We start from the raw sequence: 235759 nt of genomic DNA on the forward strand, positions 1-235759 counted from the left end.
CTAAAAAAAAGAAAATTAAATTTTTTAAAAAAAAAAAAAAAAAAAAAAAAAAAAAAAAAAAAAAAAAAAGGAAGAAGAGTAAGACTACAAGCCAATCTTTCTCATCTCTGTGTCCACCAAGACAGTGGAGATCTTCCTGGAAACTATGCTAAGGCACTTGGAAAATAAGGAGGTGACTGGTGACAGCCAACATGGCTTCACAAAGGGCAAATTATGCCTGAGGAATGGTCTTCTATGATGGGATTACACTGTTGTAGATAAGGAAAGAACAACTGATTTCATTTACTTGGACTTGTGAAAAACATCTGACATGGTCCTTGTCTCTAGATTGGAGAGATATGGATTTGACAGATGGACCACTCAGTGGATTAGGAATTGGCTGGATGGTTGTAGTCAAAGAAATGCAGTCAAAACTCATGTCCAAGCGGAGACCAGTGCTGATGGTGTTCCTCAGATGTTGGTTTTGGGACCACTGTTGTCTAACACCTTTGTCAGAGACATGGACAGTGGGACTGAGCACATCCTCAGCAAGTTTGGTGATGCCACTGGGCTGTGTGCAGTCAAAAAACTGGAGGGAAGGGATGACATCCAGAGGGAACATGAGGCTTGAGAGGAGGGACTGTGCAAACCTCATCGAGCTCAACAAGGCCAAGTGTAAAGGTCTTGTACATGGGTCAGGGCAATCCCAAGTACAAATATAGTCTGGGTGGAGAGTGGATTGAGAGAAGTCCTGAGAAGAATGAACTGGGGCTGTTGATGATACAAGACCTGGAACTTGAAGCCCAGAAAGCCAATTGTATCCTGGATTGCATCCAAAGCAGTGTGACCAGGAGAAGAGGGAAGTGATATCTATCTGCTCTGTTCTTGTGAAACCCCACCTGCAGTGCTGCATCCAGCTCTGGTGCCCCCAGCACCAGAAGTATGTGGATGTGCTGAACTGAGTCCAGAGGAGGGCTGGAGCACGTTCACTGTGAGGACAGGCTAAGTGAACTGGAGTTCTTCAGCCTGGAGAAGAGAAGACTCTGGAATGCTTCTTACTGACTACCTGATCCAGAGGGGGAAGCAAGTGAGGCCTTCTACACACAGCTGGAAGTAGCCTCAAAGCCACAGGTACTGGTTCTCATGGGATACTTTAACTACCGTGACAACTGCTGGAGAAGCATCACAGCAAAGCCCAAAACAGTACAGGAGATTCCTGGAGAGCATTGATAACAAGCACCTGTCACAGATAGTGGGGCATCCCCAAGGAATTCTGTGCCGCTCAACCTCACACTAACAAGTAGAGAAGGCCTTGTTGCAGGTGTGAAGGCTGGGGGCAGCCTTGGCTGCAGAGACGATGAGATTGTGAAGTGCAGTATCAGGTGAGGATGAAGCAGGGTAGCAAGTAAGATAGTAACCATGGACTTTCGGAACCTTATTGGAAGAATCCCATGGGAACATGCTTTGCAGGAAATAGGGGTCAAAGACAGTTGGTCTTCCTCCAGGCTCAAGAATGATGCATCCTGATGAGCAAGAAATCGGGCAAATGGGGCTAGAGACCTGCCTGGATAAACAAGGAACTCCTGTCATTAATCAAGAGTAAGCAGGAAATACAGAGGAGATGGAAGCAGGATTTGGCCATTTGTAATTAATACAGGGAGGCTGTTAAACTAAGTAGAATGACACAAGGAAAGCCAAGGCCCACCTAGAATTTAATCTGGCCAAGGATGTCACAGACAACAAGAGGGACTTCTTCAAATATCAATAACAAGGAAAAATAAGAATGATGTGGTCCTGCTGCTGAATGGAGGGAGGGAGGGACCCTGGTAACAGAGAATGAATAGAAAACAGAAGAAGACATTTCACTGAATGTCTTCTTTGCTTCAGTCTTCACTGACAAGACCAGCCCTCAGGGTTCTCTGACCTAGGAGACCAGGGTAAAGCAATTCTGGAGTGAAGACTTTCCCTTGGTCAAGGAAGATAGGGGTAGAGACCATGTAGCTAAACTTGACATCCACAAGTCCATACATCCTGATGGGATTCATCTACAAGTGCTGCAGACATGGCTGCGAGGCTGCTCACAATGGAAGAAAGCAAATGTCAACCTAGTGTTCAACAAGGGAAAGAACGAGGACCCTGGGAATTACCAGCCAGTCACCCTCACCTTGATCCCTGGAAAGGTGATTGGGAGCACCTCATTCAGAAGGCTATCCACATGGATGATCAGGAATGGTCAGATTCACTCAGTTAAAACCACCTTGACCAACCTGATTGCCACCTTTAATGAAACCACTGCTTGGATGGATGAGGGGAGAGCAGTGGATATTTTCTACTTTGATAGTGGATTTCCTTAGACAAACTCAGGAATGTAGGCTAGATGAGTGGACAGTGAGATGGATCAAGAACAGGCTGAACAGATCCCAGGGGTTAAAATCAGAGCCACAGGGTGTAGTTGGAGGCCTGTCCCTAGTGATGTGCCTCTAGGTTTAAGGCTGTATTTTTTAACTTATTCATCCACGGCTTGGATGAAGGGGCAGATGCCTGCTCAGCAAATTCACTGATGATACAAAGCTGGGCAGAGTGGCTGATGCCTCCGAGTGATGTACAGGCTGAGGGAGCTGGGCCTGTTCAGCCTCGAGAAGAGACAAGTGAGATGGGACCTCATCAATGTCTATCAGTATCTGAAGGGAGGTATCAAGACAATGGACCAGGCTCTTCTCAGAGGTGCCAAGCAGTAGGACAAGAGGAAATGGGCAGAAACTGATGCACAGGAAATTCCACCTGAACATGAGGAAGAACTTCTGCTCTCTGTGGGTAACTGAGCACTGGAACAGATTGCCCAGAGAGGTTGTGGAATCTCCCTCGCTGGAGATAATTTAAGAACCGCCTGGACACAATCCTGCGCCATGTGCTCCAGGACATTTCTGCTTGAGCAGGGAACACAGGATTCACTGTGGTTGGTCCCTTCCAGCAAAATCCATTTTGTGATTCTGTGACCTTCTAGCAGACTTCCAGTACCTGAAAAGGCCTAAAAGAAAGCGGGAGAGGGACTTTTTACAAGAGCATGTAATGATAGAACAGGGGGGTAGAGGCTTTAGACTGAAAGAGGGCAGGCTTAGATTAAATGTAAGAAAGAAATTCGCTGTGAGGGTGGTGAAGGATTGACACAGGCTACCCAGAGAAGCAATGGATGCCCCATTCCTGAAATTTCCAAGGCCAGTTTGGATGGGGCTTTGAGAAACCTGGCCTAGTAGAGGATGTCCCTGCCCACAACAGGGGTCTGGAAGCACAAAACCTTTGAGATCCCTTCCAATCCAAACCACTCTGTCATCCTGTGATTTTGTGATTCTATGAAGCAGTAACACATAAACTAAGCACACACAAAATCACATAGTTTTCTGTTCCTCTGTTTTACTAACAAAGTATACCAAGATCTGAAAATACATTTAGGATTATTCGTATATCCTGTCGCAATTTATAATAACACTTTAAAATCAAGTATGACTTAGGAAGAACTCCAAAAGTTCCTAAACCACTGCAATAAAAACCTGACCTACATAGCATGGTCATTCCGAAAATGCACCTATAAACTTCTGCACCCTCTTTCACGGAATTAAGCAAGGACAAACACAAATTCTTGTACCTGAGATGGACTAATCCCTTGGAGACCAGCTACCTAGGGCATGCTTCCTGAAATGGAGCTGGGAGTCTGGGCAGAAAGTGGTCTAAACAGGAGCCAACAGTTAGTGTTGGCAACAAGGAAGGCAAAAAATATCCTGGGATATGTCTACAGGATAAGATCCCGCTAATAAGCTATTATTCACCTTCAGCCAACACTTTCAGGAATACGCATCTTGAAAAGTTTTGTATTCCCATTACCAAAAAGCAATAAATCCAGGTGACAAAAGTAAGGTTAGGCTGATTCAGCAAATTTCACACAGTAATAGCAAATCCTGCATTTTTATACATTCATCAGGACAAGATATATGAAGAGACTCCCCTTACATAAACAAAGTGAGTCAGAAAGCCAGTTCACTCTTACAAAGGGAGATAATTTGGCCTTGGTGAGGATGGTTTAACAACAGAAAAGCTGGTGCAGAACTTCCAACAAAGTGTGCTTCTGAGGACAAAGAAAAGTGTACTAGGAGCACTGCAAAGTCAAGCATAGCTTGAAATGGCCTCTGAATTCCTGGCACATATAATATTCCTTCAGGAAAAAAAAATTAAATAGCACCAAAAAACACCAACTGGACCAAGCAGCCATGATTTCTTCAACTTTTCTGTCTCAAAAACAGTTAACATGGCAATGAAAATACAGCAGTGTTAGCAGAGGCAGAGACTATTTTCAAGAACAAAAAGGGCCAAATTGCTGTCCTTAAACTCAAGTACCAAAAAATGCAGGATCAATTTTAAATACATATAAACAAACCTAATTGTCGAATAATCCATTAGGTGCTGCTTTTAAGGAAAATTTCCTTGCTTGGAGTCTGCGCTCCCTAAAAATTAGTAAAGGCAGGGTAAGACAGCATCAGCCCAAAGAGGAAGCTGTAGTAAAGTCTCTTTCACAGAGCCATCCATCTGCCAAAGGCACAGCAGTGTTTTTCCTCACATAAGCACAAAAAATAAAAAACCACTAAAACTTTCAAAAAAGAGGAAAGTAAGTACTATATCTTAAAAGTCTCCTTTTGTCACCACATTTGAGGCAACACTAAAAAGAAGAAAATCCACACACTTTCCATTACCCCACCACCACATAGGAACTTCCCTTACGCTGCAAAAGGCCAAATCCTCCCAAACAAATCAAAACGGGAAAAACACATGTATGCTTTCATTCTTTCTCTCAGGAGGTCTTACAGATTTTGCAATAGCTCAGACAGATTTCTAGAACAGCTGGCAAAAACACACAAAATCTGTTTCTTCTTTTCTATTCAGCTAGCTGTAAGTTTGGTTGTATTGGCTCCACCCCTCCAAAAAAGGTGGAAATACTACGTTCTTCATTTTTAGCTCCTTTCTCATTTGAAAGGGATAAATGTCTTAGCATAACTAAGGAAGAAAGAGTCTCTATAACAAGCAGAGCCACTGATTTAAAGTTATCTTATTTACAGTCAACAGGAGAATCAAATAGACTGGATACTGCTAAGAGAACACAATGGATTTGATAACATTCCCATGTCACATACCCTGTCTTTGTACACAGTAGGAAGTGGGTATACTTAGGCTACCCAGCACAAATACAATAAAAAAAGAATACAGATATATCTCCTGTATCTTAAAACATCCTTTTCAAGTAGCTTTTTCTTCAGATATACTACTGTGTGACACTTCCATGTATTATATAACAGCAACTACTGAAATCAAAGAAATATTTGCTTACTTCAAGAAGGTTTGTATGACCAATTATGTCACTATGAATAGAAATAATGCATTCAATGGGTTCTTTGTCTTTTGCTATCAATGCAGAACAACATAAAATTAATTGAAAAAAACAAGTAGTATTTCATAGGCGTCATTAAGGCTACCTTCAGAAACAACAGCAAAACAAGAAGGACAAAGTATGCTCTTTAGGGATACACTGATAGTAGGTTAAAAAAAATCCCCTCACAAGTAAAACTGCTCTCTAAATTAATGAGAATGCTTAACACCATGGGAAGCTAACAACTCAAGATATACAACAGATTTTTTTAACATTTCTTTCCAGGCTCATGATTTTCTTTCACATAAACCCACAAAAGAAAAAAATTCCAGTTTTCCTTTTTCTATTATCTACCTAATTTGTTCAATCTAGATCATGCTACATATCTATCTGTATGTAATTTAAAGCAAATTTAAAAGAGTCATATAGAGCAGCTTAATTTACAAGCTGTTTCAAAGAGAACAGAAGAAAAAAATCCTATTTCATACACAAAAATATTTTCCCCTAATGCACCTGTCCTGAAGTTTACACTTAATAAAAGCCAGATGTACTTCTAATATACTGATCCCTGCTCTTGATGCCAGTTTTCCCACTGCAGCACCTTAACCAAGAAAGCAGCGCAGCATAGTTTTATACATCATTAAAATGTTTAAACCAAATAATACATTTTTATAATCCTAGCAATTCTCACAAAACCAAGCAGAATAAATACAGAAGCATTAAGAGACCTGCACTGCAGATGAAGATGCCTCTCAGCCTTTTACCTAACACAATAACACTGAGTGGTAAATGAATCAAATTACATTTCTTAAACAAGCCAGTCATTACAAACCAAAACAAAAATATGCAAATTTGGCTCTAGTAAAATTATTATGTAAAATTTGTTTTGGTTTCTAAGATTTGTTTCAGATAAGCATAAATCCTTATTTGAATTCCATAATATAGAACATGAGCCATGAGCCTGATCCCACATTCACTGAAGTCAGCGGGAGTTCTTATCTTTAGCATTATCCATGAGGATAAAAGGACAGCAATTGTTTATCTTAAAGGCAGTGTAAAAGCACTTAACAAGTTCACTTTACAACAGGCTTCTTGAGTCGCATCTTTGAGCCACAGCAACTACAAAGCAAAATGGCAAGTCCCCTTCCACAGCTGCACCATGAGTTACACCACAGCCAGCGCTTCAGTCTTGCTCAGTATAACCCTCTACCAGCTCAAGGCAACCTAAGCTTTGCAGCAGTATCTCCACTAAGTACATCTACAGCCACTAAAATTGTTCCTTGGCTCCGTTTTGGCCACAGAACTGCTCTAGGTGGCCACCACAGAGAAGAACCAGACAAGAAGGGGTTCAGAAAGCAGCTTCACCCTGGGGCCAGCACTGCCTAACAGCCTGTTGCCTGCACGCCGACGAGGAGAGGGACGGCCCCCATGGGCAGCCCAGTGACCATCAGACACAGGCAGGCTCCAGGTCAACACCACAGCAGGGGCGCTGGAACAGGCGCATTGGCAACACAGCTCTAACACAGACTGATGGCACCAGGCTGGGCTGAAACACACTTCTGGGTCCCCAGGCAAGCGCACAGGCAGGACCCAGGGGAGGCTGAGGCACAAGAGTGCCCTGGAGCCCTGACATGCGGTTGCTAATCAAATTCTCTAACCAGTGGCATGCTCCTTAGCAATGAGCTAGAGTCGCTTGGCAAGCTCAAGCTATTCTTCCTAAATGTCAGCTGGCTTAATAAGTAACAACTTTTGATGAGTATTTATTAGCATTTGAATTATTGCTCCCAGATTACCACGCACTGACCAGCAAAATCCTAAATTTACAAACAAAACTGTCTTCTGGCAGAAGTAGAAGAGAATGTCGCCAAGGGAGAAAAGTAGTTATCGTTTCCTGAAGGTCTAGAGATGGCAACTGTGGAGTTTCGTTATGTCATAAGCAGTTTTAAAAATTCTTTTATTTAATCTGTACCACACACACTCTTTAAAGCAACAGCTGCACGATCTCTTTGGTTTTAAATCTCACACCTCCTACTTCAGCCAAAATTATAGTCAGAGTATCATCATGGTGATGTGACTATTACAAAACAATGAAACAATCATTAGACTGCCCAAATTGCCTGATAACATTCCTGCATTTTTCAGTAAGGCTGCATTATGATTGAATTTGGAACCCATTTGTTTTGTGTTTTCATCCTAAAAAAAAAAAAAAAAAGGCTTAAGCACAACCCTTCTCTCCCTCCTAAATAAAACCAGATCTGCTTTAAGACTTGAACTTTCCTCACATTTGGGACAAGACGTCTAACAAACACAGAACTAGGGCCCAACTTACTGAGACACAAGCTGTTAAGAGTTTTCTAAATACAAATTCAAACTTCTCTATGGTGTCAGGAAAACAAAATTGTTTACTCTATGCATATATTCTACACTGAACTAACTTCCATGCCTTCTTCACAGCTTTCAGCTACATTGAAGCAATAAAAATACACACACAAACAGTAGTTTATCAAATTAAAGCACCCAGAGGTATAACCTGTGACCTTCTTCCATTGAAAAATTGCTTTTTAATCCTGAAAGACTTCAGCGATTTATGCAATTATTTTGCTAAGTGACAAAATCTTGAGCGTAGGCCACTCAATTTGATGTCAAAGCAAACTTCCTTCTATCAATAGTTTATCTAGTCATTATCCACCTAACACACCTATCACACACTCAAGACCTTAATTCAAGGCTAAAAATATTATACATTAATTACACATTAAATTGTATTCACCTCTTCTACAGCTCATGTCCTGGAACCCTTCTTCAGTCTTGTAAAAAAAGAAAACCCAAAATGCACAACCCAAACTCAGTATAAGAAAAACTAAATGAAGATGAGACTCTAAGCAACATTACACATGCCTTTGTTGAGCATTTCAGTAAAATCATGATACAGAAATGAAAATCCTTACTCAAGTACTATCTGACCAATTTTCCAGCTCTGGAGGACACCATGTATTTTCTGCAGACCTCCAAAAGTCCTGAGCCATTTCCATCCAGCATGCTTTTTCAGCTGGGCCTTACAAACCCACTCCTCTGATGCTAACCCAAGGAAGAGGAAATGAGCTAGCCACTGCCTGGTAACTGTTAAAGGGCATATTTAATTTGTGGATGGAATAATTAAAGCCCTGGGGATGGTGGGAATTGAAGAGCAACTAAAAAATACATTAATTGTGGTTTTGTATACCACAGTGATGCTTTTTTATGCCTTTTAATTTTTTTTTTTCATTTTAAGCTTTTTCTGAAGCAAATTTACTTAAAACACTACTAGAGAAACAATCTTTTCAGAAATGTCCTGGCAATACAAACAGAAAATCTAGGTTTAGTTTTTCCTGTAGTCAGTAACATCCTCTTCAAAGACTGTCACAGTATGCACTTTGTAAGAAGTTATAAATACCCTTTAAACTCCTGTAATTATTTTAAAAATTATTATTTAACATCCTTTTCTGAGTAAAACTGAGATATAAGTTCTTGACCATCAGAAAGAGCAAGATTTTGACAACAAGAAAAAGAGCAGAGATAAGAAAACTCTCTATTTCTATGTCAAAGGCTGATGACATGATGAAACAAATTCACAAAATTAACAAAATTAACAAATTAACAAAACATAATATGGGGAACAACACAAGGGAACAAACTCCCTTGCTAATGGCCCTCTCATCCAATGATTTTTTTTAGGTATATGAGGACACCTCCCACTCACCTCTCAGCGAAAACGTATTAAACAGCTTGAAGCTGTCTCAAATCCCCCTGTTAAAACCAAGGCATGCAATCTAAACCCATTTAAAATATTCTCAAAGTATTACACACCAAAAATGCTGTTTCTCATTTGAGTTCTACTAGCACCATACAGACCTATTATCCCACGCTTTTGATTATTAAAGACAGAAGACAACTACATTTATTAAGTCCTGATAATGTACACAATGTCTACATCAACCACATCCACAAAGCCATGTTTAAAGAACATTAAATACTTAGCCACTTATTTCATTCTAGACAAAGGCTAAAAAACAAGATATGGGGGTATAAAGCTGTTTATTTTGAATGTTACTATATCTTTTTTTTTTCTTCTGCAAAGCATATAAACAAAATAATACCAGTGATAGAAAGTTATTTTGAAAGAAAACATGAAAATTTAAGGTCAAGCAGACCTCCCCAAAAACAAAGAAAAGCAAGAAATTGGTCACTTCACAAAGCACAAGCAAAACAGCCCTAGGAAATCTATACGAACAATTTGTTTAAAGAATATATAAACTCTGGTCTAAGCTTCACAGATCTCTCCAAAAGTCAAGCTAAGAGACACAACATGTCTCTGGAACATAACAAACATTTCTGAAAGTTCCTTCTGTTCTCTCCACCTCACAAAACACTGTATTTTGCTATCTTAGTAGGAATTAACATTTTAATTGGCTTTGGCTATTTGCTTACTACCCGAATAAACATAATGATGAACCTAAAGGTGAGAAGTTAAGGAACAGTCAATGAAGCAGTTAGGCGGAGAACTCTGTGGGAGGCAGGAAAATGCACCATTACTAATCTCCTCAAGCCCCACTTCAAGTTTTGGGGCAACTCTTTTCTTTTCAAGCCAAAAACCATACAGAGCTGAGTTCACAGCCTTTTTAACCTCCAATATAATAAAAGGCTAAACATCTAAGGGAGTTTAAAAATTTTTAAGGAACTACTATAAACCCTGAAATATGACATAATCTTGTCTGCTTAATCAAGTTCATCAGATTTAAGAAGCGATAAATTTATTAGATTCTCTCTTCACACCCCCAACTCCCTTTTTCATCTTGAAGTGTCAGGAAGGCAAATTATTTCCAGGCTACACAGGATCAAGTAACTGAAAATAATCACATGTACATACACTACACATTTTAACAACAGATTCAGTTTGACAGCAACAGAAAATGCGGATTCCTATGAGGAGTACTATTTTTCTAGACTTATACATACTTCAAAGAGGGAAATCACACCAGGAACAAAAATCAACAGGTCTTTTTCCATGAGTTTTCTTATCAAGTAGGGAAAAAAGTATTTCAAAGAACAAGAATCCAACAATTACTTAGGTCTCAGTGACCTTCTAATGCACTGATCCATAATAAGAACTCTGTAAAGCTGAAGCTCTAAGTTTCAGAGTCCCCAGATAGTGATCCTTTCTCCCCCAAAACTAGCTTTCTGAAGTTAGTTGCATGAGCTGCCTTTTAAAGTGATTTTTCCAATGAATGCTAAGATTTAGAGCACAACAATGCTAAGATTTAGAGTAGGTCTTCTGACATAATTGCTTTCTTACGGTTTTCCAGCAATTGAACATGCACTTTAAATCTCTTACAGGCAAAGCTGACTGGTTTAAGTAATTGTTTTTGAAAGCACACAAATGATATGCAGCTATTCTTCAGTATTCTTTACATCATCAAAAGAGCTTTCAAATAAATGAAAATTTAACACACATACACAATCGCTCTTCCATATTCATCCACATAGTATAGTCCACCTCCATTCAGATGGTCCCCTAAGGTTTTGGCTCTCTAGAAAGAGTTAAATATCTGAAACAGATCCTTGTCTTCTTCATATATTAGTACTGTTTTCAAAGGGCTGTTCAGAGGATGAAGACTGAGAACAATGCAAATTCTCCACTCCATGCTTAACTAACAAAGCATTGAATCAGTTCCCACTGAGTTCCAGTTCATTTCATGTCCAGATGTAAGTGATTAACAATAATTGTTTGAAACTTAATTCCACATCTGTTCTTCTGTGGGACTTGGAAAACAGATGAAGTTTTCTGACAATTGTTTGCAGAGTAGATAATCGCAAGCATGTGTAATAGTAACCCAAAGTGCAAAGCACCATGAGCCTAAGCAGCTTTTTTTGCTGAATGTTTTTGTTGCTTTTCTAAGTAAGATAAAAAAATAAGATGCTCTTGGATGGAAATTATTAATTTTTAAGAAGTCATCATCTATAACTAAGAAGGCAAGCAAAATCCAGACTTTCTTGCTAAAGATCACAATTTCACATCCCAGTATTCTACCCAGTCAGCAAAAATTCATTTTACGGCCTATCAGGTAACTTTTAAAAGTTATGCAGAAGTGGTAAATTCCTGCAGAACTACAACACACAAATACATTGTTTTGTCATGGAGCACTGTAGTAGTGAGAGAATGTTCCAAGCTATAACTGTATGACAGTCGGCATCTTTTGAACAGATCACAGATTTAAGTGATATGGATGAATTTTCTTTTGATCCCTAGAAAATGCGGATAAGCACAGAAAGGAAGACTAGATAGCAACTCTTTACTGTATTTGTCAAAACAAGTGCAGACATCAAAGCATATTGGGAAATGTTAGGCTCAAAAAAGCACTTCTATGCAAGACACAGTTATACTGAAGAAATCTGCCACAGTTTGCTCCGGATGCTTAATTCCACATTTGCTCAAGAAATGATGGAACAAATTACAGAAGAAATGATCCACTTACAGCCATTAAAAGTAACAAGTGCTTCCTCCAATAAGTCCTCAAGACAAAGAGCAGTAGAAACTATGAAAACATCAGTCCAAATTTCCTCTGTATTTTAGGCCACTGGCCTAATACTCCTACTGACCAGATACTTCTAACTACATTATTTATGGTCTTATGATATCACTTGGACCTTCATCTGACCTCCACACTCAATTACAAGAGTTACATTATCCACACTGATTGAGCAAAATTTACAGGGAGGGCTCAGGGTAGATGAAAGATGCCATTTAAAAAAAAATTTCTAATTAATACTGGGATTAAAGTAAAGACTAGCTCATTTTGTTAGAGTGTAGTGCTAAGGCTGTGTGTTTCACCCCCTAATCGGCTGTTCACTGAAGAGTTGGACTTGATGATCCTTGTGGGTCCCCTTGCAACTCAGAATATTATGTGTTTCTGTGGACTATTAGTTAGCTATATATAAGAATGCCCCAGTGAAGCGCCAAAATTTCAGTTCTGTCACACACAAAGAAATCAGATACTGCTGCCAAGGGCTACCATGGTACTGTGAACTTCCAAATACTTGTTGCTTTCTTAAAAGGGTACATGTCTGAGATATGGAATCCCCTCACATTGGAAAAGGTGTTTTCAAACTTTTCTACACAATCATTATGATTAAAAATATGGACAAAAAAAGAATCTCAAAAAAAAAAAAAAAAACCCCAACCCAAACAACCAAACAAAATCATAACATTTTATTTGTAAAATAAGAAGAGTCATTATTTTGAGTTCTGTTACACACACATGTATGCACACACACACTCCCCAGTACTGGTGAGAGTGGAAACCAGGTTAAACCTGGGTTAAACCATGTGGCCAGTGTGTCACAGCAGATGAAGCAGATGAAGAACAAGAATGAGAAAGAAAGAAACTTCCTAAAATGAAAACACAGAAAAGTGCAGAAGAAATTGAGTTCAAATAACAGAATTCATATAATTTATGTAAAAAGAAGCTATTCAGATAAGGAAAAAAAAGGTCTGCCTTCTACAGAAAAGGACAGTTATACTACAGGTTCTGAAAGTATTCTGCTCAACACAATTGCTGACACTACTTAATTACAACAGCCATTTAAAATGCATATGATAACCAATTACATGAATTAGAAGGCACAAAGAGGATGCACTGCATGTTATACTTATAAGTTCTCATTTTCATTATGTAACTTAGAGAGTATCAGAAAGGCAAGATTTATAATGCAGAGGATGTGATCAGACAGTACTGTGCTTTCAAAGAAATGTTCCTCACAAATCTGAACTAAAGTCACTACAACATTAAAAGTATAAGCAATATGGCTTGGCTAAAGATTAAAATACAACAAATATCCTTATCCAATAATATCATGGCAGATATGATTGCCATGTCCATCAACAAACTGCAAACAATAATGACTTTGAGTTCTATTCTATGATTATAAATGTGTTTATGTAAAGAATCACTGAAGACTTTTTCAGGCAAGTGAAGATCAGACAAGTTATTAACTGTCTGCAGAGTATCAGGTGAACAAATGAAATTCCCTGCTACACATACAATCCCGATGATGTCAGGACAGCACCAAAGCTAAGCATCCATGCTGCTGAGTTATGCACCAGTCGCAAGCAAGTCCACTTCAGCTGCTGGGAAATGTCCCAAGGAAGGGTCTTGATTCTTCCATGTACTGTGGTCACTGAAAGAGAGGTACTTCTATGTTTTTAGCTTGAGTACCCTCTGCCAACACCATTTCCTAAAATACTACTGCATAAATATAACATATGCATGCATATGTAAAAAAACCCCAAAAAACAAAAAGCGCCACATCCCCATATTTATACCCAGAGGGCTACAAGCATATCTACTTTAAACACTGCTATAGGACTTTTCTCCAATTGTAACCAAAAAGCTACATGAAATTCAATACACACACAAGTCCCATGGGTCTCTTCCACTTTGTCCTTCTGTAATTTTACTAAAAGCTTGTCTGGAGTCTCTCCCTCAGGCATCTGGAGTTGACACTTCTATTTATCTAGCTAAAGAAAGGTCCCCTGCTTCTTCCCTGCCAATACCATGAAGAATTTAATGTATCAGCAGGGACTCAAAGCTTGAAACTCGATCCACTATTTTCATAAAATGATTCACAGACTTACACTCAGTTTTTTGACTTAAGAGCAAAGGGTTTCCATAGAGCAATTTGGGGCTAGATTAAACCACTCATGTTTCCATCAGTGGGGGAAGGAGGAAGAGCACCATAACACGCAGCCACCAAATTTATTTTAACATCTTGAGACAGAAAAGAAATTCCTATTCAAGTCCCTTCATACCTTCTTAAAAAATCACAGCAGCTATTTAATGACTCCTGTGAAGTAAGAAGGGATGAACACAAAGCAATAAAGAGCAAATTGAGGAAATAAAATAGGAACCGAGAAAATAGTTTGTTTTTACTTTACAGGAGGGAAGACAGGGTTTGGAACTTAATTTTACTCCATACTAATACAATGGTACGGTATGGATACATACAATAGTATGGATAACAATGCAGAAAAATCAATGGAGAATTTGCATAAAAGGAGCACTGGTGTGCAAAGCTGAACCAATTCTCCTTTTCATATCTACACAAGATGACAGGTACTCAACACAGAAGGACATACTATTCTATCACATCTGCTGAGGAACTTGTCAAATGCTCAACACCACCTTCACTTCTATTATAACAATAACTAACCTGAGCAACAGCAAGGCTAGTTATTCTAATTTTAGGGTTTTTTTGAGAATGGAGTACTACTTTGACTGAAAAATTGCTTGCTCATGCAAAATGGCATATTCAGTTTCTTTGAAACTCTAAAAGTCTTCCATTAACACATCAACCAAATGTCCAAATGTGTAAAACACGGAAAATACTTATATTAAAAAGCCTTATCCCAGGCTTTCTGAAGTAGATCAAAAATTTACAGCAGGTTTTCGTCCAGTTATTTAAACAAATAGAAGATGAGATAGCTTTGAGATAGCTCTCAAAGATGGGGTTCTTTTTGGCCACCAGAAATCAGAGAGAACTGCTACTCATCTCTACAGAGTCCTAAATAATATGAAGTCTCAAAGAATATTAAACACCTTTTTAACTGATAGGGCAACCACCGTTGAGATCCTAAAAGCTGTTTTCATCTTCCAAATTATGAATCAAAGTCACTAAGATATCTCAGAGAGTTGGGATTCATAAGTGCCATTTTTTTATTTTTAAGGAAGAAGTAGGTTGTTATAGAGACTAATCTAGAAGCATGGCAGAAACTAAATTCATCACAGGACAAAACTCTTGGTTTACGTATAATGATGCATTCACAAAAATCACAGAATCACAGAATAGTTAGAGATGGAAGGCAGCTTTGGAGATCATCTCAGTCCAACCTCCCTTGCCAAAGTAGGGCCACCTAGAGTATGGGACACAGGAACACGTGGGTTTTGAATGTCTCCAGAGAGGGAGACTCCATGGTCTTCCTGGGCAACCTGTTCAGTGCTCAGCCACCTATCCCGGTAGGTTCCAGCCGGGCTGCACCCGGTGGACTGCCGAGGCCAGGATAGTCTCAGTGGAGGCTCAGACCAGGTCCGATCTCCCAAGCCGTTCCTAGCTGCAGGCAGCCAAGCAAGCTCAAGTGATTTCAGCTCTTAGTGATTATCAGCTCTGTGTGATTATCAGCTCTTTTGGCTTGCTTGGGCCGTGGCAGCAGACGCAGGGAGAGAGAGGAGAAGCGCTGTATAAGGTTCCGCAGGATTCTTTATTAGGGTGTCCCACGAAGGTTCTCAGTGATAGCTCTTCCCCCGAACCAGGCAGAATTAGGGGTTTTTATACCCTACAGAGGTTTTGAAAACTGTCCAATAGTAAGGGTCAGGGGAAAGTGACCTACAGGCTTACAGAGAGATAAGCAGGGTCCGAAAGGCGGAAGAGAGGGGCTTCTAAGGCCCAGCCATCGTGACTTGGCATTGCCTAGCTCAGGCTTCTGACCGCCAAGGAGGCCTTGCAGGCCCTGGGCATTACAAGTCATAGGCGGGATAGTCTTCACAAACACTGAATGCCCAGAAAGGATACCAATATGCTAGAATATTTTTTTCTAAATAACACTCAAAATTTCTGTGATTACATTACAATCAAACTCCAAAAATATTTGCATGTGATTTTAAAAGCCTAATCAGGGAACCTTCTTCCTGATTATTCCTTCTCACAATATTAAAAGTCCTTTAAAGTGGACCAGAAGTAAACAACCTAAAAGGCCATGGATGTAGTTTCACATATCCTTTAGTGATACCTGGGGTTTTTCTTCATACTTTGAGTAATATTAACATGCGTATCACATTGGCTTGTTAAAATGTATTGACTGCAATTATCAGCTAGCAAGAATGAAATTCAGTGGTGGCTGCTACTACTGAACAAGGAAAATAGAAACTATCTCTTTCTGCATCTTCAAAATCAGAAGCTCTGTGGAGCTTTTGTAAAATTATATTTATGTAAAATAATAATGTTATGCAACAAAAAGCAGGTTTTTCTTAAAGTATTCATAATTTTCAGGTTTATCTTAGCATTGCAGCCAAAATTCTTTTTATTGAATTTTAGTTCATTTAAAGCTTTAATTTAACTAATGGTATTAACTACCTACCACTGAACAATTAAATTACTAAATTTCAAGGAAACCACTACTCTGGTGAGCTTTTTTTGGTCAAAAACTATATTGCAGCACCACAGTCTGCCTGAAAGGCAAAGCCCTCCTTACTGAAAATTTTTCAGGTTTTGTTTAATGTCCACTTGCATTCAAAGGACTGAATTGCCAAAACAATAAACTGCTGAAGAGTGAACACAATGGACAGCCCAAGAGGTGCTGTCTGATGATGACCCTAGAAGATATTCTGGATCTTCATACCTGTGTTTCTGTGATCCAACAGTATGTGGACAAGACCTTAATAGCAATGAACTGGTTGGATACAAATACAAAAATGCCTTTCAAACAGGTAAAATCTAATCGGCAGTACTAAAGAGTCTGTGGCCCAACAATTCATCTCTATACCAACAGTCTGGTCATAGGCAAAAAATTCTGTTTATTTTTCCTTTCAGCTCTATGGAAAACATCCATTTCTTTGGGAATCTTGTCCTAGACTGATAGGCTACTCCCATCTTTCTATGTGTATGAAAAGACAACCTTGTTCAAAAATTCTTTTGAACCTTAATTTTGGAGTAAAGTTTTTCAATTTGTGGCACAGATTATCTAAAGTGAAAATGTCATAAGGTTATTTAGCATTAGAAATTTATTTAAAAAATAGAATGAGAAGGAAAAGTGGCAGAATGTGCTTCATTACTTATAAAGGCAGAGAAGCAAAAATCCTTCTCTTTAATCACCCATTTAATGAATATCCATATAAAACAAATTGAATGCTTTTGTCTAGATTATAAAACAAAAGTCTTTGTTATAAAATTCAGCATGAGATAATAATTACATTTAACACTTCCAGCAGAAAAACGGAACAACTTTGAGACTTGTGCAGGAAAGTTGTGAGGCCAACCATGGGACCAAGAGAAATTTTAAATATTCAAACAAAACAAACAAAAAAGCTTCCATGGCATCCTGCTATGCCATATTTATGCAGCAGTCAAGTATTACTTTTAAGCCACAATTAACATAAGTAATAAATAGTAAGAACTGTTAATTAAAGCTATTGCCTGAGAATGAGAAAACATGAAAATGCTACTAGTGTTTTTTCATATAGAAGAATACAGGTCTTTAGTGATGAGACTGTGTGCAGTAAAGAGATGAAAGACTCATCATGAGGAAGGACAAATAAATCCTTGCAGTCCTTTACAGTTTATATTGCTTATTGTATACATAGGTTGTGTAAATTACTACTACTTAAAGTAAAACATTGATTCCTAGGAAAGCAGGAAGGACACACGTCCTTCACTGAAGTTTTGGGTAAGTAATATGCTTACATTGTCCTAGACAATGTAAATTAAGTTTATGATGCATGTTTTTAAATTAAGTATTTCTACTGCCTTTTACAAAACAAATAAATTCCTCTATTCAGTCAAAACAGTATCTGTAAATTAAGAGTACTTTCCTGCTTCAACACAATGTCAATGGGATTTCCACTTGCTTCCTGCTTGAATTTTAAGGAAGAGTTTTTCTGATAAATGCATCTTTGCTATTCTTTGTATTACACCAAAAAAAAAGTTAACTATTTCTCTCTGCCAGAGAGGCAAGGTGAGACTCTCAGCCAGGTGAGTGACAGCAACTCTATTCACACACCTAACACCATGAAAATCCACCTAGCTGAGATGTTCTGATGTGCATAGAGTTCATTTTATATGTTACGCAGTTTAACTTCACACCCAATTATTTTGATTTTCTTTCTTCCTAAATTCAGACACAAACTATGCTGCAGCCACCAAAACCAATCACGACCAGCTGCCACAGTGATTTCAAAAGTATACTCTGCTCTGAGAAACTAGGCTAGCAAAGTAAAACTGGTTTAACAGTAAGCTAATGGCTATCCATTCATGGACACACATACCAGGTTAAATCTGTGATACTAGGTCAGCTTGCAGCAGTTTCCTATCTCACATCCTCCCCAATAAAAATACAAAAAGCAAATGTTTAGGTCAAGATGAGATCCACGGAGAGGACTGCCACTGTATAGTGTTTAAGGCCGTAAGAACTGTGTCTGCAAGAGAGACGAGATCTCCACTCTGTTCTCCTCCAGCGCTAGTAACATGATCAGGGACAACATCCCTTTCCCCACTACACAAGAGGGCTGAGCTCCCAGCTGTGCACTGGCACAGCTCTGGCAGGACCAGACAGAGTGGCCACATGCTAACGACCAAGTCAGTTCCAGCCCCTCTGCCCAGGAGATGTGGGACAATCTGAACCACACCTTCACAGCTAAATCCCCTAATGATTTGTTGACCACATACGTGGGGAGCAGAACAGCATCTTAATACTCAAGTAATGTTTTTTTTTTTCTTTTCCTTTGCAAAACAATAATGCAGTAATTTTTTTTTTTTTTTTCAGGAAAGGGTTACAGTTCTGGCTTCACTTCCAAGCCAGTAAAGTGTGAGATCATGGGGAAAAGGTTTCTTCCCCTCAACATCCATGTCATGGTCCATTTACTCCTCAAGGAGATTCAGAGACTGAAACATACCTATGCAATTTCCTCCAGCATTTTAACATCTTTGTTCTATGAGGCAAGGAAGAGATCTACATTTTAAAAATTTACTTTAAAAAGAATACAAACACATTCTATTTTCACAGAAATATTGTAGACTATACTCATGTTGCCTTCAGTGCTCCCATATCTGAATGTACCTGGTGACCAGATCAAGAAATTAATGTACAGCCAAGATGCCTCACATGCATGCACTGCTTGCTTTTTAGAAGCTTTCATTCCGCTTGCAACCAGCCTCTTTCAGCTTTGTTTGACCCCTCAGCTATAATATCTCTGCTCATTTCAACAGCTGTGTTCTCTCTCTCTCTCTCCACTCTGGCAACCCACCCTCCATGACCCATTCCACAACCGTTTTTGAAGGGCTGTATCAATGGCTTTCATCTTTGTTCCCTTTCCTGTGGAAACTAAAATTTCTGGAAACTTTATGCCTCCAAACAGTAGCAAAGGAAACTGATTTTATCCAGCGCACAATTCTTCCTTTGCTCTGCCCATCAGGAGCCACTGGATTCAGCAAGTCACCTACTTGCAGACATATGGGCCAGCTCTTCCATCCAAGTCCCCTCACAGAATCAATATATAGAAAAGGGATGTAAAAATAGTTGCAAAGCTACAAAGAGCTTAAAAAATCATAAGCGTTTTGTAGCATGATCTTTAGATTGCACATAGACAAATTCCCCAGTGCTATACAAATAGTACTGATCAATTTTAAATCTTTACTTAAATGTATTCAACAGCTTAAAAATTTCAAGATTACAATAAAGAGAGGGAGCATATGTGATGCTCTTTTTACTTTCGTTACATAGTTTTAATCTCTGTTCTAATGTATGTTCAGAAAACAAAGGGCTTAGCTAAAGCATACATTTTCTAGAGAATTATTTTTAGCTTGCTTAACATTGAAGGAATTCACTACAAGCTCTCCGCAGCATGGAATAACGTTCCCACCAGTCTCTCTGTTACAAATTAATGAAAAGCTGACTGCTCATTCTCTGCCTAAAGGCATCTACCATGCATCATAAATTTCAGTCATGGGCAATGAGGAGCAGATCAGGGTACAACCTTACCAAAACAGTCCAAAGGAAGCTTTCCACATTCATTGCAGCAAGATGATACCTTGAGCCTTCTACACAATTAGTTCTCATGTACTCTCCTCTTTCTCTCATTACCAGATTTCTCCAAAAGCATCACATGTTCATAAAAAAATTGACAGGCCCACTGATCCTCTTTAAAGCACAGTATGCAGGACAAGCTTTGTATTTTTAACAGCCAACTCCACTGCTGAAATGTCATGTTGAGTGTGAAGGAAAGAACAAGCATCAAGTATTTGCAAAATTGCATCAAAAAGACTCAACAGTGATCTTTCCATTAAAGGCCCTGCTCTAAACAAAATCTATGAAGTATTTTAGCTGTGTATTTTGGAACAATGCCTAGAAACAAGGCTACAAAGATCCCCCCACCCAAACCACTGCTCTTTGACTGGTATTTATCAACAGCAAAGGAAGTATAAAATTATAATATGAAATCACTTGGCTACAAAAAAATAACCCAACTTCTAAAGTAAAAACAAAAATGTTATATATGATAAGCAAATTTTTAGAAGTGCTAAATACTGCTTTAATTCAACTGCTCCTGCTTATGTGTTAATAACTTTAGGCTATTACTGGCTACTGGAGAATGACTTAATTTTGAAAGACAAAGAAAATTTAAATTCTATACTAAATTCAAGGCTTATAAGCCTTGTCAGTCAGAATTCTCTGTTTCCAAAGAAAAGGAACATTTTAAAATTTCAAACAGAGAAGAGCTAATTGTAATACTCTTAACTTGAACACTGTGTGAATATTAGATAATACCACAAGCTTTTTACTAAAAAAAAACCCCACATTTTAGCTCATCATTTATGATCACAGGGCTAGAAAGCATTAGTATACCTGCCAAACCTCATAATTTGTTTTTGACTTCTGTAACTCAAAACAACATTGATAAATGTGCAGAGGAAAGACCCATAAAACATTTTTCCTTGACTTTAAGTTTAGTTTTTCACAGCACGCCACATATTTTTCCCACCTTTTGCCTGCCAACCTGACCTACTCTGCATTCTGGCAGTCTTTCCTGGAAATTCTTCAAGGTATGCAGCTCCAGGTTTACACATTAGAGACCATCACAGGGTCAGCACAGACTTGGAACTTCTAGCCTGGAGTTGAAAACTGCACAATACACAGTATCTTTCATGCAACCTAGCATGGACAGATGAGTCATCTATCCAATCCTTCTCACGCTAAAGCTCCTAATACAATATATGAAAAAATCACACAAAACAAAGAGAACTATTTCATTGAATTTTAGAGGACTGAAGTCTGAATTATTTTACTTAAAATTTATAGCATTTGTCTGCTAATAGAAAACTTGCATCTGAAATAAACCCTTATACGGCAAAGATTTCCTCAGCTATGGAAAACTAATTAAAGCAAGCAGATCCATGAGCTCTACTACTAACTAATGAAGCTCACTGTTGTCAGAATCGTGCTTCACAGCTGATCAAGCTTTGAGAAGTCTGCCTTTCTGCTGGTGGCTGAAATCAATCAACTGAACAAAAAAATTTCTCAAATTACATAGAGAAAGAAGCACCTAGAGATCCCAGTACAGAAGCCCAGGATAATGCCTTGCGTCAGGACTGCACAAATTACACTGGTGGGAAGGTGTTTGTGCTATGCACACTCCTTACCCCCTATCACCACAGAATTATGCAGTTTCCAGGCAGAACTGAAGTACTAAAGAGGACTCAGACACTTCTCCACCATGTCCCAAGAGCCTCTCTGTTGAATCTTCTCCCAGCACCCACTGGCTCATGCTCAACATGCTGACATTCAGCAGTGCTGCAGGATCCAGCCCTGCCCACTGCTCCCTGTTCCGTAACCCTCTGCACTGCACAGTGCCAATGCACGAGCCAAAGCTGCCACAACAAACACCCACCGTGCCCTCTCCACCACTGTATGCCAAATACACTCACTTCTTCATGCAAGGCCATAAAGGTGCAGCATTGCTGGAGGGGACTAATAAGGCATTTGATAAACCACAGAGAGGCTCATATGCTGGCCAATAGGGAAAAAAAGAGGCACAACTGTACAGCCAGGATACCTGGAGAGAGTTCTTTTACAGGCTCAACAGACTGGTCACACTTCAGATCCAGTTCATGACCAGGTAAATTGGGTATTTTCCTTGGAATGAAAAGCATTTGGGGTTTCTTTAATTTTAGAGTAATTTTGCTCCTATTTAAATGAAATTTATCTAACTGGATTTGTATCTCAGCCTCGCCAGCTGAGAGGCAACGAATTTGTCAACATGCTTTTCAAACAAAGTAAAATACTATAATAAGATTGCCTTCATTATTCTCAAATTTTTACATAAAAATAAAGGGAGAAACCATAGAAACACAGTTGTTATTTGTGCTTTTGGCACAAAAAAAATGCCTGTGGAAATAACTTCCATCCAATAACAGCAGCCACTGTTAATGACTATGTACAGCACACAAAGGGAGGAACTTCAGCATTACATTACTTGGGGAAATTATCATAATTTTCAGATCTACAATCTCAGTCCTCCTTAATTTATATATGTCATCTAACCCATAATTCATAGGACCTTAGTTAATTAAAGAAATCTTCACTCTGTTTTACTGATAACAAAGTAAAAAATTTCAGAGCTTTGGCCACCAAGTGGATGGTAGTGCTTTCACAGTCTTGTGAGATTTACTCTTCATCAAAAGAATGTCAAACCTTCCAAGCCCAAAGCGATTGGAAGACTTCAGCAAAGAAAAATCACCAAGGAGAAGTGTACAAGAGGCTGGCAGAATGACTGATGCATGGAAAAATCAACAAGGATCAATTTCTCACAACAAAGTCAAGTGGGCAGGTTACTATAATGACAGATCTGTAATAAACTAGGAAATGCTTTTTCTTCGCAATGTACACCTGAATTATGGAATCATTGCAGCAAGATACTGGACACACACAATGCACCAAGAGATTCAAAAAGAAAAACCTAAATTCTTGAATGACAGACCCACTGCTGGTTATTGAAAACACAAGTGCCTGTGTTCAACCAAGGACACTCCTAAACCACTAATTAAGGGACCTAACCATGGGAAAGAATTACTACATATACTTCATGCATTTCTTACATTTTTCTCCCTAAGCATGTTTACTAGCTGCCTTTGGAAAGAGCATGAAACTAAATGGACACTTAGCCTGACTGGAATATGTCTAGTTGTCTGTTCTCATGAAATACAGGAAAATATGCCAAATACCAGATGAAGGCAGACAAAGCAACAGGCTTTGACAGACATCAGACTCTTTAATTCTCTACCAGTTTACAAACAGCACTAATCACTATTTCTGTGAACAGCATGATATAACGTAAGACACAACAGATTTAGACAGAGTTATGTATAATTATTGTGAGAAACAAAAATTGCAAATAAGGAAAATTATTTTGGTTGTCTCATATGTGTGATTTTATTCACTACTGGGAAACAAGCCATGATCCATAGCCAACTCTGAAACAGGAAAACAAATTAGGTACAACCACTTTTAAAAGCCAAGGCTGTATTCTACAAATAGGTTAAATTTTGGTCCAGTTTTAGAAAACTTTTTTATTTCAGTGGCAATTAAGCCTGAACAGGTGGACCTCATACCTTGTACCTGAGGAACAGCACGGTACAGCACAGATCCCCGTATAAGCAGAAAGTAGTAATTTAGGCCAACTTCTGCTCCCTTTGTGTATTAAATGTCACTTTTAATATGGTTAACTACTAAACTTCCGTGAGGATCAATAATACCTTCAGATTTATCTAACATTGGTAAACTGGCCAATCAAGTCCAGTTACCTGGCAACAGGGTGGATTTGCAGGTGTTTTAGGAGTTTATTTAGTGGAAGGGCAATTTATTGTGTTCTTATCAAGCAAGAAAAATTAAGTACACAGGAATTTTTCAAAACTTTTTCCAAAGATGAGGTTAAATCTGATATCTTTTCTATGGGGAAGACAATACACCAATCTAGATTTAATTTTGTTATCACCTGTTGATAATGAAACAGGATTTTGTTCTTTTGGACAGAGTTTGCTGCCCAGATTCCATTCACTGTTATGCTCAAGAGCCATCAGAAATGGCAATAACACTTCAGCCTGGAAAACTAGCATGACTCAGACGCCTCCTGTCACTGAGATTCCCTATCTCCAGTTATGTGACATGTGAGAACCTGTCCCTTCTAATAAACAAAAGGAAATGAGTTATTGAGAATATGCAAATGGATAAATCACACCAGGTATTAGGCAGCTGCCACAGAAAATAGCATATCTAGGACAGTTCTTACTTTTTCATAATCCATTCAAACTATACTATTTTTTTTCTGCTCTACTCATAATGGAAGACAATTATGTCCTATAAAGATATTAACTTTTTGTGGGACATCTTCCACAGCTCTCATTTTTTTCCTGTGAGACTAAACAGTCAATCCCTTCAGAATCTTCTTGCAGGTCATAGTATTAAAGCACTATATTACAGCTGCTATGTGCAGTACAGTACTCTACCTAAGACCCCATCAGTGCTAAACAGAAAATAACAGCTATGTCCCCTTACATGCAGCATTCCTTACTCATTTATTTCAGATGCATAAACAGGTGTATTTGTCCTTTATAAGCTCCAGATTTTCACTTGCTAGACTAATTTAAGTTTTTATTCCTCTTCCAGGAAGCAAGCAAAACATAGCAAGTTGTGCTCACCTTTTGGAATTTCAGCTCATTGTATTTGCACTGTCTCTCCAAATTGTCAAAGCAATTACTTTTTAGCCATCCTTTTGCCCATGTGAGATGCATCTAAATTTTCCAATTAAGGCACAGGACCCTGTATAGTGAATCTGGGCCATCTGATAATAGGATTGCTTTGGCTACTTACATGTCATGACTCCTTATATGCAACAAGTGGATTAATAGGGTCTGCTTGGTAGCCATTTACCATATTCTCGGTGTTCTATTAACCAAGTACCCAATAAAAATACAGAACAAAACTAGAAGATACACTGGACCCATCTGAAATGCCTTCTCAGTAGTCAGTAAACCATTAATGACACTCAGAGAGCTTTTCTCAACCACTTGTGTGTTCATTTTACAATGATTTCATGTGGAGTTCCCCAGCTTCTTCTATGAATGACATGTGAGGTAGTCAAGAATATCACAAACAATCACTGCATGAAAAAATAATGAAGTCAAGATACCTCATCTATCTACCACCCATCTTCTATCTGCTAGGTTAGCTATACTACCAAGGAAGGAAATTAAAATTGCCTGACACACTTGGTTCTTGATAAATCTAGACTGGTTTCTTATCAATTTTATTATTCCAGAGGTGCTTATAACGCAATTGTTTAATAACTTGCTCAAAAAAATGTGCAGGGATTAAGGTTTCATTGACCAACTTGTAAATTCTTTTTTTCTTTAAGGTTTTATTGACTGGCTTACAATTCCCTTCATATTCCACAGCACCTTTACAATACACATACATATTTCTTTTTTTATTTATTCATTTAATAAATTAGTAGGGAGTGTAGGTTCACATTTGCCCCTACCAGTCTTCTGAAGACTCTCCTGTTGTTTCAAAGAGTCTCTGAATATCTGGACTAGTACCTGACATAAAGGTAAATTATAATGTTGTGTTTTCAGTTTAGCAATCTCCCAGTTCTTATCTGAGCTATTAAAATCAGTGAAAGAAAAACATAAGTTGACCACACCAGACCTTAAATAGGAGAGAGGGAAAAATTATGAGAACTGGACTTCATTAAGTGTGACTCTTAGCTATCGAGATTTAAAAAAAAAAAAAAAAAAAAAAAAAAAACCCACACAAACAAACTCCAACAACAAGCCACTAGTTTGAAGCACTTATAGCCGCTAAGGCAGTAAATGTTTGTGGTCGGTTTTTTGGGTTTTTTTCTTTCAACTGAGATAGTAAAAAAAGTGGTCTAAGCCACTAACCTTATTGCTTAGCTTCAAAAGCCTGTTGAGGGGCAATAAAACAGGCTTGGTCAATAGAAGTTTAAAAAAACTCCTGTGAAAAACTTACTAAGCCCCTTTGGACAGGTTTGGCAAGTGGAGATCTACTCAGGCATTGCCTTCACCTACACTGCTGAGGAAGCACAGGAAGCTGGTGTTTCCACTCTTCTAGTCGAAGGTACTCCTTACTGCCATAGTAGGAGGACATTGTGCTAATGGAAGTCCCCTGCTGGCTCTCAATTGCAGACAGCACTGTCACTTCCCTGTCAAGTTCTCCCAAAATATCAATGCAGCCTGCCAAGACACAGGGAATGCAGCAGGAGGAGCAAGGAGGCACTCTGCCTTTCTGCACCTACCTTGAAGTAAATGGAAATGTCAGGTTACCTAGCAGGTGGGCTACACACTGTATTAGCACACAAAAACATGGCTCCACTAACAGGTGTTGTTACACACGACCAGTTAAAGTGACCTACTGGTACTGCCAGAAACCACCCCATCCTTTGTGTAATTATTTAAATAATTTAATTATAAAAGGTCACACTAACCTAGGCATATCAAAAAGGTGTTCTCTGTCTATTCTCCTCTTTTTTTTTTAAATAGAAGAAAAATTAAAGAGAAGGAAGTTGTTTTTAGAGAAAAATAAAACGAAGAGCAAGAGACACCAATTACTAGAATTTATGCCCTCCGGGTCTATTCTCCAGCACTGCTTACTGACACTACAGATGCTGAGTTAACTCACATATTGTAGCATCAAACTTCCTTGTAGCCGAGAAAGTATAGTCCCTCCTTTTACCAGTAAAATATCTACATTTATTCTTTTCACTTGATAAGTTTTGGGCCTGTGATACTACTTGTGCAGAGTTTCTGCACAATTTCAGTTTGCTGTATTCAACGAATACATGGGACCTGAGAAAGTACAAGGCCTCACATCTTCTGTGTGTTGCCAATACAGTGCTGTACCTCATCAGACAGCATACCACTGCAACAGTTAATGTTTAGAATTTAGAAGAAGTAACACATTTAGAAGAACTGAAACAAATACTAACATGCTAGACAAAAACACAATAACACACATGGATGAAGGAGGACTGGATCAGCTAATTTCTTAACTCTTATTTCTCACAGATGTCCACAGTGTCCATGTTTCATTAATTAAATTCACAATTTGATTTTTTTTTTTGGTCAGCAGTAGCTATTTACACCTTACCATTCAACAAGGACTTGAAAAATCAACTATGTCTTAACATGAGTCATCCAGAAACACAGCTGACAAGGATTCTCAATTCACGCTGGCAAAAATCAATTTAGGTAAGCAGAAATCCTTTTATTGGGATGTGGATCAAAATTCTACTGAATAGGATCAAGATTATAGTATCTATACTGTACTTCAATTACACTGCACTGAATTGAACTAATTTGTTTTGACTTTTTAAGGTTATGCATTAGCAGAAAGAAATATCACTTTTCACAGAACATGGCAGTTGAAGAAATTGGATTGCACAGTCTCCTACTAGTTTAAGAAAAAGAAAGAGGTACTGACTGGCTGACTCTGAGTGACTCTCTGTTCAGGAGCAACACACTTCCACCAGCAGACCACAGTGTGTCCATGGGAGAGATACACATCACACTGCCTCATCCTGGCCCATCCAGTTCCTTCAACTATTCTGTAAGGAACTAACAGAGAGGTGAGCTGTAACATACCTACCTACCTGAAGTACAGCATGAGGAAAGCCAAGCCAAGCTTTTAACTAATTTGTTGTCTTTTCACTGCTTTAAAAATATGCATTTTCTATTAACACGATAACAAAACATTTTGGAAAAGAAAAACTATGTTGATCCACAGCCCATTCCATGTTTTCCCCTTCTACTATACATAGTTCTTCATTACATATTTCTTTACACAGGATTAAATAAGCCCTTCGTTTATACAGACCCTTTAGTCTAGAAGGGTGGTTTATAGCTCCCAGTTTAAACAATTACAGTGGTGCATACTTGGCTATAAGATTCTCTTAGTAGACCTTAACAATTCAGAAAATTGCAGAGAAAACATCACAGAAACAAAAACGCTGGTGTTTGTATTAAACAATGGCAAACTGAGGAGTAAGCATCAGCATCTAGTTTTACATTGTAACAGTGACCCAAATTAATCAGTTGTATTTTCCCAACAGATGCCTCAAAACCAGTGGCAATTCCACCTCCTTTTCCTAAAATTTGATTCTAATTTAATCATTTCTTTCAAGACAAAAACATATTTACCTGAGCAGAATAGAGATGAATGTTTTGAATAAGATTTTGTCAGACAAAACATTTTTCAGAACCATAAAATATATTTATTACTCAATTAACATACATTTATGCTACGTATTAAGACAAACTCCTGTAACTGGAAAACTAATTAACATGCTTCTAATGACATGTTAATTCATGTCATTAGAAAACAAAACATGTCTTTCTGAACTGGACACCATGCCCTCCACACATCTCAACCAATTTAGTCTCCTTCCTCACTGTTCTTTTCAGATTCCATGTGTTTGTACTGGTTGTTTATGTGACTACACTAGAAAAGCACCAAAACTTGTTTTATCTGAGGCAAAGAAAAACATATACATACATATGCATCAGATATGTTACATCCCAACAAAAAAAAAGTAAAAGCTGATAGCTCCCATTCAGAAAAACAACTTATCTGCCTTCAAAAAGAAAAAAGGAATTTACTTTTTACGATTCCACAATACAGCCTGGCACCACATGTTTTGTTTGGATTTTTCTTCTATTTTTGTTTTCTTCCCACTTGAAGGACTATAGCAAGCTCTATTATGCATGGATTCAGAAACTACGCGTCAGCCAAAAGTCGCAGATCTCTCAGGATAGACATGTCCATCTGTCATTTCACAGCAGGAGAACAATAGCAGCTTCAATATAGACACAACAAGCTCACACAATCCTTACACAGCCAGACAGAAAATCTGCCATAGCTGATAGCTAGCTGCCTTTGAAACTCCAGACAGATGTTCCTGTGTAACACCAGGATCAATTGCTGCTTTCTTGTTTCTGTATTTTCAAATTCCTCATTTTTTCCATAGCAACCAAGAAACAGTCAGTTTACTACTTGTAACCTCTACAGAGCTTTGGGAAAATTACACTTCAGAAGCAACAGAACCTAAGTCATAGAAGCATATTCTTTAATCTGAAATTTTTCTGCTCTTGGGGCCTATTTTAAAACTAGGTTATCCATAAAGCTTGACAGAGACTGTGATTGTATTGTATAATGATTTTCTAGAGCTTTGCTTAACAGCCTTCAATTATCTTCTCCATGAATCTGTTTAAGAGCATACTGCATTGCTTCTTGACTGTTGAAAAAAAAATCCACTTTTATTTTTAAAAATTATTTATTTCATGCCTGTAGATCTTGAAAACAAAATTTATAGACAAAAAAGAGAAATATTTATAAAACACTCTAATTTAATCTTCGAGTGGCTAGGCAGAAAAAAATTGACAAAGCATTGGTTGCAGTTCAGGTAAGAAAAGTGTTACTCCTAACATTGAACCAATTTACATGTCTAAAAATAATCTCAGTAGGCCCGTCTGTTAAAATTTTGTTTCAGTAGTATATGGTGGAGGTTCATCCTGATGAGTCTCATTGGATTTTGATTACAGCAGATTTGCAACACTGGCTCCTTTACACTTCTCATATTTTCCAGAAGTAAACAAATTAGTCCTTTTAAACAACAGGATAGTGCCTGTATCCTACTGTGAAGTTTGCTCACTTAGAATGAGCTTCTAAAATGCTGGACTTCTAGTAACTGAGGGCACACTGAAAATATACACTTTGGCATACCTTCAGAAGTCCATGCTGGGATTTAAAATTAAGCAAACCCAAAATTAAGCAAAAGAGCCTCAAAACTTAGGTAACTTGACAAGATGAAGGCTGACATGTCACATCGTACTAGCTCAGCAGTTTTTGTTCAAGAACAATACCATCTGAATTTCTTCTTTAAGGCCCTCACAGACAGAAAAAGGTAACAGTCCAGGAAAGGAAAGAAAAATAAAGAAGCTTGAGAAGGAGCAAGAATAAAATACTCAAAAGATGAAGCTAGAGGGAATGTATATGCATATGACTGAAAGAATGTGTGCTTTTTACAACATCCAAATTCCAAGGTTTCACATCAAAAATTTATCTGTGTCTCTCAAATATTTCTGGAAATTTCACAGCCAATGGATGTAAAGTTCTCCTTAGCAAAATCAATATGCTATTTGAAACTATAACACAAACTCATTTTCTTGTAACTTTCCACAAAGATGCACATCAGTCTCCCCCCAACTGGGAAAGGCAATTAAGCCTGCATCAACTCTAAGTCCTTTAAAGTTTATTGGGTAGAAACAGTATTTAAAACTTGAATAAAGATCTCTCAAATATCAAGACAGATTATGTATGCCACAGCAGGGAAAAAAAACTGTAGGAAAACAGAAAACTCTTCTAGACGGGCTTTGTTTTAGTTTAGTTTTTGGATGGCGGGGGTTGTTTGCTCTCTTATCTGTACTGAAGCTTGGAATAGCCTGAGGCAATGAATAGCACAAATTAAGCAGGAGTAAAAACCAGCTGGAAAAGTCAAAAGGTAAGATCAAATTGAATTCCTCATCATTAAGCAACAGAACAACAGCTAAACCTGTGACAAAGGAAAATTAAATTTGAAATACATGCTTTTCACTTGTATCCAAATCTGTTAGCATGGTTGGTCTTCTTCCTTTTACATCACCCCTTTTTGTGAAGCTTTGTTATAGTACATAAGCCCTGTATTCTCCAATAAGACATGGTTTCCTAAATAACAGGTTACTTAAAGCATGCATCAATTAATTTCTCATTCTGCAAAACAGGCTATGTTCTAAATGCTCAAACTCTAAAATGTCAGTTTCCATCTCTTAGCAAAATTAATTAAACTGAATTAGTTGATGCAAAGTTAGTCTGTAAAGAAAATAAAGTTTCTGGTAAACATTAGAGCTTTCCTTTTCTCCCTTACATCAGGTCCACAGATCCATTAGAATGGGACTTGTGCCTCCAGGAAGCAGACCAGAGTCAGAAAGAGTGCTTCTCCCGGAAGCAGAGCAGAGTGTTCCACCCTGGACATACAGCACACTGTAAATGAGCATCCATCTCCCCTCTGCTTTTCTCACTCTACTGTGTCCCCTCAGGTATTTTACATATACCGGTAACATCTGCAGTAAATAGGGACCAAGACTGAAAAGTAAAAGCACATGATACTTAACTATCACTTGACAGACAACTAGATCCTTACTTTAGTTGTACAGCTGTTCAGGGTTGAAAATTACTAAGGAAATACAATGCAGGAGGAACAGTTTTCAAATTACACAAAAGAATAAATGGCCATGAGAGTTATAGGAAATGGTTTAATGAAAAAGAAACAATTCTTTTTCCTAGGAAAGTTGTTAAATTCAGACAAAATCTCACATTGGAGATTCAGTAAACCTCATTATACAGCAAGACATTTTAGTATAGTGTTGGGAGAAATTAAGTCACAATCCATAAATTGCAGGGCAGGAACAAAATTCGTACCTTAAGGAACCATTTCATGCTGGGATCCTTGCAGAGAATAATTCTCTTGCATGTGTTAATATCATCGATATAATACCATCATACGTTTGCCCTAAACTCTCATAGAAGGTCATTAAGGTTATGCTTCACGTGTTTAACATGGTATTTAACTGCTGGACTTTACATACACCAGTACAACACTTGTTGACATCTTTCTGGAGCCTAGCTCAGCAGTGTACCACATCATCAAAAAACTCTTTTTAAGTCCACACAAATGCAGATGGAAGCCTGCTATTCACCAGGAAACTCCCTGTGCCAAGGTGCATTTACAGAGCCTCTGAGTTTTGTTAAACAAACCCAAGAGTAAGCATTTCTCCAGACAGAAAAGTATAAAAACAGTGTCAGAGCCACTCTCCTGCTCCTATCTTTTGTTCCATTATGGATGATCACTGAAATTTTTTAAAAATGCAGCCTTAAAACACAAAAAAATAAAATCAAAACAACCCAAACAGTTTCCACTGTGTCCTCACACGCTATCTGGCAGGATGGGATTATTACTAGCAGTTTCCAGATGCAAAGAGACTGATCACAAACTTATTGGCAGGACTCTGCTATGTACTTTATCCCAGCTGCGAGAGCTGCTCGGCCCGCCAGCACTGTCACACAAGAACTGGTCCATCTTCCTTCATGTAAACATAAGAAGTGCATGGACAGTTCACGAAGCAATGGGAAACTGATTCCCCTGAAACAGGAGGATTGCCCTGCAGGTCAGACATAACTGCAGCTTTCACAGCAAGCACAGATGAACAGACCAGCACATTCCTGCTATTCCTGCAGGCAGAAGTAGTGTGACACCTCAGTGAGCAGTGCACAAGTGAAGCAGACCCTTAAATGCCCTTTGCCTCAGAAGATCCCTTCAAACAGAAATTGTTCTTTACTGCCTACAGATGCAGAAGTGCATGATCCCAACAGGAGATAAGGACCCAGATGGAAGACATCTAGAGTATGGCCAGTAACTCAACCAGTCTGTCTCTGCAAGACAGCAAGTATTTTGATAGATCTCAGAATGAGTAGGCTTTGTTTCTGTGATATCACTTAACTCCTCACTGCTGACAACTGTCTTCCATTTATGTTTTTTTAGGGCACTGGCTTGTACCTGGAAACATTAATCTCAGCATGGCCACTGCCACGTCTCCCAGTCACTTCTCAATCCAGAGTACTACGTACAAGGGCCACAGCACCACATCTCCTCTTTCCATAAAGCACTACTTCGATTTCCAGGAACAGACCAGTTTATTTTCCTCTTTCCAAAACTAACACTACTGCTACTGTAATCCTGGAAAAAGAGATACCCAGGGGAGAATCAAACGGCAATAACAGAAGTTGTGAAAACAAAATGGCTTCCTTCCATCTGTGAAACACAACCACTGGGGAGGGAAAAGGCGGAATGCTTTGAACAGGAATCTCTGCAATAAGAGTTTATTTAGATGTGTCAGACAGACAGTGTCCTGCTGTGCTTGTCCCCAATTATCTGGAATTAGAAATGAGATGGGGAGAAGATTGCAAACTTTTGATCTGAAGCAGAACAATGCCAGTTTCATGGTATCAGTCATGTCATACCCTTAGAGGCAGCCAAGCCTGAGATCTGTTCCTAAAACTCTCATACATCTTATCCTGACCTCTTTTGATCCAAATGATGAGTAACATACACAAAATGAAAGCATCTCGTAGAAGAAGATGAGACCTGCCTGTAACCCCATGGCTGCAGCTTTGGGAGCAGCTGAACTAAAGTTTTTTTAAAGTTTTTTGCCAATGAAAAAGGAACATCAGGGCAGGCTTCCCCTTCTCCCCTCCCTTCACTCTGTCCCTATACCTGACCAGACAGTACCATCTCCTTCCCTCCTTTACAACAACATGACAGACCATCCTAAGCCTGGGTTCTTTTTGACTTGAGTTAGTCTGGGAGAGGTGGAGAGAAGGGCTGGTCAGGAGCAGAGCAAGGCTATACACTCCCTCAATTCTGGGGAATCGAGACACTGGATCACGCCCAGTACTGCCCTCCTTGAATACCACTGGAAAAGTTGCCCATCTGTGGGACTTCAGAACACCTCTAATTTGCCTCCCCTGTAATATTTTTTTAGTATCAGTTGACTGGAGTTAGGCTCACACATTATTTTTTTCTGATTACTCCAGACATCTCTGCTTTCTATTAGGACTGCAGTACTGCACCAGCACTCAGCCTTGGCAATTGCTCATGCTAAAGTTTTCTGCAATCATGGCAGAAGAGAAACAGACACTCAGATTTAGGAGAGACCTACCTAAAAATATTATTAGCTTGCTGCTTTATTTTAAATGACTGAAAGGCACAATCATTTAACTTAAAAACATTTTCTTATTGAGCAACACAAGCACAGTTAAATTTGTAGCACACATTTCATTAAAATAAAATATCTGTTAATTAAGTAACAGATGTTACTGCTAGCATTGTGAGTCCTAAGTATTTTAACATACATATTCACAGTATTTTGTGTAGTGATGTACAAATGCATGTACTTTACAAATGTTTGCATAAATATCCAGCTTCAGGGACAAATGCACATTTCACAGTTCAGTTCAAAAATACAGCTCTTCCACAGAATAATATATCCAGTGCCTGACAGCTATCTTCACTTATTTGAGATAACTAAGTTTAAAGTATGACTGCTAATAATATACTGACTTCTCTTTTTAAGGATACTTAATGTCACAACAAAACACAAACCTCCAACTTTCACTTCCACCAGGAAAGCATTTGAGATCTCCTAGGTCCTACATATATTTTAAACAGAGGTTCAGAATTAAAAACTTAATTAAAGAACAGGAATTTAAATGGCCTAAACTTATCTATCAGTTAACAAACAAATTTATGTGGCCATATCTGAACACACACATCTGATCACCTGAAGTGTGCTAAGAGATACACTTACTTCCTGTGAAGGAAGAGACAGTGAAATTAGAAAAATTTGTACAAGCACCACTGTTTTGAAAATCACCAGATGTTTTCAATGATCAGCTGACCAAAAAAGCAAACAAAAACATTAACTGTCATCTGAAAAAATTGTATATCATTTGAATACTCCTACTTAAAAGAAAGTGTTAAAATAATGTCAGGATAAACTTCCTACCCAAACTTCATTACTTGGGTATGAAGGGTGAATACCTGCTAAAGCTAAATTGTCTCCTAAAAAAAAAAAAAAATCATAAGTGAGAATGTTCGTAAATCCATATAATTTCTCTAGATATATTACTCTTCAATAATAATTCATAGCAGCAGGGGAGGGAGTTTATACCTGCCATGTCTTATTTCCAGGCTGAAATACCAACATACGTATCCGATTTCTTTAGGAATAAAAAGATACCTTCCCACCCACAATACACAACTCCTTCATACAGAATGAAAGATAACTTTTTTTTGAGATTTCATCATTGCCATTCCATTGTATGTTAATTATAGGTGCTAGTTTTGGCATGATTTCACTAGATGAGCACTTGCCATGTCACCAGGGCTCAATTTGATTTTTGTCTTCTCTTGCCAGCATGACTTCTGTTGTTCCATAAAAAAACCCTGAAGGATACCACATAACTCTAAAAAGCAGTTAAAATTTCTGTCCTTTCTTCTCTTCTCTGAAAAATTAGTTTAATTTGAGATCCCTTACAGTATAGTAAAATAAAAATAACTCGACAACAAACTCAATCTGATAACTGCTTTGAAGAAAATCCTGTGTACTGAGTTATGCTATGAAATAGTGTTCCTAATTCACTGATTTAAATATAAACTTCTAGAGATGCGTCTGCATTAGTTTAAAAACAGACAGTTTAAAAAATAGATTAGTTTAAAACATAGACACTATAACGATTTATTAGCTGGTGTAACAAAGTTCAGATGTTAAAAAAAATAAAAACATGCATTAGCAGTGTAGACTCACCATTATTTCCAAAAAAATATAGTTTGAAAATAGGGTAAAAATACAAAAGAAAGTAAATATGCTAGAAATATAAAGCAAGGTCTGGTTTTAGTTCATGTTATGATTTTTCAGTCTGAGTGTGCAATGGCTCTTACCTAATGAGAAAAGGAGCAAATAATCAGTTCTTTCTAGCAATTAACTGATCTGCATGCAGGATGATAATTAAAATGAGTCATGCATGTAAAAGGAAACTGAATCTTTCCCTTGACTCATTTTTCTTCTATTAATTTACTTTCAGAATGGCATGCTTCACTTCAAAATTCTGCCAGAAATTGATATACAAGTGTATTCAGTCATAAAAGTTCTGGGTGCAGCTTCAAAGCAACTCCACGTTTGAATCCCGTGTAGCGCGGAAAAATTTGCCAGCTGACTCGTGTTACCTGATCTTAGAGCCTGCAATGTTTGTACAGCAGTAGAAATAACCAGAGATCACCGAAGGAATGGTAAGTCCTACAGGATTAGCCCATGGACAGTGTTGCTGCTCATCTCCTCCCTACTTTTGACATAGTGGTACCACCTGGCTGGTGGGTGCTGGGCATGCCTGCCAACACAGGATTCTCTCCAGAGGCTGTGCAGGTAAAAGAACTGTGCCTGCCCTGTAGTCCCACAGTGTATTGCTTTAAGAGGTAGTCCTGTAGCCACCCTTTGCCTGTCAGTTCAGGTGCTTCTGCTGAAAATGGATGAGCTGTGTTTCCATCTGTCTGCACACTGGGGAACCCACCTGTAGTCACCACCTCCAAGTGTCCTCACCACCAGGTCACAGAATTGTCCGAAGGGGAGGAGTTGGAGGATTGTCCCATCTTACTGAAGCTGACCTACTCAAGAGTAAGACAGCCAAGAGGACAGAGAAAATGCTTGAAAGAACCTGATTTAGTGAGAGAAAATGCTTGAAAGAACCTGATTTTGTAAGACTTAGCTGGTGCCTGCAGTTAGGAGTTGGGAATTACCATTTCTGAGCCCTATACTTAGGAGCTTGGCTGGTTTTAAGTAACTTCTTAGATATATGAAAAATATATGAAACTTCAGAGAGTTGGGAGAATGTGGGGCATGACAGCCATCTCATGTTTAATCAGAACATCGTTTTTTTTACCAGCGACTGATGATGAAGGCTGGTGATAGGTTGCTGATACAAAAAAAAATGCATGTTAAAAGTGCCCATGTTTTGGCACCAGTGAAAGGAAGTCTCCAGCCCAACAAAGAGCTGACTGCTGAGCTGCCAGGGTCATGGGGCAGGCAGGCAGGCTGGCTGCTGCACCATAGTCTCATTAGATGTGTACTTCAGAAACCAGCTTCCTCCCAGTCCTACAGCATGAGCAACTTGATGGTAACTTTGCACACTGAATTATCAGCTATGTTACAAATTTCATTCACAGTATCACCAGAGGAAGGAAATTAAGTGTTATTTGCTAGAATATGCTGGAAGTATGTCATGTGATACATCGCCTTGTTTGTCACTGTGATGCATTCTTCATACTCAAGGCTTGATTGCCTCCAGGGAGCTGAAATCCAATGGCTTTAGTAAAAACCAATGGAAGATGTACTGCTTGCTATGCCTGACTGCTCTTTATTACAGATCAAAAGGGAAAAAAATGGGGTTTTTTAACATGGGATTAAAGGTGAAATTCAGCTATTCTCTAGCACATCTTTTGCTTTTGGTGCTTGCTTAAGAATCTTACTTGGAGCTGTGTTAATATATGTTAGTTTTTTCAAAGAGATTTTCAGAAAAAAATTTTTTTAAGTTTAGCTTTCTAGAATTGGTATTCCTCTCTTGAAGAAATATAAGAAAAGCCTCTGCTTTTTTCTTGTTGAGAAAATGAGATTTGTTCAGCAGTGGAGTTCACATGTTTGAGCAGGTGATTTTTTTCAGGGATTTTTTTGTTAGGTATGATTGTAAAGATTTTAATTGAGAAAATTAGTTTAAATTAGTTTCTTGGATCATAAAGAATAGAAATAGAATTCAGACCATCAGGTTCCTATTTGTAATTAATGTAAACCTCAAAAAAAGTTACTTCTGTGTAGAGTTGTTGTTGGCTAGTAGCTATTGTATGTATTTTCAGATCAAAGGAAATGAGCCGCAAATAGGGGTTTTTTAAGTAACTGGGTTATTCTTTCTGAACACAGTAAATGTTAATCTTTAAACACAAATGGTATCAAGGGGTTAACATCTCTTAAGTGATTAGTCAGACTGGTGAAATATTTTGCCAATTAAGAAGCAGCAGATTTTATCTGACCTACTAGAGTGGGGTGGGATTTTTAAAGCTTAATCATTTATAAGCTACATTTGATGTAAGGGGCTAATGTTTATTGACTGAACTCTTGGATTTAACAGAATTTTTTCTGAAGTACAGTGGGATTTAATTTTATTTCATGTTGTCAGAGAAGTGTTGTGAGGTGTTTGGTTTTTCGTTTGTTTTTTTTTTCAAAACATTGAAAATACTCCAAGTTACTAATGCAGGTAACTAAACATCTGTGGAGTTTTGCTTACTAGAGACACAGATGACAGATGCACACACGCACGAATACATATTCATATGCATTCATTTGAATTAAAGCCAGCCCATTTGTGGAGGGTTTTGAAATTTGGACTAACTTCAAGACTGCTTCAAATTTTTCCTGTAGTTACTGAAAACTGAACACTGTATGTAGTAGGGAAATAGTATGCTGGCCACATGACAACTAATTAAAAGTATAGGCCTGAAAGGTTTTATCTGCAAGACCTGTAATAGGAGTTTATTATGGAGAGGAAAAGCTAGGGAGAAGAGTCAAATTAATTCTTCCCTTCCCTTCCCTTCCCTTCCCTTCCCTTCCCTTCCCTTCCCTTCCCTTCCCTTCCCTTCAACTTTCTTCCTGGAACTTCCCAGAACTTCCCTTCCCTTAGCAGAGGAATGACATGGAACTGTTGGGCAGAAGAATGACATGGAACTGTTGGAGCAATTCCAGAGGAGGCCACAAAAATGATGAGAGGGCTGGAGCACCTCTCCTGTGACGACAGGTGAGAGATTGGGGTTTTTCAGCCAGGAGATGAAAAGGCCCCAGGGTGCTCCACTTTATAGCGTCTTCCAGTATTTAAAGGGGGCCTAGAAAACTAGAGAGGGACTTTTACAGGGGCATGTAGTAACAGGACAAGTGACAATGGCTTTAAACTAAAAAAGGGCAAATTCAGATTAGATATAAGGAAGAGTGCTTTTACAGTGAGGGTAGTGGAACACTGAAGCAGGCTGCCCCGAGACATGATAGGTTCCCCACTCTGGGAAGCATTTAATATCAGGTTGGATGAACCCCTGAGCAACCTGATCTAGTTGAAGATGTCCCTGCCCATTGTAGGGAGGTTGGACTATTAAAAGTAACTTCCAACTCAAAGTAGTCTATCATTCTATTAAACAGATTCATACCTCACCAAACTAGAAAGGGAGAACTGCTAATAACTCAAGCCATATGACTTCCCTGAAATAATTCAGCATTGAACTTCAGTTTATTTTCAAGGGTGGAAAAACCTATGGGGGAGGGAAATTGTAATCTTGATTCTAGCATTGACCTTAACTTTCTTAATTCCAGCCTATCTCAGTCTACTATAGATTTTTATGGCTTTTCTCTGGTAACAGTCAACATCATGTTATGATGTATCTCATGATACACAGACATTAGCAGGTTATTCCAGTAGCAATTGTACCAGTTCCAAATAAATGATACAAACTTTACTCGTAGGCAGAGCACCTCATTTTTATTGTCTGGAATTGTGACAGGTCCTTCCTCTTATCCTTGGATCTTCCCTCTATGTTGACAACTTATGTTGAGCTGATTATCTGCTGTGATCCTCTTTTCAGAGTTGCCACATTTCCGCATGACATGTCAATGGAGTTATTCATATTTCTCATCAGGATGACTTCGACTTCAGAATTTCCAACCTGTCCACATTACCATCTCTTTCTATTATTTGTCATTCCACTATCTGCCGTATGTTATTGGCATGGAAAGCACTGACTTTTTCCATCACTGGTGATTTTTAAATGCTCTTTTCATGTTGCAGATTGAACAAGAATTAATCCAGAAATATATAATGCCTCCACTGCCCTGAAAGTCAAGCTGCCTGACCACAGGGGTCCTTTAGGGCCTTGCAAGCTCTGGTTTTGTGACTCTCCAGAGGCTCACATGGGTAATGTGATTTTTGTCACCAATAAAATGAAGAGTGAAGAGACAGCAGCTTATCTGCAATTCCAGCTAAACAAGAACAACTCCATATTTACAGTTACATTAGGCACCTGTCAGTTAGCCAGGTCAAAGCTGATACTTTGATTTTCCTTTGGTTAACTTTGTGAGCAAAAATGGCTGTTGAAAGGTTAAATACTTCACCTAAGTCTATTACACATCTTTATCCATCAACTGGTCACTTCACATTAAAAACAACCTAGAAATTTTCATCAGATGAATTTACCACGAACCTGTAACAGTCAGCATTAGTTTTATACACTTATTCAATTGCCTGTTAATTCAATCCCACCAAAGACAACCCAATGTCATATACACAGCCAGCCTTTTCCAGCATTTCTACCCAGTCCACCCAGCACCATTTCCCCGAAGGAAGGAGAGCATGGTTTTCAAGGCAGTACCCACTGCTCGAGGAGCAAAATATTGCCGCCTACTACAACTTGATGCAGAAAGTCAGGACTGAAACTACCAGTGATGGGGCCCAGTGAATACATAGTGTATCACTGCCTCCTACCATCAATCTGCCCTTACCTTCTCAGGCAGCAAGGGCACTCTGACTGTTCAGGGCTGACAGCACAGTCACTCACACATCTGTACATTCAGCTCTTCTCTCCAGCAGTCCATAACAAAACACAGATACAGCCCGTAAGTCCATTGTACAACATTAAGTCATCACATGTAATCTAACAGAGACAGAACACTTATGTCATATTCTAGCCTCTGAAACTTCTCCAGAAGAAAATATAATAATAAATTGGTGGGAAAGGTGAAGATGATGGAGATGTAAATAGCATTAATAGAACAGAGAACTTACTGCTCAGCTTTTCCAGATTTTCTGAATGCCCTTTCTTTGGCCTTGGTGATTTTAATGGATTCTGTTTATGGCTGTAGTTATTGGACTGGAGCCTGTTTTGTTACAGATTTGTGATAAGTGCTACAGTGTCTGTTCCAAATACTGAACAACACTAATTATAAATATCTTGTTGATTTTGCTCTCTCATTTACAGTTGTGCCATTCATACTAATGCCCAGACTGTAATGTGCTGTTCAATTTGCTTCTTACAGAAAATGCTCAACAGTCCTGAGCACAGTGATCAGGACAATCAAACTCAAGGGGCAGAGTTTTGACTTCTAAAGATTTGTAAGTGACTGCTCAGTATCCAAAAACTGAAGTCACCTGTGAGGTGAAATTGGTGGGAGACTAAGTTTTGATAACACTGATTATTATCCTCCCCTAATAATTTAAACCACAAATGATTAATGCAAAAAATTACTATTTTTGTAAATTCAGATTTAATACAGATATACTGTGTATCTTAGAAATGAACAGACATCTGAAGCTTAATAGGTGGCACTGGGAAACATTTTGAGTTGCATCATGATGAAAAGACATACTCTGCAAAGCTCTTAAAATGAAGAATCTACTGTGTAGCTGCATACAACCCCTAAAGACCAGACTTTGGGACCCACAAGCTCTCCAGCAAATGTATGCTCTGAAATAATTGAGACAAACAAAAAAATGGATGTTCTTTCAGAATTTTAAGACAATTGAAAATGGGCATGGAGCACTTACTATTGGAAAAGGGCTTTAATTGTGACAACATCAGCTATGCTGGCTTTGGGTTTTTAATTAAATTTCCAGCCCACAATTTCCATCTCTGCACATGCAGAACTAATTTTTTCTCATCTATGTGATGCTGAGCAGATATACCATGTATAATTTTGATGGGTGGAAGCCATACATTTCAATTCACCTCCTTTTCTCCTTCATAGTACCTCCAAATTTCAGTCAGATCTCTGTGGTACTGCAACACCATCACTGCCAAATGGGTCATCTGTCTTTCATCACTTTACAGAAAAGTAATTTTTTTCAGTTTTAGATCAACAGATCCACCTAAACCTGAAACGCAAATATATAGCTAAAGCTGTCTACAGTTATTCCTAGTTATTAAAATTTTCAGCACCAGTTCATGTTATAATTGATGCTGGTATTTTCCTCAAGTGTCAGTAAGCAGAGTTTTATAAAGGAAAGGAAGATTACATCTCATAAGTGTCTGTCAGCTTCTGAGGTAACTTTAAAAATACCCAAAACTCTCATCAACAGGAGCTCAACAATGCATTATGGGCCTCCTTACAATTCCATACAGTTCCAGACAACATTAAACACTAATTTCTCCTGAAGAGAAAGATAAGTAGATAGAATGCTATTAGTGTTATTTAACATATACAGTTCACAACTACAGTTCTCCTGAAAACATCTGAAAGTGTATCTCAGGCAGTTCATGGATTATCTGTTATACAGTCTTACCATGTTGTAAGAATTGGAATTATTCAATACTATATTAAATAAATAAAGAAAGAAAGAAAGAAAGAAATAAGTTAAATTAATATAATTAGGCTTTTGTAATTGGCTGAAAAATATGCCCTGTTCACTTGGTACCTCAAGACAACCTCCCAGTACTGGACACCCTCTCCAAAGCTGCTCAGAACATTCTTCTTCTACCAAAGTCAGATCAACCACAAGAAACCCAAACAAACAAACAACCCCCCAAAACAAACAAAAAACTCCCAACCAAACACCCCAAAAAGCTGAAACAAAAAAAAAGCCCGAACGAACAAAAAAAATACAACCCAAAAGCCCCCAAACGAAACATTAAAAAACCCCAAACACAACAAAACAAAAAAAAAAACCCAAACAGCAACAGATCTCTTAAGTAAATCTCTCTCCTTTCACTCTTATCTGCACCCATTTCTTTCTCAAATGCTTAACACAACTTCATTACTTGTCTCAAAGAATAATAAATACAGACTCTGAGGAACTGACAGGAGTAGGAGATAAAAAAATTCAAGATACTGAAGTGAAGATGCACTTTTTTGAAGCAATTATCTTCATTTCTGCTGAAACAAGACAGATGTTCCATTTAACAGACATTATTTCAATACAAAAATCAATACTTGAAATTTATAAAGAAACTGACACCACTTAATTTTCTGCTATTCTGGTCCTATCAAAATGAAGTCCAACTTAACATCTAATTTTGCATTATCTGTTAAGAGAGGAAAGCAAAGATATTATTGCATTCTGTTTCAGAATAAAACTGTTAGTCCATGGATCGTGCTTTAAATTTTCATGTTAAAGAAATCCCTAGCTATAGTGAAAGACCAACTCATAATATACATGTTTTCCTATTGCAAAACAATGCCCCTCAGTTATGTTCCAGAATACTGAGGTTTCTTAGAAGCACTTTTTCTCAACAGCAGTCATGCCAGAAAATGGACAAGTTGAGGAATTGGTTGCTACTTTAAAAGTCAATCCACTCAAACCATTCATGCAACTAAAAAGCCTAATAGTTCAACAATGCAATGAATAAAGTGACTGTAAAAAGGGATGAGCTAACTTTGCTTTTACTATCTTTTGATTGTGTTAATTTTTTGGGCAACATTTATCTTTCTAAAGCATCAGCCATAAATGCACAAACTATAAATGTAAGCAGACAGAATCACAGAAAGCTTCCTCAAATTATGAAATGAGCGAGTGCCTCATGACTTCAAAATCTGTATTTACCAGGGATAATTAATTTAATGAACCACACTTCCTGGCAGTGTGCCAACCCACCTCTTAAGGAAACACCAGAAGACTGTATGACTACAGATGCAGTTGTTCACTGAGAAGTAAATTATGAGCAGTACTCATTAATTCATAAGAAGAGATATAGTTATGAGGTTTTGGAAGAGGAATGGAAATACCTCAGTTATTCCTTTTGTTCAAAAAATTCTGCTTCCCTGTTTTTTAGAACAGAGGTCATATTCCTTTGTTTTGTTTGATCTAGTTCATTGCCTATTGGTTACACTTAAAATTTCCAGTGACTGATTACATGAACCATTTGACATCATCACACATGAAAGTTTCCCAGACATGGAAAATGAAAGGGGTTAACTATAAACCTACACATCTAAGTATCACCATGTAGATTCTGCATATTAACATCAATATTTGGCAAATATTTCCATTACAACTTCTAACACAAGTTCAAAAACTAATAAACTTTAGCACTAATGAAGCTAAAGTTCATCTAAAAACAGCAAAAACCCCACAAATGGTTCTCAGAAATTGGAGGTAGGGAATAGACAGTCTGCTCAGTCTAGGTCAATGCAAGACTGCTCATTGCAGCACTGCTTTCTGAACAAAGTAACCCATTTAATTTTATTGTATCTGACTAATGCAATTTTTGGTATTTGATGGGAAACAGTTCCAGAGAAAATTATTTCAATACAAAACATAACACTGACACATAGCTAACATTTTCTTCATTTCATTATCACCTTGCTTCTTTGACCTAATTTCACCACTGTTCAAAAAGGCTATTAAGAGTAGTTTTGTTTCCCTCATAAATCTTCCCACCAACCCTTTGATCCTTTTGACACCTTCTTCTTAATTCCTGTGAATCCATCAACAACTTTTCATAACATGTACCTTGAAATGCCTGCAATTCAAACAAATGTAAATGTAAATGGACAAAGAAGTGTTTATAAAACAGGAAAGAAACAATTTTTCTCTCGCCCCCTTTGTTTGTCCCTAGAATATTTTGGCATACAATTGGAACTATTATTTCTTCATTACTACCTCAAACTCAGATCTTACAGATTTTCCTAGTTCTTTAATAGTTTTCAGGTTTCTCAGACCCATTTTCTTTTTAGTTTAAAATGCACAACTGCGTATTATTAAATAAAATATTTCAAGAAAAAACTCAATCAAGTTCTTCCTCTTACTTAAACTGGGATGTTTGATGCTGAATGAGGATGATACTATGATTTCTATATCTGATGATATTTTTTTCAGAGATTTCTGTCCTGGAAAATCATGTACTAGTTGTTCTGCATGCCAATTGTGGTCAAACACTACTTTTTTCACATGTCCACTCAATCAAAATTAAGACTGCGTTTTTTTGTGAGGCTCAAAATATATCTCAAAAGTTACCAATATAAAAAACAATCACATTATTATAAATATTAAACATCATGAAAACTGCAACACACAGCCATTTGCTTTTATAATATTTTCCAGACAGTACACATGTTTAAAAATTTAACTATTCACATATTTAAACAGCTATCTATCTTGTGCTGGAATAAACCAATGCGTAGGTGGTGAATCTTCCAGCTGAACTGCACAAAAACATTAGTACACAGAAAAATAAGTGAAAGGGAGCCAAAATATCTCCCCTCAACAGGCAGAAGCTCATTTAAGCACATGAAAAAACATAGTCATTAGGGAAACTAGTTTATCTTCTGTTTCTGAAAGGATGTAATAAATAACAGACATAACTACAGTGTGGGCCATGTTCAGTAAATCTGTGAGGTCTCTTGGACCACACACTCCCTCCAGAAAGTCACACATATTAGTGATGAAGCAACTCACCCACCCAAGGCAATGCTCAGATCACTTACATATGGCTGGAAAAGGAGAGAGAGACATTCACCAAATGGTTACCAGCATCAAGAACTACCACCACTGCCAGACTCAGCACCAGCTATCCCAGTGGCATTTGAGGATGCAGGAATAGCTACAGGCCTCTTCAGAGGCTTGAACTCCCCAATAATCCAATGCAAATAGGAAAAACAAAGTCTTCTGTTGACTGCTTCATTTACTTTTTAAAACTTCAAGGTGCAAAAGCCCTCAGAACTACAAAGGTCTCTGAGCCACAGTCAGCAACCACAAAAGTGGGTATGGATGATGTGCTGCCAGCCTACAATGCAAATTAAACCTACATGCAAAGGAAAAGGAAAACCAACTACTTCCTGATCATGTTAAATTACAGAAGAAGAAATATGAAATTTTTCATTCAACAGCTGCTTCTCCTCCAACTGGCTAACAGGTTAGGTATGTCTGCCCTTTCCAAAAAACAAACGTACCCTATCTTCAAAATAAGATAGATCACATAGGAGCCATTAAAAAACTTGGCTCTCAACAGATCCATAATCCAGGGGGACGGACCAACTACTGAATCATTTATTCCACTGTGAAGGCATGTGAACTTCAAAGAAAAAAGGAGGAAAAAAAGCAGAAAAAAAAAATCAAGCTTCTGCAGCCTAGACAGTTTTATGCTGACTATAACCATATATAGTTTTGTGCTTTAAATCTTTATCTCAGTCAAATGAAAATACAAACACACAAATAAAAACTACTAAAATAAATTATGCATGGAGAAATTAAGATTCAAAGCTTAAACCAGCCTCTACTCACTAAGGACAATGCTGAGCAGCAATGTTCATTCCTCTCTCGGTTCATAGACAAAGACTATACTACATTATTAAACCATTAATGGCATGCACATTTTAAAACAACAGAAAAACACAATTCAAACTAGTTAAATTCAGAGCAATGAGGACATATAACTCATCAGAATCAAATAATTAATTTAGTTATATGCAAAACAAGAAGAGTGGCATACAGCAGAGAGACTATCAAACTGCTATTTTTAAGCAGCAGACAGAAGAGGTTGGTGGACCTATTTATTATTCCTTAAGCAGGACACCAGCTTCACTGCAAGACCAGAACAAACACTATTTCTACCATCAAAATGCAAATTAAAGAGATACACTCTTTGCTTCTCTCAAGCAAAATCAAGATGCCTGTGGCTATCCAAAGACAACAGAATGCTCCCTGTCCTGAGCAAGGAAGCTCACAAAGAGGGACCCCTTGCACTGTCACTTGAAGCTCCTGCCTTCTCTTTTTATGACTACAGTGCCCCATGCACAGGACTCTTCAAGACATCTCTGTATATTAAGCCCTATTGATGCTTGTTTGTTCCTATTTCATGTAGTGCATTTTTGTTATTCGTACCAATTACAGTTCCTTTAGGAAAAACAAATGTTTTGACCATACCTGCTTCCTCTTTAAGTAAGAAGATACATAGTCATCCGAGCTTCTGAGGCTATGCAGAAAAACCACAGGAAATAAACTTAAAAACAAGCCTCTGCTTTCTAAAAAAGAAACTTTGTATTTCTGAGAATTTGACTGAGGAAGGACACATAATGGTCTAAGTCAGCCCACAAAAAGTAAGTAGCAGATAATTGTGTTTCCCTCCCAGACTGCAAACCACTTCACCATACACTGGGACTCTAAGTGCTCATTCTTCAGCTATCAGGCCAACTTCTTCCTATGAGTTGTAACAGCTGAAGGCTTCGGAGAGAATGTGGAGTATATTTCACTTTTGCAAAGATGGCTACACATGAACTGCTCTCTTCAGCTGATGCCTCAGGCCAGAAAGACACCAGTCTGATGTACTATTGCTACTAGATTTGAATTAACCAATGCTTCTAAATAGCATTTCATATTATCTGACAGAGAAGAACACAAAAGAGCAATAATAGCACTGATACTGATCAGTTTTTGTTCAGTCCTTCCAGTAAAGGAAGGCGCATTGGAAAGAGAGAGATCTCTTTCCCATATTATTTGGTTTGTTTGACTGAAATATGAACTTTTCATCCTCACTGAAAGAAAAAAAATTACTCAGTCAATATCTGAGGTCAACGAACAATCAATCATGATCGTTACCTAGATACAATGACAGTTTTTTATTTTTTTTCAGCATAACTCAATAGCAAAAGACTAAATGGACAAAAACATTACAAAGATTTTTTTTTTTTTTGTTTACTGTTTTCACAGATCACATTTGAAGTGTGAGTCTCTCTGATACATTCCCCGAATTTCTGGGAAAGAACCTTGCACTATTCTTCAGCTAAAAGACAGATATCTAAACAGTAGCTTCATGTTAGCTGGCACACTTGTAAGTATAATCAGTTAAAGACAGCTGAATCTTTCTCTGTCCATACAGGAGAGGTGTTTTAGTCCAACAGAAGAGCTGGAAAACTTTACTGCCTAAAAAGAATAGTTACTTTTATCAGTTCCAAAATACCAGCTGTGATGCTGTTGACTGTGACTAACTGAATTTGGCACAGCTTTAATAATCCTTCAGAGAAGAGAATTCTATTTGCTATATGCAAATACATCATCAGTTCAAATATCTGCAAGTATTAAATGATGATATTTGAACAAAAGAATCTTTCTAGGGTTTCCTAAAGTCTATTCTTAAAGCAGTCAGAAAACAACTTTACTAACATTAATTAATGTTCACTCAGTATGTAGAGATCAAAGTATTTACTATATACAAATATCCCAACAATAACACAAGAGCACTCACAGTTATTTACAACAAACTTCAGCAGTTTCACCTACACAAACCAAAATGTTGCCTTTTCCTTCCCACCTCCAAAGCCACACACTTCAAGTAAAGCCCACTTTGGTAAGTGAAGCAAAGTGTACGGAGTAAAAGTATGATCAATTTACCTCAACAGCACATGCAGCTACAGACTACACAGGCTCAGGAAGGAAATTCCTAATATCTACATGATCCTCTTCTCTTCAACTCAGACTCCACTGCAGTAGCACAGGATAAATCTAGGAAATCAACCACCAGTAACACAGAACAACCTAATAACTGGCACAAAACACCCTCACTGCCACTATGATCCTGCACAGGCTTTGAACCTCCTGGCAAAATTGCTTTTCCTCATGCCCCAAACCACTGAGAGGAGGAACGTAAAATTGTTTACTTGATATTACAAGAATAGAGGAAACATTTGTGTGCTAAAACATGAAGCAGCCTACAGATATAGTCTGAGGGAAAACACTATTAATTTAACCCCCACACTCACTTCAGAAAACCCAGCCAAAATGTGTTAAACATATTAATACACAACAGAAAAGTAAAGAAACGTGCAACATATGGCTGTGTCTTCATAAATGCCAGATAACCATTTGGTACATCACCATTTTGTATGACCACTATGCAATACAAATTAATGCCCAAGCAAGCAAAGACACAAGCACATTTCTGTCAAGTTTGCCTGAGTGCAGGATGCTGCATTCAAGCTGACTTCACATCAACTGAAAAAGTAAAAACAATATCTGTTTAGGTATTGTCAGAGTCACAGAGAGATGAGCAACATCTGACAGAGCAGAAGACCTACTAGTATAAGGTTAACATTAAAACTGGGGATGAAAAGTTATATTTACATGAGACATTTGCATCATGTGGCTATGGGTTTTGATTAGCTTACAAATGCCTTAAAGATATATCACTGAATCAACAACCTAAATCAAGTAAATCAGTAAATCAGCATCTGTATGGTAAAGAACAAAGCATCCTCCTCCCTCTATACTCATCTGTCCCCATCAGAGACATAAAGGCTTTCAGTCTTTTCTCTAACTCTGCAGGGAATCTCATGTAGCATGTGTTCATGTAAGCAGTTAAAATGTATTTACACTAGAAGGGAGATGGGCAAAAAACCAAAAAACTTTCACATTAAATACAATTTCACACACATGTAGGAGAAAATAATTCAGAAAAGCCAAGTTAGGATTACAGACATAGCTGCTTAGATTGCCTAAATGAGACAATATGTATTATCTCATCTGGCAGTTTAGCATGACTGAAATGAAACATAATTTGCAGTTGACGCCAACTGGCAGGAGACAAATGTTCATGATAATCTTTGTGTTCTATTAAGAAAGTTCTTCTGTCTTAAATTACACGGAAAATGGATTGGAGGCTTTTGGTCTAAAAAGTACAAGGGTTGCAGATGCTACCCTGAGCTGTTAACTCATAGAAAAATGCATCTTAAGTTTTTACAATTAAAAAGAACAAATCTAAAATCATGCCAGGTCAAATCGTCTATGCAGTACCTCTGTCTCCAAGAGCAGCCAAAAGCGGATATCTGGGGAAGAGCATGAGAATAGTGTAATCATTTAGTCATACTTTCCCCAAATACGCTTGTCTCCAATAATTTGCAGCTCAGGGACTTTCAAAGCCAGAGGTTGTGCTTATGTATTTAATAATCCCTTACAGACTCTTTTTTACATTAATTTTGTCCAGTTTCACTTCTAATTGATATAAATTTTCAGTATCCACAACATCCTGTGGAGTTACACAATTTAATATATGTGCATTACAAAATTCCTCTTTCTGCTATTCCAAACCCAACACCTGCTAGTTTAATTTTCATGCTCATTAGTTCTTGTACTGGGAGAGAAAATGAACAACTTATCCCTAAGCCCCTCACCATGCCATTCATGTTTTTACAAAAGTATCATCACATCCCAGATGTCTCTTCTCCTCACCAATTTAACTGCTGAAGAGAGTCACAGTGCTGAAAAGAAGATCCTCATCATGTCACTAAGTAAGAGGAGGATCCCATTCTGATTTATTCTACATCATTAGAGCCTCAAACCAAATATATTCTTAACTGGACAAACAAAACAGATGTGAAGTAATGAAAGGTAACCCAAAGAAAAGCAACAAAAATAACCAGTGTACAAAACTCAGTGCCTGTGAAGTGAAAAAAAGCAGGCTATTATAGCTTAGAAACCATAATACACAAAAAATAATTACTTACTTTGTCCTAGACAAATGTAGAATGAGCAACTGTGGTATTAAATTACTACAGGAAAAGAATTAATTGGATAACACACAAAGAAAATTTTAACATGTCATGACGATATAAGGGAGACCACTGAGTTCCTTAGAACAAGTCACAGATGACAGATACAGATGATCCTAATCTGAGGCAGAAGAATGGGGCAGACAATGCCATAAGGTCTCTTCTGGTCCTATCTTTGTATGATCTTCTTGGGACATCAGGTGGAATCTCTTCCTCCCAATGATTTAACAACAACAAAATAAAAAAGCGGGGGGGGGGGGGGGGGGGGAAGGTTAAAGGGAGCTACAGGATTGACCACTCTGGAAAATAAGAAGTTACAACCTGCTCATAAATAAATTATTTATTGACACCTTTTCCTTGCCCAGTTCGAAGCAGCCAGTGGAAAGAATGAGGGACCACCAGTCAAGAGCTGGAGACACTTTGCTGAAAATGTGGACTTCTATTCTCTGACCTTGCCTGGGCCTTCTTTAAATCTGGTTGGGAAGCGGAGTCACACTACACAGAGTACAAAGCACATGAGTATGTGAGACAGCCCCGATGCTCTCTTAAGGATTTTTTACCTACTGTGCAATGCATGCAGTGAGCAACAGAAAAACAAGGTAAACTGTTGGTACAGACTAGTCAAACACCAAAAAATTAGACTATTCCTAAGGCTCTGTTTTAGACAGGACTTTCAGTCTTTCACATTAACATGTACCATTCTTGCAGTAACCAAGCTCAAGAAAGGCTGGATATTTCTGTACTCCAGCTGCGATAAAAGGCAAGCTCAAATTCAAGCTGCCAGGGCTATCACGGAATGCGGTCTGGGCCATTTAGATGTAAAGATTGGTCAAAGGTAATTGCACTGATTTTATGCAGTCATGATCATGACTAATGATTGAATAAACATGTGTACGCAACACAAACCTCATCTACATTCCTGCAAAGTGGATACCTCTTCTAAATGACCTACCATCTCAGCAGTGCAATCAGCTGGGCAGTCTGCGTAATATCTTATACGCCACCTGTCATGTAGCATGTCTATCAGTACCTTTAAAAGCCCCAAAACAGAGAAAAATTAAGATGTTTGTTAATTCCTTAAAGGGAAACCATACCAGATAAAAACTAGCTGGAGAAAAATCAATGCACAGAGACAGAGAGAGCAATGAGATGTAGGAATGCATGAAGCTTTTACTATTATGCCGTATTCATCCCACCACTTGTGTTGAACTTAAAATGACTTTCTAAGAGCACAGAAACTTATCCACAAATACGACTGAATATAAAATTAAAATATATGCTACTATTTCCCACATGCAAAATAAAATAATACATTACAATATTAAAACTAGAACTTACATTTAAAATGTTCTTGTAAACTTAAATTACTCAGACCTGCCTGTGCAGAATGACATTCAAGTTTTATCAAGCTATTCTGAAATAGAGTTAGAATTGCCAAAGTTTTCATGATGACCATGAATACCTACTGCCTTATTTTCTGAAAGAAGTTTCATAGCAGGCTGCAAGAACTAGAGTATTTGCACAAGATATTCTCCAATATTTTTATTTCAAGCATATTTATATTTCAAGCATATTTCAGTATGTATTATTCATCAGTACTAAACAGTTCTGCAAAAAGATGCTGCCATTCTTTGCACAAAAGAACTCTGTTGAGGTACTTTGTACAAATATTGCTTTAGCTGTCATGACTGTCACTCAGTCTCCCTCATGGGGATAGGGAAGAGAATCAGAAAAGGGAAAATGATAAAACTCATGACACTTTAATAGGTAAAGCAAAAGCTATGCACTTAAGCAAAGCAAAACAGGGAACTGAATTAATGCTTCACATGGGCAGGTCAGTGTTCATCAATCACCAGTGGAGAAGGGCTCCATCACAGCTAAAAGTGACTTGGGAAGACAAACATCATCACTGCAATCCCATTCTTCTTCGCCCAGCTTTATTGCTAAGCATAATGCTGGTTTCACACCATAGGACTTGGTGTGAAACACCCCTGGAGCCAGTTGTGGTCAGCTATCATGGCTGCATTTCCTTCCAGCTTCTTGTTCATCCCAGTCTACTTGCTACCAGAGCATGAGAAGCTGAAAAGTCCTTGACTTGTTGTGACTACAGCTCAGCAGCAACAAAAACATCACTGTGCTATCAACATCAGTCTCATACTAAATCCAAAACATAGGACTATATCAGCTATTATGAAGGAAAATAACTAACTCAGCTGAAACCAGAACATCAGTAAACTCCTAATACCTGACAGAATATGTGCTCTTATCTGCAGCACCTTCTCTTCTACAGGTACTTTAACAGCAGGAACAGTAACTATATTTACAACACTGTATATACATATATGACTTATAAAACCATTATTAAACACTAAATAAAAAACCTCACCCCTTTATACGAAAGTATTTTTGGCACAACCTTCCCTCCACACACTTACTGTTCAGAGATGATGTATCGAGGTAATATGCATATGCTAAGAGACAAAACAAGAGTACATAACCATTAAAGACAAATGTACCTACCAACATATAATACTGGTGTATTATCACCACCACACACTTCAGGTTTAGACAAATGAAAGTTCAATGAAAAGTCTGAAAAACTTGTTTACAGAGATCCCAGACAAAAGCCTTGCAAGCTGCAATTCACTGACCTATGTAAACTGATTTGGCTTTCAGATAATCTCCCAGTGAATCCTATTGCAAAATCTATAAACACAGATGGCACCAACTGGCACCCTATCTGCAATCTCAGCAGAAGATCAAATAAATACAGAGACTGAATTTATCTTCCCACATCACAGGTAATTCTTTCCAAACAGAAAGGTTTAAGGGATTATCACTGAAAGCTGAACAAAGAAAGTCCTGCCACGGCTAACCAAAGTCTCAACCACCCTGAGAAGTCACACTGCTCAAATAAAACAGATTTTAAAACTGTATGGCTTTTAATAAAGTAATGCAACATTCAATTCAGACCAGGCTCTGGTTCTAATTGCTATAATCACAATATTGACCATTTCTATTAGCATTAAACTCACAGGATTTTCTTCTAAAGCACCCTTACAGAAAAACTTAATTGGGATCAGAAGGGATGAAAAGGCTGACAAGCTACAGTCAAACTGTAAGGTAAATTATTGGTTGTACTATTAAGGCATAGTATATTATTTTATCTATTGATCTATCTATTATTTTATGCTATTGATCTGGAATGGAATGACAGCATTGATACTGCTGAATTTCAGAAATTATGTACAAGAAAGGCATATAATGTATGCAATGTCAGGTGTCAGCAAGCATGAAGATCACTTAGTCAACTCTAAAGCTACTACTGTGTGTATACGTAAAATCCAAAACATACTCATCAGTAAGATGTAAGATACCACAAAGAACACATCAGTCCAAAAATACCTTCACCATCTTTAAGATGACATTAAGTATTAAGACAAAGAAGTCTGAAATACAGCAGTAACACCAATGACAAAGGAGACTGTACAGCTGCTTCAGCAATATTGCTTCATTGATTGTTTCTGGGCACTAGAAGATGTTAAAGGTAAAAAAAAATCAGCTAAAATAAGCCTTCCTTGCGTGTCTGGGTTCATTACAGTAGTCTCAGTGGCTGCAACACAAAACTATGCTTCCTTCAAGACATTTTTTGCTCTTTTCATAGTATTTAATTCTCATGGTTTATCATTAACTTCCTGTGTTTTCACCATGGACTTCAGAGAAAGCCATAAAGAAACCCCAACCAACAACATCTAAACCAAAAAAAGAAATATTTTAGAATAAATTGCTGCAGCATTCCTCTCATGCATCAGTGTATCAAATATTCTGGATTCTCCTTTGAAGAACCCACATCTAACTTAACTATAGAGCTCTGAGCTGAAAAAGACAGAACTAGAAGACAATGAGAACTGGAGAAATTAATCTTTAGCAAAAGACCATGCTGCTTTTTTTTTTTTTTTTTTTAATTACGCTAGTGAATCAGAAACTGGAACCTATTGATTATGTGAACAGCACAACAGTCTCTAAATATCTTTTGCTGTGATTTATTTATACTCAGTCATGGATACATACTATAAGTGTCCATACTGTAAGTCCAATGTATTGCCACAGTTCAGAATTTCAGATACATTCCCAACTCATTCACACAGATTGGGTACATTTGCTGTCAGTGTTTGCCATTGTAGCAAGTTTATAATTTAGTTTTCCACCGTGCATTTAGTTTTCTTTGGAATTACCTACCACAAAAAATGTCTTTTAGGAAAATACGTCTAGGAAAATTGATTACTCTCTGATTAACTGATGTTGAAACACTTATTCATGGTTAATGTCTCACCTGCTAGAGTTGTAAAGAGAAACAAAGACAAATTAAAGAGAAATTAAGACCTCAGATCTGGATTTTTTTTCCAAAATGCATCACCTTCTGTCAGCAGTATAACATGAAAACATCACTTTATTTACAAGACAGTAAAACAGTACTTGTTTAGACAGCTTTCACAGTATCTGGCCACAACTCCTGAGCAATTTTAAAATGGCAAGGGATAACAATACTATTTTTTTTTAAACTGGGCTTTACAAATGCCCACATTTTACATTCAGCTTTATTCCAATTCATCCATATGTAGGACAGTGATTTTGGAAGAATGCATCCTGTTAGTTCCACCTTCCCAGGGCAGATTTTAGGCATCACAGCTCAGGAGAATCCTGTCAGTTTTCAAGAAAGCTAAAAAGCCAGAAGGGAAAGCTGAAAAGCCAGAAGGGAAAAGTCTTTGGCATTATTTTAACAGACTTGTCAACTACAATCACATCAGCAATTGTCTTTCCATCGACAAAGGGCTCTGAGAATCAGTAACACCTTCCAGCAACTTGCCACCTCTTTCCTTGTTCCCAAATGAGTTCAAAATGCTGACACCCCAAAATTATTTATCATGTAGGCAGAAAGCAGAGAAATGGGAACCCTTGAGAGGGAAGGGAGGCACTGAAAACACAGAGGAAAGCAAGACAAAGGAAGACACAGAAAGCCTGTGTTCACAGGGAAGGAATGGGGACATAAAACAGTTTCTCTTATTGCTACCAGCAGTTGGAAGCTGAGCACTGCTCTCCTCCCCACAGGCTGGATGGTGTGAAGGGTCAGCCAACAAGAGGAGCTGTGTGCGCTTCTGCCTGGGCACGAACACACGAGCACACATGTGTAGGAGGTGAGGACAGTTAGGGACAGCAGGGCAGGCATCCTCACCCTCCCACTTCAAGCTTTAACAAACACCTCTGAGGCAAACAGCAGCTTCACCAGGGCTATTTCTATGTGGAGACACTCTTTCCTCTTTGTCATGTAACAAGCTGTGTTTAAGATGCTGAGGGTAAAATTCCTAGAAACTGTTTTGTTGCCTGATTTTTTTTTCCTTCTGATTTGCAGAAATCTTATATTAGCTAGGAGCTGCCATCCGGTGTTCAACACGTCCCCTGCTTTGCAACCACCACTTCTCTTTTACTGGGGAGCCCTCCAATGGGTACTCAATGTCTAACAGAGTAGAATCTTCTGGAAAGATCAATTTTGATGAATAATAATTCTGTTCTCCAAAACACTCAGGAAAATAATGAATCCTCCTTTTCATGTAATTATGCTTGAAACAGCAATGTCTACACCATATGCAAAATAAAACACCAGGTTTCTTGTCTGGTTGCCAACTAAACAGTCGCAGCCCCGTCAGATCCTGCTGATGCAACAACACATAGTAGTTAATAAGTCATTGTCCTACTGTATTACAGAATACCACAAGCAATCTTCACAGCTACAAGCTAGAACACGAAAAAGGATCATGGCAATTACTGGCTTCCTTTCAGTCTTTGCCAGCCGTACTTCTGATCCTAACTTACCAGCCCAGCACAACCAAGAGTGTCTTAGAAGATGTGGTGGAACAATGCTTTGATTAAGTAAGTAATAAAAATAACTGTAACATTCTTACACAGCAATGTTGCATCCATTCCCAGGGATTTACAGTCGTAAAAGAAAATGACACACTACTACTACTTGCCTGATGTGTGGGTACATCATCACGCAAACATTTCCCAGAATGCTTAATAAAAACAGACGATTAACTAAAAAAAAGATAAAGTGGGCAATTTCCTCCACACTGATTAAACCCACTGCATGACTCAGAGGGAGAAATCCTGTGAAGTGATGTGATTAAAGCTGGAGTAGCTGCAACTAGCATATTGAATGAAAAACTGAGCAAGGGTTCCATGAAACTGTGTCTGAGATAAAACCCTGTCATTAACAACTATCTTAACAGTCGGCCTATACCCTGACGTAACAATGCATGAACGTGGATAAAATACTCAAGAAGATCCCAGAGATTAATTTGGTTTATATTTTTGTAGTATGTTTGATTCAGAAAAAATAAAATGTAATGTCACTGACATTTCCCAGTTAGCCACTCTTCGTGCACAGCATAAATTTAGGTCTCTATGAATTACTATAAGGACATAAGGTTCCTGTGACCAAAGCAAACCCAATGGAAACAATAGGGCCCCTTGCAGGTATGAGCTTGAGCAGTCAGAACCCACTGCAGGACTGGGACCAAGGAGACATCTTCATTAAGGGATCTTTAACGGTGCCAAGAAAATGTTTCCCTAAGAAAGCCAAACCTTGTTATTAACATATATAATATTCTCTTCTGGATGAGGTCAGCTGGAGCTCTGTAATTGTGCTCATTTATTCCTACTAATACATCTCTCATTAGGATGCACACATTCGCAGCGTCTCGTCTGCTTAGTTCTGGCTTGGTGTAAACTTACTATGATGGTGCAACATTGCTGCTCTGCCACCAGGTACTGGCAGCGTGTGCACTTGTCTGGACACGGCACTGCCAGCCCATGCTGTTTTACTTGATGTTGCTCCAGTGCACCCACAACTTCTGAATTATAGGATCCAATCTCACAGGTGTTACTGAGTGCCTTTGGAGCAACACCTAAACTACCAAAAAAAGTGCACTGGTAACCTGTGCTGCCTGCCCTTCCCTGAAGGGCCCTAAAAACTAAAATACACACACACATACACACAGACACACACATCCCTCTCTCAAAAACTGGTCCCAGAAACACGACGGGTATGAAGAACTCGTCAGCGATGTGAAGGCTCCCAGGTGAGCTTTGAACCGTCGCTCCCAGAGGCAGCTCGCGGAAAGTCAAGAAGCTCCCGTGCCCCGGGGAGAGGCTGCAGGTGCCCGGGCCAGAGGCGGCCAGGGGCAGCCCGCCTCCCGCTACCCGTCCCTCACGAAGCCGAGCGGGGCCCCCCGACGGGCGGCGCCCCCGCGGCCCCGCCCCGCTCCTTACGGCGCGCAGGGAGCGCGGCCGCCCCGCCGTGCCGGACGTGTGCGCGGAGCGCAGCCAGGCGTCGCGGACCCCCGCCCGCTGGCCGGAGAGAGCCGGGAGCGGCCGCCCGGCAGGACCGCCGCGCGGGAGGGAGGGAGCGGGGAAGGGGGGAGCGACGGAAGGAGGCAGCCTGGCGGCCGCGGGCGCCTCGCCGGGTCCCGCTCTGGGTCCCCGTCGCGCTCCCGGCGGGGAAGGCGCCCGGGTGCCGACCCGCTCCACCGCTGCCCCGGCGAGCGCCGGCTGGCTCTCTCCGGCGGCACAGCCCCGTCCCTGCCGCCACCTCCGCGCTGTGCCTGTCCCCGGCCTGTCCCTAAGGCTACAGCCCTGGCCCAGGAGAAGCAGCAGCAGCCCGGCCGCCGCTCGTGCAATGAATGGAAGCGCAGCCAGCGGTCCCACTCCTCCCTCCCGTCCTCCCATCCCCGCACAACTTCAGCGGTGCCGCTGCCTCACCGCTGCCGGGCAGAGGCGGCTTCTCCGCGCTGGGGCTCCGCTCTCGCCGCCGCCTCCGGCCCGCGCCCCGCCGGGCTCACCCTCCTCCGCTCCCGCCGCGACCATGCACCGAGGGAGGAGGAATGGGATCCCGGCGAGGGCCGACCCGGCCGCCCCCAGCCGGAGGGAGGGAGCCGCGGCGAGGGGCGGGGAGGGACGGGACGCGGGCGCCCTGCCCTTCCCAGGACCGGCCCCCTCACACTGACGTCCCGCGCTCCCACACCGCCGGCCGCGGGGAAGCGCCCAGAGCGGGGCCGCGCGGGAGCCGGGCCGGGGCGTGGAGGCACGGCGGCCATGGGCGGGCTGGCGTGCCCTGGATGCTATCACAGCCGGGGAGAGAGGCTCTGGAAACAGCCCAAATAACCGCTGCCCCGCCATCCTGGCGTTTGAATAACCAAGGGTTCTCCATCTGCCCCGTCCGACGCACAGGCTGACAACGGACCCCGCAGCACGACTGGCAGTGTCAGGCCCAGTGTTGTCCATTGCAAGTCGCATCACCGGACCTAGCCATAGTGGACGGAATGGACAGCAGGAGTGGTAAACAGCAGCTCCTTCTATCCAAAAATTCTTCTGGGTGTAGACCTTCAGAAATACAATTTAAAATTCAAGACAACGTCTAAAAAGTCTACAGTGCTTCTGTTTTCAAACTTTTTCCCCTCAGAACAAATAATTTCCCACCGATATCCCTTTAAAATCATATTTAACACTCTTCCAGTTTCAAAGTAACACTCTGATGACCCAGGTTTTTCCAGATTTTTGTAATTTTTTAAGTATCTTGAGATGTCTAATGCCAAGCACATACGTGTCTACAACCAGTGACACTCATTTAAAGCATCTGCAGGGAAAATTAAGGTTGAGGCTTGGACATGTCTCTGCATGCCTCTGCTATCCCACACAGTTGTGTACTTGTTGCACCCTTGTGTAATACGCTGCTTGTTGTAAGTGGACGACAGGTGTCTAACTTCATACAGCTCATCTCAGTGTCAGCTTCACTTGCTAGATTGGAACTGTCTGTTGTAACAGATAAAACCAGCTGCTAAGTTGGTCAATAAAATAAATCACTTTGGGTATCTCAGAAACATAAATGAAGTGCTACACCAGTGCAAAATTTGATTTTCTGCAGCTAAAGCTGTCCTCCTGGGAAAAAGTAAGGAGTTCTCTTTTAACTGCTATCAGAACGGTATCTTTCACAAACACTGCATTTACTTGAAGCTATGGCTTTTGACTAAATTATCCTTTTACTGCCATGATACAGAGCAATCAGTGCAGGCTGATCCTGTTGACTGCTTGGGATTCCAAAGTCTTCAACTCTGCAAGAGCACATTCTATCTGACTGGACCCAGATGGATTTGTGCTTTTTTAATTGGTGTCTGCTGCTCAGAAAACAAAAAGCCAGAAAATGTTCTTCCAGGTACATAGGTTGAGGAAGCTAAAAAACAAATACAAAACTCCAATAATTATGTTCCTATGGCAAAAACAAGAAAAACATATGCAACTCTCTACACTTACTGAAAACAGAGCATGTGCTTTCATGGCTGATTATTGTCCAAACTTCTGTCTTTACATTACTTTTCCTCTTTCTGGACAAGTCATCAAATGAAACATTCTAAAAAAAGTTTTATTGGAGACATTTTTGAATGTTCCCATTAGAGAGTCTGAAAATTCATTTTCTACAAAATAAGGGTGTCTTTGTAAGGCTGAACTTTCTGTGACCTTTGAGAGCAGCTACTTTAACATACAATAGGAGACAACTCAATAGGTCTGTTCAAAAATAAACATCTCTTTAAAGAATATTTTAACCCTAGAGACTTCACACAAGTAGCGTAGTGACAACATTATTCAATAAGACAAAGTTAATATCTTAGTCATATTCATTTTCAGAAAGCTATGAGGCCTTTTGCATTCCAGTTTTAGAGTGCACTTTGAGCTAATACCCACAATACATAGGTCTTCTACTTTTGGATCAGTTTCTTTCTGAAACAGATACATGCTCCATGCTGTTTCAAAAAGATAGATCCATGATACTACAACAACAATGTGAAACTAAAAAGTATAGGGTCTGCATTGCAAATATGCTTGTAGCAAACATCAGTTTTCTCACTATTAACTTTTTTAAAAAAGATATATCTATTAATTCTTAAAAAGATAAAGTTAAATGCTAATTGATTTAATAAAACTAGAATGAAGGGAAAGAATTATTAAAGCATTCCTGCTATCTTCATATATGAAGTCAGCTTTTAAACATAGACACCCACATGTGTCCAAATCACAGTTAAGTCTCACAGCAATTAACAGACTGGATATAAAGAGTTATGTTGTGATGTTTGCTGCAGTAGTGGATCCAGTGGCACCAGCTTTTTCTTCCTCCTCCATTAATTGTTTAAAAACTGTTTGCTACTTAAAAATACACAAAAGGGACAATTACACAGTGCTGTTATCAGTAAATGGTAATGTGCAGGCTTAGCCACTGGATAAAGTAATTACTAATGGGAAAGATGACACCTGAAAATAAGCAAATGATAACCCACGGAACACTAATGAAGTTTTTAAGAAACTTGTTATTGACTCACAGCACTGCATGTAAAACAAAAGGCAACCATGTCTTAGAACATTTTCATTTGGGCTAACAGATAATCTGACCCCACTGGATCCTGTCTGGTCCACAGCACATATTGTTACAGGTACTTTTTAGCATACTACATGGGTGCTGAAAAGAAAACTTGTGAGGCAAGCTCAGTGCATCAGGTTGTGGGGCTGAACAAGTCTGTGACTTAGAAAAATAGCCACGAGCAGGCAGTTTTCACAAGGAGGTAGGAAGCAGCACACTGAAATCCCCTGATACAGTCTGAAGGCCAAGGATTGTGACCCTGGCAGATCTAAGCACAGCTTAAATTTTTCTTAATTTGAACACTTCTTTATTTGGAATTGGTGTGAGGAACTTGGTATTTCCTTCTATCTAAGTAGTGGGGTTTTAATGCTAACTAATTACTATATTTTCTTTGATGTGCAGCTCTAAACATTTTTATTTAGCTTATCTTAAGCCCAACTGCACAAACAAATAACTCATCACCAGAACTTAGCACATACGCGTTATCCAAACAGGAAACAGAGACGTCAAACAAGCACACTTTGGATTAAGTAATGGATGAGATGAAAAAGATGATATAATGTTTTTTCCTCTTGCTTACAGATCTTTCCAAGTATTAACTTCATAGGCATCAATTTATTTAGTCAGTTTTCCTCCCTAAATATTGGTTTACTTATAACCCCAGATAGTAATAAGTGATCTCATTTTGCTTGATCGATTTAAATTCTCCATGGACTGTTAGAATGAAGGATTATTTTACCCTGAAATTTCCTGAAGTTCACCTGAACAAATACAGCCTTGGATGTGGCCCAGAAAACATTCTCTGAAGGTTGTAAGAATAGAATATAGACAGGGCAGACAAAACAGGATAGCAGAAAGTACAACCAAAGAGACTGTGACATCCAAATAACTAGCAAATAACATACAGGTTGGAAAGAAGAACAGACACTATTTGGCTCAAAATTATGTTCTCACTTAGCCTGTGAATAGTCACTGGAAACTATTAAAATATTGGATGAGATACAAAAATTTCTATATAGAGCCTACAAAAAGCTAAGAATGAACAAAGTGAATATCATGTGTGCATACTGGAATTAGTAGTTGGGCTAAAGAGCAAATCAATCTCAACTTTTTAAGCTTCAGATATATTCATATTAGATTGTTCCCTCATTGCACTTACTCTTCTGTTGCTTTTTGTTGTTGATATTTTGGTTTTATTTTTTAAGTGGCTGTTGTTCCAAAATCTTCTCACTATGGAGGAATGGAATAAATTTTAATATTCTATTCAAATGAATGATCTGACTACAGGGAAGAATTTTTTTGAATAAAATAATGTTAAAGAAAATGCTGCATTTGGAACTTGTCCCAAGAACTCCAAGGAAAATGGGAAAAGAGGAATTAATAGGCAGAAGATGGTGAGAAATATATAAAAGGGAGGACTCAGCTCTGGAAGAGTGAGGAAATTGAGTTGGGACATGGATGATATTTTATAGTGGGTTTTTTGTTCTTCTACCCAAAAAAAAAGTAAGATGCAAAAAACATCAGCTGAAATAAATATTCAAGAGAATGTGTCTTTCTCCAGTAACTTGTTTTTGTTTGCAGTTTCAGAAATTTCAGTTTTTGTAAACACTTAGCTATGACATTTAATTTTTCAGTAGTTCATTGCTCTAGTGTCAGCTAAAATATGGTGTTACAGAAAATAATTTTATCTCTCTACTGTATAGCTGTGTAGTGACAGTAAGGACAAAAAAAAAAAAAAAAAAAAAAGACATCTCAAGAATGGGAAAACCCATCTGTTCATACAGGAGACTTCAGGAGCAAATGAGAAATGAGAAGAGGCTGAGGTTAAGGTAAAAAGGTCATTCAAAATTATCACTTTATGTTGCAGATAATGCAAAAGGTGCAAGAGCATCCACAGTGGATAACAGCAATACTATATTGAATATATAGATTTCAGAGGAAAGGAATTTTATAGCTCAGGTCAAAAATAAAGTTAATGTGAGAATTGTAGCCATAGATGAAGAAAAATTACTACCTCAAAGTTGCTATGTACAGAATCAATGTGCAGTGTCTAGACTTACCGACATGTGATAACCTAGGGAAAGACCAGTGCTGAGTAGCAGAAAGCATGGAGATGTCTGCAGAGAGAAAGAAGGAAGAGGAAGAAGGTTTGGAAGGAAAGACTGGGAGCTGTCTTAAATCATACTGAATCTGAACTGATTATTTAATTCCAATATATCCAGAGACATATCTTGAGATTTTCATCGGTGCAGGAGAAAGAAGTCAAGGGTGACTCAGGAAAAGCTAGTCTAATGACCTATTTAGATACGAAGAATAAGTGAAAGGGACGAAGGACAGGGCTGCTTAAGCCTCCGTGGGAAAGCGATGAAGAAAGAACTCTTCCAGACATACAGACCAATGCAAGGCAGCAGCAGGCATTCATCAAAATAAAAACAAATTGAAAAAATAAGGTCAGTTAAAACAGTGTTTCAGAGTCTGAGACCTTTAAAACGAAAGCAACATGAGAAGAGACAAAGGCCTGTGGTGGGTGTCTGAGATATCTGTTGACCCTGGCTGAGTATTCTGGGGTCTCACATTCCATCTCTGAACCCAGCTTGGTGTTTTGGGGACACTAATTGTTAAACTAATCTGAGACTCTGCCAATATGGTACAATAGAAGAATTTACCACTGTATTTTAAGAAGGCTTTAATTGAATGCAGACACTCAGACTCACTGAAGGGATCCAGATTTATCACTGTGCCTAATCTCTATTTTTGAAACACATATTATTGTAACTAGTATGTAAAAAAAAGCTGTCTAGCCAAATAAGCGCTGCCTGACACAAGAGCAGTAACAGCTGTTTTATCTCCTGTCCCATAATTTGGCACTGAAGGATAGAGAAATTTTAAAGTGCACTTTGATGCACTAATTAATGGGAATTTAAATTATCAGTATCCTTTCAACTGAACAAACCAAGACATCCACTAAGGATAAATAATTAAAGATGTTGGGTTTTAAATAAGATATTAAATTATTGAAATTCCCACATTAATAACCAGATATGTTAATCTCTTTCTCTTCTAATGTCCTCAGGAGTGCTGAGAGAAACTGTACACATTCAAATGACTGAGAAAGCTACTATGCATAAAACATTTGAAATGACTTTATCAACTCATACATCCAGTTGAAAAAAAGCAGCTCTGATACCTTCTTCAACTACTAGCTTATTCATCCACAAATGAGGCATTTTCTAGGACTTTTTCCAAAATATCCTACGGTTCTACTGGCTATGTTACAAATTAAAAAAGGAAATAGCCTAGTGCTATTTCTAGGAATTATGTATTTCAAAAATGTTTAATATTTCATTCATCAGTGTAAACATCATTAGAGATAAATCTTAAAGATTGTAACATTGCCAAGTTTTTCAAAGCGATTTAACACTTGAAAAAATTGCTTAAGAACTGGGAAGATTCACCCAAACTTTCCAAAGAAATTCAGTGAAACAATCTTGTTAATCCTTATTCCCAATTCTATAATAACTGCTTGAAACATTTTTCAGAATTAAAATGGGCATTTCTAGAAATTCTGACTTGGGAATAATTCAGACATGATTAGACTTAAGTTTCCTAGGCATCACAGCATGTCAGTGAGAACCAGAGCAGCACAAATCAGAGCAGTTATAGACACCCATGACTCCCGCTGGCAGTTTGTGCTGGTTTTGAGCTAATTTCTACACATTCCCCACATTCAAGGATAGGAAGTGGATTCCTAACATATTTTATGCTTATCTGGATGCTCAGGATTTTACACACTGATCATGGCGTTGCCAAGATCCAAAAGAAGGAACAAACAATGATGCAGATTGTTTTTTGTTGGGTCCCCTTTGTTTTGGTCTGGTTTGGTTTTTGTTGTTTCCCCTTTGCATTGTTTATCCTGTAGACTATCGCATTTCCACACCTTACACTCTGATAAAACTGTCCTGACAAAAGTTATAAGTATGCCCTCCAGCCCGGGAGTGTTAATTAGTAGTTTATCCTCGTCATCTTGTCAGCTATCTGCAATATCTGTAATCTTTTAGGATGTTTTTTAAATCACTGTCTTGTCCCATGTGGCTCTGGTTTCACTGTTTTGCTTTCCTGCTCCTATCAAAATATATTGAAACTCTTCCTACTTCTAGTACTGATATTATGAAATGATCACATCCATCTCCAAAACAGGTTAAATGAGCTTTCCAGGCAGTGTAAAAGAAGGATAGAAATCTCAGGGTAAACCATGCTGTCTGAATTACACTTTCAACCTTGATCATTGTTTCTCCCTGAGAAGCCTTCACTTTCTGTCTGAGGCTTATTGATTGTAAAGCCAAATTGGAAGCCATGCAGTGTAGGACTTCTGCCAGCACTATATATTTTGGTTTATCCAGAACTCGGAAAATAAATTAAAAACAAAATACAAAAGGAGTTGTTGTATGCTTAAATTTAAGCTTCCTGAGAAGTAACTCTTTTACCATCTGCTTGAACCTTGCCACAAGCTATTCCAATACACTCAAAATTAAAATGACCCCTAACCTTTGGAGGGCATATTGTACAGCAACATCTTCATTAGCATAATGTATTTAGTTTTTCTAGAAGATAGCACATCATATATAATTTAAAAAGGAAAAAAAATCATAACATTAAGACAATTTTAGCTACAGAATACCTGAAATACCCATCAAATATGAATTTAAATTGTAATCTTACAAGGTAGACACACTCTCTCTGAAAAAAATGTCCAACAGCATTAACACATCCTGTGGGACTACATCATGTTTATGTTAATGGCCTCACAAAAGCACTCATCTGACATGTGACAGATTAAAGAGATTAAGATGTCCTAAGAAGCCTGGAGACACACAACCTCATATCTCTTCCAAAGAACAAAAGATATGCACATACATACTGACTATAATTTGGGGGTGATCTTTTAATGTGGAGGATCACATACAGTCTACATAACCTGGGGAAACCCGGATCTTGCTAAAAGAAAATATTTGTGAATTGGAAAAATGCTTTTTAAGGTTGAAGCATGTATTTTTGATATGGCCTGCATACTAACTGACACCAGTAGGCTTTTCTTCATCAATCACTAATCACAATTATGTACTAACAATTACAATGTAGCAATTTCCTTGTAACTGGGCAAACTACAGAGTATTATAATGTTAACTTCCTCAGCACAAGGCCATGTGTTCTGAATTTCAGCAGAAAAAAAATGGAACATATACAAAGAGGTTTAACCACAATTCTTGAAAAAACCCAACACTTTTGAAATCAGATTTCATTGCTCATTGCAGCACACAACACTAAATTTAAGTGACCCTTAATATTAGATGCTTTCAAAGAATATATACACTGAATAAACAATGAAGAGTGAGGCACTACTGGCTTAAAACTAGCAAACAAGCTTGCTGATTTTACCCTATTTAGAAGAAAACATATAACCTCAGAACTGTTTCAGAACTCAGAAAGGAATTTATTGAGAAACCCCAAATTTGTGTCAGCACACTAACAATTGCTCCAGTATCTGAAGCTCTTAATGACACAATAAGGAAATCTTTTTTAGGATAAGACTGTTATGCCAAACAAATGCAATAAATGCTTTCTTTTTACATAACCCATTGAACTGTCTTCAGAAAGATCATAGTTCTGCATGAAGCTTCTTTGAAAATATTGTGCCTTTTCATTATAAAATGGCATTTCTGTAAAGTAATACTCTGACTTTCTATTTCAACTTAATAACAGCTTGTATGTATAATTAAGCCACAAAAAGTTCATCTAGTGTTTTGGCTTTAAATTCCATGTAATTGAGCTCACAAAGTTGCATCAGTAAAGCCTTGTGTTCACCAGATAGCTGGCTAAAAGAAAACCTTAAAAAATAAATGTAATGACAGCGAAAATCCTGCTGAAGGATTTGTCGTATTCTCCTGTAGGAAGAAATTTATTTCTCCAATTATTCACTGAAACCTGAATCAATCACTTTGTTTGATATGGTATCTCTATATCAACCTTAAAAGAACGCAAAAATCATGCCCAATATAAATACAGGAGACCTATTTAGGAGCTTTCGCTGGAAAAGGCTTTTGCTAGAGGTTGAGGATTCTGGACAACAGGCTGCTGGATTTCTTTAGGGATCCAGCCCTTTGCTAAAACACACATTTCTCACTAGTCATAGTTTTCCTTTAAAATAAAGACCAACATTTTTGTAACAACTCCTTTCACCTTATTGCTCATTTACCCTTTAGGTGCATATCTGCATGTTAGCATGAGAGATTTGCTGGGATCTCTAACTCAGGATTCTACTGCTCACATCATAAAAACTCAGAAATTGAATCACTATCTTTAAATAGGTTGATGGCCCTCATGGAAAATTACACTTATTTTTCACAGCTCTTAGTTTCACGTCTATACTGCAAACACTGCACCATCTTGCTATAGGGTGTGTAAATTTCTCTTCTATGCCATTTGTTTGTGTATGTTCAGTGATGGCCCTGTCTGTTGATGAGTCAATTGCCTTGTGTCTCTGCAAAATAATCAAATAATCTCACTCCCTGCTAATGGTCAGTTCTGACTGCAGCATAAAACTTGTTTCCACAGTATCTATCCTTGTTAAAGACAGATGCCTTGGATCACACACTTAGAAGCACAACAACAGCCTTTTATTTCTCAAAGCTTCTCTCACACACCAAGTTACACTTCATCTTTTACTATGTTGTATGTAAGTAGGAAACTTTAAATTGCGTTTTTATGTTTTCATCTCTGAAAGAATTAAATTAGCTGTTTAAGAAGTGATGAATGATCTATATTAAAGTACAAATAAAAATAATTAGCTGGAATAACATTAATGAAACATTACAGTGATTAGTCCCAGGAATTAATGCTGTCCTTATTTGAACAGATAAGACAGAATCAAAACAATAACTTGGAAACAAACAAAACAGATATTGCAAGGACATTGCAATTATTGAGAATTAGGAAAAAGAAATAAGAGCTGAGAATTCAAGTACCACAACTGATTAAAAGTAAACATTGTTAATGATGATAATTATAGGGCTACTTAGGAGAAGAGGAAAGAGAAAGGAAGAATTAATTATGAAGAAAAATAAGGCACCTATTGACCAAGACTATTACATAGTTATTAGTGCATGCGTTTCCTGCAGTTCCAAAATATCCATAAAGAGGTAGTGAATAAAGAAAATTCTAATTTCCAAAGTTGAAATAATATAATTTTCTATTTCAGTGTATAAGATCTTACTGAGTTACTGCCTACACCTTGGATCTTGGTATCATAGACAAATTCAAAAATTATACATATCAACAGTAGTTCACAAAATAGAACTAAACAGACAAAATGTACATGGTGGCCCCCATGCAATAATAAGGCTGTCTAACTATCCCACAGAAACCTTTAAAGATGGGGGTTTGCTAGCTGAATATGTTTTAACAAAATTACAAATTTCAACTAGTACTGTTTCTCTTAAGATTTTTTTTTCCTAGCCTTTTCTTATGTGGTATTCAGGAGATGGTTACACATGAAATTGGTGGGTACATTGCAAAGTCACTGAATGACAAGTAAGCACAGGTCATATTTTAATTAATTAATCAAAATTAATTTAGCTGATGATCTTTCCTGGGAGTCACATTTCATTACGAATTGTTGCAACAACTAGAGCACTTGGAGAAAATCCTAAAGGAGAAAACTGTTAAGTATAATTTAGTAAACTAAGAATTATACCTCTTTCTTTTGACAAAGTGATGCATCAGGTTCTGTTGGGGAATTCACAGTGTGTCCAGGACACAGTGCATTTCTAGTGCTGCAGAAGAAAGTCAAGGTGCATGCTCATTAAGAAATGGTTCCTGAAATGAAGCCGTTTCTGACCAACTTCTGCCATTGAAAATAAGGATTGAAGCCACTGTTAATAGAATATATATTCTGGCCTTGAAACAGCAAAGAAAAAATCCCAGCCTTGTATGGCAAGGTGCCCATGGTTTCCAAGCGATGTAACAGCAGCAAAATTAATAAAACCCAAAGCTGAGGATATGTCAGCAGCGTTTATGTGCATCCTCTACTTACCGTGCATATGCCAGTCTTCTGGATTCACACTTTTGGAACATTCACTGTTTCTAACAAGTTAAGATTCTTTTGGTTTTGGCTATCTGATTTCAATCAAAACATGTTACTCAGAGCCAAATCATGGTGTTTTTTCAAGTGATTGTAGGCCAAGTGGTCTTTAGGTAGCACAGACAGAGCACATACAGTGAAAAACAAATAAGGAGCACCTTTTTATTTCTCATCTGTCATATTAATTAAAGTATGATAGTGGCCCTGAACCTCTATTAGTCCTATTCTAAACATAGTAAGTGAATCACTCTCTCTTTAAAAAACAACCAAAGAGGAAACACTGTTTTATTCTTCATATTCTGGTCATAAAAAATAAAATCCAGTGAATAAATATTTTGCAAGTCATGGGTCTATTAGGTAATTTAAATGACAGTTATCTTACTTTTCTTATGTAAGTACAGAGGAGGAAGAAAAGTGGAGTAATTCACAAGAATAAAAATCAGATGTTTTCAGCCCCATACTTGGGGAAACCATATTTATTACCAGAGAAGTGGACGGTCTGTACCAGAATTTGAGCAAGTGATAACCACAGCTTGAGGCACAGATCCAGATTTGGAAAAGTGGAATAAATATAAGGAGGTTACACATTTAGGCATGTAGTGAATAATTTGAAATGTCCTTAGCCCCAAAAATTCATTTTTAGTGGAATTTTTCTGCATTTAGAACTTGTAAAAGAAAAACAAACATAATGAAGTATTCACCTGAAATAACTTGAAAATAACTGAATACATAAATCCAGGACCTTGGTTAACATGGTTGTACAGTAAGTTGAACTACATTCAGCATCTTTATATTGCTTTATTTTTCTCATAATGTTCAAAATAATAAACTTCAACTATAACATTAAAATTCAGTGTTACTGATCATAATTCATCATGCTAGCAATTTTAACTACGTAATTAGGATTTCCTGTTGTTTTTTCCCCTGATTACACTATTTCTTTGTTTAAATACAGCAGGCATTTATGTCTCTAACATCTTCCAGAATTGCACTAAAAAACTCCGTACCAGAGACAGCAAAGAATGCATAAAAGAATGACCCTTAGCCTCGTAAGCCAATGGAGAAAGCTGGTATCACCCTCAGCAACAGCACATTCTGTCAACTCATCTGAAGTTGCCAATATCATCACATTTACAATAAGATGCAATTATGGCTGGAAGATTCCCACAGTCCTGCCAGATTCCTCAAGGATATTAGCACTTGTCTGATTGCAGGACACAACAAAGACATTGTTAAAATCAGTGCATCAATCAGGAGGAATTTGGAGACTTTGAAGTTTAAAAAAAATAAAACACCAGTGTGGGAAAGAGAAGCAGCTACAATAGTTAGGTGCAGTTGTGTTTGTCAGGCTTAGTTAAATGACACACTCTTGGATAAGAGTTTTATTCTTAATTTGTTAGCAACATATGTAGAAATAATTTTTCTTTCAAAAAGAAATTCATTAATATCAATAGTTATTTGAAAGTACTTCAGCTTTACGTGATCTTTTCCTACAGGGAAGAACTAGCAAAATAGAACGGAACATTAATCATCATTAACCATGAGTCTCAGGTTTGTAATTAAGGGAGTGCAGAGCCTGAGACTGCACTTCCTTAATGCTGTTGCCAGTGTTCCTTCCTCCCAGCAGCTAATTTCAAAAGGGTGTGCAGAAAGTCTGAGATGTTGGATCTGTGAAGAATAGGGTGTAGTAAATGTAGTAAATGCATTATCTTCTAAATCGCTCTCTTCTTTGTAGACAATGCATAAACTTCAGATGTACACAATTCACTAAAAGCAACAATGAAAAATATCCACTTCATATCCTAGGAGCACAAAATCATTGCGCTGGAATTTACTGTTGCAACCTCCTTACAGTAAACATATGGAAATGTACAGGATTTTATTTTTCTAATTTACATTCATAGTTTCTGTCACTGTTTGAGTACAGATCCAAGCTAAAAGTCATATACCAGAGGTGTCAGCTATAGGTACGTACTCAAACTCAAAGTGTAGAATTCACCAAAACCTTGCTATTATTTACCCAGAAATTTGTACTAGCTGCAGGAGTGGACTTCTCAGAATTTCTTCTGAAAGTCCAGAAAATATCAGTTTTAAGAAATGTTCCAAAAATACTTATCTCTTCAAAAGGATCTTTAACAGATTAGTCACAGAAGTGACTAAGGACGTTCAATATATGTAGATAGAAGTGCAGTACATATATTGAAAGCACGGAGAAGAGCAGAGATCTCCTAACTGCTGTCTTTACTGCATTTGTTCCTGCTACAAACAAGACTTATGGAAGTTTACACAGTTCCAACTGAGTTTGCAGTTTGTATCATACTTGAAAATAATCTTATTTTTTCAAATAGCACTGAGGTCTTCCAATGAAGTCAGAGGGCATGCTGACACCAGCATGAACTTGAACAAATCCTTAATGAGAACAAGCAGACAAAGCAACTAGATAACTCTCCTAGTCCAGAGTCCAGAGACTTTGCAATTATAACTGTAAAAATACATATCCATTACAGAAAGATAAATAAACAGAGATGATAGCAGCAAGTAAAACTGTGTGTCAATATGTTTGTTCTCTCAAGTGTCTTGCAACCATATTCTACGACTGATGCAGCAGTGGTCATTGGATGAGCTGGCTTATGCGCTGTTAGGACAGAAGTGTGCTTGAAGAGACATACTGTGCTTACAGAAAAATTGTGTTTTAAAATTGTACAGCTGCCCTTAACCATAACCATACCATCGGCAGAGAAATAACGAGCCTGTCAGAAAGAAATTACAGACTGACCAGAATTGAGTTATGCACTCTGAGCATGAAAAGATCCAATTGTTACCACTGCACACATACGCAGAAGCATGCCACCACCACATGCTTGTTAGAGACCAGATATTAAAAAACAGAAAAAAGGGACTAATATCTTTCTAATAATTGCATTCTTATTGGTATGAACTAACATAGATCTGTTGGCTACAGTCAAGCTGTATCAGCCTCCCAGTATGAAGATCTTGGCTCTTCTACGACTTTTTATTCCTCATGAGTTTGGAACAATAGGGCTGAAATCAGAGAAATGCAAAAACATGAATTCTCAGTGAAACATGCATAACTAGACAACGTGATGAGAGCAGGAACTGACAAGAGAAAGGCCAGGTCATGAAGCTTTCAGTTTGTACACACCAACAAATCATTAAATGTGCGTGAGGATTTACAAATGCTACATGATCTGAAAATCTGTTCTGCCTTTAAGTTTTTGGTTTACTGCCTTTGAGAGGAGAGGAATGAAGAGTGTCAGATTACAAAGTGGAATTCCTACTGCTGACCAGAAAACATTGGATTTCCTTGTTCAGACCCTAAGGGAAAGAACAGTAGCCACTGTTATGGCTTTTTGGAAGTCGATTCCTAAGCAGTAATGTAAACTTATATATCGGCCCATTTTAAAAATACAGAAATCTCCCAGATTTACTGGGCTCTCTGTCTCTGTGGGCTTTACTATGGGTCTACAAAAAGAAAATTCTATCTTAAACATATTTCTTTATAGGATTTATAGCTGTAATTTATTCTTTCTTTAAAAATTTTCATTCCAGGTTTTTGAGCAGAAGGATGAAAAAATGGAGATCATAACATTTTCAATGCAGTAAATTTTATTAATGACAGCTCCGAAGGTCTGTTCGGCAGGTCTGTTTAGAGACTGAAGTTCAATGAATAAATGTATGTTTGCTAACTGTCTCAGAGTCATATCTAGATAACATTTTTTTTTAAAGATAAACACACAATGAAAAAAACCGACAACAATATTAAGCAAGAATAGAATGTTTGCAATATGCATATATTTAAAAACTAGCTATTAGCTGAGAGAGTAACTCAGGTGAATGAGAGTTATTAGCTGAGAGAGTAACTTTCTCCTTTTCCAGCAGTGATATAGAGTAACGGTTTTCATTTTATCGTATTTCCAGATTAATGTTCAAAATAAGCCGTGATTCCCCTACAAATATAACTTAACCAGTGAACAATAATCAAAGGGTTTTCCCTGAACTGAAACAATTATTCCAGTTTATATGATAAACAGGAGTATTTAATTCTGCTCTACAGCTTGACTGGGCCAGTTTATAAAACAAACTGGAACCATGACTGCACTCAGGCTGGGTGACCAATGCCCCAAACTAAGCTTTTCCCAGCACAGCCCTGTCTGTATTTCTCACAATACCCTGTCCTCTCCACCTTTTCACATGGGCAACTGAGATACATGGATGTTACTTAATCATTAATTAATTCTGAATCTTCTGACTGCAGCTCATGGGCAATGACCTTTCATGAGCACTGCATTCACGTGAAGCTAGGGCCTTAAGTGGAATTATTCTGACTTTCCCTTTGATAACACAGAGAGATCTATGCAGTAATCAGCTCCTAAGACAGGAGTGGAAGGAAACAGTGCTACAGGTGTACTGCAGTTGCGTGTGCATTTGGCGCCGACCATTATGGACCTAAGCAATGCCAGATCTCTGCTATGTCTAGAATTTTGATGATTATCAGTACTTATTACCCAGATAATATTTAGGATAAACCAAGTGTTCCTAAATCCTTTCTTGTATTCTCATGCATCAGCAGTACATTTATGACAACCACAATGAAAATAAACTATAGATAAAACTAATATTTGCATTTAAAAAGAAGCCATTACTTTATTTGAACATGTCATCAAACAAATGCCATTAAATAATATTAAGTAAAAGGCCGGATAATGGCTGTTGTTAAAAAGTCTGCTTTTACTTGTGCCTTATGATGCTTACGCTGCTATAGGCTCTGAAATGAATTGTTCTTAAACAGTGTTGTGATAGGGGGGTCACAGCATCCCCACTGCTTCTGAAAAAAACAGATGCTAAGTAATTTAATATTGGTATTTAGAACCACAGACTCAAAATATAAAATTTAGAAATACCAAAAACTTAAGATAATGTAGGAGCTTGCTTTGTTTGGATTTAGGGTTTGGATTAGGTCCACACATTTAATACATATTTTGTCACAAGTTAAATCTGAAATGCATAATTCACTGCATAATACAAAAATCCTCAATGATATTTGTGGGTTAATGATTATACTTGCCTCTTAACACTACACTCAGTCTTTGTCGTCAGGAAGATGGATTCTTGCAATTGCACGTAATGCTATAAATAGAATAAACATTTGCATAGAAACTCTTATTTTTGTAAGAAAATTCTCTCCATTTTAGAGTGTTGGAATAATAATTTTTAGAAATTCGTTTTAAAATTTCTTTTCCATATACCATGCCCTTTTCCTTATCACAAAGTAAATACAGAAAAATGTGAATTCTAAAAAGTTCTCCACGTAAAGCAATGTACATTAGGGTTTTGTGTGTTGTGGGCAGAAATAATTACCAAAAAAATCCTGTTGTTAACAAGCAATTATAACTCAAAGGAATTTCAGACATCTTATACCTGCTGCCTCTAAGAGACAATCTCTCAATCATTCACATTCCTAAATGTTTCTTCACAGTGGGCTACTTTCTAGGGCAAACATAAACAGAAATGCAATTGTTCTACTCCATTCCCTCCTACATTTTTCAAAATCCAGCTGGGATATTTTCATAAGTCTCCTTTGATATTATAAATATGTCTATTTTTTACTTAAAGGCTATGCCATTTCATCTGTTCTGGATTTTTCTTTTTTTTTCTAATGCTGAATTTATGGCAAAAGAAAGCTGTCAGTAAATACCTATCCAGGCTGCTCAACTGTATTAGTTTTGGAGCTTTAGTTAGAAGCAGAGTGATGGTAATGTATATATTGCTCTTATCCAGTTGTTTAATATACCACGATCATGCTCTCTTCATTATAGAGTAAAGTCAAAACAGAACTGAAAAGGCAGGAGAATGACTTTGTTTCTACAACATGTCACTGCTGGGGCTGCAGGGTATGACTAGACCAGACTAATAGCCACTTTGGGATTATTTCAAACAGTGCTTTTTCCAGCAAGCATGACTTGTAAAACAGCATATTTGAAAACAAAGCAAAAAGCACAAGAATTGAAGTGAAAATTCAGTACATCTATAGAGGCCACCTACAGGGCAGCAGTGCTTTCATGGCTCTTGTGCTGGCAGTTACAATGTTCACAGCCTTTTAAAAAAGGCTCCTCTTACCAAATACACAAGGGAAGAGGGGAAAAAATTATGCTCCTCCAGGAATTGACTATTTTCCTGGATAACTGCACACTGATGAGGAACATCAAGAAAACAACTTGGAATCACAGAATAGCCCAGACTATAATCTATAGCTAAAAAAACCCCAAACTATTTTTTACTGTAAGTTAAGTACAGTTAAGCTGGAACTGAGAGTATGTTTGCTAGAAATTAAGTCCACACTCTGACTCAATGCTTTTAACATTCATCTTTTCATCATCCAGACAGACTCATTAAAGTTTTTTCCCAGTGAAGCAGGATAAATGTGAAGGGTAAAGTTAAGGGCTCAGATGTCCTTGAACAAGCCATTTCTGAGTTTTTTATCCAATAAAAATCAATGACTCCTAGTTCATGAGTGTGCTTGGAGAATGTACACAATCAAGAAAGACTTCAACATCCCTGGTTAATAGGGCCATGGAGTGATGTTTCTGGCAGATTTGCAGGTCCCATGAAATTATTTGGGCAGGCCACAGATGTCCTGATCAAAGTTTTCCATTCATTACCATGGGCTCTATGCCCAAAATTACTCAATAAGCATTGCTGAATACCAAACACAGCTTACTTTGTTTGTACGTGTATTCACTGTGTTCTGACTCCTTGTTTGCTTGAAGAAATAGCAAGAATGCATAGCCGAAAAGAAAGACAGGGCTTTTTTATTTTTACCACTGTCCTGAATGCCAAAATCTGGCAGCCCAGAACTGTGGCTTTGGTGCAGTACCTTCTTGTGGCTTTTGAAGATTTGTCCAAATAAACACTGCATTCCTTAGATCCAAATCTAGCTATTCAGACTATACTTTTTTTTTCTAACTATAGTCCTGCAGACAAAATATAACTGCCTTTATTGCTATTGAGTTTAGCCAGGATTAGGGGATCAACATCCGGTAACTGCTTTGATGATGGCAGCCGGTAGTCACTTCTTTGAAACTTGGCAGCAGATACATCGCCAACCTTTCCAGTATCTCTGCACTCCACCCGGCAAAAACAACACTCTCAGGAGGGAAGACTAACACAACAAGAAGGACTGCATCATCCTCCTTGCCTCTGCCAGCCACGGTATGCAATTATCACAAGGGCCGTCACTGATCCCGTCCACAGTTGGACGGCTGACTCATTCTGACTGCTCTGTGCCAAAAAAAGTTTTTACTGTTCCTTGCAGCAGTTCTGCCTGATGTAGATGAGCTCATACATGAATTGCAATGCACTGGAAGAAGATGGGACAGCATTAGATTAAGAAGCAGCAGCTTGGGACCCCAGGGAGTTCTTTACACCATATGTTCAACCAGGATCCTCCCACATAATAACCCAGCTTGAAACAAAAATGAGTCCAGTGCCTGCAGCTGACAAAGACAGTAAGCAGAAAGAGTTAAAAACATTCAGCTGGAAACCCGCTGGCAAAAATATTGCTTAACCTCCTCAAACTTAGAATTGGCAAGGTTTTTTTCCCCTTCTCTTACCAAAAGCACTACTTCCCCATTACAAACCTCAGCTTATTTATAGTTGAGAGACATGAAACCTATGGGTCTACTTGGGGTGGGGCTCCAAAGAGACTGCCAAGGGAAGGGCTGGGCTGGAGAAATGCTCCTCTGACCCCTCCATCATGCTAAGGTTACTGTTATGAGAGTAACATAACTTGGGGTCTAGCTGGAGCAGGGCCTGTGGTGGGCTGCCAAAGGAGCAGGTAGGCAGGAAAACAAATTCTCCCTTAGTAACTGCTACATCTTGGAAATGGTTTGGTGTTCCTACATTTAGGACAGCCCTAACCTGTAGCTAGATTCTGGATCTCCTAGTAGTGCTTGACAGTATATATTTTTCATTTGTCAAGTAATTTTTCATTTTGACTTTAAGTGTTTTGTGGTTCAGTTGCCACTTTCCCATTTGGGTGTCTCTGGCCCCAGGATTACAAACATAGCTACACGTATGGACTGCATGTCCTTGTGTGCAAAACTCCAGCACAGTGGCTCTATCATCATCAGCCCTTCCATCCAGACCTGTCTGCAATAGGGTGGCACAAGTTTAACAGGATCCTGTGTGTAACTTGGTGTTCATTAACTGTTTGTTAAGGAAAGCATGGAACAGTTTTGGGTATATTGCTAGTAGTCTTTCTACCATTAAACCACTTTATCAGAAAGTACGATGAGAGGCCAACAAGGACTGGTAGTGGAGTTTCAAATCCACACAGATCACAAGTGTTTAAACTCTGGGTTCCTCAGTTCAGAGATTCCAAAGAGGATTAAACTCACATCTTTATCCAAGACCCATTTTTCAACCCCAGGAAATCTGGACAAATTATTTTCAAGTTGAATATAGGGCCTTTGACTCAAGAAAAGATCCAGATCTTCTGTTTTGTTTCTAAGATAATCTATTCCTTGACTTTGTACATATTTTTTACAAGTAAGCAATGCAAAATGAGTAGTCAGTGTCAGCATTCTTCCTAAACTTGGTTACTTTTCTGAAGCTAAAATAATTTCTGAAGCATAAAGATTAAGATTTTCAAATTCATAATTCTCAGATGTTTGCTAGACTAAGAATGAATCTTAAATTGGAAAGGGATGAAATGAAGTTTTATTTAGAGTTCAAAATACTTGCATTTTTGAATGTTACTCAAGTAACCACAAAACATATAAAGAATTCTCTATTTTCCAATTCGAATCAATTTAACAGTATACAACTCTTTGCACATGTCAATCTAAATGTGTCAGCCAGATGGTTTTTTTCGTTAACAGAGTTCAAGTTAAATGTTTTATGAAGGACCACCCATGGAAAATAATTAGACAATTAAAAAAAAATAAAAATTAGGTCTGCTGCAGCCGAGAAAACAATGCATCTTTGCATCTTAAAACATAACAAGAGGAAACAGAGGGTGAATTGAATACCTGTGTGAGACAATGATATGTCACAGTCACTTCCCAGTAAATGAAATATATAAATTAGAATATCAGCAAGACATTAAAATGGAGATTGCAGGACATAGAGAAAAGAGAACACATAAAAGCTCTGCTTACCTTGGAAATTAAAATTAGAAATTTTTTAATCTTTTCTAACTTCAGCCAAGAAGCTGATGTTGATGGGAGTCAAGGACATTAACTACTTGAGCTCTTACAATTTAGGTGATTTTTTTTTTTCTTTTCCATGAAACTAGCTATCAGCATAAAAAACTCAGTTAAAAATATCATTAACAGAAGTTTCCACTTCTGTGGGCAAGACAACATCTTTCCTCTTGTAATACAAGTGCTGAATGCTGAAGGACACACAGGAATGTCAGCCAGAAATTTCCCCCACTCCCAAATCCAGTCTCTTGTTATTGCAATAATCACATCTTGTAATGCCTAATGCAAACAAAAATGTTATATGTCATATTGACTGAGAACAGTTAGCTTTCTAATCTACCATGTCTGCATTTGTACATAGGACACTAAATAAATATGCACTATGGAAAAAGAGTGAGGATAATATAAATACTTTGGATCTACTTGCTTTATTTGCTGGGGAATGGCTGTCTTTGCATTTGATTGCACAAATAAACTGTACCAAAACATTCTGGATGAATAAGAACTCATTAAACTTCTGCTCTTTGGATGATTTATCTCAAAAAGACATTTGAAGGGCAATGTCTATCATTATGACACATACAAAAATAGTATACCTAAAGGTCACAAAAGGTAATTTAACACTTCACTCTTTCAGAATTCCATACTTGAAACCACGTTACTAATTGTATGCTACAATTAGAATATGGAACTTACAGTTGCACTAAACAGTTAAGTTATAAACTAACATAAATCATTGTATCAGTATAAAATAAACTGACTGCAACAGTTAGAAAAGGGAACTGCAATAAAGGTTTTTTTGGAGCAACTGAAGGAAGATGCAAGCTTTGTCAACATGATGCAATAGCTTATAAAAAGGTTTTGTTGCTTACATTTTCCCTCCCTTGATGTGGTCAGCAAATAACAGAACCTAAGCCTCAGTTATCAAAGAATCTTCAAAAGCTCAAAAGTGAAATGCTGCTGTACTCTGAAGCCAAGATTGTCATGGTCTGATTGGATCTCTCTAATTTACAGGACAACATGGTCTGTAAATTATTTTATGAGCTCATTAGGAAAGGAAAGAAACACACACATCAAACAAAGACTCAATCTCCTTCAGACAAACGAGACTAACATGGGAATTCACTAATTCATTCCTTAATTCATGAGGTTTTTAACTCAAAAGTTGTCTAAATCATAAAAGATGTAAGCAAAGTACTCCCAGAGCTGCTGGGGAGAGTGCTCATCCTTTCTCCTCTGTGCTGTGCAGGCCTCCCATGTATCCCATCAGGAAGCATGAAAACCTCAGCAGATTGGCTGATGCTGGATATGCTTCAGAGGTGCTTCTGGGCAAGTTGTCATGTTTACGACTTACAGTTTGAAGTTTGGTCTACGTGATTCCTGTAAGTCAGTGCACTCTGAAGGAACTGACAATCAGTAGGAAGGATTATGTCTGTAGCAGACAAGTAACGTCTTTGTAATGACCTGAGCCCTTCCTGTAGGCTTCCTACATGTTGCCCTCTCTTGGATCTCACAGCACTGGTCCCAACAACATCAGGTCTTTGTATGAGCTGTGTGTTAGCTAAAACCTGAGCAGGAGCTGAGTGAAGAGACACATGACAGAAAGAAAAGCCTAAATGTGTTTCATGAAATGGAAGGAGATATGATCAGGTACCAGTTTGGAGACTGCTTCTACAGAATGTATAATGTTTTTTAATTTAATATTTTAAATATATTAGTTCATATGAAAGTTGTTAACTGTAGTACAGTAGGAGCTTCTGTCACAGTAGGTAAGTTTTATCAATGAAAATATAAATTACCTGGAGGCAGGTAACAATCAGATGTTTCTCCTAGTGTCTAGATAAGCTGTGGAAATGCATGTCTCTGTGAATACCAACAGCTTAGAAAGTATTCAAAAGGTGAGGCATTATGCCCAAGGGCCCCAGTGGAAAGGTTGGTGCTAATGGAAAAGAAACTAGTCTTTGAGGCACTGATTGTTTAGAAGGTGAGGAACAATCTGAGGAGCTTACTCAGTCATATCCTCCTGCAACCATTTGCTTTCAGCCACTGATGGATGAATGGAGAAGGAAATTGAAACTTGGTCTGAAACAGGATTCCATAGGAATGTATCCAATTAAACTGCAGAGAAAATATTTTGTCTATTATATTACTTTTTCTGAATCTATGTTTCTTTTCTCGTTGTCTTCAAGGAAGATAGTGAATGAAACAGAATACGAAAAAACACTGATGTATAGGAGAAGAAGTGACAAAGGAGTAAGAGAAACATAAAGCTCTTTGGGAGAAAGATAAAAAGCTGAACAAGTTTCTGGAGAGCTTTAGCTTCACTTCCACTCATAGAAAAAACATCAAAGGTAGAAGAGACAAGCATTCAAGATTAGATTTAAGACAGTGTAATGGTGAATCAGCTGTACTAGAAAGCATATGCATTTTCAGTTTTCTTGTTTCATCTTTTTTTCAGACTTTATCTTTTTTTTTCTTTTTAATGCATGGATTTTGTCAAGCCTTACTCTTCATTAATCTGTTTGCTAACAATTAGCACAAGTCTTCCAAGAGAAAACTGGGAAGTTTTGCAAAATTTTAGTGCAATTTATATGAGCTGGTCCTGGAGCCAGGAAAAAGGCAATTAGATTCCTGCTTTGTGGAGATGATGACAGATTGAGCTCTGCATCCTGAAAACTTAGCCAAGGACACTGAGAAACAGTACCAGAACCCAGGGTCTGAGAGCTGGCAGGTTATCTTGCATCAATTTGATGACTAACTGGGAAATGTTGCTTGGCTTGGTTTCCTCATGGCTCAGAGCCCACCTCAGGATGAAAACAGACTCCACTGTGGTAAAAAAGACTGGGTACTTACCAGGCAGGTAATAAAAGTAAGGTTTTGTTCATCACCAAATCACTGAGCAATTCTTGCAGAAAGGGGCCTTTGGAGGTCACTGGTTGCTCTTCACCACCTCTACCAAACCAGTCAACTTCAAATTTGATCCAGCTTCAGGGATAGAATTGTTGAGACTCTTCTCCAACCAAAGATTGAAGATCCCCAGGATTAGGGTTGCCATAGTCTCACACCTCCCCTGTTTAATTAAACTCAGGGTGTGATTTTTTTTTTCCTTTCCTTATATTGCATTGGAACTCCACATGTTCCCTGTGTGCTTTTCATCTTTGTGCATCTCTGAGAAGAGTCCTGCTTCCTCTTCTCTATGTTCTCACATCAGGTAGCTGAACATAGCAACTTCCCTTTTTCTCACCACCATAAACTAACCCATTTCTTTATCCCTCCCCACGATCATATTCGTAGTTCTCCACTGAACTAACTCCAATTGGTCAATACTTTTCCTGCACAGGGAAGCTCAAAATGTGATGCTATGCTCTAGCACTGACAGAAGGGAATTAAGATGTCCCCTAGCTGCCGGCTACATTCTCACTTATATAGAACAACAACTGGTTGGTTTTCTTCACCTAGAAAGAAAATGGCAACTCTTGTCCTAATTATTGTCCAGAAAGATGCCTAGATGTTTTCCCCATGAAAATGCTTTCCATCTGGTCATGGCCCTGAATGCAGTACTCCTGAATGCAGCTGTTCCACCCCAACTGGAGGACTCTGCAATTATTGAAATTCGTTAAATCTTTATTCACACATTTTTTCAGCCTGTCAAGATCCTTCTACCTGACAGCCCTGCACTCCAGTTGATCATCACTCTCTACTCTGGTTTGATACATTAAGAGTGAACAAGAAATAGAGATTTTGTTGTATTTATGAGGTTTTCTTTTTTACTCTTTCCATTTCTGGATGGACGTACATGTTAAAGGCAAAAAATGTTACGCCTATACAGATATATAATAGCATTCAGCAGAATTTGTCATCCGGACAAACATGAAACCAGAATTCAGTATACTCCACAAGACTGATTAATTTTGGATGTCCCCGCTGCCATGATTCCTTACAAGGAATTCAGTTCTTTTCAATTTCTTTCAAGGAAGGAGGCAATGTTTTTCTCCTGCACTAGAAGTATATTCTAGACAAAGAATATTTTTAAAAAATTTACTAATATTTCACATATAATTGTTGGGAATGAGAGAGTGAGAAAAGACTGAAATAAGATTCCCAACAGATCAAGAATAAGAAACACTGAATTATTCAAAGAATAAACTCACAGTTAGCAACAGGTCATTAAAGAAAGTACAAAATTCATCACTAGGACTCTGAGTCCATAAGCCAGATTCTGCTACAGAGGTTTTTTGCAGTGTGCAAAGCTGTGTGCACTATACCCAAGGACCCCAAACCCCAGTTGCTGCTGGATCACAGGCAGGATCCTCATCAGGGTAGAACACAGGCACTGAACGTTTGTGATAATACTGAAGCCGTGAGAGTAGTTTTTCCACTATATGAGGGTATTTTTCAGACACATCATTTTTCTCTTCAGGGTCATGAACAATATCAAACAGCCAAAGTCTCTTTGTTGATGGATCAGATGACTGAATCTGTGACTCATTGTACAAAGACGGTGGAGGGAACCAATGACTGCAGCCTGCAGGAACAGGAACAGACCAAGGGTCAATTCTGAGATAAAGAGCAGCAGTGTGGAGACACAGTTTTACTATAATTGATGAATTCACTAGATCTCTTGACAAGCCCCTGCAAAGCAACGGTTGCTGCAGACCTTAACTCTAGTCCCACACCAGTGTCTCTAAATAGGAGTCTCATTTTTGCAAAAAAACCACTGGACCACTGAGATTCAAAATTCCATGTAACTTTATTTCATATCAATTAATTAACTCAATGGCCCTTCTTCTTGGATTATATGATCCTTATGGATCCCTTCCAACTTGAGATATTCTGTAACAGTTTTTTCCCTACAGTTTAAGTAAGTTGCAGACAAAATAATTGGAAAATGAAAAAAATACATAGTTTGGATTTTAGAAGTGCTCATTCTAGATCTTTGCATGTGGTCAAAATCTAAGAAGTTAGCACAATTACTAAAAAAAATTAAAACATATGAAACAAAATTAAACTGTGTTTGCAGTGAGTGGAAGATAGGATACACTGTACAAAAAAAGGAGTTCTTTTGTTACCTGGATATCCAGTTAGTAACTTCCATTTTCCATGTCTTATTGCTGCATGTATGGATATATTGAAAAGTGCATCATCCCATGGAGAAGAATTGCTCTGTCGTAAAGATGTCCTCTTATCAATGCCAAGACCTTAACCAAACAATAAACTAAGTTAGGTGCATTGCATATTCATGAGGTTTTTTAGAACTCTGTTGGAAAACAAAGCAGTATCACCCATTTATTTTTCCCTACTGGATAAAGAATTTTTTGTATATAAATGCAAAGATCTGTGCTATGATTCAATGGATGTATTTAACTGTGAACTTGAACTGCATTTTAAAAACATACCAGTGGAATGGTAAGTAAAATGTCACAGCTGAGTCCAGATAACTGGACTAATTTTGTACACAGATATTATATGTGTATCTCATATACCTGTATTAAGAACGCTCAAAATTGGAATTACTAAATTTGGTCATACAAGTACCTGTATCTTTTTCCAGATAGGAATGCAGGATCGAAAGATCTCCTGAAGTCAATGCTACTACTGTTAATTCTCTTAGGTCGCTACAGGGAACAAGTCCCAGGTTCTGACCACAACAGACAGCTGTTCCTTTGGGCTGAGCTGGCTGTGTCCACAAAAATCCACATCTGGTCAGCAAGCTTCTTCTTTGGCATATCTTCATACCGTCTTTGGAGGAGCTGTGTATGATGTGGCCCCATATTCAGATACTATTGAAAACTGAAATGTCAACTATGCACACATTCCCTCTCAAAAGGAAACCTGAAGCTCCTTATAGGAGGGAGCTCAGGAAAAATAATTAAAATGCATTGACTAGGGATGATTAGGAGAGCACTTTGTTCTTGAAACCAACAGGGAGGAAGCAAGTCAGACTGACAGCCCAGGAGCATCCAAACCAACTTTGATATCAGCCTTCATAAATAAAATAGGCATCCAAGACATAACATCTAAAAGTTTTTTATTAACTATCAGCTGATAGCAGTTTACCAATGAAGGCAACTTTAATCAGACCAGAAGACACCTTAGAAGATGGAGAGAAACCAATGTTGATTTTCTAGCTTCTTTCCAAAAGAAATGGTTTTCAATCAGTTTAGGGAATCTGAAGGACTCTGCTGTCAGATTTTTGGATGAGAATCCACGAGCATCCAAGGGTGATGTAAGAGCTAACAGGAAGCAGAACTAGGTATTTCTAAAAAGAGTAAATTCTACAGAACACAGTGGGGCAAATACACATGGAAAGAAGAACAGAAATTCGGGAAAATAAATGCTAGACATAAATTCTCCATTTTTTATGACGGACTTGCCAAGTTTTTATTTTCTTTCAGGACTGTACACTTTGAGTTTATTTTCTTTAATAAACAGATTTGTGCATACCCAAGTTCCTCATCTACATCAGACTTGTATAATGTTCCCAGATTACAAGGATATAGGATAAGGAATAAGGATATAAAAGAGACTACTTTCTGGAGTATGCATACACAAACTGGGGAGGGCTCAGCTCATCTTAGATCAAGAAACACTGAAGCTGATCTAAAAAAGAAAATAAACCTCAAACCCCTATGAAAACAAGTAAAACCTCATAAGTAACTCCAGCAGAATCTCTTCTGAAAGATAAATCCTCACACAGCCATGTGATGACCATAGAAAATATGAAACAGTTTAAAGATTAATTCTGCTTACTTTTCAACATCATTGTGTTATGTGTTATTCTGTTATTTGCTTTGCTACTCCCTCCTTGACTACTCCTCTTTGCCATCTACTTTCTTAAAGCATAATGAAAGACATTTGGTAGGTCAAAAAGAGAATCATGCTTTTTAAACCTTATGTCTCAAAACTACAATTTCAAGGCATGGTCTAAAGATAAAATTATGTGAACCTGCATTTCTGATTTTAAAGTTTAGCATGAAGAACATGCTTCTGCTTGCTGAGCTACACACAGTATATGTGGACCCACAACATTACAGAAGATAAACTATTTATAACACCTCAAATAAATGGTATGAAAGACTGCATTTCTAGATATACTTTGCAAAACATCCCATAGATGCCATAGAATGAGACTCAAATGCCATATATGAGACTCAAAATAAGAATGCCATATATGAGACTCAAAATAAGATTCAAGGAGATAAAATAGTTTTTAAACACTGATTTGGTCCAGGTAACAAAACTATACTCCTAAATGAAAAAAATGCTTTTACCAGAGAATGAAGTTGAAGTTATTTGGTGAAATATTATCTTTCACCAACATTTCTTAAAGAAAAATGCATAAATTCCCCCATGTTGAGCTGTTATAAACAGAACTCTGTCAGTTACGTTAATTCACCCATTGCAAGCACTTGTTTTGTGCCAGAGAAATATCCAGTCTATTATTCAGGGAAGTGCATTGCTTTCCACACAGTACAAGTCAACTTTCACCAGACTTATTGGTCATGGAACACAGACTGATGCTTGTTCAAATGCTCTCTACAAGGACACTTACAAGACTGCCAGTTTATTACATTACATAAGCACCAGATACAGAAGTATTATAAATAAAAATTTTGCTTGATATGAATTCTTTTCTTCCCATCCTATGACTTGTAGCTTAAACTCAGATATTCCTCCTGTTGCATTTACCCATCTTCCTCCTTCTCTTCTCTTACAGGGATTCCTTTTCTGATTTTGCAGACTGAAAAAATCATATTGGTTTTGTTTCCTTTTCAAGACAAAATGTTCAGTTCCATAGCATCTAAGCAGGTTTTTTCTGCATTTGTTCTATATTGTGGGGGAGTTTTTATTAATTTTTTCCATTATGGTTGACAGTAACAACAGCCCTGTGGACTAATTCAGTAGTCAAAGGACAGATGCCTTTTATTAAGCTCTGTAATCAAGCCAGCCTTCCTAGATCTGCATACTCTCCTTATAGATTTATATATTAAAAAAAGCAATGCTTTTGCTTGTGTAGAGGCTAAACACTTTACTTTTTTGCCATTGGACCAGTGTATCAGTGGCTAACGAAATAAGCCTTTGTTTTTACCTTGAAAGAAAGTCCCACAGCCTTTTCCATGAATTTTATTATTGTCAAACAGAAGCCACTGTTTCCTGAAGCTCAACTTTGGAGCCCCACCAGTAGCTATATTTCGTTTTTAAGTAGTCTCTTGGGAAATTATAAAACTTATATTAGCTAAGAAAACAGTGAGCATTCATTCAGATATTTATTTTCAAATATTTTATGCTAAAAGGAATTTTTCTAAAGATTTTAGAGTTTTGGTTGAAGTCCGAGGTCACCAATTAGTATTCAAATAGTTTTTATATCTCTGTAATAAAAGCTAGGTCCCTCAGAAGACATTGCTCTTGACAGGTGATTTTGGAGTTTATAACATAGTTCCAGAAATGCTTTGTATTGACAGTCTTAAAAATGGTTTCAGGATCAGATTTTTAAAGGAGTTGAGGTGGCCAACTCTTACTACCCACAAAAGTAAATACTTTAGAAGTCTGGCCCTTTGCCCCTTGCAGAAACTTCAGCTTAGCTCTTTTACTTTTGTTATCATACATTGTTTCTATACATATACATATTTCAAATTAGGATGAAAAATCCTGTAATTTTCAATAGCTAATCTATGCCTTCAAGAAACTTGATTTTTTCAAAGACCAATGTCATTAACTCTGAAAAATCTACACAAGATGCTCAGAAAGCATCAGTCAATATGTGGGCTACATTTGCAAAAATAATTGCCATTTTGATAATTTGAATATTCCATAGCATACTTTTCAGGCAGAATGTTGGAAAATTTACTACTGGATAAGTACATAAGTTATGTTCTGACTGTTGACCAGAGAATATCCCAGATTTTTTAGGAAAAGTGAACAATGTTTCAGTGCATTAAGTCTTGCTAATGCCCAAATTCAAGTACAACAAAAGGGGAAGTAAAGAGTATTGGCGGGGAAAAGCCAATACTCCACATACAGAACAGCATGTGCTCTAAACTAGCTACTGCTACTGTTATTTAGGGAAGTGTTTGCCAAGTTTTAATGAACAAGTATGGTCCAGAGGCTGTCCAGAAAAGCAATCCCAATAATAGAATTGGCAACAAATAGGAAACTATGCCACCACTGAGATCCTTCTTGTGCCCACATGGTGTAGCATGCAGTTTTGGTTCCCACATTACAGACACAGAAAAGCCATGCAAGATACAAAGACTTGACACAAGGAAGACTATAAAGCTATGGAACAACTTCCATGTGAAGAATGATTAAGTAAATAGGATTCTTGATCCTCAAAAATGGACAACTGACAAGAGAACGGTCAGAGGTCTAAGAAATTGGCCAGGGGAACCTGAGAAGGAACAAGAAGTCCTTCCCAATAGGGGCATTGAATAAATTAAGATGTCATGTATTGAAAATAAATTATAGTATATATTTCCTAATCACAAACCAAACTCAGGTGTAGAATTCCTTTACATGGAATGCTGTGGGTGGCAAAAGTTTATGCAGGTTGAGTAATAAAAGAATCCACAAAGTGGAAGAAAAATCCCTCAAGAATTATTACATCCAAAATCACAGCCTAAAGATTAAGAGCAGGCTGTGGGGGCCACACAAGAGAAGTGTATTTATGCGCTTGCCCTCATGTACTCTGTGCTACACAACTGCTACTCTCAGAACAATGAACTGGACAGATTTTTGGTGTGGTCTTACACAAGATGTGTTACCAAATCACTTTCAGTTCAGCAGAGGCAAATAAAAAATTAACAAAAGAAAGTGCTGTATCAAAGTACATTTATACAACTTTTATTATATTAATCCCTGTATGCACTGAACTGAAAAGGTCAAAATTTCCACAAAAACTAAGTAGAAAATTGTAGCACCATAGCATATCTCAAGTAGTAAAGGACTCGTGGATCATAGACTCCAACTCTCTTCTCCTCACATGACTACCCCAAACGAAACCATATAACCAAGACAATCGTGCAGATGCTCCACGACCTCTGACAGGCTGTGACACTCCCTGGGGACCCTGTTTCAGGGTCCATAATGGCCAGTGTGATCTTCTCCTGATGCAGTTTCATTCCATGTGCTCATGCCCTGTCAGCAGGCACAGAGAGAGGGGATCAGCACCAGCCCCTCTGCTTTCTCCCTTGAGGAAGCTGTAGGCTGCCCTGAGGTCACCCCTCAGCCTTCTCCAAGCTGAGCAAAACAAGTGACCTCAGCCCTTGAAGCCTTCCACCACCTTGGCCGCCCTCCTCCCTATGTCTATAAGATTCAGATTCAGGTTTAACTTCGTTTTCACAAATCCATGAACACCATAAATAATTTCTAGCACATCCTCTAGTTTACTTAGAGTGCTATTCTTTAAAGGAGGGGTAGAATAAAGCAATGGCAATATTAATTTGTACTAGCAATGACTTCCAATGCACAGATCAGTATGTGCAGACAGGTCAGGAATTTCCTTAGGGCTGCTTTTTCACTTATACCAGCACATAAATCAAGAGGACAGTAATTGAAATAATGTATTCACATTGAAATCAGAATCTGACACCTACATTATTTCCTGCTTTATTCATACCATTTTAAACTTTAGAAAAGCCTCTACAATTTACAGAAATGTTATAAGATGACAGGTTTTGACATACTGAAGTGTGTCCCAAGACATGGTTACTAACAGAAGATTCAACATAAAACAGAAAAGATTATCCAAAACTTCCTACTTGGCCCAGCAATCTGTTCTTTCACTTCACTTCCTAAGCATAGGGAAGATCACAAAAAATGCTGCAATGTGCTTAGCCCTGTTTTATTCCTCCCCTCCTTTCATAAAAGCTCTCTGATCTCATTCAGTATCCCAGTGTACTCCTGATTTAAAACATCATTTATGTTAGAAGGGTAGCTCTTCCAGAAAAAAAAATACTGTCTTCATACATATTTTTGCATACGCTTACAGCAGCCTTCTGCTTAATTCATTAGTTCATCTATCCAGCTGGGCAATGATTTCTGGAGGTGGAAAATAGGAAGCAAAATTTTTTCACATTTCTACCCCTCTGATCAATGTACGCTTGAGAATCAATCATCTGTTTCTTGGCTCATATAACCCTAGTTACCTATCAGAAACTTATCTAAAATTAAAATATACTAATTTATCTGACTACCATGAAAACCACAAAAACGTCTGAAAATCCATTTATTTTTCTGTACAACTCAAAAACTCTTAAATTCTTCTTCTACTGCTGCAAACCAAACCAACTTCATGATCCTTTCATACCTGCAATGCTACACGGTAATAGAAGAAAAGAAGGGTTGATCCAGTTTTACTGCATTTTACAGCTTTAGATGCCTATCAGAAGCTCTCATCTTCCTGTGTGGAGACCATAAATCCACTTTGTTTATCTGTTTAAGTCTTATGATGTTTTCAACAGTTTCACTGATAATCTCTAAAATATTTAATATTCAATCAAGAGCAAATAATAGAAAAAAGTTTTCCTAATGCAACCAAAATCAAAAATAGCACAGACAACAGCAAAAAGCCACTGCAACACTTGGTAGAAAGGCTGGAAAATTCAGATCTGTAAGCTTCTTTGCAAGTATTTCCTATGATTCACTTAAATCCTTTGCTTTTTATTTTGCAAAGCAAATAGTCCACATACCACGTAACTGTTATTTGTAAAAACGGTTAAGGATAGTCCACACCCACACTGTGCAGATTTGCAAGCTAAAGAAAATAAAAGGTACAATCTGACCTGCTTTTTAAAGAAAGGCTTGCTCTTTAAGTTAATCTAAAAGACAAATTTTTGGAAACATTAAATAGAATTAGTTTCATAAGAGTATACTCATTTAAACATTGATATCTAATTTTTAACTGTCAGAAGGAAGAAGATAAACTAAATGAAGTTTAAATCTTCAGCTGTGATTTAAAAGAAGGACTATACATATTCTATATCAATATTCATGGTATTTTGCTCATCTAATAAACATAGATCAATTACTCTTCTCATTCCTCTAGCTTTCCTTCTTTCATCCACTGAGACCAGCTCAAGCAATTGGTAGAAACTTAAAAGTATGGCAACATAAATAGACAGTACATCTAAAAATAAAATATTCTCCCTTCAGTGTGTGATTAAGATGATGAAAATGACTGACGTTGAGAACAAGTTTTCTTGGCTGGTAAGAGATCAAAGAGTACACAGTTCTCTCTAACATGCCACTTAGCAAGGTCCTGACCACAAAATTTAAAAGTGCCCAAAATGCTTGAAGAATGCTGTATTTCTGTACACTGTGGTCTACAATACAAGCATGGGGGGAGGCAATGTTGGGTACTGAGGAACAATTTTGGAGAAAGACAAAGGAATGTTAGTTTATTATTTATTTGTGAGCCAGAGCCCTGACCAAAGAGCACTCTGAACAGCTAAGTGAATATCAGAGTGGCCATGCCTACTATTTTTCCAATATCCTACACAGTAACAGAAACATTCTTTTATAAGTAGCTGCACATAATTAGTGTCCTTTAAGGAAAACAGAAGCAAATGAAGCTTCTACCATTCTTTCTTCATCTGCAAAACAAGGATGTTAGAAGTTATCTACCTTTCTCAGTGTATTTCCTGAAGTAAAGAAATGAAAAATATCAGCATTCTCTGTAGTTAAATTTCTATTTCTGATAATATAATGCAGCAGCAGTATGACAAGGAAAATATAACCACAAAAAGCTCCAAGCTTAATTGTAACCTACTTGACAGAAAAGACTGAAAAGTCTGTATTAAGAAAAGCCACAAAACCCAGGGTGAATTAAGATTTTAGGTGGCTCACACTCTTTGCAGTCCAAATAAAAAACACATCTGAACAAATAGTAAACAGGCTTTGCAGGTGTAAAGCACATTTAAGAGCATTCAGCCCAAGTAGTAGTATCACCAGCATTTCCTGTGACACAAGAGTATGGACATATTACACTGGATGTCTCAATAGTTTGAAACCTTGCTGTTTGTAGTGTACCCTGCACAATGAGATTCCCTATTAACTAAAAATTTTCTCTGTAATTCTCAAGATGTGTATTTCAGTACAAATTTTGTCTGGAAAACAATAGGAAAAGAGAGAAAGATTCTCACGTGGATAGAAAAGCACCTAAAAAACCACGAAACGAAACCAGTTTCAATTTCACACTGGAGAGGCCACCATTGGTTTCCTAAAGGAATTTGTGCTGGGACCTGTACCGTTGAACATATTCCAAATGACCTGGAAAAGTGAATGAACAGTGAGACGAGAGTGTCTGGAAATGATGACAAGTTATCTGAAGCTGGCTGTGAAGGATGACAGAAGGCCTGTATGAGGCTGAGCATTAACACAATCATTGATATTTACAAGAGATACAGGTAAAATGATGCATGTGTGAAAAAAAAAAATGAAATTCATACAAACATATAAAATGATGGCCTTTGTGATTCTCATAACCAAGAGTGGAACTCTGGAATCACAACAGATTGAGCTGATGCTTTTAGAATTATGTTGTACAAAAAAGAGAACTGAGTGAAAGGAATTATTAGAAAAGAACTTGTTAACAAAGCAAAAAGCCTCATGCAAATGGAAAACTGTAGTTTTGCTCTTCCCATCTCAAAAACAAGACTGAGAAAGTTCAGAAACCAGTTGCAAGGTTAGGTGGTATGTAATCCCTTGTGAATAAAACACCTCTGCTAGATGTACATTCTACTTAATTAAATTTGAATTTTCTATGGAACTCCAAGGACCAGGTTGTTTCTGCTCCCTCCCATCCTGTGTAAAATTGGCCAAATGCAATCATATAATCAAAACTTTATTGTTTTAAATGACAGGGGATATATCATTTAAATATTCAGGCCAAATACTTTGCATACTTTGAACTTACTATACAGTAAGTGGTAAGTTACCTCATGAAATATCCTGAGTGAAATCCCATGACCTAGGTAGTTTTTAGTATTTTTCAGGATAACTTCAGACTCTACCTGGCCTAACTAGACATCACCTACAATGCAGAGCAGCACTATTGCACACCATGTAGCCACAGAGAGAAAAACTCAAACATGCTGAAACTCTGAGTGAGACATAAATTCTTTACTTAGGAAATTCATTGTTTGCTTTGGCTAGAAATGGCCATGTTCCAACAGGACGACACTACATTTTCTGAAAAAAATAGAGTGTTGTTTTATTTTTTGAACCACGCCAGAGATACTTCACAGAAAATCTTCATGTTATTCTATCACTTCTTAAAACCTTTTAATCACATCTCAGCTATCAGAACAGCTAGGACAGCTCTCTGAACTGCCAGTCCCCTGACATCCTTAACCCCAGATTATAAAGGTGATTAAAGAGATTGCATTTTATCAGTAAGCAAAACTGTCACTCAGACAGCAATGCAGCGAAGTCCTGCTTGTATTCAGAGACTCTTGGGGGGATCACTGCAAGCACTCATGTTTTCAGACTTATCTCTGCTAACAGAGGCTGAAGGAACACACACAGAGCTAGAGGTGTGACAAGAAGCACCCATCACGGGTTTTTGTCAGACACAGCCCCAGAGCAAGGGAGACAGCCATTACAAGACTGCACCACACAGCAGACAGCAAGAAACTACTGAACTCCAGAAACTAGTGCTTGCTGTGAGGCAGCTTCAGGGAATGAAGTGGCACTTATACATATGTTAAAAAAATATATTGTAAATAATTTAAAATTATTCAATCTTGTGCATACTGGCTATCAACTCACTGAAGGCTCTCACCCTTAACAAACAGGCTTTCAAAAGGTAAGTGTCACCTGGCAATGGTAGGTCTCAAGGCAATAAGTTAGATGCTTAAATTCTGCTGAGATTATACTCTAAGACATTAAAAGTTTCCTTATTCTGTAAAATGTTTTTGTTAGAGAGAAGTGAACAACTCCATATATGTTGCAGAGTAGAACTCTGCTTAACAGCTGAACCAAACCATGCACACTACTTCCACTAGGACTTAAAACCAACAAGCAGTAACGAGTACTATTTCCATAGTAAGGTAATGTATATGCCTCCCTGCCTCTTGTGATCTGATTAGTAGGCTGTAAAAACCACAGAGGAGATCCCCAGACAGAAGTCTGGGACTGGCAAACCAAAACCCACTTACATATGAAACCCAAACAGAAAGAGACTATTTTCTAGTAATTTCATCTTTAAAATCAACATACTATTTTAATAACCCAGAAAATTGCTATTGTATCCACCATCTTGTATGTATTGCCAGAAAAATGGTAATTGAATCATTCTCCTACTGCTTCCATTAAAATAAAAGCTTCTGTTCTTAGCTAAGTTATCTGATGCCATTATCAAGACTTAAAATTTTTATTTACATGTTGCCCAATAAAGAGAAAAAAGAAAACCCAAGCAGTTAAAAATATCACACATGATTACTTTCCTAACAACAGACAATGCAAACTCCTTATAATCATCTTGCCCCATTTTTGTGCTACAATAGCAGAAGTGTAGGTAAAAAAGAAAAAAAAAATCAAGAACTTTCTTAAGTATTTCCAAATTCCACATAAAGATTACTCTCATGACAGCAGTCTTCAGCCTTCTAGAAATCTCACCACATGCATACACTCAAATCCTGCATACACTCAAATCCTGCATGATTGGCAGGCTTCCCGTGCCTTACTAATGCTCAACTGTGGAACAGTGGGAAGTCAGTTAGATCTTCAAAAAATCTACCCAGAAACAAATGGGAACCTTTCCATTAATTTCTCTGGGCTTTGGTTCAGACTGGTTAAGCATCAGCAGTAACAAACAAGGAATTTGCACCCTACCAACTCCTCTTAATCAAATAAATGAAGCTAAATTCCCCTTTATCCATACAGCTCAGTAGACACAATGTGTTTTCCACAAAACGGTCATACGAAAGGCTTCCCCATTTGCATTTACAACAATCACTTTTGGCAACAACACATAAGCTTTAATCAACTCCTCAAATAAAAGTGATCTGAAATCAAAACAAAAGTGCCAATACATGATTTACCAATTCTCAAAAGAAAAAGTTTAAGAAAATAAGAACACACATTGCCATGAATTATACCAAAAGCTGAGCCTTATGGATGAACAGAAGAAAATGAATTCCAGAGTAATTTTTCCTGCTCCAAAACCCATGTCACCATGCTCTGAAGTTCTAGAAAATCAAAACAGTGTTTACTTAAACATAATTCCGTGCAGCACTGAAACAGCAGAATGAAGGCAGAATTCAGGTAACAGGTAACCAAACACTTGGTCCTTTTTATGAACATGGAGCCACACATGGGAACACAAAGTCAAGAAATGAACTATAACTTCACTGCAGTAAAACTCAGGAAGCCACCCAGTAACTCTTCTTTGTGGTCAGCACTGCTTCCCACAACCACATCTTCTGAACTTTCCTCCAACACCATTTTTCCAACTGTCCAATAGTTTCCTCCCTGAGGAAATTCCCAGGCCACACCAAAAGCACTAACCAACTGAGTTATTCTCTTTGTTACAAACAGTTTTGAAGAGCAACCTCCCATCTTCCAGGAGAGATTTCTCCCCAGCTCTGTGGAAGCCTGTACTTTATATTTCACATCATGTAATAAATACAAATATTATTAATGACAACAGAAAATAAGTGATGGGATGTCCAGATGGGTTTGGGTTATTTTGATTTCCACTAACATCAAACTTGTACATAAAACTTTTAATTTATATAAGAAAGTAAGGAAAGTTAGTGGGTACACCATTTGTAATAAATTCTCAACATTCTACTATCCTGTAAATCTTACTTCAATGATATATGTCTTCTTGAAGCATTCAAATGCAAAATATTCTGTAGGCACACTGTTGTTTTCATTTGCAAGTGATCTGGCCTACAGTTTGACTTGCAGACAGTCTACAAATACATTAAATCCCAGGTCTCTACATTACACCACAAAAGCCAGAATTGTAGACACACACACCAAGAAAAAAAAATCCAGATTTTCTTTGGTATTTCCCAGTTTTTAAGTACCCGGATCTGGGGAAAACAGAAAAGGTTGCAGAAAAGTTTAATCAGGGAACAAAAGAATAGAGAAATAGCTTTCAGACTACACCATTTCTAGTCAAGGCCACTTCAGCAATTAAAAAAATGGTCCCTGGTCCCATTTACATTGCTCATCTGCTCAAAGAACAAAAGTAGTATGGATCTACAGACTGTGTCAGAAATGCCAATGGATTTTCATTCTGTTTTAATTTCTTTGCTTTATGTTTTTGATTAAGCACCAACATGCTTTACTTGAACATGAGATTTTTTTTCCCTTCTAAATTTCAGGAAATTATATACTGAACATGATTAAAGTTTTTTATTATCTACCCTAGACCACAGTGATTACAATATCGAGAGCAGTGCAAGTACTACATTTGTCATTCCCACTTATGAATATTAAATCAAGTCTCTTACATACCCTGAAAATCTGGACTGTCTCTAATGCAGTAATATAATTTATTACTAAATATACTAAGTTCCCTAAAATCTTAAACCACTCAGATTAATCAACTTCTCACCTGCAAGATATGACTATATTTTCAAAGAAAATTTTATCGATAAATAAAAAAGCTAAAGGACAAAGGTTACAGTTAATATTTTTTTACAGTTGGAAGATAAACTTGGACTTCATATATCTTTTATTTATAAACATAAGGTTTTTTAAAATGCCACGTTTGTTAACAACATGAAAACATGAAAACAAACACATGGCTGTTCTCCAAAAATTTATAACTTTCCATTTCTAACTTTCTCTCTCCTATAACTACAGAAGCAGAAAAACTCTTCAATGCAAGTAGAAAATAATTCCCCAAGCAAAATTCTCCCTTGACCATAAACAGAAAACTTTGCACTGTGTTTCACTTGGACGAACTATAAATTTGTTGGTGCTACACTGCAAGTTTAGTTCTAGCATTTTATACAAGGGAAACTTCATGACAAGAATTACCTTTTGCTAGACTTGATTCTGTGGGGCAGCCTGCCACTAAGTTTTCATCAAGAAATGCACAAGACAAAGCAAACTCCAGAAGGAGTTTTAAGAATTTCTCCCTATTGCTTTGGCAAAGAGCATTCTGTTATCTTAGCATGAATACAATTCATATTCCTCCAGCAACTGATTCAGCTCGTGAATTTGGCTCCCCTCCAGCAGACAGCTCAGTCAACTGAAGTATAATCAGCTCTGGTTAAAAATGCCAGTCTCACTATGATCCCTTTGATACTCTGCAAATTATTGTAAGGCCTTTATTGATAACTGCTGAACTTCGGCAAATCTCAGCCAATGAACTGCAAAAAATGAAATTAGAGTAACATTCACAAAAATGCAGCAATTGGTTTTAATTTTGTGATTATAATGGATAATGTTACAAACGTATAGACTGTTCTTTCTTAGGATATATTCTTTCATAGGATATATGATTTGAACCAGCTTCATTGTATTGTCTCTGAATTAACTCTTACTTACATGAGTAAAGTCTTGGAAAGAGATGGAGAAATGGGAAGAGATGGAGAAACGGGCAGGAAAAAAATGTTATGGATATTTATCTTAACATTCAATAAAGAAAATGTAGAACTTACTGAATTTAAAACTTACTGTATTTTCAAAAATATGTATAATTTAGACTCTTCATAAACATAGTGGAAAAGTTAAATATCAAAGCCCCAGCAGGTCATTTAGACTGTTTTAAAGAAAGTATATATAAGTGTATCTTGTTTGGGAACAGACTGTTTTTGTTTAGACACTGCTTGTTGTACATTAACAAAATTTAATCATTATATTAATTAGTGCTTTTTAGACTTTTGTCTTCTTATGAAGCATGAAAGACAAAAAAAATCTCATGGAAATCAAAGCTCAAAATTATAAGGTAGCTTTGAGTAGCACTGTTTAATTAAGTAACATTTTTCCTCTTCAGAATAAAAAACAAACACTATCAATGTGAGAGGGGAACAAGTTCTTCACAGGTATTTCTAGGTCTGCTGCAGTCAGTGGATTGCTGGTTTAGGTGACTGTCTATACCACAGCCGACAGAAAATTCTCCTCACCAGAAAGAACGTCTTGCACATATTTTGAAAAGTCACATGAGTCACCTTCTTCCATCTACACTTTTATGTCTTCACCCAGATAAAGTCAATTCATTTTTGCTTTTCTGCTCATTCTTCTGAAGTTGACAATTTTTCCTTCATGTTTGTAGAGAATAAAATACTTATTCTACAGTGTTGTCTGAAAGACAGCTCATAGACAGTAGAAAGTGATTTTTCTATTTCAGTTATAGAAATACAACCTTTATATTGGTTTATCCCATTTATAAGGTGCATTTCTGAAGCTACACAAGTATTTGTAGCTCTAATGCCTTAATTAATGTGAAAGTTCATGAAAATATGCCAGAAGGAAGAACAATCTTGGTACAGCCACTTTGAAATGCAGATGGCTCTGTGAGTTTACAAGACCTTTGCATATAGGTACTTTGTACTAATTCCTCTTTTTTTGAACCATGATGTGTAGAGCAATTATTTCACCTCAACAAGGAAACTCTGCAAATGTCAAGGGCTCTTCCAACCTACACTGTGACAATGAATTAACAGAGAAATAAAGGGCTTTGCTACTTCACCGAGGAAAGACATTTTGTGACCTTTTGCTGCTTTATGGCAATAATGAGTTTCCTACAAAACTCTGAGTCTGTCTCTTATTTTTATAAAATAAAAACATTTGAGGAATAGCCTTGACCTTAACCTAGGGAGAACAAACAGAATACTGATCGTAAGAAGAGGATGAGCCCTGAGACGCTGTAACTTCCTCACATCATGTTGACAAGGTGTAGAGCTGTGCTGCACACAAACTTGAACAGTGAAGCTCACCTATCTTAATTCACTTAGTTAAATGCTATGAAGATCTAGATCTAGTATTATTACTTCTAATGTCAGTTTTATCATAACAACATTTGATTCCAAAGGAAAGATTTATACTAGAATATCATATTTCAGTCTCTTACCTTTCAAAATACATATTCTACTTAATTTCAATAAGAGTACACATTTGAAGCATTCACCTTCTCTTTTAGAATATATTATTTCTTTTCAAAAATACCACACCACACAAACGATTTGAGTTAAATCCAGAATCATCAAGGGCAGCAAAAAATCCCAGTGCACATTAGCTAGGTGAACCACTTATCCAGGTTACTACATTCTTAGACAACCACAGAATAAAAAAATTGAAGTGATTCTAAATAAGAGCAAACTTAATATTACAGCCTACAATGTTAAACATCACAAAAAGAGAGACAGAAAAAGGAAATGTTAAACTTTCAGTTCAAATGGGAAAATAAGGGAAACAAAAACCAAAAGCTTACTTCTTCTAGGAAACAAATTTTTACTGATTGTACGGAACCTATGAATTATTGAAGATATGCCCTGTTGTGATGGCCTTATATGTGAAACACCCAAATCCCATCTGCATCACTGTAAGGATGCTGAAGGTAAAGAGAACTGAACAGCAACTCTAGCAACCTATACTCTGTTAAAATTTTTCAGGTTTATTGCTCAGAGATATTTAATTTGGAAAATGTAATCTACCATTTACGTCAAGACTTGCATAAGAACATAAAATGTTCACATAATTATAGAATACAATGAAGCATAAAAAAGCAGTATAAGGGATTTCTGGATTCCTGTCATGATACTTACATTACACACCTAATCAAGTGACCTAACATTTCTAAATTCTAAAAGAGCTTATCTACATCCCAGAGGAAACATGGGGATTCGTATTTATGAGGCTCACCAAACACGCAATCCTCTAGTATTAAATACTATAGGGATGGATTGTTCATGCTGAGATGCAGATGGGCTAAGAGCCAAGGCAATGCAGAACCACAGCCCAAACTTCCTGACAGCAAGAGCTACACCCCAGAAACTCACACAGCTGACAGTTAAAAGAAAAACACCACTTATCTCTGATGTGAATGGCAGCAGAGGTAGCTGGAATAGCAGCCTCCTATTGAGGAGCGGAGCTGAGCTCTGCCCAAAATTGCCAGGTCAGCATAACGCACACTGCATGAAGCGGCTGAGGGATCCAGGGTCCTATGTCGGCAACTCTTGCCTTAGAAACTTCCAGGGGGTCATTGCAATTTATGATTTTCTTGAAATGGGAAGATGACAGAGTCCAGATGGTCAGCATGCACATGCACAATTTTGCAGAAAAATGGTAATTTGGACAAGCAAAGAACATATCTGTGATTTTGTCCATTCTTGACCATTCTCCAATTCCAGCTGCCACTACGTAAACTCAATCAGCTGAGTATACAGGTCAATTTTCTGCAGAATTTTGACTTGAGAGTAGATTTTGGGTCTTAAGCCTGTCACAGACATGGAGTGTATTTATCCCATTCAACACCCACCCAGCACACTCATCCATGCATCTTCTGCTGCTACTGATTAAACCCATTATGACAAATTTTTGCCCACTTGCCTTTTTCTTTTTTTTTCCCCTTTTTGTTATATAATTCTAAACAAGCTAGATCATCAGTAATAGAACTGGAGAAGAAGTAATTTCTGTCCTACAAACTCTCAGGAATCATCTTTTACCTAGGCAAAATTAGTAACAAATGGGACATAGAGGACCCGGGAGTGTCTACCCCTTAATTAAGATTAATCATTTTGGTATATGTATGGATATAATATATAATGCTACAGGCATTATAATGCAATTTTAATGTCTACAAATGACACATCAGTCCCAGAAGAGAAAAGATTTCTCTATTGTAATGTATTATATGTTCATTCTGCATATAACAGATCTAGCCCTTTATAAGCAATCATTTATTTTGGCAATTAATAGTGCAATATATGAGGTAATGCCTTCTTTCAAATGTCAAGCAGAGCAATGTAAAAACTGATGAATTTTGCTCTAGGCAAATAAAGGTTTGGAGGAAAGTCACAAAATGTTTTTACAAGTTTTCTGTCTTGGATGTCTCCCTCTGAATATATATCTTCTAAATAAATTGACTACAATTAGTAATCCACACTGTTATTACGCCTTTGAAGTTTTAGTTTATGGTTAAGTCTGGAATTTTAAATGAAGGTAAAAGTTTTTTCAGCCTAAGCCAAAGCCACCCAAAACATATTTATTTTGAATACATCTTTCAAATTTAAATAAATTCAAGTTCTTTTTGAAGAGAACTGATGCTACACATTTCTTCTAGTCTACAAGATTTTGTGAAAGTCACCAGATTTATTAATAAATTTAGCAAGTCAGATTAAAGCTAATACAGTGTGCACTGACAGATTCTGATTAACAACTCTGAATTAAAGGGTACAATTGCTTTCAGCATGTCATTTAGTTTTGATTCTCAAAATAAGATTGCCTTCTGTGGGATATAAAGTTTCAATGCTGCTTCGAGACAGGCCATCTAGCAATGACTGTGGTCAGAAATAAGTTTGGTTTAGCAGTTAGGGGAATTGAGACTTAAAACTAGTTGGGTTTTTATTTAGCTGAATCACCAAAACTTGATGAAATGCCATAAGGCTGTTTAAAAGACAGGAGATCTTTCACAATGGAGGAGCTGATGTCATCCACACAGCTGCCAAACCATCAACAACTTGGCTATTTTTTTATTTTTAAGAACAAATTCACAAAAATGGGACAAAATAATTTTGTTTCTTTTCTCTTCAAATGTATGTAAATCCATTTTTTTATTTATGCAATTTTTAAGTTACTTTATGCATTTTATTTGCGCTTTCTTAACCTATACATTACAGAGAAAATTATACTCTCAACATAATTTCAGCTTTCTGTTTTTAATTTTCTTATTTTACTACTGAATCCTTAAAGCTACCAGAAAATGTGGATGTTCCAGACCCAGATCTGAAAGACAGTAGATTTTTCACAGCAAATTTACATAATTGTAAACTCTCTAATAAACAACAAATCTACATTGAGATGAAGCAATTGAGACATATATTCATTACTTCTGAAAACAATCAACAGTGTGATGAAGAAACAATCAGAAAGACAAAAGCCATGGCTTTTAGCAGGGAGGGAGAGGAACAATCACCTCTGAGGAGTGTGGGTGCAGCTCCATCTGCAGAGCTCACCAGACTGGTTTAGCACAGCAAGGCTCAGCCAGAAGATGTGGTTTTCCACTCCTTCCCTGTGGGGTTCTTGTTTCAGAAGCAGCCAGAAAGTACTAGGAGGGTTGCCTCTCCCTCTGCCTCCCCTCTTCCAACCACACACCCTCCTTGCCCCCACCTTGGGTTGCCACTGGCATCCATCAGCCCCTCCAATGTGCAGATTCAACCCACATGACAGAGGAAAACCAGGCTAGCAAGTTGGATCAGTTCACACAAGTATCCAAGACTGCCAAAATGAATGCAAAATAAGCACTAAGAGCATGTGGCTGGGAAAGGGGAGGGGAGAAAGTAAAGTTCATCCCTAGCAGAAACCTGTTTGATGACTTTATCATGTATCATGAAACAGAAACCTCAGGGTTTAATTTCAGAGCCAAAGGAATCAGTCTCACCTGTCCCTCAAAACTCCTCTTAGTCCCAGTCTTTGTGCCAAAATGAGCACTTGGCTATCCAGCTTATGGATGTTCCCAGATGGGGGGAAAAAAAGGATTATTAAAATCTGAGCCAGTATCCTGGCCTGGTTCACAGCCTGGCTCTGTGAGTAGTTTTGGTGACCCATGAGAAAGGGGGGCAATGGTGAGGCACTGTGGGAGGCAGGATATCCTCTGTGGTAGCAGCAGCAGCCTACCAGCTTAAACTCCATGAAACTGCTGTCTCTGGCTGAGGTTCCCAGCATGGTCAGAACTGATCTTAGCTATTGAGTCCTGTGGCCAGACCCTCCATCTGCTACCAAGCATACACTGATCCTCTGCTCCCCATCACACAGCTACAGGGTAGGTTGATTCAGCTCACTGGTTGGTAGAAACCTTTCCTCCTCTTTTGACTAGCTACCCAAAACAATCTGAAAGCTGACCTAGCAGAAAAATCATCTAATTACCATGTGATTACTACATCTAACACAAGTGAAGAAGGAAGGATAGAGGAAAGGGAGAGGACAGGTTGGCCATCTTGGCAGTAGCTCACCACTAGACTGGCTTTGCAGCCCCCAAAGACCACAACCCAGCCCCTCTCCTCATCCTAGTTTTGGAGATCCCACCCTATTTTCATTCCACTGTATGCTCTTACGCTAGTACAATAGTTGCAGGTCTGCACCACAAACCAGATCACTTTGTTAAGAGAAAAGCTCGTTTTTAACTCCAACCACTCCACTGGGCTGCCACAAGTCTGAGGGATGCTACTGGCAAGGTCTGTGGCCAGGGAGATGAATGCTTTTTTTAGCACTAAAGATGAAAAAAAAAAGAAGTTTAAAACACTGCCCATGTGTGTCAGACCACAGGGAAGGTTTATATTTTAATGAAGAAAAATTATCTTCTGAGAAAGATGATCTATTTGAAGGAGTCAGTGAAATAAGACCTGAGCTTTTTTTTTTGTAAAATGGAACTGCAGGCAAACTATTTTACAGTGGTTTTCTCTTTACTGTTGACAACAGGAGAAGTGCACTACTTGATACAAGACTACTGCAGGGCTGCAGTGTTTGCCACTGGACATCAGGTCCTGAAAAAAGGTAAGCAGATGCTGATCAGCAGATTCATCAGATCTGCTTGAGTAACCCTAGCTGATGTTCAGAGATCAGAAACCAGTGCTCAGTCTGAGAAGTTGAAAAGTTACACTCTGTTACCCCACAAGTGGTAAATAGACACACAGCCCAAGGTCAGTGCTAAGAGATCACAGCAGCAGAGACGTTGCTAGCTCTGCAATCAAGACATCAGGTCTTACTACTTCAGCTTAACATTCTATTGGATACTTGGCTGTAACAGCTGACTTGCCACTAAACTAATAATGTCTTTTGCACAAATTCTTCCCTGAAGGAGGGCTTATTTTGGAGCAAAAAAATCTGAATAGAACAAAGCTCAGTTTTCCTGTTTCAGTTAAAAAATTCTATTAATTAATAAGGCATCCCATCATTCATGCTATTAAATATATATATATATATATATATATATAAAATCAGTTTTTTCTGATAGAGATGAAGATAAATGCATCCATTAAATAAAAATATATTATGGTGAAAGAATGTATACATTATAGAAAAAAAACACTCAAGAGTTCAGGAACACTGAACCTGCCCTGAGTGCAGGTAAAATAGCAACTTAATGCTCTCCATAAGCCCAACAGCACTCTCTATAACAGCACTGTCTTCTCGCCTGATTAACCACAACAACCTGAAAACTCCTTTTTTGGTTACATTTAACAGAATCTTGATATTTAATTGCCTATTTGCTGTTTTACGGTACTCTGCAGACACAAAGACTTGGCTAATCTTATCTTCCAGTAATTACTTCATTTTCTAATTCAAATTTCTATATAAAAGTAAGTATTAGAATAATAGGAATACTTCATCTGACATCAGATGATTTAGGTGATGTGATTTTTCAAAGCAGACTAGGACCAGAGCAAAATATGCATAAAGAGGGTAAAAGGTTGTACAGGAGTTTGGAAAGAACCCAGCAAAACCTGCAAATATGTATTTTAGCACCATAGGCAAAAGAGTACTCTGATGTCAAAACAGTTAGGACACGGAAACAATAAACAGTCAAGGAAAGAGCAAGACACTAGAGTGACACAGTTAATCATCTTGATGACAAGAAGAGTGCATGGACAGTTTAAGATGCTTTAAAAAATAAAAAAAGGAAACCAACAAAACATGCAGAGAACCGTGATTGCTGAAAATCTGAAAGTGCTTGTATATTCCAAGTTTTGTGTCTCACTAATCTATCCATAATAGAGACACTAGCATAATTTTTCTAGATATTAATTCTAAACTTATTCAGTTTCAATAAATGAAAACCAGACAGTAAGTAAAAATCAGCTGACTTACATACATATTCAATTACTCCTAATAACTTAGGCTGCTAAATAGAAATTTTAATCCTTATATGACGAAGCACAATTTCACTAGGAGGCACAAAGTAATTTGCTGAAAGAATAGGCCTTTGCTGAGACGAGACAGTGAAACTATATGGTGCCTGAGAACGTGTTGGCGAAGAGTTCAGTTTTTGGTTTTAATTACTGCAGTTTTGAAAGGCACAAAAAAACCTGTAAATTTACAGGCATGCATAAAACTTCCCCTGTTCATGATTCTTAAAAAATGCATCTTATGCAGCATAAGAGTTGCACCTACTACAGCTTCTGACCCCAGCCCCGCTTTCTTGCCCACATTTCACACAATGCACACAACTAAGGACATGATAAATGTAGCAAACAGTAAATGATCATCAGAGCACGGCATCATGGAAGAAGTTTGGGGCCACATTTGCTAAGAACTCAGGTTCCTGAAAACCTCCTTTGCTTGTTCCCCTTCTGCTTACTCCAGGAATTCGTCTACTCAAACAACTCAATCACAGCCATTCCCACAAGGAAAAGACGGTCTCTGAAGTAGGCCCGAGAATACGTCACCGGGGCATAACATTGTACAGGAATCCTATGACTCACTAAGCGTTTTTTTGAAGCGAAATTTGAGTAGCTAGACCTTAATTCAATCAGCATGAAGGAAGTATCTGCAGGCAGTGCTGCCCAGTCAGCATTAGATAGGCACAATGTTGCTCCTTCTCAGAAAAGAGTCACAGAACCAGATGTGAATTGCAAAAGGCCATCTTACCCCTTTCCATCCAGTCATTGCAGCGCAACGTGTGTTTGTTTTGCAGGCAACAGATCACTGTCTCCATTGCACTACTTTTTCTCTGCCTGGATTTACTTCTTTATATAATGAAATACAGAAATGCTATAAAAACACTGAAAGGGACCTGTTCCAATGTTCTGTATGAAAAAAATGTCTGCCTGAAAGACTTGTAGTCCTTAGCAAACTAGTAATGTTGAATCATAAAACAGATGGTGCTTAAAAAGAGCTATAGAATTAGCAAAGTTCAGCTCCAATTCATGTGATTGTGGCATTGAGGATCCAGCCCCACGTGATTATGGAACAAAAGCAATCACACAGCTTGGAACTTCTCAGCTCCTCACAAACTCAAGGTTTCCATTTGCAAGGACATACCAAGATGTACTGGGGCGAGCAGTTCATTTGGAACTCTGGAGAGAGGGTTTGGAAAGGGTTCTTGGCAGAGTGCCTCACTGTGCACCTCAGGCACACAGCTGCTCCTCAACATTTCCCTGTTCCAAAGTACTTTATTCATTACTCAGCAGTGTTTCAGAGTTCTCTGAAATAGGAAACCCATGTTGATCACGTTGAAGAACTTACACTATTCAGGGGATGATGTTTCTGCATTTTAAGGCTATTTACTTAAAAGCAAAAGGCATCCTACTGTATTTTGCTCCACCTGGAAGAAAATACTTCACTTATGGAAGACAAGAAGTGTTCAGAAGGTAAACTGTATGTTTAATAAATCTTGAGCATACTCACATGGGGAATCATCCACAAACATGGGGTCTATGTTATGCAGCAGTTCCACTCTGGGAGAAGGTCTTCCTTCACTAAGAGAGATTTCAAAAGGAAATGTTAATTACCTCCTATAGCTCACTAGGATTCTGCATGCTTTATTTTAAGGCTTTCTGTCATCTTAGTAGAGAGTGAGCTCATAACTCTAAATCGATTACTATCAACTTTAATCTGAATACTTCTTCCTGGCTGAGCAGCAACAACCTTTGCCTCCACAAGTTTTCCCTGACTTCAGTGGTGTTTATTTAGATTATTCGTAAGTTTACTGAGGGCCCTACCTAAGCAGGGTTTTACAACAACCAATTTTAAGAGTCAAATTTCACAGCATAAGCTGGCATAGCACTTGCTATGCTTTCTGCTTACCTGAACAAGTGCTGGAAGCATTATGGCTGGGTGCCTCAAAAAACACCACAAGCATTGCTATCCCACAAAAAAACAAACAAACAAACAAACAAACAAACAAAAAACAAAAAAAAAAACCCCTTTGATTTCTAATTGAGGTCACAAGAATAATTTAGATACTTAGAATCTTGTTGTGTTAAAGAAGAAAATAATCCTTTTTTTCTAGCCTTTCAGTACAGACAGATGGTGGGGAATAAGCCTCTGAATTTACCCATGAATTTTCTAAGCTATGTAAATCCCAGACCTAAAAAACTGAGTAAATGAAATTTACTCCTTATAAAGAGCAACCTGAGTAAGAAGACATAATTAGAAAGAAACATATCTACACAAAGACATGACAATAATTTATTATCTGACAGTGGACCTAAATACATCCTTTCAGAAATTTCCAAATAATTTAAATTGCTTTTTCTTTCATTAAGGAGCTTAACTTAAGACACAAAAAATTCAACCAGGGCCCTTAAACTTCTTGACATTAAGAATAAAAACTCAGGTAATATAAAACTCATTGGAGACATTAAAAAATATAGTTATTTTAATATATAGAATATATCATTAAACAGCATTTACCTGTAATTTAAAATCTGCAGTAACAAACAAAATAATATTTTTTGGTTACATCTCTAAAAACATTTCTGGATTATACATTTTGAGTGAGTACAGAACTATCAAGAAGAACTAAAAGATTAAATGTATTCAGGTAATATACTATTGTAATTAATACAGAGGAATTACATTAATTAAGCTACAGTGTCAGTAATTCAATGTATAGAAACTGCTACAAAAATGTTTTTTCCCAAAATGTGGGTGAAAGGCTAACTGTGCCCTCATCCCCAAGTGTATATAGTAGTCACACTCTTAATTTAAGAATGCTTGGCCTTATTTAAACAAATTTTATCTTAGGTTTAATAAACTCTAGTGCTCCATTGACAGCTGTGTTCAAGCATGCCTTTTACCATCTGTTCATAGGTAACAGTAACAAGAACCAGTTAGCAAAAGTTAAACTAGGTTTCAAATTTATAGCCTGTGATTGACTCTGCAATAACTGCAAAAACTGGGAAGGTTTTCTTTCAGTTTTTGAGCTGTATCCACATTTTCCAGAATATTTTAAAAGAAAGAAACCACCAGAGTTATGGTGAGTAATCCAGTATCTTCCACCAGAGTCAAATACAGCACAGTTAAGTAACTTATCCTGTTTACTTCTCATCTTTATAGATTCAATATTCATAGAGTGCTGCTCAGTATTCACACAGTGCTGAGTGACCAGCAGGGCCAGGGAGGGGATTCTGCCCCTCTGCTCTGCTGAGACCCCACCTGCAGGGCTGCAGCAGCTCTGGGGCCCAGCACAGGAAGGACATGGACCTGCTGGAGGGAGTCCAGAGGAGGCCACAAAGACCATCAGAGGGATGGAGCATCTTCTTTTTTGGACAGGCTGAAAGCTGGGTTTGTAAAGCCTGGGGAAGAGAAAGCTCGGGGCAGCCCTCACAACAGCCTTTCAGTACCTAATGGGGGCCTACAAGAAAGACAGGGACAGACTTTTTAGTAGGGCCTGTTGTGACAGGACAAACAGTGATGGTTTTACACTGATGGCCAGTTGATTTACATTGGATATAAGAAAGAATCTTTTATGATGAGGGTGGTGAAACACCGGTACAGGTTGTCCAGAGAAGTAGTAAATGATCCTTCCCTGGAAACATTCAAGGTCAGGTGAACAGGGCTTAAGGGCAATCTGATCTAGTTGAAGATGTCCCTGCCTAAGGAACAAGGGTTGGCCTAAGTGACCTTTGAACCAGCTTATTCTATGATTCCATATGAGTCTATGATTATACTAAGCACGTTCATAGTGTTCAAGCAGACTGAAGGTAACTTGCTTTATAAATTTAACACGGACAGTGGATATTATATACTAAACATGGCTATTTACATTACAGCTGATAGAATACAAAAAGTAAAGATTATACTTGTATTAATGTAAGTTTTTAATGCAGCAGTTGCCATTATTATTGAACCCATTTTTATTCTGGGATAGAATACTGTTCTTAATACCTTTGATGTGATTTATACATAGTCATGAGATTTACTCTCTGAAGCTTATGGCATCACTGCATTAAGCTCCATGGAGCTACTACATGGTACAGCACTGCTTTTCACTTTGAGTGTTACTCCAGTAATTCTTGTTGTACAGAGCATGGATATTCACAACCAGCATATATCACAAAACAATAGCCAAAGAATTTGGCATTGCATGTTGAAAAAAAACACCTGCCTCGCAGCAAAAAACATCAGGAAAACCGAAACAACATTCTGGGGACAACAGATAGGAAATTTACGCCTGTAACAGAGATCTGTTTCCCTAGAAGTGCCTTAACTCTGCCCTCGTTTCTATTTACAAAACTCCACAGAGAACACAGACTCAACTACAGATTCACCTTGGCAGATGTTCTGCAAGGGTATTTTGAATCAGGAATATGGTCTAGCCAGGAGAGCTACAATAACAAAGCAATAATATTCTCTAGAGAAACCTGCCTTTGTATTTTAGTAACTGCCTGGGTAACCACATATTACAATGCTCTAATTTTAGAATATTTATTTTTAGACTTCAATATCCTAATACGTCATCCCTCCCCCTAAACATAAGGAATTTTTTATATTGTCTGGTTATTATTCTACCCTGTCAGATGGTAGAATAATTAAGATATGTCTTTATTATTTAATTAAACAGTTGAAAGCTGGTGTTTTTCAAAACAGTCCTCTATGTAAGAACAGCTAAATGAAAGCATGTGGCCTAACTTCAGTGATAGTATGAGAATCAGCTAGTTCATTCTTCTGATTTGTAAAGTTCTTAAAACATACCGAAAGCCCTATTATTCCTTAGTGAGTACAAACAAAGATCTACATGCAATCTTTCACTTTTGTTGTTGTTAAACAGCCAGAAGGTGTCCTTGGCAAGGAATCCAAGGTTTTTCAGGGTGTGTTTGTCTTGCACAAAAACATTCTCAGTGTCACTAAGCAAAATCTGAGTCTTTATAACCTTGTCCTATTTCTCTGGATTTTATTTTTAATGTTTTCCTAAAATGATCATGTTTTAGATATGTGGGAAATAAACATACTCTCAGCTTTACACTGCTCCTTCTTCTGCATTAATTTATATCACAACAATGAAATTTTTTAAACAGATGCTTGATTTCTAAAATAAATGCACCCATTCAGTACAGAAGAATTCAAGCTGATCTTACTTCATTTACTACACCCAATCAGTTATGATATTTCAACCTTATAAAAATATAAAAATGAAACTTGCCCTACAAAATATATAAGACTTTAAACTCTCTGCTTAATAATAAGCTTTGACAAAATAATAGTTACATGTACTCTATTTTATCCTGAATCTCTCAGTGCCTATCATACTGCTTCATGTGGTCTACAATTCCATTTTTCTGTTAATGCAAAATAAAATATTTTCTCTGAGAATATCACTAGATATTCAGTGCTGAAAATCAAGATGTATCAAAAAAAAAAAAATCAACCGAAGAAAAACTACTTTGCCAAGTGTCTTTATTTCAACAGAGTAGTAAGCAGCTGGAGAACAGATGTTTCTTAAAAATGCAACTGCCTTTTGTGATACTTGCTTGGAAATATGTAGTAGAATTCAGACTCCTTGACTGGTTGCATTTTAGTATCGTTCTTGCTATTCTCAACTGCTATTTTTGTAAAATATATCAGTGATATTATCACCATATTTTCAGAAATTATTTATAATACCTACACGGAGCTATATTGTAGTCTTACCCACAATAATCTAAGGCAAGAGAAAAGAGAAATCTACTATGATTTATTTTTTATTTATGAACCTTTATAAAATGTTGATACCTGAGTCTGGAAAGATCTGATAGCTATCCAAAAATGGGTTGACACAATGATACTATGCTAAGTTATTTGCAAAAAGAAGTGAAAGACATCAAAGAGGAACTTACATTTCATTACAAAGGTACTTGGAGAAAAATAAAAATTACGTAGTACGGGTTTAATTGCATGCTGCAACAAAATTTTGCAAAGAAAACTAGTCCAAGCTAGGTATAGATGGAAAAAGAGCGTTAAAATTTGCATGTGAACACATCATGATGAACACAAGAGCAGGGAAAGGGCCCTTGTAATGAGCCATGTTAATGACAACCCAAACTAGCATGCCAGCACAGCCCCAGCACATCGAGGCCAGTTCCACTGGACAGAGGGACATCTGGAGGCAAAGCAGTGATGGCCCCCAGGGAGTCACAGAGGATGCAGGACACAGATGCAGCATCAAAAGGACACAAACAGGCATAACTAGAACCTATGCACAGTAACCAACCTACAAAGAGCACAGAAGAAGCTTGAAGGACTTCACACCTGGCATCCCTGGACATTTGCACCACAGCAACAGATGCTGGGCCCATGCGTTGACAAATATCATGGCGTGGGAATGCCAGGTGGATGGCTTGAAATCCTCTGCCTCTGTGTGTGGTGGGGCAGACTTCCTAGACACACACACACACCACTTGGTGAGTAAGACTGTCTAGCTGTGAGAGTGTGAGCAAAACCTGCTCTATTTCAGTTCCTATTTCAAATAAAATCACGTTCCTCTTTTATTAAGTCTTTCATTGATACAGTGCTGAAACAGCAAAGGGTCAGCAGATAGATTTGGAAAGAGAAGACAAACTTTAGAGTTAAAATCCCTGTCAAAGAGCTTTTAAGTACCATGCAAATTTTTACTTAAGAGCTCAAACAGTGAGAACCCAAACAGTATACTTGCTCAGTTTCATGCACTGTATGACACAAACTTAAGAGTATAGGTAACCAAAAAGAATGCAAAGGTATTTTTGTCTACAAGATGTGTGCTCCTGAACATCATCTTTTCCTGCTATTTCCTCCTAACCGTTATTTGTCTTCTGGTTCTTCAGGCCAGAACTAAGGCCTGAAGGTATGAAAGGTACACTTGTCTCTCATGTGACCCTCAGCACTTCTTTGCACTACAAGTATTTAATATTAATTGGTGTCATGTTAATCTGATTTCTAATTTGGACTACCAGTAATTTAAAGTCATGATAGAAAGTTCATCTTGGTCTAGAATTTCAGAATTATACTCAGCATTTAAAAATTTATGTTGAATTTCAGTGTATTGAATACATATTCCTATTTCTATAGTATATTACATTTTCATAGTATATTACATTACATAGTCATTTTCAGTAGTATAATATTTATTATAAATTATTGCATTATATTATTATATTTTTAGTATACATGAACATCATATTAAGAACCCATTTTTAAAATACTGATCATTAACAGACAGATTTAATCAAAATAGATTAAATATTTTTAATCTAATCTGAAATAGATTAAATTTTTTTTGACTTCTGAGAAGATCTGTACCATCCCATATATTCTTTTGAATATCTAAATCAAGGTTCCAAATTAATGATCTTTTTCCTTTAGATAACACACATACGAACCAGCAGGCTCAGGATGAAAGTGTCCTCCCCCCCCAAAAAAAAATCACAAGAAGCTTATGCATTTATTTATATTAGACTGTACTGAAAAAATAAATAGATGTAACACAGTGATTAATTCTCCTTTTCCAAATGAGTTAGAATCTTAGCAAGTTATAATTTCACTCACTGTGAGCCATTTGGTCCCAGAAAAACAACATATTTGAACTTTTTGTCAGATATCACCAAAAGGGCACTGTGCCTTCATTGTTTGCTATCCAATACTCAAGTGACCTTTTGAATTATGGTCATGAAATTTAATATACTCATTTATCCTGATTACATGGGAAAATCATGTGAAATTTGACATTTTGGCTGCAAGGTCAACCAAGGAATAGCCTAACAGTTAGAAAACCTGACTTGTTACCTGTCCAGACAGAGGCCCTCTCTTTGACACACCCAACAACGCTGGTAGTCACCTGCTCCCTGGCAGTGCCAGTAAAGATTGCATTCGTTCCCTTCACAAAGACAGAAATGCAAATGTCAGCAGTGCGCTGGCACAGTTGTACCTATCCTTCCCAACAACTCTCCTGTTCAAGTTACCTGATCTGAGAAGATGAATCCATTGCAAAAATACATGTTTGAAACTGAACCTGAAGTAGGCAGGAATTCTAATGGTAGCTGGAAGAAAAATCTACGGTTTAGGTGTATCCTGGATCTTGCTGATGCTAAGTTTCCCCACAGGAACACTGACAAGTAAAACATTTTACTTTTTCTGGCTGGATGGGAGTCTCCATTCCTTCCTGGCAGTTAATGATCCTTGGCCTCAATTATACATACAGTTATCTTCTTCCACTTGGAAGAGAGCCACACAGTACACCTGGGCACAAGGCCATGAGCTTCCTGTAAACTCCAGCTACTGCAGAACACCACCCCTTAGCTCTTCTGAAACACAGGCAGCACTAAGAATGAAATCAAGCTTACCAGCTTCAAACAGGTAATACTATAGGTACAGACAAACCAATTCCGAACTCCAGATACAGGGTTTAGTTCTGGGGAGGTGTATGGGGTTGGGTTTGGTTTTGCTTTTTATTTTTCACTCCAAGACCCATATAGATTGATGATCCATGGATGGGTACATGGGTTCAAATCTGCCTACTCTAACTCAATTTCTCATCTCAGTCCCTAATCCAGACAGCACTCCTGCTCGTGCTTGTTTAGGAATTGCTTTTAACTCTTGCAATTCACAGCCTGTGATACTAAGAAACACAAAAAAAGAAGGGGACAAAAGGTGATAACACACATAATATGGTATACTCTGCCTGGTATAAAAGCAGAACAAAGGCTACCAAAAGAAACACAACATTAATCCTCAAGTGAATAACGTGTAGGAAATAAAATTGTGAGTCCTTTTATTCTGCTTTAGCAGTATTGAATTTTCCACCCTAAATTATTCTTATGTGAATTAAAACAATATTCAAAGACCTACTAAAATAAATGTAACTTATACGAAGACAGACAACAGGATTTAGCCCTATCAATGAATACCTTACATGCAGCACAGAAAACAAAGAAACAAGGGAATTTAAACCAACACAATTTTTGCAAAACTAAAGGCTGGTCACAAAACCTTCAAATTCTGCAGAAACTTACGTTCTTAAGGACTTGTAATCCTTTTTAGTGGAATAAAAGAACATTGAAATAACCCAGCTGGAGCTATGTTGCCTCTTTTTCCAGTAATCTAAGCATGTCTGCACTGTGCTTTTGAGTATTTGAGCTTGCTTGAATCAGTCACAACATCTCGACCTTCAGGAACCAGGTCAGGTGTACTTTTGTACTCAATCTCAAAGGCTTTTCAAGACACTGGACAACATGACACAGTTCCACGCAAATGGTTACACTGTGAGCTAGCCTGACAAGTCCTGTACTGAGCTAACAAACCATCAAAGTGGGATCCATGCTCACTGAGTTTAATGTCTGCACAGATTTCCCGTATGTCCAATTCCAGATGCATACTGCAGAGACACCTAACTGAGCTCTGTAGAGAGCAGGGTTTGGTCCATAAAATTTACTAACTTGTACTCCATGCTGTGCAAAATCAGTTAACATACTTCAGGATCACAGAATGTTCTTGAAGAAGTATACCATGCTTGTGAGCTGTTGTGCTCATACTGAAAAATTCAAAATATCAAGTTAAAGCTGTATGAAGGCTTTGCATCTGTAAACAGGATTAATTTGCAACCTGGATAATTCCCTCATAGACAGCACAATTAACTGCATTTATACCTTCCCTTTTTTATGGGAAAGGAACAGGCAGTATTTCCCTCCCCATTCCAGTCCTGTTTCCTGGGCTGATTAAATTCTGCTCATACCAGAATGATGACTTGGTGACTCAACACGAAAGTTACCTGATAGTGTTCCAAACATCAAAGCCATCCAAAGGCTTGGTGCCATTGGTGTGTCCTCCAGCAAGGTGCACCAGTGTTGGCAGCCAGTCAGAGATATGGATGAGTTCATGACTTTCTACACCTTTTTGTTTCAGCAAAGGACTTGCAACAAAGCCTACACCTCTCACTCCTCCTTCCCAGAGGGTCCATTTTCTCCCTCTCAGTGGCCAGTTATTCCCCCCTGCTAAAGTTTGTCCGCCATTATCTGAAAAACAAATAAACAAAAAGAATTCTTGGTGAGAAAGAAACAGAACAATCTTCCCCATACCATCTATTCATCCATTTGAAGAAACATTTTCACAATACAGGTGCGTCATGTGAGTATTTGCATACTGCTGTTAGGTGTCCATATAATGTCAAACAATCAGGGCCAAGTAACAAACATATGTTACGTTTTCACACCTACAAATTACATCAACAAAAAGCTATCACTAGGCAGAGATTATCCCATACCAGAAGGCAGTAATTTAGAAAGACTGTGCTAAGAACAACTTCTGACCATGATTCAAAACACCATTAGGTATCCAAAGCTTTCAGAACCAAAGACATCAAAAATTTAGTTTCAAGTAATTTAAAGACCACAAGAAGAGTTGCTATCAATGCCATCATTAGTACTCAGAATACACTGGTTTCCAAAACAGCATAACATGCTTGAAATGGAAACCTGTTATTCCAGTCTCAGGACAATACTCGCCCACCTAGTTTAAAAGCAGGGCTTTTTCCATATTTTGTGGCAGCCACACATAAGGTTAGACAAAACAGAATCTCCTTCTCCTCAGGCAGAATGATAAAGCCCTAATAAAATGAATTGAAACTAGTTAACATAACTGAAGTGATTCTGAAACTGAATTTATGTTTGGTGAGGATAATATATAAGATGGTTACAGAAAAAGCTGAATCACCACAACTACAGAAAAATCTATGTGAATTAGAGATGGCTCATGGTATGCTTTTCTTTTTAACTCTTTCTGACCAAGCTTCCACGCTCAGGAAAAAACCTAGATCCTTGAAGTTAACAGTAATGATTCTTTGAATTTACTTTCAGTACTGTTATAAAGTTGTTCTTGTTCAAACCTACTTTAATGCTCTCAGAAGAGTCATAGCTGACAATAATTCTGTTAAGCATAATTTTCCTCTATTTTAATGACATTAAAATTATTTCAAATAGTAATTGCTGAACTGATATTCAGTGTAATTTGACAAGTTTGTATTGTATTTTCTAATTAAAAACCATGAATTTGAGGGAAGAAACAAGAAGTTCAACCTCTCACAGAAGAACTTCACTGTAACCAGAACAAAATTTTCTTTCTGGTTGACAAGAGTTCAAGAAGCATTTGGACATACTTTTGGGCACATGGTGTGATCCTGGAGATGGTCCTGTGCAGGGCCAGGAGCTGGACTCAACGGTCCCTGAGGGTCCCTTCCAAGTCCCTTTCAACTCAGCTTATTCTGTGATTCTGTTTTTAGTTAGGGATCAATGTAAACCCCCACATCTTTCTACTGCACACAAAAGACCACTTTTGATCTACAAAGGAATAAAACATGGATATTTGTGAAAACTTTGAAAGGCAGAAGCCTAAGCTAAATGAAACACTTGGCAAAAAAATAATTATTTGAAAAGAGTTAAACATCCTGTGGCCCAACTAGCTTCCAGCTTCCAGCCCATGTTCCTGCATTTTTGGATTAAAAAGAAATTAATGAAGATTGCTACTGTTATTTCTTGCACAACAATGTTGAGCTCTCAGATCTGAGAACTTAAAGCAGTTGCTGGTTACAACAAAAATGAAAAAAAAAAAACAAAAAACTATGTCAAACCACGACAATCAGTTTCAACAATTCCTTCTTCTCATAATGTAAACAGGAATTCCTGTCAGAGCTACTCATGGGACAGAGTTTTCAGTAGCTTTTAACCTTTGGTGGCCTTAGAATAAAAGACATCCTATCCACACTGTATTAGAGCACAGTTTGGACATACAGAGGAATCAGACCTTAAGTATTTCACATACCTCCCTTGTATCACAGACTGCTCACCGTCTCTATCAGTTCAATAGCAGTACAGGAGGGTTCTTCTAATTCCTGATTATCAGCAACAATGTAGCAAGGAAATTATAGAAGTAGGTGGTATTTCTGAAGAATAGTGAGAGAGAAGTTTGCACTTCTCAGGTTACAGTCAAATCTTTATGATACTTACTTTTTCCTTGCTTTCTGTAAAAACATTCACATTCTGCCAGTTTCTCTACACATTAAATTCCCTGATAAAAGGAGTCTATCTAACACACATTCTGTAAAAACTTGTGTCTTTTATTAACAGTACATCAAGTTTAAATGAAAGGGGGGAAAATTGTGTTTTGATAGTTGATCTGATATGCAAATGAAAAAAACAATGAATACATGAAACAAAGGTTCATCCCCCTCATTTGACTGCTCATTCTAACATTGCTAAAACATTACTTTTTCCTTCCTTGGGAATTTGTGTTCAATTGCTCCTTCTTGTGTAATTTCTTGACTGAGTTAAGAAAGTGTTGAAGGAGAGAAAAGGATGGTTTGTGTTTTGATTAATAAGGTCTGTTTCCTTTCTAGGTAGGCAGAACGCAAATGATGTGTCACTAGCAGCTTGCATGTAAGCAACACCTTCCACACAGTCTGAAATGTTATTGAGAACTTCAAATACCCACGGTTTGTAAAAGAGCAGTTGGTTACATAACAGTGAAAGAACCTAATGGGAGCTGAATTAATAAAATAATAAGCTAACTACTAAATAATAAAGGGAGAGGGAATAAACAAGAAGCCACTGATTGCATGGAGTACAGACCTGACAGAAAGCCCATTCAGGACTGTAACTGCTGTTCTGGTCCTTGTTTTACCTCCAGAAGTATGTCTGCACAGCAAGAGACAAGATGGGCACCGCTGTGCGTGTGTGTGTTCAGGTACATTTCCTCTAAATCAAGAGCTGCGGATGTATATATTGATGATAAAGGTATGCATGGGTTCAGAAAGGAGTTAAAGTTGAAAAAATTATACAGTTCCTATATGAAAACACATCACCTCAGTCGCAGGAGTTACTTCAGCCACAAACTGCTGAAGATTTGCAAGTTTTCACAAAAGTTTCCTAGACCTGTGCCACAGAGAATTGCCAGAGAGAGTGGGTGCCTGGCTAGACAGATCCTTCATCTGTGGAAGCACAGCCACCCTCATTTTCTCCCAAAGAAATTATTCCTCACTAACTCCTTATGCCATTTTACCCAAGTATCTCAAACATGGAACTAATTCCAAGTGGAAACTCACATTAGATTAAAACACACACTTAGGTGTGAGACAAATTAATTCATTGTTCCTTCATATTCTACACAGGCTTCATACCCAATTCTAAATCTATTTCAAAACAATATTTCCTGAACTATTTATCACACATGTTTGTAACCGTTTCTCTCCATGACTATCTTATGTCAGAACAGTCTCCAGAGCAAAGCTTTTGGAATCAAGCTACCTACATCTTGTGGACCTCATTTATAAGATTGCTTAGAATTAAAGTTTCAGCCTTGCTACTTCTGCTGAAAACACAAGCCTCCCCCAGGCATGACACTTCATTATTTCTTTGCTGGAGACAAACATCAAATATGATTTTCATTAAAAATTCTGAAATAGTGTGGAAAATGTATGTTTCTTATCTGTAAGAATAATTTTTGCAATTACATCTACATAATTTAGACTACAGCAGTACCCATGACTAGGGGTATTAAAAAACTGTAAAACTAACCAGCTCTTGTCTGTGAAGAAAGGATGAAAGGGGAGTTAATAAGGCTGCATCTAGAAATTATGCCACTTGGTATAAGCATTATTTAGCCAATTTATGCAGGTTTGTTTTCTTTCTTTAATAGAAGCACATTTCACACATTTTTAAAGAGCTTTATTCCTTGCTTGGTTTGCTTTGAGAGATGTTTAGCTACTCTTTTTCTCACAGCATTAATCACTCTTATTATGCATTTTAATGAGGGGGTACCTAGATGCTTTATTTCCGTTCTCACAGAATTTTCTTCTACAAGGTGAAATTTGAGGCAACAAATGAGAATATGGGGAAAAGCCAGTCTCACTAATACAAGAATGGGCTGAAACAGAATTTGTAGCAGGCACCACCACCAGCAGTGAAAAAATGCACAGCATATATATGCTGGGTAAATGACAAAACAAGAGAATAAAGGAGAGCAACAGAAGCATCCTGCCTACTTTAAAATGTAGTTTCCATCAAAGCTGAATCAACATCAGCTTCAATGGAACAAGCAAAAACAACAAAAATATGTCAAAATGTACCTCCATTCCAGAACAAATTAGGTGAAAATAGGACATATTTTCGACACAGAAAAACAGAGAATATAACCTATTCTTAAAATGCAGGTGATTGCCTTTGGAACTACTGTGGTCCTCTTATTAAAAAGAAAGAAGAGGAAGGGTTACTTAAAAAAATATACTTAATAAAAACCTTTCAACATAAGAAAAACAGATGTAAAGTAAAGCTTATGTGTCTTCAATATACAATACAACTTTAAAAATGAAGGCAAATGTTCTTCTCACAAACATCTGCTTTTGTAATTAATATTCATTGTCATATACATGAGAAAGAGTTTAATTTGCTAAATCTGTAATTTCTAAACTGTAAGAGATGTTTTGCAGGAGTTTTTAAGGGAATCAATAAACAAAACTATACAGAGAGGCCCTTCTGTTTCTCCCAAATACTTCTCTGAAGAGCTGCCAGCTGCCAAACATTTTGACTAGCGCAGTGTATATATACAGTGATGTGGGATGTGTGTAGCTAGCGAGCAGTTTAATGACTAAGATTTCTTTAAAGAAGAGATGAACAATAAAAAACATCAATAAAACAATTCTGAGAGCAATAATTAATGAAGCATGGATTCAAGTCTTTGGATGAACTCACTTTCTTACAAAATTACCCTGGAACTGAAGCAACAGTCTGCTTTGCACTATAAAGACACCATTGGAAATAGATGCTCACAACTATGGGGAAAGCTTTGTATGGGATTTGTACATCACTAGACAATAGAAAACCAAAAAAAGGTAGAAGTGTTGACTTAAGAACAAACTCTGACAAATGTCCTTCCCAGGATCATAATCATCTCTTGTCTGCATGCATTCATTGCCAAGAAAAATTCACAGTAGTTACTGAACTCGGGGAAATATTAATAGCATTAATAGGTTTGTTTAAGCACCAAAGATCACTTCTCTGAGAAATTCAGTTTAGAGTGATCAATGGGTTTGAAAGTTATTTTTAGGAAAGGAAACTAAATGGAAACAAGTACTGTAATGCTGTGTAAGGCCAGCTCATTCTAATAAGGCAAGCTTAATCTCCCCAAGTTGTACACATTAAAAAAAAAAAAATCTATTCTTGTCTATGCAGTGGAATGAAAAACTTATTAAAAAAGCTATAAAGAGACCTTTATAGGTTGTTTTTTGGATAGTAGGCAAAACACTATAATAAGAGTTTCCAAAGATCACCTAAATACAGTATAGGCAACACCCTAGCTTCTCCACGTGTGGACATGTGGACCAAGGTACTTCCTCCTGTGACTTGTACTGCCTGCACATGCTATCTTAGCAGCTTTTGATCACAATCCTGCCTCATATTAATGGTTTAGAACAGAGGTACTATTTTCTCTGCAAATAGGCCAGAAATTAGTCTTCATTTAAAGACATTCCTTGCTGGTTTTTTTTTGGTCAAGTCTTAGATAGGGCTTAAGTGTGTACGTTAAAAGCAATAAATAATACATTAAAACTTTTTGCCTTTTTTTTTTTAATCCCCCAAAAGAAACAATGTGTCATCTTGTACAGTTACCTCTTTTGTTAGAACAGACCAGGCCTTGTTTCAATTACACTACAGAAAAGTGAATTTTATTTTTCTTCCTAACAGAGCATATGTTTTTTGTCTCCCTTGTGACCACTCAGGTTGCTGCATTCTTCTTTCAACCACAACTGAGCTACACCCCACAGTTCCGTTGACATGCCTGGCAAATTGCTCTAGACAAGCTCTTCCGAGCGGGTTTCCTGGAATTTCTCCAAAGATTCATCCAGGACTGTATCTGTTGCTGTTATTAAGCAGTTTTCATGCCAGCACTTCTCTTCAGTTTGCATTTTCTTAGTTCAAATAATAAAGAGCTACCTATAAGTCCCCTTAAGGGGAAAAAAAATCACTCTTGCTGACTACTTGAGTCAGAATTAGGACTATTTCACAAAAATACTCCTCATTTACATAAACTGTCTTTAATTTAATTATTAAATTAAAGACAGTTTATGTAAATTATTAATTTATGTAAATTAATTATTTAATTATTGAATTTATTTATTTATTAAAATAATTCAATTTATTCTGCATCTTCCACTCTGCTGAGATGATATAAGTGTGTTTAAGTTTGTGATACATATTATACAAGCTTGATTACAGTATCAGAAATGTAATTTTAAGTATATGTCCAAATAATCTTAATTCTCAAGGTAAATTTAACAATGTATTTGGCATTTGTAGAACAAGGAGTAATACAGAAAATCTTTATGACAATAATTTTAGAAAATGCAATAGTAATTATTTAATTACTACCAGAAGAATTACAATCTTAAGGAAAAAAGTTCTCTTCCAGCACAACAATCCAATATGGTATTTCTGAACTGTTTTTCTCTGTATACCTCAGTGCACAACAAATTCTGCACAAATAAATTTTAGCAGTAAGTTACAGAAGACCAAAAGTGCTTGATATCACACAGACACACACAAAATTAAACATGTTAAATGTTTTACATTTCTGAGGTCTTCAAATTTAAAGACTTCTTAGATATCTACTTATATTATTTTTTTTAAAATAGCTATCCAGAATTTTAACACATCTGTATGTATATAACTCATATACCCACTGAGCAAGAAATAACCGACCAACATTTAGGATTTGACTGATTAGGAATCAGTCAAAAAAAAAAAAAAAAAAAGGTGGGAGAAATCAAGTGCAATGAAGTGCTATGTGCCAAGAAAATCTTTGACTGTAAAAAGACTACTATCCTATTCAGAACATAGCCCAAATAAATAATTTGAAATAATAAATCTGCAAGGGCAAAGAAAGAAGAAAACTTTAAATATCTAGGATTATACAAATACAATTAGGTATCATGAATCAATTCAGTATTTGTTTATCATGTACTCATGATAACTTTAACCAATCATTAGAATCTCTAAAGATCTAGTATAACATTTCTGGCTCCTGGCTACCAACACCCAGGTCTCCTTTTTTCTGAAAGCAGTTTGCCAAATAATCCTTATGTACCTACAGTACTTCTCAAATCCAATGTCAGCATGCCCCAGCTTTTTTTTTTTGTCTTCCACCTGTACTTTAGCTCCTAGTCTTTTTTTGAATTGATTTATTTCTCTAAAGCTGCAATAGAAAACTCCCATGCTCTTTGATTTCTCCTCAAGGGCCCCTGCAGTAAGCTGATCTAGCACACATCTGTCTGATATTGCAAACTGAGCCAAGCTCTGTTTGAAAGCCTTGTCTAAAGCCACACAATATTTTTGAAGTGAGTACAGACCAGAAGAAAAAAACAACTTCAATTTATTTTATAATGCAGGATACTTCAATATGTTATCAAATTAAAGCATCTTCAAAATTAGAAAAAAAAAAACCTTTTAATCCTGAAACTAAAGGCTGCTACCATCCTAAAGCCATCAACTATATGTAATCTAACACAAAATATGTGCATAAAAAGTTTGAAGGCGCAATGTGTCAATAATGACTCCCATTCCAGTTTCTTGCTTCTGATTAATATATTAATGGTTTTGTGAAGATAAGAGTGAAACTAAGGTGGTTCCTCTTTGCTAAATGGAACAGAATCTCTCCCATATGCTCCCTCATTGCATTTTAAAAAATAACTGTTGTAACTCAGAAGGATGTTCAGCATCCCCCATCCCTCCCTACCAAACAGAAGAGATATGTCCATATGGTAAACAGATAATAATAAGAGGAGGACAGGATAAGGCTGACATACGACCAAAAATATGCTGGGAAGCACTGAATTTTACACATTAAATTTTCTAAGTGCAGAGACTGTCCAACAGCTGGCAGCACCTAGGTGTTTTTATGCAGTAAAGGCATTCAGAAGTTTATTCTGCATAGGTTTGGGTTTCTTCCTCTACTTCTGGAAGTGTCTAAGACTGTCTTAGAACAAGCCTAGTGCTATTATCAAAATAATATTATGGATCTAATTAGGATGCATATTTATAGCAGCTTTTGGAAGAAAAAAAGCAGGAAGGAGGGATGTTTTTATTGTGCTTACAGATACTCTTTATAAGCAGCAACCAGCCAAAACCACACCTTCAGATGTACGGAAAGATCTGACCTCAGACCTGCTACATTTGTACTTTAGGCTGCACGTTGTAAGGTCAGAAAAGAGGATGCTATCCCAACTGTGAAGACAGGAGCTGGTGGAAACTAGTCTTAGTTTCACATTTACTGCTGATCAGAGTCATATACAAGAAAAGAGGTCACTGACTTCACATGAAGCAGAGGCACTGAAGTGCACATGGCCCACAGGGAGACTGATAACTTTAGAGGAGCATTATTTCACTCTTCTCAAGTGACATTTGAGAGGGAGAGAAGAAATTACTACTTGGACCATACAAACTTTTTGTTTTCTTTTAAAAAGAAAAAAGAAAAACAAAAAAGAAAAAGCAACCCAAAAACCCACTTCCAGGGACACGAAGCTGCCAAAACTTAGAATTAAAATGCAAACAGCAGAGACCTAATCTAATATACAGGCATAAAGCCCCAGGGTTCTTCCCAGAACCCATATTTTCCATCCTAATATCCTGCACCCCCTCTTTCTTGGAGTTTGTTTGAGAGGAAGCTGCTCTGATTGCCTTCTGTCACTCCTCTGGCACACAATAAACAGAGCAATCTGGAGTTAATTTAAGCAGTTTAGCACATCAGGATACAGCTGGGAAAGGTTTTGGGAGAAAGGCTGGGGAGAAAGAACAGGGCTGCACAAAGTCCAACCCAGCCTGTACACAGGAAGATGGTGCAGATAGGCACCTCCCAACACCATCACCTGCAGAAAGGGAAAACTGCCCCATGATGAAACTCCCCAGTCAGCTCAGGAACAGCAGAAACCTCAGTGCAAGGAATTTAGAAATCCATTCCTAAAAGCAGGAGTGGCAGGGCCACTCCTGCATGCCAAGAGTATTACAGCTGATCCTTGGCCATCCAGTAGTAACCCAACCCCTCCTCTGTGTCTACCACTTTAATATTTCACCCTCTATAAGCCAGATGTCTTTTTTTCTTCTTAAGTTTAGACACATGCATTGGTTTTACACTGTGCAAAGGATGACTTGATTCCGGCCATTGGACAGATTTACATCTGTTTTTTACATCACTTTTGTTTGAGTTCTTAATCTCTTGGGGCCCTAGCTATACCCAAAATATACTGACTGAGTTCATTACCAGAAAGAAACACATACCTGCTGGCAAAATAATATAAAAATGAAACAAAAGTCTTTAGTTATTACTTACCACAGGGGACATTTTTAAAAAGTGCAGCATGCACCTTAGGAAGACGTATGTGTCCATACACTAATTCTCACACCGAGCACATAAACCACAAAAACTGAAACTCTTTACTCCAAAGAGTGAAGAAAATTACATTCTTTATAACACTAAAAGTCTTACAGAGGGGATGAGAAAGGCTAATCGTATTGTGACCAGTTGTAACTGTTTTGCCTGCTGGAGTCTGTGTTATTCTCTGAGAGATTATGATGAAAAGAAACAGGTACATTTATTGAACAAGATGGAAACTCAACCATTTTCTCATCTCATATAGGCACTCTTCCAGCTTTGTCTAAGGCTCTCCCAACAGCCACCTCAGCTTTTGCTAAATGCAACCAAGATTGCTGGGGAGGAAATGGGTTATTTTATAAGTTAATATGGTGATAGAGAAACACTAGTAATGGAGAGTAATGGAATCTGTTCTGAAGAGTTCTGTATCTGTTCCCTCTAATGACCAAAGTAAGGTTTTTAACCAGTTTCCATATATCCGTTCTTCAGAAACGCGCTATGTTTTCCAGGCAGGGAAATGGCAAGCAAGCTATTTGCTGAGTGAGTGATTCAGAATATGTTTTGCATGTTATTCCTTTCTTTAATACCTTTGCTTGGTTACAAGTAACAATGGTTGAATAATATACTGCTGAATCTAAAAAACGGATGTTAAGCTGGACAAAACTGAACATGTGTTCTCCAAAAATGAGAAAAAAACTAGCATTTACAGTTGTGCCTAATACTCTCCCCTCCTTCACTCTGTCACATCAATGCTACATTCAAGTGAGTGACAAGAAGGAACACTTAAATTCAAAATTTTTAACTTATTAATGATTATTTTATTCCAATTTTATTATTTTTCCCCCCAGCTACATGCCAAAACATGCCCTCTTTAATTACTCCCATGTTTGAATCTCTGCAATCTGCCTGCACCATGCTAGTTCAGTAAGGTCACCAGCAATTTCCTCTTGGCAAGATCCAACCTTTCTCCAGTATCATAATCCTTGAACTTTCTGCCACTTTAGTTCATATTTCCTGAATCCTGAAATCTCTCCTCTTGGCAACATCTAGCTGTACAGACCACATTCAGTCCTCAAATATACGCTATAATTCTCAGATATTTTGAAGGGGAGTTGTTAATATGTACAACAGAAACGACTGTAGACTTCAACAGAATAGTCAAATTGCATATTTTGCTCCTTGTGGGCATTATAGTTTTAATGGTTTTGTGCCTAATGATCATTCCCTAGAACATTTACCCTGGAAACTCTATCCTTTACAGAGTATTTTTTTTTCTTTTTCCACTCCCAAAAGTGGGAAAGAAGCAGAAAAATCCGAACTACACTAACAGATTTCTCTGCTCAAAGATGGTATTTCATTACATATGAGCTTTAGGCCTGGATGGTCAAATGATTCACAGTACACCCATACTTCGGAAATAGGCCAATCCTATCATTTTCAGAAGACATCTTGCCTTCTTTTCTCTTCAAATTTCTTATCTAATACAGTGATATTAAAGCCATAAAGCATATCTGCTTTGTGATTCAACCTATGCTTACCAAATTAATTTCTCCACCATTGCTTGACATCCCTGATGCCACCAGCAGTAAGAATTTATCATCTCATTTATATCATTGATCAAACCACCTACATGATCCTTCCTCAGCCTGCTTAGTCCAACCCTGCATTAAGAAGTATTAAGTCATAGGGTAGGTCACTGCAAATGAGGGGTGGCTAGAGGTGATGGATGCATCTCAAGTGGTGACTCCCCTAATCTCCACATTTACAGCTGCAGTTTTATCTTCCTTGAAAAGGACTTCTGCCCTCATGAGTAACCACTACCTGACTCATATATTGGTGAGTCCAGAAGTCATATATTCCCTCTACGCCCACTTTAGCAGGGGAGTTTTACTAAATCCTACCACAGATTTCTCTTGGGATTACAGAATACGTGACCCATTAAATCAGGCAAGGTCTTCAGGTCCATGTTTTCCCAAAGCCTATCTCCTCATTTGCCTTAGGCTGCAGGAAAGCTCTTACTGAACTAATTTAAAGAACAGAGGTAATTAAAACCTTTCAGATCACACAAGGGGCAAACAATCCCTAAAAAAGGCTGATATGATTGTAAGTATGCTTACTCTTCACACAGTTATGTCAAAATTATCTAGATTAATAAACTGAAACCACTATAGCTATTTAAAATGCTCAAGCTACCCAAGGTCACTTGGAGATAATCACAGGAAGCCACGTGCAGGCCCTGAGCAGCTGAGAGACCTCAGGGGCAATTGCCTGTGAAAGGAGACACCTGTGGGCAGAAAAAGCCCTTGACCTTAGCCCCACACATCAGCATCACTGTCTACACAGCTATTCTTCCACCTGAGGTATGCATTTTTCCTTTTAGTTTTGTTTTTGTTTTGGTGGTTTTTTTTTTTTTTTTTTTTTTTTTTTTTTTTTTTTTTTTTTTTTTTTTTTTTTTTTTTTTGGTTTTTTTTTCTTTTTTTTTTTTTTTTTTTTTTGTTTTTTTTTTTTTTTTTTTTTTTTTTTTTTTTTTTTTTTTTTTTTTTTTTTTTTTTGTTCTTGGGGTTTTTTTGCCCTTGTATTCTTTCTGGTACCTTTGATTTTCTAATAAACTGCAATGGATGGTCACCAAAAGTTTCTCTCTCCAAGTCAATGCAAACCATTTGTGGCCAGTAAAATCTAACTATTAAATTGTTTTAAACAAAGGCTTTGCTTTTACAATCCTGTGAAATCACTGGAACACAGGTTGATGGCAGCAGAATGTGTGATACATTCAAGTAGGCAGATATCAATTAATATCCTCTGCAGTCAGAACTGCAATTATGTACAACGTCACAGAGAAAAGTAATGGAATGCACCTTTTGGTTTTATAACCCCCATGAGTAACAGAAGAATAGTGTTGAAAAAATTTGGACTTAACCAAAAAAACTTGCAGAGGATGTCTTTCTTTACATCCACTTGTAGCAAATGCTTATTTGATTGTAAAATGTGTTACAATGCTTCAGTGCAAACAGAAAGGAGACAAAGCAAACTTAAAGAGATACAAATATTAAAACTCTCATTAGGTTCTGCATACCAGATGTCAGCACATCTCATTGTTGATTTGATAAAGTATACTTTTCCAAGTCATGAGAAGCAGTACAATGCTTCAATACATCCAGTTCTCTGCAGTGATCAGTAACAATCTTTTGCAAAGCCTAAACATGGAGATCATCTACAATACAAGAAGTCAGTAATGAAAAACCTGCATTACATTTGCTGCATTATTTGGTTTTATGTGTTGTACGTTAAAGCCATTTACTCTAAAACATAAGCGAAATTACCACTGCAGACTTCTGATTCTTCCCAACCAGTTCAAGCTACTCTGGAATCTTAATACAGGATTCAGGGTCAGCTCACTTCAATGTGCACAAAGCTCTGGCTGTATTTTAACTTGAGAAAACACAATTGGAGGTCAAATGTAAGAGCAAGCACAGGCAGCATTCCACACAGCAGCAGTGCTCAAAGTGCAGATAAAAGAGGGAGTGTTTCTTCCTGCTTAAAGAGAAATGCAAAGATAGATGCTGTATTATAAGAGACAGATACTCCAGTCATAGGAGGCATGTGAAGATGTCTAGAAACAGAGATTTCAAAAGGGCATAAAGAGGTTTAGAGAAAGCAGAGGAATGATTAAGACCAAGCCGTAAGGAACTGAAAAAAACAAACAAGGAACCTTCCAAAAGGAGAGGAAATCAGCTTATTAGTTTCAGTGTTAGGATGAAGAGAGGAAAAAAAACCTGCAGTAAGAGCTCTCCAAGCCATTTTCACATCAGACATTGACATAATCTCATATACTTACCTGTGGCCAAATCTTAGCATCCACTGCCTAGTAACTAACATGCTCATGGATTTCAGTGTTTCTCTGGTATTTTTAACTCAATGATCTGTAAAACATATGGCTTCCTTTGCATTCAGCACGTCTATATTCTGACCATCTAAATAAATTCTGCTGGTTTTACTCTCCCATAAATTAAGGCAGAGAGTGAAAATCTTACTTTTTTAATGGACACTAAACCAATACTGCCCACCAATATTGGTCCATTATGTTCTATGTATAAGAATAACATGAAATAATGGAGAGTGAAAGAAAGAACAGTAGTGCAGAGCTTTTATTTGAAAGTTCTCACATTCTTCTGTAGAGTTTAGCTCAGCAGCATACTTTAATTCTGGAATATTCATAAATATACAAAACAGATGTACTAATCAACCCATAGTTTATATGGACATATATGAAAAAAAAGAAAAAGCAGGGAAGGAAAACAGATCCAAAACATCTCAGCAGGGATTCAAATAACCTTTTTCAGATACTACTCATTTGACTAAGGCCATCTTACCACACCTGCAACTTCTTCCAAATTCTTAACCCAGACCAGGCAACACTGCATGCTTCTTTCCCAAGTGAATCAATGATTGATTTTCCCTGTGTTTCTATAGGGCTGTCACTGATTGACAAAGTAAGCCCCTTGGAGAAGCTATATTTCTAAATAAATACTAAAGCTTTGTGTCAGATGGTTCTGCGTTGTTTCAAACAATATTTATCAGTTACAAAGGAAACCTAAAAATGCATGCATATAAAATAGCAAACTTTGCTTTAGTACTATTAGGCAATTATTGAAAAAATACTCAAAAAATTGTGAAAAACTAAGAAATGACATTTTGATAATTTTGTATTACTTTCTATAATGTAATGTACTGGTAGAGTTCTCAGTCCTGAGAGATATGGGCCAGGTAAAGAGTGAAGACAGGATCCTGAATTGCAGGGAGGCAAACTTCCAGCTCTTCAAGAAGCTAGTCAATAAGACCTTCCCTGAGAAAATGCCCTTGAGAACAAGGGAGCGGAACAGAGCTGACAGATCTTTAAGGACACAGAGGGCAAAAATTCCTGAACCCCAGGCATAAGAAATCAGGGAAGCAAGGCAATGGCAGAGTCAACCTACTGGTAAAACTAAGGGGCAAGAAGAAAATGTACAGGCAGTGCATTTTGTAATGTGGAAGGGCAAACAGGTATTCTGCAAGAGGTACTCCTGAAACAGGAAGAGTATAAGGATGCAGTCTAAGGCACGTATCAAGGTATGGCTGGAGCTGTGCATCCCTTGGTAAGGGATGTAATGAGTAACAAGGGCTTTACAGCCAGGATAGGAAGGTCAGAGGAACGGAGTTCTCTCACAATGGAGGTGAATGACAAACTGGTAAGAAAGAATGAGGAAAAGGCTGAGGTAGTCAACAACATTTTGCCTCAGTCTTCTTCTGACAGTCTCTTTTCTCACACCTCTTGAGTGGAAGTACCACAAGAAAGGGAGCAACTGTAAGAGAAGATCAGGTTCATGACCACCTGAGGAATTTACATAAATCTACAGGACCTGACAAAATGCATCCCAGAGGCCTGAAACTGATAGTGTTGCCAATCTCTGCTCTCCGTGATAGTTAAAAACTCATGGCAGTCAGGGCAAAACCCAGGTGACTGGAAAAGATAAACATCTAAGAAGGGTATAAAGGATGACTCTGGGGACTACTGTTCTGTCAGCATGACCTCTGGGCAAGTCCTGTCAGATCAGCCCAATGGCCTTCTAAAACAAATTGACTGCATCAGTGGACAAGGGAAAGGTTACAGATGTTATTTATCTGGACTTCTATAAAACCTTTGACACAGTCCCCCAAAACATCCTTCTGTCCAAACTGGAAGGATGGATTTGATGGGTGGGCTGCTCACAGCATAACGAATTACGCTGTAGGGTCACATTCAGAGAACCAGTCAATCCCTCAATGTCTGGACATAGATCAGTGATCAGTGGTGTCCCTTGGGGTCAGTATGGGGACCAGCACTGATTAATATTTTCACCAATGATACAGTGGGACCAAGTGTACCCTTGGCAAATTTTCAGCCAACACCCAGCTAAGTGGTGCAGCTGACATGCCTGAGGGACAGGATCTCTTCCAGAAGGACCTGGACAAGCTCTGGGAGAGAGCCCACAGGAATCTTACAAGGTTCAACGAGACCAAGTGCAACGTGCTTCACCTGGGTCAGAGCAACCCTGGCACCAGCACAGGCTGGGGCTTTAGCAGCAATCATGTTCTTAAACTTAATTGAAACCACATGGAGATCAGTGTGATGGCCATCCAACTGAAGCAGAACTGAAAATTATATTAAAAGTTAGCTACAAAATTATTTCATATGTAACCTACAGAGTTTAAAAATCCATTTTAACAATGTTAGTGTCTTGGTATTGTTGAAAACAGAGTGTGTCAATGAAATGACTCATGCTACTTTCAGTATTTCTACAAATCAGATTTCTGAAGTCTGCAACTAAAAAGAAACAAAAGGTGTAACATGCAAACAACCTCAAACAAGTGAAAAAGACAGAAAGTAGGACAAAACCCCTATTCCTATACTTTTCCTCCTGCTGCCTATTTCTGATGGGGAGACTACAGAAGAGCCAAACCCCCATAGTTTTGTTTACATTCAGTGTTGACATATGTATTCCATAATGTAAATCTGGACTTTGTACGATTTTGTTTTAAAGACTATTGAAATTACAGAGGCAGTAACAGTTCACATTAGTAAAGAGCAAAGAATGGCAACTACAAGCAAAAGTGATTCAACAATTTAAACGCTCATATGTATTTAGCAGACATGATGCCATCACATATCATTTAATGTGTATTATGTTATTTAAAAATGAAGTAATGTGTATAAGCAGGAGACAAGTCTAATTGTCTACTAATAGGTAATGCTTAATAGTTGTACATAATTTTGAATGAAAAGCACAATCAGTTGCCATTATCAACAAAACAAGCAGGCAGCTAGTGCTTGGTTTGGTTGGGCATTTTTTTAGCTTTTTATGTGAATTTTGCATATGTGAAAGGGAATTAAATAGCACTTATTAGTGACAGACACAATATGAGCAAACATTAGACAGCATCAATGTACAGCTCTGTATATGCATCTCACTTTTGACCTCCAACATTCTTGCTGAAAGTCTAGGTCACAGAACAGGACTTCAGAGCCCTTTGTGTGTGTGATTTAAGCTCTGTTGTGAGTCACAGTTAAACAGAGAGCCCTGTCAATAATACTGGTAAAGGATCACATTTGGGTAAAATTTTTCCCCTCTGATCTTCACAGCATAAATAATGCTTACTCTGTACAAGTTCCAAGTGCAGAACTCCCATTAAGGTTTCATTAAAAAAAGAGTACAGAATACACAATAGAGATCTACACTGTGGATAGGAGACTCGCAGCATGAATTGGAGAATAACTTTGCCCTTAATTTGAACTCATGTTCTTCCCTGCTTCCCCACATTGCATCTGAAAGATCCATGTGTAGCTGCGTCTTCCAGTCATGCTTCAAGTATGAGTGAAGAAGAATCACACTCTCTCTGATGACTTATAGGAAACACGTATTTCCAACAAAATGAACCAAAATTATTTGGTAAGACCAGCTGATGAAGAAACATCTGTCGTGTACTTCAGTCTGATGTTGTTTACTCACAGTGGGAAGAATAACCTTGAATGTTCAATTTTCAATGGCAGAAATGCCCCTTTTTCTTCAGAGTGCTGACACATTATTTTATTTCCAGTGCTTGATACGGATTTATTTGTGTATGTGTGATGGAAACACTATTGAAAGCCGTTCAATTAGAGGGACAACAAAAACTACACCTTCTAATATAGAATTCTGTTAATGTAATTCTTATTGTACTTTAAACACAACCATAGGGTTTTTTTTTCTATCAAGGGAATATAATACCTTTCCTGCTTCAGAGCAACATTTACTGTACACCTTTACTGAGTTTTTACAGAGTAACTTTTATCGAGCTGTGCTCCTATAAATCAACCTCTATGTTTTTTTGCAACTCACCAAAACTGCCTCCTTATTCTCCTGACTTTTCCAAAACTGGGGGGGAAAAAGATCTAATGGGAAAAGAAATTGATGTACGCAAGCTTCCACTACTTACAGACTTAGCCCTACAAAAGAACATTTTTGTGGGAAATGCCTTTTTCCATCCCATTGATTTTTTTTTCTTTTTTTTTTTTTTTTTTTTTTTTTTTTTTTTTTTTAATTTTTTTTTTTTTTTGCTTCTTAGTACAGTTTTCATGACAGTAGCAATGCTAGCACAGACAGTTTCAGTCAAGTGCTTTCATTGTGAGCAGACTCAATAATTAAAACAGGTCTTAGTAGTTATAGACCCTGTCAAGGTCTACACCAGCACACACCATCACTAGATGTGACAGAAATATGGAAGGAAATTTTAACCCAAAACCAACAGGAATAACCTGACAAACTGTTCATATGTCTGCAGTCAGCAAGTCAGACAAGACACTGTCAGGAAAACTGTGGATTTGTCCCACTGACAGGACAAGTTAACTTGACCACATTTTGGGTGTAGAAAATTCTGAAACAAAGAATAAAGGCTTCTCAAACATTATTATGGAGAACAAAACTAGTATAATTTAATAGTATTCACAGTTTAAGGCAACGTTTTGGGAGCTGTGGGAAATTATTGAACATTATTGTTAATACACAAAATGAGCTATTTTCAGCATTCATCTCATTCTGAGGAAAAAATTACTAGCATAACTATTAACATGCTTAAGTCAAAGCTTTACACAAAACTGGCCCGTTTGCAAAATTTTGGGCAAAATTCACTTCCAAGTTTCATTTACAAATGAACTTCACTTCAAGCACTGGCATATGCTAAAAACAGGAAGCAAAAGACAAGATTCAACTTATGATGGAGTTTTTAACCATGAAGACAAAAAAGCAGCTAATATCTCTGGTATGAGGTTACTCGCTGTTCAGGAACTTGGCTTTGCAGTGTTACGTTTTGCATGGAAAAATCTGGGAGGGTGGGGAGGGATTAATGCTAGATGGAATGGAAGATAAACAAACACTTCCTACAACATGTTCTGGGTTTTTATAGGATTTTAAAAGGGGAGGGGAGGAGGGAGTCAATATATTGTCTATCAACGTCTATCAGTATTGATCTTAAATCCATTTCCTTGACCTTAAATCCATTTTCACCTTTGATAACATATTCTCAAAAATGTATTCTCATTATTATTATCTGCATAATATGACAGAGAAGGTGTTTTTTAATTTCTAAATTATCACTCATACTTTTAACATGAAAAAAGCCTGAAAACAAAAATAGAAGCCAGCACTGGAGTACAAAACACCAACCACATGCACCTTTCACTGTCACTGACATGTAACAATTCTAACTGATGAAAATACAGTGAACTATCAGAACCTTTGCCAGAATAAAAATAAAACTTAATAAACAAGAAGAAAAAAAAAGGGAATAGATTAACTCAAATAACTGTGTAATTGAAGGTGCTTGCAGCTAAGGTACCTGTGCTTTTTTTCACTTAGGAAGCAGCAGATGCTCAGGCCACAGACGCCCAGGCATATTCCTCACTGAAAACACACCAAACCTCACAGAAACCTCTGAAAGACCAATTAAAACAAATCTTCAGATCTGCAATAATAAAATCTGAGAGCACAACCTTCAAAATTAGCACCTCAGACATCCCAGACAAGAGAATAATTGCTCTAGTCAGTTGGCTTGGCCAATCTGCAATTAGAAAACTCTGTGAAGCCCCTTATATGCAAAAGTGAAGGAGCAGGAGCTCATTTTTGCACAGAGATACCAAGAAGATAAAAAAATTCCCTTACGAAATCAGTGAAAGTCGGATTTGTAGTCTCAAAGAAGGCATTGGAAAAAGAAAATCCCAATATTTCATTAGTCAAAAGCCACAATATGTGGGCTGGAATGAAAGAAAAAAAAAAAAAAAAAAGAAAAGGAAAAAAAAAAGGGTAGTATGAAATTTTGTGGGGGGAAAAAACCCTAGGGTTATGATAGAGACTTTATAAACATCAGTATGTCCAAAACAATCTTTGTTCTTATGAATCATAATTCTACAATGATAAAAAGACCGTCTTTTGGAGTGAAAACAGTCATCACTGTCACATGCTCCATTATGGAAAGGATTTATGTGGTTTCCTCTTAGCAATGTAAACCAAGGCTTGAAAAGTTATATGTGTTTTGCTTTTCAAAGCCCTCTTATGGCAACTACTGGGCATTACAGTGCTAATCCACATTTTAAAATGGCAAGAAATACTGGAAGAAAGGAGTGTTGCTCCACAGTGTTTCAGTATAACAAAGAGCTGAATATTAAATAAAGCCAAGGATAGTAGCTTTAATACGAGCTGAAATTATGGGTCATATTCCTTTGCTTTAACATTGGCAAGTTCTTGTAATACCTTGCAGAAACTACAATCACATTGTATTCACAACAAATCTTACCTCAAATCACAGTTCTGTATTTGAAGCAAAATTTGGACTCAAAGCCCATGTTAATAGTTCTGAGCCAAATTTGTACTATTTTAATGCTTTTTATGACCTTTATTTTAAATCGAGGCTCTCTTCAGGGACATTGGTAGTTACAGCCTCCTATGACTGCTTAGAGGAGAAACACGCACTCTCATTCTCTTTGATTTCAAGTGATCAAAAGGCCATGGGTACCCACCACTGCTTCATTCATTTTCATCTGTTTTGCTTAAACAAGCAATTATTTTATTTTCATCAATGATCTCGTTAGCACAGAGTTACTTGCATCTGCAGTGTAAAAAATGCTCCACAAAAGCAAATTCTACTTCATATCAAACCAGTCAAGACTTTTCAAGCTACTACTTGATACACAAATATACCACCACATGCCATTGAACCTGCTCACTTTTTTCTTATTTACTTGTAGAAATAGCCTGTCTTCAAAAAGACGCCTCAAAAAGAGGGTTGATTTACAGGACATACTGATGGAGTCTGACTTTGCTAATGACGAAAATAATGAAGTTACATTTTTATCCTATCCATCAGGCCACTTTAAAGAGGAACTTATGTTCTTCTACACTTTTCATAAGACTCTTTCAAAATGTGCAGTATTTCCACTTGTCAACTGGCATGTTTTCAAGGCAATCCCTCTTGAGCCATAACAAATAGGAAGAAACAGTATAATAATTATAATATAATATATTATATTATAATATATAATATAATATAATAATTACTATACAGAAAGAGTATAATAATAATAATAATAAAACCCTTACCACAAGACCAAATACTACATCATATTCTATGTTTTTTAAATATGTACCCACTAAAGAGAAATCTACAGTTTGAGGTCAACACAGAGAAGTAGTCAGAAGATTATGTTTGTTGCAATGCTACTTGCTATAATACAAAATACAAAATGACCACCTGTAAATTGGACAGGACTTTTAAAGCATGGAGAGATACAAACACAAAAGTGTGAATTTTGGCCTAAACTAAAAAGGAAATAGTAATGAATCAAGTAAAATGTACCATAAAAATAGGGCCTTCTTTTTCCTCTACAGACTTTCAACAACACCTTTATCAAACCACATAGCTAACAAAACAGGGAGTGCTTTTCTCCTAGAATGGTTTGGGTTTGACAGGACCTATAAAAGTCATCTAGTCCAACCTCCCCTACAATGAGCAGACTTCTTCGACTAGATCAGCTTATTTAGTGCCCCATCCAACCTGACCTTGAATGTTTCCAGGGATGGGATATCCACGACCTCTCTGTGCAACCTGCTACAGTGTTTCACCAACCTCATTATGAAAAATGTCTTCCTTATATCCAGTCTGAATCTGTTCCACTTCAGTTTAAAACCATCACCCTTTGCCCTATCACAACAGATCCTGTTAAAAACTCTGTTCTCATATTTTTTTATAAGCCAACCTTAAAATACTGAAAGCCTGCAGTAAGATATCTTCAGAGCCCTCTCTTCTCCTGGCTGAACAACCCCAACTCTCTGTCCTAATAATGAAGGTGTTCCAGTTCTCTGATAATTTCTGTGGCCGTGCCCTGGGCTCCCTCCAGCAGGTCCATGTCCTTCCTGTGCTGGGCCCCAGAGCTGCTGCAGCCCTGCAGGTGGGGTCTCAGCAGAGCAGAGCAGAGGGGCAGAATCCCCTCCCTGGCCCTGCTGCCCACACTGCTCTGGATGCAGCCCAGGACACGTGTGGCTCTCTGGGCTGGCAGTGCCCCTGGCTGGGTCATGTCCAGCCTCTCAGCCACCAGCACCCCCAAATTCCTCTGAACAAGCATGATGATTCTGTGTTTTTAACACTGCTCATTAAACTTATGGATAAACTTTATTATTCCCTAGATTCTCCCTTGCAGTCTTCATTGAAATCCTTAAATTGATTCTTAATCCCACAAAATGGGAAGAACTTTCTTGGAGAGAGTACTTGATCATGAAGAAAAGTGTGTGTCCCCTGCCGTGTCCCTCTAAACTAAAAAAGGGTCTCCCAATGCCAGAACAGCACTTGGGGCAGGAAGAGGCACTTCTCCAAGAAGATATGATCTCAAGAGCTGGAGGTAAATAGTACTAGAATCATATGCTCATACTATAGCTACCAGTGCACAGCAGGACTCCCAGTTCCAAAGGACCTGGAAGCTGTGCAGGGAGATCTGACACAGCACAGCTCTCTGCAAGAGATCCTCAACTGCAGATCCTCGCATGTTTCTTTTCAACCATGTTCTAATGTCCGTTCTGAAACACACCACCTGTAAAAGCACTAAACAAAATATAGAAAAAACAAATAATTTGACATGTTTTTTTCCCTTTTCTGGTCTTTTTAAAATGTTTTGTGGTTCTAACACTTGGTTTTCGAAACTGGGTCCTTATTGCATGCAATGTTTTATGCCTGTAAAGAATAACTGCGTGAAGTAAAGTGAGAACACTGAAAAGACCCAAATCACTGGCCCCTGTCCTGCCTGATTTAAGTCCAATTTCCATGCATTTTGATCATATTAAATTTAAGTCCTGGAAGTTTAAACTGCCAATTAACTCAAAGTAAGTCCCATTAGATAGAGTAGGCACTTGATTCTCCTAATTGTTTGATTCTTGTTGAAATATACCTGCAACTGATTGCAAAATAATCACTGTTAAAAAACAAGGTACACTGTCACCATCCAGAAAAATAAATGTTTCATAGGCAAAAAAAAACAAATTTGTCTTTTTAATTCACTCATACCTTGTAATTCTAGCTCAGATATATTTAGTTTTATTCCACAATGTACTGAATAAACATTACTGAAGTAACTACCAAGCCCCAGCCTCAGCAAAGCCTGGATTTTTTCCATATGGAATAAATACTGGTATAGTCTTCCATATGTCTTTGCTTACTTTCAGTCCTAAATATAAAAACATTGCAATCAGAAATAGGCATAGACAAGTTATCAAATCCTGCTAGAGCCAAAACCTAGTAAATATAACATCATAAGGCAAACAGATCTGGACTCAAAATTAAATTCCAAGATTCTGAGTGCTATAGGAAGCAGCTGCTAAATTCAAAACACATAAGTACATTTTCATCAAACTTTCGTTCGTTCTTTTTTTGTTTTGCTTGTCTGTTAGTTTCAGTTCTTTTTGTTGTATTTGAAGTGTTCACATAAAATTAATTTGCCATTTTGACAGCCCTAATATGTAAAGTGTGGGCAAAAGAACTACTGTATGCATTGAAAGGTTACTTCCCACTTCCAACCAAACAAGAGTAAATATGTTCCTGAAACTCAGCCAAGTATTTCAAAAAAGTTCTGTTTCATTCTTAATTTGGAAACAAAGTAGACTGCTTTGCAATGTATTATTTACATTACTCTAATAATCTAGAAACCGGATCATGTGCCTGTACATATTAAAACTTAGACTGTAATTTGGCTGACTAGACTGCTCATCATATTTTCAGCTGTTTTATTAACAGACCTTTGTTTCATGGGACTAAGATGCCAGTGAAATACTTCAAAAATGAGAAAAACTACACAACGTCTTAAAATGAGGGAAAGAAACAGTTTTGGCTTCAAACTGCTTGCTGTCTAGCTGTTTGTGCTTTCTGCAACACATGGCAATTCACAGAGAGGACAGACTGCTTCAGAAGAAATAAATTTGTAGACAGGTCTCAGTAAGGATTCAATTCTGACAGATCCTCAGTAACTGCAGCGTCAAGTAGGATGCTTCTAACTCCACTGCACTCCTCAGGTTTTAGAAAGGTATTTTTACACCATCAGGAGCATCCCCCATGTGCACAGACACTACTTCAGAGTTGTTTTGTCAAGCTTGAGAAAGCCCTAAGAGAAGGGAGAGAAACCGCTGTTTCACTCAAAACTCCTGCTCAACTTTCCTCACTCTTATGTCACCAGAAGATATCCAGAGAAAAGACAGAGGGGCCAGATGTCTCAGTAGTCAGCTTGTTAGCAAAGTTATTACTGAAAGAATACTTGAAGGAACTTACCAGTAGAGAAAACAAAAACCGTGTTGTCCCAAAGACCGTATGTTTTCAGAGCATCAGTAAGATTTCCTACCGCTTCGTCCATAAGAGTCGCCATTCCTGCATAATGGCGCCTCTTCACATCTTTTATGGAAGAATATGGTTTCATGTATTCTTCAGGGACCTCAAGAGGTTCATGCACAGACTGAAAGGCGAGATAGAGAAAGAGGGGCTGGGGTGGAAGGAATAGAATGGAAATTAGTTGAACATAAAGTACTAAAGTTAAACATAAAGTGCTAAAGTTACTGCAGCAAAAGCAGAAATCTCTTATTAACAGTGCAGGTAGTGCCCTTTGATTTCTTCTACACCTTCTATTCCCTGCACATAAACTCAGAAACCTTTGAAACATTACTTTTGAAAAGCTGTGGAAAAACATCAGCTGTATCTTTTCTTCATAACATAATTGTTAACAATTTCTTTCTATTAAACTTCTTACCTTAAGCTTCCCTTCTCTGCTTAGAAGTGCAAACTACTTGCTACACCATTTCTAAAAATGTGTTAATTGTATGAAAATAGAAGAAATGGAGAAAGGTAGCAGGCCAGGACAATGCAGACAAAGCCAATTTTGGCAGCAGATGAGTTTTACTACTGCTACTTCTCATATTTAGTTCCATGCACCTATTGAATAGCCCTGAACTGCAGCTCAAACACAGCTCTCTGTATTAACATTTCATCAATGTTTTTAGAAACATTCTTTAATGCTGAAGTTATCAGAGCAGCAGCTGTTGCCTGTACCTTCTCAGTTTTGTGATTGGCTATAAGATCTATAGCTCTTTCTGTGAATAAATTTGTGGAGTACACATTTTTAAATCCAGTTGCAACTTCTTCTCCATCTCGAAAGTCCAGAGCACAGCGCGTCACATTCTTTGCTTTGATGAGGACACAGCGGTCATGAGTATAATAATCCTCACTGCCAAGGAGATAGCCTACAACAGGAAAGGATGTCAAATGAGCAGGCCAACATCGTGTCACATAAACACATACATCAGGAGGAGAAAAAAAGTCAAACACAAATGTCAAAACATTAGTGGTTTTGAGCTAAAACACAAATTCAATCCTGGACCACCTACTGTGAGACCCCTGACACGTCTAAGTAGCTCCACATCCAATACCTCATAGGCTTTTCATTGCTAATGCCAGCATTAATTTCAAAAGAAGTTAAATATTTTGAAAGCAGTTTAATGACCTCTAACTCGTACTTGGATGTCCATCAGCACTAAACTAATGTATTAAGAGCCAAGGCAGTGATCTAGATGTGAATAGTCTGATTTTTGGTGGTATGATTTCTATGTTTGTATTTTGATGTAAGGCTTCCACCTCTATTGGAAAGTTTGGAATTTTTAAATCCATTTATTCAAAAATACCCAAGTATGAATCATCTTTTATGTCTGCTGTAGCGCAATTTCTGATCCACTGCTGACACCAGCTGGTGAAGAAAAGACACTATCATTTAGAGATATCCAAAAGAAATTAAGTAAAAATCCTGCATGTATAGATTTGCTCCTACCTAGGGCTACCCTCTTAGGCATCAAGAACTTTTGTGTTTTAGCAGGCATGAATAAAACTTTTCAAAATCAAAATACTTGAATCTCAAAAATTACATTTGAAATTAGATTTTAGATTTCTCCCCCAATATCCTGAAAAAATGGATAAATCTGAAAAAAATACAGCCTTATGTTCTGAAAAAAACAAACAAACAAAAAAAAAACCACCAAAAAAAAAAACAACCTGGGACAAAAATCCAAGATGGAAGAAATTTACTTGAACTTTTTTTTCAGCAGCTGCAGCTAGTAATTTCTGCAAACATAAATGTACAGAAAAAATGAAGTTATCTTAAATAAAATACAAATGTCTACTATATTTTTAGGAGAGTAAAATGGTTAATTTCTCAAAAGATGAAGTGATTTTATAGGCAGATTGCTTTGCATTTGAGTACATTGCATCAATGTACTCAAATGCACATGTTGCATTTTTTACATTTTGAATGTCCACTGAACGAGACTGCATCAAGTGTGCCATGGAATCAAACACCCCTAATCACAATGGATGCCTACTGGAATCACGTGAACATTGCAGGATATTAAACCACTATATCCTCTGAAAAATAATGTCACATTGGGCACCCAAAAACCATACCCAGAGCCAGCCTGTCCTCAGGCTCCTGCATTAAAAGCCTGCCCAGTCCCAGGGTGAGACTTCACAAGGAACAGCAGCTTATCTACACCCATGCCATCAAAGAGATCCCAAACTCCTGTGAAGGGATGGGAGAAAGCACAAATGCTTAAGCAATGACAGCCATTATATTCCAATCCACATATATTCACTTAATTCAGTTGTGAAACCATGGCCCTGAGCTCCCGGAAGAGTGAAACGAACTAAACGATCAAAGGGATCAGTTGTTCCCACCTCATGTGTGGACGAGCATAGTTTATAAAAGGCACACACACAGTCACACTCTTCATTTAAGCTGCAGGTTAGACAAGAGCAATGTGGTCTTCTGCACTGAAATGAACTATTTTGAAATTCATCATTCAAGGAAAGTGTCTCAAAAACAATCAAGTGGATATGGACCTCTTTGAGCTCAGTGCCGTGCAGAATGAGATGTACATCAGACAGCCCAAGTCACATAACATCTGTGACACTTGTGCAAAACTAATAAATGTGGAATTGATACGGGGACAGGAGCCCAAGCCACACTTGCAACAATAATCAATGCATAGCTACAAGCTGCTCTGCAAGTAATGCACTCACACTCAGACAAGTGAGTCTACTGTTTAGCCTGACAGCTCAGTTCCTAACTTGTGAGTTTTTGGATACTGCTTTATAGAGGCTTTCACACCATCTCACCACCAGTTCTGGAAAACCAAAGCTACACAAACTGGCTGTAACCCCCACTCCCTATTCCCCTGTGCTGCTGTAGGTAGGAGACAGAGTATTTGGACTAAAAAGTTAACTCTGGGAAGGAGGGAGGAGTGAGGGAAAATGGTAAGAGAGAAATACTTTACTTGGAGCCACACAGTAATTCTGATACTTTCTTCAGTCAGCTGTAAAGCTTGAGCATACATTTAAGGCATTATCATTTTTAAAGCAGTGATACTTTGGAAATGTGCATACCGAGGTATGGCTTTACTTATAAATCAACAGTAAATCCGCTGCTGTTACAAGAAAGGGGCAGTTTGGCAGCTTCTCGTCCTTCTCAACACTGCATTTTGCCCATATTAAATCAAACCATTACCAAAGTAAGTGTCAAATCCTCTGCGGGTTGGAAGACATTCTTTTCTGTACATCCCCAAATGCCACTTCCCCACCATATGAGTAACATATCCAGCCTCTTGAAGCAGCTCTGGGAGGAGTTTCTCATCCAGTGGCAGACAGCTGGGCTGGCATGGCCAAATTATCTGGTGTTGTAAACCTGTGTGGATCTAGCAGAGAAAAGAAGTGCGAGAGATCACTTACAATGCAGCCCACAGGTTAATTTATAAGCAGGCCAAAAAAGAAGCACAGCTGCATTAGAGATTAGCATTATTTTTAGGGGATCTTCATTTTATCAATGTACCACTGAAGATGATGAGGAAGCTGCAGGGTGGAGGGCAGGGGTTGCATGGAGGAAAACAAGAAAATAGCACTGCAAGAGTTAACATCTTCCCAGACATAAATTAAGCACAATTTAAAAAAAAACCTCCAAACCAAACCAACTCAAAACAAACAAAAAACAAACAAACATACACAAAGCCTTTTATGCTTTTAGCTAGAAATCTAACAGGTAAGAATTATCATTATGGTCTGTTTGAAGTCTAGGGACATCTCAAGATGGAGTGAGACATTTTAAATGGGATTGAAATGGGCAAAATGCACATGGCAGGTGAATCTATCAAGCTTTTGCCTGGATCAGAGATCAGTCACTGGAGGAAAGGTCAATAAAAGAAAACTATTTTTCTATTACTCTTCTAAATGGACATTATCTATACACATTTGTATATTTATTTGCATGCTTTAAATAAGTACAAGCATCATAGAAAGCATTTGGATATGGGGATGACACAAGCTTCACACTGACTAGATCTGATATTCAATAATTCTACTAAAGTTTCCACTCTTACTAGTTGTGAATTTTGTATTTGTTCACAAAACCATCACTGATAACAATACTTTGAGTAGTATATCACACCTGATATAAGGAACCTCCTCAGTTACTGATATTATAAGCTGACTTTTGTCAAATTCTCTGTCTTCTCCAGAATCAAAAAGGCACTTCCCTAAACCTAGGCCTGCCAACATATGTATACAATTATATATGTTTTGTTTATATATTAAATATTTCTAGCAAACTATGTATGTCAAAGCACAAAGTCTCCAAGATCCTGTGGAGCAGATGACCCAGATTTTATGACTCCGCTAAGCACACCAGTGTAGCAAGCTGAATTACTAACTTTGAAAGCATTGCTTTGAAATTTAGCAACTCTCTGAATTAACTTTTAAAACAAATAAGCCATGATCTTAGGCAACTGGGTGAGGCCCTTTTCTAAAGGGCCTATTACTTTCTCATTTTCTTTGAACAAGGAGGTTCCAAAAGTTAAATTATAGTACAGATTTTCTATTATAGATAAAAATATTTAAAATATTTTAAAATTCTTTATTACAGAAAGCATGAATATACAAATTGCACAAACTAGCAAAGCATTGTAATTTCTTGCACTGTATCTAGAAAATGAGAAAAAGGACAAGGAGGCAATTATAAAAAAAATATAGCTATCATAGCCCAATACCACTGATTTTCTTTTAGACAGATTGCAAGGTGACTACCAAAATCTCAGCTCCAGATTTAGGTTACTTTCTCAAGTTTCTAAGCAACTGTTAATCATATCCATGGGTAAAACAATTTTTTAAAAGGTCCCACAAATTTTCTGCATAACATAATTATTTGCTGCATAATTACTGCTGCACGGAATGCCTCCTCTATTAAAAAATTAAAGAAAAGAAAATTATTTCAATTTTCTAATATTATTTCACTCAGTTGCAACATGGTCAACATAAAGATTATTCAATTTTCAAGCCAGATGTATGGAATGAATTAAAATCCAGACTGAACTATAGGTGTTTTCGAAGTCCATTTTTAAGATGTGATGCAGCAGTGGCCCCTTTCTTAGAGAGCACATTCAGATTATGAACTGTATTTTAAAAATATTCACTATGAAAAAATATTTTAACAGCCTCAAGGGTTGGTAAAGATAATGTAAATTGCTTTTTCCTATTCATCATTATTCATTCTTGGACTTTTCAGGAACGAGACAAACGTTGCTTGGAAAGAGTGTCACCTAGAACAACATTTCTGCAAGAGGAGACAGCATCCACTAATACAGTATAACATTTATTTTCTTTCACTCAGAGCAGTTTATTTGGCAATCACTACGGTTAGCATGGATGTGCAGGACTTCTTGAGACAGAGGGGAAGTTTCTGAAACATACTTAACCCTTTGAGAGTTTCTTCCTTCTGTCTATGCTGTGCGTCCACACTTTCTTTTCCACCCCCCACTCCCCATGTTTTTTGCCAAAACTGCAAAAAGGATGGGAAAGGGTAAAATTATATCAGTACTGATAAAGCCCAAATCTTACACCTGTACATGTACAACTGGAAAAAAAAAAAAAAAAAAAAGAAAAAAAAGTGGGAAAATCAGGATAACCACTATGAACTATTTAGGCTAATGACCACTCTTCGCGCACTCTATCGAGGAGCGCAGAACATCACCTCCTGTACCAGGTGGAGGTGAATGGATAGCTTGTGACGCATTTGGGCGCTGCACTGGAAACATGTAGCAAAAACTGAACAAGTAATGCTCATCTGCTTCTGTATGCGTCTCACCCGGGTTGTCCAGTGGAAAAATATCCAACAAGCAGGCGACTAGGGCAAGGATATTTTCCAACACAGGCTGCCGTGCCTGTTAATCCAACCGAAGCATAGAGAGCACCTCGGCTTTTCTGGAACAGACCAATTTGCACTGATTCCACGTCTACTTTACTCCCGAGCTCGCCAGGCGAAGTTTGCAGCTTCAGAGCAGCTGGTTTCCGCAGCGCAGCGGCACAGAGACCCAGCAAGCCCCAGCTCCCGGGGGCTGCCAGCAGCGAGCCGGGAGCACCCGCAGCATCCAGGGCTGGGAGCGCCCGCCCTACCTGGTAGCGGCCCGAGAGGAGCTGGCTGCGGGACGGCGTGCACAGCGGCTGGGTGTAGTAGCGCTCCAGCCGCACGCCGCCCGCCCCCAGCGCGTCCAGCCGCGGCGTGCGGATGGCAGAGCCGTGCCAGCCCACGTCGCCCCAGCCCAGGTCGTCGGCCAGCACCAGCACGAGGTGCGGGGCGGGCGGGCGCGCCGCCGCCGGCCGCGGCAGGCACAGGGGCAGGCACAGGGGCAGCAGCCGGCTGAAGCACAGGCACAGCAGCCGGCTGAAGCACGCCCGCCGCGCCATCCCCGCCAGCCGGAACTGGGCCGCGGGGCCCGCCCCGGGCCGGGGCCCGCCCGCCCAGCGAGCGCGCGGCCCAGGGGCGGAGCCGGGAGAGCAGGGCGGGGCGGGGCTGCGTGTGAGGGGGTGCGGGGGGTGCGGCTGTACACCGATGGGTTTTGGTATTAGCTTAAAAAAGAAATTGAAAAGATTTGTCGGTGTTTGCAAGGTATGAGACCCGCTGATGCTGGCGGTCTCTTCTAACTTTGCCTTGCTTCAACTCCTGTGTTAAAAACCTCGGAGCCATTCCCAGGGGAGCTATGTGCAGGCTTGTGTCTCAAATCGTTTGTGGTTTTAATGAAGTCAGTACAACATTATGAAGACAGGACAGAGTGCATTCTCGTAAAATTATCTGGACTGTTACTTGTGTCTTCATAGCGGCTCATCCGTCTTTTATACGGCTAGGCTACAGAGCTTGCTCTGTGTGTGAGCACAGTGAGGCAGCTGCAGCACTCACACGGCCTTGCTGCTGGCCAGTGTGCAGGACGGGGAAAAACAAGCTGCAACCACCAGTGAAGATGCAGCTGAGCTGAGCGAGGCGGCGATTATTCCTGTTGGAGAAACTCTCCTGTCAGCATCAGCTGCTGCTGCACACACACTGACACCCCCCCCCCCCTTCAACCCCCAGACCCCTGCAAAATCATAAGCAGCCCGTGATTTTTCTCTCCATTTTGTCCATTCCGATGAGAAGCCTAGATCGAGGTCTGGCTGTAAGATGGTGCTTGTGACTGTTACAGTGTAGGAAGGAAGTGAACTAACACAGAAGCAGAAATAGCAGCAATTTCAACAGGGCTGTTTCTTCAAACCATGCAATTGTCTGAAGCAATATTGCAATCTACCTTAGTCATAATCTTGATGTGAAATCTAAGAGAGTGAAAGGACAGAAACAGCTGTCAACTCTGGTCAAATTTGTTCATCCATGGAATACACATAAATTTCAGCAGCCAGTGGAAGATCAACCATATATTTCACATTTAGTTGGAATGCTAAATATGTGTATTCCCAAGTTTATATAGTCATTTGGTAACAGACAAAAGAACAGTTCACATTAAAATTTGGTTTTTCTTTGTTAGAAAGCCAAATATTGAGTATACTGGACTCCTGACTATTTCCTGACAAGTTTCTGCAGGAAGAAAGTTCCTGCTTGTTTTAGTGAAGTCTAGTGGATAAGCCTATGAAGCTACCAGGTTGGGTTTCTTAAAATCCCACAGATTTCTCTGCTGGGATTTTAAGAAAACAGCAGCTATGATGAGTGATCTCAGCATTTTTTTCTGCAATGAGAATATACTACAATCTACAGTCAGTACTGGAACGAGAAGCAACAGTACTGTCCTAAAGTCAGTTTTCTCCAAAGTAAATTCCAGGATTACTGACAAACTGGTATGTGACTAAGAGTAGTATTTTCCTTCTTGAAATGTGATTCATACTGTTCAAAAGCTGCAAGGTTCCGTTTTCTCTTGTTTCTAGTTCAGATCCCATGACCAGTCTCAAATGTCTTACTGAACTGTTTCTTTTTCTAACACCTTCCATGTCTTTTTTACAGGTGAAGTTTCATTCAAGAGTTAGCACATTCCCACAGAAACCCTTTTTGTTCTCTCAAAGTAAGTAGTTTGAAATCTGCACAGTGCTGGTGAAATCAGAAATTTTGAAACACAATTCATAATTTCTATTCACCTTTCATATTTTCAAAGTTATCATGGTGTTCAAATGTAGCTGAATTCATACTTCCTTGTAGAGAAGCGTCAAGAGTTATGTACCAGTTATCCCATGCCACTAGAACTGGATAACCTTGTTGCCTAACCATAGTTAGAACATTACACTGAACTGTCTTAAATGTATACTGCAGATACTGCACAGTCACAGTCTGAATGTTGCTGCCTGTCATATTTTCTAGGATTTTTGGTTTTTTATTTATTTCATTACTAGTTGAGAGAATTGGAACCCCAGTCAGAAAAATCTATTTCTCTCTAACAGTATTCCCTTGAATCAAAAGAATAAATCCAGGAAATGGTCTATGCTCAGTGTCTTACATTTCAGTTTGTCTTTTCTGAATTTGGGGTTGAATAATCTGGATGTTGCTTTGGGATCAGTGATTAAAGAAGTCATTAGCATGACACATAAGGTTACAGTATCAGTGTGGATTTACTATGCTGTAAAAAGCATGTACTGGACTCTTTTTGCCGTAGCACATGGAAACTTGGAAAAAAATTCAAATGGTAATAGTAACATCTACTCTGCTGTGCAAAAACTCTAGAGGTGGAAAAATATAGGAAAATGGCAAACAAAACTGTCTGAGAAAACTGCTTTTTACATACCCTGATTTGACGATTTCAGAAAATTTCCTAGATGACTGTAATTTTTTCACCTTATTGCAGATGTGTCTCCTCTGTTAGCGGATGAAGTTAAGAAAGACTCTAAAGAAGTCCCTACCAATCTTACTACACTGGTATTTCTGTTTGATTGGTTAGAAGCCCTCTTAAAACTCAAACATTCTTGCTCTTATTCACTTCCTCTTGCTGTGTCTTGGCACAAGTTTAGGCAACACCATATCTCAATCTGTAACGAAAAGAAGTGACAGGAATCTACAATAGCTGCTGAACACTTCCCCCACTTCATTTTTTCATGGTTTTGTACTTTTTTTTACAATAACTTTAAAGGATTGACTTGTGTATGTGAACCTGTATGGTGGCATGATTTGCAAACCTTTGTCTCGATACTGTTTCATTTATCCATGCTGTGCAGAATGCAATGTTGAGCTGTTCTGATGAATATTCAGTAAGCTGACTTGGGTGTCAGAGCAGTAAAAAGAAGCCAAGTCAACTAGGAAGCACTTTCAAAACATTGCTATCACAGCTACAGCACCTCTAATTCTCAGCAGTCCGTGCTACTTCTGATGTCTCTGCTCCTGAATTCATTGTCAAAGAGAGCATAAGCATTCTTAAGAAGTAACAGAGCAACAAGATATTTAATTTGCCTTACATGTGGTCAGCGATCAATCGGAAGTTGTTTTAGTCTTTTAAATTGACTGCAAGAAAGAAACTACATTGCCTAGACCCAGAAACATTGTTAGCTTATCTAAATCTTGCAGTTAAATTAAACTTAGAACCATGGAATATGCTGATTGAATTGGAAAGGACCCACAAGGCTCATTGAGTCCAGCTACTGGCCTTGCACAGGACAACCCCAAGAATCACCCTCTGTGCCTGAAAGCATTGTCCAAACACTCTTTGAACTCCGACAAATTTAGTGCCATGACCATTTCCCTGCGGAACGTGCTCCAGTGCCTAAAAACTCTGTGGGTGAAGAGCCTTTTCAAAACATCCAAACTAAACCTTCTCCAACTAGGCTTCAGGCCATTCCCTCGTGTCCCACCAGCCACCACAGAGAGGAGAGCAGTGTCTGTCCCTCACAATGAAGTTGTGACCTCAGTCACTCCTCATACAGCTTCTACGAATTGGCCAAGGCTTGATCTTGGTGTGACTTGGATCACAAGACCTGTCAGTGAGAAAGCCCCAAAGAAGTCAGTGTCTGGGCTTGTACAGACATTACACTGTAAAATGAGCAAAGTCTGCATCAGCTAGATGTAGATACTAGGGGTTGGGAGGTTACAGCTGGAAATGCAGTACAAGCTTTTGGAGGGTACAGTTTCTGAGTTCACTTGACTGTAGGAATGGTATCTGCTATTCATTACTCTTTGCTCAGGCTGCAGAAAGCCTGTCCCTCTGCAGTCAGATTGATCCAGCTGACGTATTAATCTTTCTTCTGAGTCAGAAAAGGAGTTACCAACCTGATTCTAACTGTCGGGCTGGGATATGGAGGCATTGTGGGAACACTTTTGGCATAGCAAAGCTAATTAGGAAAGTATAGATGAATCTGTCTCAGAGTAACTGTTACACTACACTTCAGGATGTGGTGTCTAGTGAATTTGCATAATCTTTGGAAATACTGAAATTTAAAACTATGTTTCTAAGCATTGTTTTTTTTTTTTTCTCCAGTCTAAATAAAACCATATAACATTGTGTTGTACTTCAGATTTCTCCAATGCTCACAGAGTCACAGTGGTTAAGTGCCTCATTACAAATAATGTTATCTTTAGAAAAAGTAACATTTTGATGGTTCAGCACAATAGAACTGAATCACTTATGAAAGTGTAGCAGAGAATAATTTCTGAATGGATTTTTTCACTCAAGATAGTATGACATTCAAACCTGGCAGAGATCATATATTTAATTTTACCTGCTTTTTTCAAAGCAGCACATTGTAATGTCAGCTTACTTTATCAAGAGTGAGTGTTCATTACTCAAATTGTGTTTCTCCTGGTATATACTATTTATACATTTGCTTCTTTGCTGAAGATTTAGAGGCACCAACTCTCTTGAAGAAAGTGCATTTTGGACATGGTTTATACATACTTTGAAGACATGTATCTATAGCCTAAAGGACAGCATTACTAAGTTGGAAATTTTAACATTGTTATTCAAGAGAATTGTTGAGAATATTATTGAACTCCAAATGACTGTTTTACTAATTTAGTGTGTTCCCATCATACACACTATCCCAATGCTGCTTACTTGGGTTATTGAATATTTAACACTCAATAAAGCTTCTTTGCTGTGAATTTAATTATATTTTTTCATTGCTAATATTTCTATGTAATAATATATGGCTCATACTGTTGCTTCAATCTATGATTAACAGTAAGAAAAAACTGACCATCTCTGGTGCCTGTCTAGTGGTTCAGATTTAATACAGTAAATCTTTAATTTAAGCTTTGTTCAGAAATTGAGCAATAATATACTGTTTGTTGTAGCACATTATATGTAATATGCCAGATGATTTTGTGAAATAGTGAAGAATGGGCTTCCTATAACTGTTTCATTGAGAAGAACTAGATTTTGGTCTTTATGAGAATTTCTGCCAGGCTGACACACAGAGAAAAAAATGCCCAGAGTTCAGTTTACCTTTAGTAATGCCTTTATTATTTTAATGGTTAATGATATGTCTTTCAATTCTTTATGAAGTATTCTGTGTAGAACTAGTGACATGATTTTATGGTAAGCTTGCTATTCATGTGTAAAGAAGACAGGATAAGCTACTTTACCTCAAGGGCAGGCAAAGGAGGAACTGTGAGTGTGAGGGAGGGGGAGGAATTTGCTATTGAACAGAATCAAGAGCACACTTCTCATATGGATTAACGCAGATCTGCAAGCCAATGTGGGAGCAAGCTGAATCAGTGATGTGCTCATTCCTTGCCACTGCTCTCAAGCACTACTGGGAAGCAGAACAGATGGCAGCTCATCAGCTCTGCTCAGTTCTCTAATGTGAACAGCGCACACAGGGAATTAGAAAGTAATGCCATTGAATTTCTCACTTATGTATGGCAATGAAGATTTTGAGTTTAGTAATTAGAAAATGTGAGTAGTTTAATTCTCTTAATTTTATGCATATTAATGACACTTTTTCCTACTGCACAATTTGATGTATCCTCATCTGTGTTTATATTTTGGGACTTTCACCCTTTCTCTGAAGGCGCATCCTTGTTGGTTCAGTCAGCACCAGTGGCTCTTCTATAATGGTTGCTGGATAATTTTTACCTAAAAGTTCAACTTCCAATTTCTGTCCAACTTTGCTGAGTTCCATGGGAACATATGCAAAAGCTAGACTCTGCTGAGCTCCATAGCTGAAACATCCAGATGTGGTATTGCCAATAACCTGAAAAAAACCAAAACCAATTGTATTTATTTTCAAGACGCAGTGGATTTTCTGGGAAAAAAACAAACAAACAAACAAAAAAACACAAAAAAAACCCACCAAAAAAACCAAACAAAAAAACCAAAAACAAAGCAGTAACAACAACAATGAAAAAAACCCAACCAATCAAAAAAAAAAAAAGAAAAAAAGAAAAAAAAACCAAACCCAAACCAAAACCAGACAGCCAACCAAACAAACAAAAAAAAAACACCAAACCCCAGCCAACAACCCAAACAACAAGACATCTAACATTTTGGTTTATAGACTTCAGACATCATGCTAGTTTCAAATGTGTGATGCAGTTCATAATATTCTCAACAGAGAGTAACACCACCTGAAGCTGGGAAGTTTTTGCTTCTTAAAAAAATACCCTGTTCTTATTATGTTCAATTCAGTTATCACTGGAACATACACAATACACATGCATATGTTTATTATCTATAACAATTTAACTGATACTGAATATTTCAACACAATCTGTGCTGAAGTGTGGAGCCCCAAACTTTGCTGTTTAATTTCTTTTGAGTAGCAAAAGTGTTTTCTTAGAACAGCAGTGAACTTGCAGAAGAAAACAATGGATGACAATCCATTAGTTTGTTCTAGCCCTATTTTCAGTGACTTGACAGCATTTCACATCTTCTCTGTAGGTATTTAGTCTTTACTTCTTGCTTGAAGATTAGTGTGTTTATAATAGCTTCAAATTGTTCTGTGCCAGTAAAATACAAATAATGCATTCACACTTGAAACACAAAGATTGTGTTAATGGAGAATTAAGACTGATTTTTTGCAACATGAACTATAGTCCTTGCCTTGCCATTGTGCCACACGCTTTCATTTCCTTCTGGATCAACATTATCTGTTGCCAGGGTGAGATATACCAGCCGTCGTTTGAGCCCCTTTTCTTTAATCTGCCTCAGTGCTTGTTTTCCTGTAAAGTCTGCTGCCTGAAAAAATAGAAGATAATGATGATATACGTTTATTTGGGTTCTCCAATATGTTTAGAGATATAAATATTTACATGTATCTTAATGTGTTTGCCCGTCACATGAGTATATTGTATGAAAGATAGACGAAATCAAATCTTTAGCAGACAGTATATCTTGTATCTTGGCATTTTTATACTGGTACATTATATTATATACATACATTGTATTATATAATATATATTTTATATATATATATATATATATATATATAATTTATTCTGTATATTCATTTTCCTAGATTCATAATTCCAATGTAGTGGAAACACATACGTAGTGAGCTGTGGTAAAGACTACCTGCCCAGTTAAGGTTGAAAGCCAGAAGACTGTACATCATTTCAGTGTCTATGAGAAGAGGTGAATTCCAATGCCCAGATCCTGAAGACTTGGCCTTGCTCTGTCAACACACTTCCTTTTGAATCCGTCGTCAAAATATGACAGTAACCTGCCAGTATTCCACTTTGATGTCTCTGCCAGGCTGCGCAGCTGGCAGTTTACTCCATATTCTTGTTTTTAGATAGGCAGAGTTTGTTCCCATATCTACCATTTTACGGGATAACACAGCATGTTTTGTAAAGAATACTGCTGTTGTCTGGAGTTCCCTTTTTCAGCCTGCTTAGAAGGTACAAGCAGATTCTCATATTTCCATAAGAATGCACAAATGAGTGACTAGTATGGGGTAGTCATTGGCAAGTTTCAGAACTCTCAAGGGTCTATAGGACAGTATTTACTGTATCTGATCACATTGAGCTGGTTCTATCACAGGAACATTTAGGTTTGAAAGGGGCCTCTAAGCTCATTGAGTGCAATCTTTCACCAGTCACTGCCTTGTTAACTACAGCATAGCATGAAGTGTCATGTCCAGTTCTTTCTTGAACATCTCCAGGGATGGTGACTCTACCACCCCCCTGGACAGGCCTTTCCAATACTTAACTAGCTTTCCCATGAAGAAATTCTTTATGATATCCATTTTTTCTCCTATGGCATTGATCAGACAGAACAAAAGAATTGCATTCAAACTAAATTATCAAATACACACAAGCCTCCCCAGGGGCAGAAATATAACAGCAGTTACAAAGTCCTCTAGCTGAAGCCTTTGCTTCACTAGCAGTGAAAGCCATTTTAAGGCAGTTGATCTTAGGTCTGAAGAAGGAATTATATTAATTTAATGAGTGTTTCAGGGAAAAGAAATGAGATATTGTTGAAGTCTTCAAAAATACTATTTCTGGTAATGTTCTTTAATTTCAGTAGAGAATTATTGCACTGTCAGAATTACAAGCAACACGTACTTGGAATAGATATTATACAGTTAGTTCATGTGTTCCTGTATTTCTTGAGGTCCACATAAATCCATGTGTAGGCTCAGAAGAAATTATTTAAGTGATGAAGAGTTTTTGCACTATGAAAGGCTAGGATCTCTAAGCAGTTGTGAAAAACAGCTTATGAAGCAGTTAAGGAGCAGTTAGTCCGAAAATCAAGGTGATTCAGCGGGGGATAAAGCAGATATTGCACATAAAGATCAGAGCTGACACCCTTTGGGGGGGAAAAAAAGCATGAAATAGAGCTCAGATCAGAAAAAAGACTGTGAGGATTCATTTTGCAATATGTCAAGATGCAGCTGCAAAATATAAAGCAAAGATCTAACACCAGAGAATAACCAGCTACTGGTAGTTCCCTCTCACTTTTCTGCTATATGGTGGGTGCAACTCTACGAAACTCTACAAACTAGAAATGCAAATAAGACTGTATACCAGAGCATGGCTCACAGACTAAAATGCTCTGCATAACGAAGAGAAATACCAAGAAGTAAACATTCTACGGGATACGTAGCACTGAATTAATTCCTCCCTATTCATGCTAATGTAATGTCAGGTATTTAGTCACATGGAATGTAACTGTGGAACTAAACACAAGTATTCAAATGCAATGTTATATGCCCTAGGTATGGAAACCACTAGAACAAGCAGATAGCCAAGCTTTTGGCCACCTGGAATAAACCACTACATAGCTGTTATGCTAACTGAAGATGCATATGGGATTTAATGTAAAGGGCTTGTTCTTTGCTATTTTCTGTTCATTGAAGATTAAGAATATTCCAGTCTTTTTAGAATGATAGCTTGGAAAAATAACCAGCACGTAACCTAGAATGCAAACTCTACAAAATAAACGCCTCTCATACGTATACACACACACTGCAAAAATGTGTGTATCTACATGTATAAATACATAAACAGATGCATACATACATACATACATATTTGAACACTATATGAACATGCATAAAAATGTATGTGTGAAAATATATGTGTATATATAATGCACAACTGCTGAAGTCTATATACACTTTTAAATATTTAAAGCACCGTCTTAAATTCCAACTATAGGAATTCAACTAGTTCAGTTTACTTCTTTTCCAGTTCTTGGCTACCCATGTCAATTTCACACTAATATATTCCGACCATTATTCATTTTTGTTTTTTAAGTGTATATGCATGGGATTGTTTGTTCCAATCAAAACAGATTTTGTAAGCTGATGCATTCAACCTCAGTCTGGCTATTTCTGGTAAAAAAATGCTTCCTCTTTCTAGGAGAAAAATAGTCAGTTTGCATACTGCTTCTATTTGCTTTATCTTGTAATACAAAATATAATAAAAAAAATCCTACTTAAATCAGTATAACCCAATAAATTAATCTTAAAAAAACCCCCCAAACCAACAAAACGAAAGAAAAAGAACAGAAACAAATGAAAACACTAGACAATTCCAACCTTGAACAAATATCAAATTTAAAGCTGCTCTTCACTGTCAGAGTTAAAAAAAATACTTGACATGTAGGAACAATGTAAAATGTTTGTACAAGTTGAAGTAAAGACAATCCTAAAAAGCTAAGCTTAAAATAGAGAAGACTTTCCATTACTTTGGTACAAATTCCCAAAGCACTGGCAGATGTAATGGTTTTAATACAAAATAAAAACACTTCTTAGACACCAAAGATAAAGACTGAATATCTACTGTTTAGCTTCATTTAATTTGAGTGCAGTTCACCAGACAAAAAGATGGGCTGTTCCTTTTTACTTGTGTGTTAGATAAGTTTAGATAAAATTAAAATGAAAAATCATATCACAAAGACAAATCAGCCAAATTTTTAAAATAACACATAGCTAAATGGATACCACTGATTAGTTAATCTATTAACATACTGTATATATGTATTTTCCTTATCCTTCTTTACAAGGCTTTTACTTCGTGTTAGTTGCCATGTGTTCAATAGCACAAGATAAACCCACTGTCTTTTAGAAAGAGCTTACAAGACAATAACCAAGGTGATTTTTTTATGCACTGTGAGATACCTTGAGGAGTTTAACTCACTGTCTTTCAAATGTACCTGGCTTTCGATGGCACCCCAATCCTAATTGTAACCCTCTGTAAAAACCTCTTCTAGTTTAAGGGAAGCAAAGAAATAGAAATTACATATAAGCCTTTCAAAAACTTTTTTTCATGTTTCTCAGACTGTGCAGTTTATCAGAATTAAGTTGAAGTGTCTGAAAAGAAATATGCTATATCTGTTCAACAGTTACTTGCAACAAAGATATATAACTCTCTCAACAAGGAATTGCTGTAATTTATTCAGAATACCATTTAGGACTGTGGGCATAGAGCCAAATTATGATCACAAAGTGACCCAACAGAGTAAGGCAGCACCAACAGCTGCTGTTATCTACTATAACCATAATGTTACAACACTCTGGAGGCAGCCTCTATGCAGTATTTTGAAATTTTTCATAGCTAGATGCTCTTTAATTATTTCAGGGTAACACTCCAAATGATATCTGCCTCACCAGCCTGATAAATGAAAACAATTTTTCTTCTCAGAGAGCAAATATTTGACAAGTTTCTTTTTCTGTAGCAAATCAAAGTTGCAACTTACACCGCACAAAATTTTTTTAAGGGAGGTGTCCACTCTGTATGTATGGCACCTACACCAATGCATCTTTCATTCAATTCACCTAAACTCTTCTTGTATGCAGGCAGCTCTAGGAAGTTCATATGATATAAACAACTGATTAATTACTGAATTATTTTGGCTAAAAATCCCTATTTAACGGCCAAAGAAACTCACAGGGAGTCACCTAGATGTGCATTTTATACATATAACAAAATCTTTGCAGATTCTTTCTAACATGTTTCCTAATCTGTATAAATTTATGGAATAAGTCCTCTGTCTTCTGACCTTCTGGACACCAAATGATGTAATGATAGAATAGAGTTCCACTCACTCCTGAACTTCAGCTTGAATGGGGACAGGACTTAGGTGGAAAAGTACACTCAAGAGGTTATAGGCATAATAAATGGGGATTGAAAGGAGGGGAAGGGGGAAGAAGTACCATGCCCCATCTCAAATTTCCTATCCATCACTCCATCCTTTTTCCTGTCCCCAGGCTCCTTAGCCCTTCTTCAGTAAAGCCTCTGCTCTTTTTTCTTCCTCATCTCCCCTTTCTTCTGTGGAGTAAAGCTGGCATGGAACACAGTCTTATTCCAGGTTATGGAGTGAAGCCAGTGACCAGTATTGTAGTCATTCCTCTCAGAACAAAAGGGAAGCAAGCTGGAAAAGTGGAGCAAGGGCAGACAATGGCAATCAGGAGGAACTGCAGGAATTCTTGAAGCTCAGGTTGTTCCACACCAAGACCATGGGAACACGAGTTGGACAGAAACAACTGAGGGGCAGTTTTAGAGAGCAGCCAGAAACAAATTACTAGAAAGAGGAGGGAATAAAACTGTAGATCTAAGCCTGCTATCAAAGGAATAAAAGGGTGGACACATCCTTAGAACAGCTCATCCTTGTTTCCAGAGAGATAACATCTTACATATTGTTATGTTGGAGGATAGGTCACTACTCCAGGACTGGATCTTGTCATTCACTTACCTATATGAAGCTGAAGGGTGTGACAAAACTTCTATTCATAATGTATACCAAGCAATTAAATACTCATGTGTCTAACAGGTGTAATAGTAAAAACCAGCAAAGTGAGAAAAAGAGGTAGGACTTGTAGCCTGAGATGTACTTTGACAATGACATTCAGGTAGCCACTGAGCAAGGATGGAGGAGATGAAATGCAATTAGTGATAAGCAGACAAGGAAAAAAACAAGAATCAAAGGAGAAGGTTTTACGTTGGTAATACAAAGAAAAAAAAAAAAAGTGGGGGGAAAGAAAACCCTGGTAGAATAGACATAAGAAAAAATAAGAGATTCTGGATATAGAAAAATCTGGAAAGAAGTTTGGAATTAAGAACAAAAAACCTGCCCCAGTAAATAAAGAGGGCTGACGCAAAGAAACACTGCGTCAGAAAACAGTAGTTTCTCCTAGTGGAAACAGACAAAATATGAGTTAAGCACTCGGATCCTGACTTGGAAGAGCACACTATAGCAGAGTTCCAAAGGGTTTCCTTCATCTACTGAACTCCCTTCCCAAGCCACGATGCTGTTCCCAAGTCTCTGTTTCTGCAGCGAGCGCGACCAGGAGATGGCAGCCTTGGATACAGCAACACAAGCACAAACCCACCAACAGCCAACTGCGGACTAGGAACTCAGAAAAATCCTTCTGAAAGAATTAATTTCTGTGAGCTGGTATGAAGGTTTTTACTCTAACATCAAGTTTCATAGGGATTTCTGGTCCATTACAGTCAGGAGAAAAATAAGGCTATTTTAAGCATTTAGAGGTGATATCTTTGAGTGCTCGAAAATCTGAACAGGTACAAATGTATGGAACAGTATCATTGGATGTGGACCAAAAAGAATTGCAGATTTCTTCCTTGAAAATATTCTGTGTATTTCTTGGCACAGTGACTAACATTAGGATTCCACTGAATATTTTGTATCAGAGTGCTTATCAATGAGATGAGGCTATCTAACAACTATCTAACTAACTTACTAAAAGTAATTGAACAGCCAAAAAAAAGACAACAGGTATAAAAAAAAACCCCAAACCATTCCTAAACCGGACAGAATGTTGTTGCAAAGTTGTGAAAGCATTTTATACTCTAAATTATGAATTGATCCTGTTAGTGTCCCTCCACTTTAGTTAAATTGCAGCCCATCCTGCTCATCTGTGTAAGGAAGCAACAAACACTAACATTAGTGAAACAGGGATTACCAAGCAGACTCTAGAGGAAACCACATAAAACAAAGCCTCAGACAACAAAGCCATTTTGTTACTGACAAAATGAAAGTTGCCACAAAAACCCTGTGGAAATGTGTTTACTTATTGCCATGTTATAATTTAATACACTGTGAGGTATTAAAGAAAGTCAGCTTCAGCTTTGAAGACTATTTCCTGTTATGCATGACAAAAAAATTACTAGTCTGTCTATACATGAAGATGATGCATACTAAACTTTCTAAACACAGAGACCATCAGGATTTTATGAGGACTTTACATCTCTTCATATATATTCCCCGGATATATGAACGTCCTTTTGTAAAAATTAAAATTATTTTTGATCGTATTACCTTCACTGGCATCTGGCTCTTCATTCTTTTTAACCTGTTTAGAAACTGTTCTCATTTTCCATGACATTCCACTCAAGATTCACTTATGCTGAAGTCTTTTCACAACAGTTTTGCGAGTACTTCAGCTGCTTGTTGCACAGTAAGAAGCACACTTTTGATTCTAATTTACACAAAAATCAGCACTTTCCCCAGCTGGGGGCGCATGCTTAAAGGAATACTCTTTGTGTGGAGCTGAACAGGCCAAAATGTCAAAAAGAAGTATTTAAGTATCTGTTTTTTGCAATTTTTATCTCATTTACCCTTTTTTGAGGGGAATGTTTCTGCAACAATAAAAACAGGTAACAAAATAGTGTTTGGCTTGTGTAGACTCACAGCTGCCTGTAAAGAATGGTGAGGTCTCTGCTATGCCACATGTGCAACAAAACCAGAGGCATGGAACTGGGACTCAAACTGCCAAGAAGCAGAGTAAATAATCTCATACTGCATTTCATGCTACAGTGTTCAGAGTGCTTCCAATAGCTGAATTAGCTCAGGTACCTCTGAAGTGTCAACATATAGTCACAATTGCCCTCATTTAAGTCAATAAAAAAACATTGATTATTTCCTTTTTCGCATTAGCTCAGCAAAACTGGCAGATGTTTCAGGCTGACACACTGCATTTCTGTGGGACATTCATTCATGCCTGTTTGTCTACAATATGAGTACCTGCTCTAGAGAACTTCTCCAACCCTGCCTTTCAACCATGCAGAGTGTGCAGAGCAACTAATGAATCAATTGCGTCTTGCACTTTAATGCCTTCCTATGATCCACATGGGTATCTTGGCAAGCAACAGCTTTCCAACAGCTTTCCCTGCTTATGGCTGCTTTCCTACGTAAACTAAAGGAAAGGGGAAAAAAAGAAAACAAATAGATGTATCAAAAGGAAATGGAATGGAAAACAAGTAATAGTAACATTTTTTTTTATTGACTTCCATGCAATTCTACTAATCTGTCCTCAAAATGGAAAGGCTTTGATTTGTAAATGCAGCTAAATCCTAATCTATACAACTCTGTATTTCCCTTGCATGTGTCACTTCCTCAGATTAAGGCAAAATTATACTACCCAGTGGAGAGAGCTGTAACTCCACTACATGTAGGAACTGCCATTTACATCCTTGGGAGCACCCTGCCTCAATCCTGCATAGGTTGGAGAACTTTACCTTCTATAGACAGGTTTAACAGTGAGAGGAAAAACACCTTCCTGAGATTGTTCTGTTACATTCAGTGAAATTGTCTCATAAATATAAAAGCATCCTTTTATGTTTAACATACTTCTGTAATTCTTTCCTGTGCAAAGTTTAAGATTTGTTTTTTATTTAGAGCTGTAACTTAAAGTTCAGGATTCTTCTTATCAGTTCTACAGTGCCTCCATATAACAGGGCAAAAATATCAAGGATCATGTGTTAGCTATTTATTACAATTTCAGGTATAAAGGAAGCATAAATAATAACAGCTTGTTGCTATAACACATTGCATCATTGTCAAGATTAAATGTTTTGCAAACATTTTTTCTTCTCAAAAGAAGAAAAATATACTTTATATTATATACTGTATTTATATTTATAGACTGTAAATGTATATACTTTAATTTACAAATTAATAATTGAAGCAAAAGATTATGTCAGAAATAGCCTGTCATTTAGGACATCTCACTTGCAGTCTCAGGGACCAGATTTTTCATGTTGGAAACTTCAGATCCATTGTGCAGGCAACTACTGTTTGAGTTGATGGAGTAACTAATAGCAGGACATGGCTTTAGATCTGCACAGGACATGATTTCACCAGATTTCATGGTCCTCTATTTGACAGAGTTTAGACATTTGGTTTGTGTTTCATTTGGACCATGAAAGAGAATTACAAGCAATTTTTTGTATCTATTAGACTAAAACAGAATACTAATTGCTAAAATATTAATACAAAAAAGTGAGGTTGCTAATTAGAGGAGATTGAGCAACATAATTTCTTTTTTACTGCACAGTTAAATTCAACTAGCTCCATTTTCTAACCTTCAAATCCGGTGAAAAGAAGTTATGCGCAGAGGACCTCTTCAGAAATTTCATGAGCAACTAATTACTCTTTTAACCAGTGTACTAATTTAACTTATATTTAACTTATTGTTGTCAGTTGTCCCTAGCAATTCTAAAAAATATACTTTTTTCAGTAATTGTTGTAGTAGAGTGGTAGTCAGGGAAAAAAATTCTAGAGATACCTGCTTCAACAAGAATTAATAGGTAGAATATTATCACAATATGAACAGGTTTGTTCAACTTGTATATATATATATATATATATGTGTGTGTGTGTGTATGCACACACTGTATAGTTAAAAAAGGACATGACTAAAATTTCTCTCTGAAAATAAATCACTTGGAGTTATTTTTCATGTAGACAACATTTAGCATTTGCAAATTTCTGATCTAATGTATAATTTTGATAGCAAGGAACATGGGGAAGAGTTTTTTAAACAAGTTGCTACTTGTAAAGTAATTATAATTGTAGTGTTGATTTACTAAATCTATTTTATTTTCCAGCTAATGGCATTTTTCACATTCAAACACTTAAGAAATAATCTTGAATGTAATAGAACATTTTGAAAATATTAAGACATACCTTGTTTAGCTTTACAAAGTACTCCAGCCCAGCTTCCAAGGGGTTAGTGTCACAGTTCATCTGTTAAAAGATATAAATTCACCATCCATACATTATGAACCATCATAGCTTTTGGATTGGACATTATTCATTCTATACAGCCTTCTGTTTATTCCTGTGCCAAAGTCTTCCACACTGTGCGTGCACAGCTTCTGTCTCAATACACTACAAGCTTCCAACATGGGATTCAGATAAGGTATCAATTAACACACCTAATACGACATATAGATGTGTAAACCAGTCATCTGATTTTCCATATGCAAAGTAAGCACTTTTCAGAAAGACATATGATTTTTCATCAAAGCGGAACGGAACCTCAGAAAACTGAGTAACTGAGGTATGCACACCATTTGCAACACAGCAGAGTGGCTCAGCCAGAGAAGGAAATAAAACACAAAGCTGATTTCAGTCACCACCTTCCCATTTGGTGTAGGGGGAATAATTTCTTAGGAAGCACTTGAAGAAAGAATGAAAATAACTATCACAGGGCAAACCAAAAGGACCCCTAAATTCCCACAATTTCAACCTCTTGAGTTCTTTCATTTCCAAATGAAAAATGTAAGATGAAATGAAATTACATTGATTTACCCCAAATTCTCTAGACCCTTTGAGTAGTTCTTTATTATGAGTGAGCAAATCTGCAGGAACAAGGTAATGGGAAAAAAAAAAAGTTCCAAATACATTACGAAGCAAAAAAAAAAATTGCCTTTCATGACATAGTTGTTAGAGAAATAAAACATTTTGAGTACCTCTCAGCCAAACCTTTGATTTTAAAACATGAGAGCTCAGCAAAAGCCTCATAATTTTGTTATACACAAGAGGAAAACCAACCATGAATCAAAACGAGTGTTTCTTTGCCAGCAGTGCAATGGAGTATATCAGTTGTTTTTATTTAGAAAATCACCAGTAAGAAAGCAGCTTTTCCTGCTAGAGGAAAATTTTCTTTTCATGCTAAACAGAGAAAATGATACAAATAACAGCTGCACTAACTCTGACTAAAAACTGCATAGTCATAACAAAATAAAAAAATAAAATTAAAACCCCCACCAACACAACACCTCTCACCCCACAAAAAAAAGCCAAAAAACAAACAAACAAGAAAAAACAAACAAAAATACCCAACAAACCAAACCAAAACAAAACAAAAAAAAAAATCAAACAAAAAAAACAACAAACAAACAAAAAAAACCCCAAACCCATCAAAAACAAACCAAACAAACCCAAAATTTCCAGAAAGAATAATAAAGAAATTATATTTCCTGACCTCTGCTCCCCAGGCTCGGAAACCCTTTTCCAGCCTCAACGTATTTAGAGCATATGTTCCAAAGTCATCAATTTCCTCTTTTTGTCCAGCTTCCATGATTGCAGTGTAAAGAGGTACAGAATCTTCTTTTCTATGGTAGAGCTCCCAGCCCAATTCACCTGTTACACAAAAAAGATTAATATTTTTATCAGCTCAGTTAAATGATCCTAATAAATATACACCTGTCCTTGGTCAAAAGTAAGGATCAATGCAGTTAGTGTTAATTCACACTCTAGGGTCAGTTCTATCATATAGCAAGTCTAATTCCCAGCAAGAACTACCAGGATTTGTGCCCTACATCTTAAGCAGTGGTACTATTATTCAAATTTGAACTGTTAATTCAAAACTGTGGGTAAAAAAACTATCAAAATAACTGATGAGGAAAGGTCATGTAACAAAGTCACAAGGATAAATCAAGGACATTATGAACTGGTGATGACTTGGCAAGTGAACAGCAAATGTAACTGAGTGTAAATAAGAATGAGTGTATTTAGCATATTTAGCACAACAGAAAGAGAATATGAATTGCAAGGACTTCAGCTGCTTCAGAGTGCTCTCAATTCGGTCTATTACACTCAAAACTGATGTAAAAAGGAAAAAAAAAGTAACTGGGAAAGCCAAATACTAAGCACTACAGCATTACATTTTCAAGGCACATTACAAACACTAATATACGGTAATCCAAAACCAATTCTTGACGTTGGTTTTGCAGCAAATACCAAAGAGGTTATCAGAACTGGCCTTTTGTTCTGCAAAATAAATATTTACACTATAGGGTATTTCTAGAGGAAAAGGTCTTGGAAAACTCAGCACAGACCCTGACCATATCACATTTGAAAATCAGTGTGATGCCTCCCACAATTACATGTAAGATGCAGCAAACCCACTTCTCATTAATACATCATGAGACTTACTTTTCAACATAATTTTACTGACATTTATTATTTAATTAATTGTCTCATTCCTTAAGTGTATGTGTTTTCCACTGCTTACCTGTGTAAGATATCCTAATGGCAGTAACAGCAATATTGGAAAGTTTCAGATGTCTGCACTGGAGAAACTTAAATGAAGCATCACTTAGGTCTTCATTTGTTAACTTCTGGAGGACCTGTCGTGCATACGGACCTGCTACACTAAGTACTCCCATCTCATCTGTCATGTTTTCTATTTCAACCTTGTATCCACCTCTTGTTATTTTGTCTTCTATCCATCTGCATATAAAACATAACACCAATGTTACACTTCCTGTGAAAAATCCTGCGCTTTAGAAGATTTTACTAGGTGGTTTTTTTTGTTAGTGTTCATTTCCCCAGCAGCTCCCAGTCCCCCACTCTCAAAACCAACAAAACTATGTGCTACATTAGATAGACAAATCCGTTGTTGATTTCTGGTGAGACACATATAGGAACACAGGCATCTGAGATACAGCCAGGAAAGAACAGCATTTAAATGGGTAGAACATTATTTTTAAGGTAAGAGAAAGAAGTGATCTCCTACAATGACAACAGGTTTGGGCTTGGATCCAGAATGTGTTAATAAAATGTTAACATACAGGAAGAGTAAGGAATAAACACTATGAACGTAAGAAATCTCAAAATAAATTTCTGTGACAACAGAAACGTGTAAGCAGGTTTGTTGCTTCCTGAATACAGCATTCAAAGTATTGGCAGGAAATTCAGTTAGGATTTAATAAAAAACAACAGCTGCAAATTATCTTTCAGGAAGCTCAGAAAATAAATAAAATGGGTATATTTAAAAATCTTACAGAGTACTATATTTTTAAGCAGTATTGTAAGATCTCAGGCCTAGATAAGTACCAAACAGGACTGCAGAAAATCTGTAGAATTAAATACATTAGATTTGGCTCTGCTGTTTGGTTTCTGAGTGTGCCAGTGCTCCTACCAATTCCTGTGGGGCTGTTATGAAACACTACATTATTCTTTGCCTGTTAGGGTAGTGAATTTCAATCTTTAATGTGTTGATTCATTTTGATTAACTGACTTGCCAGCAATCTCCAGTAAGAAGAGCACTAGAAACGTCAATTCTGATGCTCATCTATGAGAAGTAATTTAGTGAAGTCATCCTGCAACTCTTTTCTTTTCTTTTCTTTTCTTTTCTTGTGAAAAGAGCTCAAAGCAGAAGACTCTACAACAGCGTCAAGAAGACTGCACTGCCTATCTGTTTGGGCCAGGTCAGTGCCTCTGGGGTCATCTCTGTTAAGAGCCAATTTTCTTTTTTGCGTAAGAGAACACACTAGAAAGGAACAGCCGTGCTGTGTTACATCATGCAATGCCAAAGACAAACAGGTTCAACAACAAAACAAGAACTACCTCCAGTAAAGTATATTACATAACTGTTAGCAAGTTCTCCATCTTTCTACATCAGCAACAATCCAATACCCAAGTGCTTATACTTCCGAATTCAAGTCAACCAAGTTTCTAAGAAACTAAAATCAATAAATAAGTAGAATTCTTGTGAACTTTGTGAAAAAATTGTTGAGTAAAAATTGAGAATTTGGAACTTAGTAAAAATTTTTCTGTACTAATGTGACTGTATAGCACTATGTACTTACTGCATAAAAAATACACTAACCTCAGATCATGGAGTTCTGATCCTGACCCAGTCACAAGCATGAATTCTCCAGGATACAGCTGAGAGACGGTTAGCTCAGCATAAACTTTGCCCCTTGGTGTTAACATATGGCTTATATTTGTGGAACCCACCTACAGAGTAAAATTTGTGATCATTAAGAATGCAAAATAAAACTTTTGAATTTTTAACATCATTAAACATACAGTTATTTGTCTTCATTTGAAAAAACAATTTTTTAATGTTTGCTCTGCTATGCCATAATAGGAGTGGAGAGATATACAGCTGGCCAATCTCAAGATTTAAAGCAGTAACTTCAATTTTTCCTTTATAGAAAAAATGGAAATTTTACAAATAAGTTAAATCAAGACCTTTATAAATATTTTCTAATTATGCATTACACAAGACATTCTTAAGCTACATATGTTTTCTTCTAAATAAAAAATTCTCCATGTAATTAACATGAATATTCTTTTTCAGTCCTGTGAATAAGGTTTTAGATCCCAAGAGAATAACATATGCTTTTCCCCTTACTATAAAGAGAGAAATATTGAGCTGGCTTATGCTTTTGTGGCCCTGATTTATGAATGCTTTTCTATTTTTTGTACTTGCTGACTATGAATCTATATGTCTGCACATTTGAATCAGATTCCGTATAGAAACTCAATCCCTTAGAGACACAATTTCAAGTAACAGTTACTTAGTGACCATAAAACACATACATGTTCACACACATATCATCCATAGAAACAGAAATGTGAATGTGCCATAGCTGTTGTGCTGGCCTGGTTCCAGAGGCAGAATTTAACCTTTCTGCTTTAATCATTCTGCTTTCACCAAAACTTGTCAATAACCCAGTCAACTGTCAGATTCCATACAATGAACCAAGCAAGGAAAAATATATTTCAGATATTAAGAGTATTTTTCAGGCCTTATTATATCAATTAATTCTGCCATAGTTATTGGCATATTACAGGCATACAGTTGAATTTTCAGGACCTGATGCTGGTCACTCTTAATCCATTTGCAATACAAATATATCTCTGGTAACTCCACTGGATTATTTTATGATGGTGACAAACATGAATGGGGCTAAAAATCAGGCAGCTTAAATAACAACAGCTCTGAATGTTGCATTTTGAAGTGGACTCATAAACAGTACCTTGTGCTTTGCCACCTAACTTTCCCTTAGAATCACTGATTAAACTCTGTATAAAGCACTTGGTTTGTTCTCATCATTTCCTGTTTAATCTTGATTTCCCTTTACCACATATTCACATATTCAGCAAGTACTATCCATGCTCACTGATGACTCAGTTACTCTGCCTCTACCCCAAACTAGACCGAAGAAAAACTTTCAATTCAAATTGTTATCACAAAGTTAATACAGTTAAAAAATATGACTAGATGGAAATTCAAGTTATTTTTTCTCCTAAGATATCAATCTTATGCCTTCCCACTGAGTTGACTTTAACCTTCCAGAAGAGCTTATCCATCTTCAAAACTTCTCTGCATACTTGCTGTTTCCCTGTATTTTCTCCCTTCGGTGTCTGAAGCAACGAAAACTGACACCTACTGCAAATACTTAATGAAATTCTGTGCTGAAATGACCAACTCAAGTCATCCTGCAATGTCAGGGTCACTTCAGAAAGGAGCAATCTGCTTGGTGAAGGTGTATCTCTAAAGTGAAAGACACTACATGAGAGTGTTTGACAAAGCAGGAAATAAAAAGGACTCAGGACCAAAACCTGCAGACCAAGAATATAAAATCTGGGGTAGTTTGTCACAGTATGCCATTTTTGAGCAAAGCATCATACGGTGAGGATCTATGAACAGCCACACTTGAGAAGAAACGATACATGTGAGGTGAAGTGGAATCTCCTGAGTCTTGGCAACCCTGCCTGCACCAGGCAGCCAGCTGTGAAGCAGAGTCAGTATGAGTAGAGGAAAACAATGGGTTTCATTTGAAAAAAAAAAAAAAAGACAAAGCTTGTCCCTTGGGAAGTCATTCAACTGTGGTCAGGCAAGATCCCCTTCCACTGTGCTGCTCTGCTGCTCAAGCTACCACCATAAAGCACAATTTTAGGCAGGCAGCTGCCAAGCTATTCTACTGTAAAAAAATTCCAGGCAGGATTCACTTCCATTTTTTAGAAAAAGATTTGAAACAGAGGAGGCTGTCTGAGAACATAAGCCTGAGGACATAAGGAAATATTTTTTTACTATGAAGTAAAACATAGGAGTAAAACCATGAAGGCTAAACATAGGAGCCAGTTGCCCAGTTAACTCAAAAGCCACCTGAACATACCCCTAGGCAATGAGCTCCAGGTGATGCTTGTCCAACAGGGGGTTGGACAAGATGATATTCAGAGGTCCCTTCCAACCTCATCCATTCTGATTCAATGATCTCTGCCAAAAGGTACTTCTGTGTGGGGCTAGTCTAGCATAAACTCCATTTGTGTGCTTTTAACTGAGAGCAATACATCTGACACAGAGACTTCTCCAAAGGACTGTGTATTTGGTATCCAAGAAATATTATTATAATATTATGGTTCATTTCCATATCTGAAACAGAGCTTGCCTAAGTTGCACATTACAACATTTACCACTGCCCCATTTACCTTCGGAACAACATTTGCAAATAGATGATCAAGCAGTTTAACAGAATCTGTGCCTTTTACTTTAAATTTGCCAAATGGTGACAGGTCAATCACACCAACTTTTTCCATAACCTGTTTGTACTCACGACCCACAGGGTCAAACCAATTTGTGCGCCGAAAACTGGGTCTGAAACAGAGCATTTAGACACATAAAACACAATTTAGAAATTTTGTGCTCTTTGCAGCAAAATGTAGTCTTCAGTTTTTTCAGTTTAATAATCATCCAAAAAAGATAGACTTTCCTAGTTGTAGGTACCTTACCCAATATTTTCCTTAGTCTAACACAGCTTAATAATTAAAATCCTTTAACGACACAGAAAGATATGGCTTGATATTATATCAACCACTTTGTATAATAAACTGTGGACTGTTCAAATGTTAGAAAAAGTATTGGTCTGTCATGACTATATTTACAGCATACTTTGTTGATGAATCATTTATTTAAGTTTGAGGCGTCAAAGGCTTTATTTCTGAACAGCAAAGTGTGTGTCTTTATTCCTTTATGAGCCTCATTTAGATTAGACTCCAACATCCCCAAAGAAAATATTTATTTGCTGGAGACTTCCCGATGCAGGCATGTAACTAGGTAAGCAGGCATAGAGAAGTGGGGAAAAAAGCAAAGAAGATTTGGCTTCTCCTCTCCAGACACTTACACAGAGAGGAATGAGATTTTTCATTAAAATACTATACTGTGCTGCTGATCAAATACTAAGGCATGGAGAAAAACACACATTGATAATGAACAAGTTGTTTTCCGAGCTCTTCCTTGAGCTAAGTTGCTTTCTGGTATCTCAAACCTAGAACAGATACAAGATAGCTTAATGTGTGTTTTGAAATATCTACATTTTCAGAATAAAATGTACTCTAACTATGGAAAAAGCAAGAATGGAAGATCAGTCTAATAGATATCTGTTGCTGAAATGAATGATAAGTGCATGCTTCTCATTAAATTTAAATTGACTGGCTCTTGCTATCATGACAATTTTTTAGGGGAAGAAAAAAAAAATTAATACTCCATTTACTTGTATCCAGTCTCATCTCCAGGTTTGTAGAACCAATGAGGTTGCTCCCATCCTGCATGGAATCCCATTGAACATTTTGACTTTAGCAAATCATACAGCCCACTGGTTCTCTCCGTTGGTCTCCCAGCAAATCTTTCTTCTTTAGGGTAACCAACTAGAGGGAGGAAAAAAACCCTCAAAAATCACCAAAAACTGTGGCATGCTAAGGTCATGGTCCAAGATAGAAAACACATCTATAAACAGAGAAATCTAGATATAGGCTGGAATCCATCTTCAGGACATAAATTTATTTTAAAAAATATCTTCTTACCAATGTTATTAAAGCCATAAGATTCTCTTGCTTTGGCTGCTGTGTATTCTGTAGTGGTCCACTTTCCATAGCGGTTTGGATCTACTTCTATCAGGTCAAATGGAGGTTCCCCCTCAAGGATCCAGTCACTGAGGTACTTTCCCATGCCACCAGCATGTATAATGCCATACCTTAAAAACAGGAAAAAAAGTCCTGCAGTGCCAAGTATTTTACATTTTGCTTTTTAAAATCAGTACTAACATATACTACTAACATAATCCCCAAAGTATTTTGAATTTTTCCCCTCTTTTTTTTTTAATTTGTTCTGTTTTATTCTCTTTTCAGAAATTAAATTCTATATTAACGGATATTTCTACTGCTTCACTATCAGCAGCAGAATGTCATTGGTAATGTACAGTAGTTGCAGTTTATTGACAAATAATCATTAACATCAAATTATTTAAATTTTTTAATACTTTTTAATACCACCATGTCTTAAAAAAAAATGCCAAAATATCCTTCCATCTAGAATATGTAACAATTAATTCTTAGTTGTTTGCGAAATGCTCCCATTAGCACAACAGAAAAATCCTTGAATAAACAGTAAGTCTGTTCCAAATCAAGTTTAGATTAACATGCAGCAATTAAACCATAGACGCTTATGCAGAATAATGAAGCTAAAACCAACTTAAATTGCTGGTCATCAACTTTGCAATCTGAATTCTATGTCTTCAGCTAAATAGGCAAGGACTTCACTAAGAAGAAAAAAAATAAGTAGTCATTTCTATATGTATATGCACAAGAAGAATGAATCCATAATAGCAATGATATGAATTTGATATCTCTTATCTGTTGTTTACTTATTTAACTAAATAAAATAGAAGCATCAAAAAACTGAGTACATTAAATAATTTTGCCAACTACAGTCAGTACAGTGCAGTTCAGCACAAATCTTCAGACTCAGCAGAAACATCTATTACTGCAGTGGATGCAGCAAGGATGAGTGCTTGTAAACTGCCACTACAGAAGAGTTAGCTGTTGCTGGTGCTAATTCAATTAAGCAACTCTTAGTTATTCATGGGTACAAGCTTTGGTACCATGAAGGCGTACGATGCCTTCAAGTACAGCTCCAGATGAAATCTCAGGCAGGTTGAAGTCTGCCTGCACCACTGACTGCAGCCAATGGCAAAGGAGAGCGGCAAAGAGATTGTGAGTGGTGACAGACCAAACACGATGAAGACTTTTAGCTTCAGCTAAAGACTGCTGAGCTGATGGCAGGGTAAGCCCAGGAGCGAGGCAATGCAGACGAGGTACAGGTACAGGTACAGGTACAGCCCTGCAACTGGACTGAGAGGTCTCTGCATTTTGCAGCACTGACTGCGCAACCCCTTGATTTTGGTGCTCTTAGTTGGGCCTACATTATCAGAGATTTTACATTACACAGAGTGCCCAAATCCCTCTTTATCTCAGATAAAAGGGAGCTGATTGTGTAAATACAACCACCACAATTCTGCTGCATAAGAATGAAATATGTATTTCAGGGATAGGATATTATAAGTAGCTATGAAGAGTGGTACAGTGTAGGAATCTCAGCTTTCTTATGATTCAGACTAAATGATTCAGACTAAAATTTCCTTCATGAACATGAGCTATTTTTCTCCAGTTTTTCTTCTCTCCTTCCAATCCCTGACAGATTAACTCGCCATTGTACCTGTAACATTCTTGTGTCTTATGAGGTGTTGTGTCTCACCCACTTTCAAGTCGTTCCATTCCTATTCCTAGGAAATCTAAGTCTCTGCACACTGTGGTACCTTTTCTAGTGTCTTTGTCCCAGGTTATGGAATGGTTTCACTGCTTTGAATTAAATTTTTCAGAATAAAATCCTTAAACTACTCTTGCTAATATTTTCCAAACTTTAAGTAACTAAAAATGGGAAGCATTGAGCAACCTTAATAATAAATAGTGCTACAAGCTCTGCTAACTAAACTTCTTTGCATGTTAAAATGCAAGCTGCTAATTTTAGATAATAAAAATCCTCTAATCTAACAGCACTAAGTCCTCTGTCACAATGTCCCTGCTAGCTGACTGCAAGATAAGGATTTGCTAATGCACACAAAAAATTACAACACTGGTAGAAACACTGCAGTGACCCAGAAGCATAGAACAGAGAGTCAAAAGTCCCTGAAAAGCAGACAAAGTAATCCAATGACAGCCACATTACTGCAACCTGTGTCTAAACATTGTGAGATTAATCAAACTCCTGAAATAAATTGTTTAACAAAAATTAAACATGTAACACTAGTCTTCAATTTTTTACATATGGAATTTGATTCTGCTCCCATTGACATCACCAAAGAAAAACATGCTCCAAAGTCTGGCCACAGAGTAATGAACTTAAACAGTCGTTTTGGTGAACAAGGTCTAGGCAAACTGCTTTTGTAACTATAAGTTCTGCAAATGTTACTGAAAGATAACATTATTTTTTTTTAAATCCAAGCAGCAAAGGTGAATACCTTTCACAATGAATCATTGCAAAATTACCAAGCTCTTATTTTGAGGGCCTCAGAAAGCATGTTAGTGATACTGCCTTATCTTACGATCGGAAGGTTTGTTTGGTTTGGAATGAAAGAAAACTGGAAAAAGCTGAGCTGGATTTTGAACAGCAAATTAGGCAATTGGAAAAACAATGTAAACAGAATATGTTCAATAACATCTGCTTGGATTTGTATTTGGTTCATTCTATCCATCTTGAATCAATGGTCAAGCTAAGACAACTAAAGACATGTTGGTGTTTTAACACTGGCTCCAGTGCAGCCATAATAAATAAGATGTAAATCACATTCAAGAAAAACACCATAACAGGTGGGAGAATGACACCAGTAAACCATATATTTCTTTTGCTGTACTGCTCTCTTTATTTGATTTCCTCCAATACCTGGCAATTTAATTTTTCAGCTCCACTTTCAACAGTCAGAAACACTGGATCTGTATCCCTAGAGCAGTCAGACACACGCTATACTGGAATGCCCTCTATTTAATAAGCCTTCAGTTCTTCACACAGAACTGTATATTGCACATTCATTTTTTGTCCAACTTCAGTGAAACAAGTTTTATAAACAACAAACAACTGTAAAATACAGTTGCAATACAACTGTCAGACACAGTGTCATTTTAAACCCAGTACTTTTGTGACTTCGAATTGCTGCACAGACAGTATGAAGTACTACCATTTTTTGTTGCTTCATGAAGTGTCACATGTATTGGCCTCCAGATTAAAAGGAGGAAACAAAAAATTACTGAGAGTAATGAAATAAGAGAGAAGGAAGATCTTACATTATACAGGTTGTGGATATTAAGATTATTTACAATTACAATTTAACACAAAATATGTGCAAAACAACTCCCAAGCCCATAAAAATGCACAAAGCTTGAGCTGACTACCATTTTAACAATATGACAGCCAAAAATTGTCACAAAGAACTTACTCACCCGAAACCAATAGCTACCCAGTAATTTCTGACACCCTGATGTGGTCCCACCATAGGAAGAATGTCTGGAGAATAGGTGATAGGACCTGCAATTGTGTTTACGATGTCTGCTTTTCTCAAAACAGGGACCATTTCCATGGCAGCCTCAATATGCTCCATTATTCTGTCTAAATCAGACTCAAAAAGTTCTTTTCCAAATCCTGCACAAGTAATTGACTTTTATTATATATATGTATTTACACAAGGAACACATACATTTTCAATGCAGTTATGGTATCTATATGTAAATACAGCTATCTGTACAATAGAGCTATCTAACCAATACAGCTATCTATAGATAAAAGTTTTATTAGAATAAAACATCCTACATAGGAAAGATGGCATGCATAAAAACCTAGTTACCTGCAGGACCAAGTTTGTTTGTCACTGCAATTATACTATCCTTTACACATATTTGTTTAACCCTAAGGTCATGCAAATTCAACAATGAAGTAGAAAGGAAGTGAAGACACACAGAAACTTTCTTCTGCATTAATAAGACCTACGTATTTTTCTCAATATGCCAATAACTTGAGGAGGGGAGAAAAGATACTTCCTGTATCCGCTTATGATTCCATGAAGTCGTATGAATTTCTGGGTATATTTCAGCCCTCAGTCTGGACTCTAAGCATGGCTGAACATCATTATGTAGAGGCACTTGATGCTACTGGAGACAGTAAGTTCTGGAAGCTGTGATAGGGCTATCCAAAACTAAACCATGTTAACTGCCCTTCCTTGGGAAATACAGTGTTTTTTAAAACAGCAATAGTAATGACTTCATATAACTTTCTGTCTGGAAGTGAATGGAAAGCTGGAGCCTAGATATAACACAATGATTTATAATGGTTTTTAGTAAGCAGCTGTATGACATAGGATATTTTTGTATTCTATACATAACTACAGCTCTCTTGCATTTATATCCAAACACAGCATTTTGTCTAAGACATTCCTTTGCTATTCCTGTTTGACAATCACATTATCTCTGTGGTATCAATAAATATCCAGGGCCCCTGTCAGCATGCTAGAGAGAACTGTAACTTAGAAAAATTCTTATTCAGGCAAAAAAAGCTGTGTAGCGCAGATTTGGTGGCTGCCTCTAATTGAAACACACAAGCACCCCTTCAGGAAGTAGGGTAAGACTACATTGTAGTAGGTTTTTCTTACATTACATTTGTATTTCTGCTATCTTTTATCGTTAGAGTTAGAACTATTCTCTGAAAAAAAGTTTTTGCATTACAATCATGCATTGCAAATATTTTGTACTTTCTGTCACATAAGGCAGCATGACAGCCTGGGATTTATACACATTAAAATTTGTGCTAGTGCTTATTATGTTTAAAGATTTAATGTTCTTAATCACCTGGTGGGACTCCATTTGTTACCCATGACTCCTGCAGCTTCATTTTCTCCTCACTTTCGTATGGACCAAATAAAAGACCATCCCTTTCTTGCCTTAGATAATATGATCCTTCTAAATCACGAATCACAGGCAATTCTGTTTTTAGGGCTTTCACTTCAGGGATAGTTGATGTTACAACATACTGATGATGAACAGGTATTAGAGGGTGCTGCAGGCCGATCATCTTGCCTATGTCACGGGCCCAGAAGCCTACAGAAGAAAAAAACCCAAAACCAAAATAGAAATATTCAAACATTCATTTCAGTGAATGGAAAATGACAGTAAAATATTTGCAGTACACACTGTGCTTTAATGTGTGACAGGTTTTATTCCCCCATACTTCTAATTTTCACTTTATTTTTCGTATTGTATAGCATATTTTTCCCTCCATAATTCCATGTCCTTTTTTCCTAATTATACTACTATATATTATTATAGTATGCACATATTAAAATATAACTAGTAAATTATAAATTAGACTTATAAAAGTTCAGAAGAGAATTTAATTAACAGTTCTAGAAACCCCATGGCTTATTTCAGTAAAGTAGGTCTGCAGTGTACTCCTAGCAAAGTCAGAGACATTTAAAATCCAGAATTAATTAACTCACATCAGAAGTGTCAACCAAGCCTCTTGCTATCAACCAAATGAGCTTGTAAGATTTACCAATACACTAGTTAAGTCCTAACATCCCAACAGACTAAGGCAGTAATTTTCAGGCAGCAGACCTCAGGAATTGGAGTTTCTCTCCTCTTTCACATACATCATGTGACTCACATTAATTATGTTTCTCACACAGCAATCAATTCATAATGATCCTTGCATTGGTGAATAGTCAAATGTGCTCTCCCACAGTCGTCAAATTAGAAGTTCTGATACAGACTCTGACCAGAAAATGCAAGCAACCATTCCCCTGCCTCTGAAGCTGGCTCAAAATCCTTTACGCATACAGTTAGAGAGAAGTAGAGAAGACCACATTCTCCTGTGTTAAGCCTAAGTTGGTAAGGCACACTCACCTCAAGGTAGTGAGGTCCCTGTGTCAGAATGAAGGAGTGGAAACCACTTAACTGCCAGACTCTCGTTTGGGCTCTGCATAATGGCTCTCACATCTGCTGTGAGGCTGGAACAGAACAGACTTGGGAACCAGACAGGTACAACTGACTGGAATGGCAGCTGCCCTAAGCTGCTTTGAATATCCCTCAGCTGCACTCTCCTGACTTTTATGTCAAGGACCAGAGGTCTCAAGAGTGGGAATGAAAGGGGAAAATCCAATGAATCTCAGGGGGGTTTGGGAGTGAAGGTTGAAGGAAGACAAAATGAAAGACAAGGAAGAAGTAGCAGGCCCTTCCAAATAAAAGGCTATGTGCCATACAGCACCAAGTAAAAGAAGGCAAGTCAGCCTGGTTCCTGTGGCTGGCTCCGAACTGCTTAAGACAAAATACCTCCAGCAAGATTTTCTACCTAATACAGCTGTCCCTTCTCCTGGGACATACACTTCATGCTGCCCAGCTTAATCTGCAACTTTTCTTCCTTTTTGCTGTTTACTTGTCTTAACCAAATTCTCCTACCTCTCTCTTCAATTTTGTACTCTCCAAGAGCTGGTCAAAATTTCTCAGCACATCAAAAGGCATAAATGAGCTTGACTACCTTCACCTGGGACATCCACCCATACCCATGGGCACAGGAGTCCCATTCCGGTCAGCTCAGGTCCTTCAGAACCTGTCTGAGCTGGTTTGATTGTGTGCCTGTTTACAACTCTGTCACAACCACGTCTGTGACTGGCCATGGAACACATTGATCCAGACCCTGATCCGTGGACTACTTCTCAGCTTGACCTCAGCTCAGTCTCAACTCTACAGTCCTGCTTATTGATTGGCGGGCATCATTTGACCTCGGTTACCTTCACCAGGCCTGTTCCTGACCTGGAACATTCCTGGCTTGGCCTCAGCCTGGCTTCATCACTGTGGATCTGACTGTGCCTCATCTCCACAAGTCCATGTGGAGGCCTGGACCGCGGCCTGACCCCAGCTGCAGTCCTGGGCCTCCCCTGCTCCGTCCCCTGTGCCCTGCTGGACAGAACCCTTGCTGGCTCGGCCAGCCTTGTTACCTTGCTTGGCTCCCTGTCCTGTGGGAGCAGCTGGCTCATGCTGCTTGCTGACATTAACCGGGAATACATCCTCTCACCTCCGGCATGGCTTGAAGCCAGGACAATTAGGAAAGCTGAATTGGGCCGTGCTGGCCTTGTGCCATTCCCCCATGCCAGGATGGCTGTTGGTCTCTTATTTAATATTATGAACCAGCCACAGGGCCTAACACCCACAGTTTTAAAAAACTGTGAATTTTCCAAGGAAAACATTTTTTGTGGTGATTTACTTAACAATTACTGACAGCCAGCTAAGACAAAGCAGCAGAGGAAATCCAGCACCACCTTCAAGAGATCTGCTCAGTTAAAAGCCCTTGCCCAGTAAATGCTAGAAACTAGCACCTGTTGCAGCTGTCATATGTAAGGCTTTTGCTTCTATATGGCATCTTTGCATTTGGAGGAGACTCATTGCCAGAACACTTGTTATGTCAATTAAATTGTTTGAAGGATGACTGTGCCATAATCATATAGATTGAGTGATCCAAAATATCCTTTAAAGCTAATGAAACATTACTTATGTTCTCCTGTACAGAAGACAATGAAAAATATTGAATAAATCTGCATTTCTAGCACACATGTAATTGTTTTCTTCATTACACAGGACACATGCAAATGTGGATTTAAGTGGCAGCTAACAATCTTTAGGGAACTTCTTTTGATTTGGGCATTTCCATGTCACCCACAAATAAAACTATTTTAAGGTAAGGTGAGCTAATGATCCACAGAGGACAGAAAAAGTTAAAGCACCAGAAAATCGTCTTTGAAACGACTTTGTTTCTTTCTTAATAAATATTTCTTAATAATAAGACATTTCTTAGCAATTAGATTTTGAGGATAACATTACACACAGAGCTAATTTTAAAGTGTTTTAAAGTAAGAGACAAATAGTTTAGGTTTGTTTAAAATAAAATTTACAGTACTGTATTTCTAAAAAAGTCCCACTTATGATAAGTACTTTTTTAATTGCTTAAAATAACAAAAGGTGACATTTACTAAAAGAAAAATACTGTGTTTCTTTGTTTAAGGTTTTTGAACAAAAACAAAAATGGCAAAAAGAAGAATATATTCTCTGAAACAAAATTCTAATTGGAAGCAGATGTCAAGTCACATCACACATAGTAGAGATAAATTACAGCATACATTATATCTCTAGGACATTTGTGAAGATTAAATTGTAGACACTGCAACTGCAAACATCTGATGCTGAAATATTTAGTGGTAGTATTACTTAACATATCTGCTGAAGTATGTCATCTGACCATTTCTTCGTTTTGAAAAAGACAACCTTCTATGACTATATATAAATGCTTGTATATATAGTGAGTACATGTCTGAAAATACATGCTTATATACACACACCCACACTGTATATACAGATAAAATTCACTATTTTTGGAGACTTTAATCAAACATTCCATTATAAATAGGCTGCAAATAACTTCAGCAGGCTCAGTATAGTTGCTTCATGTCAGGGATTATTTATTAGGCATCTGCTTTCCTCTAAAATGGAAATCTCACATAAGGAACAGCTAAAGATTGGTTGGAACTAGTTTGTTCCAGTTCTGCAGCAGATGTCAGTTGCAGGGTAAGGCAGGGAGGGGGAGAGGGAATGTAAAGAGCCTTCTGATGTATTTTTCTCTGCAACATGAGCCTAAAATTATACAAGTCATGATCTGTAGTGGAATGAGGCAAAGCTGAGAAAAAGAACTAATGTTATCTGAGAAAACATTTATAAGAGATATGTGTTATACAGTATTGATTTTACATCATTAGCCAGAATGTTAAGCAATATGTGCTTCAAATATTCATTTTGGCTGAACAGTTAACTACACAGGAGAATTAAGTAAATATATTGTTGATTTAAAAACTTATTAAATAATAAAAAAGACTTATGAAAATCTCACAAGAGTGCATTCTGATATTTGCAAATAAGGTCTGAAAAGCATTTACCAGAAAATTCTGCCTAATACCAACTTGATATATTAGCCAAAGAAAGATAACTATTAAAATGTAAGAAAATTACTACATCTGTGATACTTCATCAATATGATGCAGAGCAAATAGGTGGGAATAATGAGTGTCTGGAAGTCTGCGGCCTAAATAAGTATGATTGCCAAGAGACCTGCCTTTCCCTTTCATAATCTAAGATCCATTCCAGACCAATATATCCACACTGTATAACAACAGACATAAGGATCCTATTTGTAAGAGAGCTTATGATTTTGTAACTGAATGCTATTCCATAGTTCATGCCTGAAAGATATGACCTGTCAACCCAAAGCCAATCAACTACAGACACATCTCATTTTCCAAGTGCTTGACTTTGTGATCTGCATAATTTTTTTTTAATTTGGTTTCCCTGGTTGTGTGGTTGATTGCCTTCTAAAAAGCATACTAAACTCTTCTAGTCCTTTTCTTTCCAAAATCCATTATGTGGCACTCACGAGCAAGCTCAGAGCCTCAGAATCTTGTTATTTTAGTGAGGCATATAACAATAGCAGGTGATTACCTATGTGTGGAAGGCATATATAAGAAAGTGCACTTTTCCATGGGTTTTCCAATAGGTCATCACCAAAAGCACAGAATGATTTAACACAAGACAGGGTTGTCTATATCCCAGAATCTGAAAGAAAGACCTCTAAAGCATATCCCCTGAGAGTCCAGCTGTTTGATCCCACTCTCTCTTAATTTCTCTCTTTTTTTTTTTTCTGATATCTCAAATTCTACTTTTACTCCAGTCCTTACATCCTTCTTCAGCTATTTTGTCATCGTGTGCTAGTCAGTCTCCCTCGTTTGTCAAGTTCTGTCCCAGTAGCCTTCTCTTCCTTCCAATCCACTCTCATCTATCCTTTCCATTACATATTACACCAGACTTTCATGCTTAAACAGGTCAGTTTTCCACTCAGTTTCACTCCTTGAGTATCCTTACTAATCATTTCATCTGGAAGGCTCCTAGCTTAATGAAACAAATCAGATAACTTCTCACTATCTCTCTGGTGTCATCCCTACTGCTGCCATTCACTTCCACTTTGAGCTTCCTTATTTAGTAAGTCCTGTATCATCTAACTGTTCCACTTGCTGTCAGTGCTCCTAAACACTTCCAGAAATCTTTCCAAGGCATTTTGCTCTCCCAACCTACTCCCCTTCCAGTCCAACTCCTTCATAATTCCAATTGTCACCTACAGTATTTTACCCACCAACAAGAGGAGTCCCTGTCTCGCTTAACTTCTTCATTTTATCTGCCTTGCACTAGAAATAGATGCTTTTTTTTTTTTTTTTTCTGTTCGACCACAAATATACAGAAAGGAATTATAAAGGTGTATTCTTGCTCTCAGTTCACCAGTCCCATCTGAGTAAGAAAGTCAGCTTGGTATATCACAGCGTCTGACTGAAACCTGGTGATTCAATGAGAGGTATGCAGGATTAATGCCCTAAAAATGCAGATGTGATCCAGTTTGAGGCAGAGTCAGCAAAACTTTAATCTATATGGTAAATATTCAACATGTTTTGAAACAACAGAAAACAGAAAATCTTCTACTAGGAAGCAGAAAGCATGCTTCACATAAGACCTTTCACCAATAATATATTTTTGTACACTTGTATAAAGCAGCATAATAATAAGTGAATAAATTTAGATTGAATACAGGTTTTTAGACTTATTAAGTTGCTTAGGAAAACAAACTCAAATCTAAAGGACACTTGCCCAGAAGTTCTTTGAGCAGAAACATCAGTTTGGCCTCTTTAACACAACGAAGAATAACATTAGTATATGTAAATACAAGCTCCCTTGAGTTAGGCAATTTTTATGACATACAAAAAATGCACTGTTAAGCCAAGCACAAGTTTAAAATGTGACTCAAAGGACAACAAAAAAATCTTCTGTTTCAAGGATATGTGGATAGAGTTAAATCTTGGAGAAAGATAATAGTGAAACAGGCAAGGTCAAATTCTCAGTGTCTTCAAAGAAACAGTGAAGATATTTCTATTTCATATGTACATTCCATCTCTCTTCCTAGGTATGCTTCATTAAGTTTTAAAGACAGTTTACCTATTGGACACTGGAACAGGCTCCCCAGGGATGTGGTCACAGCACCAGCCTGTCACAGTTCAAGAAGTGTTTGAACAATGCTCTCAGGAACATGGTGTGGCTCAGGGATGTTGCTATGCAGGGTCAGGAGTTGGAGTCCATGATCCTTCTGGGTCTTTTCCAGCTCAGGATATACTATGATTCTGTGACTCTAGACCTCAACTCTCTCCCACACAACTTACTGTAGACCAGTAAAGGTTTATTTTGCCACTAAAATCTAACAGGGCAGTCTGATTACTAACTGCTGGAGACAAATCAGGGCAAATATTTTTAATGTCTATTCAAGGGCAACTAATATAAGAGCTAAATTTTCACCATACTGTGAAGAAATATGTGCAAACCACACCAAGTGAAGGTTCAAAACCATATATATTCCTTATACATGTAGCCTACACAATTCAGTACAGGTACTTTGTGTTAGCTAGTATGTAAATCTGAAAAGGACTCAAATGCTTATATTAAATCCTACCTGCAGTATTCACAATTCTCTTTGCTTGGATTATTCCAAGTGGAGTCTCAACTTCCCACGTCCCATCTGATCGGGAGTTCAGATTAGTCACTTGCACAGGATAATTTAATTGAGCACCATATTTTCTGGCTCCTGCAGCCAAGGCCATAGTTAGGGAATAAGGATCAATATGACCATCTCCAGGGTTATACAGGCCAGCTAAAACCTAAATGGAGGTAAAATCCCCCAAATGAAAGAAAGTACAATTTATCAAAATTAGATAGATTTTTAAAAAACTACTTTCTTACTTGAATACAGTAAACTTTAGGAAGTCAAAGAAATTTTCAAAATATATAATAATTTTACCCAACCTAACAATGGCCTATGACAGTCAAATTCCTCAAATCTCCCATGCAATCAAAGGCTTTAATAGTATAATATTATAGACACTGTAATTAATAAAATTTAACATACAGTAGGCATAAAATTCACAAATTCTGATTTTAGGCTATGATACATCTTTTTTTTTCCATTGAAAAATAATAATCTGTTGCACAATTGTATAAAGAGAGGAGACCATACATGTATATTTCTGATAGACCAATATTTAATAGCAAAGGAAGTTATATTTCATAAAACTGGCTTCTTTACCTTATCCATGTTCAATAAGGGAAATAACTCTTGCACTTTCTCAGGCGTGATTAAATATTGCTCTGTTGCGTGCCAACCAGCACGAGTCATTTGGTATTTGAATTCATCCACCCTAGTAGGGGTTGAAGCAATTCTGATACTGCCAGGCTGGTGAAACCCCACAGGCTATATCAAAGAGAAACAGCAAATTAGTTAAAGAACCTTTACTGATTGCCATATATGTATTTTTCCTGTGCTAAGGGGAGTCTACAGAATTTTTCCACTAACATCATTAAGAAAAATGCAAGTAAGTTATGGACCTTTGAAGGAAGAGGCCTTAGATATAGACTCCTAGAAAAAATTTTTCAAGAAGTTATCAAATTAGCTTCCTGTATTAATGCATACTATATTCAAAACAGTTGAAAGAAGTGTTTACTGAATGCCACGATACATTCATTTTTACTAACAACTAAAAAATACCTGTTATATGCACTCACACACTTTCAAAAATAGAATCAGATACGTCTCAAAAATAAGTATGTATGATATACTTTATTTTTAAAGCTGTCATTTGCATGATTTCCTGTTGAATGTACTTAACTAAACACCTTTACAAACACAATGAAAAAACACTTGCCTTTTTTTTTTTTAAACAAACTAAACATCCTTACAGAGCTGGACACTGAATGCTTACTTTTCTTCACCTTTTCTATGTTATCTCACAGGACAATGTTAAGGCTGAATAAGTCTTTCACTGGAAATCACAATGATAATCTGATATGGCAGCTTATCTAGTTGAGTAGCAGAAAGAAGAAAAAAGCGTTTTATGACAAGTATGAAAAATATCTGTCATATATATATATATATATATATATATATATATATATGAAATTTGTAGACTAGTAAAGTACGGTCCATTCAATTTCTGCTGCTGCTGTCCAAAAGAAGCACAAGTTTAGTAAATGAAATCTGTAAGGTTGAGAGATGCCAAATGAAAAAGATAACTCCTGTGTTTTTCCACATATCATTCCTTAAGTCACTAAATAAAAACACTGAAAGGGATGTGAAGAATTTCAGCAATCTTCTCAAGTACAGGCAGCATCACATCATATGAATTTTTAAGCAGACATATTTAAGGCATGAATGTATCATAATCAATCTGTTCATTCCAGACCCCTTGTATTATTTTAGTTCTTTTATCAAGTTAAAGTTGCAGACTCTCTGTTGTGTCTTGAGATGTTTTATGAGCACCATTTTCCTAAATTGTAGAGGGATCTGGGAAACCATCCACAAAATGTAGTGACTGGGCATGAAGAAGAATGTATTTGAATGAAAAGGTATATACTCCTACTTCACACTGTTATCAACTACACTTTCTTGTAAGATTATTGCTACAATTGGTATTGGTCTGAATTAACACTTCAAAGGTTAAGGGGATTACCTGTCCTGTCTCTTCTTCCAGCTTTTCATAGAGTTTGATGCTGTAAGCATGGATTTTCTTCAGGTTTATTCCAGGATGAAAATAAGTAGTTAAACCAGCCTCAAATAAGAAATAGGAACAACATAGATTAGAAATGCAGTGTTCTTGCCTTCCTTCCAACTGTCATTTAAAAAGGAACTGCCAACATACTGTAAAGAAAAACAACACATGGATAGGGCCAACTGCTACAAAAATAAAAATAAAGTCTTTTTTGTACTTAAGCCATTTTTGTTTTCTGCACAGGTGTCTTCCCATCTGTCTTTTCTCACCAAGTCTGCCAACCCATGATAGTGTTGCAGTTGTTCTTTCCAATCTGATATCTCAATTTATATACAATATCATAGTGCATCAGATTACTGAAATGCCCAGATAATCCAGTGGAAAAGAGTGTAAAATTAATCATTTTTCAGTAAAATATTTTTCAGTTCTATCTATATTCTATTCATAAATTTGACTCTAAGTGTTTTTGGCTATTTTCATTACCTTAAAAATCTGAGTTTAAGAAGAGATCACAGAAACCTGTAGGAGGAAGATTCATCTAGTAAGGGCCCCATCAAGCACAAAGCAGGAATGCTGATTTCAGGAAGTCCCTGGGCTAAATTAATAGTCTGGAAAAAATATTCCTTGTTCATTTCTTATTATCATATTGAACCATTAGCATCACACAGGACACAGCTGAAGACTAGATATTTGCCAAAATGTGATTTTTATGTCATTTGATACATGTGCATTCACATTGTGAACACATTTATTTTAATTACCTTAGAGTAAGCCCCAGGGCTGTTTTACTTCAGAGATTTTAGCTGAAACTTGGTTTTTTCTCAAAAAATATATTCTAAGGGCCTTTTTTCAGTGTGTAGAGAATGAATACAGTGAAATATTTACATTTCCTTAGCCATGTACAATGCCTAAGAGTAATTAATTTACTTTACCTGCAAATTTTGTTATCTCCTTTTTATTTTACTGTATTCTTTTATTAATGTAAAGATTTTCTGGCCTTCTGTTATTCTTCCAAATGTAGTAATAAATACTCCAGATGTAAGGAAATTCCATTTTAGTGGTCACTATTAGTGTAGTCATTTTGAACTAAATGGGTCACAAATCACTTGCAAGTTAGCTAAAAACCCCTGTATATTCAAGAACATTTAATTGCAGGGGTTAAAGAAGTTTAAATGCACTTGACACCTTTTGGGTTGAGATAACAAGTGTTTCTGATTTCAAGAGCGCAGCTGGCAAACAACTATAACCCAATTTCACTACATAAAAATTAAGATAATAAAATAATAAAATAATTTTAATTAAACAAAAAGATTGAAGGGGTCCTTAGGAGATTTCTCTTAAATTTCATATTCCAAGAGGGTCAGCTACAAGATCAGACCACATTTCTCACGATTTTTTCCAGATTCTTTGAGAATCTTCAAAGCCAGTGGCTGCTCTACTTTCCTAGCTACATATGGAACTTTGCATTTGGCCTTGTTAAATTCCATAAAACTGTCCTTTCATCCTTGCAGCCTGCCTAGGTCCCTCAGCACGGCTGCCCTGCCCTTGAGTGCAATGACTACTCCTCACAGTTTGGTGTAAACTTCAAAAATGGATGAGCAGGTACTTCGTCACCTGCTCCATATTACTGATAAAGATATTAAGCAGGACCGGTCCCAGGACAGATTCCTGTGACATTCCACTTATTTCCAGGGTTTGGGTAGAATATTACCCATTCATATTACACTCTAAGCCCAGCCATACAAAGAGTCTTTTAACTTTCTACCTGTCCAGCCATCCAGACAGTAACATCTTCAGCTGAAGGACAGTGTGGGAGAGGGTGTCTAAAGTCTTGCTAAAATCTAGGTAAGTCACATCCACTGATCTCCTCATGTCTAAGAATCCATAATATTCCATAATAGACAGCAATCAGATTTGATCTGACATGATTTATTCTTCACAAATTTATTTTGACTGTTGCAAATCACTTGTTTTTCTCCTTTATGGACCTGGGACACACGCAGTGATTTTCTGAAGAACCGAACTAGGGTTAGCTGACCTTCAGCTCCTCTGCTCCTTTCTAAACAGTCCTTTGGCTGTTTAGAAAAAGTCATACATATGCCCTTTGACAAATCTCTGGCACCTCCACCAATTTCAATAGTATTTCAAATGTGATACATCTGCAGCCTTGTGATGAATCAGCAGCATTATTGGATGCAGCCCACCTGCTCCAACACATGAGCATGTGCCAAATTACTCAAATAATCCCTGGTTTGATCCTCATCCACTGCCTGTAGTTACCCTCCTCCTTTAACTGGAGGCCTGAGAAACCCTGTCAGAGCAAACTGAGGCAAGAAAGCACTGAGACCTTATCAGTGTAAATTGTGACTGAATTACTCACCTCATTCACTTATTTTCATTTTTTCAGCCTTTTGCTATTAATGCAGCAGTAGAAGCAGTTCTTGTTGCCTTTCATTTTCCTTACAAATCTTATATATAGTTGAGGTTTGGCTTTCTTAACATCTCCTTCAAAGGCTCAGGTAACTTTTTTAAATTGTCTGATTTGCAGCTTTTTCCTGTTTTATTGTCAGTATACTGCATTTTTCTCTGGAACTCAGTCATTAATTCACTCTGACCCCAGCTGGCTTCCCAACATATCTACATGCTTTCCTGAATTTCAGAGTGATCCATTCTTGTAGTTGAAGGAGATTTTTCTCTAGGCTTTACTCCATTTTTCTAAGAGATTTTGTTATTGTACATAAACATGATCTGGGAAAATAATTTAAAGAATGGCCACTTTGCTATGAGAATTGACACAAATATTTTAAAGCATTTTTATAAATGAAATTTTTAAATGTTGAAAAGTTAATGTATCAGTTTTGTTCTATTTCAATCAGTTTCAGATTTTATTCTAATGCCATTATTAAATTAGCTTTCTGGAGGAAAACGTTATTAACACTGTTATATACTAAACTCTCTCTTCTTGCAAGTGTGACCAAATTGTAACAAGTTATTATTTGAGTTGCACTGTGCTTTACTGTCAGCAGCAAAATCAATGGCATTTGCAAGAAAAAGTATAACGTAACATGTAATAACTCGCTCTGTTACACCTTCCATAACTGGTAATATAAAAATGTGCATATTTGTTGTGCTGTTTTAGTAGTACACAAAGTTATCTCACACCTGAGAAGTGAAAGAAAGTTTTGGCAGCAACACCAGCAGGAATATTAGCTATCTGAAACATAACCCTGAGCTCTGGCAGGATGTCTTGGATGGTGAGAGATAAAATGTGGTGTAGTGCAGCAACATCCGAGCCAGACTTTCAACAATTGCGGCTGCAATTGCGGCAATGTGCTATGTGCCATTTCACATCTTAACAGTATGTGCAATTGTCATCTGTATTTAGTATCTGTATTTAGTGTCATCTGTGTTTAGTGAGGAAAACACTGATAAATACACAGTATCTGGAACTCACTGTCACAAGGAACTCACTGTCATAGTTTTGATTTTTCTACTCATCTGAAACGGACATCACCAACCTTTTCATCTTCAGACAAAGTCCTCTAATACTGAGTTCAATGAAATGAGACAATGAAGACAACGAAAATATACCACGTAGTTATCTATTTTAACATGGCCCATAACTAGGTGTTTTGCTGTGTTAATTGCATCAAATTCCTTCTAAGAGGTCTCATGAGGCATCTCTGTCAATTTTAGTAGTGCAGGCATTTTCTCTGCTGAGCTCCAGCTGCAGCTCCTTACCTTTGAAACTGACCCTCACTCAACTCCAATGTTGCACTCAGTAAGAAGTGTGGGCAAAAGTACTGGAGGAAGGTTTACTTTAGTACTGCTATGAGCAGTAAGTTAGGGTCAGCGAGTGTAACAGCAAGAACACAGGAAACATTCAGTAACACCACCATTCATGATTCTGGCTCCTTATTGAACTAGAGGATTTTTACTGTTTTTTATAAACATATTGTTTTGCATATGCATTGGGCAAATAAAATTCAGTCTGGGCCTCTGAGTATTTTGGAGTTATGATTCAATACACAAAGATGCATTATTTGACACTTTACATGGCATCGCCAAACTGTTGTATTGTACAATTACTGAATGTTGTTTCTTCTTACTACATACAGCATGGTCTCTTTTGCTTTGTTTATTGAAAAGCAAGTAAAACAAAGTACACTACTTATACACTGCAGGCAATGATATTTTTTTAATTTCATTTTTTAATATTGTTCTCTCAAAAACCCCAAAAATATCTGCACTAAGATGAAGCATTACAGACTTCAGACTTCCTTCTCTGGGAAAAGTATGAGAATACAAATAAAATATAATTAACTAATTTGTCCTCTGAAATGTAAATTATTGCATAAATGCTCTATTGCATTAACAGAGTAGATCTAGAGACAAAAAACTGTTCTGTTTCTGCTCTTTTGTGTTGCTACACACAGAGATAACAATCTCCCAACTTCAGTTAAGAATAGCTGGAAATAAATGGGAAATACATCCATTACTGTATTATTGTGGCAAGCTTTATTTAATTTTGTTACATTACCTACTCCAGATATACATTCAGAAAATATGTAATTACATAAATGCACATTGTGAACCAGTATGACCATGTGAGTAACATTATTAAAGGAGGTGTTGCTACCCTGACATTATTACATGTATGTCTTTTTAGATCTTGTCCGTAGAATGCAGACAAATATGCAGGTTTAAAAAACTCAGAGTGTACATTTGTTACCTTTGCTCTTCCAGGATTTTATGTAATGTCAGCAATGGTATGAAAGAAAGAGAAGGAATAAAAAGCTAATGAAACTTCCACTACTATTGCACACACAAACTACTGTTAATTTGAGACAAAACATTTCTTACTGCATGCCAGGTAGATCCTGCAGTGAGCTCAGATTTTTCTAGCAGAACAACATCCTTCAAGCCAGCTTTAGCCAAGTGATAGGCTAGACTCACACCAACACAACCACCTCCGATGATCACTGTGTCTGCTCTGTCTTTCCCTAAGGAAGGAGATGAGGCTTCTTTACTATTAAAAAAAAAAAAAAAATTACAGACAGTTAGAAAAAGTCAATTACATTTTCCCCATTTCTTTTATTTACAGCTTCAACCATAATGCACATGGGTTTCTGCTTGGGAGTTTACACACATAGCTTAAGACCTAACCTCTTCACTCACATCTGCTTTTAAAGTAAATGCTGTTTGAGGGTCATATAGGTAAATAGTAGCAATAAAAAGAAAAAGAAAAAAAAAACAAAACAAAACAAGTTTGCTGCCACTTGCAACTTTAAATATTATTTATCCAATATACCCTTATATGTAGATCTTATTTCTCAAAAAGAAGCTGATGCATGACATGACAATGTCAAAACTCGACTTTTCCAAAGTACTGTAGTACTGCAACAAATAGGCTTTAAAAATACTTAGTTAGTAAGGCCCCTTAATAAATTTCTAAAACCAATGTCAGTAGACTATGTCAGTGTACATATTCATGAAGAAAAAAGCTTGATACTTTCATGTTCTGTCTATTTTGCCACGTTCACAGATTTTCAGAATATTCTGAACTGGAAGGTACCCACAATGATCATCAAGTCCAACTTCTAAGTGAATGGCCCATGCAGAGATTGAATTCACAACCCTGGTGTTATTGGCACCATGCTCTAAACAACTGAGCCATTCCCAGAGTAGGCATCTCCTACTTTGCTTAAGACAAAACGTTATAGAAAGAGGTTTTTGTCAATGGCCCACACCTGCTCCACACTGTACTTCCATAACTACTTGATTCAGCATAAACGACAACTGCTGCCATAAAGAGCCCTATTCTTCTGCAATTCAAGTGATACTCCTCTTTACTGCCTCATCCACAGACAGCCAAGCAGCAAGCTACATCTGGAAATCTATCACAAATTTTTAAGAAGTCATTTTTTTTGGATGTGAGACAAGGTAGCACATGTTATTACAGCAGCAGTATAGGCTACCATGAAACAAGAGTATCTTTCTCTTCAGTTAATCTATACTCAATTTTATCTCTCCTCTCCTCGTACACTTTCAACTTCTCAGGCAACAGACTTTCTAATGTATAACTAGTCTTCTACACCTCCCACTCAGAAATAAAGGCTACTAGTTTTATGTCTTATGAGTGGAGATCTTATAACATTTTAAATGCAATTGCAGGCGGAACATGCACCATGCTTACACAGTAAGTGGTGGCAAATGAAAAGTAAAGTAAGTGGGAGCACATGACACCATAGGTGTTCTGTATTTGGTGCACCACACACATGCATGGGTTCTTTTTTCTGATTACATATTAATTTTTGCAAGTTAACAGTAAGCTGTTTAACAGCCAGATGTGCGACACTTACACCAGCTTCTCTACTGAATTTGGAGGCATATGGTAATCAAGGTCAAGCATAAAGACTTTTCTTATTGTTCTTTTAAGCTGTGGATTTTAAATCTTCTCATGCGCCTTTCAGCTTTTTTCAAACCTTCGCCCAGGAGCCCAGCAAGAATTCGCGGTTCACCTTCCCAGTGAACTGAGCAGGTCACTCAGATGCTTGATCGTGCCAGTTAAAACCGGTCATTATTTGCTTATCGGTATGGCCCAGAAGACAACAGAAGGGACCTCGCTACACCAGGTCAGCAACGCACCCGGGCTGGTTCGGCTTTGGCGCAGCAATGCGAGGCGCAGAGAGGCACCTCCTGGCCACAGGTGCCCCAGCCGGAGCTGGCTCCCGTCACCAGCGCCCTTTCTGCGCATCCCGGACAGCAGCGGCGCGGAGCCACTCGCGGACCCCGTCCTGCCCGCGTCCCCCGCCCGGCCCGGCCCGGCCCGGCCCGGCCCGGTCGCAGCAGCCGCATGTCGGGGCCCGGGGCGCAGAGCACCTCGGGCGGGGCAGGGGCGGCGGGAGGGAGGGAGCGGGGCTGCCCCGGTCGAACCGGAGCGTCCCGCGGGGTCAGGGGCCGGGCCGGGTGGGGGCACGGTCCGCAGCGCTGCCCACAGCGTCCCGCCTCCTCCCGGGGCTATAAACGCGCGGCCGGAGAGCCCGGGAATCCAGGATCGCGCCGAGCCGTCGGGGCGTAGCCGTGCAGCCAGCGTCCTTGGGCGAGGAAGATGCTGCCGATCAGGAAGACCGCGAAACAGGGCAAAAGGGTAAATCTCCCGTCTCCCTCCCTCGCGCAGACCCGGCCGCTGCTCCCCGCGGGCACGGCAGACGCGCCCCCGGGGCGGTGCCCTCCGCGGCTCGGCGGCACGGGGCGGCGCGGCGGAGCAGCCCCGCGCCGGGAGCCTGGCCCCGGGCGCAGCTCCCGGCCGCCTCTCCCGCCGCCGCGGAGCCGTGTCCGCGGGCTCTGCAGGGGAGCTGCTTCTTGACCGGCACAGCCCGCGACTCCCGCCGGTTAACCTCCCTCTAAGGTACCCGGTATCTCCGCAGGTAAGGCGATCTTGTGAAAACCTGAAATAAAGCCGTAGTAGTTGTACCTGTTCAGCATCGAGACGTTAAGGATATTTGGACATCGTTGTAAGACAGATAAATTAGATTGATCTTAAGGCAGTCACAGCTCACATAATCTTTGTTTCTCCCAACACACAGAGTGGAGCCAACAGAGTACAAAAACATTTAGTGTATTATTATTTGATACGCAAATTAAGCAGGACTTGCAACACACTGCAAATTAAAATAGTAAATATTTTAAGGCTAAGCTGTCATTGGATGAGATATCTGTCTCCAGCATCCTGCCTGCTATGTTTAAAAGGTCCAGATTGCTCACCCCTTGATTAATATGACTGGTGTTTATAATATCAACCCAAAAGTCTTTGTATGCATGCCCACTGCTCCCCCATTTAGCTAAAGAAATAAGCCAGTATAAAAAGTAATCCAGGCACCAGCCATTCATGCCATTAAGGCAAACCTATGAGCAATATCTAAGTCAAACTCTCTGACATACATCAGAACTGGTACCCTGTGCTGCTGCTTGGGTCAGCAGAATCACGTGTTCTGTCGTCTGTTTAAAGGACACTATTGCCATTAGTAGGGCCCACGTTTCTCAGAATGGGTTTTACTCATTTTTTTGTCTAGAGCAAAAGAGCAGAAATATATGGAAAGTCTATGAGCTCTAGGTCCTACTGGTAGATTGATTATAAAAGAAGAAGGTGTGGGGTATTTGTTCTGCTTTTTACATTTTGGCATAAACTACCTAATTTCAACACCTGGAAGAAATTTGTCCTACAATGGACTTGTGGAGTTCTCTTTAGGGCTTGAGATGTGAATAGTTGTTTCAAGATTTATTTTCTCTCCACTGAAGAAAAGGTGGATTATAGGTTGACCAAGCAGGCTTTTCACTCACACAGTACAGTTACATGCCTAAAGATGTTAGTAGGAATATCTTCATAGAGGCATTTGCACTCACGCTTTCCATGTGTAGGTGTAGGGACCATGTGATGCAACTTCATTCATAGTAGCAAAAGTAAAGCAGCAAAAGACGGCTCAAAAAAACCTTGGATAGCTTTTTACATATACTGTTTTTTTGTAATTTAACACATTTTTTGTCTCCTACCAGATCATCTGACAGTACAGTATTGATCTGGATTAGACATAAGCGCACAGCAGTAGGTCTCTGAACAAAACAATGTTGATGCTGAATTTTGGTTAAATAGGTGGTATTTTGAATGGTATATAAAGTAAAAATGGTGTGAAGGGAAGATAGCAGACCTATAATGAAGTCTGCAAAAAGGTTATTTCCATTTGAATCCAGCATGACCTGACAAAACTAAGGTTTTATTAAGTATTTTGTGCTTTGTATTTATCTCTCCTGCCATTAGATACCCTGGTGCTAGTCTTAATATATCACAATATGTTAATGTGCCATGGTCTATTCAAACATGGCTTATGTTTCTTCTGTGTGTCAAAAGTGAAGATTTCCACTTCAAAATGAAATAGACTGTGAAGAAAAACTGCTATTAAATACTAGAAGTGACTTGTTAAAAGAAAGTTCTGTTGTAGTACATTTAAATACATAATAACAAATATAATACTTATATATTATGTGATTTTGTGTCTATTACTCAGTGTTCCGTTAAAAAACTACTAAGGCTGCCTTTACATTAAAGATTTCTTTTTCTTCTGCACACTTGTTCTGTGCATGACAAATTTCTGAAGCAGGCTTCATCTACAAAAGATTCTTTGGCAGACAGAGGAAGCACGGACTCAAGCAGTGAACTTTTGCTGGCTCCATTTGAGACATTTTGTTACAAATTAAAGTTGGTTTATTGCAAGCACAATCTTTACAAAACTTCCTGACATTTACTCTAAAATTGTTTCTTCCTGGTTCTGTGGAAACAAAGATAAAAATTTGCACACTTTGTTGAAGTATTAAAGTCGAAGCCCAATATTTTGGCAAGTCCATCGTATGCAATGGAATCTGATGCAGAGATTTGCAGGCCAACACTTGGCAAAGCTGTGCACAGCAGCACTGTACAGACCAGTCCTGCCATTTTGCTGCAATGCCAGTGCCTCAGCCAAAGTAGGTGACGGTCTCAGCCAGGCTTTGTAGCCTCCAAGGAGCCTTACACTGTTGTGCATGGTACTGAAACTGGCACAGCTGGCACACTGCTCCTTACTGTAGGAAAGGCCTTGTTCTTGTTCTGCCTAAGCAGCAGTGCTGAGATGTCGTAAGTGTTTGTCTTTGTTGGATATATGGCATGAGAGAATTGTATTAATGAAAAGGAAATTATCAAGAAAGATAATAACTGGAGTTTAAAGGGTAATTGTAAAAAAACCTATCCACTCAACATGAAAATCACACTCAACTCTATGTCCAAAAGGCTTTTCTTTTTCCTACTCCCTCAAACTTCTTCTGTTGAAATGAAGAAAACTATGGATGGAAATTTCAGTCTTACCCTTGACTAATTCTTATCCTGTACTCACTACCTTCATATATGTAGTCTGCATTCAACCACTTTTTAATGTAGATGGAATTATGGTTGCCATCCAAGAGTAGAAATCGATCCTACTCTAATAGTAGGTACTTTTTAGAAGTTTTGAACCAGTCAATGAAGCAATTATAGGAATAAAAATGCAATGTATTTTAGGAGAAGCCAGTATTTGTTCTCATGTTTTCAGTTTTACAAAAAAGATAATTGCCACTTTCCTTGCATTAGTGTGGCATTCAAGGGAGAAACAAGGTTAATCTTGCATAGGGTTTTGTAAGGTTTGTAATTTGCCACTCTAAAACATTTTCAGGGCCATGCAAAACAAACAGGATTTTCTTTCATTTTTTTAAAATCTGGGCAAGCAAACCCAGGCCTGTGAAAAGACTGTCAGAAACTGCAAGTCAGCTTTCTGAGATGTGTCTTGTTTGGTAGGAAACTGTTGCATGCTTACTTTTATGTGATGCCTGTTGTGCCATCTGGAGTCACAAGCTGCTTGTGGTAAGGCTCTGTGAAGGTGGCATTGGTAGCTAGAGAGCAGATAAGCTAATAATGAAGAGATCAGTGGTACCAGTGTCTTATTTTAAGCAGTTTCTCATGTATTTTACAGGAGAATTTGAGATGGCGTATTACTTTCATAGGAACAGAACTGGACCACTGACTGACAGTTCTGGAAACAATATCTCTGGAATACAATATAACTAACTAATAAGAAGTCTTACACATAATATATGTGTGCATATTAAAGCCTTATGCTGCAAAAGAGCACATCTACCATTCTTTAATTAGAATTTTACAAAGGAAATTTATTACTTTTTATTATTGTGGCAAAAATATTTCTGCTAGCTCACAGATATTTGTCTGCCTTGCAAATACAGAAAATAGCCACCAAACTGAAGAACTGTAATTGTTAACCTGCTCTCATGCTTTCTCCAGGGTATTCTAGAACGCTTGGATGCTGGAGAAATTGTGATCGGAGATGGGGGATTTGTCTTTGCTCTTGAAAAGAGGGGATATGTAAAAGCTGGGCCTTGGACTCCTGAAGCAACTGTAGAACATCCAGAAGCAGGTTAGTTTTACTGGGAAATGATATTCCTATCGTGAACGTAAACAATGTAATGGTTGGGTAAATACTAAATATATAGGAGCTCTTAGTAGATTTTTAAATACAAGTGTTCCTTGACACTGTAGAATTACATTAAGAACAGCCTAAAACCAGCTCATCTTGCCTGTTTTACTTGCTCTAACACTGGCCAAAATCAGTTGGGTCTGTAAGAATATGACTAGTGTAAACATCTACTGATACCTCTTCAGAATGCTCTCCCAGTTTTCAATAACATGCATCCCAGGGACTTTTTCATGCAGATGTAGTTATACTTGTGTTTAATAACATTCAGTGATTTCTCTCTCAGATGGATTTGTCTGGTCTGTTCTTGCACTGATCATTTAAAGTTTGTCATTTAAAATATCTTACAAAAATGAATTCTGCAGTTAACTATCTGTTTTGTTTTGTTCTAGTCATTCATTTATATTTATAATCTAAAATATTTTTTATTCTTTCAGAGAAATGGCAGTTTTTAATAAACATTGTAATGGGAGTATTTAACGTTTCTGGGCCCACTGTAAAATGGGGAATGATAAACCTAAAAATTGCAATAAGCATTTTACAGAGTAACTCTCTTAAAGTGGACAGAGAGAAAATGACCAATCATTCTATGCCTTCCAGTGTAAAGATTAATCATAGTGTTAATCATAAATAGTGCAGAAGAAGATGGTGTTATCTATTTATGTATGCTTCATTACAAGAAAGCATTTGGCCTAGTAATGTGATGTGCAGTTAATTCCACAAGTCAATTCAGAATATCCTGGGAAAAAAAAAATTATTTCTTCTAAGTGTTTTCCATTTCAAGTTAGTTTTTTCTGCTATGCAGGAGAAGAAGGAAGGAGTAGAAGGAGAGACATCTTAGTTCTCTCTACTACATCACTTTGTACACTTCACCTATTTATTCAGCCTAATCTTTCTCAGCCTTCAAATGTCACTTATGCGTCACTTAGCATCCCTAATTTAGGGTTATGGGCAGCATTAGAGAGTGCAGAGCTCCAGGAAAGGTTTAAGGACTGATGACCTAATTTTCTGACTCTCATCTCCCAAAGAGACATTCTGTCACCTATTTCTCTCCATGTCTACCTCTGTCTGCCCCTGCATGTTCCATTTTACAGCTCATAGCACTTGTCCCATGCTCTTTCTTTCCCCTTTGCTTGTTATTTTTGCACCTCAAAAGCCCTCCCCACTCTGCACATGTATCTTATAGGCTATTTATAAATCCACCCTTCAGGTCAAATCTGTTAATTTCTTTTTGTGCAGTGGGGCTCCTTTCCCTCCATGCTTTTGCTCCTGCTCACTCAAGGGTCATGTTACCTTGAAAGCAGATTAATAGAACACAAGGAGCAACTGGCAGAGACAGTGGGTGTGAAAACCATACCGCTACCAGAGCTACTTGTCTTTATAAGGAAAGGAAAAGGAAGGAAGTTCTGAGAAGGCAGCAAGGAATTAAAAAAAAAAATTGTTCAAGGCCATTAACTGTATTACAAAAGAGGAGGTCTTTCAGACTGGTATATGTAGAAATTAGGAGATCTGTATTTTTCTTCTGAGGCAGATCACAGATTGCTCTGTTCTGAGCCATATGCATGGGTGCTTATTGCTCCTCTGTCCTCACAGCTTATGTCCGTGTCTTTTATGACATGTCCAACTCATAATGGATTTAAATGAAAAATTGTTGTTACACATCTGACTCCTAAAATGCATTGAATTATTAATAGTGATTTAGCTTCATGTGTGACTTATTCACATTTCTGAAATGCTGGAGGAAACATGCTGGAAGTCACAGAAGTAAGGTACAGAGTGATTTGGGTTTTTGATACTGCATAGTGCTGTGGTTTTGATAAAAATGACAGTGTATTCTACTGGTAAAGACTATTAGCTTGAGGCTGAATGAGATGCAGGCTGATACTTATTGTTTCCCTCAAAGTGTATCCCATGTCTCCTACTCACAAACCTGGTATTTTGGGGTATGAAGTTCCTTAATTATATGTGTTAGATAATATTTCATTTTCCTACTTATGTCACCATCCATATTCACACAAAACCCTAGCATTCTTCTAGGAATGGTCTACTATTGAAATGTCATAGAGCATTTATGAAAATATTTGTAGATTTTTTTTCCCCTTTCCGTATTTCCTGACCAATTTTCATCAATGCTTCCTCATTCAGGAGAATAAAAAGAAACCCACTAGAAACATACAGAGATAGTCTTTTTATTTGGGATCAGTGGCCTGTTGTTATGATGTTGGAAAAAGAATACTCCCAGCACTGCAACTTTTTTGTCTCTTCATAAAGATGTGAAAATGAAATTTGATTCCAGGCGTTCAGGCAGATTCCAAAAACTCTTTGAACAGTAGCTCTGCTATAACCTATGTTCCTGGAAAGATTTTTGTGACTGCTTGGCAAAGAAGCACTGTGTTAAATCACCTGTATAGCAAGAAAAGAAGCGCTTTGTAGTTACCCAAGGCAGCAACTAGAAATAAAATACTGTATCAGTAGAGAAAGGGACACTACACCAGTCCCTCACTGAAAGCAGACATGCTTGCATGTATGCATGGTAAATCTAGCAACAAAATGCTCTTTGAGCTTCTCTGCTGTAGAAAGCTGTGTTTGTTGCTGCATATGGGAGTAATTTTATTCTCATGACAAGTTGCATACTTTTTTAGTGACACAAACTGTGCCTGTAGACCATGAGTTGTGATAAACTAGGACTTCAGGAAAACCTTTCTAAACATCTGCCATAGAAATTGCAGTGTTCTTGTGTGTGTAGGTAATAAGTATCTTATGTACAGTAAGTAAGGACCTCCTGTATTTGCTATAAGCTGTTAAGAATTTAACTCTGTTTTGCATGAGTAGTACCATTCTAGTAATCATTGTAATTATTATTCTGTGGGTATATATATATAAAATCAATTAACAGTTCCTGTTCTGTTGCTGCTGTGGTAATTGCAGTGTACTGCTTACAGCCAGAAAGGCATGACTACCATTACAGAGCCTTTTCCCAAAGTCCTCATGTAGGAAATCTGTCTATTCAAAGTAACGGTAACCTTTCCTTTAAAAGGATTGTTGTCTATATAGTAAAATCATGATGTGGAGACATATGGGAAGAATTAACTCTGTGCTGTGAGTCACTTTTCTGGAGCAAAAAAATCTTCTTTTAAGTAAGGATGTATTTAGCAAAATAGAGCTTTGGTTTTGGCTGGCTATACTCTTTTAAAACTTCGTTGGGGAGAAAACTCAAAAATGCAAAATAGAGGAGGCTGTATTCTTCCATATAATTATCATCTTGTCTCTTAATTTGTTGCCATGATACTTTCTCCTGTTTTCTTCTTCATAATATAGAAGCTAAGAGAAGACAGCTTTTTCATTTGAAGAGTCTTTTGTCTGTTATGCTTTCATGTTCTTTTGTCAGGCATCTGTTATCCCTTCCTAAATCACTGTAAAAAAGCTCTATAAAGCCCTATATCTGAGAGATCTGAAGGACTGCAGAAAATAGAGGATTGTCAAGGTGGCAGACAAAACTGAATCTGCAGCTAAACTATATAGAAATCTTCAGTCATTCTTAGTAGAAAAGAATGAAGAAGAAAATTTTCTACCCAATTTTTTGATGGTGAGAAGAAAGACTCTGCTCCTAATTTCTCACAATTGGTCTCCTAGTAAACACTATGTCACTTATTTTACAGTAACGTTGCATCAATACACTCTGGATTTGGGGATAACACAGTAATAACTTTGTCTCTTAATTTGCAGTTCGTCAGCTTCACCGAGAATTCCTCAGAGCTGGATCCAATGTTCTGCAGACCTTCACCTTTTATGCCAGTGAGGACAAACTAGAGAACAGGGGCAATTATGTAGCTGAAAAAATAAGTGTGAGTAAACCAGTTTTGGAGATACAAAATAAGTTGATCAATTTCAAAAGGTATTATCAAGTTTGTCCTAACAGTTTTGGCTATATTTGAGGACCAGAGAATGAGATGATGGAATTTTAGAGTTTGAAATAGCAAAAAAGCAAGGCAAAGTGACAAAAAAACCCCAAACCAAAACAACAATCAAACACAAAACGGGGAAAGGATGAAGAGAGTAAAGAGAATGCCCACAATGTATTTTTCTGTATTTTTATCTGAGGAGATGGGTTTACTGGAGTTTAGATACAAAGATTATCGGGAGTACTAAATGCACAGGGAGTAAAACTAGTGAAAAAAACAGAGATGTTTTAGCATCCAGAGAAATTACTGAATTGTAAAAATGGTGATGAATCTTAGAGAATAATGAATAGCTAATGAGAACAAAATGTTTTTAGAACCACATCTTCATTAAGTAGCAACTAAAATAATCCAAGCTATACACTGCATTTGATATTCCCCTTCTCTTTGTGAAGGTAATTTTTTACATCAGCTGAAGTACCATGTCAGTGTTTTCTTACCCCCTACGTAGAGGAATTGTAGGATTCTCTGTGTGTTTGCTAGACAAAGGCTCAAAGCCTAGTGGAATTCCACTTTTCTATATAGTACTTTTGTGACTAGAATGTTTGGCATTGAGTGGTTTCTCTGATCCTGTTCCTTTGGTCCTACTGTACATTCTATCTTCTGCAAACTAGAGAAAATTCTCCAGGGCTCAGGAAGGGAGGAATGGCTGTGTCTGTGAAGATAACCTCAGTCAGAAATTAGAACAATCTGGGCACCAGGGAAACACTTGGGGCTTAATTGAGTTCATACCAAAATGTCATATGACCAAATTTATCTGAAATGCTGTACCTTTTACATTCAATAGATGCAACACTGAAATGTCTGAAGTGGTAGTCCCAGAAACACAGTAACCCTGGAACAAGCCATGCTTCAATTCTTGCTGTCATGCAAAGTAGTAAAGGCTGGAAAGCACCTGGTATTTGAATTGCATTACATCAAACCTCTCAAAATTTATTTCCTGCCAGTTCTAGAATCAGGTTCCTCCAGGATTTAACTAATTTATGGTTCTACCTCACAGAGTCCCCAGACATGTACCCATGCACAAGTGCAAATGGAAGACAATCTGTCAGCAACAGCTTTAAAAATCAGCTGGATTTTTTGAGGCAGCCATGTAAAACTTTAGTGGAGAGAAGGTTGTGGACTTACAGACTTCTAAATAGTTTATGGACTGCAGAGAAACCTGCTATAATCAATACTTGTTAAATACCACAAATAATGATTCTTTTTCCCTGATAGTTTTTTTTTTTTTTTTTTTCTCAGTTTAAGCTCTTTTTGAAAAGCTGTTCTGGTCACCCCAATTTATATATAGGAGCATGCCTTCTGGTCTTGGTGATTAATTAGCAATATTTTTCCCTTTCTTTAAGTTGGCAACTTTAATATCACATAATTAATGATATTTTTTTAAATGTCTTAAATAACCCTGTATGAATATTATATCGGGGTGAGAGACGTTAATTATTAGAACACTAAAATACATTTTTAAAAAGTTTAAATTGTCATATATTAAATTCTCATATATTTCTATTCACAAATTTCATAATGAAAACATATGCTTAGGAGTAACTAACTCATTTTCTGAGAGGCAAAGAAAATTCCACTTCACATCAAATACTTGGTTTTTATAGGCTATTTGTGTCAGATCTATTAAAGGTAATGTATTTTGTAGTATTTGATACTATGATAACTTAGAAAAGGCAAGAAATTATTTTCCTAATGTTTGTTACTGTTTGAAAGAATCTTATCTTTCTTATCAATCTAAAAAGCCATTTGATTTTAATTACATTTAGTTTAAATTTAACAAAAATATGAAAAAGCCATTATGACTTCTGACTATTTTTGTCCTTCTAGGGTTCTGCATACCTCTGGTAAGATAAAACTAACAGATTCTATATTCACACAGTGCCACAAAGTGAATGAAGCTGCTTGTGACATTGCAAGAGAAGTGGCTAATGAAGGTGATGCTTTAGTGGCTGGAGGAGTCAGTCAAACACCATCTTACTTAAGCTGCAAGGATAAAACTGAGGTTAAAGCAGCCTTTCAAAAGCAGCTGGAAGTCTTTATGAAGAAGAATGTGGACTTCTTAATTGCAGAGGTAAGTCTATAAAAATAAGTACGTGCCTTCAACTGGCACAGTGTTAACTTTTAAGATGTCTAGCCTACTTTAGGAATTATCACTACATGTTGCTACCTCCTTCAAAATTTTCTGCTGTGTTTTTATCTCAGTAGTATCAGCTATTTTTGTAAATGTCCACCAACATCTGCAGGTGTTCTAGAATAGGATCTTTCAACCTCAATTTATACCTAAGTCAAGTAAAATTCTGTACAGATACAAAGAGAAAATGTTGTTGGGATCTTGACTAGTCCCAGTTTCTTCCAGTACATGGAAAGCAACCTAAGATGACTTTTCTAGTTGACTGTAGGTCTTGGGTTAATCCTTGATTAATGTCCCCTATGGGCATTCTTGCTCTGAAACAGAAGTATGATTATTTTTAATTTATTTTTACTCACTTTAAAAAATCCTTTTTTAACTGTGTGGCCAGTAAACTCAATTGAATTATGTTAGTATAAATCAGAAAATAATGAAACCATTGTATTGATGGTGAATTTGGGGTCTGAATAATATTTTTATATTTCTTTGATGAGAAAAAAAATAGCTTAGTTTTAATTTTTTTTCAGTATTTTGAACATGTTGAAGAGGCTGTGTGGGCAGTTGAAGTTCTAAAAGAATCTGGAAAGCCAGTTGCAGCTACAATGTGCATTGGTCCAGAAGGAGACATGCATGGAGTGTCCCCTGGACAATGTGCTGTCCAGCTGGTAAAGGCTGGTAAGAATCTGTTTTAATGTCCTTTGAAAGTATGCAACAAAGAAAAGTCCCTAATTATTTAAATAAATAGATGTGTATGTCAAGTAGGTAGCTTCCCAGTTGTATCTGATAGAAGTTTTGACTCTGTAGAAGAGTTTTTGTATGTACTTTACTAGAACAGTCTTGTGAAAACATATGGAAATACAGCTAAGAAATCCTTGATTATTGGTATAAAATGGGTAAGAGCATTAATTCATGATACTGAATACAGCAAAATCCTAAACCTACTCAAATTTCATTGCAGACCCATCCTTAAATTCTAGAATCACAAGAACAAAGCTTTGTTGGTTCTCTGCTCTTGTTTTTGCACACAGTTCAAGCTCAAGATGAGAGAATTAAGAGAATGAAAAAATTAATAATATTGCCTAGGAAAGTCTGTTTTCTACAGAACAAGGGGAAGGGGCGAAATTAATCAGGGGCATGATGGGTGAAGATAAACAGGTTTACATATCTATTCTGAACTGCTCTTTTCCTTTCAAGTTATAGTTGAAATCCAAAGGTAGAACTTGTTTTAGGAACCTGCCACCTGTTTCCATATGTGACTCTACATAATCAGACTTCACTGATTAAACCTGTAAGAAAAAACATCTATAGGAGGGTTGGAGATGTGATTCATCATTAGAAAAGTAAAGAGGAGTGCAGCTGAGATGTAAATGTCATGATCACCCTGAGAAGAGTTGTGCCTGGCTGTAGCACAGCTGCCTTGTTTTTGTAACACTGATGTGAGGATGGACAGCACTGCTTCTAGAGGGCTGTGGAACTTTCATTTCCCACTTCCTGGGGAGTTCTGACTTGAAGTTACTTTCCTCCTCCTAGGTGCTTCTATAGTTGGAGTCAACTGCCATTTTGATCCAGAAACTTCCATCGAAACCGTGAGGCTGATGAAAGAGGGCTTGCAGGCTGCTAAACTGAAAGCCCACCTGATGTGCCAGCCACTTGCTTTCCATACTCCTGACTGTGGAAAGCAGGGATTTATTGATCTTCCAGAATTTCCTTTTGGTAAGACAAGGGTATATTTCTTATAGGTGGTGTTGCTTTATTGGCTGTTCCTGGCTTTTTTTTTGCCCCCAGATTTTAGTACAGTTGAAGCTGCAGGGTGTCCTTTTATTCAATATGATGAGTCCTAGTTATCCTGTCTGGCATTTTACAGGCAGATCAAAATGTAATATTGGAGTAAAAATCATCCACATACGGAGAATGTTTCAGTAGTATCATGGCATGTAACTCAATGTGTAATTATGATGAAAAGAGTTAAAATGCTACAATCTAAATTAATTTTAAAAATATTCTTCCTCATGCTATAGAACCCTGTTCAGGACTGCTGCAAACAGTCCAAAGTGCAGCAGCAAATGTAGTAAAAACCCCTCATTTTTCTAGGTTGTGATATCTATTCCAGGCCTACATTTACCTGTGTAAGGATTTAATGTACAATGCAGTACAACAGATAAAGGATCATTATTATTACACTCATAGAAGTTAAATCTTGTGTGACTGTCTAATGTATGTGACATTAAAGAGACACCAGAAAGGGGACTTTAATATTGCTAACAAATTAGCAGTTTGGAGAGGAAGTCTCCTTGTATGCTCTGGAGAAACTCTACAAAAACTGAAAGAGTCAGCCATTTAATATTTATATAAGGCTTGTGTATTTAGGTCTTTTCATGTGAGTATTTTGCCCTGTAACATAGGGGCAAACTCAGCTTAAACATTTTAAGGCTGATTAGAAAATTCTTTCATTTTCAGATAACATATACCCTTCTTTTCAATATCAGAATAATGGTCCTAAAATGTTCACAATTTGAATTTGCAGCAAAAAAAAAACTGAGAAGTAGAAGTGATTTTCAGGAGGCTTGTTGTTTTTCTCTAAATTTCTCTCTTTACATAAATGAAGGAAAGAGAATAAAGCATAAGCCTGGGGCATTCATTAAATGGTAATAACACGTCTGAGTCCTGAAAATATCTAAGATGTTTAAAAGTGTAAGGAACTCATTTATCCTATTCATTACTTCATATAGTTCCTCTGATTGCAAGCAGGAAAAAAAAAACCAAACAGATGCAGTGAGCAATCAAGTGAAAGGAAGGATTCACTCTGGTTTGTTATGGTTCTTGGCTTGTGTGCTATAAGCAATCTGTATGACATCTCAGCATTTAGAATTTCCATGAATAATTAATTGGTGAATACCGGCTCTGTGAGTGTTTTCAAAACCCAGAAGTAGCAATTGATTGCTTGACAGCAGATAATGTGTTCAGTAAATCATTGTTAAACTGACCAAATTACCTGGTTTTCATAAAGGCAATAACAAAGAGATATTTAGATATCTGAAGAGTACATATACTCTCTACAGGGCAATAAGATCTAAGTTTCTAGGGAAGCATTAGGTCTGTTGTATTGACAAACTCCAGCAATTAGATGCCAGAAAGATTTATTTTTCTCTAGATTTTTTTCTATGTTTTCTCTTCTGTTTTACTGCAATTTCTCTGAAATGTCACAAGTTAAATAAGGACAATGTTTTAGAAAGAAATGACCTGGTCACTGAAAGCATACCAAATTATCTCAAGGGTAGATATATTGAGGGGGCAGACCTAGATATATGAGGGGGCAAGCACATTACAGTTTTTCTGCATCAAGAACTGTTAAGTTAGAGATATTTAATTCTGAATAAAGCCAAGAAAAGTATTGCATTGACAGATGTGGAAAAAATAAATAAAATGTTAGTCAGTTTTGGGAAGGTGTCTCTCCACTTTAAAGACAAGGATGTTGTGTGGGACAGTATCAAGTGCTTTGTGGAAGTCCAGGAAGGTGACCTTCATCACTCTTCTCTACCAGTGGTGTAACCCCATCATAGGAGGCCACCAAATTTGTAGGCACAGTTTGCCCTCAGTAAAGTCATGTTGGCTGCCAACAATCACATCCTCATTTTCCGTGTGCCACAGTACAGCTTCCAGGGGATTTGATCCCCTGGTTTTTCTTGACATTTTAAGACTGACTGGTCTCTCTTTCTCTGGTTTTTCCTTTTTTGCCTTTTTAAAAGTGTGAGTAATGTTTCCCCTTCTCCAGTCACTAGGAACTTCACTGGACTGTCACAACTTTTCAAATATGATGGACAGTGGCTTAGCTACTTCATCTGCCATCAGATCAATGCATCTCATCAGGTCACATGGATTGTGACAGGGTGATGGAGATGACAGGGAAACAACCTATACTGTTCCCCTGACGCTTCGTTGCTTATACAGGTGTAAGCTGAGTGCACAATGATGCATTCTTGCTGTTGATCATTTGTATAAATTTTGCATTTGCTTTTAAATGATATATGAAAAAGAAGAAATAATGCATTTGTGCTTCTGATGCTTTCTATCACAACTGCAGCACTGTACAAAAGCTTGTTTTTATTTGAACAGCTTTCTAAAATGCTTAATCAAAGTTTTCCATGCCATATTAGTCCACCTACTTTTCCTATGTCGCATCTTTCCCTCTGAGACATATAATTTTCTGCATAAGAATCTTTAATTGTCTCCCTTCTGATATTTTTTTTTTGTAAACCTGATTCTTAACTACAAAATGGACTTAGGGTATATCTGCTTAGTATCAACTTCTTCGTTTTGGGACAGGACATAGGGACATCCTTCAATCCTACTCTCTTTTGTGTTGCTGGAGCCTTACTACCTCAACCACAGCTTCTTTGCTCAGCAGTGTTCAGTGCACAGACATGATGCTGCACTTAACTGATAACCATGCTGGTTCACATCCTGCAGATGTGCATATGCATTAAGAAGTGGGAGGATTTTTGTTCTTTTATTTCTGTACTTTCACTTCTTCAAGTTTCTTATTCAGTCCCCATTCTTTTCTTTCCAGTTATGCCACTTTTGTGCCTCCCGCTCCTTGAGGTGTGTTTGTCCTTGCTCTTTTCACTTTTTACTCCTTTCCTTCCACAAGTCTACTCTCTCAGCCCTCTCAGCTCTCCATCACAATGCTCAACAAAACAACAGAGATGGCATTCTAACTTACCTACACACAGAACTTTCCACAAGGAATGAGGTGCTTCGAGGCAGCAAGCTGCTCATGACTGGGATTGTAACTAAGGGTTGAGCTAAGAAATAGCTACGATCCCAGCTGAAACAACTGGCTGCCAATATCCGATTGTGGAAAAAGGTGTAATAAACATTTCTGAGGAATAATGAGCAGGATTATTCCTATGCCAGTAGGCTGATACCTTCTCCTTTCACAGCTCAGCATGTGGTCATCAGTTTTCCCAGGTATTGATTATTAGGAAATGTAGCCATAACATTGAAAGTATTCCAATTCTTCAGCTATGAACTCTGCAGAATGGGAAACATGATCAGCCTCAGAAGATACTAGGTGCTGTTTTGCCAAGCCAAGCATGCTTACAAGCACAGATCAGCGAAGCACTACAGAAGCTGAAAGCTAACCTTCTAAAAGTTTCAATCACTGATTCTAGGTCAGACAGTTCAAACGCATACATCTACATCTACAATCGCTTTTGCAAACAAAGTGCAAGTGTTTCAACAACATGATTTCTTAGCAAAAAAATGGATAAAAATTGAATGGGCCATGGTGGAAAACTTAAGATATGAATGTCTTTGCAGGTCTGGAGCCAAGAATTGCCACCAGATGGGACATTCAAAAATATGCAAGAAAAGCATATGACTTAGGAATTCGTTTCATTGGAGGCTGCTGTGGATTTGAGCCATATCATATCCGAGCAATAGCTGAGGAGTTGGCTCCTGAAAGAGGATTTTTGCCAGAAGCTTCTGAGAAACATGGTAGCTGGGGTGATAACCTGAGCATGCATACCAAACCCTGGGTCAGAGCAAGGTATGTTTATCTGACCTGGAAACCAACACACCTTTTGTAAAGGCTTACATTGCTCCACAGAGCACACTGGCTTAGTTGATATGGGCATCTAAATATCACTGTAAACATTTTATGTTTAGAATTATATGTTTTATGTTTAATCTCCAAGAATTAAAGCTGACCTAAGAACAGGGAACGGGGTGAAGGAGAAGTAGAGGAGATCCTGTGAATGTAATTCATGACAATGAAAAGGAGAATATTGTATCAGCTCCTAAACGTGGCTTGCTTACAGTATTCCTTTCAAAGATGGAACCATACTTTTAAAGCATGTAGCATTTAATTGCATATTTTCATTCATACTTCTATGTATAAATCTTTACAGGTTAGATGACTCTTTGCAATTGTCATTTAAGTCACATTTCCTTCAATATTATGAGGTGCTGGGAAAAAAAACCCTGAATTTCTTTTTCTTTATTTAGGGCAAGAAAAGAATACTGGGAGAATCTGAAGCCTGCTTCCGGCAGGCCATATTGTCCTTGCATGTCAAAGCCAGATGGCTGGGGGGTGACCAGAGGAGCCAAGGAGCTGATGCAACAGAAAGAAGCAACAACTGAACAACAGCTGAAGGAGCTCTTCCAGAAAAAGAAGTTCTAATCTGCAGTTATATTAATCTTAAAATGATTTATTTACAGACCAACTCATGATCTTAAAGGTCCCTTCCAACATAGAAATTCTGTGATTCTATGTTTCAGAAGAAAATCTGTGAAGATGAGTACTGTATTGATCTATCAGTTAAAATGTAAGGAAAGAGACAAAATGAAGAAAAAAATGTATTACATAGAAACATGTCTAACTTTGATAATAAAATCCTTCTCTGAATGAATAGTTTAGAGAATACACAGTCAAAAGTAATTTTGGATTTTCATAATAATTGAGCTTCTGTTAGCTGAGTGCCATTAACTGGGTAGACAAAGAACTGCCTGGAAAGTAATGACTGGCTCAACTCACCTGTGAAAAAAGAAAAAGCCATCTATAAATACCATGTGAATAGACTTCAACTCCCAAGTCTGTTTTCAGTTTGGTATTATAGGAGCTTCATCTGACCTCAAGATTTGCTGAGAACTAGTGCAGGAACACACAAACTGCCAGTTATTTGTGGTCACTTTCTTGGTTTCAAGAGAACAATAGTAAACTAAAAATATATATATATATAATATATATAATTGTAATTAAAATCTAAGAAAAATGAGATCTTGCAGGAATTTCTTATATGCGGAGAGCTTTTAGAAGAGAAAATGGCAGATAGGTAACTCAGTTTTTGTCTTAAGGTACCATGTACACAAGATTTACTCTTCTGGGGATTAAAAGGCTTAAGGAATTACTCTGCAATCTAAAGAAATGTCAAATAAATTAAAAATATTATAATGAAATAGTACTGTTTTATCTTCACACCTTAAATTGTAAAACCTCAAAAAATATATTGTATCTCCAGTAAAAAACTAATTTTCAAACGATGCAGCTGATTTCTGGAAATCTCACTTTAATTACTTGGTTATGTTAAAACAGCAGGTTTCTAAGATATAACTCCTGTTTAAAAGAGTAGTACAACATCCTTTTTTTTTTTAGCTGATTGATCCACTCTGCAATTTTAGTTTCAACAAATGAAAAACTCTGTTAGGAAATAGATCCATCCACTTAAGTTAAGAAAACCCATGTAATTTGTACAATGGTTTGTTTTCAAACAAGATAAGGTTTTCATAGGAAGGGTACCACTATATTTAGAACTTGTAAAGCACACATTTCCATCACTTATTTTTGTGAAGTACCATACAATTCAATTTCTGTTTAGAATGAATTTTCACCCGTCCTACATTAAGGCAACTACCTTTATGAAAATCTCATTCTCACAGTTAGTGTTGAAAGATGTAGTTAGACTACTTTTTATGTATAAGCTTGTTTCCTTGTTTCTATCCATGCTGGTATTCTGCAGTTCAGGAAACACTTACATATGCAACACTTCAATAAGAAACTTCATGCATCCTTGTCAGACTTTTATTGGCAGACAGGTTTAAACCTGCCTTCCCCAGGCTTAAAACATATTAAAATACCTACTAGCTGGAAATTTTGCCTGAAAGACAAAAGCAGACAAATCAAGAAACTAGATATTTTAAAATGCAGATTATTTGGAAAGCGTCCATGTAACTATATATACTTTGTATGCTTTATAAACTTCTTTCCTTCCTAAGTGATTCTCAACATTACCTCTGCAGAGAGTGGAATATTGCAAAATCTGTAAAACGGGAATGGCAGATCTTTGATCATCATCAAAATGCATGTAGCATTAAGAACATATGCATGATTAGACAGCTTAAAACAAAGGCTACAACCAGTGCACAAGTGTTTTGAACAATTATTACCTGTTTAGGGACTTCTTGCATAGAATGCTGCTTGACCATCATACACTATCTATACAAGTAGCTGGGCTGATTTTTTTGGAAACTGTCATAATGTGCAAAAATTTGTATTGAAATGAATGACTTCACAACACAGAATACTGAAGAACCTGGTATTTATGAAGATATTATTTTGAATTTTTTTAAATTTTATCCAGTCTGAAAAGGTTGAATTTTAACACATTATGATGAGAAATACTTAAAGGCCATTTAAAGACAAAGAAAATGAGAGCTGGCCCAAGAGCAGGGTGAAATAAACATTCCCTGCTTTATTCATATCACAGGCTGGGCTTATAAAAGAAATTCCAGTGGGATGGAAACAACTTCAGGGTGCTTTATTGGTCACTGATAAACCCAATCTATTAAGAAAACCCAAACTCCACCAAAAAAAATCCAACAGCACCGTCCTCAAAAAAACACCCCAAACCCAAAAAACCACCATCCAGCAAAGCCAACCAAGCTACCAAGCTTTCTTTCCCATTTCTTTCTGTGTAACAACTTAGGTATAAGGAAACTGTTAGATTTCCACATGTTTCTAATGGATAGTTACATTACTTGTTAAGGAAATAAGAAAAGCCAACAGCACAGTCCTAGGAAATGTGGTTCCCTGGAAAGCCTTTTTGAAAACTTTAGGAAGTGAAAGGGGATTTAGAGGGCTATCTCCTGTATTCGGTGCCCTAAGGATCATTTATTTGTAGGACAAGGTGTTTGCTGAACCTGTTTGGAAATAAATCTAATGTAGCTTCCATGACAACACCAGCTTAGTTAATGTGTACAATCACAGAAACACTAAATATTTGGAGTTGGAAGGGACCCACAAGGATTGTGTTTGGTTACTTCACTCTTTACAAATTTTTCCTAATTTGAATATTCCTTGATGGAATTTATTCTTTATTATTTTTTATTGTTTTTCTCCATTATTTCTTTACAGCACATTAGAGACATGAAGACATGAAGAATTTCTTCCTTTGCTAAAATTTGAAGATTTACATACATTCCTTGTTTCTCTCTCAATCAAACATACCCTGTTCATTCATTCTTCCCTCTGAGTCTGTGATTTATCATATACCCAGAAATTACCTCCATGAGCTCTTAATCCAGACCTTGCTATCTCCTACAGATCCAGAAATGAAAAGCTAAAGTCTTTGACTTTCTGAAATCTAAAGAATAAATCTTAATCATGACACTGAATGTCAGGACAATAGGGACCTGAACAAACCATAAACTTCAGAAACTACTAGATATCTGCACTATATATTAGGAGATGGCTACATATTTAGTAAGCTCTAAACTTTCCAAGAATTTCATGAAAAACAAGGCCTAAAAACCTGCTGTGTAATGATCAGGTGTTGGTCTGATTTATCTGTAAACGACAAAAATGCAAGGAGGGTTTTGTAAAGAAGGAAAATTGGGAGTTAGTAACAAAACACATATTTTTTTGCAGAAAGCACAGCTTTTTCCCCCTGCTCTTTTGAAAATAAAGTTTTCTAAGACTCCTGTTAAATCTGACATCTTCAGGTACCACAAATTTCTTCCTAAAGCAGTTTATGGCTCTACCTTATCTTTCAACTCTATTCACAAATGCAATGGTAGGTTCAGTGACATTTTTAAAATCTAAACATCTAAAGAAGTGGATTCATGTATCCGTCTTGTTCTGCTCCACTGACTTAAAAAAATCTTGAACATAAACTAATCTACTTTAATCCTGCATTTAATTAAGTATAGACACCAGTGAAATAGGATGGGCAGAATATTATGGTAAAATACATTATTTCAGCAGCTTGCTCTGTTACAAAGTTCTTTGTTACCTTTTTCTTATGTTCCACTTTATTCAGATAGATGGTATTTGACCTAAATTTCATGAAATCATGATACTGAATCTTGCCAGTGGTGTGTACTTCTTCATGTACAACTCCTGAGACAGACAGCGATCAATTATATCCATACATTAGGAATCTGAAGATGGACTTTCCATATGTTTTAGTCAACTAGACCTCAGAGCTTCTGTATCTAGTAAAGTTGTGTATCTGAAAGAAAAACAAATTTGGGTAATAGGACTTGATGCTATCAGAGTGGAGAGTAAGAATTTCAAAGTAGATTGAGAAATATATGTTTGGAATGGGGAGAAGTATGACTTACCTCACAACTGACAAAGCAACAGCAAACATGCATCAATCAAACTAAGCTTCACAAGCATTACCGGTTGTCGCTGGGTGGTTCAAGAATGTTTTGTGGCAGTCATTTGCAAATATTTGCACGTTATTGTTTCTGTGCAATTGAAGAAAGAGATCAAGTGGCAACTGTAACACTAGAAGGAAGTTCTATGATCCATTTTTATTTATAATCTGTCAGTCCAACAATCAATCAATCAATCAAACAAACAAACAAACAAAAAATATGTTGGTTCTACTCAAGAGAAAAAACAAGAATACTTTAGGTCATGCTTTAGGTTAAGAAGTGCTATTTTTCTGCTCCATACAGGAAATTTTGCATGTTCTTTTCAATTATGTCAACTGTTATGCTGGAATATCCTGCTGGCTCCTTCCACAAAGGTTTTCATAAAAAAGCACTTCACAGGAGCATCACAATATTACAGACCCATGGAAAATCAAAGATGTATCCAGTGAAGGCAAAGGTTTTTTTAAAAAAAATCATGCTTTCCAGTATATAATTTTTTTCCAGATTTTTTCTCTATGATGAAATCTCAGAAAATTGGACTTTCCAAGCAGAGGCCTGAAGCAACCTGTGCCAACACTGCCTCCAGGTGGCTCTGTGCACAGCTACAGCACTCCGAAGGGGAGCCTCTAATGGCTTCTCAGATCTGCACACATGGACAGAAACCAGAAGAGCTGTTAATTCCAATTTAACTTCAGAACAGGCTTAATTACACCTGTATTTGCTACTTAACAAGGAAGTGTCTTCTTTACAAGAACTGTAAAAGCTAATTAAGTCTCCAGTTGTGCAACATTTTAATATTATTTTACTTCCTCAATAAAAGGACTGACTGGACTAAAGCTTTTCCTTGAAAATGGCCAGGTCTGCTCTCATCTTAAAAAAAAATCAAATTATATACAGTGTAGACAACCATTTTCAATTACAGAGAATGGACAAAGGACAGAAAGGTTGGAACAGGGACAGGACAGAGGCAAAGAGGCACTGTGTGCAATATTAAATGACATACAGCACTGCATCTACCCCCCACAACCAGGCAAAATTTAGATGTGATAGGCATGAAGATCCAGTGTCCTCTACAGACACTGCTTTCTGCAAGGGCAGACCTTGAAAGGTTTCTCTCTGTTATTTTGGCAAGACTGCCCCATAACTGAACAGCAAATTGAGGCTATATTCTTTAAATCTTCTGTTTTTACTAATGCTTCTATTCATATGAGAATTCTTGTCTCAGACAAATCATTGTTATTCCACCCTACTCTCATACTGCTACACCTATGTTTAATGTGACTGGTTCTGCTGGTTCTTCTAGGCAGACAGGACTCTTAAAGATAATTAGTATTTGCACCATTGATCTGAAAGACAATTTGCTGGGGTTTCCTTTTTTTTTCCAGACCTAAAGCTGTGCATGCTCCATTCAGTTCACAGTGATACCGAGGCACAAAGGGGCACAAACAGAATTAGCTGTTTTGCCTAGGAATGAAACAATCCTTGTTTATCATAATGATACACCTTATCCATCATGTGGGAATATAAAACATTGCAAAGGTGTGAGAGCTTGGCCAGGACAGCCCACACTCCAGTTACTTTTGGCTAGAAAATTAAAATAGCTTATCAGTTATCGATGCACGGGCAACCCCTGACAAAGGGGAGACAGTGATGCATCTGACTCCATCACCAAAAGGCTAAAAAATTACTTTATTGTTCTATACTATATACATTATCTATGTAAACGGAATCTGCCTTGCACTCACCCTTGCTCTCAACTGCACAGAACTGCACTCATCTCTGATTCTCTCGTGACTGTCTCGTGACAGTCCAACTCACACACACACTGGGCCCTGATAGGCCAAGAGAACAGAATATCCTCACTTTGGGTAAATAATCTCCATATTGCATTACACTCTGGCACCACACAGGCACATCAAGAGAGATAAGAATTTTGTTTTCCTTCTCTGCTTGTCTCACAGCTTCTCTCTGTTCAGAGGGCATGTGAATACCACAATCAGTTTGGTCATGTTATCCTGTGGAAGAGCAGCTGCATAGGAGTATGAAAGTAAAAAATTAAAGAATCTGTTCATGCTTTACTTTTATGCTTGACAGAATTGTTCCAAACTGCCCAAGGTGTAACAACATAGTAAGAGAGACTTTTGGTTTTTATGTGTAATTTTTTCCAGAATATTTACCTGAGTGTCCCGAGGTATTACTGAAAAGCTATGTCTGGAAATTGTCCTCAGCTGAGCACAGAAAGGACATAGAAGTATGTCCAAATATTAATTGTTAGTATTTTTCAAAGTGCATGTAGAAAATCATTTGGCTGAAAAAGATTTGGCCCTTGGTTCAAATTTTCATGCATAAACTATGCAGAAGTCCTCTGCAAACCTGATTAGCTATTTTGTTCTCACTATTACATGCAGGAAAAAATATGGGTCTAAATCACTATTCCCTTGGGCTATTAACAATTGGGCAGATCACATGGGTGAGCATCCAATGCTGACAGACCAAATTGCTTCATTTCAGACTTGTGGGCTGGTGTGAGTCCCTGTAGCCAGGATCAAAGCCAACAGACAGTCACATAAGGTAGCTAGATAAAGCAGAGGTACTAGAAGCAAGAATATATTGCATTCACTGCTGGATATGTCTTTACTGTTCATGGACAAGCTTAATAGTCTGACTAGAACAGGATCTGTTTTATTAGGGTGTCTGGTTAGTTATGTATCTGAAGCATACAGAGATTTCTGAGCAACATAGCCAACTTGATTAGTCAGCTTGTTAGCTGTAATAAATCTAAAGAATAAATTAAAGGTCTTCTCATTCTTTTGTCCTAATGTCCTGGCCTCCTTTCTAAAAGTAGTGCCAAAATGTGTGCTGTGCATGTGACAGACTTACCTATTAATTCAATCTTACAGGCACCCTACAGTCATAAATGGGGCTTTGCAGACACTTGTGGGACATTCTTCAGGTTTTTTCTACTCATGAAGAAAAAATGTATCAAAATTCCATAAACAAGCAAAATCATGTTCATTTACAGGAGCACACAGTGATTCTTTTGTTATAACTTTCAGTGATCTGATGCATGGAATTCATTAAAATAATCAAGTGTATAATACTCACAGCTCCAGATTTCCTTACACATGAAAGCCTGTTTCCACGTGAAAACCTGCTGCCCCTCAGCGGTTTCCAAAGGAAACAACAGAACAACGTCATCGAACATGCAGAACAAGGAGAACCTGCTTAGAATCTGCTCCTGTTGGTTAAGAATAAATTAACATTTAATTATTATAGCTAACTATTTGATTAATACTAAAGAACAGTCTGATGCCAAGGAATAGTTTGTAAACAGTGTCTTGATGGTAACGCCAGTTTGTTCTGCTTATTTCCTGAGCTTACAAGTACCTCCTTTCATCCAAACAATGTCTTTGCAATTCCTGTAGGGTGACAACAAACTTTGAGTTAAATGTTAGCTATGGGTTTTAATAGATCTGGGAAATTTTAAGAAGATACTACAGTAGAGAAATTTTGCATTTCAGAAAACTAGGTCTGATGTTTAGAAACACCGTGTTCACAACTATGGATTAAATCAATGTGACCCAGCACTTTCCATGACCCAAAAAAATTGTTCATTAAGCAAAGAAAATAAGACTGGGATTCATAATCTGAAATAACATCTAGTCTCTACAACCACTAATAGTACAAATAAACAACAAGAACGTAGCAGAAGGCTATGGTAATGAAAGTGTAATTCATCTGAAGAAGTTTATATAATTAGATTACATTTATGTAACCTCCCTTCTTGCAACATCTCAGTGATTCATATTATTTTAAAGTCCTTAATTTCACAGGAACCCAGTGAGGTAAAAAAATACTGACTATCTATTTTACATCTGGGAGGCCAAATCAAAAGAATGAACAGGGACAACATTCAGATCGGCTCATGTAAGTTTACTCCACTTTCATAAATACTTTGTCCACTAGTGCCTCTGGAAGCTGGATCTTCCAGTCTTGTATAAATAGTGTTCTGAATTGCTGTGTGGTGCACTCTTATAGATAGATTCCATGGCAGTTCAAAACCAAAGGTTTGTACTGACAACATGCAATCTGACTATGGCCCTAAAGAGCTTGTCCATAGTCACGCTGAGTTTGAAGAAGAACAGCAAGTCCTGCAGATCAGGCAGGAAAAATCTGGGCAAAGGAGGATTTCTGAAAGCAATCCTTTAATGTAATGGCTGTTTAGGCAAGTCAGAGGAAAGTACAGTGCCCTTACCTAGCTTCATATGTCCTATAGGAGCTTCTGGCAGATATTCACAAACACACTTTGCTCTGGGATTCCTTTTTCCCAAGATCTTCTTAGCTCCCTCTCTGTGACTTTTCTTTTCTTTTTTTTTTCTTTTTTTTTTCTTTTTTTTTTTTTTTTTTTTTTTTTTTTTTTTTTTTTTTTTTTTTTTTTTCTTTTTTTTTTCTTTTTAAGAGATCAAGAGCTTCATTTTCAATTCAAGTGAAGATGATTGTAATTGATGTGAATTATGCAAAGCCTTTTGTTGCATTTTCCATTCTGGCACATTCAAAGCCTTGGATCTGAAACACCACTCTGTATTGCTGTTCCAGGTCTCAATCTATAGAGCAATCCCATTTCTAGTTTCAGAAATTTTTGTCTGGTTGATCATATTAGTAATTATGATTAATATGAATATAAGTCACTACATTTAAATTTGGGTCAGTGGATGAATACCATCAGATGAAACTGTCCTTTAGTAAGTCCTTTGCAATCCATAAATAACACTGATGAGAACATAACAAAGGCCCTTTGTGTTATTGCAGAGTGGAGCCAAAAATGTTCTTGAAGCAAAGTTTGTTTTCAATATAATTACATACAGCTCATACATAAAACAGCTTCTTGTGCTGAAGCCAAAAATATAGTCTTTTAGATGCTACGAACATCCTCATCTATATTAACAATAGAAACAAATGCATGGCAAGATCATTTATGTTTCACAGGTTCTTTTTATTCTGTTTGATATATTACTTCTAATCTGAGGACACAGTCCTGCAAGAATCTTACTGCTGGCACAAATATCTGCCTGTACAAACAGCCTTGAAGCACTGGGAGTTCAGTAAGTGAATGCAGGGCTGTTTTGCTGTCTTTTGCAGTAGTGCCTGCTGCTGATCCTTACTGAAGACATAAAAATCTTCAGAAAATGTAGCAAATATATTTTAAAACACTGTAGAAGAAGTTGAAAGTAAGTACCTAGGGTTTGGGTTTTTTTTATATTGTGTGTATTAATATGCATTCAAACTTTCCAGTCAAAGTTAGATGGTTTAGATTTTACTTTAGGAAACTGAGTATGTTCTAAGCCACCTCCACCAGCTGAAGCATCCTGTCAGGATGGTCCATTTTAAGACTCTTTCACAACTAAATAATCATTCTGGTTGGCATGATAGAAACAATTTTGGATCCCCCAAGTTTGGTGGGAGAATCAGACAATATTCCCTGCAAGGAAGTACCATAATTCACCTAAGAAATTAGTTCTTTAGTAATTTGTGCTCACATCCCTGCACCCTTCTGTTCCACAGTACAGAGTCAATGCCAATAATATCCTAATTCTCCATTGAGTTGACTCACATATTTCAGCATTTAATATTTCTTTTTTAGAGCACTAGTGGAAAACAAATTATGATAATCCACAGTGCTGTCTCACTCCTCACTAGCATATGCTTCTCTGCCATTGCAACATCTGGGTTTGTATGGTTCCAGGAAGAATCACTTTTTGCAGAAACATTGTCCCTGTATAGAAATTTATAGTCAATAAAGGGCTGTTGTAGTGACCCATCCCATCTTCATAATTATTCCCACTGAAAGGACAGAAGAGACGCAATGGCTATGCCACAGTGAGAAGTGGAACAGACTAAAGGACAGAAGTAGCTGGAATACTTCATATAAATGTCACTCTTCTCTGCTGGAGACAGGTAAAAACCCTGCCAACATAACCAATATTTGTGGATATCCCAGTTTACTTTGCTAGGAAAGCATGATCCAGATGCCACAGTTAGAAAATTTCTCTTACTGTTAGAAAAAAGTCTTTTTCCATCTTAGTTTCTGAAGAGTTCTTTTTCCAAGAGGCAAAGGACAGTTCTGATCCTGACACAAGTACACAATAAGGGCAGTATGTAGCTAATATTTCCACCAAAAGAATCACATCTTCAGAGAGCAATAGTACTCTGATTTTTCTCTTTTGCTTTCTTGCAGTACTCTGTGAAAGAAAAGTATTCTTACAAGTATGCTATTTTACTGTGACATTACCTGGCACCTCACCAGGGTGGAGCTAATGCTTGAGCACCACCTCTGTCAGAGAAACAGGTTGCAATAGAAAGCTGTGACTCTTCAGGAGGCCTGCAGAACATTATAGTAGCAGCTTTGCCCCCTCCACTGCTTTACTTTCATTTTCTCACAGTTCATACTCTACTCACTCTACTGGTAGTAACAACTGGGGGCAAAAAAGGCAATCCAAAATCCTTTTGCATTTCCCACACACATTGCTCTGACACATTGGTCAGACTAGTCTTGTCCTAAATAACAATCTAGATAAACACAGGCTGGAAATCATTGAATCATTTAGGCTGGAAAAGCCCCCTAAGACCATTGAGTCCAACTGTTAGCCCAGCACTGTGAAGCTCACAATTAAACCATGTCCCTAAGTACCTCATCTACATATCTTTCAAAGACTCCAGGGATGGTGACTCAGCCATTTCCATGGGCAGCGTGAGCAGTTCCAATGCTTGACAGATGAAGAAACTTTTTCATAATATCCATCTAAACTTCATATCATCATGTTGTCATACCAACAATGACAACACAAAATTGTGATAGGGCATAAAATAAATCCCTCACTGCCCCCAAGGTTTCTGCTTTGATAAAAGTAAGCAAAACTCTAGAATGCATTTTTTTTAATGGCACTCAAAGACAGAACCTAGAAAGAAACAAGATAAAATAATATATATTACCTAGGCATATCTGACCAAAAAACTGCCTACTCATTACCTTGCAGAAAGCTAAAATGTAAATTCTAAAAAAAAAAAAAAAAAAAAAAAGAAGTGAATAAATACATTAAATATAAGGTCTCTAGCCATGATGGATAATATAATCACATGGAAAGTATAACTTTGTCTTTTCCATCATAAGTAATATCACCACAAGGGAACAGGTTATTTTACTGGTATGACTTAAATAGACCTTATCACCAAAAAGAAGATACACCCCAAGGATTAGCATGCATTTCATAGTTACTGCTAAATCTCTGGAAATAAAATAGTTAAATAACTGCTTGTGTAAGCAGTTTCAAGCTATCATATAACATGCAGAGACAAAAATACTTCTTCGTATGAGATCCAGAGGAAAACATAAATCCAGCCATAAGGAGTGTTCTGTGCTAAGGAAGGAAACTTCCCTATACACAATTCAAATGTCATAAATAAAGACTGGCAGAAAAGGGTTCCAGAAGAGAAGAAACTACAAAACAGCCTTTTAAAATTCCAGCAGAAAAAAAATTTGAAAAACTAATAGAGTAGATTTTGACTCATGAAACCTTACACCATGGGGAGAGTCTACCAAAGCAGAACTACCTGCAGCAAACTTTGAGGTAATGTTGCATGTGTTCTTAATACACTGTGACCATCTATATATCTCTGTGAACTGGTACTACACAGGCAGCCTGGGTCCTAACTCTATCCTTAAGCATCATCTGCCTGCAGTTCAATAAAACTTCAGAGTAAGTAATGAAAGCAATTATCAAATGCACTAGACACCTAATGGGAAAAATTAGAAAAGCTGACCTGAAATTTTTACTATAAAACTTCATTCAAATATGTGGCATTTATTTAGACAATCCAGTACTCACTGAAGAACAAGCCTACTAGTAGAACTAAACCCCTCTGTTTTATTTGATTTCCTAACACAGGAAATACCCTGTATTCTGCCATGAAGAATATTCCGTAGTTCTCCATCAGCTAAGTTCCCAGTGAATGAGTTTTTGATCTGTGGGCCATTGCTTTCATGAAGTTGCAGGCACAACAATTATCCCTCATCCAGTCTATTTCAGCAAACAATTTGGAAGGACCCTGTTGTTCAGCAATGGCTAAAATAGCAGCAAATCTGTCACACAAGGACTAAGCCACTGAGGGTGGGGCAACTGCTGAACTGTAGGGTCTCTTGAGATCTCCCCAAGTGTGGGAAACGGCTCAGATCTATGGGATTGATTTGAACACAGAACAATGTATATGAGTGTGTGTAGGCATTCACACACAAGTGAACATGTGTTTTTAACAAATATAGCAGTGAAGAGAATCTCTGCAGATGCAGACAAACAAGTTGGCAAAAAAAAACAAGATGCAGCCAGCAAAGGAGTGGCAGGAACAGGACTGTGAACAAAATCAAAGCAGCTTTTGGGCTCTCTGTGCTGAAAAAGGCTTCAAACTGAGAAAAGAGAAACTTGCTTCTGTGACTTGAGTTCAAATATACTCAGAGAAATATGCTCAACCTCTCTAAAATCCCTGAATTGTATAATAAAATACATTACTGCATCTTCATTTTCTTCTTTTAGTGGAAATACTTTGAAATACTTTCCAGACTGATGAAATATTCATGCCAATAATGGTGAAACAATATTTAGAAAGAAAATTTGGAAAGCTGTACAGGAAGTGAAACTAAAATCAGAAGATTATCTGGAATATATCTGCAACTAGTTTAATTTCTGGGGTTTGGGTGTATGTTTTTGAAACAGAAAGAAGGAATGCTTTCAACTACTTGATTTATGAAAGTTGCCCAATGCTATGCCTGTACTTCTGTTCATATAAAGCCATTGAACAAAAATTAGGTTGTAATTCAGTTTTGATTTAAACAGATCTTGCTGCCTTCTGTAGCAGCCAAATTGCTACCTCTAGCATTATGTTTTAGTCTCGCCTGCTCCTCCCTCATCTTGCCTATCCAAAAGCAAACCGAATGCACATCGTGACAGTGTTAATGAGAACAGCAGAGGCTGTTACTGACTGAAATTACTACATTGGAAAAGAAACTATACCACACATATACTACAAATTAATTGCAGAATTTTCTTTATTTCTGTTAAAATCAAACAAACCAACCAACCAACCAAACCAAAATAAAGTTAAAAAGAAGAAATGTATTACACTGTATTTCAGAGTATCTGTGCTGTTCCAAACACCACTTTGATAGAAATCCAGTTATGTACATGCTGAATACTGGAATATACTCAAAATATTACTTTCCCCCCTCTTGTAGTTGCAAGAGCTTACAGAAGATTTAAATGATACCCCTTTCACAAAGATGACTCCATATTAGAATCAAAATGTCTCATGAGAACTCGGAATTATAACTAGAAATCAAAAACAATGCCTGTCATGAGCAGTGCCAGTTACAAAATGGAAGAAAATGGAAGTAAAAAGCATGCAGAAAAGAGCTGATCAAAGATGAAGGCACAGAAACTATTGCTTTGATTTAATTGTTAGTAATATTTGAAGGAAGAAGATGAGAAAATAAAATACCCCTATGATGCATATACTCAGAGACCAGTGGGAAAACAACTTGGAACTATTAATACATAGGGCAAACATCAGTGCAATTTTGTTATACACCAAAAACACTTTAACTTAAGTTATACTGTCTAAGGAAAATGTAGTAGGGAAAATATTTTTTTCAATCCAAAAGTGTAGTTAGATTTTAATTGGGGCACTCAAAGGAGGCCAAGTGACAAATGATGGAGATAGACAGCAAAGAAAAAAATAGTAACTAAATTAGGAAGAGAAGAAAAGCAGGGAAAGTAGAACAGGAGGAAGGAGAGGAACAATTTAGTTCTTGCTGCAGCCCCTGAAATCTTTTGTGTTCCACATCTCTTTCACATTTACTGTGACCTCCCCAAGGATCTCTGTGTTTCACAACTGTAGAGATCATGAAAACATATTAGCATCACAGAGTATCCATTTCTCAACATTCATTTTTCTTAACTTGCTTCACACCTCCATCATTGACTGCTAAAATTATTTAAAGTGCTTTTCTGAGCCACCAATCTGTCTCCAACAAGCTCATCACCACAGACTCCCACCCAACAGTCTCCTGCTCCTCTACAGCTTCACCCTCCCTTTCCCTCCAGGCTGCAGCTCCTCTTATTGATAGAGTTTGTAAGCGGTAAAATGTATTCAGGTGTCTAAACTGGAGAAACTGTTTCTTTCATGACAGTAGAAAACCTAATTACAAAACAGCCCCTAGCCCATAGTTTCACACCAATTAATTCCTCTTGGGCCCCAAAACCCTTTTGTCTTCTACATCGAAGGCATAAGAGCTCCCATTGCTCCTTTGCAGTTTACAAGTCATAGTATTCCAGCAAAATAAGTTTGAAACTGCTCAGTATTTCACAAGAAAAATGTTCATATTATTTAAAAGATTCAAAAACTTTCATTTTCAAAATGAAAAAAATATTTTTCTCTGACTTCTGAGAAAGAAAAGAAACAAAAAGCACAAAACCTATTTTCATTGCATTTCTATGTAATGCCACTGAAATACCTTCTATTTCCAGCTGAAGGAAAAAGAATTAACAAAACTGAAAAAAGTCTTTAGCTTTTCTTGAAAATATTATTATACCGAATCATCTGGCTTTTCCTACAAACCCAACAGAGTGAAGAGGCTGGGCCTCCCACCTAAGACCTGGCCTGAGAAAATGAAACATGTCTCAAGTTGTTCAAAGTACAAAAATCCAGCTCAGTTGGTATGAATAAGATATGCAATCAATCTGATGGGAACTACATAGTATACTGCAGGTTAGGAAATTAAATATATTACATATAAGTGAGAGCACATGTGCTACTGTCTCAAGAGAAAGGCAAGGGTTGGCATCCTGTGTGGAAATCCAGACAGAGCAACTGTTTTTAACACCCGGAGAAAAAAGGGATGTAGAGAAATCATCAGGTCCTAAAAGAGATTAATTAAAAAAAAAAAAAAAAAAATGGTTGGTTGGTTGGTTGGTTGGGGTTCTTTTGCAGCCAGATTAGTGAGGCACTGGAGCAGTTCCCCAGCAGATCATCCTTTTAAATGTTTAAGCCAAGGTTGAACGGAACTTCAAGAAACCTGGTGTAGAGGAAAACAAGTGAACCGGGTGTTCAAGAAACCTGGAATGTGTCTGTGTCCACAGCAGAGGGAGGTTTGAACTTGATGGCCTTGAAGGTCCTTTCCAACCCAAACCTTTTTACAGTTGTATTATAAAATTAATGTTTCCTCCCAAGGTAAGGAAGACAATGGTTAATAAGGGTCAGTTGGTGTTTATCCTGTATCCATTCCTACTCAAATAAAAGTGTAACGGTTCTTTAAAGAAAAAAACAGTCACTGGCAGGGTAAATAATGGTATTCAAATAGTTATGAGTGGCTCTCAAACTGTAATAGGATTAGCAGCTCAGATTATCTAATTATCTGATATCCAAAGGCATTTGCTCTGAGAGAAGCTCAGATAGGGAAATAACAGTCAGGGAATGTCAAGAGTTCAGCAAACTGTCAAACAGCATCATCTACATAAGTCAGTGAAGATTAAAGCTAGAAAGATCTCCAGGTACCTGTCCAAGCACCATGAAAAGATTGTGCGGCAAACAAGTACATCCACTGTGACCCCTCTGAGTCTTCTTTACTTAGTCCTGAGAAACACTCTGACTAGAGCAATGCCTGGTGTGTGCACGATACTGACTCTTCCTCCAGCTTCAGCAAACGCAGCTGCTGAAGACAGCATGAAAGACAACTTTCATTCCTGCCATCACATCTTTTTACCAGTGTCTCTTTTACCCTCCAACATTTTCTTCATTGTGATCCTCTTGCTATGCCTTCAGTTTACGTCTTAGTTGGCTAGATCACTCTTTTTGGCAGCACCAATGCAAGTCTAAAACAGGCAGAGTAAAACAACGCTTTTGAACAGCTCAATGCTTGTAAAAGCCAAATCTTGAAGTCACTGTGTCTGCTCTAAGAACAATGCCATAAATGAAAGTCAAAGCAGAAACAGAAGATATATTTTCTAACTTGGCTTTTTTCCTCCCTTTTCCTCCTTGTGTGTCCATTTCCTAATTCATCACTGAGGAGGCAGATTCAGGCTTTTACCACAAAAGTAATAATATCAACTCCAGCTCCTTCTTCATCCAAAAATAACAGTTACTACCATCTTTAATACCACCTAAAAGGTTGCCAAATACAACAGCTTCCATTATTATAAAATACAAAACAAAATTAACAGCCGCTACTGCAGTTATTGAGAAGGGAAGTTAGGAATGTGGTTAAAATCTCTCTCAACTGCTTTCCTGGATTTTTTTTTTTTTTTTTTAGTCTTCTTCATGGCTAATAAAGGTTTAACTTCCAGGATTAGCCTGGGTTTTTGCTGTTGTTTTTTTTTTGGTTTGTTGTTTTAGTTTTTTTTAAAGTGTGGGTGCTTGTTGAGACATTTGGGTGTCTCCGAATGGCCAGACTTTAATTACTTAGCATGTGCAGTGGGTCATATAAATAAATACCTTTGACCGTCCTGACTCATTTGTTCCAGTAAAACAGGCATAAAATTTGTAATTAACACAGGATGCCACTATCATGTCTCCATCCCTCAGAGAGGACTCTATAAATACTGTGCCATTGTTTCTTCATTATTTCCTTCATCCTAGTGCTCCTCCTCTCACAGCTTAGCTGCCAATCCCTGGGTTACCCCCCTGTTCTTACTGCCACAACCATGCCTGCTCTCCCTAGGCAAGAAGCTGCTCCAATCCTGATATCCATTACTGAAGTGAAAGGCAGTCCTTTATGCTAAAACTCAGGGTCTTCACTTTTGATTACGAAAACCTGAGAGAACACAAAATGAGGCCTGAGGGACTTTTTATATCTCAGGTTGTTCATATTCTTGCCTTCAAGATTCTGGTTTACAGCTAAAGTATAATTGTTACACTGCAGTTCTGCCCCTCCCTTTTGGCCTCAGCAGTCACTGCAGCATCTCCAATTCTTTTTATAGCACCCAGCTCCTTTTTACAGGTTGTCTTTCGTATAGACACTTTCCTTGGAAAGACTCTCTATATATGACGGGTTCCTGGGCATCCATTCTCTCAATTTACTATTCCCTATCACAGAATCCAGCCAAATATAGAGCTGAAGCACTTCACCCACTTTTGAAATGGCAGAAGGTAAATAAATCATACACAAGGAAACATCTTCCCATCAGAAAGAAAACTCAATGGTGTAGTTTACCTAACAAGACTAAGAAATCTCTGTTGTTGGACACATTAGGGAAGAGATGGCAGGGACTTCAGGAGAGTTATCTGGTGAGGAGTGAGTTATCTGCAGTGGATTACATCCTGGGAGAATGGATGTTCTGCCTGATCTGTTGAGACCCTTCCAGACATAGTTCCTGATCTTGCAAGAAAAATAGGAATATCTGAGTACTGTTCAAGGAGCCATTTAAAGCTGTGGTCAGATTGCATTAGAGCTAAGCACTTGGTAACAAGTTTTTTAACAAAAGTATGTTGCCACCACCTACAGTCTGGTTGCAGGTTGCCTTTTCAATATCAGCCTTTTCCCAGATCCTTTCCCCTGCTTTGTAGTGCCTGCTATGACTGCAAACATGACAGGAGAAATAGCAGGAATGCTTGCCATACCACTTGGAATGGATGATATTCTTTTCAAGTCAGTGAGACAATTCAGAGTAGTGAAGGAAAGCATGTAATTTCTGTGAAATATTAGTGCAATAAAAATGAAGATCTGAGGGCATGTGGAGACTCACACTTAAACAGATGTAATAAGGAATTACAAATCAACCACACTGAAGGTAAACTTTCAATGCAGGAAATGGCATTGAAGATTCTCATATTGCACAAATTAAAAATAACATCCTTCAGTAAATAGATTTGGTAGCATTCAGATTACTCAGGAAAATTCCAAATGCAATTTGTGAAATTAAAATGAAGGGTGCTAAACAAAAGCACCAAATGGGGAGTCTCCTGTTACTGATGAGATCACAAGGGAAGTATTTGTTCCCAGAAAGAAATTATCAGTATCTCACTGGAGCAAAGGTAAACAAAAGATGAGGTGATAGAAATTCTTGATTCAAGATGTTTAAACTCCCCTGACATATCCAATAAAATAAGAATGCAATGCATCTGACTTGAATTATTTGCAACTGATGAAGTTCTTCAGTTGGTCCATTTCTGCCAGCAGGCGGATTCAAAACTTTGAAAATTATCAAAATACAGAATAGGTTAAAGTCTTACAGAAAACATCAAGTCTTATAGAAAACAGGAAGCCACTGCAAAAATGCAGTTGTTAATTACAGAGGAACCATTGATATTTTAAATAAGCAGAAACAGAGTGATTAATGTAATGTGTAAATGAGTTTTCTGCATTGGTAAACAAACAAGGAATTACCAAGCAAAATAAACAGGGCCATCTTTCAGTATTCAACAAATACAAAATTACATAATCAGAAAAATCAAAGTCTGTACTACTCTACTGTAGACAATGTAAAGATAAAGTAATAGAATTTAACAGCTACTGATCGTATCAATCAACAATATTTTTAAAAATCACATTTCTCTCCAACTATATTTGTGCAATAAAAGGCATATCTCTCTCATTTTAAACATTGTTAGACTCCTTTTTTATAGCTATGGTTATAACAATCTGAATGTCTCCTAAAGGAATAAACATACAGAATACAGCTTTGATAGAATTAAACATAAAAGATTTGCCATGGTATGATGACAAGAAATTACTAACAGGAACTTTAATAACAACTCTGAATTCTTTAAATCTTGCATCAACAGCAAAGGATGTTGAGATGTGTTTGTCATATGATGTAATTCTAGGAATAAAGACTGGCTGGAAAAGGTGTCATCTGGTAATTAATGACAAGCACATGACACATCTTTAATAAAAGCTATTCCTATGGATGACTAGCTTCCATGCAAATGGAAACAAGATCACAGTCTTAAAGCAAATATACAATACCATAATAAAAATTGATTTTTAATGTAATTCTTTTACACAGGCTATATCATGTTAAAATATGTATGCTATATTCTATTAAAAGCAAATTGGTGACTGTTAGAATGTGTAATAACTTATAGAGTCATTAGGTTTCATTTCAGTAATGTCAGGTATGAAACAAATTTACTAAACAGATGCTGAAAGTAAGCCTTGGTAATATGAGATGCAGAGCCTGAGCTAGTAACACTCAAATGAGAGTCCTGCACCCTGCTGCTGGGTGTCTAAGAAAACAAGGCTTACACAATCACCAGCCATTACTCTGTGTCCCTGCCACTCCACACCTAATTACACTTGAATGGGCTGGCCAATTCTTTCATTTTAATTGCAAAATAATAATTCATGCTGGGTGAGTCTAAGTGATGAAGAATCCAAAGCTAAATTAATTTTAACAATTTGAGTCACAAAATTATTTGTATTGGATTAGACCTCAAGAGGTCATCTGGTTTCCACTGATGAAGTGTCAATGGGTAAATGCATTTTTTCTAAGTTTCAAAAAAAATTCTATTACTTACATATTTATATGCAGAGCTTATGCTTTGTATCAGGTGACTGACCAACTAAGACACATATACCTGTATTAACATAGCTCTCGGTGAGTCATAGCACATACCTATGCTTAGCCAGATGGGATGGCACCCTGGTGAGTGCTGGGTGAGTTAGGACATTGAATTGAGGATACAGAACACAAATCTGTAAGAAAATAGTTTTGAATATTCTATTGCTCATAGAACTAAATTGTTTGCCTGAGGCATAAATGTAAGAACTGAAAATAGTAAGACTTACTAAATGGGCTACAGAACAGTAGCATAACATCTGATACGGGTAATCTAATTTCAGCTTAAAAGGCCACATTTCATTTACTTTAAAAAGTAATGACATGGACATTGTTTCTATTCTGAAGGGCCCACAATCAGAAGGTGAATTTTTGTGCAGAGTTTGAGATACTGCTTGAGGGGAAAAATATTTATTTCTAAAAATGAAAACTTCTTCTCATTTGCAAGGTTGATTTTCTTTCATATCATGTATTCACCAGCAATTACCTGAAAGTAATAAAGATGCAAAGAAACAACCACCCTCTACAAATGCTGAACATTATTCAAACTTCTGATGAAGACTTTTGTCCCTTCTTCAACACTTGCATTTAAATCACAAATCATAGCTCTATATGATCTCTTTCAGAGTTTATTACTCTTCAAAATCTGATCATCTGAATCTGAGGAGGGATTTTATCCATCTGTTGGGAAGCATGAAGGCCCCTCAGCAGAAGATCTGTACTTGTTTTTAGCAGAACTGTTCCGCTTTCCTCAGTGCAGGCAGTGGGATCACATGGCAATTTATCTGAAGATGGAACCAGATGAAGATACCATCTGTTTCTTCTGTACTGTGTAACTGGATCAGACTCAAGTATGTAGCAGCTGTGGGTGTAGCTATCTCTATAGACCGCAGCTGATGCTATCCCAATACTTCTCCAGAAAAGTTTAATCAGGATGAGAACTTCTTTGGAAGGCCAGTTAAATATCAGGCCTTCTACTGCTGCATAGAGGAGAACACCTTAGATCTCCTAGATGTAGGTGTCTTGTCTTGACATGCTCATATGAACACTCGGGAGGAAGTCTTAACTGAACATTGGCAGCATTACTGTGACCTTTCCCTCCAGAACATGAGTTTGTGCTGTTGTGTGGAGTGTTCCCACAGTAATCTGGAAAATTTTGTTGCAAGAGTTTCTCACTCATGTGTATTTCTTTGCCCAGCAGGTTGTCCTCTGTCTTGAACTGTCTCTTATCTCACTGGATCCCAGAATGCTGGAACACATATCTGCCAAACTATTACTGCTATCAGTAGCTATTTCTGCTGAAAGGCTGGTGAGGCTTTAACTTTACTCTAACCTACTGATTTGTGTTTTACAAGACAACAGAATTTCCAAATGCCTAAGAATATAGCTGTACTTAGCAAGTATCATAGGAATCTAGTTATTTTTTATGTTCTAAAGTCTATCATTATTGGTGTTTACTTTCTGTTTTAGCTTCTGTCCCAGCTCTGCCTCTGTTTTAGCATAGTTAGTTGCTCTTTTGGTAACCAAATCCAAATCTTTTAAGATGCTCCTCATCAAAGGAACATTTAAGTCTGTCTATACCGCAGTCAGAGCTGTGACTGATCCCTGCACAGACTTATACAAGGCAGCTTTAACAGAAGGATGTTATTTAGAAGAGTAAAGCTGAAATAGCAGGGACATTACATACACGCTGGAGATGCTGTAGTTTCTGTGGTGAGGTAGCAAGTGAGTCAAAGGCAATGGACATCCTTGAGAGGGTGAACAAATAATAAACATCACTAATTGTTCATGGTCATCCCTGACCTGTATGAAATCTGGGCAGAATGATACACATCATAATGTCTTGGGGAAAAAAAAAAATAGTGTTCTTATAAATATAAATCACAATTTATAATTGATACATCTTAGTATGGTAAACAAAATAAAGAAAGCAATAAAGATTAATGGAACAGGAAAAGACAAATTCCCTGTCATTTCCTGAAGGTATTGCCTTGATTGACATCAAATTCCTTGTCTGGTAAGTCATCTTTGAAGTCACAAACATTGCAAACAAATCCTGACGCTTTCTAGGATCAGTGCAGATTTTTGTCATATTAATCCATTAAATTTGCCAGGTTTGAGCTAAGACCTCTTGAGTATTGCCTACAAATGTCATACGTACCCCATAATCATGTAATTGAGCCATTTAGGTCCCTTACTCAATATATATTTGGCTTTTTAAAGAAAAGTATTTAGAAATTTTACAGTCCAAACTGTGACCCAAGGACAGCATTGTCTGTGCTTACAATGAGTCTGGTAAGCTCATCTCAGCCAACATATATGCAATGACATAAACCCTGCAGAATCTTGCATAGGTCAGATTGCCTGGAAATGTACTGGAAATACATGTGACTCATCAGTGCTCAATTTTCCTCCCTCACACTACAGAAAAAACAGCTTAAACATTTATGGGATATGCCAAGGATTACACATGAGAAAGATAAGAGGTTGCAGTGGGTTGATCTTAGCTGTCAGGTGGCCACAGCTGTTCTATCACTGCCCCTCCTCACCTGGACGGAGGGGAAGAAAATATGATGAAAGACTTGTGGGTCAAGGTATAGACAGGGAAAGACCACTCACCCATTACCACTATAGATAAAACAGACTCAGCTTGGGTAGATTATTTTAATTTATTGCCAATCAAATGATAGCAGGGAATAAGAAAGAAGAATGAAACTAAAGACACCTTCCTCTCACCTCTTCCTAATTATTGGGCTCAGCCTCACTCTGATTTTTTCTACCTCTTTCCCTTCAGCAGCACAGGGGAACAGGGAATGGGTCTGCAGATTGCTTTGCCACTTCTTCCTCCTCACACTCTTCCCTCTACACCTGTGTGGGGGCCACTCCCATGGGAAACAGTCCTTCATTAATTTCTCTAACATTAATCATTCCTACAGACTGCAGGTCTTGAACTGCCCCAGTGTGGTTCCCTCCCACTGGGAGCAGTACTTCAGGAATCACTGGGCTCTCCATAGCTCTAGCCTGGGCCCTCCATGGGGATACAAGTCCTGCCAGCAAACCTGATCTAGTGTGGACTCCTCTGTCCATGGGTCAACAGGTTCTGCCAGAATCTGCTCCATTGTAAGCTTCCAGTGGAGGTTACAGCCTCTTTTGGGTATCCACATGCTCCAGCGTGGGATCTGTCACAGCAGGCAGGTGGATCTCTGATCCACCATGGATCTCCATGGGATACAGCGGCACAGCTGTTTCACCATGGTCTTCACCACAGACTGAAGGGGAACCTCTCTTCCAGTGCCTGAAGCAAGTCCTGCCCCTTCTTCTTCACTGGCCTTGGCATCTGCAGAGCTTTTTCACTCTCATCTTCTCAGTCCTCTGCTGTTAGTATTGCATAGTTTATCCCCCTTCTGGAATACATGATCCCAGAGATGCCGCCACTGTCTCTGACAGTCTTAGCCTTGGACATGGGCAGGTCTATCACAGAGCCACCTGGCGCTTACTCCATCAGACACAGGAAGCTTCTCACTGAGGCCAACTCCTGCAGCAGCCCCACTACCAAGCCCCATATAAACTCAGTACAAAGGCCAAAAGCTAAGTGGTCTTGAACATACTCTTTTAATCCAAAAGACAATCCAGAATTCTTCAGATAAATATTTTTCCATACATTCAAATCTTTTTAGCACAGGCCTGGTAAGATCTTGCAGACAGAGAGATTGATCTCTCTATCACTGTGTCAGGGATAGAGATTACACCTTCAAACTATCTGAACTGTTCTCTTGTCATTCGTTTCACTGATGAAGTCAGACTGTATTAACTGCCATAGAAGCTATAATTTCCATTTTTAAGATTTGTGTAGGTATTTTATCTGTTGTAACTTGATGGTTGTTCTGTGGCTTGTGGCTACCCTTCCTAGTTCCAAATGCTCTTGATTGAGTTGAATTGTGGATGTGGCTAAGCATATTGCTTCCTCTTTCCATGAGTAATCTCTTTCAACACTCCACTACAGTCTTGATACTGCTGCAGAGATCAATACCGTGCATTCAGAGCCAAGCAGGCATCTTCTTTGTAGAGAAATATTTTAAGATTCCTCAGGAATTACTTATGACTGCAGTTTTTCACTCTCATCCTCGAAGAAAAAAATACTTTTGAAAAATGTTTTTATAAAACTATCTTTTTTTAATAATGAGATATTAAGCATGACAAAAAGTATTTTTTTAATGCCAGAAATATTTATTTCATTTTTAAACCCAAGATAAAAGAAAATTTTTCAAAGAAAATTTTGTATTTATCAAAGTTCCAATTTGTTCTTTCTGTCATGAGGATAGTTTTCTGTATCACCATGTACTTGCATTGACAATGTAAGAATAATTTTTCTGTTAAACAAACAAGTTGACAAATTGCTTTGTAAACCACTAAAAGAGCTGCAAGAAACACTACTCCCAAACTATCCAGCTTCCAGGAAAGGAGTGTTCCAATTTTCTCTCTTGTTGAAAAATGTTTTCTATCTACCACAAGACTACCGATATCTTTAATGCAATTTAGTAAAATTCTTATTACTTAGAGTAAAAACTAGTTAAATGGCATGTTTAAATTATTAACTTTGGGTTTTGCATCATCTGATCTTACAAAGAGGGATTCTTGAGTATTACCAACATTATATTAATTCTGCCTTTTATTTGGACAGACAAACTGACTTTGCCAGTGTACTTACTTGTTTGACTAGAAGGGAGAAGGTTAATTTTCATGAACCTTTATTTTAAAGGAAAGGAAATTATTTCTACTTAAACTACTGTGCCCTCTCAGCAATAAGCAAGAGATTACATGTTCAGTTCATCACACATTTGTAAAGCTTACCATACAGTTATAACTCCATGTGTTCTACAACTGCTACAATACTTTGTTGCAGAAAGTTCTTCAGTATAGAGCAAGCATAAATACCCAAAGTATACAGTTGTCCTCCATAAAATGGATGGGCTATCACATGCACTGTAGCTATACTGGTACTGCTGTACAATGCAAATCCTTGTCCTTGGAAACCACCTGCAATGTTTTCAGTCAAAGCTATTAGGGACAGGCACTTCCAGAATCTCAAGAGCAGACACAACTATTACTAAAAAGTATGCTTTTGGGTAGGTGTTTCATTGCTACTAAGACATCACAAAGCCAACAGTGCTTCTATGCAGCCAGTTTCTTGTCTCACTTCACACAAACAGAATCACAGAAACACTATTAAAACTTTTGCCAGAATAAAAAAAGACTCCAACCAACAACAAATAGATGTTGCTATTTGGCTTGCCGCACAAAAATTTGAATAACACTATCAACAGAAAACTACTAAAAATGCTTGTCCAGCACAGCTATGTTAAGGACAATACTTAATAGCAATTTCAGGACACCTAAACATAGTCCTGATGCTACAGTTCTTTGAAGCATACTATTGATTTACGTCCCCCTTTCATCTCAATTGCCGGAAGAAAATTCATTAACTGAGTTAACTAGTTAACTGAGACTCTATAGTCTTGTATTCAGGCAGAAATCACTTTTCCACAGCAGGTGTTTAGAACTGATCAAACCTTAAACCAGGCTTCCCAGATGAGGCATTGTTTCTCATGAACATTTTGTACTAAAGCTACTTTATCCAAGGTGGTCAAGGATTCAGATCCAGATGGGTATAATTTCAGATCAGCCTGCAGCATGCTCTAGCAATCACAGACCATGTGCTGGAATGCTTGTATAAACACATACAGGAATATTTCCATTCCTGTTCACAACATCAGCATGCAAAAGACAATTTAGGCAGCATCAGGTGAGGTCACTTTGCAAGGGTTCAGGTTAATCAAAGATTTTACACCCAGCAATTACTAATCTACCTCAGACATGTACCAATAGACATATATGTGCAGTTCCATAGGATTTCATCCCATCGTCAGCCCAGTTTTTCATTTATTATGTATGGATCTGCCTAGGCAGATCTAGATTTGGATTCTGTATTTTCCCTATTCTCCCAATACCAGCCTGAACTGAGATCACACTGATAGAACCAGCAAATAGACGCTCAGGAAAATGATACTGCTAGGCAGAAAAAGCAGAAAACTCCTGGAAATTTGCAAACCTACTCTTTGCTGTATCACTAGTTCAAGATTTTATTAAATATCACTGCCCAGGGACAGCAATGATTCAAAGTACGCCCTGCCTTAAAAGTTCCAGCACTTGACCCACTTCTTACAAAGAAATAGGACATCAATTGAATTCCTAACTTTACATTTCAGCTCACTAGTGACAGGACTCTTGTCACCCCCTCTCATGGTTTGACACTGGCTGAACATCAGGCACCCACAAGAGCTGCTTGCTCACCCTTCCTGCTACAGCTGGGCAGAGGAGAGAGAAAAATTTAACGAAGGGTTCACAAGTTGAGATAATGACCAGGAGAAAACACTCCAAGGGCAAAACAGGCTCAGCTTAGATGTACAAAGTGAGTTTATTGCTAACAAAATCAGACAATAATGACAAGTAAAAACAAGCCTTTAAGGAACACCTTTTCCCCCCAACTCCTTCCTCCTTCCCACTGACAGCACAGGGAGACAGGGCGTGGGGATTTTGATCAGCTCATCTCCCAAGGTTTTCTTCTGCTGCTCAGGGAGAGGAGTCCTTCCCCTGTGAGGCCGTGGGGTCCCTCCCACAGGACACAGTTCTCTGTGAACTTCCCCAGCATGGTTCCAATCTCATGAGCAGCAGTTCTCCCAAACTGCTGCAGCATGGGTCACTCTTCCATGGGGTGCAGTCCTCCAAGGACAGGCTGCTCCAGCCTGGAAGCAGGGCCCCCTCTCTCCATGGAGTCTCCCACTGGACCACAGCCTCCTCCAGGCATCCACCCGCTCCAGCATGGGCAGCTCCCCCATGGGCTGTGGGTGGATCTCTGTATCCCCCGTGGATCCCCACGGGCTGCAGAGGCACAGCTGCTTCACCCTGCTCTCACCACGGCCTGCAGAGGAATCTCGGCTCCAGTGCCTGGAGCACCTCGTCCTCTCCTTCTCCACTGACCTTGGAGTCTCCATGTTGTTTCCCTCACACATTCTCACCTCCTCGTCTTCTCTGGCTAGGAAAAATTGTGCCCACTTTGGTTTTTTTTTCTTCTTAATTATGTTATCACAGAGACATTACCAACATCTCTAACTGGTCCAGCCTTGGCCAGCAGCATGTCCATCATCAGAGCCATCAGGGATTGGTTCTGCCAGACATGGTGGAAGCTTCGGGCAGCTTCTCACAGAAGCCATCTCTGTGGCTCCCCTGCTACCCAAAACCAACATACCCTCAAAAAGCTTTGGCTCTATCGACATAATAAACCAGCTTGTTGCTACTTCCAACAGCCCTCTTGGTAAGGTAACCACGCCTCTCAGGCATGTAGTTTCCATGAGAGTGGCAGGATCCTCATGTGCTGCAGTCATGCTCTCAGCAGCAGCATGGCAGCAGTTCCCTTCTTTCCACAAAGCTTTGGGGTTTTTGGTTTTTTTTTTTTTTTTTTTTTTTTTCAGAAACACTTGCCAGTAGTTCTTTCAGTTGCTGCAAACTTATAATCTTTTTAAGATATGTGAATCAACAATTCAGGTGGATTGAGTGCTACCTAACCCACTTCTTTTTAGTGATGAATGGTCCAGTACACCCCACCACAAACTGCAGGCAATCTAGGTCTTTTAAAATGTCATTTTAATTTTTTGCTGGTCTATTCAGGAACAATCAGTGATGTTCTTCGTTTAACCACCCTTAAAAAAATCACTAACATCTGAAAAGACTTGTCTGTATTTTTGTGAATGAAGAGTTCCCCAATACAGAACCTACTATGAAGGCTACTCAATGCTTATTGATAATGTAATTTTTTAAAGTTATTTCCTTGCAGGTCCCTTTCTGTCGGGGTACAATTATGGCAAAGTATGACAGCTATTGAGAGCTGATGGTATGGCTTTTCTGTGCCCAAAAAGAGGCCTATCAGAAACTCGATTGTAGCCAAGTGGTACCAGACTAGTTTTCAGCCAGCTCCTAAATGTTACATTTACCTAGTTCTTGCTTTAAATCATACCAGTTTGCCCCTCTGCAGTCTGAGAACATTCAGAAGACCCCAGCCTCCACACTACTGCACCTGAAACACCAGGAGTCTCATCCTTTGTCTGATGAAACATTCAATCCATGTGAAATTTTCTTAAACCTGGACACGTAGGGAAAGATATATATTGCTGCATCTTCACTGTTGTTTCTTTCACACATTAAAAAGACAAAACTGGCCTGCTGATTACATTCCTCTCCAAAAATTTTGTTTAACAGAATAACATAATCACAGAAGAGTGAGGGCTGGAAGGGACTTCTGAAGATCATCTAGGCCAACCCCCCTGCCAAGGTAGAGTCACCTACAACAGATGTGAAGCAACGCATCCAGGTGAGTTTCGAATGTCTCCACAGTGGGAGACTCCACCACCACCCTGAATACTTAAAGGAAAGATTCTGTATTTTCTCCACCAGTGTATTCTTTGCTTGCTTGGCCACTTCTGGATGGGGTATAATCAAATCTTTTCACACCATTTCACAGGTGCTTTGATCTGATGCCTACATTTACAGTAATAGGAAAGAATGCTGCAATCCAAGATGTAAAGAATATGTCACCCTTAACCTTAAGAACAGAGATAGTACATCTTCGGGATGCTGAGCCATAGTTCCCTCATTTTTTCTAACAGTTATGACTTTCAGACATAACCTCCATTCTCCTGCACACATGAGGTTGCTTGGTTAACATCCGGAGAATGTCTGAACGGCCAGAGGCCCTTCTCAAATACTTCAGCCTCCAAGGACAGGATGATAGTCAATGCAGTAACTTCAGAAAAAGGTTGTGAATCATTCTGGCTTTCCTGGCAAATTCTAATGAAAATTTTTTATTTCCTCAGTGCTTCCTCTTATTTGGAGCAGGACAACAATATCACAGATGGGCTGTATTTGGTCCAGCTGAGATGAAGTTAATTTTCCTTACAGCAGCCCTCACAGTGCTGTGCTTTGCACTGGTTGCTACAGAGGTGTTGATAACACACCAGTGTTTGGCTTCTGCTGTACAGCACTGGCACAGCACCAGCACCATCTTCCCAACATTCTGCACCCCCCATCAGTAGGCTGGGAGTGAGCAAGATCTTGGAAGGGGACGCAAACAGGCCAGCTGACCCGAACAGACCAAAGGGGTATTTAATACCATAGGATATAAAATATCATAAACTATAAAAAATGTAAAAGCTAGCAAAAAGAGGAAAAAGGAGGAGACATTTGTTATTCATGTCATGCCGAACAGAGCAGTGGCTACTTGTGCTGAAGTCCTGCTTCCCAGAAAGTGGCCTGATACCACTTGTTGATGCAACATAGTGAATAAAATCTTGGTCTTTTTCCTTCGCTTGTGTGCATGGAACCTTTTGCTTTTGCTTAAGTAAAATGCTCTCAACCCACAAATTGTCTTCCATCTTATTCTCTGTCCCCTGTCCATCTGAGGAGGGGGAGTGATAAAGTAGTTGGTGCCTACCTGGCAAAGTCAAACCACCACAGTTCTTTCTGGCCTCCAATATGAGGCAAGATAATGGCAGTTTTTTATCATGCATACTATCATTATAATGGTTGTTATGTAGCAGGCTCCCCTACAGAACACTAAGTTTGTGAGCTGCTTATCTCTTTATTTTGCGAAGTTTAGGAACACGTTTACATAAACAATGACTCTGTCCTTTGCCCTTACATGGATGGCTTCGCCATGCTGGGTGAGTCTTGTGGGGATGAGGGAATACATCTCCCTTTCTCTGACCATGATTGATATGGATGGTTTTATTAAGCAAGCTCCTGCAGTCCTTGTTCATCCCTATAGTGAGCTGTTTACAACTAATAATTAATGCTACTAGCATATTATGGGATTTGTGTAATCTTGTGTTGACCTGATGTAAGGGAAAACAGAAGATTACACAGTTAAATGTGCTGAAGTGCTTCTTGCTAGGAAATGCCCAGACATCAGTTGCTGCTGGTAAGTAGAGAATAAAATATTTTTCCTTAGCATGCATGCAACCTTTTGCTTCAGTAAACTACCTTATTTTAACCTACTGGTTGTTTTCCATCTTACTTTTTCTCCTCTTTTCAGGGGAGAGAAAAACTGAAAATGGGGACTGACAAAGTGGCATCCAGCAAAGGTCAACCCACCATAAGGACCAATGCATACTGTCCACAAATCTTGTTTTCGATGCAAATATTCTCATTTGTTTTAGTAAGAAGTATTTTTGTTCATTTGTACATAAGGATAAATGGGATATCCCAAGGGCACCAAGAAAGAGCTTCCCTTGAGCTCAGAATCACAGGAGATTAATATTTTCTTTCAAGACAAGCTTGTGAGAATTGTCTGTCCAACCTCACTGAAACCTACGTGTTTTGCAATAAAATTGGCAACCTGGGAAAGCACTGCAGACACTGAAAACTCCCAAGGTGTGAGCACAAAAGACCAGGTCTCAGTGCAGTTTCCTTCAGTTATAAAGTACGCAACTGCCTCAAGCCAGCTATTTCGGAACACGCCCTTGTCGCCAGGACTCCTCACAGAAACTGCACTCCTTTGCAGCCTAACAAGGAGTGCAAACTTCTGCTGCACGGTGTGCCGCCAGCCGCTCCCGACAGCTAGCCTTTTAAGTATTTTGCTTCAATGGCCAGTCAAATAACGCACACAGCAGCCACGGAACCACTCCCGCCCCGGCCCGCCCCCTCTCGCCG

At 37.8% G+C, this 235759-nt stretch overlaps 4 protein-coding genes across 6 annotated transcripts in view; 1 reads left to right on the top strand and 3 right to left on the bottom strand.

The window, feature by feature from the left end:
- Window positions 1–58377, bottom strand: part of LHFPL2 (LHFPL tetraspan subfamily member 2) — a 119834-nt gene extending 61457 nt beyond the window's left edge. For 2 of the 3 annotated variants that reach the window (XM_041470892.1, XM_041470890.1), the window contains exon 1: window positions 58232–58377. The gene's annotated coding sequence lies outside the window, so the exon portion shown is untranslated. Of the gene's footprint in view, window positions 1–43526; window positions 43646–58231 lie in introns of those variants that run through there. The other variant, XM_041470891.1, reaches the window with a different exon arrangement.
- Window positions 58378–82355: 23978 nt separating this feature from the next.
- On the bottom strand, window positions 82356–144570 carry ARSB (arylsulfatase B). The gene is made up of 8 exons (XM_041470920.1): window positions 144273–144570; window positions 141340–141526; window positions 138840–139030; window positions 138069–138276; window positions 114079–114322; window positions 105765–105835; window positions 83309–83437; window positions 82356–82764 (listed from the first exon to the last, which is right to left on the bottom strand). The coding sequence occupies exons 1-8, from the start codon at window positions 144561–144563 to the stop codon at window positions 82499–82501; spliced, it is 1587 nt and encodes a 528-aa protein (XP_041326854.1). The 5' UTR covers window positions 144564–144570; the 3' UTR covers window positions 82356–82498.
- A 5471-nt stretch (window positions 144571–150041) lies between these two features.
- DMGDH (dimethylglycine dehydrogenase) lies at window positions 150042–188955 on the bottom strand. Its single transcript, XM_041470929.1, has 17 exons — window positions 188746–188955; window positions 188460–188536; window positions 186961–187126; window positions 182059–182157; window positions 180639–180803; window positions 180009–180213; window positions 173273–173521; window positions 171875–172073; window positions 168407–168576; window positions 168097–168250; window positions 167036–167201; window positions 164421–164551; window positions 162822–163039; window positions 161790–161947; window positions 160487–160546; window positions 151157–151291; window positions 150042–150308 (listed from the first exon to the last, which is right to left on the bottom strand). The coding sequence occupies exons 1-17, from the start codon at window positions 188953–188955 to the stop codon at window positions 150093–150095; spliced, it is 2778 nt and encodes a 925-aa protein (XP_041326863.1). The 3' UTR covers window positions 150042–150092.
- Window positions 188956–189152: 197 nt separating this feature from the next.
- On the top strand, window positions 189153–206283 carry LOC121355361 (betaine--homocysteine S-methyltransferase 1). Its single transcript, XM_041470736.1, has 8 exons — window positions 189153–189247; window positions 192959–193091; window positions 196875–196993; window positions 198990–199181; window positions 199766–199913; window positions 200769–200951; window positions 204558–204786; window positions 205245–206283. Exons 1-8 carry the CDS (start codon window positions 189209–189211, stop codon window positions 205417–205419), a joined length of 1218 nt encoding a protein of 405 aa, XP_041326670.1. The 5' UTR covers window positions 189153–189208; the 3' UTR covers window positions 205420–206283.
- The last annotated feature ends 29476 nt before the right edge of the window (window positions 206284–235759 follow it).

Source organism: Pyrgilauda ruficollis, unplaced genomic scaffold (assembly GCF_017590135.1).
Source record: "Pyrgilauda ruficollis isolate IOZ18807 unplaced genomic scaffold, ASM1759013v1 scaffold25, whole genome shotgun sequence".
NCBI lineage: Eukaryota > Metazoa > Chordata > Aves > Passeriformes > Passeridae > Pyrgilauda > Pyrgilauda ruficollis.

Coding starts and splice junctions, on each gene's coding strand:
- ARSB (XM_041470920.1), bottom strand. CDS start 144,563: ATGGCGCGGCGGGCGTGCTTCAGCCGGCTGCTGTGCCTGTGCTTCAGC. Junction 141,527..144,272: donor TCCTCTCGGGCCGCTACCAG/GTAGGGCGGGCG, acceptor TTTCTCTGCTAG/ATCCACACAGGTTTACAACA. Junction 105,836..114,078: donor GATGTTTGGAACACTATCAG/GTAACTTTCGTG, acceptor AATCTCTCTTAG/TGAAGGAAGACCTTCTCCCA.
- DMGDH (XM_041470929.1), bottom strand. CDS start 188,955: ATGCGGCTGCTGCGACCGGGCCGGGCCGGGCCGGGCCGGGCCGGGCGG. Junction 168,251..168,406: donor TTATGGCTTTAATAACATTG/GTAAGAAGATAT, acceptor TCCTCCCTCTAG/TTGGTTACCCTAAAGAAGAA. Junction 161,948..162,821: donor CATTAGGATATCTTACACAG/GTAAGCAGTGGA, acceptor TTTGTGTAACAG/GTGAATTGGGCTGGGAGCTC.
- LOC121355361 (XM_041470736.1), top strand. CDS start 189,209: ATGCTGCCGATCAGGAAGACCGCGAAACAGGGCAAAAGG. Junction 193,092..196,874: donor TGTAGAACATCCAGAAGCAG/GTTAGTTTTACT, acceptor CTTAATTTGCAG/TTCGTCAGCTTCACCGAGAA. Junction 196,994..198,989: donor ATGTAGCTGAAAAAATAAGT/GTGAGTAAACCA, acceptor ATATTCACACAG/TGCCACAAAGTGAATGAAGC.